This window comes from Chanodichthys erythropterus, chromosome 22 (assembly GCF_024489055.1).
Source record: "Chanodichthys erythropterus isolate Z2021 chromosome 22, ASM2448905v1, whole genome shotgun sequence".
NCBI classification, from domain to species: Eukaryota; Metazoa; Chordata; class Actinopteri; order Cypriniformes; family Xenocyprididae; genus Chanodichthys; species Chanodichthys erythropterus.
In genome coordinates this window covers 23,978,696-24,222,488 of record NC_090242.1, presented here as the reverse complement: position 1 = coordinate 24,222,488, position 243,793 = coordinate 23,978,696, and the positions used below count along the sequence as shown (strand labels likewise).

Genomic DNA, 243,793 nt, shown 5'->3' with positions numbered 1-243,793 from the left:
TATATTGCACAATGTATTATAAAATTTTAGTAATTTTGAATAAATTGGCCAATATATGCACGCAACAGAATATATTGATATAAACCATATTGTCATATTTTGAATTCAGTTTCTAATGTTACTTTTTCATGAGGGTTGGAATGCATGACAGCATTTTTGAGCCAAAATAGCTATTTACGTGGTGTAAATGTTTCGGTCCACTTGCATTCACTCTCACATTGAATTTGCGACTTATTTTGTCAGTTTCTAACGATGAAAGTTATCTCTGTGTAAACCCGAAAGGATACCGGTCTAGCTCAAATTCTGCTTTGCAGGAGACTTCTGCTACTGTAGCATCAATCGTTGAACAGATTGGCTAACTCTGGTGTGGCCAGATAAATTAGCTGTTTGGGGATTTTGAGAGGTAATTAACGCTAACTTGATTGTACTCATGGGCAGTCTAAGATGAGATTCATTCTAACAGACTCTTGAGCTTGATGAAATGAACCGTTATCTTTTTAGTAGCATTATAGCATTGGTAGAGATTCATTCAAGCATTAGTTGAATTATTTATTATACTGTACTGACTTTATATGCCATTTATAACTACACAAAGATGAACACATTTTTATTACTTTTTACAAAACATCTCAAACTTAGCATTTCTCCATTCCAGATCATTTTCTGAGGTTCAGAACTGGCAAGTACCCAAATGTTATTTCATCTTGAATGATGCTTTACTCATAGGCAAGCCGGTTTTAGCTAGTCTGTTGATTGTTTGGTTGCAGAAGATGTTTGGATGCTGATTTATGCCACCATATAAACTTTAGCTGTTTGCTTCCAGTTGGAGTAAAACAGCTAAAATGTTCGAAATGGAAATTATGTGTAGAGTTGTGTAGAGAAGTTTTTGAGTCTAACCCTGTTTTATTAGGTACATGTTTATATAATAAGGAAAGAATAGATTTGTATTTCTTACATTTTTAGCATGATTTTGGAATTTTGCTGAATGTTACTAAACCAATGATTTATAAAATGAGTGCAACAAGATATATTATTTATTTACATATTATACAATGAACCATTATCATTTGATTATTATAATTATATAATTATTGTATTTATTATTTCAGTTATTCGATAGCTCACTAGAAAGAGAGATTGCAGGGAAAAAACACTTAAAGATAAATCATTTACTCATCATTTACTCACCTTCCTGTCATTCCAAACCATAGAATGTAAAATAAAAAAAAATAAAAAAAAGATGGACGGCGCACCTTCATTCTATTCCATTGTAGTAAGTGAAGCCGCCAATAGACCCTTTTCACAGACTGTGATGGCGCGTTTTAATGGTCATCAATATCGTAAATCCTGCAAAGTGTTTTATATTTTCATTTTTTTAAAAACATAGGTACATTTATAACACTATAGTTAATAGTAACCTAGTTAACGCTGCTGTGAGGGTGTTTCTAATACAGCGGCTATGGGAGTGATGGTAAAAATGACATCTTTCTCTCTTCTGACTGCCGTTATCAATCGCTCTCTATTTTTGAAAGTTGTGAAAATGCTATTGTGAAGTTTTTCTTTTGCTATTTGAGCAAATGGAAACACAAAAAATATATTTAATGTATTCTCTCATTCACCGCTATAGAATTTTACCCAACTATGACGACTTCCGCTTCTGAGAAAACCCGGAAATGTGTGCCAATAGAGTACCTCAGAGATTACGTGTTTTTGTAGGCCAACCCGGAAGTTAGCAGCGCACGGGTTCCTTCGATCTAAAGCCTATGCATTTTTCCTACAGACTTTTGGAAAATTGCAAAAAATAAGCAAAGGGTTATGACACTTGCACGTAGGCTATAAACGGACAACAGCACGCGGATCAACGTCACCACCACTAAGTTTCCTCAAACTTTATTTAAAAACAACTTTATTTAAAAACATGCTCGCTGATTATGATCTGCGCTGTGTATGAATATTTATCTACTTTTTCATGAGAAATGCTGTCCAAATGTCTTGTTTGTCATGATGACGTCTAAAGTCCCCGCCAAAGGAAGTAGTTCCTTTTAGCAACTTGTTAGCAACCGCCGTTTTTAAGACACAATAAAGGTTTAAAAATCACAAACTGGTTATAACTGGTGTGTTTTATGCCATAGATCAAAACGTGAAAATATTTAGAGGCTTTGTTAACCACAGACTTTATTTCAGGCGATTTAGCAAAAACCCGTTCAAAAAAACCCATAGACTTTTATAGCGATGGAACCGGAAGTCCTAAAATGCTAACTCGCTTCCGGGTTTTGCATACAAAAACACGTCGGCTGCGTCCGAAAACTGGAAAATGCTGCCTTCCGAGGACACATTTCAAGGTAGTAAGGCACGTCCAAATCCAATGTTAGCTTCACTTCCTCTCTCATGAGATACCTTCCTCAGATCGATTTTTGAAGGAAGCATAGATGTATCCTTAGCTGCCTTTGATATCCCACAATCCTGTGCTTTCCATTCTATAGCTGCGTTCCATTCGACAGGGTCCCTACGCAGTGTTCACTGCTCCCTACTCCCTGAGCACGGTATATCAGTTGAAGTGGACTTCGCTGACAATAATCGCTCATTTGGAAGGCCCTGCAAACGTCATCAAAGAAAGTCAACGACAGTGTCGCGCAGATTATGATATAATAACATAAATAAATAGATATTATAAATTTACTTTCGAATTTAAAATTGACTCTAACTTGAAGCTGTTACTGCCATGCCATATAAAAATAAATTCTCATTTTGTAAACTGTATAACGTATTAATCCATGGTCTGGGTCTCATCTCGTGCGCTTTCTTTTCCACGCGCCGCCGCATAGTAAACAATTCTGAGGTAAATAAAGTAAAATAAAAATGACTACAGAGCCTCAGATGCTTTTCAACACTTTTACTTTGTCATGCCTATTCATAGAATAAAATATACAAATGTAACACATCGCCATAACGATTCATACTTTCGTTCAAAATTTATGAATACCCAAACGTAAATTCCTCCATCGGAGAACCGTTTAAAAACTCTTTCAACGGCTCCACGCCATCATAGTTCTGACTGGTGTCGTGGTGCGCAATGACAGTTGGGTAATTTTACCTCTCTACTTCCTGTGAAGTGATGTATCGATGTTCCCTTATTCCCTATGCCGTTCGCAGTGCCCTTCGAACTGAACATGTTCGCTCCCTTCGGAATGGAATCTCACTTAAGATGGCGAAATACCGTGTGAAGTCCACTTCGCAGTCCACTTACGGCCGAATGGAACGCACCTTGTGACAGTTGAGCTAGAAAAATAAAGATGGCGTCCGAAAGTTGCGTTTGCTGCTCAGTTTGTCTAAATGTACGATTTTGATCAATATATTTCACTTTTGATATTCTATCGAGAAATTACTACTGTAATAATTAAATATTTGTTTAGTTCTCACCAAAGCTCGCGCTATATTGCTGTAGATCATTAAACTGTTACACTGCCTCAGAAGTCTGTCCGAAATCAATTTCGTGAGGTAACTTACCTTCATGCACAAACGCTGCCGTACAAGTCATTCTCTTATAAGATAGCGAGGCAGCAAGACAGCTACCTAGGTTTTCGGACACAGCCGTCATCTCTAAGGTACTCTTTATGGCGCTGACATCTTGAATCTCGAGTCTGCGTAGTAGTGAGCGCGAAGTGAAGCCATGATAACAAAGTCCAGCCCACACTCCCGCAAAATCGGTTAATACATTTTACTGCCGAACAACATGTGAAATAAACAGTTATGGAAATGTAGGAATTCAAGTTAAAGTTCCAATCTCCTCCCAAAGATCCAGAAAAAAAGCCTGCTGGCCCGGAGAAGCTACCAATCTCAGCTGTTAATCATGACGTCATAACCCGCGTTTTTTTATAGCATCAAATAACTAATTAAAAACAAGCTCATTTAAAGAACGAACGCTTAAACTAACATCAGCGTGATTAAAAACTGCCTACAATGACAAATCCATCTTTGAATTTTTTTTTTATGTATATTGTTTAGTTTGTCTCGCGTCTATGGTCTCGCGTCCCAGGATTGAGAGGGTGGGGTTTATGACCTGTACTGCATCCAGCCACCTGGGGGCGATCGTGACGCTTTGGCTTCACTTTTCAAGACGTGTGGTACGCTTGTTCCAAACTAGTAGACTAAGACTACTGCACAATGAAAGTCAAAACAACATTGGACCACATCGACTATCATTGTAAAAAGCACGCGCATTTTTAAAACATTTTTGTGTTCCACAGAACAAAGAAAATCAAAGGTTTGGAATGACATGAGGCTGTGCAAATGATGACAGAGAATTTTCATATTTTGGTCCCTGTAACTTTGCCACTTAACAGAGAAAGCAGTTTTTCTTCATCAGCCTAACAGAAATAGTAACATATATTTGATAGTTTGTTGAATAGAGCAATTACATTAATTAACATGCACTTTCAAAAATACTGTATGCGACACAAACACAGTGCATTGCACACCCAAACACAGCCTTTAAGAAAATTTTAAATGAAATTTAGAATGCTTTAACCCTTAAAAAGACCCTTACTGTGTGTTCATTCATTTCTTTTTGTTTTTAATCATGACAGTTACAGATATTATGTACCCGTGTACAAACGTAGAACACGTTTCCTATTGTTGACGCCACTAATGAGTTAACAGACTAACCTATAAGTTAACCTCTCAAAAGATGACCTCTTATAGTATATCAGGGATACAAAAAGCATATGAATTACCATGCTGCTCATCGTTTTGGTACACAGTCTCAGATTAAGAGGGAGAAAGCATGGAATCAGCACAATGTAGAGGATAAGAGAGTGTGTGACGGTCATGTCCTCACAAGGCACTTAGTGCACCCTGAGCCTGCAGGAAAACACATAGGGTTTATCAGGACACCAGCTCCACAGCTGACACACACATACCAGAACTACCACAAGGTGTAAATAAAAAATGCAAATCATACAATATATATTTTTTTGTAAATGAGAATATGTGGTACACTGTGGCCGTTGATGGATGAGTGCTCATTTTATGGTCTGTCTGGAAATATGTAGCAGGCCTTCACTTTCAGATATCTATAAAACTTATTGCAGATGGAATATATTATAAAACACAATGATTAAAAGTCTCACATGCTATTCGTAAACCAAAGTGGATGGTGTTATCTACTGTTTTGCCTTTTTTTTTCTGTTTCATTGTCATCTAAAGCTCTAGTGCAAGCAATACACAGTCAAATATAAAAAAATGAATAAAATAAAAAATGTGACAAAACAATGTACAGTGACAGATAGAACCTATATTAAAGTGACATTTCTGCTCATATTTTCAGCGTCAAACGTTTTTATCTTATTTTCAGGGGAGGCACGTGCTGAATATTATTGATTCATGCTCATTTTCAGAGAACCTCACTAATGTAAAATCAGTGTGAAGTCTGTCTGATAAGTCTAATTGTGCAGTTCAGTATACCTGCAGAGATGGATTTTTGTTACGTAGTCAGTGCTGTTTGACCAGTCAGCACAAGATCTCATGTCACGCTGACTAAAATGGCGTTTGATGGTATATTGTTGGGGGGGGGTTAGGGGGTAGGGTGTGTGGCACCTGCAATATGTATAGCAGCACAGTCCAAGATATATGTATTCTGTATTCTTATAGTCAACAAGACTGTACCAGTAGAACTATTTTGACAGTGTACTGTATGTATAAATAACAGATCTTTATAGTTACGTAATAAAGGCGAATTGGGGAAACTTTAATTTTTTATTGCGAGAAAAACCGAGAAGATTTGTTCCAATTTAGCTGTCTTGTTTATGGAGAAACACAGTATATGTTCTTTCTGCTGTTAGATGCTCCTGGTAGCAAGGTGTGGTCATTAGCAAAATAGCAGATGATGCAAACTGCTTTTGTAGTAGGTATGTATTCTAACAATCACCGTAACCTTTTCTAGAGACCTCAGTGTGGTGTGTAAGCAGCCATACCATTGAACATATCATGACTTGGTGCTATTGCTGATCTATTTTGTGGTCCAGACCAGAGATAACTCTGCGCCTCACATTTATCATCACTGAACGATCTCAATCTTTCCTGTAGATTTACAAAGAAAATGAGAGAAAACCACACAATAATACCTGAAGCGTGTACGTTGTTACATGAATGTGCTACCAAAAACTAGAGATGAGCTTTGACACTTAAAAAATGTACCGTAAACACACGCTTGGCAGTCGGGGAAACGCGTCTGAAATATAAGAGGTTAGCTACAGTGCAAAATAGTTTTGGTTTCCATTTGGCCAGTTTTTTTTTAGCTCTTAAAATAAAATCAAATATTCTAGTGCTATAATTTTTATTCGTCAAACAGCGTTTTTTTGTTGTTGGCCTACATTTGTTTTTTTGTTTTTTTTGAACAACAATGTTAACCCTTTTGGTAGCCTAAACATGTATGTAATATGTTTGCACCATAACTGTCTCTTTTAATTTCATTTGTAGAATCATTTGCAGATTTGCACATCACAATATGACCTCATTCAGAGTCAATCAAGTGGCATTAATGTGCCATTATTTTCCATTGATGTAGGTTTCTATCCATATGCTGTACACTGTCAACTTTTGCCTGCACAGAAACTAAAGGAATTAAACGTGACATTGTAATCTGAGAGCGTATATGTGATATTTGATATATGCCATTAAAGGAACAGCTGACTCCAAAAATACAATTCTGCAATCATTTACTCGCCTTCATGTTGTTTTACATAATATTTTGAGCATTGACAATTGAGGGTGAGTAAAGGATACAATCTTTATTTTTGGCTGAACTATGTTTTCAAGTGTCTTTTTTTTTTAAATTCTTTATTACAGGATGAATGTTATTATCTAAAATGTTGAACAACACATTAAGGAATGTGGGAATCTGCTTTGTTGTATCATTTATTCCCATTTGTATTGTTGTCACTGCTGTTCAATAGCTTTGCTGTATTGATTTGATGTGCTTTCATATGTTTCAGATAAATGAAATTTCATGCGGCACCCATAGGGTTAACTCTGCTTACCTCTCTTGTATCTTGTACAGTGCTCTTATTAATTGCACTGTTCTTTAATGGTTGCCCTTATGTTATGAGTTTCAAATTCTAATCAATATTTTGACTGCAACTGTTTTTCATTCACCAGTAGCTCCAATTTGACTAACAGCTACACAACCTCAGACACAATGAAGCAAGAAAATGATGCTAGGATGTTGTTTGCTTTACTCATCAAGACTATGGTTATAGATTTTACATGTATAGTTCAGATAGAATAGATACAAGTGGAGCTGCCAAGTATATATAAATATATATATATATAAATAAATAAAACAATTACAACGATAACTATTTAAAAAAGACTAACAGTAGTAGATACTGACCTCACCATCATCACTTCGGTTCACGTTGACATTTTCAGATGCTAGACCCATGTATTTTTTCCCTGCTTCAAAAATGTTTTGTATTTTGAGATAATAAAAGAGACAAGAAAATGACAGCATACTCGTGTGAGCTTTGCTTATGTATAGGAGGCTATTGTAACATTTTTCATTTTCATGTGCCAAAAAATAGTAGTAATATTAAAATATTTTAGGATTTTTCTCTTGAATTTGTTTTCAAAAAGGAAACTGCTCAGAGGTGCTTACACAAATAATAATAATAATAAAAAAAATCTTCATTTTATCAGTATTATGACATTATCAGTTAGTACCCCTAAAACGGGTTCTCAGACCATAACTCAATAATTTATAAAATACATTAAACTTAATAAAAACAGCCTTGTTGTTATGGCCTGAGAGAAGGACAAAATATAATCTACATCTTATATACAGTTTAACAGCTGTGTTCCTACTTTTGGTCAACACAAAAGATTTTTTAAGAATCAGGCAAAATAAAAGTCCTGAAAAAATTTCCCCAAAGGCTATGAGTTCAACAAAAAACAAACAAACAAACAAAAAAAAAGTCTGATGTGCAAATACTTGCCATGACAGTTCAATAGATGGAGCTGAAGATCGATTCTAATGCTGCTGTAGTCTCAATTCATCCATTCATTCACTGAAGTGACTGCAAGATTTGTCATTATTTATAATACATATTTCACTCTTTCTTTGTATGTAATATTTATTTCAGATTTTGTCCATTTGGTCCCAGTAATCAGTGGCTTGTGTGTTAGATTTGCTCAATTAGGCCTAATACAGTGCTGCAAGTGTAATACATTTTCTGTAGTAGGCTATTACAATCATGATTTATACTTACTTGAAAATATTACACTATGGGACCAATGTAGGCTATGTGAAGTCTTGCATAATTAATGTGTACAGTAACAATCAGAGACTGACTGCTCTTGAGTGTCAATATTTTAAGAGAATGAGCACCGTGCGACAATTTCACGATCCTAAAAAGTCATATACATCGAGCCCTAACAAGAAATACTCATAAAAGAGCAAAGTATTAACGATACAGTACTTGTGCCCTGATAAAATCAGCTGGACTTCTGCGCCAATCGCACTTATGTGGTCACGGTGACGCGCATGGAACACCACTGCGCGGTCACGCTTTTGAATGTGGAAGCGAAGTCTCTGTGGCAAGTGGCGGTACGCGTGGCTCAGCCGACAAGACAGCACATCACTCTTCATATATTCGCAGACATTAAAATGGACGTCATTTACGTGATAGGTCTAGTCACATATTCAGTCATATTTTTTTAAAGTTCAGTCAGGAACGCCGCGTGAACAGCTGGTTGGTTGCAGCTAGCTGCAAAGCTAGCTCGACAAACCCCTTTCCCACAAGAAGATTTTTAATGAACCTTCATAATTTCATCTCTCTTCAGTTCAGTTTCTACAGCACAATCGAGTTTCGTGTGGACTTTTCGGTCTTTTTCGTTTAAATCTCGTAATTTCACTATGCGACTCTCTGGCACCGGGTTTCTCGGCTGGCTTTCTGCGGTCTTCGTGGAGGATCACTGGAGAGAGCGGTGCTGAGCCACATTGACACCCCAATATTCATTTTCTCGATTATTCACAGCATTCTACAACCGGTAAGTACCTCAACATAACGGGTTACCGTTATATTTATTCATAACTTGTTAGTGAAACGCCTGCGTGAGCGGGGAAAGCGGTGAGGCTTGAACGTGAGCGCGCGTGTGTGCACTCGCGTGCTTTCCTATAATAAACTCTGCTAAATAGCTGTACATTTTATAGCTCATGTTTACAGGATCGTATTTTCTGCAGTTTACACTGTTAAGTGTCAATATACTGGTGTGTCTGGCAAGTTTTGAATCGATTAGGATGTTATATTGATTTACATTCTCTGGGAGGTGGACTGTTTATTCTGTAGCCTACTTTTAAGGGTGCATAAACTTAGTAAGCTGTCGCTAGTTATTGTCGTTAAGTAGCCCATTAAGACGAGAGATGCGAAGAAACGGAGTCAAAAAAAAAAAAAAAAAAAAATCAACAGAATCAAATTGCCCTTCATAACGTCGGCACGTTTCGTGTTTCATAATGAGATATGACCGCAGACGTGGGTTTATTTATTTTTTGCTCTAAGGGTGCAGATTGACACGGACAACATAAAATTCAAGTCTTATGTCTACTCTTTGGTCTAGATGCCAAAGACCCCCAAATATGATCATCCTTTACTGTTAAGTTACATTATGCTTTTTCCCCTTCTCATTATATTATTTAATAAAAACGAGATTAAAATAAGTATGTATTTGAATTTGTCTTAATCTTTTTTTATTTAATTTTTTACTTTTTTTTTTTTTAATACACTTGTCCTATAAACATTTCCTCAGACCCTTTAGTTTTAAACCCCTTGGTCTAGACATGAAAATTCATGTAGCACCTTTACATTCAAGACAAGTCTGGCTTTCCCTTTTGCTCTGAAAGGGGTTTGCAGTCACGAATCAATATTTTCAACTTAATTCAGTTGACTGGATGTTATACATGTGTTAGAAAGTGAAAAATGTTCTCCTTTTTGCTTTAGAAAAATTACAAAGTGAATCTTAAATTATATTAAAGTCTGAAAGATTCCCAGACTAGACATTAAGCCTGTAGAGTGAGCTGGAGGCATCTGTGTGCATATTAAAGCAGCTCTGTGCTCTTGGGCTGTGCTCAAAATATTGATTTTGGTGATAGAATTACAGCACTATATATGTATAGCTTAGGCTTTAGCCTGTATTCTGATACAGTTTCATTAATTTTGTTTTTGAGGCCAACAATATCCAATATAGCCTGACACTCTTATTGCCAGCATGCACAGAGGAACATGGGTAATTGACATGAGATTTCAAGCAGTTTCCTGTGGAATGATGTGATATAATTTATTTTAAAACATTTTACAGTTATTTATACATGCAGTTTTCGAGTTCATACTTGTATATTTTGTATTTGTAAATAATTTTTGTGAAGTAAAAAACACCCATGATCCTCTCATATGTATCTTCAACCTGAAATGTTGATTTTGAATTGGAAAAATTCAATGTCCGCTACCCATAATTCAACAGATAATTCATTTCTGTGTTGGTACCTGCTGTGACCTGTATTTAAGCAGCATGCTTATAAATCTTTTTTACCTTTGTTTTCTGTGTGGTGCCGTGTTTTACATTCTTGCACATCTCGCACATGTATTGTCTAAAAGATGAGACTAGCTGCTGAAGCGATGAGCTGTTATTGATTGGCGCAGTGGTAGAATGCCACTCATATTTCCTCTCATCTTTCTAATTTCCTGCATCGGTTAGCATACAAATTCCATGCTACTCTAACAGTGATTACTTGGAGAACAATGACACATAACTCTTTGAAATCATTGTATTTGCAATGCAACTCTGATTAAGCAATAACATAAAATGCTTAATGCCAAAATGATGATATAATTGAAGGTAAGGAGTAAGATAAGCATCCAAACTGATAACAACCCATGTACTTGTAAACATAGGTTGCACGTTGCCTGAATGTGATCGGACTGAATTTTTATTGTGTAAACCCACCTGGACCAAAGCAACCTCTTCACACAGCAAAGTTCTCATATTGAAATAATTTTTGTAACACATGTTGAAGATTTACTTTGTCTGATTTCATTAGTTCATGTATTCTTTAACTCCGAGTCAGGCAGTGCGGGATAAAAGATTGATATCTGACCTACATAACCAGTGAAGACACTCCCTACATTAATACAAAATGAATGCATATTTGTAAGGTGATTATAAAATGTAACATGTTACTCTTAATGGAGAAATGGAAGGGTTTGGATTTTGGAACATTTCCATCCAGATGTGTGATTAGTCTTCCTATATGTTTCAAATATTAGGACCAATGCTTCACTGTAGAAGATGGGAAGTGTACTATCACTAGAGTTTATCTTGGCTTTTTAATGCCTGTAACCTCACATTTCCTCCCTCAATTGTTTTTTTTTTCTTTCTTTTTTCCCCCGAATATTGGCAGATGATGCCATTTTACTAACATTCAGCCATTCATACTTTCTTTCCAGCAAAATTGAATTGCCGTAGGGCCTGTAATGAGCTAAAATTAATGCTCTGAATAAGAGCCAACTTTTTTTTTTTTTTTTTTTTGTAGTATCCTTAGACTTAGAATTTTAAAAATCTATCCTTAGATTTTAAATGTAAATTAATCTCTGTTAAGACTGCACGATAGGGCTGGGTAAAAAAAAAAAAAAAATTCTCGATTTTAATCGTTTCTCATTTTTACAAACCAATATCGATTCTTAAATCCCAAGAATTGATTAGTCTAGTCTGTTTTCAGTTGATGAATGAACAGAACATGTAGCGTGCCTTCCATCCAATAAATGAGCAATATCACACGAGTAGCCGTGCAATATGGCTGTATATCAGCACGCTGTGATTCGTCCGTAGGCACGAGGCCGCAGGCCGAGTGCCGTAGGTAATCACAGCGTGCTGATATACTGCCATATCACACGGCTACTCGTGTGATATTGCGTTTATACAACAGTTCGACGGCACGAGTGTGTAAATAAATAAGAACAACAACGGAGTGTCTTTAAAACCCTCTTTTGTGCAGCACTACTTCCTTCCGCCACGGATTCAAATCTCAATTTGACAGTTGAACCAAGCCTCCGTTACTAACTCTAAAACGTCACTTTAGAACTAGTAACGGAGGAACGTTGAGTCGCTTCATTGAAACACATTGAATTTTCTACAGTATTAGAGAGAGAGAGAGAGAGAGAGAGAGAGAGAGCGAGAGCGTGAGAGAGAGAGTAGGCTATTACCTGTGTCTGGTATATTGCATTACATTCATTCTTCAAGTCGATGTCCATAATATTACATCCTTTATACAAGTCCGTTTGAATGTCCGCTGAGGTAAGCGATCTTTGTATTTGTTCTTTTTTTTTTAGCTTTTGGAATTTTCCATCCATAACACCACAGCGCTAAAACAACTTCCTTTTGCAAAAGTTCCTTTCAATTTAAAAGTCTCTTGTGACTCACTTCTCCTGTAAAGTGTTGCCGCCATCTAATGGCGTATTAATGTAATGTTCACTCAATCCATATTACTTAATGGACATATTTATATAAAATAATATTTATTGAACAACATATAAGCACAATTGTACAGTTCAGTCAAACATAAAGCATTAGGTCACCATTTACGCTGGTATGTGGGTTTTACAAATATTTAACGAATGAAAAGGATTTTAAAGAGCTTGTGACAAAACCTCCTAACTCCATTGGATCCTCAAACTGTCAATCAAGCCTCATTAATCCGCCTCACCTCTGAATGAAGTGCGCACACAGTTTGGACATCTCCTCTGTGCAGTGCAAAGGTAAATAAATATCTGATGTTTGAAAAAAAAAAAATAAAGCGTTTTCTTTACTCAAAAAAACATATGTTTATAAAGTTTAATGTTTTACGTATTTGAAGCGGAGAAGAGTCTATGTCCCGTCTAGTTGTAGCCAATGTGCTATATAAGGATGTAACGTAACGTTTATTATTATCAAATTTAATATAGCACAATTCGACTTGCTCTAATAGATATAAAATAATAGATTAATAAGACCAAAGATTGCCCGTTCTATGTACTCAAATTGAATTATGTCTCATGTTTAACCACTATAAGAGCCAGCGGCAAATCCCCGAGGCACTGGCCGAGATGAAGCTGTTCTCGGTGGTTACAGAATCACTGAACGGCCGCTGACGCACTCGAGCTCGTATATCCGAAAACGTCAAAACAAATTGTAAAATGGGCTCTGTTATTAAATATGAGTCACATATTTCAGGTCTAAACGACTACATTCTCGCCTAAAAAAAATATTAAAACTACAGTTCGTGGTACAAGAAGTAGTATTTGTAAAAATTACGGTTGGTTTGATTTGCCGCCATGACGGTCACTTCAAGCGGAGTGATACAAACGGTGAAAAGGCAGTAGGAGTGCTGTTATCACTGAAATATCGCATGGCTATCAGCCAATCAGATTCGAGAACCAGACAGAACTGTTGTATAAATTGCAATAATCTTTGTGCTTTGTTACTTTTGATATGAAGCAAAGTCTCCGATTTCAAATGACATCTTATTATGAGATTCAAAAAATAAATACCTCTTTGGTGCTGTTTAATGTGGCGTGACAGATCGCTGTATCGCCTCAGTTAAAGAGAAGCAGCAGCTCAGAGCACGTGTGAACATCCTCTCCTCCGCTTTAATACTAGTTACGGCGCGAAATAAACATGAATAATCATCTGAAGGTATGTTAAAAGTAGGGGTGGGACAGTTCGCTGTAAAAAATCGAACCGTTCGGTTCTCCACCCACGGTTCGACACGCACTTGCTCCGCGGCTCATCCCAAATCTGACAACACATCTATAATATGGTTTGTTGAAAACAACAACGTGCAAACAGACCGATGTATTCGGCAAATGATTCAGTCGATGGATATGCATTCTGGCACACAAATACTCTCGTGCAAATTCTTAGCAAGTAACAAATGTAGTAGGATATATCTTAAGAGAAAAAAGAGACAGACCACGCATGTGTATCAGTATTGGTGTACTGGATCTTTGAATTGTCTTAAAGGGACAGTAGTCTACTGTTCCTGCTTTTGTGTTTTTATGTAAATCGAACGACAAAGGACGAAGAAATCACTCTTGACTGTAGTGTTGTCACGGTACCAAAATTCCAGTAGTCGGTACCGATACCAAGAAAGTTGTACGGTTCTCGGTACCAATTTCAGTACCACAGCAAAATCTGTTAACTATTTTACTATTTTATATAGCCTATTTTAAATATTAAATATGATTTGGAGCATGTTTGTATATATAGGCTACCTCAATTAAATACATTTTGAATTAATAAATAAATGCTCAAACATCCATTTGAAAAATGAAATGAGCATATGCTGGTAAGGTAGGTTTTGAAGCTGGTATGCTTGTTTGAGCCGTTTATGCTGGTCAGGTGCTGTGAAAGTAAAAAACACCAGCGTTTGTGAAATGCGCTATACAAATAAACTTGACGCGCCTTATAAAGTCTAATAACAAGCACAAACTGTTAAATAGAAATTGAAGTGCAAGCAAAAAGGTTTCTGTCCTACTTTGTTTTTTTTCTGCTTTACCACAGTAAAGAATGCGAATAGCCTATAATAGGCCTAAATGCGAACGAACGAAAGAAACATTTATAATCCCCTGCGTGAGTGAAGATTTGGGAAAAGAAACAGATTCCATGTTCAGTGGAATAACTAATGGAATATTGTTAAATTCTCTGCTAATCATGTGATCATGCTAATCATTTGCAAAACAGAATACAAGGCTTAAATTTATGGATTCTCATACCTCTCATTCGGCATGAACCAAAATATTTCCATGATGTCACATTTAATTGCTAACCTATTGTTTATTTTGTAAACAAAGCTTTGTGCTTCACTCGTGTCATATTCAAGTAAATACTGCCACAGCCGTATCAGTGGGTACCGAATATACCCAGATTCTCTGTACTACCGGTACTGCAGAAATGCTGGTATCGTCACATTTTCAAAATTTCCGTACCGACTTCCGTTCCGTTCCGTTCCGTACTTTTGACAACACTACTTGACTGAATAGCTTTTGTAACTTCATTCTTCAAAATCTTTATTTAATTATTCAAAGAAGGTTATATGAAGTGTTATTTTATATTTTATTACTTTATTCAATTTCTGTACCTGAAAGCTGATAGAAACCTAAAAAACCTGGTAAAGCATTATTTTGTTTGTATCTTAGGTCCCATGTATTTATTTGTGCTCTTTCTTGTAGTTCGATTATTTATTTATTTTTATTTTCTTTATCTTTATTTGATGATTTTCCTTTTTTGCAGAAAAACTAAATGTTGCAATGTCAGTTGTGCAGCGATACTCTCAGTAGACTAAGCTTAATTTGTGTTGTTGAAAACAGCATGTGATTCAAGATACAGTGTCAGCCACATCAGAATGATATTAGTTTTCAATTCTCTCCAGCAGCCATCTGTTTTCCTTATGTGGAGTGGTTTGCATTTTTTCATGTGTACTTGGTGAATGCCTTTAGGTCATCATCACACTGCTCTGTGAAATGAGGAAATTCTTCGCATTGAAATATCAAAGAACATTGCTATCTGTATTTCTTATTCTCTGTTTCTCTCTCTTCACATACATTAGTGGCTTATAATGTGAGTTTGGGTTAATGACCTTGAATCTCTGGATGAGAACAGAGTTTGCATTATGTCTATGCAAACACATGCAAAACAGAATGACATAAGGCAGTGCTGTTCAGAAAGCCATTGTGGGGAGATATTTTACAAACCTTCCACTCTGGCATGACTAATATATGATCCACCTCTCTGGTATGAATGTTAGTTTCTTTTTGAAATGCATTCATTGATATTTTCAGTTGAATGGGCATGTTGTCTTGGAAAGTTGCAAAGTTAGCCCACTTCTGCAAGAATTATATTCCATTCAGGTTATTCTGATGTAGTTTTGGAATTTTGGATTTTAGTTCATACTGTTTGTTATATGTTTAAGTAATGTTCCAGACAAAAACGTATGGCTTCTTCCACCTTTTTTGAACTAAAAAAAATATTGTTCGCTGTGTAACAACTAACTAATTAGTTCTGCTTGAATTGTAAAGGTCTCTCTGCTCAGTCACGGTCAGATGTTACATTTTCCGACAGGGACTTGCAGAAGCATAGTCTATCTGAAGATAGAGTAATCTTGGCAGGAACATGAGTGCTGTAATTGGGCTGCTTATTTGAGAGGGTTTCAGAGCTGAAGGATGTTTGAATTAGGCTTACGCATTGCAGCTTAACGAAACAGACAAATCAGTCAGGCATTGAGAAAACATGAGGTAAAGACGTTCAGCAAAGTGCTATGCAAAGAGCTAACTCACCTTAAGCTACAGGAAAGCATTTACTGTACTCACCCTTATTATCTTCTAGTTTCCTCCCTAACAATATCTTGTGTCAGCAAGTTAAACTTGTGTTGCCGTTTACCTGTTTGTGTTTAGCTTTTAAAACACTTTGTCCATGTCATGGTGAGAGAGAAGCGTTCTAAGCACTTTGTAGTGCGGTTTCATTAACTGTTGTGAATACTCAGCTCAAAATACTTGTGTTAGCACAAACGCCTGCTGACTGATGTGACGACTATGTGCTACTCATCATCTTTTGCCATCACAAACCTGCAGAAGTGAATCTGGTTTGTCAGGACTAATGGGCTTCATTCTGTCTTTAATATGACATAATATACATTATTAATCGTAATTTATTTCAGAAAAGAATAATCAAGAATCATCTTTTGAAAGAATCAATACTTTTACTCAGCAAGCAGGAAAACAGACCTCAAGTGCCTTTTTGGCCTCTTACCTAGACAAGTGCCCTTTTTGCAAGACGTTTTTTAAAATTATTATTTTATATTTTAGTTTGTTTAAATTTGGCCCGTGACATCAATTCTCAGTCAGCATGTGCCTGACAACATATTCTTAATGATTCTGCAAGACCGCACAAGCCCCTCCCACTCTATGACATCCCTTGTCACAGCCGCCAATGCAGAGCAGGCGAACAGCATCCACATCTCCTGGACCTGCCTTCATTGTTGACAGCCAGGTAACGATCCTGTGTGGCCTAAACTTCGGCACTTTTTGGCACCGCTGTGAAATTAAACTGCTATTAAAGCATCTCAATACAGCCAGCCCAGCAATAGCCCTCCTTTAATCTTAACAAGAAGGAAGCTTGTCTGGCATTGACGTAAAATAGTGTAAAAAGTAGGAAGTTAAGTGACATCTGCATTTAACCCATCCAAGTTGGTGAGTATTGAGCACACACACCTGCTGTGGTGCCCGGGGAGTGATTGGGGGTTAGGTGCCTTGCTCAAGGGCACCTCAGTCATTTCCTGTCGGTATTGAGAATCAAACCTGCAAGCTTCGGTTTACCAGTCTGACTCTTTAACCATTAGGCCACAACTGCCACCAGAGTTAATAAAAATGCCCCCAAAATTCAAGATATAAAGTGCCTTTGTATGAGTTCTTGTATTTTGTGTTTATAACATAATAGATAAGATAATAACACACGACCAAGAGAACTATTTTAGCATGATTGCAAAATGTGATATTTTATACGACAGCTCAATGCAACACGTTGATTATATTAATTGACAATTATTTTTAGACAGCGTTATAAATTGATGCTTTTTCCCTCTATTTGGTCAATGAAAATGGTTCCAAAGCAGAAAAGTTGCATCATAGCAACATACAGCAGTGTTTCGTTCTTGAATGATTAACTGTTTTTGAAAGAATCAGGTATCTCAATGATTCAATGGCCTCTTCATAGTCAGTAGACACTTGCTCCTTTCATGAATGAATCAGCCAGTTTGAATGAATTGGTTGAATGAATCTGTGATTGAATCAAAATGACTTGCCGCCACCTAATGCCGGGTTTAGTTTAATATATAACAGTATATTTCATTTCATTTTTCCCAACATTTCATATTTCTATAACAACATTTTATATTTAGAACATTGGTCTCATTTAGGCAACTGTAATTGTAGTGTAAATGGGTTTTGATAAATGGTAAGATGGATTTTGTTTATACTGATTTCATTTCATTGGTATAACAACGCTATAATGTATAGTGTCAAATAGTGTAATTAATTAAAAGATGATCAACAATATGTGCTGAAAGTTCTTTGCCATATTATAGGAAAAAATATATATTTTAAAATATAGTTAAATAGGAAAGTTATTTAAAGGTGCTAAAGACGATGCTTTGTTTTATAAATTTTTGCAATATTACTTGAAACTGTCTTTACTAATTGATAGAAGACTATTTATTAGGTGCACTGAAAGGAATAATATTAATATACATCATCTGTGCACGAGGTAGGGCCTTAAAAACAACAGCCAATCGTTTACGCGAACATCGCGTAAACGATTGGCCCTCTGTCTTGTCAATCACTGCCGTGACGTTCCTTGTGAGAGACGAGCGCGGCTGCGCGCTCCAGTAACTTTCCACACTCCACAGGCGCCGCATGCAATTGTTTTGTCAGGAGACAGGAATAACAAGTGCAGATTATGAGTTACCTGCGGTGAGTCTGACATGAATCCAAAAAACACGACACAGCGAATGCCGGTGGTAAACACTTATGTTCCAATACTCATGCACGAGTTTTGGGAGGCGTTCCTTTGAAAAGAGCTGTGAAGGAGGGGGGCTGTTCTAAGCATTGCGCTCATTTCAAAAACTCAGTAACAGTCTTTGGATTCTCAGTCGACGAAAAAATCCTCTCTATCACCTTTAATATTGTAATCCTGTAATCCTATAATATTAGTTTTTACAGTATTTTTGATCAAATAGATGCAGCCTTAGTGAGCATTAGAGACCTCTTTCAAAGAGAAATTTTACAGACCCCAAAGTTTTGAACAGTAGTGTATATGTTTTTTGAGATACTTGGATTTCAGAATATTCCCATCAGTATTCTGCAATAACCTGTAAAAACAAAGCAGAGTTCTGTATTTTCCTAAAAGTTCCAAAATGTTCCTACTGCTTACATAACCTTGTACATTTGGCAAACGAAACCACACTCATCCTTTCAGCGACTGAAAAGTTTGCAGTTCAATCAAAGGATTCATTGTCTGTCAACAATCAGCGCTGCCACACACAAAGCCTTGGCTGAACTCTAACCCCCAGCTCCGACGGGTAAGGATGCATTGTGCGGGAATGAGGGCTTTGTCATTTCAGGTCACATGTCCATTAATTACTAGAATCTCATACATTGGTTCGTCCCCTGACCTCCACACTCTAGCTGTGTGAGCATGTGTGCGCGGAGCATGCAAAGCATCTCCAATGGTCTCCACTATATAGAGATGCTTTGGAAATTCTTATTGGATTCTTTGCGTATAAACAATTCCCACATTGAGAGAGGTTGTTGGAGAACAGCCAGGGAATTCCTACAATGGGGGATAATGAGGAAGCCTTGACAAAAGCAGTTCTCATTCGGTATTCAATTGGCAACATGGTGTGCTGAGGAGCTCCCCTGCACAAAACTCTGATACCTTGGGAATGTTTGCACCTTTTATAACCGTTTTCTTTGAGCGTATCTACACACTGCAAAAAAAGAGGGGGAAAAAAAATATTGAACTCATGTGAACTGGAAAATATGTAGTTTATTTTTTTTTCAGTGCAGTTAGTGTTTGTGCTTGGCTAAGTTGTTCTAAACATATATTTTGATTTCATTGCCATTTGTAGAATATGGGTATTTTCTGAAAGGCATAGAGACTGTTTGCACAAGACTGTTTTCTGCTGCATCACTAGACCTGTTGCTAAAGGACCTTCTTTAATTTATTCAAACAATCTTGTGCTTTTGATCTCCTGAAATCACTCTTGATATAAATTGCCTCTCTGATTGTCATATTCAGCGCAACCTTCCAAAGCACAGGAAGCATACGGCTTGATGCTCCAGCTGTAGGAAAGGGCAATCTGAGTGATGACTCATCTGTGGAGAATCTTCGGTCTCATTTCTGACAGCTCATTCTTCCTGTAACTCTTAACTCTTTGTCTGAAATGCAAAAGGAATCTGCATGAATACATGCCATTTGTTGGTCGTAATATGAACAAGAAGGCTTCAATTCAAACAGTATGTTCTTAGTAAGAATCTCTTATACCTCTAATTGGATTTTGATGTGGAGATTGGTTCAAACAAGGTCACGCTGTATGTTAAGCTGTTTGACGAGTCATGATTGGGCTAATGACGGCTAACTTGCAAATTTAGCTTGGTGCTGAAATTTAAAAATCTTAATATTGAAAACGGACTACCTGCATCCTGTCTTTTCAAGGAATTCTCATTATCCTGTTTGATGTGTACAACATGCAATGCTTAATGTTTAATCATTCTTTGGAGCAGTGTAGTAACTCCTTAGACTATTCATTGTGACTATTCACTGAGACTATTCAAAGCAGTCACAGGTGTAAATTCCATGTTGTGCATGCGTGTACTTATAAAAATATAGCCGTTTTACTGTAACTTTGATGTGTTAGTACTTATATTTGACTGAGCCACTTATTATTTGAAAACCTTTTCGATCAGCACTCCAAACGAAATGGACTAATACTGTTTTTTAAAATGTGATGCTTTCGGCTGTAGTAATGTGGTAAAGAGCATTTGCTGTGATCCAGGATTTTTCCAAACCCATGTAAATCTTGAGTGAAACCACGCCTGACAGAATTGGGACACACAGGGCAATTTAGAATTGGAAGACAACGAGGAGCTGACTAGACTAACACTGATGTTATCTGCCATCCATGTTAGGAGCTGTTTCATTAAAGGTGAAAACTAGCTTGCTTTGCCAAATGTTATTTCCACACTTTATTCCATTGTAGTTTGAGTTCAACTGCCAGAGGTATTTGTCATATGCAAGGAATTGCATATGACAATTCTCCAAACAAGTGGTTACTGAACATTTATTGTGTGAATGCCACAATAAAAGTAAATCGAATAAATGAGTAATAATATACTAGTTGATGAGAGATGATCTTCTAGTGTTGTTTCAGTCACAACTGACTTGAACCCTTTTTCATACGCCAAGATATCAGTCTGACAGAGAAGTACTTGTGTTGTCGGACCACTGTCTCAGAAATTTGTCTTGTAGCCCTTTTTGTCCTTGATCTATCTTTGCCATTTAAAACTCCTCTTTCCTTTATAAATATAGCTTGCTTCACTTTGAAAACATTGTTTAACAAAATTAGGCTTGTAAGTTCTTCATTGGGTAAGTTATGCATTTACTTTCTAATCAAGCTGATTAGCCCTTGTAAGTTTCCCCAAGACTACTGAATTGAATTTCAAAATAAATGTCATAAGTAGGAACCATCGGCTTTCTGTTCTGCACCACCGAACTGTTTCCTGAGGGGCAAAGACCTGTGATACTATGGATTGAGACTTATAAATTAATCATTAAAGACTGAAAGCATTAATTATTCATATGCACATTCAGGCAATAACAGCCATCAGTTAAATCTCATTGGTCCAGTCTGGTTTAAAGTGTCTGTTTTTCTTTCTTTTTTTTTCCCCCCTGTAGGATTCTTCCTTTAATATTTTTAAACAACTTTAAGAAGTACTGCTATTTTACTGTCATAGGAAGTATGACCCAAACGCTGGTCCAAGATAACTAGTTTTAGCCAAATTTGAAGATGTCATGCATGTAACCTATCCGAGAATGCACTTAACTCAACTAATGAATGATGGCAGATGAGATGGGAAATGCAATATTTTGCTCAATATTTGTATTCATAAAAATAATTCTGTCATTTGCAAACTAATTCTAAAGTGTTCCATTCACTAATGAGGTACACTAGCAGCATCCTACAGCAAGGGATCTTAATAGGCTGTGGAACAAAGCTATACACCGCTAAATTTTGAAGGCAAGTTTATTTTCTCACTGGAGTGCTTCCTAATGCCACAGGCTGCCCTCTGTTCTTTGATCAGCTGCTGGCACTTGACACTGGCACCAAGTGCTCAAGGCTGTTGCCAGCCAGCTGCCCGGGCTGAGTGAGGAGCATCAAACTGATTCCATTCTGTTCCTGATAGATGCAGGACCTCCAGACGTTTCTCAAGAGCTTCATTGATAGGTGTTGCAGGGTCCTCTTCCTTTTTTTTTTTTTTTCCCTCAAACCTCACTTGAATGCTCACCCACACAGGCCTTGAAATATGCTTCCCATATTTTGATGTACATTGGAGATAGAAAGCTACTTGTTTGTTCAACAGTAGGCCTATCTCAAGGCCATCTTGTGATGTTTTTCTTGCTCGCTGAGGAGGTCGCGGAAAAAAGTCTCTAGTAGGCTAAGTGTTGTTAGACTTCTGCCGAGTGACGCTTTGATCTCTATCATGCTGCACGGTCAACCTAAAAAAACACATTCAACACTGCCTTACTGACTTAAAGTTGCAAGTGTATCTTTGCCCTTTAAAAAAAAAAAATCACCAAATTTAATTGTGAAGTGCTAGTTCTTTATAGTGATTGTGACAAACCATCTGTAAAGCAAAGTTATTTTTGAAGGTATGGATGCAGAGATTTGTCAGCTCTCAGATGCAGTACTGAATTAATGAGCAGTGACCTGTCCTTGGACACTGCGGGCATGTCATTTGATCTGCATCTCTGGATACAAATAATAACCTAGGACATAACTGTGAAGAGAAGACTTTCCTTTTCATTTCAGTCAAAATGTGACTATTTATATTCAACAACAGCTTTCTTAGAAATACTATCGACTGTAATAGTCTCAAAGATTACTCAAATGTTTGAGCTTGTATATCTAGGGCATTTGATTTTTAATTGATCTCTTCCAAAGACAAAAAAGAGGTGAAGAAATGTTACTGGTCAAAGGAGTAGAACGGAAAGTACAGGTACTTTGTCAGGAACATTGGCTTTGTGATTTGTGGAACAAGCAAGCGAAATAAGCCAGTTTGTTCACACTCTCAGATGCTTTCAAACCTACTATGTTTTTCAGCTTCTGGAGATTAATGTATAGTATTTCAGAGTGATTACACAGGATCTGTATTGCTTGTTTCTGGATCCCATGGAGCCTTTTCACAACAGTGATTTTGGCTTGTGGCTTTATTTATTGATGCTAGATGAGATTTTGCTTTTGGAAGTGTTTGTTTGTAACTGCAAACATAGCAGGACCTTGTGTAAATATAGAGATGGAGTATGAATAACATAAATCTTATAGTGAAACAAAATGTAATTTTATTTGGGAATCGGCATACTCAAATGATGGGGAAAGAGAAGTCAGAATCAGTTCGAATTGTTCAGCTTTCAGCATGAGCTGATTATTTCAGAATTTGTTTCAGAGAATACTGTTTCTGTCTTCATAGGCAGGCAGTGCATACTGAATCAACAGACGGGCTGCATGAGAATGCGAATTCACTCTCTGACAGTAGGTGGCGCTTATGGAACAGCGGCAATACAGCGCTTCCATGGTTAAAACTACTTTAAAATGCATTGTACGTAACGAAGATGAAAAGAAAATACCATCTAAACTTTTCTTAACAGTCCGTTCCCCTCAGCTATACAATCATATAAACTCCCGCCCCCAAATGTATCGTGATTCATTTATCATCTCAACCGACTTGAATCGTCACGTTTAGACTTGTTCCGATATTCGGTAATGCGTTAAATCGCGATAATGAATATGCACGATATTGTAATCGTCGGCACTTCAGAATACCGTAAATAATAATTTATTACCAATTATTAATATTTTATAAGGCTATTAAGAATACTTTACCCATCAATCGAAATGCACAACATCGCTGTATTCTGCGTCAAAAGGACACGCGCTCAGATGTAAACAGTCCCAAGGTGCACGAGAAGCACATGGCAGAACCAGTGAAGGAGACGCGCTGAATGAAAGTGCGCGTTCACTCTCTGACAGCAGAGGGTGCTGATGGAACAGCAGCGTGCAGCGGTTACCACGGAAACCGTGCAAAGTAACTGCGCTAGTGAAGTTTTTAAAATGCTTCAAACAGCCATTAATTTTTTTGTAATCTCAGTGTTGTTCATCACAGCACCAAATACTGAATACTTAAAAAAGACTTAAGGATATTTATTTTCAAACCTAAACATTTTTATATTTTAATCTGGACTACAACATGCCCTAATGATTAGAAATGTTCTGATTATTTGTTATTCAGTAAAACTTTAAAAAACATACAGCTTCATTAGTTAACATGTTAATTCATTATCACTAAACTGACAATAAAAATACTTATAAAGTATTAATTATTAATTAATGTTAATTTCTTAGTTACTATTTAATAACATTACTAAAATCAAAATAACTTATTTAATGGACCTGAGATAAAACTAACAATGATCAGTTGTTTCTAAACTAACATTAACAAAAAATAACAAATGTAGCTATTGCTCAATCATAGTTAATGCATTAAATTGAGTAAAGTGTTATCTGTTGTTCTTCATAGCCTAATTCTTTTGCATTTTCATCTGTTTGAAAATTTCAGGCAGTTGTTTTTGTTTTATTACAAAAAGAGTTCTTAAACCTGTTAAACTATGACAAAAATGGTTTTGCAACTTATTTTAATATCGTGATAATACCGTATACCGTGATAAAAGCTTCATCAATTAATCGCAACATGAAAATTTGATACCGTCACATGCCTAATCATGTTTTAATTGATTTTTCAACTGGTTCCAGATGCATCATTACATCCCTACTGACAAGCAATCTGTACTGATTGTGATGTGCCAATCTCACCCAACCAGAAGCTATTTTCATATTTAATGTATGGTTGTTGTATAGGATTCAGGACCAGTGTTCAATTGGATGTGAGGACCGCAAGTGTGTGTATAACTTATTAACCGAAGGAACACACAACATATTGTTTGCACATTTTGTTTCAATACTTTGCTTTTTAAAATAAACTTCTAAATGTCTGTTCAGTAGTTTCTTTACCAATGCAATGTGTAAGACTTTCTAACAAATTATATGTAATATATAATTCATTTATCTTATACAGTCAACTTACTGATCTCTTAATTTCAGGCCATGTGAATTCCTAAACATGAATGATGAGATAATCTTACCCTCATACTGCTCCGATGTGATATTAGAGATAATTTAGTATTTGTCAAGGGCACTGAGTTTTGGCATTTTTTCAGACTTGAGACCAGGGCTGCAAACGATTGATCTATTAAGTTTTATCAACATCTTAAATTATTATTGACATTTATTGATGGTCAATAGATGGTCATTGGAGTGAGCGTGCTGTAGTTACTTAATGTAAATGTACTAATGTCTTCAAGCCATGCAATAGATTAGATAGGCTAGCCATTTATTTTGAATCATAATTAACCAAGGGTCCAAAAAATTCTCCAAACAAGTGGTTACTGAACATTTATTGTGTGAATGCCACAATAAAAGTAAATCGAATAAATGAGTAATAATATACTAGTTGATGAGAGATGATCTTCTAGTGTTGTTTCAGCTGTGTGCTCCTATTGCTGCATTGTAAATCAAGACCTGAGATTAAACCAATCCAAGCATGCTCCAGCTGTAAAACACTGTCAAATTGCCCTCTACACACTCTCAGATGCTTTGAAACCTCTTTTTCAGCTTCTGAATATGAATGTATAGTATTTCAGAGTGATTAAACATGATCTGTATTACTAGTTTCTGGATCCTGTGGAGCCTTTTCACAACAGTGTTTTTGGCTTCTGTACTTCGTGTCTCATTCATGCAGTCTCAGATTGCTAAAACCGCAAGTGTGCGTATTGAGACAGGCCCCAAGAGTTTGATCAACAAGTCCTGTTGCTATGGTTAGGACAGAAATACAGATTATATTGAAGAGACAGCTTTTATCTCTTGTTTCTTTATCACGTCACTCCTGGTTAGGACATTTTTTCCATTTCCGTTTTATGTTTCACTCTTTCCAATGTGTGTCTTTTGTGAGTTGGCAAATTTGTCTTTGCCGGAATGTTCCAACCACTATCAGTGGCTCAAACTTCCCTCCATAGGACATCCTGCTGTCAACTTTCAAAACAGTGCTTTGAACAAGGAATGTGATGTTTGCAAGGTCTCCAAGGTCGACTGTGCTCTGCATCTAGTGTGCATAATAGCGAGTTCTGTTGGAAGAAAACTCCCTGTGCTGTCACCAGCCTGCGTTCCCATTTTATCTTAGATTTATCCTCTGATATCAGTGTGATATCTTGTGCTGTCTCACTGAGGCACAGACTTTCCTTAGCCATGTGTCAAACAATCTGTCAATCAAACAGCCACATTGCGCTTTTGTTCAGCAGTGAATCTTCTTTTAGGAAAAGATTTACTGGCTTACTTGTAATGTAGACAGAAACACTCTAATATATGCTGTTTTTACATTTCAAGCTTGGAATTGTAAAATATTATAGTTTATATTATAATATATATAGTAGATTGTTATTTATAAATTTTTAAATTCTGAAACAAATGAAAAGTGGTCTAGATGTATGATGATCATATATAATTGATATTAATATGATAATCAATTAATGACTAATAATCAATTGACTAATATACGCATTTAGAAGATTAAGCATTTGTGTAATATTTGCAACGAGCCTACATGGGGAGAAAACTTTGTTTATACGGGGTAAAAACATTGCTATAATAACAGACTGGCGTGCTATGACAGACTTTTGCCTTCATGAAAGTATTTCCACTTTAGTGTGCCATATGCTTCAGATGTTCAGTGACGGAGTGTGGGTGGTTCGTGGGCATCACGTCTGAGACTGAATATTTTATACTCCATGAGCATTAATCAACCCTCTACAATGCAAGTAAATCACTTGCATATGCTTAACCCTCTGGAGTCTGAGGCTGATTTGGGGCCTGGAGAAGTTTTGACATGCCCTGACATTTGTGCTTTTTTCAGTTGTTCATAAACACATTAATGGAAAAAGTGTCATTACACTGTATTCAGCACAAACTAGGCTACAATAATATGTGAGGAACATGTATGTACATGTTTGTGTTTTTGAAGGAATAACATTTATGCGTGGTTATTGAAAAAACAAAAAACTTAAGTCACTGAAATAAGGTCAAAAAAAAGTATAGTAAATCTGTGTTTACAAGACTTCTGGGTATTGGAGGTTGTAAACTAGAGTTTTTGCTTCAAAATGATGTAAAAATTATGCTGCCTACTCCTTCATATAAAGCAATATATTGATTTAGTTTTTGTAAGACACTTTTTGCCAAGAAACACAGTATGCGAGGAGGCGTGAATCACCACTGAATAATGGGCCATTCTCACCTGAGAAGACAAAAGAATCAAATAGTAATGAGCTGAAATGACTTGCATAGTAATGAGGCATTTCAGTCAGGTAGGCTGTGAAAAAAACCTTCTGTGATGTCTCAAGCTCATCATGATATATGAAACATACAGAAAAATATTATTACAATATAAAGTAATGGTTTTATATTATACTTTAAAATATAATGTATTCCTGTGATGCAAAGAGTCTGAATATAGGCTTTTAGTTTAAAAACATGCACATTTGGAGAAATATTGGATTCTCATTTGCTTATGTCAATTTTCTATGCAGAGTTAGTTATATTTATTTAATATTCATTGTCATTACTATGAGCGCTGGTGTTTCCAATTCATACTGCAGCCGGAGGGCGCTAAAGAAACAAAAACTAATCTAAAATTCATCTATAGAAGAAAAGAAAACCGGAACTAACTGCATGTCTTTTAGAGCTCCCTAACCATGACTTTTACATCCAGATAAACACTTTTCAAGACAATAAATACACGATTGAGACGATGAATGCATGTATTGCCTCTGAATTTGTGTCTGAATAGCGCTGGCTCCGTGGGCGTGGCTGCATTAGCGGATAATGAGCTTTTCATACAGATTACATAAACACAAGGTTTGTTTTCGATTTGACTTACATAATTTAAAACCTGACATCTTAACGTTTTTTTAGACATAAGTTTAATTTTTCTGTGATTAGTATTCACTAAGTTACAGTTCATTTTCTGAGAACTATCAGATTGGACTTCGTTCAGAGGGAGACGAGAGATCACGCATCATGTTAGTTTTCTTTATTTTACAAAAAGCACAACATTGTGTTTTTACTCTGTGTATACAAATAAAAAGATATTCTATAGTTTCAATTGATATATTACTTATGTCTCTATGACAAAAAATGACGGAGTATTTTAAGTCTGTTTTGCTGCAATGTGAAAAAAAACCTGCAAAACGCGCCGGCGCGTTTTCAGACCTCAGTGTGTTAAGCCATGTAAAAAGAATTGACGCACTAGATCTAAATGCAGCGTTCGACAATAAGGATTGCCGGAGGGCCATGAGTTGACAAGAACTGTCACTGTCCCAATCGGGCGAGTGCTGCATCGTGAAAGTTAATCAATTGCACGTTTTTAAGCCTTGCCAAATTAACATTCGAAATGTGTCCAGAAAACCATGTCTGACATCATGGGAATACTGAATTAAGTTCTCTTTTACATCTTGCGCTTGAATGGACAATATATATGGAAATATCCTAGTAAAATAAATTGTTTATTTGTGCTATTGCTTGTAGTTTAATTATTTGTTCTTATTACAGACTGTTTACTTGTTTTTAATAATGTTTGAAATTGATATTTTATATTATATTTATATAGATTTTTTTCATTTGCATTATAAAAAGTTCTGGCGAGTAAAATAAAACATTTACTAGCCAATGGTGACTCAAGCTTCAGTGTGTCTGTAGAGGGTTGATTAATGCTGACACATTGATCTGTGAGAACTCTTTTGATTTTTCTGAAGATGATTTCACTGCTGTTTATACGGACATGTAAATTAGGCCTCCCTCAAAACTACCAACTTCACTATAATCATACTTAATCATACTGATGCTAAGATGTTGTAAGCTGTAAGTTCACTCTTTGACGGGCGTCAAGTGGAGTTCGTTTGTTGTATCTTCAGCCAGGCTCTCTTTCCTGTTGGAGCAGCTGAATGTTATTTACAAAGTTGTTGCTGCCCATTGGCTGGTTAATAGAGGATGAATTTAGATATTATGGGTAGGTGTAATATTCCTGCCCTCGAGACTGCAGAAGGGAAGATCAAATTTCTCCTCATGGGTGCAGTGGTATTGATTTAGTGTTGAATGCCGTGGCAGCTGGAATGGCTGGATGCAGGATCCTCAAGGTTTCTTTATCTCTTGTGGGTCTCGTAGTCACACAAAAGGGACACATGGATCTTGCTTAAGGTTACGGTTGAGCCCAATGAGTTACTGAAGAGATTTGTTTTGTCTGACAGCACTTATCAGGGAAGTTTTCTCATATTTGGTCATTCCTGTAATGTTTTGTCAAGCATTAGAGATTCATTATACTCAATTTCACTTTTAAAAGTCTTGGATTTCTGTGTAGTCAACCTTAGTCCTGTTGATTAAATAATTCTTGTTATTACCAGTGTTTATGTATGTAAAAAAAAAAAAAAAATTAAAACATTTGTTTTATTTAACTGTCAACCTAGTCTAAAACAGCCCCCCAATGCTTTGTGCATATTTTTATAATATTTTTATTTTTGTGTTTGTACATGCTCTAGGCTTGGACATTTGGCTATTTGGTCTCGCGGTCTCGCTGTGGCACCTCATTGAGATGTGCTGCAGTCCTTGGAGCGGTGGCCTATTTCTTCCACTGCTCTATTATGAATTATGCCATGAATGCAATGCATGCTACTTGCTGAATTAGGGTCAGGGCTTCTTAGAAATCGAGATCAAACAGGTCTGTCTGATGAGAGAGATGGTGAGATGGAATCCTGCCATTGTGCAGCTGAAAACAAAATATGGAAGCTTCTGGACAAGTGCAGGAACATGTAGCTCTCCAGTCCATTTTCAATATGTAGCTAAATGTCTATAAACAAGAATTTATTTAGGGATGTACAATATATATATTGGCACATTGGTTTTAATTGTTTTTGTTTTTATATATATATATATATATATATATATATATATATATATATATATATATATATATATATATATATATATATATATATATATATTCATATTCAAGTTATATTTTCTGAAAGTAAGACTTGCTTTAGAAGATATAACTGGAATTAACAAATTTTTTTCTTACCCTCTTAGGATTTTTATTCTAATTTGAGTTTTATGGGTAAAAAGGGTATGAAAAATAGCCTAATTCAACATACATTCTTTAAAGCACGTTTTATTTTATTGTATGTATGTATTTATTTATTTATTTATTTTGCAGTGTAGCATGATATTGCAATAGACTGAATGCCTTCAGGTAATCCACACTGCAAAGAGCTGCTCCTAATTGGGCCACTAATTTTATCCCCTCTGTACATGCAGAGTTCTTCAAAAGTCTGCTTTTCTATTTATACTAGGTCCTAATTAAGGGATTCAAGTCTGAAGAGTTGGCTCCTATGTGTACCCCGAAGTACTGACTGGTGTTCTTCTCAGTTAAATCCAGAAACCAGAGATGTAGAAACTACACTTTTATGAGCATCTCTTTTATTTTTTATTAATATAATGGGGTGTTATTATTATTGAAAGCCATTAACAGGGTTCCTACACAGTTTGGAAAAGTATGGAATTTCCAGGTCTGGAAATCCCCCCACACGAGTCACCTAAGGGTGGGGATTCCCTCCATTTACAAAAATGAAATTCTGGCCCTGAATAAATGTCTGTAAAAATCCTGATTGGAGCATCCCTATAAATAACTCTACATAATAAAAAGGCTTCAAAAAGATCGGCATCTGTGATCCTGTGATCACTCCAAAAATCATGATAGAAGCTGAAAAATCTACAGAGCTGTTTGGAATTTGAGTCTGGAAATGTATGGAATTTTAAAATGGAAAATGTGTAGAAACCCTGCTTTAAGCACTGTCATCTCTGGACATTATTGCAAAAGGGAATTTTTGTGCTCAGGATTTGAGATCCTTAGCAATGTTTAAGGATATTACTACCATTTTTCCTTCAACATTTCAACATTTTTTTTTTTTTTTTTTTTTTTTATATATTATGGTGCCAACGCGTGCTTTGCATAACCAAACAGAAACCAACAAATGAGTAACCTACATTTTAGGTAACAGTATATGAGTTTTTGAAATTTCATTTTTGAAGCTTTATTTGGAGTTTGCATGCATAAAAAGGTCAGTCAGGAAATTACTTTTTATTTATTTTTATTTATTTATTTTTTAATTCCTGGAGCGAAAAGTTTGTATTTCTTTGCTCATTATTAAGTTTCATTTAAATATAGTTATAGCTTGAAATTCTGTCAAAGTGAAAATGAGGTTAGCAAAAATTTGAAGCAATTAACCATAATGATGCATTCATGCATACAGACATAACCTATTCTTCCTGCACACTGAGGGATAATTAATGTCAGCGACACAGGGCATGGATCTGATTGTGCATTTGAAGCTAACTAGTGCGTTCAGTTCAGTGCTGCATTCGAATGACAATGAGATGATGGTGGTTTTCACTTCCCAAATCAGCCTTGTTGCAGATGACTCGGAGCCTGAGCAGGATTTTGTGTTTTGGCCTTGCAAGGAAACATACTTTAAGCAACAGGCTTTTGGTTCACTTCTCTATGTAATGAGGTAGTGTATCATTCTGTCTTTTTTGAGCAAAGATGCCGGTGAAATAAAAGTGAGGCCCTGATGAAACACAGTCTCCGTTTCATGAATATTAATGCCGTATGCTGGTGGTTGATGGCCTAGATTTCTCTCTGTCTCTCTTTTTATGGGCTGAGATGGAAAGGAGGAAAATCTTTGCATTTAATAAGAGAGAGGGATGCTTATCAGGCCTGTGAATCTCTCCTGAAAGAGCTTAGGTGAGGTGCTGTTTCTGTTTAGTGCCGGGATGGCACTGACAGGATTATCATGCTGTGTTATTTCTGCCTCATTAATCAAAGTAAGAGGCATGACGATGAGATCGAGACAGTTCACAAAGAATTTAATCCATGCAGGGACCTCACACAGTTTGTGTTCACCGCTGGCCAGCAGGTCTTTTAGATTAACCACTTCATCCACATGAAGGTGATACTGCTGCACAATGTGACAATCAAAGCATGTCAACAGATATTTGATGTTATGTGGAGAAGGATTTTGGACCAATGAGATTTCACAGTGGACAAGGCGTTCTTCGTACCTCGCTTAATACATCTGAGATGATTTGACAGGTGCCAGATCTTTTAATCGTGATAACTGAACTCTGGCTAATTTGGTTCTTCAAACGTCATTATCTGTGATTACTGCGCGTTCATGTGTTCCTCGAAAAGGGCAAATGTATCAATACTTGAAACCACGATCAGCAATGCAGCGATTGGCTGCCGTCAAGATGGAAAAGTAGTGACATCATATAATTAAAAAAGACACCTCACAAAGAACTCGACAAATTTCTGCAAAAAACAAAACAAAAAAAAAGAACATAAGTTAATAGATAAATGAAAGGTGCACTGTTTTTTACATGACTCCCATTATTTAGGCTATATTCACGATTTTCTATGTGTGCTGGCTTTACATTTTTATTTCAATGTTGTAATAGCGATTTCATTTCATTTTAACTTTAAAGCAAATTGTTACGTGACCGCGTTAAAGTTTCTTAACCCTCTGGAGTCTGAGGCTGATTTGGGGCTTGGAGAACTTTAGACATGCCCTGACATTTGTGCTTTTTTCAGTTGTTCATAAACATTTAAATGACAAAAGTGTCATTACACTGTATTCAGCACAAACTAGGCTACAATAATATGTGAGGAACATGTTTGTGATTTTGAAGGAATAATGTTTATGCGTGGTTATTGAAAAAAACAAAAAACTTAAGTCACTGAAATAAGGCCAAAAAAAGTATATTAAATCTGTGTTCACAAGACTTCTGGGTAGGGCTGGACGATATGGCCAAAATTTATATCACGATATAATTCTTAATTTCGGTCGATACGATATAATTCCGATATCGATATGAACTATATAATAGCCTCAGAAAAACTGCCAAGAACGGCCAGAACGGATGTCTGTACCTACAAACGTCTGAAAAATGAATTTGCCAAATCTATGAAATATAAAACTATAAAACTAAATAATATTTTAGAAATAAAAACAGTACAAATAAATTTATGTTCAGCTTTTATTTGTATTTAGCCTTCATACAAACATAAAAATATGACTCACTCACTTTAGTAATATTAATATCTTTAACATTAAACTATAACGTAGGCTGATTTTATTATTCTTAAAGGGTCATAAAACCCCAAAACACTTTTTTTTGAGATGTAAACAGATATGTATAGGCTGCACATCATTAAAAACACTAAAGGTACTCAATGTTATTCATAAGTGAAAAATAGTTTTTTTTGCATTTTTCATAGCGATTTCTGTCTTCGTGTTTGAAAAGCTGAGTTGGGCCGAAAGTACACGATTATGTCAGATTTTGTGACGTTGCTCCAAGTATGGGCATGGTCGAACATTCTGACGTAGACCGTTTAGAGCGAATCTCGACATAATCCTATTAGTATGCATAAGATTATAATTGCAGTATTATGCATAAGGAAGCATCACTTCTCTCGAAAGTGGATTGTTTTGCTGTAATCTACCAGCACAAATGGAAAATATGTTCGCATGAGATCGCATTACAGCGGAGAAATCAAATGTCACAAAAGTGCTGTTCATTCACCTCTGCCTGCTCTAGCTGCGTTCAAATACGTGAGCCGTAGGCTGTTTACCTCAGCACAGCAAGTGTGTGTTGTTTGTATTTTGCTCGCGATGCGGTCAGAACTGGAATTTGAATACGAACACATGAAAAATACGATTGTTTTTATGATGATACAGGTGGAGCGCGCATATGCTCTGTTTCAGCGCGGAGCTCCACAATGAGTTTAATAACACTAGCCACGTGACACATAGCTCATACAGAATAAAGTATCCGTGTTTAAAGTTTTTGTTTCACACATTCTCCTGCACCAAACATTAACCAGCACGGTGTAGTTATGCACACATATTTTTATCAAGTTGTGGAAGCTTGTTCCGTCGCATTTGCATCAGGTGTACTCATTTTGTAAAACTTGCCGCGTTCGCGTTTAGCGTACAACTGTTGAGCACTGGTGGCTGCATGTCTCTGTGGTCTGCGTCATCACGCAAATGGCCAATCGCGTTCTGCTCTTTCTAACGGCTGCGCCTCAAGTCAGTGATGCTGTAATATATATCGAAATACCGGAAATGTTTAAAAATCATATCACCGTTATCGAAAAAAATTATATCGCGATATATATTGATATTGAATTATTGTCCAGCCCTACTTCTGGGTATTGGAGGTTGTAGACTAGAGTTTTTGCTTCAAAATTAGGCTGCCTACTCCTTCATATAAAACAATATATTGATTTAGTTTTGTAAGACACTTTTTGTCAAGAAACACAGTATGCGTGGAGGCGTGAATCATCATGAATAATGGACCATTTACACCTGAGAAGACAAAAGAATCACATAATAATGACCTGAAATGACTTGCATATTAATTAGGCCTTTCAGTCAGTTAGGCTGTGAAAAAAAGCCTCTGTAGTAATGTCTCAGCTCATCATAAACAGCAATACTGTGAAATATTATTACAATTTAAAATAATGGTATTAGAGCCCGACCGATATGGATTTTTGGGGGCCAATGCCGATATTAACTCGAAAAGAGCCGATTTATAAGCCGATATTTTGATTTTGAAAATAAACTGGATATTAGACCCATTTCCTATAAACTACACTTACACAACATTCAATAACAAAATATCTGCCTGTTCTATGTATGTGGGCTGTATAAACCATTTTCCAGAAGGGATTATGTTAAAAAAAAAGATTAGTCTCAATGACTAAACAATTGCACATCAAAAGTATATATTTTTTAATGATCAAAAAACAGTCTGGCTTTAAACATTTAACAGTTTTACTTACTTCCAGTTGAAGCTGGTTTTAACAGTCTGTGTGTGTACTGTAAATAAATTATAATACTAAAGTTAAAGTAAAAGAGCTATACCAAACAAATTCAATATTCCACAAAACTGTCAATGAATTGAAAATAAAATAAAAATAAGTTAAATGGGAAACACTGCAGATATATTTAGAGTAAGTTAAACGCTAACGTTATAGTTTGACCTCTTATTAACGTTCGCGCTCTTCCACTGATAAACATGGTATTAGCTTTGTGGCTAATCTAATATAGAACATTTAGAAGTGATAATGATACAGACATCCCAAGTCTCCCGGAAGTTCCGGGAGTCTCCCGCATATTGATAGCGGCTCCCTGATTCCCGCAAATTAGTTAAAATCTCCCGGAATCTAGAGCGAGTAAGGTGAGAGATGATACCTCCCTGAAATGACTTTTTGCAGGTTGGGATGCCTGATGATAGGACCGTTAGCTAGAACTACCACACTGTTTTATATACAGTGTATGAACTAAATCTACAATCATTTCACATGACGAACGACAGACTCACCGTCAAGAGTACATCTCCGTGGCACTTGGGTAAAGTTGGTTTTATATTCACACATTCGGACTTCTGATAAATTCAGACTTTCCAATAAATGTGCAATAAATTAAGTCTCCGTGGCTCGGCTGATAGCTTTCTTCTGTAGTGGATTTCTGGCGCTGTTGTCAACTGGGGAGTTGCAGAGCTCCCTCTGGTGGGCAAACTATGCAACACTCATAACATGAGTGAAGCATGAGACTCTGTTTCTCATGTTTCATCGGCCGTTATAAACGCTGATGCCGATTTAAATGCAATTAGCTCATATCGGCCGGCCGATATATCGCTCGGGCTCTAAATGGTATTCTATTATATTCTTTAAAATATAATGTATTTCTGTGATGCAAAGTGTCTGAAAAATTGTTACCTCTATGGCATTTCATATAGGCTTTTAGCTTAAAAGCATGCACATTTGGAGAAATATTGATGGATTCTTATATATTTGTAAATTTTCTATGCTGAGAAGTAATATTTATTGTCATCACTATGAGTGCTGGATACTGTGTTTTTAATTCATACTTGCAGCCGGAGGGCGCTCTGTACACCTTTACGCCACAAATTCATATAAAGAAGAAAAGGAACTAGGAACTAACGGAATGTCTTCTAGAGATCGCTAACCATGGCTTTAACATCCAAATAAACACTTTAAGACAATAAATACACGATTGAGACGATGTATACATGTATTGCCTCTGAATTTGCGTCTGAATAGTGCTGGCTCCGTGGGCGTGGCCGCATTAGCGGGTAATGAGCTGAATCTCTGACTTCTGACATGGCTCTCTTTTCATACAGATTACATAAACACAGAATGTTTGTTTTCAATTTGACTTGCACGATTTAAAACCTGACATTTCAACGTTTGTTTAGACATAATTGTCATTTTTTTGTCATTAGTATTCATAAGTTACAGTTCATTTTCTAAGAACTCTGATTGGACTTCGTTCAGAAGGAGAGGAGAGATCACGCAATGTGAAAAACTCCTGCAAAACGCACCGGCGTGTTTTCGGACCTCAGGGAGTTAAGGGTCAAGATCAAGTTATCTGCATCTCCTGTGCTGCATCAAGCCACTCCCATAATAGCGTCACAATTCAAATGAATACATGCACGGCATAGACTAACCGAAGCCTACATCAAGACTCCAATAAAATTATTAGGTAATTATTTCCTCACTAATCTCTCAACGAGTAAAACTGTCGGTGTCTATATTATGATAGACTACACAACATTATAATATTATTCGCAAATTTATTTTTAAATCATTATTATTGTCCCTGGTTCACATTAGGGTATGTTTGTAAGAAAGTAGCAGTGGCTAGGACAGATTTTAAGTATCACCTCCACTTAAAAAGATGCAATCTAATCCTGTTTACATGAAATAAGCCTGCTCCAGAGCAGGTTTGAGCTTACGGACCTGTTGCTATGACAGCAAGCCCAGGAGTGTCGAACAACCGAACAATCCAAGATCATGCTAAATCGTCATCAATCAAATCCAGCTAACCGAGTTAGTGACATATGAAGAATGGACCCCAGGCAATTAGGATTCATCTAAGCTTGATAAGCAGGACACTCAGTTTTGATAAGTGACGAGTAGATGGACAATAACTACAAGGAGTCTTCATTATCAGTTATTGCATTTAGAGTCCTCTGAAGGCCATTGTAATGTGCTTGCTCTCTATCTAGTTGATAAACGGTCTAACTGGAGAAATTTATGTCTCTCTGTACCACTCTACAAGGTTCCTGAGGTTTGGCCTTCAAGGCTTAACATCTGAGGAGTGAAACTGCATCAGGCTGGCAGAATTTCCTCATTTAACTTCTGTAGTGTTTATTTAGCTCTGAATCTGGCTCCAGATAGTAGTGATGAACTATATTAGTGAAATCACTAAACCATTCCACAGAAGTACTGCAGAGGCCATAAAAAAAATTAGCCCAGTGCCCAGCTCAGTCGGAGTCATTTCACATTCTTAATTTTTTTTTTTTTTAATGCTTCTTCCCTGTTGTTTTGATTCTTGTTTTTTTTTTTTTTTTTTTTTTTTTTTTTTTTTTGTGAGCATGTAATATTGCCATTTTAATAGACCTCTGCAGTGATATGTTTAAATTAACTGTGTCATTGCGCAAGACAGAAAATAAAACTAGGGCTGTCATGATTCCTTGATTAAATTATAGTACTCGATTTAAAAAAAAAAAAAAAAAATTACCTATGTTGAGTAACCAACAAAATACCAGAAGTGCTGCATTTCACAAGAATCCACATTATTAGTTTTAGGCTGTACGATGTATTAAAACCATTTAAAAACTATACTATAGCACAGTGCTATTGTGAATTCACAAAGGCAGTGATTCAGTTTAATAAATATATGCCATGCAGGTTTTATATATACAGTGGGTACGGAAAGTATTCAGACCCCCTTACATTTTTTACTCTGTTATATTGCAGCCATTTGCTAAAATCATTTAAGTTCATTTTTTTCCCCTCATTAATGTACATACAGCACCCCATATTGACAGAAAAACACAGAATTGTTGACATTTTTGCAGATTTATTAAAAAAGAAAAACTGAAATATCACATGGTCATAAGTATTCAGACCCTTTGCTCAGTATTTAGTAGAAGCACCCTTTGGGGATTTGGGGATCCTTTGCAAACTCCATGTGGGCTTTCATGTGTCTTGCACTGAAGAGAGGCTTCCGTCGGGCCACTCTGCCATAAAGCCCCGACTGGTGGAGGGCTGCAGTGATGGTTGACTTTCTACAACTTTCTCCCATCTCCCGACTGCATCTCTGGAGCTCAGCCACAGTGATCTTTGGGTTCTTCTTTACCTCTCTCACCAAGGCTCTTCTCCCCCAATAGCTCAGTTTGGCAGGACGGCCAGCTCTAGGAAGGGTTCTGGTCGTCCCAAACGTCTTCCATTTAAGGATTATGGAGGCCACTGTGCTCTTAGGAACCTTAAGTGCAGCAGAAATTTTTTTGTAACCTTGGCCAGATCTGTGCCTTGCCACAATTCTGTCTCTGAGCTCTTCAGGCAGTTCATTTGACCTCATGATTCTCATTTGCTCTGACATGCACTGTGAGCTGTAAGGTCTTATATAGACAGGTGTGTGGCTTTCCTAATCAAGTCCAATCAGTATAGTCAAAAAATGAAACTTAATGGTTTTAGCAAATGGCTGCAATATAACAAAGACTGAAAAATGTAAGGGGGTCTGAATACTTTCCGTATGTGTATATATGTTTATATATGTGTGTGTGTGTGTGTATATATAATATATGGGCTGTCAATCGATTTTAAAAATTTGAATCTAATTACATACTCTGTGATTAATTAATCTAAATTAATCACATACATAATTTTAACTTTGAAAGTATTAAATATTTCAATTCAAATGAATCAATGAATAATCAGCATTAGTGACATTGAAGTTCAAAAACTCTTTTATTATTATTTTCACTGTTCAAATAATGGCCATAACAATCAACAATATGACCTAATATGCTACAGAAATAAATTCAAAAGTGCTTCAGGAAGAAGATTTGATGATGTGTGCCGTAACACCAGAGGTTGTGTTATAGACTTTAACTTTGTCCGTCATTCTGACGGACAGGTTCGTAAAAAAATCCGTCATAATCCATTATTATTACCCGTCATTTTAATTTTCTTCTTTTAATTATAATACATTTAATTGCTTTTATTTTTATTCACATTTGAATTGGTAATTCACATGTGAAATTTCTCTGTACTGTACCCCCCCCCCCGCCAATGTCATGTAACACACTGGGAAACTGCTTTGCGCGGTCTTTTGCGCTTATTTTTGTTGGCAAATGAGAATGATTTGCGTGCTTCATCAAGGTATCACTGGTTTCACCACGGGGTTTGCAGATGACGTTCACGTCACGTAATTACGTCACTTCATAAGGTTCCCATGGCAATAGGGGGGAAATAATGGCGCTTTACTTGTGTGAAGTAAATGCAACATTTTTCAACTTTCTGCTAGGATATATGTGACTTTTTTGCAACGGAAATACAGGGATTATAAAATAATGCTAGCCCCGCATATTTTGCTTGCTGAAATCGGCAATTTATGCTGCGAAAGTGCGGCGTATCTGAAAAAATGCGACCCCCGCATAAATATGCGGACTTTGGCTGATTATGCATTAAATCAGGCGATTGCATAATCGCGTTTTTCTGGAGGGACTGACTGGGAGTATTAAGCTATATTAAAATAATAATGCTATTTTTTTCAAATGGTTTAGGTTGTTTTATTTTTTTAAATTGGTTAGAATTACTTTTATGTGCTTTTTCTGTTTAAAAAAAAAAAAAAAAAAGGTTTAGTAACAGTGCACTTTCTTATTTTTTTGCACTTTCAGACCCCTCTATTTATTGGTGTATAAGATTTGTTTTGTTTTTTATGCAAGGAGGGAGTGATTGTTATAAATGTTTTTTTCAGTTTAGTGTTGTTGTAATTGTCAAGAACAGAAGTATAACAGTAAATAAATATTGGTTCTGCATATCAGTTATCAGGCACATAAACACACATTATCAGTATCAGTTCTAAAAAAATCAATATCGGTTGATCACTAATTAAATTATATATTCCATGTATGTTCATCACTGAGATATAGACAACAACATTGTACGGTCTTAGATTCACTTACATGAAACAGTTGCAGAATATATTTTCCCAGCTTTGTAGTCTTAGCAGGCCTGATAGTGACCTGTAGCCTACGCAGGGGCCGTGTTGTGGGACCGTGGGCTGATCTCTCTACGACCCCACTCTGCTGGATTTGTACAGCCGATCTGCTGAAGCTGTAGGTTTCCGGCCTGCATTGTTTGGAGTGGAGAGTCTTTTCTGTGGGCCCACTGAGCCACAGTTTTTTTTTTCAGGCTCGAGTTTCTCTGCCCAGCAGTCTTTGCCCGTTCCCATTCAGTCAGACTGCTGCCCACTTCCCATGTAATCCAGCAATATAAGCAGAGCCCCGGCTATTCATCAGCCCTGACCTTTTCTCCCAAGATTCAGCCTGATAGGTTACTGATGTTTGATGCGGGGTGACATACCCATTCAGGCATAACATATGTTAGTTAGGCTAAACCACAAATAAAAAGTTTGTGTAAATATATATATATAATATACCCTGATTGTCGTCTTAGTGGCACCTGTTAGTGGGTGGGATATATTAGGCAGCAAGTGAACATTTCTTCCTCAAAGTTGACTTGTTAGAAGCAGGAGAGAAAAAAGAGGATATATATTACAATCATGTCCATCGAAATGACGGACAGTGCGGAAGTCTAACATGACCTCTGATATAGACATATAGATACAGTATATAGCCAAAAGTATTGGGACACCCCTCCAAATAATTTAATTCAGGTTTTCCAATCACTTCCATGGCCACATGTGTATAAAATCCAGCACCTAGGCATGCAGACTGCTTCTACAAACATTTGTGATAGAATGAGTTGCTAAGAACTAAGGGGCCAAGCCCAACCCCTGAAAAACAACCCCACACTATAATCCCCTCCACCAAACTTTACACTTGGCACAATGCAGTCAGGCAAGTACCGTTCTCCTTATCTCAAATGATAATTTTTAACTCCAACCGTTGCGGTTTGTCAGTCGTATAATGCGTGTCAGTGGGAACTTCGTCTATAAGAGTAAAAAAAAAACATGCACAGACAAAGACAATATTTATATAATTGAAGCAAAGCGCGAGAGATCACTTCCGTAATCAGAACGCGTTTTTTTTACTGAAGAAACAAAGTCACATCTTGGATTCCCTGGGGGTAAGCAGATAAACATCAAATTGTCATTTTTGGGTGTACTATCCCTTTAATGCTTCAGCATACAAAGACATGTTGGACAATTTAAATTTTAATTAATTAGATAAACATTTTTAATAGATTGACAGCCCTAAAATATGTGTGTATATATGTATATATGTATATATGTGTATATGTATATGTATATATATGTGTATATGTATATATATGTGTATGTGTATATATATATGTGTATGTGTATATATATATATGTATATATATGTGTATGTGTATATATATATTATATAATATATATAATATATATAATATATATATATATATATATATATATATATATATGTATATATATATGTGTATATATATATATATATATATATATATGTATATATATATATATATGTATATATATGTATATATATATATATATATTATATATATTATATATATTATATAATATATATATATATATATACATATATATACATATATATATTATATATTATTATATATTATATATTATTATATATTATATATTATTATATATTATATATTATATATATATTATATATTATATATTATATATTATATATTATATATTATATATTATATATTATATATTATATTATATATATATTATATATTATATATTATATATATGTGTATGTGTATATATATATATATATGTATATATATGTGTATGTGTATATATATATATATATTGGGGGTGATAATTTCTAAATATAGTAAGTTCAGGTTGGTTGACAGTACAAACTGTCCCTTTGTTTTCTCTGTCTAATTAAGCATGAACAGCCATCTAATAGCAATACCCACGGGATGGGCAGCAAAGCATTTCAAAGCATGGTAATTATTCTCACACAGGTTTTGGGTCTAAAATTTCCAGGCTAAACTGACAGTAGCATGATAAATAACCTTGTAGATCAAAACACGCTGACATGTCTTGCCTTGATGATGCTGTTTACCTAACTTTTTTTTTTATAAAGTGACTGCACATATTTCCTCTTTGCGAAGTTGGCAGGTCACTGTATTGAATCTGGCAGGTCTTTTAGAAGTTCCGCGAACTCCAAATGAAAGGGGAAAGACATGCTGAGTCACCTCTCACAGAAAGTGATATTATAGCACTATTTCCAAAAGGCATCACACTGTATCTGCTACAGGATATATTGTACACATTTCCTTAAATTTTAGGCTTGAAAATATGCCTTTTTGGGGTTGGCTGAGTGGTCATGGTATGGTGGTTGGAGATGGGAAGTCTGAACTGAACTATTTATCTTTATTGTACATTCATCTGATAAACACTGTAGCAGCTAACCTATAGCACAGTCATTTTTCACAGTGTCAGCGATGCTCAAAATAACCTAGATAGATATAATATAGATTTTTATTATTTTTATTTTTCTCTCATTCTCAGATGTAAGATCTGACTATACAAATCCTGTGTAAATCCGTACAAAGCTGCAGTATTCCTGGCATATAATTGAATGAGGCAGGGCTTCATCAGAGCTCTGGCAGTGTTTTGCTCATGGACTTACCGGGTGGATGCTGTTTACTCTTATCTCTGGTTTCTTCTCTGGATTTATAGAGGTGCTCTTCTCTTCAACACAACCTCCAGTAATTACCATATTTACCAAGACCAAGTTTGCTCGTCAGCTTCTCCTGTGTCTAATGTCTGTGTAAAGAGGCAAAGCAAGTGCTCATATTTTGGGATGAAGAGACATGGTGAATTGCTACACTGCAAAAAAAAAATTACTATTATATAAAAAATATACAGTTAATTTAAGACTTGCTTTTAGAGAATGTCTTACATTTATTTTTCCCATTGACGTTTTTTTTTTTGTGTTTTTTTTAAGCTTAATTCTAACAGAATTTACCGAGGTTTATGATTTAAAAGCAAAAAATAAACTCAAGTAATCTCCAGAAAAATACATATTTTACACAATTTTGTTACTCAAGTAAAAATTTCACAGATGTTCACCTTGGAGTGTACATGGTCCATTCTTTTTTTTTTCTTTTTTTTTTTTTCTTTCATGCTTATACATTATTTTCAATCAGAAATAATGCATACTATGGCCAGCAGCAGACAATATGAAGACATGAATCTTGTAATATTGAGATGTTGCCTGACAGCTGTGAGAAATGGGGGAGAAACATGATTCCTAGTTTTAAACTGCTGTGTATCCCTTTGGATATTTGAATAGATTCTCTAGCAGACCTCGTGTTACATTTGTTGAGGTAATGCTCTGCAGAGGTTGGGTTTTGCCCTCTGATGTAATGCCATGTAAACCAATCTCATCTTTTTCAAATTAGTGCAGGCCACCATGTCTTACACCAGACAGATTGTCTGCCTGTCAATGAGATCATATTTCAACCATATCTTCATGAAGCTGATGGTCCATTTTTGGGCTCTGGAGGTCTGGAACAGTTAGGTTTAAAAATGTACTTGTCCTCCTTTTGCCTTTGCAAAACTTCAGCTATAGCCTAAAAAAGATAAGTTAGATAAGCAGATAAATTAGTATGTAAGCTCAATTTTCAATTTGAAATCAAAACATTATCCTCTCATGGTCTTGACCTATTCCAACAACAACATGGTATACATTTGTCTGCTTATTTTACTTATTGAAATGCTTTGAGTAAACAGTGTTGTGATTGTTTGGAGAACACTGACCGGAGTGCCATTCATTTGTCAATGACAAGCTTCAGCCAAGTGTTGAAATGTTTTTTTTTTTTCCTCTGGTTTCTCCAGCAGTTGAATTAGATGACCGTACAGTAATTTGAATCTTATAAAACACTGAATTGTTGTGATGCAGTGTAAATGCCAGGAGTTATTCCCCATTGCTGAATGGTGGGAGGCAGGGATAAGGTCTTTCACTGAGCTCACAAACACTAGAAATGAGGATGACTCTGTGAAACCTGCCTAACATACTGCTTTGGCGGTTAATCGCAACCCCCTCCCCCGACCTCCGTGGAAATATAATGACTTAAGACGCATGCAGCTTGTAAATGAACATGGAAATAAAGCAGTCGGTCTTCTTTATTATTTAAACGGCAAATTATATTAACAATAATAAAATAAAATTACATTTATTTCAACTTTTTTCAATGTCTTTTGAGTTTAATAGGAAATATGGAACAGTTTTTCACCATTTAACAGCAAATTACCATTACTATTATTTAACTTAACAAGCTACATTTACAACAACATTTTAAAGTGGAACATAAAAGATGCTTTTTTTTTTCCTATTTGGGGTTTTTCAAAGTGCAACATAAGGGAACATCAGGAACATCATTCTTAAACTACTGGGCCGCTTAAGTGAATCGGCAAGTCCTACTGCTTTATTTTTCGGTCTTGAAGTTAACTTAGAATTTAGACCAGCTAAAATATATTGTTAGACCAAAAATATCTTATCAATTAAGTAATAAAGACATGTAATAAAGTAATAAAGAAATTTAATAAAAACAGAAAGACGACTATTGCTTCAGCCTTATTCAAAGGCTGCAGAAACATGGATTCATTTGTTACGAACTTCAATCCATTCCACAACCGACGTTCTTGGTTTTCTTCCTATTTATTAAATATAGGCAATTGGTTGACGAAACATTGATTGAAATTAAGATACAATTTCTACAAAATGAAATTCACTTTAAAGAAAGACATACTATAAAACAAAACTTAATGAAGTGGTCAAACTTATGTCTGACCCGCTGCATGTCTCCCCACATTGCGCATCCGTCATGCTATTCACTTTTCATAATCAACATAGGTGACATTTAAAAAAAATATATATATAAGGCTATAGCCCAATATTTAAATATAAATATGAAACTAAAATTGCTAAATTTTTATCCCTTTGGCCGATGAATGTGCCGGCGCGTTCTGATGGATTTTTTCCTCATGACGGCTGAAACAACTTAAAATAGGCCTTCCGTCATTTTTGGCGATAGCCTACAGATTAGTGCAAGACTACAAATGGACTACTTTTTTAAAATTGTATTTTATATTTACACTCACAATAACAACACCACCTTGTAGGCTACTTTTGTAAAATAGATTAAATAAAAACAGGGTGCGCTTTCAGCTGTCTCTCTGCGAGAATCTTTCTGAAACGTCTCAAATTAATTTAAACACTGCGAATAACTGTACCTAAAAGAAACATCTCCATTTGGTAAGAAATTTGTAGGTCTGTGTTATACGATTATAGGACAAAGTTTTACACATATGCCATTATAATTTGTGTTTTATTTTTTTAATTGTATCCAATTATAAAATAAAATGCAAATTTTAATCGGGCCTGTTTTAGGCCTTTCCTTATTTTTATATTTTAGACATCCATTAATTATGGTTATGAAAAAAAAAATGACTGGCCATCTCCTCATTGAATGTGCATTTAGAGAGAAATGCACAGATTACATAATGAAAGAGTTTATATTTTCGATTTGAATTATTTCGTTTTAAAGTAGTAATTTAAAGCTTTCTATATATATTCGTCATGCCTGTGTGAAGCGTCCCTGTTCAAGCCAGACACGCAGAAAGAAAAATTGTTGATATTGTCAGTGTACACGAACCAAAGTAGACCTTTACAGTTTGGAATGACGTATTACTCTTACCTTTATGAGCAAAAATGAATGCCTATTTTAAGATGTTTCCACTGTTAAAAAAAATGCAAGAGATCTCGCTAACGCCTCCATGTTCTGCAGAGCCCGCTTCAGCTTCACTCCGTACAAATGATTGGATATGCGTCTAAGAGCGCACATTTATTTAGGTTAAACATTTAAACTAACATTGTGATATGCTTGAACTGTTTTATATCTATAGATTATATTTTAGACAAGTCCTTATGATTTGAGAAGGCCAAATTTATTAAAACATAGGCTATGATCAACTCATTGTCTGCTGCTGGCCGCTTGGCCATTAGCCTACTTAAAAAAAAAAAAAAACAAACAAAAAAAAACTTACATTTAACTAACAAAAAAATGCTCCAAACATTTTTGTAAATTAATTTTATAAAGAAAATAAACGAAATATAACCATTTTTACATTACATACAAAACTTAACTATTTTAATAGCTGAAACAGTATATAAGCTGTTTTGGGAGAAGGGGAAAAAAAAGACTGACAAATTGTTTATACTTCATATATACGTGTTACCTTATGCATTCCTGTAACTTTCACTATCAAATAATAAAAAGAAAAAAAAAAAAAGTGCGGTGATGTCCTAAACACCGCTATCGACATCTTATTACCGCGGTAATGCGGTTATCGTCACAGCCCTAGTTGTCACTAATAATTATTTTAGTAATTGAGTAATTGATCTATTATTTTGATTGAGTAATTGTAAATTTTTTTGTCGTAATAAAAATAGACTCGAGCAATGGCCTTTAAAATGACTTAAAATACATATAACAGGGTATCTGCGGGGCATTAAAAAGAATTAAAAGTCATTAAATGGATTTTGTGAAAATCAAGTCCTTAAATGGCATTAAAAAGCATTACATTTTATTCCTACAGGCATTACATTTTTTTTTTACATTTTTTTAGATAGTTTTGAAGAAAAATAATACTACCAGTTTATATTGAATATAGCCTTTATAATTTATAACTTTGATTTGCTGTCGTAAAATATGTGCATTGGTGTGATATGCACACGGAACCAGTTTGGTAATTGCCTCTGGCCGGTGCAAAATTGTCATAATGCCGTTTTGGACAGCGACGGGCTGGGACCTCGAGACATAAGGCTGCATCGGTGTTGCCAACTTTTCAGACCCCTTTTGCGACTTTTTTCCAAGAAAGCGCATTGTGACGAATATAATTGTTAACCTAATCTAGCTTACGAGACCTACTGGTACTGCCTCACGAGCGCAAGATCTTGCTTTCCTGCCACAGGTGCACCTCTCTCTGCATCTGTTGTTCAGTGAGTGGCTGAGAGGAGCAGTGCATTCGGTTGACGATGTGCGTTCTGTCAGAGAACAAATAAAATAGATACTATTGCTTCTAACCTGACTGAGTGTTCATTTTACGTGTACATATATTGTTAGCTAAAAACAGGAACTGTCTTTATATTATGTGTATTGTGATTTTTGTCAGACAACGTCTCGATTATAAATCAGGATTTAGCGCTTGTTTAACATGTCAGGGCTCAACACTAATTAGTCCGGGATAAGTGGATTTTTTTGAAGGGCCAAGTGAAAGAGATCTATTACCCTTTTACTCGTACAAGTGAATGACTAGGCTTAATGTTGAGCCCTGTATGAAATCGTAATGGGCCGCATTTCACTCACCATTTCATATAGTCTGACAACAAAAACAGAAAAAATATATAGATGAAACTTTTTTTATTAGGAATTTGGCTGTATTAAAATATATTATGTGAGCAAAAAAGGTAGCAGCAGAGAAGCAAACAAATTGCCGCATGATGTCATCTATCGACATTTAGCGACATATTAACCTTTAAAAATTTAAAAATTGGCATTAAAAAGCATTAAATTAGATTTGATGAAACCTGCAGAAGCCCTGTATAATGAGGCATTAATAATTGGTTCAAATGAAGGACCAAAAGCAAGTAATCATAGTTTTATTGAACAGTACTATTAAAAAACGTAATATACATAATATAAACATAATCAACTTAATGTGCATAGTGTACATTATGTATTATAACAAAGGCCTGCAGAGGGTGCCAATGGCCTGGTGATTGTTGTTGTTATGCTTTACAACAGATCAAGTCCTTGTTTAATATTGGCCAAACAACATTTATTTCAGATGTCCACTAAATCTTTAATATTTGGCCACTTCTTTGTGATCAAAATGCTACACTTTAATTGTAATTCTTTGGACAAGAAGACCTGGACATCAAAACGCGCAAACTCAGAGAGAGGGTTTAAACTTTTAGTTTGAAATCGCCATGAATAACAAATCATGGCAAAATCTACAGAACATAAATTTAATTGAATTGCAGCCTTCGTGATTTCCCATTAACACATTGCTATATTATAATTTTTAAATGGTTTTAATATATCGTGCAGCACATGCAGCCTTAAATAGTTTGTGTTTGTGGATTCTCGTCTATGGAATGCGCCACTTCCAGTATTTTTCTGACTGAATACCATGGTTAAATTGCAATCAAGGACTTGCATCCTTAATGATTTAATGTCATAATTATTTCACTCTCTTGTATGATAAAGTTTGTCTAAGCAATCGCAGCAACCAGTTGCTCAACACGTGAAAAGTTTCCCTTGTAAACAACTCTTTCAACGATTTCCAAGTTCTTCTCTACCAGCACCAAACTCTCATAACAGCCTATCCCTCTCATTGACATGATGCTGCTTTTTGAGTGTGCGTGGGTGTACGGTGCTTCCTGCAATTTTTCTGCCTGCCAGTCTTTTATAAAGTTCCCCTTGTCTGCTTCAAAGGACACAAAGAAAGCTGCATGCTGGTGGTTGATGGCTACTAAAGGAGGATGGCTGTGTGGGTTTAGGGGTTTGTTGTTTTAAATGGATGAGGAATGTTCTCTTGTTCAGCTTGTCATTTATCTCCTGTCTCTGCAATTAAATCCACACAGAGCTTTGGGGTGGGAGTTTTTCTGTGTGACACATTAGCTTTGTGTCTGTTTGGGTGGCAACTTTAATGGTACTATTAACAAGATTTAATAACCTCTACTAAGTATTTGCACAAGGAAAGGGCACATTAGACTATCTTACACTGGATGGTTTTATTGATTTATTGAACCACTGATATGGGGATCTTCAACTGCCAATGCCAATATTTAGAGATTTAGGATGGCCTAGAAAAAAATGAGTAAAAACTACAAACTGGAGAGTTGTAGATGCATTGTGATTGGGGGAAAAAAAAGGATTTTTAAATGATGCTTTGTTTGAAATGGATAAACTGTATGATGATGATAGTGATTGATGATTATTATTATTATTATTATTATTATTATTATATATATTTTAAGAGATTTACACTTGTGCTCCCTTCAGTTGGCATCTCCATAGAGTGTTGCAGGAATGATGTCAAAACCTGGAAGACCACTGGTTCCCTCGATTTCCCTATGGGTTTTTATAACGGGTATTTTCAATTTATGAATAAAATAAGTACTGTTGTAAACATAACTTTACAATACTTAAATGTTTTTCTCTACAACAAAAAAGCTATCAGGCATACAGGTACAGGTATCGGATCATATGATAATCTCAAAATACCACATAACAACCTTGTTAATCTGCTTGTCAGATCAAGGTGAATGAATGCAATATAACCATTTGACAGCAGATGAATATCATTTTCCTAATGTCTAAGCATCATCTTGAAGGTATCCAATAGAGTATGAATATCAGAGATTTGTCTAGGTTTCTGCTATCTTCCAGAGACACACAATCTCACTGTGTCGTCTTCTCTCCTCTGCTTGTTTTACACTCACATTTGCCCTGTCTGTTGTTTCGTCTCTCATTTTTAACTCTGTACTGACTACTTTTTTTTTTTTTTTTTTTGATTCTCTCTCCTTTGCTCTCATTCTCTCCCTCCCTGCCTCTCTCTCTTCCCTCTCTCTCTCTCTGGCAGGCTGCTCCTGCAGTGAGTCAGTATCATGGAGGCTGGCAGTGGGGCTGCTGCAGTGGTGGGAAGTGCAGCTCTTGGACTGCTCGGAGCCACAGGAAGTCATGACATCTCTGACAGGTAAGACTTAATGTCTTTCCTCATCAGACCTCCACAGGGTCTTCTATCTCACCTAGGTTATTTTACTCGTTTAAGGTTCCTGTTCATTTCAACGTGTGTGTTGCATTCTTGCTCCTGTGTGAGTGTTTGCGTCCCTGCCTCAGCATGCCCTTTGCTTCCCTGCTGTTTCATTCATAACTGTAGAGGTTATTTCTGTGTGCAGCATGTGTGCGCAGCGAAGGCTTGGGCACGTACATCCTATTCCTCCCCAGGGGCTCGAGGAGAAATGTCAGAAGTGCGAGCTCTAGGAGGTACGCGCAGATGCAGCAGAAATAACGTAAGCTAAAGATTTTAGGGACTTGCGTTCATATATCCAACATATTAAATGAAAAGCCACATCACCAAGCTGCTATGACTGATAAATATCCAAAATGAGGTCATTAATTACTTCGGAATAATGTCATTCCTCTCATGCCGTCATCAAAGCCCAAATTTTGCAGTCAGATAACTGTATGAAAATCCACGATGCTGAGTAGTAAAGCTGTGGCAACCAATAAAAAGCTTTGCAACGCCAGTACACTCCCACCCACCCACTCTCACAGCTGTGCTCTGAGCGCAAGTCACATGATCTGCAGCACTCACGAGAGCTTGCATGCTTTGGCTTCCTCTCTGAAATTCTGCCCTAAATCCCTCTCCTATCACCTTCCCGCCAATGGTTTTGGGCTCTGCTGCGATTGTCCTGAGTTTTGAGGATTATTGTCCAGCCATTTTAGACCTCAGCCTCACTTGAACTCAGTCCAAATCGGGTATGCCAAGGGTTGCCATGGCAGCCACAGCTTAGCATATATTAAATATTAGCACAACATCAGCGAAAGAAGGCAAGGTAAAGGACAAGGGGAGGCAGCGTGTTCTCTCGGCTGTTGTGGAAAGCATTCCAGATTTAATGGTCATTTTCATACACACCCATGCTTATGATTCATAGTCACTAGGGGAAATGCTTAAGCTGTGCTGAGGCTTTGCTTTCACAGTCCCTGGTACTCTGATGGTCTAGAGCACTGCAATCCTTCAGTATGCCGTCCTGCCGCTGCACTGCATGCGTATCTTAAATAAGCACCCTCTAGAGTAGGACACTGACATTGAATAGCCTCCAGCTTGGCAAGTAGTTTTCTTTTTTTAAAGTGCAGAACAGTCTGCAAAGAGTATGCAGTAGTTAATTTTGATGACTAAACTTTGTTACCTTTCTAATTGATGGCGTCTAGGTTGCTGTGCGAGATCTCTGAAGTAGATCTGTTGGTTATTTACTTATTAGCTATTTACTTGCCATTTAAGAGACCCTAAGAGCCCTAGGCAACTTGGAGGTTTAGTGCCTCACTCAAGGGCACTAAAGTGATAAAATGGGTTTGTGATCTTGGTCTACTTGGATTTTTAAACCACTACCTTAATTCTTAATCATTTGATCACTGTTTCCATGTAAGGCTCATTTTCACCCAACTCAACACCTTACTGCTGAAGTGATTGCAGGTAATTGAAGATAATTGAAGATAATTTAGTAGTAACCCTAGTAAAGCTTTATAAATGAAGATATGCCAGTGTATTTCTCGTCTTGTATGCAATGATGTCCAGTTCAGAGAAGAATATAATTCACAATGATGCGTTCTGTAGGGTGCATTAGGAATCAATCTAATTGCTGCATGATACAACACATCTAATTGTTCCAGAACACTTTTACGTGCATTTCTATATATCACATCACCATAATCAAACAAGGGTAAAACAGTGGATTCAACGAGATATTTCTTAGCTGATATAGTAAATACAGATCTGTTTCAATATAGAAAACTAAGTCTTGATTTAACTTTCTTCTGAAGTTGATTTTATATAAGTGAAAGTCAAAGATCTATCGACCCAAATATTTATATGAAGGTACTACTTCAATTTTTGCCCTATCTAAGGATGTAATATCTTTATTATCTTGTTGATTTTTCCCGAACCACATTACTTTCGTTTTTGTACTATTTAGAACCAATTTTAAATCATTAAAAGCTGCTTGAATTTTATTAAAACAGTCCTGTACCCGTTTTAAAACTTCATCATATGACGATCCCACAACGTAAAGAATAGTATCATCTGCATATAAATGGATATAGGTTTTCTGACTACAGATCACCTGAGAGATATTGTTAATGTAGATTGAAAACAGAGTTGACGCTAACACAGTGCCTTGTGGAACACCCATGTTAATAGTTAAAGGTGCCCTCGAACGAAAAATTGAATCTATCTTGGCATTGTTAAATAACAAGAGTTGAGTACAGGGAAATGACATACAGTGAGTCTCAAACTCCATTGTTTCCTCCTTCTTATGTAAATCTCATTTGTTTAAAAGACTTCCGGAAAACACTCGGATCTCAACATAACACCGACTGTTACGCAACAGTCGGGATCATTAATATGTATGACCCCAATATTTGCATAATGCCAGCCCATTCGACGCATTAGACACGGGAAAGGCAGTATTAACGGCTGGATCTGTGCACAGACAAGGTAAGCAAGCAAGAACAACAGCAAAAAATGGCAGATGGAGCAATAATAACTGACATGATCCATGATATCATGATATTTTTAGTGATATTTGTAAATTGTCTTTCTAAATGTTTCGTTAACATGTTGCTAATGTACTGTTAAATGTGGTTAAAGTTACCATCGTTTCTTACTGTATTCACAGAGACGAGAGTCGTTGCTATTTTCATTTTTAAACACGTGCAGTCTGTATAATGCATAAACACAACTTCATTCTTTATAAATCTCTCCAACAGTGTGTAATGTTAGCTTTAGCCACAGAGCATAGCCTCAAACTCACACAAAATCAAACGTAACCATCTAAATAAATACTTTACTCACATAATTCGAAGCATGCATACAGCATGCATGACGAACATCTTGTAAAGATCCATTTGAGGGTTATATTAGCTGTGTAAACTTTGTTTATGCGATGTATATATAGTCGAGAGCTGGTGGGGCAGAGGGAACACATCTCTTAAAGGGGCCGTGCTGAAAAAATCAGTGCATAGTTAATGATGCCCCAAAATAGGCAGTTAAAAAAATTAATAAAAAAAAAATCTATGGGGTATTTTGAGCTGAAACTTCAGACACATTCAGGGGACACCTAGGACTTATATTACATCTTGTAAAAAAAACAATCTAGGGCACCTTTAATGGTTCAGATAGTTGCTGATCAATCTTTACATATTGGGATCTATTAGATAAATAGTTAAAGAACCAAGATAAAGTTAGACCTAGATAATAGTACAGAATGGTCAACTGTGTCAAACGCTTTAGCAAGGTCAATAAAAATAGCTGCACAGCATTGTTGTGTTTCTAGTGCATTATAGATATCATTTATAACTTTTACAACTGCTGTAGTACAACTAAATGATGAACGAAAGCCAGATTGGACATCAGATAGTATATTACATCTATTTAGAAACCCTATCAATTGCTTATTAATTAGTTTCTCCATTACTTTTGTGACGCATGGTAGGACTGAAATTGGACGATATGAATTTGGATCTGCTTTATCACTATCCTTATAAACTGGAGATACAATAGCTGTTTTCCAGATTTTAGGTATTTCTGCTGTAGTTATAGACAAATTAAAAATATATGTTAAAGGCTCAGATATAATTGATGCACTTACTTTAAAAAAGAAGGGATCTAAAGCATCGAAACCAGCAGGTTTTTTAGATTTAAGTTTACTTAACTCATACCAAACCTGTGACTTATTAATCGGTTGCAGTGAAAAACTAAAAAGTGATGAAGTTTGAACAATTTTTGTACGTGTCGGTTTTTTTATTACACTGTTTAGAAGCTTGATCCTCAAACAAATTACTTGCTTTAATAAAATGCTTATTTAAAAGTTCTGCTATTTTTGCGTTATCTGTAACAACTATATCTTCATTCTTTAATGATACAGGACCCTGTGGTAACAAATGTTTATTTTCTAGTTCCCTTACCACATTCCAAAAAGTACTTGAGTTAGTTTTTTATAATATTCAGATTTTACTTTTCTAATGGTTTGAGTACATATATTCCGATGTTGTCTAAAAGAGAGCCAATCAGTCTCTGATTTTGAGTATCGTGCTTTTCGCCAAAGTATATATTTTTTTTTAATGTAATAAAGTGACTAAGGTCCGATTTATTCATGTCCTCATATAGTGAGGCAGCAAAGAGTGAAAATGTGTGCTTCACTGTGTGTTAAATGAAATCGCGCATCTCTTCCATTCATTCACACAGAGACACGCAGAACACGCAGGATTCATATTTAAATAGTCTTTTTGTGGTTTAATATTCACAGACACTAGTCTATATTGCAATTTGATTTAAGTGTGCTAACCTACTTTTTATTTATTCATTCATCAATAATTTGACATTCCATGACATTCCACGTTATACAGTAAATTCCATTTTTATGACTGGATTCCGCTATTCTGCTAGAAATCAAATGGTTGTAATTGAACAGTGCTTGAATCAGTACTACATAACTGCAACTGCAAGTTAATCAGTGAGTAATTTGTTAAACTGATTTAAACTGATAACCCATGGGTCGTTAGCAGATTTGGGTATATTCTACATATAACATAACATACATGCTACACTCAGCAAGGAATGTTTAGCTGTGTCCGAAACCGCTCACTCGTTCACTGATTCAGTAATCCGTACATAGTATGTCATTTCAGTGCACTATATCTGCAAAGACTGAATGAAATGAAGTGTGAATTCGGACACTGACGTATAACGTCGGAGAGCTGGAGCTGTCACAGAAACGGACATAACACGTAATAATAAAACTGCTTTTATCCTACATGTTACATGCTACATGTTACATGTTTATTCGTTTTAATGAAGTTATTTTTAGTTTGATAGAATCTCACTCTCACAGATGATGTGGTCGTTGAGCGCCCTCAGGCGACTGTTATGATTACATTAGAATGAATAAGTTACCTAGAGATGATTAACGAATATTTTTGTCAAGTTGCTGTTTTCATACTTCTGTAATATTTTTCATTCAATATTAAATTACAGAAAGAACTGAGTTTCAGTTTGTGGTGTATTTTTTTTTTTTCAGGATTTATAAGTTTTCAAATTACCTTGAATGTAAAGTAATTAATAGTCTGACTTTTTACATGCAGTAATCAGTAATGTAATCAAATTACAATTTTAATGTAGTAATTTGTAGTCGATTACTTTTTTTTTTTTTTTTTTGAGTAACTTACCCAACACTGCAATGGTAGTACTGCATTTTTGCTTTGCTTACAGCCAGTGAAGACAATGCAATACAAAGATATTTTGTCTCTCTATATTACTCTGTTACTGTCTGTGAATTTTTATTTATTTATTTTTATATATAAATTGCATTGTTCAGACTGCAAATTCACAACTTGGGTAAAATTTCTTTTGATATGGTACTGTAGATTAATGGTGGCACAGAAAAAGTGATTGATTGATTTATTGAGTGTTCCATTAGACAAGTCACACATATTTGCTTTCTGTGTTCATTAAAATAAACTAATCTAAAATAAACCAGAATCTCCTTGTCAGTGATCGGGTAATACTGAGCAAACAGGGAAGAGCTCTCTGTCAGCATGCAATATTTCAGGAAGCAGAGTGCATTTCTATCAGCATTTTTTTGTCAGTTGACCATTTGTTCATCCTCACAGTGATGAAGCATTCCTGCAGGACTTGCCCCTGCTTGAAACAGAGCACTGCTTGTAAAGCAGCACTTCTCCCAAATATGAACATTTTGTCATTATTAATCAGTCTCATGTTGTGTCAAACCTGTTATTCATATAGAGATTAGACTAGAATTGTAAGTGAACTTTCTCTTTTCCGAAATCACCAAAAAACAATGCCATAAAGTGGTCTGACGGTAGCACTGTGTGGCGATTTATTTTCTAATTGTGTTGCACCAGTACTCCAGTGGACCATCATTTAATTTCTCCAAAATCCCTTTTCAGGATCGAAGAGTTACAGAAATATGTGGTTTGTGTCATTGATTTCAGTGCCAATAGCCTTTCACATTAAAGTGTCATGAACCCCCCGATTTTAGTCTGGTCACCCACCTCTAAGTTGAAAGTCTTAAGGAATGGGAAAAAAGCTGTGGAAAATGGGAGAGTAGAGGGTGGGAAAAGTGGATGAGACAACAAATAAATCAGACCTGCAACACTCATTGTACAGACAAATGAATATTAAAATATGATCACGGAAGAACGCGAACAATGAAACAACGCGATATCACACGCGCAAGACCGGAGTTGTTGTTGTTATTATTATTATTATTATTAATAAAAATGGTAGCCCGCAAGAAGCTTGCAATACGAATTGCCTGTGCGCTGATTTGCAGCAAAAACAAGAAAAAGAAAAGAATATGGAGGAGGAAATTGTTGGGGAGACTGTGGATTGTGTGTTCTGCAACGAGAGTTGGAGGTAAATAAATAACTTTTCAATGTGCTGCTGTTGCGGATGGTCAAACAAAGGTTTGTGCTTTGTTTTTGTTTGATAGAATTGTAATGTTTATCTGAAACGAAGCCATGCTTGCTGATATTGTGGTTTATAACTCCTCCCCAAACTCCCCGCTGCTCTGTATCTTGCTCTCTCATTGGCTGTCGGTCATCGCCGATGTAGTTTTCAGTCAGAGCACTTTTCACACAGCAGGATTTTGACTCGCTAACAGGTCCAGATATTTAGCATGCCAAATATCTCACGGGCGTCGGCGACTCTCTCAGATCACGTCTTTGCTCATTCACACTGCGTGGTTGTCACTCACGTGAACGAGCACCGATTTGCCTGTGATTTCGGGCATTTGTCGGCGATTTCTCAACCTGTCAGCGAGCCAAAATCGGGGCTAAAATCGTGCAGTGTGAACTCGGCTTAATGCGATCTCATGCGTAATACAGCACAGTGATTGGGTTTAAAGTCTTCATTCTCATGATAAATTCAAAGAAGAGCTCAGAACCGGATGTCATAGATTTGTGCCTCTCCAGCCCCAGCAGCCAATCACACACTGCGGATTCACGCTTCTACATCAGATTCTGTGACATTGCTTCGACTTTGTTTTTCAACCCGGAAGAATGGAATTGCTCAAAATAACCAATTTCCTTGATTTTAAATTTATGAGTGTTTTTAGAGATGTGCAGCCTGTACATATCTGTTCACGTATCAGAAAATGTGTTTTGGGGTCTCATGACCCTTTAAAAACCTTTTTCGTTTTAGTGAGTTTAATAGGAAAGTGTTACTCTGTGTGGGCTGGTTTGGCTTGCATTACTTCACTGACACTCTGCCACTAGAGTTACACTAGAGAACAAGCTAACTAATGAAAATGGTTTACAGTAATTTGTTTTAGGGGAAGTTGCCTTGGGGCAGTGGTTCCCAAACTAGGGTATGTGAGGTGACAGAAATGCTGAGTTTTGCCGTTCATTTAATTCTACCCCACCTTAGAATAAGATTAAAACGGAGCCTGAATTTCTAACAGGAAAAATGCTGCATCTAGTGAACAAACAAGGAAATGGTAGTGTTGTTAAAGGTCAAATACATGACATCCAGTCAAATGACCTCATCTTTTTCTGTCAAAACTGACTACATCCACACAAGTAGCATGATTGTGATGCTGACTTGTCAAAGTACACTACATTACTGCCGTTCTTGACAATGTTAAAGTGGGGTTTTAGCACTTACTAGCATGAAGAACAAATATAGATAGACTGTGCATGGGGACCGATTTAAGACTCAAACTCTATTCAATGCAGAAACATACCCTTTGTGAGTTTGTTTTTAATGTTAATAAATTATACGGGCAAAAATAGGCAATTTTTACCAAATATCCACATGATTGCAAATGTTACTGATTTTATTTTATTAAAGAGTTCAACAAACAAAAATGTGATATTAAGTGACGTACATTTTAAACAGTTTTGTCAACGTTGTTTGCTCTACTATGCAATGAAATAATAGTTCCAACGGAAGCCACAGCAGAACTGTTGTGCATCTCCAATAGGGCTGCACCATAAATTGCATGAGATTGTCATGCGTGTCTCGTCAGAAAAGCCGGTTCTGTGATTAGCGGTAAATGTCCATCACCTGCTTTCAAATGGACAGCACTTAATATACAGAACCGTAGTTTGCGGACAAGCTACGCAATATTGCGTTCATAATCGCAGATGAATCGCATGCGGTTATGAACGTGATATTGTGTAGCTTGTCCGCAAACTACGGTTTCTGACGAGACACGCATGACAATCGCATGCGATTAATCGTGCAGCCCTAATCTCCAAGTAACACACAGTGGTGTTTTGTAAGTGAACGAATCTGCTGCTTTGAATGAATTGGGAGAGTCAATAATTAAAATACCCATTCATAATTACAGCCACTTGCTTCATTACTATGTTACAATGACTCGATGACTCCCTCATTAAGACAGTGACTTGCTGCCACCTACTAGCGGTTTTAGTTTACAAATTAAAAGTATAACTTCATTTTTATTTCATATCATTTCATATTTCTCTATTGAACATTTTTTTTCTAAATATAAATCATTATCTCATAATGTTATTTATGCCATTGTAATTGCATGCATGCATGCAGTGCAAAGATGGCTTTTGTTGATGATGATTTGATTTGATTGAAATTATTGATTTAGTTCAATTTATTGCTTCATTTATTATATTGAGAATTAAATGGATTTTTAAGAATTTGACATAAAACATGACACCATACATTAGAAAGACTTAGGTAAAAAATATGCACCTCAAAATCAATTTAGGGGGGAAAAATTGACCCCTTAATGGAAAATTTGTGACTGCAGTCTAAGAGAGGGAGTGCGCAGAAGGATGTTACATGCCTTAGGGGGTACGCCACTTTAAAAAGTTTGGGAACCACTGCATTACGGGGGTCTGTGAAGCAGACAGTGCGAGACCCGCTTTAACATTTTGAAGTCTCTGGTGTTCGCTCAGGCAGGATCTTCAGAAGAGGAGCTCTAATGCATAATCTTTTCTCGCTTATTTTGTCCTCTTTTTCCTACTATGATTGCATTAATGATTTGCTGACTCTGAATAGAGGTTCTTTTGTGATTTATGAAGGCCCAGCATGAACTGCAGTGGCCTCCAGGAGTTAATGACTTCCATTGGGATGCGATGAGGATAACGTGACAAAACACAATGGCAAACGGTCCGTCTTGACCTAACAAACATCATTCCGCTCTCAGACTGTATTATGTAATCAAGATTCAAGCCAGAATGGTACCATATTCAAAGTTGTTGCTGTTTTTTTTTTTTTGTTGTTGTTTTTTAATGAGTGTTTGTCACAACTTGAATATCACAACTTGAAAAAATATGCTGATTTTGAGATAAAATCTGGGGAATTGAGTTTTGTAATTTGAACGTTTTTAATGCGACTAAATGGACTTGTGACAAATAAAAATGCATTACATTTTTCATCAGATATTTCATTAAAGGTGCCCTAGAATGTTTTTTCACAAGATGTAATATAAGTCTAAGGTGTCCCCTGAATGTGTCTGTGAAGTTTCAGCTCAAAATACCCCATAGATGTTTTTTTTTTTTATTAATTTTTTTAACTGCCGATTTTGGGGCATCATTAAATATGCGCCGATTCAGGCTGCGGCCCATTTAAATCCTCGCGCTCCCAGCCCCCGAGCTCGCAACTATAAAACAGTGCATAAACAAAGTTCACACAGCTAATATAACCCTCAAATGGATCTTTACAAAATGTTTGTCATGCATGCTGCATGCATGTGTCGGATCATGTGAGTATAGTATTTATTTGCATTTTTACATTTGATTCTGAATGAATTTGAGGCTCCGTGGCTCCGTGGCTAAAGCTAACATTACACAATGTTGGAGAGATTTATAAAGAATGAAGTTGTTTATGAATTAAACAGACCAAGTGTTTAAAAATGAAAATGGCGATGACTCTTGTCTCCGTGAATACAGTAATAAACGATGGTAACTTTAACCACCTTTAACAGTACATTAGCAACATGCTAACGGAACATTTAGAATGTAGAATCACTAAAAATATCATGTAATCATGGATCATGTCAGTTATTATTGCTCCATCTGCCATTTTAAGCTGTTGTTCTTGCTTGCTTACCTAGTCTGATGATTCAGCTGTGCACAGATCCAGACGTTAATACTGCCTGCCTTGTCTAATGCCTTGAACATGGACCGGCTTATGCAAATATTGGGGGCGTATATATTAATGATCCCGGCTGTCACATAACAGTCAGTGTTATGTTGAGATTCGCCTGTTCTTCGGCGGTCTTTTGAGATTCACATAAGGAGGAGGAAACAATGGTGTTTGAGAGTCACTGTATGTCATTTCCATGTACTGGACTCTTGTTGTTCGTCTATGCCAAGGTAAATTCAGTTTTCATTTCTAGGGCACCTTTAAAGCATGCGTCAGTTTTTTTCTATTCAGAAACAAATTACAGTTATGACATGGTTCTTTTTAGTGAGTCAGTCAAAAAGATTCATAGAAACCACTTAAATCTCTCTTCTCTCTTCACATTTGCAAACTGCATCGCAAACTTGTGTGGCTGGAACGACGGCTCTACAGCTGTCGATGGAAGTATAGTTTCTTGTTTTATTAAATGTGGACTTAAATTGTTATCTTGAGCAAAATAAGCAAGCTGACATGAATTACAATGTATATCTTTTATTTTAAATATATAAAGTCATTTACATATTTTAGTTTGTCAGGAGATTTTAAGTACTGTTTTTGGAGTGTGCTTATGCGAACATGCTCTAGTACGTAAGAACGAGCCTATGATTGAATGTGGAAATAAAGCAAAATAACTTCTAGCATTAATTCGATATCAAACGGATTTATTTAAAGAAGTTGCACAGGAAACGCACCCCTGGTCTGCAATTAGTCAACTGAAGTCAATTACCTCCTAAGTATTTCATTTTAGGAGCAGATGTCTAGGGCCCTATAATTTCCGCGATCACTGAATCCATTCATAAAAACGGAATTTACTATATAACGCGGAATGTCACGGAATTTGTCAAATTTTTGATGAATTAATTAAAAGCAGGTCAGTACACGTAAATTAAATTTCGATATAAACTAGTGACTGTGAATATTAAAGTGCAAAAAGACTATTTAAACATGAATCCTGCATGCCTTTGTGAATCAAATGAATGAAGCGCAGTTTCATTTACCTCACACCGCCTCACACACAATCGCGCACGCACGCACGCTGAAGCATGTGCGACGCTCGCGGTGTTTTCGTCCTCTGTCGCCTCACTGTATGAATGCACGAATTCATCTCCAGAGCTGCCCTTAAAGTCACTTCATCAGTCAAAATTAAAGTTCACCGTCAAAATAAAAGTTCGATTTAACTTGACAGAAACACATTACTGTTGTACAGAAGAATTTAGATAAATTAATTTAACAATAAATTAAAATATATTTTAAACAATCTCAGTGTTTCTTCCATGTTTTAATTTTAACAGTAAAGCTCTGTTGTGCAGCACATTGTTTGACAAAAGTTTAATTTCATGATTAAAAGATAAATTAAATGGTATGCGTTCATTTGATTGCCAGAAAAATTTAAATAGAAACTTCTGAAGAAAAAAAAATCATAAAAATATATTTTTTAATTAATATTGTTGTTTTTAAGAATTCAATTAATTAGACATGCTTTTTGATTATTAAAATGGAATTAAACCATTAAAATAGAATCCAGAAAACAGAATTTGGTAAAAATAAAATTTGAGGGGAAAGAATAAAACGTAGGGCCCTATTTTTTTTTTTGTTTGTTAAACTTTTATTAAATTGTTGGTAAATTGGACAAGATTCATTATTTCAATAAATTAGACATGCTTTCCCATTACTAAAATTTAATTTAACCATTAAAATGGAGTCAAAAAATAAATAAAACGGGGGAAAAAAATGGAATCCAGAAAAATTAAAACAAAAAACGGAATTTGGGAAAAAATAAAACGGAATTTGGGAAAAAATAAGATTTTATAGGGCTCTAGATGTCTCCTTAGTCTTTTTTTTTTTTTTTTTTGCAGCTCTGAAAAATTGTGTATTGTCAAATTGTCAGTACCTGACAGTACGCTTGTATCTGCTGTTAAAAGGATAATCAGATTAGCTAAAATATTATACAATAAACACACTGGGAGTGCTGCATTTGTAGTTATTTTTGAATAGCAAGACCAATTCTGTGGAAATCTTTAGAGCTTACTGCGAAGTTGTGCAGATGCAGATTCTTCGTGTGCCTGTCATTTAGCATATCTCTCTAACCTCACCCCAGAATACATCTCCACATGTTCGTTGTGGAATCTCCTGCTCCATCACGCCATGCCTCATTGAGCGCTCTTGTTCAATGAGTGATACACTAACCAAAATACACATAGGCCCGTGGCCGCTGCACATTGTAGTTGAAGCAAATTAGATTATTCATGTTATTGATTAAGCACTGCAGTTGGTTGCACCTGGATCATCGAAGATTCCTGGCAGCAGTGTCATAATGCAGCACACTGTTGCTTTCTGGACATTCTCCATCCTGGTGATTATAGATGAAAACTCTGCGGTGTCAGAAATACATGGGGGATGACAGTTTGAGGTCATCAACATATGGATAACCCAACCTCCTTTATTCCCCTTCGAAGTGCTGGATCTGTTTTCATGTGAGCTTGAAACTGACAGCAAGAGGGGGAAGGAGAGAGATCTGACATGTATGTACACTACAAAGACCTGGATGAATCCTCCATGCTGTTTTGAAGCATACACTGCACAAAATCATTTAATCTTTATCTTCAGCTTATTTTCCAGTAACAGTACTGTATCTAAACATCCTTAAAATACGATCAGTTAGCTTGGAGTACAATTGTGTACAGTATTAAGACTTGTTTTTAGAGGATATGTTTAATTTTCTCACCCTATTGATTTTTTTTTTTTTTCTTTTTTTCTCTTGTTTTAGACGGCATTCTACAAGAATTTTGGTGTGGTTTTTGCTCAAGAAAAAACTTTGCCAGTTGCATAAGAAAAGTAAACTTAAGATCTTAATTTAAGATATATTCTGTGTGTAAAGTTTGTTTTGTAACCTGGTGCGTTTTCTCACTTAGTTCGGTTTGTTTATAGGCATATATGAACATGACAATTGTGCTCTAATGTGCACCAAAACAATTGCTTGAATAAGCAAAATGTGTTATATAAAAAGCAGCATCTAATTTCTGTGAGTGAGCACATTATTTATCGCACTTGAAAACCAAAAAGCGCCTTTTTATCTTAAAATGTTGTGTAATTGCTCTTCTCGGTGCATTGCAAGGATGCTGCGTTGACGAAGCCTTGATTACCGCTATAACTTCTTATAAATTTCACTAGCCACTATTAGGTACACCTTGCTAGTACCAGGTTGGAACCCCTTTTGCCTTCCGAACTTTTGTAATTCTTCGTTGTATAGAGGCCATTTGAGTAGAGTGAACTTACTGTCATGATCACCAGTTTGAGATGATTTGAGCTTGGTGACATGGCGCGTTATCCTGCTGGAAGTAGCCATCAGAAGGTGGGTCCACTGTGGTTATAAAGGGATGGACATGGTCAGCAACAATACAAAGGGAGGCTGTGCCATTTAAACAATGCTCAATTGGTACTAAAGGGCCAAAAGTATGCCAAGAAAATATCCCCCACACCATTAAACTACCCAGTCTGAACCATTGATACAAGGCAGGATGGATCCATACTTTCATGTTGTTTACGCCATATTCTGACCCTACAAACTGAATGTCACAGCAGAAATCGGACCAGGCAACATTTTTCCAATCTTTTATTGTCCAAGTTTGGTGAGCCTGTGCAAATTGTGGCACCCTGTGTGGTGGTCTTCTGCTGTGCTTCAAGGTTCGATGTATTGTGGATTCAGAGATGCTCTTCTGTTACCTCAGTTGTAATGAGTTATTTGAATTACTGTTGCCCTTCTATCAGCTCAAACCGGTCTGGCTATTTTCCGCTGACTTCTGGCATCAACAAGGCATTTTTACCCACAGAACTTTACCCACAGTACTGCCGCTCACTGGATATATATCAGTCATTTCTGAAATACTCAGATCAGCCCGTCTGGCACCAACAACCATGCCACATTCAAAGTCCCTTAAATCACCTTTCTTCATTCTGATGCCTAATTTGAACTTCAGCAGATCATCTTGACCACGTCTACATACTTTAATGGTGTCGCTGCCATGTGATTTGGCTGATTAGATATTTACCTGCCTTATTGTCAGAAACTGAATGAATTTCAGATGAACAAGAATGATTTTAAAAAGCACTCATGTCTGTACATTGCTCCCTGTCAGCAAATCATCTCGAGCACCTTTCCCATCCCCGGCAGATCCCTTATGGTGAAAGCCATTTTCACTGTGCTCCATAAATCAGCATTATTAAAGGTATTAAAAGGAAACCAACCATGTGAATTAATTTGGTCCAGATTTGTATTGTGGTGTCAAGTTCTTGTTTATTGTAAAATGGCAAAATACATAGTAAAATACAGACACACTCTCACAGTTAATGACATTTGCTGGATGTATTATTGTGCTGCAAACTGCAGGATCACGTATTATACTCCAACACAAGTGTCTCTGTAGATAAATAAACATTCAAAGCCATTTTCCAGGTCATCTAGATTGGTTTAATCCATATCATATAACTTTAATGTAATTCGTTCCATGTCTTTTTATGGAAACAATTTTCTGTTCTGTCAGAACATCCCCCACTTTGGAAAGTGTAACTGTACCACTGACCGCGCTGCGCTTTTCATCTCTGAATGAAAATGCGGTGGTTTGTCATTTTGCCTATGTGAGACAAGCCAGACTGCTACTTTGTCTCTCCCACCCTCTCATTAATCAGGTTTGGAAAGAAATAATATCTTTGCTTTCTTTCATATCACCCTTTAGACCATATGACTTTTTACTGTTGTTTTTTAAATCAACAGCAAATCAACAGCATCAACTTTTCTAGGCTGCAGGCATTTTCCAACAAAAACTGAAGATCCCCTTGACTTAAATTGGCAGATATCCCTACATGCTGTTGTAGGGATCTCGCTTTGATTCCCTGCTGTGTATGCTGGATAATATTTTTTTCCTTTCGTGTCACTGATTAGTTTCGACATCTTGCCTAATTGAAATGATGCTGCCATTAACACCTCTGTGAAGGATGGGATGTTCTAATTCACCGCCTTACATAGAGGATGTGTCATTTTTGCTGTCACACTGCCTATCTGATATTCCACTCAGCTTTGCTGTTGTAACTTTCAAAGGCAGGCACAAAGCAGGCTATGTCCTTTTATTTCACAGGCTATCACATTGACCCTGACCTCTTCCTTCTATATATCCCAACCCCTCCCCTCTCCCCTCAGGGGCCTGAGACCTGGACGGCACCCGGAAGAAGACGATATCGTGCCAGAGCTTGCCAGAAGCATCCACCCCCGAGAGCGACCTGACTGGGAGGAAACCATCAGCGCAATGGTGAGGAGCCAAGTACTCACAGTCTCACACAAATTCAACAACTCTCTCCCACACTCTACATTTATTCCAGTAGTAAAGAGAGCAGATAGCATACCCTGAAGCTGTGAAAATTAAAGACTGACCGGTTATTGCTAATAGGGACAATATCACAACTGTCATTTCTGAAGGATGATCATATTCTTCTTTTTCTTTTTTTTTTTTCTTTTTTTTGTGGATGCTTGATTCTTTTATGTAAGACCAATATTAGTGTCGTAGACTGACATACATTATTACCTATGCGTGGGAACATTCTCTTGTCACATGCCTGGAGAGGGATAATGTAGATCTGGTCGTCATAAAGCAGACACAAAGCAGAATTATTTATATAATTCATGAATAATGAAACACAAGAATGAATGGTCATGAAATGTAGATTTGAGTTTTATTGAGAATTATTTTATGTAAGGAGACTGCAAAGTGATATGAGTGGAAACCGGTTGCCTGGGGTTTAATGGTCAGTAATACACTTTAGTGATCATTATGTAAAGCATTCTAAAAAATACGGTCACTTTTAATCAATTTATTGCATGCATGCTGAATAAAATGATTAATTTCTTTAAAAAATAAAATCTTAGACTCCCAAACCTTTGAACTGTGGTGTTTCATTAAAATAATGTCAACATTTAATTTCCATATATTTATTTGCTGGGTAGTCATGTTAATATATCAGTGTTCAGCTGTGGCATTTTACTATCAGATTTGGAAAGCATAATGTAGTCGGTTGTTCATTACTGTAAATTATACCCCTGTCATGAAGCAACTCTTTTGCAATGAGTGGCGACATATCTCAGAAGTCCCCCGATTGACCCATCAGAATGGAGTATTCCAGAGAGCAGTGTAGTAATAGCTGACTGTATTTCACTGCTTTGACTATCTGCACCATCTATTATGTTCTTTCCACAGCCTTTGTTCAATACTGAATTAGTTGAATTCATGATTATTTCACCAGCACTGACATGCTTGCATTCAGTAGTGCTGATAAAAAAAACATGTCTCCATGGCAACCTGACTGTTGGCTGATGTTGTTTTGAGCACAAACAGATTAGCGAAGACATATCAAGGGAATCACCATGTATCATCTCACTCTTATGGTGAATTAATTTAATGCTCTTTGGCTCAGTTTTATACCATTGTGTATCAGGATATTAACTGAACGTAAATTGTATAGTCAAGGTCATCAAGCTCCAGTCGCTGTTGTCTTTTCACTGTCGTGACCTAGTTTCGCTGTCACTTGTAGTGAAGTGAGACTGTGATGATCAACAGACTGGGTGTTACAAATAATGAAACGGAACTAGATTTGGACCAGACCCAGTCGAGCTTTCACACCATGTTTTACACCAGCAGAAACTGGTCTGTTCAGCCGCATGGCTCATTTGAAGGCTGCATGGTCAAGAGACTTTTAATAAGCCTGTTTCTGGCTTCTAAGAGCCACACTTTCAAAGCATAATTCATATTTCATGGGCGTTCTGAATCTCTAGCTTGTTTTGGTTGGCCTTGCCAGATGACTCATTTCGCTCAGATCTCTCATTTGGCTAGGCACTGTAAAGACTGGCAACATAGTTTTATAAAGCATACCAGCTGTCAAAAGATTTAGAGGCATGGTGAACGCTTAGCCTTTGTAAACCACAGTTCAGGGTCATTCAGCTTTTTGGCATATTTGTTTAACGTGTCTTTGACCCTGTTGTAGCTTTCTCTTCCCGTCCATTACTCAGCAGATCTGCTGTATAGTGCCTACAGGTACTCGGTGGCATTAAATGATATTCTTATTATACAGTGTTCTGCACTTTAAGGATGGCACTGTGTGTGAGAGGGATTTGTATCAGGTTCTCTCTTTTTATGTCTTTAGCTGATCACATGCTGATTTTCTTTCAGGCACGGAGTGCAGAAGTTCCAGAGCTGACCTCTGAGCCCCTCATGCGCTCCTGCAGCAGCACCGCCAGTATGAAAGTGAAGAATGTCAAAAAGTAAGTGTGAAACATTCACACACCCAAAGTCACAAAGGTTTCTGCAAATTGTTGTTTGACCATATTGGCAGGCGTTATTATACATGTTCATTTGCCAACTATCCCTCATGTTTCCAAAAAATCCATATTAAACTTGACCTGTGATCTTTTCAGGCTCTCATTCACCAAGGGCCACTTCCCCAAGTTAGCCGAATGTGCCCACTTCCACTATGAAAATGTTGACTTTGGGACAATACAGGTAAGATTTTAAGCCTTTTAATAACAGTAAACCTGCTTCAACTACAGAGTGGCTCTCAGTGACCAGACTTGAAAGGCACTGTGTTGCAAATTACGCAAAGGGAAGATTAAATTCTATTGTGCATGCATGTTTGTGTGCAATAAAATGTCAAGGGTGTGTAGATAGCACCAAAGTGCCACAGCTGGGAGAGGAACAGCTCCAGGGAATTGAAAAGCGAGGATCAATGTGATATAACATCCCTCTCAAACCTGCAGTAGCACTCATGCATACGACTATTTCCTCTGCTTGGGCTGGGCATCGATATGTATGTCGAGATACAATTGTCGCCTTGCTATAACAATTAGGTCCTTCTCAAAGTTGCTCAGATCTTTCCTGCATCCAACGCATTGATTACAAGAACTGATTGTTTGCCTACCTTCTAATCTACCCAGAACTTAATATGTGGCGTGGTCAAGAGATGATCAACAATATTCTATTTGCTTCGCCTGTGACTGGTCTAATGTTTTAGCTCATCAGTATGTATTTTTCACCATCAGAAAAATTCACACTGATGTAAGTTTAGTAACAGCTAAACACAAATAGACCAAAATGTGGCCTCATTTTTAATTTTGTTGAAAATGAGGCCACCCACCAGCCCCATCTAAAGTGTCGAAGAGTGCATTTGATTTTAGAGAAGCTAATGATTTTACTCGTAATCACGTTCAAATAATCCATGCTAATATACAGAAGTCTTTTATAGATAATAAAAATGAGGGTGTTTTTTCCAGTGTAAGTTTCCATTTAAAAGTGGTTTAAACTTCAACAATGTATTTCAAGTCCCTTGCATTCTGTTCCATTCTGTTGAGCTCCATCTAGCTTTAAGAACCATGAAAATGAACCCTGAAAATATCATACTGATTAAAAATTCTTAATGTTCAGCGAACTGGCTGTGGTTAAAGCAAATGCACATGACAAATTGAAAGTCTGCAATTATATTTAGCAATTCATAAAATCGCTGCTTATTTAACACTGAAAAAAATGCAGGCATAGGGTTCCTGATAAAGATGAATTGGCAAGTATTTTAATAGGATAAGCTAAATTTCTATGAATACTGCTTTCTATCTGTTTCAAAAGCCTATCTACACATACATATACTTTAAGGGGGGGGTGTGGTTGTGAAGCATATGACTTGTGAAACATATGACTCATGAAGCATATGACTTGTGTCCCATGAGGAAAAGGGTGGAAACCACTAGGTTAGAGGAGTGTGACAGTTTAGGTCATAACTGTGCGTGATGACTTTCGGTGTGAGGCAGTAAAAGAGCTCAACACTCTGGAGAGGATTAGAGGGCATTCACAGGACATGTTTTTCCTTTCACCAGACAGATAGACAGTGTTTTTTTTTTAAAGAACTATTTTTAACCTGACTACATTTTAGAACATGATGCATATGGTGCTATTTGCTATAAAAAAATTAATAAATAAAAAAAGGGGAAAAAAGAAGCCCATAATGCCCAATATGCCCGTTCCTACTTGCAACATCTTTTGATGTGGGCAAGAAATCTTTACTCATCTGTACTTCAGACTTGGTGAATAGATTCGGCTTCTTCATCGTGTCTTTTCAGAATTGCTGTTCCCTTTCACATGTATTACATTTCTCATTAAAAACTGTATCAAGGCTCAGTGAAAGCCTAAAAGGATTGGTGGGAACGCTGAATAGCGCCTTGTTGTGTAGGGACAGGAGGTGGGGTGGTGCGACAGTGTCGGAGATCTCTGTGCTTCTGTGTTTGGGATTAAGGGTATAATGGAGCGCTCACAGAATGAGAAAATAGATTGGCATGGTGTCGAGGGCCAGACAATTGGGAGGGAATGAAGCAGTGGTTTCTTCAGGGGGCCTTCACACTGAATAGTAATCCTGCTTTTGGAGGAATTGCCCTGGGAAAGCCGAAATATGAGACAGCTATTTTGCATTCACATGTTGCAGTGTCGACATTTCTGCATTGCTGTTTATTGATGATTGTCATTCTAGCATTGTGTAAACCATCATGTAGGTGCAGCAGGCTGTAGCCCACATTGGCGTCCAGTAGAGGGCAGCAGCTCCTTTCTCATCATACCAGTTTGCAGCCTGTGCAGCAGGGTACCATGGCGACAATGAAGAACATCAATAATTCTCTTTACTCTGCTACATAATCGTGGTTTATGCTCAAAACACAATTAAATCCGGAGAAGTCCGTTACAGCCCTGAATGAATGAGCTTGCGGTTGTACGACAACAGCTGGCAAGGATACATCAGCCGTGTTTGCTGAGTTCCTACCAGAGGCATGTCATCCTGCTGGTGATTTATGAATGGTTTGTAATTACAGGCAGATCACTGATGATACTCCCAAAAGAGCAGCAGAATGAGTGGATTTCTTGGCATTCAGAAATGGCTCCAGAGAAACACTGTTGTCTACAAATCTTCTACTGAACGCTTTGCCATGAACTTGATTTAGTTAAAGGTGCAATATGTAATATTTTTGCAGTTAAATATCCAAAAACCACTAGGCCAGTGTTATATATTTTTTCACTTGAGTACTTACAATATCCCAAATGTTTCCAACTATTTGTAAATTGTGAGAAAATTGCAATTTTAACCAAGGCAGTGAGGAGTCGCCTGTCAATTGCGTCATACCCGCGATAACCCTAGGTATGCTTCGGTTTCCGGTTTTATTTTGTAAAAACCATGGAAACACCAAATATGCTTTAATATATTACACGTTTTAATAGACAAGGGAACAACTGTTTTGATATATTTATAGACAGAAAACAAATTATTGTTATATAGCTCAACACGTTTAGTCTAATTGTTTAAATCAATCCCCCCCATGCCTCAGAGAAAAACACTATTTTGTCAAATAGCTAACATAGCATAATCAGATACAGCTTTATTTTTATTAACAGTAATACATAGTTTTCTCCATCATACAATACGTTTTAAAAATTAATTGCATGCCATTTATCAACACAAGACATCCAGCATTTAATATGATATTGTAAAATCGATCTTTCTTACTGCAGTGTGCAACAGTGTCTCACAGCAGCCGCCAAGCGAACGCACAGAGTAACATTATAACATAATTTTCAACACTCTCAAATGTATCTAATATGATAAACTTAGTTGCGTTACCTCATACTCATGACCGGAAAAGCAGAAGCGGCGCTGGCGACTGTCATAAAGTTCTGCTGCTCATGAGACGTGTTGCGCAATCGCTCCAGTGGATTCGTTCAGCTCCCACAACACTCAGTCCTGCTCTGTTTCATACTACAGTAACGTTATTAATCGCATCCATAAACGTGATTTATTTCCGACTCCGATACCTATTCTTTTACACCATCTGTTGAGATGGAGACCACATGTCCCAAGATTCTGCACTCAAACTTGGCGTCATCAAGCTACGCCTTCGTTTTGAATATGCTTCTAGCGACCTCGACAAAATTATTACATATTGCACCTTTAATTAAGGATACATGATACATTGGTACCATACAGGTTATCATTGAAAATGACTAAAGAGTATTAATATCGGCTGATTTGAGATGTATTTGCGCGTGCTCATTTTTCTCATTTTTACATTGAGTTTGACAAATTAATTTAAACAATAACTGATGCACAATTTACACTACTATTCAAAAGTTTGGGGTTGGTAAGGTTTTGTTTTTGCTAACCAAGGCTACATTTATTTGGTCAGGAAAAAACAATGACTTTTTCAACAATATCTTGTGATGGCCAATTTCAAAACACTGCTTCAGAGCTTTACGAATCGAATCAGTGATTCGGATCTCCTATCAAACTGCTAAACCACTGAAATCACGTGACTTTGGCACTCCGAACCGCTGATTTGATTTGCAAAGCTCCGAAGCAGTGTTTTGAAATCAGCCAACACAAGATATTGTTGAAAAGTTATTGTTTTTTTGCCACACAAAAAGTATTCTTGTCGCTTTATTATATTAAGGTAGGACCACCAAACTCACATGAACTGTTTTAAAAATGTTTTTAGTACCTTTATGGATCTTGATTTACAATGGCATTGCTGTCTAGAGGCCTCACTGAGCCATCAGATTTAATAAAAAATATCTTAATTTGTGTTCCGAAGATGAACAAAGGTCTTTCGGGTGTAGAACGACATAAGGGTGAGTAATTAATGACAGAAATTTCATTTTTGGGTGAACTAACCCTTTAACACATGAGACCTTTATGTAAAGTGTTACCAACCTTTCTTAAACATTTGTACAAAGTTTTTCTGCTTAATATTTTTGTGAAGACTCTGGATTCTCTGGATTCTTTGATAAATAGGAAGTTCAAAAACAGCATTTATTTGAATTGCAAATAATTTGTACCTAAATGTCTTCACTGTCACTTTTGATCAATTTAATGCATCCTTGCTGACCCCAAACTTGTGAATGGTACTGTATAGTTTATCAGTTTTTGAAGCTTCCATTTGTTGTACCATTGTTGAAGCCGTTGCCCACGTTAATGTGTGCCACTATAGGAGGGGTTCATGGCCTTTACTGCAAAATGTTTAGCAATAATCACTTCATTGCTCACGTGGCATTAACCATTTTGCCTGTAGCATCACTCATTGATTTTACTGTTACATTGCTGTACATAGTCATACGACATTGCTTTTAGCAAAACATTGTTTAGATTTTCTTAAATGCTTTTTTGTGCCCTGTACTTATGTTGCATGACATTTAAACAATTGTGGTTTAAAGCTCTGGAGGTGATTTTGCATTTGATGTCTTAATTGTGCTGTTGGATTCGGCCGCCAATTGTATATTGGTTTATTCTTGTACACAATGGAGGGCTTGTCTTCTGGATCCATTCATGGCCATTGCTCAGCCTTGTACTGCAACCATGTGGTAACTGGCACCGTCCGCTAACCACAGCCAGTGGAAGACAAAAGCGCAACTTAGATTCAATTACAGATATGTCTTAAGTTCACCAGCCACTCGAAAATGTGTGTGGATGACACGTGTATGTTGTACCAGTGTTCCGAGACTGGTACCAGAGGAAATATTTTCCATAGGCACCCCTCCCTACTGGTGAATGAGTGAGGGCAGTGGCCATGTTTTTAGTGTGCCACTATCCCTTCCCCCATTTTCTGCTCCAGGCTCATATACTGTAGCTACCCGGTATACTCCCTAGATATACGACCCCTCGACCCAGAGCTTTCATTGGGTCGGGCCTGTGCCAGGGAATGTGCTCAATGCCCAGTATTTGCTGTGGTCCATCGTTTATCTCTTTATAATGTATGCTTGTCTCAAATCAGTTCCACCTGCTCCTGATTTAGAATATTAAAGTCATATTTTAGCTAGGTGTGCATGTTGTATTGGTACTATGGCAGTCATCGACTGATTTTGTTTAAATGTTAGTATTTGATATTTAATTGTGCATGCTTATTTCCACTTGTTTACATTGAAATTTCTTCATCTTACACTCAGTTATTTAGGAAAAAAAAAAAAAAAGATTTGCAGGGCTTGACAATAACGCTTTTCCGGGACAAATGAAATTTTTAAAGGGTCAAGTGCAAGACAATTTTACTTGCCCGATTTGAAAAGGTGACAACTGATTTCAAGCAACAGCTTGTGGTTTTCCAAAGTTACTAGCCACCGATGATTACTAGCAACCGAGATGCACCGATCAACCGGTCAGTCTCACGTCTTTCCGATTCCGAGCCAATCCGTCTTGCTACCAGCGGCACAGGCAATAACGTCAGCTGTGCGTTCTCGCTCTCTCTCTCGCCTCATTCGCTCCAGTTAAATAGTGCTTGTTGCACATAATTTTAGTAATTCCCACAGGTTTCGCACTCACACCAAAAGTGTGTGCACCACTGATCTATACAAGTGGAGCACACGAGCCGCTTAGTCTCAAACAGCTTGAGTCACATGTACCAAAATGAGTGGCTTACTGCACTCAAACGGTCAAATACATACAAAATTGCCAAAATGCCCGTCTTGGCAAGTAATCAGTTAAATACAGTCAGTTTTGGAACGTTAAATAGTTGAGAAAGAGAACGCATGTTGTGTATTTTGGGTCCATGCATGAACTCTTAAAGTGACAGCAGCCTAATATTCCTCTGCTGTTTGTCATGTTAATCAAAGAACAAAAGACAAAGAAAATCACTTTCTGCTCTTTAATTGTAAACATTAGTCTGTGTTCACTTTTTACAATGAAGACTGTCCAGTGTTATTTTACATTTGATTAATTTCTGTAGTCTTTCTTCCCTAAATAAAAACCTATTTAACATGAAAAACTTAGTTTCATAGTTATCTTTATTCTATTGCATTTATTCGTGGCGTTGTTTGCAATTTGTTTATTTGTACTTATTTTATTACTTTTTACTTTTTTTTTCATGAAAATAAAACTTTTCATTGAAGAAAAAAAAGTTTTTTTTTTTTTTTTTATATGCTGTCAATTATAGTTCTTAGAAAGAAAATCGAAATCTGCAAAAAAGTTGTATCGGCAGATCACACGCACAAAAAAAAAAAAAAACGGAATTGGCCAAGAACATTGCAATTGGTACATCTCTAGTATTTTCACTGGCCACAGTTTTGACACAAATACAGTGGGGAAAAATTGCCATATGGATATTTTTAATATTAAAGCACAATAAGCTGTGAAAAAGAACTCAATTAAGTACTGAGGGGCAGCTTTGTGTGCATGCACTTTGGGTGTGAGCACAAAATCTGTGGGAAGGAGTAAAAGTCTGCACGATACGTGCAATCCCATGCCAAAATTCAAGCAAACAATATTTATTTGGAGCAAATCAAATGAGTGAGTGAGTGAGGGGAGGCGAGTTTGTGGGTCAACTCAACTCATCTCAAAATATAATGTCTTAATATTCTAATAGAATTTGATCAAATTTAAGATTTTGACAAGTAAATGGCCAAGCACATGATGGCCAAGGCTTAATGTCAAGCCCTGATTTAATAACACTGTTAAATATAATCTTTAGAAAATCTGAAAATCAATATCAGTTTTTCATGGATTATAATGTTGCAGTGCCTAAATTAAATTATTTAATTATTTATTTTTTTTAGCATTTTATTTATTTATGCAAAATTGTGATATTGACTAATATCACATCGGCCATAAGATGAAAATTATTATTCAGTAAAATACAGCATCTGCCATAATTTTAAAACTTTTGGGGCTAAACAGTCCCTTTCTGTAAGAAACCTGGTCATACTAGCTAGTCAAGCAATCTAAGCTGTTTTCTGTCAGAAAATTAACTAGCTTAGCCATAGCCAGGTCTACCAGCTGATCAGTTTTGACTAGCCTGACACATGTAAAACCAGCTATCATCAGAAGCTGGATTTTTCAACGGACACAAACTTTTTTTCTTTTGTTCTCTTAAATTTTGTCACCAACAAGTTATGATGCATCAATCTTGTGTGCTTCAGAACAGCAGGGCTCATCATGTGTTATTCTCAGCTCTGTCTCAGGTTGTTTGAATTACCATCCGCAGCCTGACTATTATTATTTACCCTCTGTGTCTCTCTAGCAATATATCTTTGCATCTCTTAGTCATTTATATTGCCTGTGGAGAAAGTCAAATGCTCTTACCCCTCAGCTGGTGCACATGACACATTTATTCCTGAACTATAAGGCAGCCTGGAGCAGCAATCCAGCCTCTAACCCACAGGTCAGGCAAGCCAGTATGGCTGCTGTCACTATTCAGCCATCACATTGACATGAGCACTTGCTTGTGCCCTCAATGTAAATCTGGAGTGGAGTCACGTAGCGTAACAAGTCCAGAGCACGACACTCTTTATCAAATCAGCTAGTTTAATAAGGAGTGGGTGGCAGTTGTGTAGTTTGCAACTAAGGGCTCTTGAATGAACGGAATACTAAAACAAAACGTTATCCTCACTCCTTCTTTTTTTCATTCCCACCACAGACCATGAAAGCTTAAATTCTCATCCTGCTTTGGACCGGTCAGATGTTTATTTTTAGGGCAATATTGATGTGTTGATCAGCACCATCTGGTGCTAATGGGCAAGTTATAGGAAATAGCATCTGCTTTGTTAACATTGCTATCCAGATTTATGAGACTTAGTCATCTAAGAGGCAGAATTAAACAAAGCATTTCCTGAGTATCTATATTTTGTGTTCCAGCATAAAACTAATCTGTTCTAGGAGTTCATTTCCACACATGAATACTCCATCAGTTCAGTTCTTTGTTGTTTAATCCATGGCTCTCATTCCAATTTTTTCAGTGTCTGATATTTGTAGGCACTCTCTCACTGAATACTCTTGTTTTATTTGTTTCAACAGGCTTTTATGCATGTTGGCACACCTTGGCCTATCCTGTTTAATGGTAAATTGATTGCTTGCCACATTGTGAGTATGTACCAGTCTTCTAGTATCGCACAAGTGCGGCAAAATAGACTTCACAGGGTATTCAGCCATTTTAAGTGAGAATCTAAATCTACGTTGAAGCACAGGGAACAGCTGCATATAAATACATCTCTTCACATAAGGGTACAGTGGGAATATAATACAAACACATGTTTTTGTAGGAATTCTCTAATGCTGTAACAGGGTACCCGCGGGGTCTTAAAAGCATTGAAAAAGTCTTAAATTTGATAATCTAAAATTAAGGCCTTAATAGCCTTGAATTTGGTATACAAAGTCTTGGATTTCGTTACAAAGGTCTTATTTTTTTTTTATTTTTTAACTTTTCCTAGGATTAAGTTCATACCGTAACAAAAGGAACTGTTACTAGTGTAGGCTAATTAAAAATTCATGCAGCGTAATGTTGAGTGCACCTTGCGCTCCACGTCATAGCAGTAAGCGCGAAAGCTCGCGCACCCGTTACTATGGTTACTAGGCAAGCGAGGTAAATAACTAGAGATGAGCCGGATACTCGGCTGAAACGAGTATCCGGTACGGATAAAGCACTTCTGCCGAGTACGAGTATTATACGAGTAATACGAGTCAATATCTGTGCTCGGATTGAATGAAAATCATCATTGGGTAGCTGATTGTGTCAGCGTTCTGTGATAGTCTATTCCAGTGGTCACAAACTGCCGGCCCGCGGGCCATTTACGGCCCGCAACTGATCTCAAAAATAAAACATAATCCGGCCCGCTAAATTATTATTATTATAATTATTATTCTCTAGTACGCGTCACATACGCGGCCGCGCCGGCATTCTCCTTCTTTCCAATGCGCTTTCGCTCCCGTGGCGTCTGCCGTTGCTATGCAACCATGAGCCGCGCTCTCAACCGCGTCGCTTCTATTATGAGCGCGCTTGCCTAAGGGTGTTTTCACACCTATGGATCGCTTGTTTTGTTCCGAAACGGGGACTAAATTTGTTACAATGTTGCTTTTTTTTTTCTTGGTTCGGTTCGCTTTCACATGGCAATTTCAAAGCGTACCAAAATGCGTTAAGGTAAGTCACATGGGAGTAAAACTGTCCTCTTATTGGTCAGAATTTTCTCTGCGTCATCCATCAAAATAATGATTGACAAGTTCGCTCCATGAGTTTGTGGCTTTATTTGTAACTGTCGAGACACACACAAACACTTTATAAATGTAGCTCTCTCCCGCAGTTAATTCATATTTGCTGCGGCAAATTCAAACGCGCGCTCTTTCTCTCTCTCCATCTCTGGATTTCCCAGCGCTGTCTAGTAGGCGACCTGTTGTCCGTGTGTCTGTCGAGGGAGACCATTTGAATTTTATAATGAAGCAGAGCGGGAATTGAGACTTCGTCGGGACAGCATTCTCGCACGGAGAAGTGCAATTACACACCAGAGGCGATCGTTGGCTTTCAGATAATGTAAATAATGTGCTCACTCACAGAATCAGACATTACTGATTTTTATATCATATTTTCCGTTATGAAAATGATATAATTTGGTTCGTTGGTCCGTTAACTGGGTCGATTGCATTCACATCTCAAGCGAACCGCTCCAGAGTTCGTTTGAAAGCGTACCGAGACCACCTCTTCAAGCAGGTCTCGGTACGCTTGTTTGGTCCGCTTTTGGTGCGCACCCGAGTGCGATTTGCTGCTTTCACACCTGCCCAAACGAACCGCACCAAAGGGGCAAACGAACTCTGGTACGATTCAACCGAACTAAATGAGGCAGGTGTGAAAGCACCCTAAATTACAGTAAAAGCACTCGACTTTAAGTCACGAGCGTCGTTTTAAATCACCAAAACGCGTCCGATGCTACCATGTCAAGAAACAGAAGAGTGTACAAATGTATTCAAGGGTTGTATTTGTTCTGTACAGTGTTGTTCAGTGCAAGATTTTAATTTTATTTAAGCTAGCATGAAGTAAAGGAAAACAGCCTACTTCCACTAAATGTTAAAATCTAATAACAATGAGAGATTTTTATTTTTTGGCAAAATAAAGTTGATATATATAGCTTCAGTTTTTTGTTTATTTCTGACCCCTCCATGGCATCTATGAGTGTTGCTGGTTTTGTTCCTAAATTACTAATTTTTTTTGTTCCATGCACCTTGTTGGATGTGAGATGTTGCACCAGACTATTGCAATTAATAGTATTATATTAGTAGTATTACATAAATTACATCATAGTATTAGCCTATACAATTATATTACACTCTGTAACAATGAGAGAGACACTGCTGTTTACATTTAGTAGGCCTATGGTAAATAAAATATTTATAGTATAGGTATAAAAATACATGCCGAATTATTTTCTAGGTTTCAAAATTTATACAGATTTGACATTTTCCCCTCATACTTCTGTCAGAATGGGTACGAAGTTGGCATTGAATTTCATTTAAAATGGTATTAAAAAGGTCTTAAAAAGCCTTGAATATCATTTGGAGGATCCTGGGGGTACCCTGTGTAATATAGTGAAAAAAATTTACTGTTTAAAATAACTGCTTTATATTTAACAAATTTATTCTTGTGATCGCATATTAGAACGACTGGTGTAATAGCTGCTGAAAATTCAGCTTGGCTGATTCAGTGCTCAATAAACTGTTAGAAACTGTTTATGGAAACTTAATAATTTTTTGGAAACCCCAATACAATGTATGTTAGTGTATATACTAGTGTATGTATTGGCCGATTTTTGCTCAATTTACAACCATCGGCATATCGGCTATAGCAGGAAAAAGGCCGATATAACAAACCGATGGTTTATAAATTAACTGTGTGAAGGCACTAGCGCTGCTGTCTGTGCTTTAAAGTTAATCAAATAACAAAACTATTATTGACTAAATAACTTTTGTAACTTTCATAAATATAGCGGACCCCATCCGAATGATGACCAAACCTTTACTGATGTTTTATAAAATTTTTCACGTCCATTTTCACTCAAAACAAATCGCCACAAAAGCTAATCAATACAGAGCACAAGAAATGTGCATTAAACTCTCTCTCTCTCTCTCTCCATTGCATTATCATCCACATACAGCAAATTACTCAAAACACTTATTACAACTAACAGTTAACAAATACATACGGATCTTATGTATTTTGGGGGATGCTTAATAAAGGGACAAACTTTAAAACTGCAAAATATAACTGCGTGCACTCCTTACAGTGAGGAATATGCAGTGCTATTTTCCATTTGTTTATTTTATTTCTGTACCTGAAAACTAGTATACCTACCAAAAAAAAAAAAAAAAAAAGCTGCAAAAAAAACCCTAAAAAAGCACTGTTTATTTCATATGTATCTTTGTTCTGTTGTCTTTATGTAGGTCTGCTGAATGTTAAATGGATCCAATCCATGTTCATTAAAAATTATTTGATGCAGCAATAAACCTGCTAGTATATTTTAATGCAGGTGTTTTTGAACTTTGCTTATTTAAAACATGATCAAAATACTATCTGTTATACTATACTATTTTAATACTATCAATTTCAAATAAGAGAGGAAGTGACAAATATTGGTATCGGACAATAATTTTTGTAAAATCTGTATCGGTATCAACCCCAAAAAATCATATCGGTGCATCCCTAGTATATACACATTATAATATAATATCATATAATATCATATAATATAATAAAAATATGATATTAAACAATTTATAAATTTATATATGACTCTGCTTATTTAAATTATGTATATATATATAATTATTATTTATGATGTATGTTCATACTTGAAACCCCTCATTTATGCAACTCGTGTTATTTGTGTATGAGGTTGCAGGGCACTTTTGCCAAATAAAGTGAACTTCTACAGATAACCCTTGCTTAGTGTGTAGGATGCAGTAAACACTGCGTAAAGACCCTGTGAAGCAGAATAGGCATTTAATATTTGGCAAGCTCTCCAATGTGAGATTTTGCATTAAAACATAACTTTTGCAAGCTGGGCTTTTTATTCTTATTTGTAACTTTTTTTGCATTACAGTTGCCAAGTCAGCATTGTGGATGCACAAACCCCATGTGGCCTGCACCTCTCTCCATCAGAGCATTTCAGACTGCAGTATGCGTATATGCCCAACCATGTGCGCATGTGTGGCCACATAAATCATGTTAGTCAGTTGACCCCATGTATGCTTGTTAATGACAAAATGCCTCAGCTGGTATTGTGGGGTAGAGATTTCAGGAGGAAATGGCCTGTGAAGTAGACCTTGGAGGAGGGGATCTTGACTCCTGCCAATCTCCCTCTAGCCCTGCCTCTTGCCCTCTACTCATTAACAATGCTGATTCAGGAATCAAACTGCTCTTACACTTGACAGCAGTTTCAGAAAAGGGCCTTTTACTCAAGAATGTCTCTGTAAAGCACAGACTACTCCATTCACCCCAATGAGGTCCCTCTACCGGCATTTCAGCATTGCTGCACGTAAATAGCTATTTGCTGCCACTTCCTCTTTGTTGAAACGCTGGCCATGCAGGCTGCATGCAATTAGAATACATGTTTGGCTAAGCCTTACGCTGTTGTACCTGTGTCAAGCGATGTGCTGTTCTGATAGCCTCTGCTCTTGTACTCCTGTGGGGCCCTGTTTGGGGAAACCATGCTGTAAGATCTCTTTGGGATGTTTACTAGCTGCTGAGCTGGCTTTGTTATCGATCTGTGTGGTACAGTGTGTTTTTAGTGTGCAAGCACCTTTTTATGTCTGACGGCTAAACTGACAAAATAGCCTAAATCATTAATAGAGCGGGACTGTTCCTAAGAGTCTGAAGCTGTTTAGTACACAACTGCACATTGCTGAGGGGTATGCAAGATTGGTGTTGGCGCCCCCCTGTATAGTCTAACCCTCACAGAAAACGTTCTACAAGTCAATGACTTATCCAAATATATAATTTAATAATTACAAAGGCTAAGTTAATTTACTCGCATTCAATTGTTTCTGATATCACGTTTGACTGCACACTGCAAGACATAATGTGCTTGTCTTCATTAACAGAACATGGGGCCGAAAGCCCAATAACTAGCTTGTGCTTGGATGGATGCATCAGGAGTGAATTTGATACCTTTTCTCTCATTTGTAGAATCTGATTTTTTTTCTCTCATTTTTGATTCTCGCTCTAACGTTAATCTACGTAAATGTGCACTATTATTAGGTGGATATCCCAGTCTTTGTGTGGAGTGTGGAGGCTAAAGTATTAGTGCACTTACTGCAAGACATGAAGGCGCTGGTGCAATCACTTGCATTTTTCTGATAACAGCAGAAACAACTTAAAATACTGTCATTTGTGGTCATACAGATAACCACAGGAATAAAATGCATATTAAAATATATTAAAATAGAAATCAGTTAACTTAAATTTTCACAATGGTTCACTACAATTGTACTGTTTTTGCAAATAAATGTAGCTTTGGTGATGACATTAGAAGAGATGACATTACAAAAATCTTATAGACCCCAAACTTTGGAACGGTAGTGTATATATAAAAAAGAAAAATTTGTCAACTTCACTAAGATGGGTCATGACTGGTCATCCAACAGCAATTTATAGTTCTAGGTTGTTACCCTCTTCCGTCTGTTTTAATCTTATCAACTTCAATCTCCCATCCACATTAAATCCTTTCAAAGCTACCTTGCTTAGTTATGTTATCCTCAGAAGCACTGCTGTATCTGGGTCCCTCCTCTGCAATGAAACAATGGAGCACTCCACTATTGCCCACAGGGCAATGCACTCAAAAACACAACCACTCTGCAGCCTGACAAAAATACCACTCGTTCCACCCCCCTTGGGTTGGAGAGCGTGTGGGAAGACCAATTTATACGCACAGACCTGCTCTTACCTCTGCAGTTCCGCCCTATCCACAGAAAATAAATTTTTCCAGTACAGTAATGTTTTGTTTGTATTATCACTCTAGAATGCGAAATGTATTTATCTGGCTACAGATTATGGCACAGTTTCTTGACCAGTCTCACCGGACGTGTTTATCTCAGTGACTTCCCATTTCCTTGAATGTCCTCTCAAAGTGTGATTTGTGGAATCATGTAAAGGATTTACCCAGGCAAAGCTGGCAGGATTCCCAGCTTCTGTTCAGGCAAATCTGGATGATTTAGGTCACCAGTGAAATTTACTTGTATAATATGTATAGCTGTTCAGAGAGAGAGTCTTATTTTAATGAATGATGAATGAATCCAGTGGATAATGCTGTGTCCTGCTTCATAGTTCATTTTGCCACTCTGACCACAGAATAATTTTTTTCTTGATTTCTTCCTGCTTTAAGATGTAGTTTTGGAGGTAATCTATTACTCAGGGAAAATTGTTTGATTCTTTGCAGCAAAACATTTATAACTCTGTTGTAGATTTCTGCAAATGGGAAATCAGGGGGTTCTCAAAAGTGAAATGAACTTGAGACTTTTTTTTTTTTTTTTTTTGGTCTAACATTTCATCTCAAGGTTTGGGGCTAATGGGTTAGTGTTCTTGTTTTCCTATCAGCCAGTCAGCATTATGTTGCTATCCTGTGACTCCAAAGTGTTTAGTCACATGATATGTATGGCTGGTGACTGACTTAAAAAGTGATAAGAAACCTGTGTATAATTAGGCTGGTTTAGGGTTATCATTTATAGACCCTAATCAGACATGTTCCTTAGTAACAAGTGTACACTAATCACAGCCCTTCAATACAGAATAACTGATATATTCTGATTTAACAAATACATAGGCAAAATTACTATAAGGTTTTATTTCACAGAACTATTAGATTATGCATAATAGCAGGCAATTTTGAAGTCTAATGGAAATTGTCTTGCAATTTGTTACAAAAGCGGTACTTTGATGTTAGTTCATGAAGATTTAAAGGGAATGAATGTGAAGATGATATCTGTGTAATCTTGCAAATGTTGTATTATACAGTACATGGTCCTTTTGTGCTTTGATGAAATTCACAGATACAGAACCTTTTTCTGTGGTCCTTGCAGAAAGGGTTTTAGCATGCTGACTGTTTGGTGAAACGTGACTAAAAGTATACCCAGGATTTTGAATATTACAATAAAAATAATTCTAATAGTGATTATGAAAACAATTCTTAACTATCCTAATATCAACATTTATATGCTGCAGTAGATGGTAATGTTAAAAATAAATGCTATTGAATAAATAAACTATTCAACTTCACTAATTGATTAATCCTGTCCAATCCATAGTGAATTCCTCTCAGTTTTAGGAATGTGTATTTTCCACACTCATCCTCTGGATTTGTTATTGAACTGGATGCTTGAGGGTGTTAAATCTTCCGCTGGAATGTTTCCACCCTTAAGAATGCTCTTTTGCAGCTTATCCAGACACATTAGTGGGTAACTGAATAATCATACGACTTGGCATTTCTTTATTCAGTGCAACCACAATTCTGGCCCTTTAAAGGTCATTGTTGTGACTTTGCAGGAGAATGATTCGTTTGTTAACTTGCAATGTATGTGTTTCTAATCTTGCTGGAACATACTCTGTTATCCTAGCAAATGGTACGTCATATGTCATTGTTTTAAGCCAAGGCATTTTTAAAATCATCCTCACATTTCAGCTGAAGTCTATAAGCTCTCATATTTGTTTTGGTCTGCATGACCTCTTCCACCTCCATGAAATCATCCAAACACATCTGATGCCAGCCAGCCTCCCTCCTCAAACTCACACATTCCCACTGACGCAGCCATGTGTTTCTGAGCGAGTGGGACTCAAGGGAAGGATTTCTCATTTCTGCAGGTCGAATAGCAGGACTCTTGGAACTCTCTTGCTTTCAGTGTGGTTGGCTGCCGCATTTCACAACACTTCTCCAGGAAAATCTTTTTAATCACCTTCAGATGTGCTGTGATGGCACAAGTGATGTCATTTATAGTGACCCATTGCTTTTCTCTGTCCCCTCTGTCCCCTAGATTTACAGCTAAATGTTGTGTTAGGCCACGTCTTATCATCATTAGACCTTGAAGGAGAAGAAGGGTTAAACTTTCAAAATCAACAAATAGATAATTAGTCGCATGTACTTTTAAAAGTTTGATTTCAGTCAGACTGAAGCAATCATTTTAAAATGTTTGTGTTGTAAATGCTTTAGTTTTACTGAAGTTGTACCAGTCTGGTTTTTGCGAAGTTTGGACTAACTGGCCTAGAGAATGTAATTGTAGCTTGACTTTATCCAGCATGTATACACTTTAACCAAACAACATCTGGCCCACTCTAGCTTTATTATGAATATGTGTTTAGACTTATTAGGTGATTTTGTCTGAAGAACTCCATTAACTTTGAAAAGTTTGAAAACATGTTTCTGAAAGAAGTCACTTATGCTCACAAGGCGGCTTTTATTTAATCAAAAATACAGTAAAAACAGAAATATTGTGAAATATTATTGCAATTTAAAATAATTTTCAATTTTAATTGTAATTTATTCATGTGATGGCAAAGCTATTTTTGATTAAATAAATACAAAGCTAACGCTTGTTTTTTTGTTTGTTTGTTTGTTTTTGTTTTTTGATCTCATTGACTTTGTATGGACGACAAATGGAGGGTTAGGTAAACTCTCCCTTTTAAAAAGCTGCATTAATTAGTCATCCTCACCATTCAAATAGTAAGTTGTTGGATGAGTCAGCTATTCTAACTTGCCCTTATTGTCCTCATCAACGAACATGATAATTAGGTCATTAAAAATGGCTGTGAATCGAAAATACCCCCTGCCAAAGTACGAGACATATGGAGGCTCTTTGTTTCCGGTCTTTGTCTTTTGTGCTACTACAATAGTGTTATTATTAGACAATGCAGCCCTGCTGCCTCAAGCAGCCATTGTCGTTCATGAAGGGTTCTCCAGACCTTCTCAGTGCAACACTAACATTTCTCTCTGTCCCTTCGGTTCCACTCACTCTGGACTGCACTGGTCCCAGAGGATCAGGATCAGAGTGAAGGGCACACGCTGGAGAAACGCTCTGTGCTCCTACAAGGGCAACCCCCTCTTCACAGCTCTCCCCGCTGTTTCTTTTGGCTCACCGGCCCTGTGCTTTGTCCCAGGGACTGTACCACTGAGAGCTAACGAATGGGGGAGGCACTGGGGGTTGGGAACGGGGGGAGACCAATAGAGTCCGAAAAAAACGAGAGCGTGTGGTGAAAGGACACCACAACAGATGCAAAGGGAGAACTGCTTTTTTCATCATACTTTCTTCTATGTGTTCTCCAAACCACATGTGTTGGCCAACAAACTAAGCATTCAGTGAGTGTGCTTGGATGTTAAGGAATTTCAAATAAAACGGAGCGAGAAGGACCGAAGCATCTCATCACAAATTACTAGGAAAGCAAAACTGCAATTAAGTCCCTGAAAACTGGATTTCTGCAAAAAGCCAACTAGCCAGCGCTTCACTCTGTGCAAGTTTGCAGGAAAGCTCCAAAGGGGGAGCCTCAATCCTTGTGCTTCAAAACAACTCAGCCGGGACGGCACTCCGGAGGGGGTGGGAAACTCAACTGACATCTGTGTTCTGCTGAGTGGATTTGTGCCGGACAAAAACAACCGGTTTTTCTCTCACACATGCTTGACTGATGGATATCGAAGGCGGGAATCCTTGAATGTTTAGGAGTACGGCTTCTGAATTGAGCTTCCAGCGTGCAGCCAGAATCTCGGATGAACAAAAGATGCTGCGTTAATCAAAGCAGACGGGATGTTGTGCCTCTGTAAGTCGTCTTTGCTCCTTTTGCTCACTGCTCGTTTTATTTTCCCACACTTTTATTTTGCTCTTGGTCATACCTTCACTTTAATCTCACTTTATTTACACTTAAAGGCATTAGGTGTCTCTTAAAAGCACATCTGCAGCCTTCAAGTCTCATCAGGGCCATTGACTTCATGCTTTGTACTTCAGATCAGTGCTGCGTAACCATGCGCTATAGAGATTTACACCACTAAATGGATTTTCTGTAACAGCTCTTGCAGGGAGCTCATACCTCCTGAGCACCCAGAGTGGTTTAATATCTTTCATGCCTGTAAGTGCTTGTAAATGATTAGCCGGAGAATCCCCCTTAAAGTGTAGTTGCTTTCCATAAGGGCTCCATCAAACAATAGTCGAGTTGAACACACTCTCCCAGCAAGGATCGCTGACCTATTCTGCGAATGAATTTGTGTATGCGTCCCATGGGACTTCATATTAAAAACCCTTTGTGGTCACTTCTAAAGTATATTTCCCTAACTGTTTAGGTTATGGAAGCCCATCCTAGTTAATTTTCCTGGCACTAGTGGGGGATACCTCTCTTTCTCTCAGCACTGGCAAGCTGTTCAAGAGTTGGTTTTAAACTGCACTGTGAATAACTGGGTCAGTACTTCTCATGTTACCCAGGGTTTTCCGAAGAGCTGCACTGCTTACCGGACCTTACTGAAGCCCACAGCTTGCAAATTTTACATACACCTGGTCGTGCTTCTCTATAATCTCTTCCCACTCTTCTCAAATAGACCTTGATGGTCAGAGGTCTGTTTCTTTGCTCGCGTCAGAGCAGCAGCGTTAGATTTCACTTTTCACTTGTAAGGATGTGGAATGAACAGAAGTCTCAGACCGTGGCTCAGTGGGGCCTTCATGTGGTATTGTTAAGATGTCTAAAGTTTCACATGCACACACACTGAGACAGATATTTAATACTTCACAGCTCTCTGTAACCCTGCCTTCTTTAAGGGCATAATCCTCTCACTCTAAAGAGTGCAGTGCCACTGAGCTTTCACTCACCGTGACAGGAATACAACCTAACGGCTGCTTTCTGAACTTGAGTGTAATTAACACTCTTATAGGTGAGATTTGACTGCAGATTTCAGGGTTCGCACAATCTTTTTCTAATTTAAAGGAACATTTGATACTTTTTATATGGTGTGAGCCTTAAGGTACAACATATGCACTGTCTTTATAGAGGCATGAAATGCATGTGACCACATTTGTAGTGTAAGTGCTAACGTCCCCTTATGTCTCCCATACAACAGCACAGAATACAACATGTAATCATTCCACCAAACCAAAGGTTTAAAATCTTGGCAGTGTCCATTTACACTAAGTGCAAATAGCCAAACTTTTCACTAACACCATCTTTCTTGCCTGACAACTTATGATCAGATCACCAGAAACAAACACAAAGTGGTTAGAGAGAGATGTTTATTTTTGCACTTCCATTCTCATATTTCTGCTGCCTGTGTAAACCTCATTCATTCAAGCTATTTAACTAGATGGATGGAGATGAAGAGACATTATTGATCTTGAGGTAAATTTTGTGTAAATAATTAAATTATTTATCAGTGGATCCACCTGGATGCAACCTTTTTATATGCTCTATGAAGATTTACAGCTCAATGCTTTTGCTACCAACTCAATTACAAGTAGCTGCTGTCAAATCTTTTATTGTAAAGAGCAGATACGTTTGCCGTTCTGTTCCTCTTTAAATGAGTTTATAGTGTTAGTCTAGTATAGAGGCTTTTTGCATGATGATGTTTATTTTTATGTGGGAGTGTGACTAGCTGCACTTGACAGAAATGTAATCACCCTTTGTTTTTGGCAAGACAAAGATTTTTTTTTTTTTTTTTTTTTTTTTTTCAATGCTTGTCTGTCGCTGAGGTCATCACCTATCTCACAGAATGAACAAACTCAAATGAGTCACAGCAGAAATTTGTCACTCACACAACACAACAGTCAGTGTGTGAATAGCCCGAGATGATGTAATGGGTTATATTTGAGTTAATATACTCTGAAGGAACATAGGAGAAATGTACCATGACTAAATATATATCATTCAAATAAAAAGTCCTCTTACCCTGCTCAGAGTATTTTGAAACCCATCAAGAAAGAGTCCTTTTGTTATGTACAGCGTTTGAGACAACAAACAGATCCTTTGTGTGTGTAATAACTCTTAGGCTGCCGCTGAGCATACTTTTAGACACTCGGGAAACTTGTGAGCTATTGCACACATTACCAGTCATTCAGTTAACCTGATAATTTTGTCCAAGCAGTTGCTACACGGCATGACTGTAGCTACTGCATGGTAAGTCGGTGGCAATCAAAAAGGATGTCTGTGCAAATGTTAGGTGAATAGCAGAGACCTGTATGGTCATTCGTTTAAAGGATTAGTTCACTTTAAAATGAAAATTACACCAAGCTTTACTCGCCCCCCAAGCCATCCTAGGTGTATATGACTTTCTTCTTTCTGCTTTATAATGGCAGTGAACGGGACCAACGAGTATGAAGCTAAAGAAAGTCCATTCATTCATCATAAACGTACTCCACACTGTTCCAGGGGGTTAATAAAGTCCTTCTGAAGCAAAATGTTGCATTTGTGTAAGAAAAATATCCATATTTAACAAGTTATAAAGTGAAAATATCTAGCTTCCACCAGACCGCCCTCCGTATTCAACTTACGAAAAAGTTTTTTTTTTTTTTTTTCGTAAGTTGAATACGGAAGGCGTAGGACACAAGTGTAAGTGTTTTGAACTGTGAGAGGCGTTACTTTTTCTCAAGTTGAATACAGAAGGCCTTTATTAACAACTGCATGGCACAATGATTGACACTGTATTTAGAATTGTCACTAAAAGCTAGAATGGACTGAATTCTGTTCATACATTCTGTGCATCTAAATTCTGTTCATTCATGGCTAAGTCTGTGCTGTCTGTCACTGGATTCACTGTTTTAGTGCTTCTGTATTATTTATAATATGTGGGCAATATGCTCAGCTGGTGACAAATCATTTAACACATCTTCAAACCTGAGAAACAGTCTCTGCACCTGACTAAAGAGACACATCGCTGCTAGTCATTTTTTCACAGATGGCAAAAAAGCTTCTCATAATAGCAACAGGATGTGATGGATGTCTTATGTTTTCAGCATTAGCAGCTTACAGCTGTCACTAAAACAAGAAATTGCACTGTTCTCTCTGTTCATTCCTTCCTTCATCTCTTTCTTTATAGTTAACCCTCGCAGATGAACAGACTGAAGTGACACGGAATGGCCTGGAGTCAAAAGAGCCTGTGTATTTGGTTCAGATCTACTGTCAGGTAAGACAAGATCTTGTTTTTGTGCAATTCATTGCATCTTGTCATTTTTTTTCCCCCCAGTGTCTTGATCATTGAGCATTGCTTTAAGGTTTCGCAGGTTTAAAATCAATACTTCCAAAAACAAGTATAGAAAACTCTAGTACCAATCTGCAAATGCAATAGTGTGGTGATTCTCACAGTAAGAGAGATGAAATCATCCACATGAGACAACCCAGTAAAGCTGTAAATTAAGCCCAACTGTGAGCTGTTGCTTATGAATTTGTGATGCAGACCTCCTACATTTTTGCATTAGTTTGCTAATTTTGTTTTTTTTTTGCAAAATAAATAAAAGAGTAGTGATAGTAAAAGTGTAAAGTTTCCTCGCATTTATAATGGATATCATTTTTATTTTAAGTTAAATGTCCCTTGAACTGTACCCAAATATGGTACAGAAATCAGGCAGTTGTCTGCTTGTGCACTTGATTTGAGCACTGGCAGATCTGACTGAAAACTCACTGGAAAAATATCTGAAGTCTTGGTTTGTGTGTGGAAACCTCATTCCATCCTGGTGTGTGAGAAGTCATCCAAATCCACAGCGCTGCTCCTGTGTGTTTAAAATGAGAAAAAATAAAACATTAATGACTGAGGGTGCATATTTGGCCAGGAGCCGTCTGAATGGACAGGGATCAGACACACAGGAAAAGCACTTTAGTTCCACTCTCATTGCAGTTTTTACCAAACAAATGCACTACTCGGCTCCCCTATGAAATGCATTGGAAGCAGGAAGGCTGAACAACTGTTTGTTTTCCCTATGGTTGCACTAGTACACCAGCATTTAAAAATAAATAAATAAATAATTAAGTCTTTTTTTCCCCAGCCCTGGTTCAGAGAGAAGTGTTTAGGGTGAATCATTGACATTGAGGTTTTCCATTTACTGTGAATATGGACTCTGTGGCTTGGAGACTGAAGGGAAAGTGCAGTTATTCCAAAAGCGAAAGGAAAATACTAAATGGTTTTTAAAAGGGTTGGTGTCATAAATTGACTTGAGGTTCATTAGAGCACATAATAGGTCTATACAATGTAAATTTAGCAAGAATAGAATTCAATATAGTCTTATCACATACTCAAGGATCCAAAATTAGTTTTTGTGCCTTATCTTCATACTAATGGTAGGTGAATTGAGAAAATGTATCACTAAGTATTTTACTAGCCACAAATCTATTCAAAATTGATTTGCTGTGCAAGCAGCTATTTTTAACCCTACATGAATATCACAAAAAAACCTGCTTTTGTAACTAATAAACCAATACACATGCTGCTGTATGTTGTTTGATTAGGAAATCTGATTGGTCGGGTATGGTCAACTGTGGGTCTACAGGAGTACACAGTGTGTTCTAGTCAAGCGGCACAGCACTGTCAGGATGATTGATGCTTTGCACAGAGCAGCCGCAAAGACATTGGGGCAAAGGGAATCCACCATGAGAGGCAGGAAAGAGAAGCTTAGCATAGTCAGTTTATTTATGCACTCTTCTCCATAGAATCCCATCAGCATATTCAGTTTCATGTTCATTAATATCTTCAAATTGGGATTTCTCAAGTGCTTTATACAGCTGCTAATGCTCCTATCAGAACTGTATCATATTGTCAGACAATAATGTAGTGAATTTATGTAACTTTAGTACTTTTACAGATATAGTCATCATGTACAGATTTGAGTTGATCCACTTTATATGATATATGGTTTGTAAGATGTATTTTTTTTTTGTTGTTGTTGTTCTCAAAAATAAGTCCTTTATATTCACAGAGACTGCATTTATTTGATCAGTAATACTATGAAATATTTTTACAGTATACAAAAAGTTTTTACTATTGTAAATCATTATTTAAACCATAATTCCTTGATGGCAAAGCTGAATTTTCTTCATTACTCTTCAGTCAGTCTTCAGTGTCATATGATCCTTCAGAAATCATTTTAATATTTAGATTTTCTGTTCAAGAAACATTTTTTATAAATAAATTTAACTTTTGTGATGCAGTTCTTCCCTTTTATGCAGCATTCCTTTTTATAAGTTATTTCATGTTAGCTGATAAAATCCAGAACTTGCCTGCTTAAGTTCACCCAGTGTTGTTTTCTGAACACTAAACATGTCTTTCTTTTGATGTAACATTGAAAAATCTGATCCAATCTTTTCCCCCCAAGTAAGAGTGACCCAATACTTTTTTTTCTTTTTCCCCCTCATAATTTTCGGGATATTTTAAAATGGTCTAAAATCTAAAGTGAAATCAGATTCGCTTTTATCTAACATCCAGAATACATGTTTGTTTGTTTTTTTTCTCCAAACATTGGATTCTATTCTTTATCTACCCTAAAAGTATTAATATTTCCTTTAGGAAATGCAAATCTAGTTCTAACTGTAACCAAAAAAAAAAAAAGTTGCTGTGTGGTCACTGTCCCTCTCCTCATTGCTTTGAATGCTGCTTTGTCCAGGATTAAACTCACACACAGCTGTGGTGTGGCTTCTCTAAAAGTGGCGTGTGTGTGTGTGTGTGTGTGTGTGTGTGTGTGTGTGTGTGTGTGTGTGTGTGTGTGTGTGTGTGTGTGTGTGTGTGTGTGTGTGTGTGTGTGTGTGTGTGTGTGTGTGTGTGTGTGTGTGTGTGTGTGTGTGTGTGTGTGTGTGTGTGTGTGTGTGTGTGTGTGTGTGTGTGTGTGTGTGTGTGTGTGTGTGTGTGGTCATTTTGGTGCAACACTGGCCGGATGAGGTTTATCCAAAAACCAAGCCCTCATGTTTACCCTGCAGACCAAACGTCAACACACTCTAACACTTGTTTGTTTACCTTTTGGGTTACTGCCCTCTTTTACTGCCCCGCAGGGACGAAGCTGGATTGTGAGGCGGAGCTATGAAGATTTCCGAGTCCTGGATAAGCATCTCCATCTCTGCATCTATGACCGCCGCTTTTCCCAGCTCCCTGAGCTTCCCCGTTTCGACAGCCTGAGGGAGAGAGCAGAGGTAAGACCCCCAAGCGCTCTTTTTCAGCGCACTCCCCTGTGACCAATGAGCCATTTTAGCTGTTCGTTTTTTTTTTTTTGTTTTTTTTTTTTTTTAAGGTAAATGCAGAATTTTCAGACCTTTTATACCCAGTGTACAAGGTGCTTATCCTGGAAGATGCCCCTCTCAGTGCAGTTTTAGTCATCTGTGATGAGTGAGTGCTCAGTGAGGCTGGTTAACAGCACCTAATGGCATCCCTTGAGAGGCTGTCAGATGGATATCCCTATAGTGTACGAAAAATCCTCTTCTCCCTGCTGTGTTGGGCATAACCGGCATTTGTTTCACAGAGTAGTATACTTGAACCGTGGCATATTTTCACAGCTAAATTGATCTGCTTTGAAGTTTGAGTGGCTGATAATGCCGCCCATTATGTTTGCAGTAATGGAAGTCTGATCAGCAAAGTGGAAGCTCCCACGATGGGGTTTCTGTGTAACCGGGCGCTTTGAGATTCCCAATACAGGAAAACAGCTTTGCGGTCATATTTCACCTATTGGATTGTGCAGTTTTGTTTATAGAGAGACAATTTAGAGATATTGGTAAAGATGTGTCTGAATCTTGAAAAGGGGAACTCGGTATTCAGGGCTCTACGCTAACATTTTTCTTGTGTTCCTAATGAAAAAAAATTAGGAGCACTTTCTGATCAATAACAGACATTCATTTTCCCATTACAGGGCTATTATTTTCCCCTTTAAATTAATTTCCAGGGGCATTTTTACTATTATGAGAGCTTTTTTTCTTTTTCTAAACTTATTAAATTTATGCATCATATTTCATCAATTTCTTAAATTAAAATTGAAAATAAAATAGAAAATGTGTTTTTTAAATGTTAAACAGTAAATTCAGTTAGAACAATAACACCCAATGAGACTGTTACCAATCAATGAGATCAAAAAATCCATCTTTGCACTGCAGAAGTGGCACAGAAGCTCCATCTGAAGTGGTATTATTTAGACACATTTACATAGACTTTTATAACTGTTTAAGTAAAGTGTAAAATTAATATAAAACTTCCAGTAGGTGGTAGTAAATCTTAATGTGCGAGTCATTCATTCAGTTGTTCAAAACGTAGATTCATTCAAAATCACTGTTGCTTGGAGATGTGCAACAGTTCTGGTGTGGCTTTGTTTGAAACTATTTTCACGAAATAGAGCAAAAACAGACAGTATTGTGGCTAAAATGTTGTCAATTAATATCAACTTGTTTATTGGACTTCAATAAGATCAGTAAGTACCACATTTGCAATCATGCCAATACTCAGACAAACAGCTGCGATAGACTGTTACTGGTGTTCAGCAGCAACATTGGTTATATCACTTGCTCACCATGACCGCGTCACCGCCCCCCTGACGTCATTTTGATTTTTTATTTTTTTTTATAGTAATAATAATCATTTAGTTCAGTTAGAGAATAGACACTACAGTTAAAAACGGAACGTGTCTGCTCTATTCAGTGAGCCGAACGAGAGTCGCAGCACAGATCAGCAGCAGGAGTCAGATTTCACCTCACTTCACCCATTTCGCCTCACTTTTCTGAATGACAAGACGATGGATGAACATTTGATTGAAAAGCGAAATCTAAACGTGCATATTTAAGCGAGTTTGTCATTGCACTGTTTTGTTGTTTTGTTTTTCATTAAAAATAATAACGAACACACCCACCATTCAAGCAACTGCCGCTACTTCAAAAGTGAAAGTATGCTCACAGGCATTCATAACAGTGTATGTTTTTTTTTTTTTAATTTTGAGGCATTTTTGCCCCAAGCCCTCGTTAATTTCCGACCTTACTTATGATAATCCAAATGTAGCATTTCCAGTTAATTTTGCTGAAACCTCTGCAGCATAAGACTGATAAGTGCGTCATACCTGTTTCACCTTGTAAACAATCTTTCAAGTGTAGTCCTTTGCGCACGTCTTTTGCACTTGATCTGCTGACTGAAGTAAAGTCTTAGAATGAAAAGAAGCCGATTGCAGTATGAAACATAACTTTTGTTCAGTGTAGATGAGTTCTGCTTTTTATTCCGATTGTATTATAGATCTGTCCATGAGAATTGATCGGGTCATTCACACCAGTGCACCTAAATATTTTTTCACAGTCACACACAGTTACTTTTAGTCTCAAATGCGACTGAAATGGTCTCAATATAGAGGCCTGGTATTACAAGCCCTGAGATAATCTTAAAAGTTTAACTGGCTCTGATTTATTGGAACAAACACCTCAAAGGACGATCTCATTATGAGGTTTGCCTATGCATTAAATATGTGATATCTCACACAAATTAGCCTCATTAGCACATGAGCACAACATAACATGAGCAAATAACTGAAGCAGGCAACCGTATGATTAGAGAACTCTGTTCAACTTCTGTTTACATACTTCCTTCACAGTGTTCTCTAGTATAGTCAACACAAGCAGAGTTGCCATGGATTCTGGAGGTACTTGAAGCTGTATCAAATATGAGAAATCCTGCAGCTGTCTATAGGGTCGTCTTTGGCCTAATTATGCTTCTGTTACAGCCCCCTTTGGCCTTTGTTTTACATTTTGGTGAGTCTGTACCAGCATATGTTTGGGAAAAGAATTGACAGGAGTGTGGATCTTGGGACATGTGCAGCTGGAACAGATCACATCAGTGCTCTGTGGATAATGAATAAACTCTTATGGGCTTTCACTGGTACATGTATTTCATGTTTTCTCTCGTAGGCTGTTCACCAGTCACAAAAACACTTGCTTTTCATATTATATTATACTAATATGTACACTATATGGCATCAGACCCCTTATTTTGGGGGGATTATAAAGTTTAGTTTTTAAAAAAACAGCATAATGAATATTTTAACATTTTCGTCTTCACTGTCCCATTTGATATATTTAATGCATCCTTGCTGAATGGGGAAAAATAAAAATAAAATAGAATTACCCCAAATTTTTAAACAGCAGTTATATCTTTGGCCATGTCTTGTACATTGTTATGGTTTATATTTGGCCTAAATACCCTCCAATATTTGCCATATGTATATATGCTGTGAGTTGGAAAAGTATTTGAATAAACATTTTTACCATTCTGTATGAAAGTGCATCAATTCGATCTTTTCTGAGAGACAGATACCGGCTTGATTAGTGATTTAGATTAGATTTAGTACTTTTGTTTTGACTTTTGTATAACTATGCATTATGTATACACACATGGATGCGTTATGACATTTAAAACAAATGAAGTAGGCCAAACTGGGAATATGCGGAATATCACAAACACACATTGACGTTTTATAGAGCAACTTTACCTTCAGTTAATTCTGGAAACTGAGGTTTAAGAAATGTATATAAAAAAGTATATATATATATATATATATATATATATATAATACACACACACACACACACACACACACACACACACACACACACACACACACACACACACACACACACACACACACACACACACGCACACACACACACTTGCAGGTTTAAACATTTAGCTCTTTGCTGATGAGCTGACATCTTACTGTCTCTTTTCCACTAGGAAATAATTTATTATAACTACTGTATTTTTAGTCTGAGCTGTATGTAATGGGGTTTAAATAGGATGTAAAGTTTTAGAAAGAGATGTGTGGTAGAGCTCTTTTATTAGACAGATCTTTTGAGCTGTATGAATATGAGACTGCTCCACCTCTCCTCTTCCTGCTATATTAGTTTTTATGCAAGCTGTGGAAGTATAATCCAGATCATTTTATATCTCAGAGTGCAACTTCAGCCCTTTTAAAGTAACCACAGTCACCAAACATATACTCCAAAAAACAATGACAGACTTATGCCGCAAATACATGTACACCAAGCCCTTTACTGCGTCTTTCACTGTAGAGACTAGCATTGATTTGGAGAGTGTGTAGAAACACGAACAGCAGTTTTCATGAGTTGCATACTTAAATATACATAGATTTTAATTCTACGTTTAATGTGTGCTATGCCCAAACTCTACGCAGTTTCTAAACAGAAAGCTGCATTCCTTACACCTACCCTACTATTTTGTAATGAGAAAGTATGCAAACTCGAACCATTCGTTCTTCAAGTTTATGTGCGCCTTTAACCTCCCTGTAAAAATACTCTGTATTTATAGAATTACCCCTTTGGAAGCCGTTATACTTGCTTAACCCTCCCTCTCTTGCTCCTTTTCTCCCAACAGGCAGTTTCCCAGATGCTGATGGCTTACCTCTCCCGTCTCTCAGCGATTGCTGATAACAAGATCAACTGTGGGCCGGCCCTCACATGGATGGAGGTACTGATTTGATGCCCACTGAGAGAGCTGATTGACCGCTTATTATTTACATGAATAATCAGTGAGTGTCAAGGATGTTCACTGAACATAATTCATCTCTTTCTCCAGGTTGACAACAAAGGGAATCATTTGCTGGTGCATGAGGAGTCATCCATAAATGTTCCAGCTATCGCAGCGGCCCACGTGATCAAGCGTTACATTGCACAGGCTGCTGATGAGCTGTCATTTGAGGTGACTGGGCTAAAAATTAAGACAGATTAATGCAGTATTGAAGATATGTGATTGCCATAATAATAACGATTGTTTTGTGAATAAGTGCTGTTAATAATTTTCTCTTTCGTTGTTAGGTGGGGGATATTGTTTCCGTAATAGACATGCCACCCAAAGAGGACACCACCTGGTGGAGAGGAAAACACGGTTTCCAGGTTTGTTCCATGTGATTTAGTCCTCTACTTTAAGTGTACATGGCAGTTCAGAAATTGCAGGTAGAGTCTCCCTGAAGCAACAGACAGTTAAGTGCTTTCGCACTGATCATAGCTCACCAGTCTCTAATAAGAGTTGAGCCTGCAAACTATGGTGTTGCCTGCCCAGATCTTTAATCACTTGGCTGCTATGGAGGAGCTAGTCAGGAATTACACAAAAATAAAATAAAATGAAGGAACCAGTTAAAAAAAAAAAAAAAATCAAATAATAATGGATAAATGATGTCACTTTTCAAATGAACAAAAATAGAAATAAAATTTGTTCAGGTAATGTTTAAAATAAATATACATATTTATTCATTTAAAATGACATTTAAATCTAGTAATGCATTAATATAAAATAACTAACTTAAAATTGACAATAAACTAACATAATGTGAATTAGATTAATTCATGTTTAAAATGTATTGCATGTAAAATGTATTGAAATAAAATGATGAATTAATAAATTACCCTTCAAAGTGACAATAAACACATATGAAAATAATTCTTATTTAAAATAATTAAATGTTAAACATTAATACATCACTTTCCAAACTGACAAATAGACTATTTAATTTTTTTCAATTTTATAGTTAAATGTAATAATAAAACTGTACATTAAATCATTTTTAAATTCAATGTTTAAGTTACATTTTAAAACATTCTTGGTCCATTTGGCAAATACTTTTACAAATGCTTTGTCACCATTTAGGAAAGTGTCAAAAAACAAGCTGATGGACTTGTTGTTACCACTAACAAAATTACTGTTATCAGTGTAAAATATGGGTCTGTGTGTGAAACAACACTAGTTTAATAGAAGAGAATGGCTCATCCTTCACCTTTGTGCATGGGTACACAAACCCACTCATGAGTCACTTCACATTCTGCCAACCTGCCAAACCGTTCTCTCTTATTGCCCCACAAGCATATGCCCAGCATTGCAGTCTTTGTTTTGCCTAGTCGGTATGCAGTGTTTTGGCACGTTATGCCATTTTTGCTTCTCCACTGAGCCACTGCTAGGGCCTGTGCAGTGAGACTGGCTCATGGTGGCAGATGTGTGCTGGATCCATCGGGGGGCAGTCTGACGCTGAGCTCTGCCAGGCTACAGCTGGGTCAGGTAGCCAGCTTCTGTCTGGAGCATGAGTGCACAGCAATGCCAGCTGTCACCACCACAATCAGCACACTCTGATGTCAGCAGGGTCTCAGGGAGTGTCAGAAAGGTAATCATGTTCTGATGTTGAAGAGACTTGAGTTTTGCTAAAACGGTCTGAGATTGTTGACAAAGTCAAGGTTATACTAAGACATGGTTAATGTTTCCTCAAGATAAGCTCTTATGACACAGAAAACCAAGGCTTTTGTTATCTTGATTCATAAGTAATCTGCAATTGGTTTGTAAATGATAGAATGATAAAATCAAACTATAAGTTGTAAAACATGGCAAGCATGTTAGTTTGTCTGATTGTCCTTTTTTTTCATGTTTCTGCGTGAGAAACTGCTTAACTTATTTCTTTTGGGTTCTTTTATCTGCAGGTTTACAAGGTTGTTGGTTCTTGAAATGTACAAGGCTAAGTGTTTTCAAAGATTTTGTCCCTTTTATTTGAATCTGGAATGTTACAATGGAGTAGATTTGGATTTGTTTTTAAAAAATTAGGGCTGCACCCTAATTAGGGCTGCATGATATATCGTTTTAGCATTGAAATCGTGATGTGCGCATCCGTGATAGTCACATCACAGGATGTGCGATGTCTAGTATAGGGATCGTTAATACGTACAGATCAGACACCACAGTTCAAAAGTTTGACCATCATACATGTTTATCAAAGTTTATCATTTCAACATGTTTTAGGTCCTGTCAGTTTAAACATTCAAGCAATTTTTAAACCATTTGAGCTCACGGAGACGTGCAATGTCTACGTGCACACACACAGAGCCGCACAGACGCACATGAACACCACATGCCATTCTCTTCCACATCTATTTGTGCTTGAACGAACACATACATGCAGAAAAATAGTTTAAATGCATGTAAAAGATCAACTATAAACACCATTGATTATGGCTTAGGTTAACAAAACAACTGAGAAAGAAAACCGGATGTGTAACAATATTTTGGATCCGTGCCGCGCATCCGTCGGTCTTAAAGTGCAGAAGCCCCTGCTGCTTTCTGTGTCATGGATGTTAATCAAACAAAAGACAAAGAAAAATCACTTTTGTAGCTTTAACACAGATTCATTATATTTAATTTATACAGTGAAGATCATGCAGTGTTATTTTACATTTGATTATTTAATTTCTGTACCTGAATACTGTTAGACTTACCTGAAAAGCACTATTTATTTAATTTATATCTTTGTTCTATTATATTTATCTATCTTGTAATTTGTTTATTATTTTCTGTGTATTCACTCACCTACAAAATCATACCAGTTATTCTAGAATGATTCATTCTTTCCGAATAGAGCTATTCAAGTCATCTGGTGATGTTTTTTCATATCGCAATATATATTGCAGAAAAACAAAATATTGCAATATATATTGCAGAAAAACAGAATATTGCAATGTCAGTTTTTTCCAATATCGTGCAGCCCTAAAATGTTAGCCGACTAGAAGAGATTTAGTCGACCAAACCTTGTGGCAAAGTCATGCACTCCATTTGGGACAGATCATTAACGTAAGGTCCTTGTAGTAATTACAGTATGTCAAGCAGGAAATCCAAACATTCGCCTATCCTCCAACATCAAATATGGCTTATCATTTGAAACATGCAAGTAACTGCAACTTTATTTGGCCGCTCGCTCTAACGTTAACCTAGATCAGTGGTACCCAACCTTTTTTACTCCCATGCCCCCCTCCTCTCTGAAACAATACTGCAATGCCCACCCCCTTTTTTATTCACAAAAACATTTGTATTCTAGTGTTACTACTTTTCAACAGTTATTTTTTTTTTAAACAAAAGAAATTCAAGATCGATTTAAACCTCCAGTGTTCAAACCTTCAAAACATACTTTGAGCAGAGCAAGTAATTTTAAGTTGTAAAGAATGTCTGCAGTTATACAGTAACTTAAATAAGCACAAGTCAACCTGCCTTACCAAACAAGACCACAGGAAGATACCATAGGACTGCATATTGCTCGAATCCATTCATAATTATTAAACACAACAAAATAAAAACATTCAGAATGCCTGGAAACTCGGCGATCTGAAGGCGAGTCGATGTCATCAGTGAACAGTTCCTCTGTCAGAACAAGCAAATCTTGTCTGTTTGAAGCGTTTGATACCTATGTGTACATAAACACCACACTTAACGCATGACTGTCCAGTAAACTGTCAAATTTCAAAGTTCGCTATTCTCATAATTTTAGCTTTGTAGTTTGTCTCAAGAAGAATTATTATAACGTATTGAGACTAATATTTTGTGTTATGGCGACATGCTATTTTCTTAATGTGACTGAGTGCAGGAATGCAGAGTGATATGATGAAGCCTTGGTATGTCTGTCTCCAGAAAAAGGAGCTTTTCAAACCTTTTCTGCGCCCCACAGGTTGGCTTCTTTCCCAGCGAGTGTGTGGAGCTGATAAACGACAAGGTCCCACAGTCTGTCACCAACTCAGTGCCAAAACCAGGTACCACAAAACATACACGCACATACACGTACCTCAAATCTTGCTGGGACAGCTCATCAGTTCCTCTACTCACGTCTGTATTAACCATCCCAAAACGGCTTACTTCCACTGCAGGGCATTATAAACAGCACCAACTGAGCAAACATCATCAGGAAACAAAACACAAGGTCACATTTGCTGTTCATAAGCATTCAGATTCCTCCCAAGGCTGTTGGGCCTTTGAAAAGATGCAGGGTTTTGAAGGCTAGCTTGTTACTCATATGTTGCAGTAAGATATTAATCATGTTTGAGAGCGAGAGAGTTTGGATGGGAATAAAGTGTACAAGAAGTGACGTGTTGAATCAGCCATGGATTGAGTCTGTGTGGTGTGTGTACTTGAGTGAACTGGAACAGGTGCTGACTGGAGCCTCTGGGTCCTGTTGCATGAATCACAGATCTTCAAACCTCCATGAAGAAAAGACTACAAGCTACAATTTGATGTTTTGGAGCCTGACGTCCTTGGGAACGGTGCAGCTGCTTTTTAAGAAAGTGTCACTTCAGATTTCAACAAATTGGGTGTGAGACATGCAAGGTTTCAGATCTCGAAGCACGTCGTCAACACACTGCATGGGAAATTTGTGGTTCACACCCAGTCTACATTACCCCCCCTTCTCCTCACATAGGAACTCTTTGACCCTCTTCAATTTTTTCACATTCGTAGTTAAATCGGTGTTGCGCTGTTGTCTGATTTCACTCCAAATGGTTTGTTGGAGAGTGTACATGTGCTGCATGGCACGGTTTATCCCACAACCTCTCGCTGGCCAAATACTCAAATGTCAAAAGAAACAACTAGATTAATAGACATCTCAAATTGACTGTTGCTAGCTTTCACAATCATAACAAGAGTAATACATTTAGTCATATTTGGAGTGGCCATGGACCATGCGGACCGCTTTATGACCAGTCGGTTTACATCATAACTTGGAATAACTGGCCTACCAAGCCCTCTGAAGACTTATCCATCACCTTCAGATGTTTCTGTTTGGTTTCTTGTATATCAAATCAGTGCTTATTGGCATTCGCTGAAGGGTGAATCATCACCATGACACATCAGACCAATCAGAATCCTGGCTTGCAGTATGTGGGCGGGAGGGCTCTGTGGTAAACATTTTGTGGGAGTAATATTATGGCAGAAATGCAATGACATGGCACAGCACAGTCAGCCCGGAAAAGAGCCTGGTGCTCTTAGTGCGTAATTACAACAATGCTTTTTATGGTTTCATGATTAAGGGCAACGCAAGAAAAAAAAATGAGGCACACAGAGTTTATATGATTAGCTTTGATTTATTAACACTGCAGAGGCTTTTTGCTGGGGTTTAGCTCATTTTTACTGCTTGCTTATACACCTCCTGACCCTGTGGTATGTATTTGGATTGTATGTTGCATTGCTTTGCACTTACTGCATGTTTGATGTGTTATTTGACCATGCTTCCTCCACTGCTCCCTCAGCGTCCCCCTGTTCTGGTCTGCGGCCGGCCTCCTGGAGTCTGTTCCCACCCTGTGCGTGCTGGTATATTCTCCCCAACGCCTCCTTTTTTTGCCTTAAAGGGCTAGTTCACCCAAAAATAAACAGTCATCGCGCTCACCTTCATGTTGTTCCAAACTTGTATGACTTTTTTTTTTTTTTACATGGAACATTTTTAGAATTATTTAATTTTTATTTTTTTATTATTATTATTGTGTTTTATATTTTATTTTTGGAGCTGTAAAGACTATTGTTTTCTGTGTTTTTTGTGGGGGTTTTTTTTGTTTTGTTTTGTATGATAGTTTGGTTTGTTTCAGAAAAGTTATACCGGTTTGGAATGACACGAGGCCAAGTAAATGTCCATTTCGTTTTTGTTTTAACCATCCTTTCAAACACATACACACAAACATAGTCTCACACCCTCTATCTCTTGCTTTTTTCTCTTTCTCTCTCTCTCTCTCTCTCTCTCTCTCTCTCTCTCTCTCTCTCTCTCTCTCTCTCTCTGTCTCTGTCTCTGTCTCTGTCTCTCTCTCTGTCTCTCTCTCTCTCTCTCTCTCTCTCTCTCTCTCTCTCTCTCTCTCTCTCTCTCTCTCTCTCTCTCTCTCTCTCTCTCTCTCTCTCTCTCTCTCTCTCTCTCTCTCTCTCTCTGTCTCTCTCTCACTCACACACACACACTTCTCACTATCTTACTTTTATCACATTTTCTCCCTGTATGGATCAGTTGTCCTTGGGCAGTATCATAAACCTGTTTCTCTTGCATTGCAGCTTAGAGCACTCTCATCCACGATAGGCTAGTGTTTTTTTTTCACATGAATTTTACTGCACCAGCTTTTATCATTTATGGCACCTTCAGATCTGTTGTGAAATTTCCCTAATGGACAGGAAATGTGGAGTGAGGTGGAAAACTCTCCTAAAAGATTGCTAAGCTAATAGAGCTGCATGTGCAGCTGTTGTTCTCATGTTCTCTTACTCATGGTACCTCCCTCCTTCCCTCTTCCCTTCTCTACTCTCGGCATGCAGATTTGGAGATGGAGAGTATAAAGCAGGACAGTGCATTGGCACCCGACCCATTAAACCCCTACAGGCTGAGCTCAGGTAGACCAAACTGTTTATCCATGTACTACGTCTAACACGGACTAACCCCAAACTCTCCTGTGCATCTCCGCACAGTTGCCTGCTTATGGGTCTGAACACTCCCGGCACTCCATAGCATTAGAATGACGTTTCACTGGTCTTTCCTAACATCATGTGTTAACTATATAGGATCTGGTGCAAGCACAACTAATATGGAGTCTTGTTTTTCACTTTTCACTTCCCACTCTTCAGGTGTCTGTGACTTTGACCCATGTCTTATAGATTTACCCTGATAGCACTCTCTCTCTCTCGATCGACCTGCATTTGAATGCATGTGATTATTTATCAGTTTTTGCATTTTATTTTACTGTAATGCTGCCTTATCACCAATTTTTATTTAATTTTTATATATATATATATATATATATATATATATATATATATATATATATATATATATATATATATATATATATATATATATATATATATATTATATATATATTATATATATATATATTATATATATATTTTTATATTTAGTTTACCTTTGCCATTATTAAATGCTCATTTAAAAATAATCTTTAAAAACGCTAAGATTTTAATAACACTGTTAAATGTAATCTTCAGTTTTTCTTGTTTTGATGCCTAATTTCACTTAAATCCTGAAACCTGACAGATTTTTTTTTTTAATTTGGGTGTTTCATTTTTTAAATATTTTTACTAGGGATGCACAGATACCAAGCTCATGTACTTGTACTCGTAAAAATACCCCCCATTCCATAGACCGATACCTCACGTGACGTAACTGACAGAATTTTCTGTGCACAGACACACTGACGGCAGCAGCATAAACAATGTCAGCCTCAGAGGTGTGAAAATACTTCAAAATTAATGACAAGACACGCATTGCGAACTGCATGCTTTCAATCACAATTCGTTATCAATTAGTGGGATAGGCGAAATCATGCTGAATGACACCTACAAGAAGCACACACGCTCGCGCTCGCTCTCTCTCTTTCTCTCTCTCTCTCTCTCTCTTTCTCTCGCAGGTGCTCTCTCTTTCTTCCACGCGATCCCAGTTCTCCTCGCGCCTGAATGGTCAAATGCACACATAGTGGACGTAAACATTTGGGTGAAAACAGGATGTGTCAGTAAAGGGACCATAGCCTATATTTGTCATTAATATTAATAAATGTACATGTAAATGTAATATTACATAAATTTATAAATGGTAAATAACCTACTGTATTTCTTTTTATATAACAACAATTATATATATATATTGGTAATTATGCCCTTTGAAGGTTATTGGACACTGTGAAATTTTTGTTCAAGTTTGTGACAAGCACACAAGATTTGTTTTTTCATTAGAGTAATAATAAAGAAGCTGTCCTACATTCATTAGTTTCACTGTGTTGTGCTTGGAAAACTGCAACACCAAAAAAATGTATCGGTATCGGCGAGTACTAGAAAAAAAGTGTCTGTACTCGTATTCGGTCCTTAAAAAATGTGCATCCCAAATTTTTACATTTTTGCCATCCTTAAACAGTAATTTTAAATTCATATTTGAAAACACTAATTGAATAACACTTAAATGTAAATTTAAATATTTTCCATAAAATATGTTATGATGCATAAATTCGCTTGATAATTTTTTTTATTTTTTTATTTAGGCAAAACAGTATAGAATTTTAATGTCTGCCATTTATCAGGTATCGGCCTTAACATGAAAATAATTATCAGTATCAACCAGAATGTTAATGTCAGTGTGTCCATGCTATTTTGACTAAGTCTACATTTAATGTGCCTGTGTTCAAAAAGAGGTATGTGACGTCAGTTTATGGCACAGCTTGTCTGCTCTTTCAAGCGCACCACATTGTGTTTTCCAGAAAGTCCCATTGTGAAGTTATTTTGCAACACACTCCTTGGCTGATTTACATGACCCTGGTTAAAAAAGGCTATAAAATAATCCCTGCATTGTCCACTGGCAATATGAACTAGTCTCTCCATGGTGACTCAAACACATTCTTGTGTTCAGCCTTTGTGCATGCTCAAATATAGCATACCTCTCTGCTCCCCTGCAGAGCTTCAGCTGAGCAACAAACGCCTATCAAATAACACAAAACACCTTATGAATCATTCACCTCATTAAGCAAATTCCCTGTGTGAATGATTAACCTCATAGCGTCCTATCTTTCAGGTGGTGTAACAGTGATAAAGGTTGCTGTAAGTTTTATAGCATGCATATTCTAGGTTATGAAAATATCTCGAGTATAATCATTTCTTTCTTGTTACAGACACTTTCGCATTTACAGAATAAATTGCATTTATTTCATTCCCTTATTCTCAGCTGTAGCAGGTGCTGCTCCAGATGTAGTTCCCTTAGCTCCCTCTCAGTTCCTAACTTCCTTGTGGGGCAACAATGTCTTCCTCTCAGTGGAGTAAAGGGCAGCTGCCTCTGTGAACAAGCCAAGACAGCTGGAAAGAACTGTGAGAGAACGAGAGAAACTGTGTTGGGTTTACATAGCAATATGTGTCCGTTTGTCCTTCAGGGGATTGTGTATTTCCTTACTGGCTTGTTCTGAAAAGAGAGACTTTTATATGAACTTCTATTAGCTGTTGGGTTGGGAGACTGGTTTATTGTTGTTTGTTGTACTTGTACACTTTCATATTAATACACTTTTAATGGCTTTTGAAGTCAGCAGATATTATGATTTGGATGTAGTTCGCAAGGTTTGTTTGTTCTCCAAATTCTTTGTTCTTGTATATGTATGTGTGTACAGTATATATGCACACACACTACCAATCAGAAGTTTGGGTCAGTATTATTTTTATATATGTAAAAAGATTAATACCTTTTATTTTGAAAGGATGTGTTAAACTGATCAAAAGTGTCAATAAATAAATGAAGAGAAAAAAAGAAAAAAAAAACTTTGGTAACACTTAACATTAGTTAATGTATTAACTAAAAACTAACCATGAGCAATACATGTTACTGTATTTGTTAATCTTTGTTAATGTTAGTTAATAAAAAATACAGCAGTTCACGGTTTGTTCACAATGTATTAACTAATGTTAGCAAATACAACTCTTTGTTAATTATGTATTAGTAAAAGTTCACCCCAAAATGGAAATGCTGTCATTAATTACTCACCCTCACCCTCATGATATTCCACACCGGTAAGTCCTTTGTTCATCCTCTGAACACAAATTAAAATATTTTCATAAAATCTGATGTCTCAGTGAGACATCTTGACAGCAAGATAATTAACACTTTCAGATGCCCAGAAAACTGCTAAAGACATACTTAATTCATGTGACTACAGTGGTTCAACGTTAATGTTATGAAGCGTCAAGAATACTTTTTGTGCGGCAAAAAAACGAAACGACTTTATTCAATGATATCTAGTGATGGGCTATTTCAAAGCACTGCTTCGTGAAGATTCGATGCTTTACGAATGTTTTGATTCGAATCAGTGGTTATGCTTTTGAATCGCTCTTGCGGTACTTTGATGTCATACGCTGATCAGTCTGCGCAGCGTCGATGCATCTCAAACAAGCCTGAAATTTCAATGGTTCACTACTGGGGGGCGTGACTTTAGCAGTTTGATATACACTCTGAACAACTGATTCGAAACAAGAGTCGCAAAGCTTTGCGTAAAGTGTTTTGAAATCTCCCCTCACTAGATATTGTTGAATAAAGTCATTATTTTGTTTTGTTTTTTGGCACACAAAAAGTATTCTCATCGCTTTATAACATTTTATTTGTGTTTTTGTACACTAGTTTTACTGTATTTTTGATCAAATAAACAGCCTCAGTGAGCATAAGGAACTTTCAAAAATATGACAATCTTACCGACCCTAAAATTTTGAATGGTTTTGTGTGTGATTATCACAGTGATAACATCACTGGGTCAGCGTTACTTTGTCAAATAACAGAGAGATACGCATTTTGCAGTTTAGCCACAATCCTGTTGCTTTAGAGCTCAGACAAGGTTGTCTTTGTCAATTCCTTATGGCTGTACCATGTTAGTCTGGGTTGTAAAAGCTGAATGGAACATGGCCTTGGCTATGAATGGGTTTCTTTAGAAAGAGTGAATTTTTGTTGCCCTGCTGGTGTAGCTATGTGTATCTTAGTCTGACTTAATGCTTTTTTTTTTCCTTTTCTTTTTTATATATATATATATATATATATATATATATATATATATATATATATATATATATATATATATATATATATATATATATATATATATATATATATATATATATATATATATATATATATATATATATATATATATATATATGGGTTGCTTATTTTAAATCTTATTTAGGCTGTAGCCTATTAGAACATCACAGGAGACAGCTGTGTTGTACTGCCATTGTTTTTTAAACCACATTCATCACTCGACATTGGATATTTGATAAAGGCAGTAGCCTGCAGGCTGAAACTGACATTCTCTGGGTTGTGCGGCTGCTCACACCCTGATCTTTGCAGTTAGAAGCCAACACTGTTGAAAGTTGATATTAGGGGCTGGACAAACTTGGAGAGGAGGGAAAAGGCAAAGAGGAAAGAATGCATGCTGACTATTAGCTTTTACCGGCTGGCAGGGAGAGTGAGAGAGAAAGCAGTCTGTGATGATCCTTCACCACAGTGTCTCAAGCTCTTTACAGCAGCTGCAGCCTGAAAAACTTAAGAACACTCAAGCACTGTTTTTCTGCCCTTTTTTATGGATATTTAACATTGAGGTAAGTTATGTAGTTGTTTTTTTAGTGATAATCCAACTATCTCAGACTTGTAGATCTAGCTGAAGTGTATTTAATAGGCAAACTTGTGTAGGAATTATTTAGGGTTTATTCATTTGATCTGCTGAAAAATTAGGGTTTAAAATATTTGTGATTTTATTATTTATCATTAATAAGTGATTTTATTACTAAAACCAGAGAAATTTGTGGCAAGTCATCTGAACTCACACAAAAAAGAGTTTCAAACAAAGCTGAACTTTGATTTGGAGGTAGAAAAGAAAAACGTATGTGTCAGTCACTTACGTTGCACTGTGACGTCATCAGTGTCTCCTCAGCAGAGGTAAAGTGCAGCCTGCAGGAAACACTCATTCTTCAATAACAGACGGTCTTGCAACTTCTGTGAACTTCAACACATGCCCTGTATTTGGTTTGTTGTGGTGTTCAGAATACGAGGATTTGTGAAATGCGTGGCAGTTACTTTATTGGCTCTTGAAAAGTAGAACAGGAAATTCCTACAACAGCTCTTTTTATTATCAACCTCAACTGGATATGAAAGGATTAATTGCCTTCAGAGCAGTTGCAACTGCTTGTTGGAGAAATTTCAATATTTTTTTATGAGGAAAAATACTCAGTAATGTGCCTTTTTAAAAGGTAAAGACACAAAGGAACAGATGAGATCACAGCTGGCAGATGTCCCCTTGCCACGTCCACTGTGGTTTCAGCATGCAAAGAATCACATCTTTAAAATCAACAGGGAGTTAAACTGTTGAAATAAACAGCAGTGTGATATTTGCAATTATTTTGCTAATAATTTGTACTCTTTCTACTACTAAATCCACCACATGTGCCCACGCAAACATAAACACAGATGAACCAGTGTATGGTTTTTCAGGAATCCCAGCTGCATTTGTAATAGCGCTGAAATTGTTTCCGGCAACAGATTGTTTGCTGATTCACAGCTTATGCAAATATTTCTTGGGTTTGTAATATTTAGGCTAAGTTTGCTAATATTTTATGAGAAACAATGAAAACGACTCGTTGAATTAGCAATTGCAATATGGGGTTTTATAAATCCAGTGAAAATACTTTGCATTTTTGTGTTCCTGTCAAATCTTTGGGATTTCTCTTTTGATACTTTTCCTCTGCCGCGTCCAAGAGTTTCTCAATGCAAATTCTAGGTCAGGCTGCTGATTTTTGACCTCTGACAGGCAGTTACTGTCGGTGTAATGTCAACGCAAGCTGCTCCGGAGACCAAACAGCTTGAGACGTCCTTCCTGCTTCTTGGCCTCCTTCAAAAATAAAATGAAAGGAAGCATTTATTACTTTAAGAAGACTTTCACAGATGTTCTATGTCAGCCATTCATCATCAGGCTTTTTTCTTCCAAAGCTGAGCTTAGTTTCAAGTTTCAGCATCATGCATCATTCATAGTTGATTACATTATGCTGTACTTTTGGTTTCTATAACCGTTGCATTGATCCACAGAGAATAAAGTGGTTTGATTTTGCTATACAAGATGTAGAGCAAACACCAAAAGATGGAGGATGTATTTGGAGGAATTTGGGTGAATTATGTAATTTTTTTTTTTTTTTTTTTTTTTTTTTTGGTTGATGAAATTCAAGCAACACTTACAATGTAGGATTTGAAAAATTCCTTCAGTAAAGGAAAAGGGTTAATGCATAAACTTGTTATTCTCACACAACCCAGTGCTTTTACTTTTCTTCATTTCGTAAGATATTGGCTCACTCACATGGTGTGACTGGCACTGGCCTGTGTTGTTAAACTGCATTTTCTTTGGGTCATTTATTGTTGCGCTGCTTGCAGTATTCCCTGACATGAATATTTAATTAAATGTGCATATTTTAATTTTTATCTTTCAGTGTCCAAGAAGCACGGGAAACTGATCACTTTTCTGCGCACATTCATGAAGTCCAGGCCGACCAAGCAGAAGCTGAAGCAAAGAGGTATCCTCAGGGAGAGGGTGTTTGGCTGTGACCTAGGAGAGCATCTTCTCAACTCCGGCCATGATGGTGAGCTTTGTCTGTTCTGGTCCTACTCATGGTCGTGCTCCAGACGGTGCTTGACACTATTTTTTTTTTTTTTGACTCTGTGTGGGTGGGCTGGAAAGCATAGCTAACCCCTTCCCATAGAGTCACCCTTGGATCTGCCTGCATGGGTTGCTGTGGCAACAGATTGGCTTAAAGGGGTCTAAAGGTCAGTAGGAATGGTTAGGGGGCTGTGTCTGGAGATTTCTTCCCCATTGATTCAAAGCTCCCTGGCAGCCTTCAGCATTTGCTCCATTTGTTTGACTTCAAATCCTCCTTGAGCCATTGCTTGCCCTTACAATCTAAGCCTTGTCCTTTTCAAACAGGATCTGCACAACTTGGTGTGACTGCTCGACCATTGCGTTTAAAAATAAAATAAAAAAAAATCACTTTTATTAAAATTCCTAAGAACGGACATTCCTTCCCTGAGGAAATTCTTGGAATTCTTTAAAAATGTGTTCCTAAAACCTGTTACAAACGGTCACCCATTGTAGTGGGTTATATAGATGATAAAGTTTAGATTTGCTACCAAGATCTGAACTTTTTGTTGCTTTCACTGCCCACTCCCACCCATGAGCGCACACATCTTTAATGTGTTTGTAAAACAGGTAATGGCAGACTGTGTACTCTTTGTCTCAGACACTCTGATCTCAGAGGAACGTGAGACGACATGGATAAACACTTTGTTCAAGTGGTGAGTAATTAGTATGGATCAGTCATACTAACATAAAGCTCTGCAGACCTCCCTGCAATGCACTTAAACATATTAATCACTTTTTTTTTTCTTTTCTTTTTTTTAAATCTTTCTCAGTTGGAGCCATTAGGATGTTTGCCTCTGATGTAACTTGCTGCATTTTTCAAAGGGCTCAAAAGATATGCTGGCCAAATCAAGCAATTAGTTTTGTTATTTATTGAGTGGGGCCAGTGATAACATCGACAAACAATTAAATAAATGTCTTTTTTGGTGCAGCAAAACCTACCATTAAAAAATATGGGATCAGTAAGATTTTATTTCAAAGAAATGAATACTTGTATTCAGTAAGGACACATTAAATTGACTAAAAGTGACAATAAATACATTTATAATGTAAGAAAACCATTTCTTTTTCAAATAAATGTTCTTTTGAGCTTTCTGTTCATCAATAAATCCTGAAAAACTATTTTCATTCATTGATAATAATAAGAAATGTTTCTTGAGCACCATATTTGCATATTAGAATGATTTCATGTGACACTGAACTTTTAGCTTTGCCATCACTGGAATAATTAATTATTTGCATAAACAATTGGAAGTTATACAGCCGTAATTTAATGCTTCCAAGACTATCACAAGTCATTCACAATTTTGACAATTTGTCTGTATTTGCCATCTAGACAACTTTAGCTTGGTGACATACAGCATTTGCAAGGCATAAAAACGCATGTACATGATCAATGAACATAAAACATTCTGACAGTGTATTACTGGCCTTATAGGGCATGTGACAGCTGCATCAGCTGCCCTGAAACACACTCACAATGGCCCCAGGTCATCCTTATTTTGAAGCGCTGAATGATTTTGGAGATGGCTTAGAGACAGAATTTTCGTGCATTTTTAAGGATTTTGTGCTTCAGACTGCTATGTCCGGAATGAAGATGAACAGCGGGCTCTGAGAGCCTTGGAATCACTCATCTGTCGGATAAAGTTTGCCAAGACTAGAGGCCAGTCAGGGTTGTCTGTGACTGATTTCTCTGGGTGAAACATTGCAAGGTCTCATTGGAGCTCTGGAGTTTGTCTAATGCCACTGGAGCAAATGTGAACCTATTACCTCTGCTTATATAGGAGAGCACAGATCTGTTATCTGATAATCGGACATGTGCTACAACAACAAAGTTATTTATATCTAACAAAATCAAAGATTAACTGCATAAAGAATTTGGCATTCTATTCTGTTGGCATTTTGACAAGTATCTCAGATTATGTGCCAAAAAGGATGCTCCAGTAACATTTTGTCTAAACCTCTAGTCCCCCAGGTACTCAAGAGCTGCACTGAGTTCATTGAGAAACATGGAGTGGTTGATGGAATGTACCGTCTCTCTGGGATTGCCTCCAACATTCAGAAGCTGCGGTAGGACATAAACACACTTCCTTAATTGCAAGTAGCAGAGATAGGGATTTATCATACTGGTTGAGAAACTCTGAATGCAATGGCTGAACATTAAGCTGCTGCTAATAACATTTTGTGATGGGAATGTTTGTATTCTCAAATACAGCAGGATATGAGGGGACCCAAAGAGATTAGATGGGGTTCATTACCTTGTCTAGGAAAAGTTGACTTGTTCGCTTGGCCAGTTAACAAGTTTTTCCTCCCCTTTGTTTCTAAATGTACCCTTTTTTTTACCTTTTAAATGTAAAGTTAATATTACATTACTGTTCCAAAGTTGAGAGTTGCTAATATTTTTTGCATGTTGCAATAATTTGATCAATACAGTAAAAAGAGTAATATTGTGAAATAAACCAATCAGGCATAACATTATGACCACTGACCACAGGTGAAGTGAATAACACTGATTATCTCTTCATCATGGCATCTGTTAGGGGGTTGGATATATTAAGCAGCAAGTGAACATTTTGTCCTTAGTTGATGTGTTAGAAGCAGGAAAAATGGGCAAGAGTAAGGATTTGAGCGAGTTTGACGAGGACAAAATTGTGATGGCTAGATGACTGGGTCAGAGCATCTCCAAAACTGCAGCTTTTGTTGGGTGTTTCCGGTCTGCAGTGGTCAGTATCTATCAGAAGTGGTCCAAGAAAGGAACAGTGATGAACCAGCAACAGGGTCATGGGCGGCCAAGGCTCATTGATGCATGTGGGGAGCAATGGCTGGTCCATGTGGTCCGATCTTACGGATGAGCTACTGTAGCTCAAATATCTCAAGAAGTTAATGCTGGTTCTGATAGAAAGGTGTCAGAATACACAGTGCATCACAGTTTGTTTGCGTATGGGGCTACATAGCTGCAGACCAGTCAGGGTCCTCATGCTGACCCCGTCCACCGCCGAAAGCCCCAACAGTGGGCACGTGAGCACAAAGCAAAAATGGTTCAGGAATGGTTTGAGGAGCACAAACAATGAGAATGAGGTGTTGACTTGGCCTCCAAATTCCCCAGATCTCAATCCAATCGATGTGCTGAATCTATGGGATGTGCTGAACAAACAAGTCCAATCCATGGAGGCCCCACTTCGCGTCTTACAGGACTTAAAGGATCTGCTGCTAACATCTTTGTGCCAGATACCACAGCACACCTTCAGGAGTCTAGTGGAGTCCATGCCTCTACGGGTCAGGGCTGTTTTGGCAGCAAAAAGGGGACCAAGACAATATTAGGAAGGTGGTCATAATGTTATGCCTGATTGGTGTATTATTCCCGTTCAAAATAACTTAACTAGTTTTATATATTTTATTTTTATTTAAATTCTTTTATGAATCGATTCTTTCATGAATAGACAGAAAAAGAACGGCATTCATTTGCAGAAGAAATCTTGTGTAATCTTTACTGCCACTATTGATCAATTTAATGCATACTTTGTGCATTAGGATATTTAAAATAAGTGTTTTATTTCAGCAGTTTTTGCATTTCATTTACTGTCAACAATTTTTTTTTTGTGTAAAAGTAGTCTCTTTAGATATTGGCATAGCCCATTTTACAACCAGTATTAGTTGATGGTTCCTTCATATCTTCCAAATTGGTTGAAATTTATTTAAGCACACCAAATAGCCTACAATGTCTTTGTGTTTCTAAATACTTGAAGCCCAAAACACTTCCTTTCTCTCTCTTTAGGCATGAATTTGACTCTGAACAGATCCCGGATCTGACAAAAGATGTTTACATTCAGGACATACACTGCGTGGGCTCCCTTTGCAAGCTGTACTTTCGAGAGCTTCCCAACCCACTTCTCACCTACCAGCTGTATGAGAAATTCTCGGTTCGTTTTTATCCTTTTAAAGAGCCTTTTCTCAGACACACACTCTATACACTCTTTGTCATACAAATAGCTGAGAGCACCTATTATACTAGAACAACCATGCTATCAAAACCTTTTTAGTCCTTAGTGTGATAAAACTGGCAAAGCAGTGCAGTGGTCATTTGTTCTATTGATTGCTTTTAATGAGCATACAAAATGAATGGTTTGTTTCTTAGAGCCCTGCTTCGTAAGGAGTTCAGCTGCATGCCAAACACCGTACTGACATTTACAGCATCTCTTGATAAAAGTCACTGCAAATGGAAAAAAAAAGGACAGAGTAAAGACTGCATAAATGTTTTCTGGTTGCTATGGAAGCAGTAAAACTATAATGCACAGGAAATGGGACTGACCATGTGCTTTTGTTCAGTCTGCAGTACAGTGTGAACATGGGTTTGAAAATATTTTTGTTTAGAGCTGCTCTAGATGCAGTGACCCTGATTTACACCCACTCTTCTCCTTTTTAGGAGGCTGTGTCAGCAGCCACTGATGAGGAGAGGCTGATCAAAATACATGATGTCATTCAGCAGCTGCCACCTCCACATTATAGGTTTGTAAATGACCACAGTGCCCTCTGTTGGTTGCTGCAGGACTCGCAGTTCTCCAACAAAGCCACATTTTTCTAATGTTAGAGCCTTTTTATTCATCTACTGCATTAAGCATACTAATTATATCACTAATGCAGTTCAAGTATATCTATGACTGAGGAAAATGTAGGCTGTTATTACAAGTATTGTAATTACTTAACATTACTTGAACGAGTTTGCTCCTGAATCTAGTGCATTATGCTAATTTTAGTTGGCTTCTGATTTTAATGCATCTGTAGGTTTAATGTTTAGTATTTATGTTTCTCTTTTAGGACCCTTGAGTTTCTTATGAGGCATCTTTCCCACTTAGCAACCTTCAGCTATGTAACAAACATGCATACAAAGAATTTGGCCATTGTTTGGGCCCCAAACTTACTGAGGTAAGATCTCTGCATGATGCAACTTTACTGTGTGAAAACAGATGTACATCTGGTTACAATTTTTATAGCTATGAATATAAAAACCTACTATTCATAACTAATTATTGAATTTTATTCTAAACTAAAAAGGTCAAAGCAAATAGAATCAGCTTGCTTCAGCGGAACAGCAGCCTTCATGGAGGTCCGAATTCAGTCGGTTGTGGTGGAGTTCATCCTCAACCATGTGGATGTTCTCTTCAGCCCCAAACTGAGCTCACTCATACGAGAAGGAACGGGTATGGACACAAACAGATTTCATTGTATGTTTAAACTTTTTTTCCTTTTTTTTATTGCTATATATTCATCACAAACTTCTTTGTCGTCTTAGGACACAATTCTTTGTCTCGGCCTAAATCTTTGCTGGTACCCTCTCCATCCACAAAGCTGCTAACACTAGAAGAGGCACAGGCACGTACCCAGGCCCAGATCAACTCGCCCATCACTGCAGACAGCAAGTACATAGAAGTGGGAGAGGGTCCTGCAGCCTTACAGGGAAAATTCCACACAGTCATTGAATTCCCCACTGAGAGGTATAATGCAAGATTTAAAATCTATAATGATGTAAGTGTTTCTGTTTTCATGAAGAGTTCCTGTTATTCTCATAGAGATACATTTTTTGCCTTTTTTCATTGATTTCCTAGGAAAAGGCAGCCCATAAAGTCTAAAAAGTCTCCAGTTGGCAGTTGGCGGTCTTTTTTCAACTTGGGCAAGTCTTCCTCGATGTCTAAACGCAAACTACACCGCAATCCCAGTGAACCAAATGAACTCAAGGCCATGGCTTTGGCTGGTTAGTGTTGTGCCATTTTGTCATCTCAAAATGTCAGATGGTTACTATCACACAGTAAACCCAGTGGTTAATCAGGCCTTACATCATGCCAAAGGGGTACATTTTGTGATAATGACCAGCTGCATGTATTTTATCCTGCTTATTACACAGAGATATTTACTGAATGATTGATTAAATAAACTCAAATGAATATTTCATGTTTATTTATTTAAGTTATTTAATTATTTGAGAAGCGAGAAAATGCAGTTAAGAGAGTCAAGGAATTGGTTGTCATAAGGCCAATTCACACCACACAAACTCCAACAATTATCAACAAACAATTTGGCCGTTGGTTTTAGAATTTTATGAAAAATATCACACTGCCCCAGCAGACAACGATAAACGCTGATTGAACTTGTTCAGTCAGTTGAAAACAAACCCCGACCACCGCCAACAGACGCCCACAGGGGTAACACACTGATCTGACAAAACCCAACAAACTTGTTTGTTGGTGTCTGTCTGTGCGGTGTGAATATACAGCGTCAATATACAGCAATAATATTTGAGCATAATCAGAATCAAGTATTCCTGAGACCATGTATCTGTTTGGTCATGTATATGCAATTTCTCTGTTCCCACTTTATTTTCCCTTGCTCAGGAGGAAGAGGAGACACTGGTACTCTTCGGTCTGCCAAAAGTGAGGAATCTCTCACCTCTCTACATAACGTTGAAGGTAACAGATTACTAAAGCTCAAAAAATCTCACAATAAAATTATAAATCAACCACTGTGAAATGAAGTTTCTTCTTTTCCTTTAACACAGGAGAGTCTAAGGTTTACAGGCCACGCAGACCTCGCTCCAGCAGTGATGCTCTCTCTGCTTCTTTCAACGGTGACCTGCTGGATAGCAGACAACACTGTAACTCATATGACAACCTGGACCAAGGGGACAGTGATGGGGATGATGGTCCAATTTGTGTGCCTGCTCTCATCTCCCCGCCCCGTTCCGCTGATGATGTGGACCTGAGCCCCCCTGACATTGGCATGGCCTCTTTAGACTTTGACCCCATGTCCTTTCAGTGTAGCCTTCCTCTGGCAGAGACTTCAATTTTGTCACTTGACGCAGATTCAAGCAGTCTAAAGAGGAGTCCGGGCAGTGGCTCAGAGCCAATCTCGCCAGTAAGAGCTAAAGTTACAAGCTGTTCTTTGTCTCCAGACCACAGTCCAGCCTTAAAGGATAGAAATAAACTGCCCCCTGCATCTGTCTCAGAGAAAACTCCAGTTCAGTCCATTGAGAGCAGTGAGAAGTCAGCTGTTGTGACTCCTCAAAGTATCTCTGAATCAGCTGCCTCTATGTTAAGAAAAGGTCCAGAGAGAACTGTGCTTCAGCCCTCTTCTCCTCCATCTCCTCTCGACTCTCCTACAAAATTGAGCTCTCTGTCAAGAACCACTGATCTGCCCCTGAGTGAAGCCATTCAACAAGAGCTTCTTTCTAAAGCTGCTGCCTTTGAGAGTAAAGACATATCAAGCATTGAATGTTCACAAACACTACAGGTCACCTGCTCTCAAGAGCAGCCAGGTAAGCTAAAATGAAACACAGGGATATGATAACTTAAATTCATAATGTTTAAGTCATTGACATTTTTTGACATCTGTGATGAGCATGTTTTTAAAATGTCAGTGTGATAAAACAGTGATATGCTTACTAACATGTCATTGACCCTGATGCTACTGTGAAATGATCAGGTACACTGGGTTTCAATTTCATAAGAGAATTATTTGATTTTTCAGGTTTAGTTCACCAGGCTTTTACCAGTAACGCTTTGCATGAGTGCCCTCAGTGTAGAGAAATCTGTCCACAATCTGTAGAAATTTAACATTTCCCTCTCTTACCTTTCTTGTGAATATTAGCCTGCCTTCTTGTTTGAGTTCCCTCTGTTTTGTCCATCCGTAGGAGCCGTAGCTCTGGACTCACCAAAGGGCAATGTCCCTGTCAGCTCTGTGTCCCTCATCCCTCCCCCTCCCCCACCAAAGAACGCTGCCCGCATGCTTGCACTAGCTCTAGCTGAATCTGCCCAGCAGGCCTCCATTCTCTCTCAGAGGCAATCCTCTGGACCCCCTACACCAGTGTCCCCTCTTAAGCCACAAGAGTTACTGGAAACCCTGGACTGGCCTCATCCTCCTTTCTTGCCATCACAGCCATACCTGGAGGAAGCTGCAGTAGAAATGTCAAAGATAGCCGCTCCTACGTCTTCACCACCATCCACCCCACCTGAAAAACTAACTCGCTCAGTCAGTCTGCACCTTAACACATCTGATAGTGGGAAGCAATCCAGCATTTCCTGCAACAGCCAGGATGTTGTCTCACCAGAGACCGCAAGCCAGAATGGTATGCCTTCTAGTCAACCTTCTCAAGCTTCCCAGACACAAAAAAGCCCAGAGAGGCAGCAGCCTGCTGTGGGCCAGACACCTGTGAGCACAGCCAAAACCACCACCACAACCACCACACCAACTATCAGCAGCAAGGATGCGGTCATTCAGCAACCCAGCTCTGAGGTAAGTAGTAGCACATTCAGGGATGTCAGTTGCATTATTAATTCAGTACCAAGGCTAAACGTTACATTGTTATAATTATTCATTAGGGCTGCACGATATTGAAGAAAAATATGATATGCGATAACTCATTAAATAATGCGATATGCGATTCTATAATGCCTTTAAGTGTGTAAAATAAATATAATATAATTAAATATATTTAAAAACTGAAATTGATGTAACGAACATACATGTTTCTGCATGCGAAACATGCAACATCCCTACAACTTGTGAAATTGAACTGCAGTTTTTTTACTGTAGCATTAGCTACGTAAAAAATGTCAGTGTAAACCAGGGGTCTTTAGGGTTTCAGGTAAGCCTACATTAAGTTTAACAGAAATTGAATTATCAAATGTACAAATAAAACACTGCTTGGTCTTCACTGTATGAATTAAATATATACTGATTCTTATTAAAGCTACAAAAGTTGTTCCATCAAGAGCAGTAAGTGATTTTCTTTCTGTCTTTTGTTTGATTAACATTAAGCAGCTGTTACTTTAAGAGCTGCACGGATCCAATATATTGTTACGTGCGCGCTTTCTTTCTCAACTGTTTACTCCACTTAAGACATAACTGACTGTGTTTGCATGAATACTCACCAAGATGGGCATTTTGACAACTTTGTGTATTTGGCCATATAAGCTGCAGAAGAGAACTGAAATCAAGATTACTCGCTGTCTGTGAGGTGGCTTCCTGTGCGCGTGAGTAGGCCCTACTTCGCTTATTGCGCCTAATAACATTAAGCATGTCACGCTACACGTATGTAAGTCATGTGTCCAGTCTACTCTCTCCTGTCTGCGTCGACCTTAAACTTAGACTTTTCATAATAAGTATAAAAATCATTCAGTTAGCATAAGCCATTGCGATATGCATGCCGCGATATGTACACTTGTGATATTTCGATAAATTCGATATATCGTGCAGCCCTTATATTCATGATCCAGGCCTTCACCATTGTAAATTCAAAATTTAAAGAGCATGTTATTAAGCATTATTGCTGTTTGCCTGCTAGTAACTCTAAGGAAAAGAAAAACATCAAGAACCTTATGTGGAAGTATGGTGAATCAAAAGATGTTGCTTTAAATTAGTTTTAGTATTTATGTGAACTTTGTAGACTACATATGTTTTTGTTTGTTTGTTTGGTACGTAGTTTTATCATATTGTATCAAAATTGGCATCGAGAATAATTTGATCATTAATCTGGTATTGGTATCACTATCAGTAACTAAATTTACAGCACATGTAAATATCAAATGTAAATATGTAATATAGACACCTAACAGTGTTTGTTTGGGTTTAATCCTTAGATCCGTATGACTGAAACGGTCCTGCCACCAAAATCCACAAAGGCGGCAGATCAACCAGTTGCAATTCTTCAGCCTCAGCCACAAATACAGATTCAACATAATGCCTCGTTTCGGCCTCAAGTTCAGCCTCATTCTCAGTCACAAGCACAGCCTCAGTTTCAGCCCAAATTGCAGCCCAATGCTAGAGTTGCGCCAACCCCGGCAGCGCCTCTTGATCCTGCGGAAAAACCATGGGAATCCATAAAGCCTGTCCATCCAAAGGGAGATGGCGCTACTCAACACCATACTCAGGGAGTGACGCCGCCAACACCCCCTGTTCGCTCGCTTGAAAGTAAACTAGCAATGGCTGCTCTCTGCAACACTGAGGCTGCAAACCCTGCCAACTTTCATGCTGTTTTAGAGACATCCATGAGGGGCTCATTGGAGGAGACTCCCTCACAGTCCCATCCACCTCACCGCAGGTCTTCCACTCATCAATCAGGATATATTTACCACTCAAAAGGAGAGCCAGCCCTATTGGAGTCCAGCGCAGAGGCATATTACCATCAGCGGGTAACCCCTTCTGGTCAGGCTACAATGGGCTACCATTACCGGCCAGAGAGTGTTCCACCTCACGTTTCTTACGTGTCAAAATCAGAGCCACAGATTTCTTATAGAGGCCACGGTGATGGCCGGTACAATACAATTGGACCCAGGTCCTACCACCAGTCCATCAAATCTCGTGGCCTGCCAAGAGGTGAGTACATTTCTCCAAGCTCAGTGCACCACTCCCATGGCTACAGCCAGGTAGATGGACCTACCGTGTACCCAACAATCCGCAGGGTCCACTCCCTACATGTGCCCCCCACAGCTATCCGCTCAATGCCAGTCACCAGAACCGAGGTTCCACCAGATGATGAGTTATTTTACTACCAACGCCCAGTCTACCATTGCAAGTCTCACCAACCACCCTCTCAAGCTGACTATCATGTCACACAACTGCAGCCTTACTTTGAGAATGGAAGAGTTCAGTACCGGTACAGCCCCTACTCTGGTTCTCATGTTCTGGATGCCCCTTTCTACGATGTGGACCATTACGGTACAATCCGTTTACGGCATGTCCATTCCTTCAGCGGTCGGGACAGTGCCCCTCTCCTTCGATCTGGAGCCAAATCCGGAGGCTACCACTACCTTTCACGGCATCTCATTCCTTTAAAGGAGCATAGCTTCGTAAGCAGGGACATGCCACCTTACGGTGGTTCAAAGGGGAGTATTTACTTTGCGTGGGACCCAGAGGAAGCAGAGAGGCTTCGCATACACTCCATCCGCAGGGAAAGCAGAGCAAGGCAAAAGGTGAAGGGTTCTGTTATGTCTCAGTATGACAATGTGGGACCCTACATGCCTGTGGATATAGACATGTTACACTTGCGCAGCAAATCAGATCCCGGCAAAACCGTATTGATTGCCGCAGAAAGCAAAGAGGCCAGATACAATATCGTTCCTGGATCTCAGCATGCTCCCAGGCACTTGATCTCCGATCCAGATGTCCTGTTGTATATGGAAACGGAGAAGCACTGCCAAGGAAATGGAATGGGGGACAAAACCACAAAACAAGGCAGCTCCAGGACCTACTCATCCATCCATTCACATCAATCACAACTTCAACCACGAAGTCTGCAGCACTTACCAGAGGGTAGCCATCTTGACCCGAAGTTTGAGCAAGGGGAAAAGCAACTGAGCAGTAAACATTGGCAAGAACACTCGGAGAGCAGGAGCGCCCAACCTCGTTACGAAAGGTCAGATTTGGATCACCACATATGCAGGGTTAAAGCCTCAAGCAGCGCCAGTGAAGATGAACAAGCAGCTCCTGTGAAGCCAGCTCCTCCACCCAAGCCTGAGAGATCCCATAGCATTAGAGAGCGGCAGCATTACAACCAGACCAGTCTTCCCGCACATTTACCGGACAATTCAGATAGTGGATCCTACTCCCATCAGTCACAGGGGCAAAGACAAAGCAACATTACTTTACAGTCACACTATGACAACCTGGATGACTACCATCCGGTACCTCAGCCCCAAACCTCACTAGCTAATCGGGGTGGTTCCAGCTCCTATCATAGCCCTGGTTTCTCAACTCCACACAGTAATCGTGCATACTCCACAGCCTTGGGACAGGGCGCCTTCATACAAGCTGAGCTTTCAGTGCAGAGGCCAGAGACTGAGATCAATGCTGAGTGAACAGGCATTTAAAAACAAATGGGATAGATTTTGAACATTATTGTAAGTGTCAATAATAATTATAATAATTCAGCAGCCTCTGCGGGACAGTGGACTGCCGCCTGACTGTTTACATCGTTTCATTTTTTTAAATGTACAAAGAAATGTTAGACTTTTTACTGAACTGAATGTACCATAATTTCGGTTGTTTAAACATGGAGATATAACTTGTTATATACTGTAGATACTCTGTGATATTGACAAATGGTACATGAACCATAAACAGATGTATATCTGAAATGATGTATATCTGATAAGTACTACTGGATATAAGGGATTCTTTAGTTCTGTTTTATTACTTTGAAAAGGTCTGGGATGGGGTATAAATGAAGTGTAAAGGTTTGCATTTTAGAAATGCATGTAATCTATCTTTTACAGAACAGTTCTGTGTACCTTATTGTGTACTTTCTGGATGTTACAGTAACAGTGGAAAGGAACCCGTTTAAGTCACCCTGCTTAATTTTACGTGTACACAACTAGGTGGTACATGAAATTCTTAATTTTCTGCCTTCAGGTTGGGAGCCCAAAATGTGCATTTTTCATTTTGTCCAAACTGTGCCATTACTATTACATATGATAGGGTTATTCACAAGCAACTGGATTTCTTTCTTCATTTGAAAACTTGACAAGATTTGACTGAACTAATCTTGGATAGGTTGCTCGTTGTTGTTGGAGGGACCAAACAATGAATGCGGATTTGATTGCAGAAGTATTCGTTAAGGAGTTGGAGAATGACTGAAAGTGAGAGTGCCAGTGTGAAGTGACATTTCTCTCCCCTCTTTCAGAGAAATCTGTTATTGATAGGGAGCTTTTGATACATTTAGTGATTTATAATATGTATCTGACTGATTTTAGACCATAAGCATACTTACATTTTTGTAACAAACTATATTACTAAATTTCACATAGATCCATAAACTGTAAGGTCCATTTCATTCTGCTTAACAGTTTGTGCTTTTACAATGAGGACAATGTACATTGCTCTTAGAGTTATTCTGTCAGATGGAAATAAACCTATATTTTAGTAATTTAAAAGGACAGTTAATGATCAGTGGACCCAGTTTTGTTCTTTTGCCAAGTCATTGCATGTTTCCGTTCTGTCACAGTAATTATTGCGTAGCGATAATTTTGAAATTCATGTTTGAGTATTCAAATGAGCCCAAGCTCACAATGGCATAATTTGTATGTTTGTGGTTGATTCCCTGATAACATTTGTTTTTGTGTTTTGCCAAGTCTTATGAAGTTCCTTTTCATTTTGCCAGCATTTTTTTGATTGACATTTAATATGCTGTGTTTTCTCATTTTTTTGTTTTTGTTTTAGACTGTGAAAAAATGGTTGGGTGGCTAGTGTGCAAAAAATAAAGGCATTCATATGTAACCTCTATTTTATGGGACCAAACTGAAGTTTTAATGCAGCATCTCCATGCTTGCATCCTCCTCGTGAGGACTTGACCCAAAACATTAGCATTAAAGCCTCGTGGCCTAATTTAATCAAGCTTGTATCGTCCTGCATTCTGATTTCTTTTGGCTTCAATGACATTGTCTTTGAATGCATTTTTTTTTTTTTGGGGAAGAATATTTTCAAATGGAGCACAGCTATAGTCTTGATTTCATTTGGCTGCAAAATGGATTGTTGTATATAAAAAAGACCTCCATGAAGACAGCATTTGACATGTTACACTCAAGCCATTGTACTGTAAATCTATAGCTATTCGGTCATATTCCCCCAAACCTCTACATATCTGCCTAAGGACCCACCAAGCTGAACACATATTTCCGTAATACCAAGTATTATACATGTTGGCTATGACTGAAACATAATGGTTCATGGTTCAAATATATTTGTGATAACACTTGGAGAATTTCAGTGTCACCTTTGAACCCAAATAAAATTAAGCTTAGCCTGAGAGCAGGAATGATTTATTGATTCCATTCTTTATTGCTTATACATTTAATTCAATTATTAACTATCATGCTTGCTTGCATTATTTCTAGTAAACTAACTGCATGTGTCATTTTAGTTAAATATCACAATTTTGTTTTCTTTTTTTTTTTTTTTTCCTAATACAACTGCAGTAGAAGGATTGCTGTCTCTGCAATTACTCATGTATACACTACTTTTCAAAAATCTGGGGTTGGTAAGATTTTTTTTTTTTTTTTTTTTTTGGAAAAGTTCCTTATGCTAACCAGGGCTGTTTATTTTAAAAACAGTAATATTGTGAAATATTACAACTTAAAATAACTTTTTTTTTATATTTTAATATATTTTAAAAAGTAATTTATTCCTGTGATGGCAAAGCTTAATTTTCAGCAGCCATTACTGTCACTTGATCCTTCAGAACCCAGGTGAAAAAAAGTACATTTCTATAATATACTTAAAGTGCTCTATTTTCTTGCACTAATTTTGTACTTAATGTACTAAAAATTCTTCTTTAGTACTTCTTAACATCTAAGTGTACTCAACTATGCTATTTTGAGACACCATGAAAAAGGCTTTTAATATACCATCTCTGTATTTAAAAATGTATTTAGATACCACTTATAGTACATTTGAACCCATAGTGTACAAGTGGTAGCTAAATATATATTTTTAAATACAGAGACTTAGTATATTAAAAACATCTAAAAATTCTTTGTACATTTAGTACAAAATTAGTGCAAGAAAATAGAGCACTTTAAGTATATTATAGAAATGTACTTTTTTTCACCTGGGAAATCATTGTAATATACTAATTTGGTGCTTTAAAAAGCATTTATTGTTGCAGCTAATAAAATTGATATGTTTGATAAAAAAAAAATCAGGATTTTTTGATGAATATAAAGTTCAAAGAAAACATTTATTTGAAAATGTTCTAACAAATGTTTTTACTGTCACTTTTGATCAATTGTAGGTGGCAACTAACAAATCTATGAAAGAAGTATTGCGCATTTTAGATAACTAATCTGAAACCTTGAATATTTTGTGAATTGTAAGAGTGCCAATTGTTTAAACAATTAGCACTCAACTCAAATTGATTGATACTCTGCTTCAATTTTAAACATTTTATTTAGTTCTTTTGATATCAAAACAATGAAACAATTAAAATCACACAATTTTTTAATGTCATTTTCAGAAATTAGTCTGTGTTCTTTCTATTATAAATCTTGGATCAGTCACCCACACGAGCAGATAAATGGCTGGGGGTCAGCTGGAGAGGACAGAGCTGCTCCTCATCTAAGTGCCGATGTTTGGGGTGTTTTCATGCAAACTTTGCAGGGCGAGATCTGACCACTTCATCTCTTGCTCTTTGACCGACTCTGTTGATCCGCCGTTGTCTTGTTCTGCTTCTGGAAGTTCACTCTTTCAGAAAAAGAGAAAGTTAAATCATCATACAGGCTTAGAGGCAATTTATGGCAAACATGATATACAGGTGCTGGTCATATAATTAGAATATCGTGGAACTTTTTTTTTATTGTAAATTATTTTAAATAATGAAACTTTCATTTATACTAGATTCCCTACATGTAAAGTAAAACATTTCAAAAGTTTTTTTTTTTTTTTTTATTTGTTGATTAGAGCATACAGCTAATGAAAGTCCAAAATCCAGTATCTCAAAGTATTAGAATATTTACATTTGAGTTTCATTAAATGACCATCCCTACAGTATAAATTCCGGGTATCTCTTGTTCTTTGAAACCACACTAATGGGGAAGACTGCTGACTTGGCAATGGTCCAGGAGACAATCATTGACACCCTCCACAAAGAGAGTAAGTGACAGATGGTCATTATTGAATGGGGTGGCTGTTTACAGAGTGATGTATCAAAGCATATTAAATGCAAAGTTGACTGGAAGGAAGAAATTGGGTAGGCAAAGGTGCACAAGCAACAGGGATGACCACAAGCTTGAGAATACTGTCAAGTAAAGCCAATTCAGACACTTGGGAGAGCTTCACAATGAGTCAAATGAAGCCGGAGTCAGCGCATCAAGAGTCACCACACTTAGACATCAGGACTACCAAGCCACTTCTGAAACAAACAACATCAGAAGCACCTTACCTGGGCTAAGGAGAAAAAGAACTGGACAGTGAACAGTAGACGAAAGTCCTCTTTTCAGATAAAAGTAAATTTTACATTTCATTTTGAAATCATGGTCCCAGAGTCTGAAGGAAGACGAGAGGCACAGAATCCAAGCTGCTTTAAGTCTAGTGGGAAGTTTTTGAAGTTAGTAATGATTTGGGGGGGGGGGGGGGGGCGTGACATCTGCTGGTGTTGGTCCATTGTGTTTTATCAAGTGCAAAGCCAATGCAGCCATCTTCCAGGAGATTTTGAATTGAATTGAAAAACTTTATTAATCCCAGTAGGGAAACTGATTTGCCACAATACAACCAACAAACTCAGCACACAATTAACACACAGATAAATTAAGAAACAAATACATGATTAAAAACCAGTGAGACATGATACAGTTCCACAATTAAGAAAAAATTAACAATGTTCATTAAAATATCTGACCGCTGTAGGGACAAAAGACCGTCTCATTCGTTCACTAGAGCACCGAGGCATTATTAATCGCTCACTAAAAGAGCTTCTTAGTCCTTTAAAAATATTGTGTAGTGGATGGCCTTCAAAAAGCAGAACAATTTTTAATTTTGACCTTGTCCTCTTCTCTACAATAACCTCTAATAAGTCTGGAGTAAGACCAATAATCGAACCAGCCCTCTTGGAGCACTTTATGCTTCCATCTGCTGACAAGCTTTATGGAGATGCTGATTTCCTTTTCCAGCAGGACTTTAGCACCTGCCCACAGTGCAAAAAACACTTCCAAGTGGTTTGTTGACCATGATATTACTGTGCTTTATTGGCCAGCTAACATGCCTGACCACTGAATCTATGGGGTATTTTCAAGAGAAAGATGAGAAACAGTCGATCCAACAATATACAGATGATCTGAAGGCTCAATAGTGCCTCAGCAGTGCCACAGGCTGATCACTTCCATGCCACACTTCACTGATGCTGTAATTTGTGCTAGGAGCAAGTCATTTGCTGTAATATGTGCTGCCGACCAAGTATTGAGTGTAGAAATAAACATACTTTAAAGAACTTTAACTTTTCTGTTTTTAAAATCCATTTTTTGATTGATCTTAGGAAATATTTGAATATTTTGAGATACTGGATTTTGGACTTTCATGAGCTGTACGCTCTAATCATCAAAATTAAAAAAAAAAGTAATAATAATAAAAAAAAGCTTTTTAAATGTTTTACTTTACATGTATGGAATCTAGAATATAAGAAAGTTTCATTTTTAAAAATAATTTACAATAAAAAAATTAACTTTTTCACGATATTCTAATTATATGACCAGCACCTGTATAATAGTGCTAAAATCATATTAATTAAAATATGTTCACGTTTGAAATATGTGGCTGATCTGACTACCTTATGAAAATGGAGGGGAAAAAATGTTGGTAAAAATATAATTTGATATGCACATTGCACTGCTGACTGCTGTATTTACAGCACTCGTAAATCGTTGCGAGTGTTACTTGAGATAACGTACGTAAATTTTGATGTACGTAATTCTAAATACAAGTATAAAAACTGTAAATATCCAGTCTCACCAGTGGGATTGTTACATCCTCATATGGCAGTCTGTCTTCTCTCCAAGCATCGTCTGTGAGATCAAGAACTCTTCCATCTCTCTGTACTTCACTGTCCATGATCAGACTTTGAAACACAATCAGAAGATCAAACTACGTTGAAACACTGTTATATTGTGTATGGAGTGAAGTGCAGTACTTGTAGTGAATACAGACAGTAATAACAAACCCGTTCAGTCTTGTGCCCACCGCTCAGCGCAGCCGTTTGTTATTATGTCGCTCTCTGATGACGACATATCCTATTCATTTGACATTTCCTGCAATAAAACTACTACATGTATCTGCGCATACAATATCTAGTCAACGATGCACCTGGATTAATAAAACCGAGTAATCACGGTGTTTCTTTAATTTACTCCGATTCATCTGTAACGCCATTTAGCGATGCACGAACGGATCTTTTCAATGAATCTTTTGAACCGGTTCATAAACCCCGTCTGTTCGAATCGACGAATTGTAACGAACATGTCGCACTGGAAATATTTTTACGATTGCATGCCAGTTCTATACAGAGTCGGTTTTACTAAAATGCACATCTTTTCAGCCAATATGTGTAAATTAATTTTAGTACTGTTAATTGTAAATACAAATTATTAATTACAATTACAAATTATTAAATTAAAAATAGCTTTTATGTATTTTATGAGCTGACTAGTGCTACAACAAAATTAACTGGGGCAGATAAAATTACAAGAAATATCTTAAAAATAAAACTTAATCGAGAACAAACTGTGCCTCGTACAGTTTTAATGAAACATTTGGACGGTCATGGGTCAAAGAATCATTGAATCTGTTTTCAAACGGTTCTTTGAGACGAACTGTTCAAAAGAACCGATTCGTGGACTTCCTATCACTAACGCCATGACCAGATCTCACATCTGTCCAATGAGATGTCAAGAAACGAGCTCGCGCTCTGAGGAAATGAGCCGCTATTGGCTGCGTCCGTTTGTGTTTCTACAGTGAGAGCAGAAGGACGGCCTCTGTGAGGGCTTAGTTATTTTCTTCGCTGGCTTGTCTTCAAAAGCACCTTTACAGGTGAGCTGACTGTTTACTACAATTATTACAGCATTTACTTTCAGATACGAACATCTATTACTAACAGCAACAACACAGACTTTGCATTCATTAAATCTTTTTTTCCTAAATCATTTGTCTTGGGAAAGTACAAGTTATTGTTTTAAATATTGGGGAAAGTGCACTTGTGTGTTTCTTGTTTTTGTTTTCAGTATTTTTCTTTTAACCATTCTTCTTTCTTTTTTACAATATAGCAATGATGCTCAAATCATTTAATTTGAAGCCACCTTCTTTATTCCCATTGTAGACATTAATCACACTTCTGTCCACCTTTTAAGGTCAAAAATGGACCTTGTGCTGAACGTTGCAGATTATTACTTCTTTACTCCATCTGTGTATCCCTCCTCATGGCCTGAAGACGAGCCTCTTCGACAGATCATCGGCTTGATGGTGGTCACCAACCTTGGTGCTGCAATCTTATATCTAGGCCTGGGTGCTTTGAGCTACTTATTTGTTTTTGACCACAAATTAAAGCAACACCCTCAATTTTTGGAGGTTTGTTTATGCATCTAGCAACCTACAGTATATTTTCTCATTTTTTTGGATCTGAGGCAAAAATGTATGTGTTTTTTGTTATTCTTTTGTCCACAGAACCAGGTGCAACGTGAAATAAAGTATGCTTTGTGGTCTTTGCCCTATATCAGCATACCTACAGTAGCACTGTTTTTTGCTGAGGTCAGGGGATACAGCAAACTTTACGACAGTGTCGATGAATCACCCCTCGGTAAGAGAACATAGCTGTGTTTAAATGCCAATCAAAGTAATCTAAGTATCTAAGCAAATACTACACAGACAAAGTCTTCACTTTGTCAAGTAGGTCATAGTTATTGATATATATAAAGAGCGGAATTTGTGGAAACCATTGGCTTTCAAACTTTAAACAAACTAGACCAGACACATTAAAAAAGACTGAATCTGGTTCCAGCAAACTGACATCCCCAATTTTAGAAAGTGCCAGTGATGCAGCCTGTCAGATATGCTTGAGATAATCATGTTGCATAAACTGTTTCATACAATTTATGCTTGTTTTTTCAGGTTGGTCAGGGCTGATTTTCAGCATGGTCTCTTTCCTGTTTTTCACTGACATGTGCATTTACTGGATCCACAGATTCCTTCACCACAAGTTGATATATAAGGTATGTTAATGCAAGGCAGTTCATATACTGTATAATTAAAAGCAAGGCTTGGGTCATTCAATGAATATGCTGAGTTGTAATTTAATAAAGGGTATAGAAGAATATGCCCTGGTCAAGCTCAGATACTTTATTAATTATTTTATGAATTAGACTTTATTAATTATAATTTGTATTAACAGTGGGAAAAAATACAAAAGGATGAAAATAAAGAGTAACATTTCAAAAGACAGGATTATATTTAGGACATAGGAAAAATGTATTAATCAATTAAGGCAATATTCCCAAGAAAAAAATGCTTTGAAAATGATGAGAATGTGAACAATAAAGAATTTTAGAACAGTGTTATTTTAGTATTACTTTATTAGTTGTATTATCATTAGTATTATATTATTATAGTATTAATATTTGAATTAGCTTTTATTTTTTTATTCTTTCAGTTTTCATTTTCGTGATTTTTATGTGCTATAGTCATTTTTTTTTTATATATATATATATTTCTGTATAGCTTTAATTTATTTTTATTTCAGCTGTAGTTTTACAAATTTTAGAATGTCAAATGAATTATTTCAGTTAGTTGCAAACTTTCCCCTTTAGTTTTTATCTGATATTTATATTTTATTAGGAATTTGTTTATTTTATCCACCATATTAACATCCATATTATGGGTACATAGTAAGACTGAGAATTGAAAAAAGGTGCAACACTCACTTTTAAAGAACTACAATTTTATTGATTGAAAAACATGATGTTTCGGCCTTCATCACACATGTTTCATCAGATTTCATCAGATGTCTAATGAAAGCCTTGAACGGCCATAACGTCATGTTTTTTAATCAATAAAGTGTGAGTTCTTTAAGAGTGAGTCTTGCACATTTTACCAATTCACATGCATTTTTGATTGTTTGGTTGCACCGTCTCTTTTGTTGGAGCACCTCTTTTTATAATTTGTTACATAGTAAGTAATGCATAATGCATATTGTTTCTGATTTTGAATGCGCTTTCTGCTGCCAATACAAGTGTGCTCCATATAACACATTTTGCCATATTTATAACCACTCTGTGTAATGGTGCATTAATTCCCCTTAATCATGTTTTCTTTGTCAGTATTTTCACAAACCACATCACGTGTGGAAGATCCCCACTCCATTCGCTAGCCACGCTTTCCACCCCGTGGATGGATTTCTTCAGGGCCTGCCGTACCACATCTACCCCTTCCTCTTCCCTCTACACAAGGTCCTGTACTTAGCCCTGTATGTGTTCGTCAACATATGGACCATCTCCATCCATGATGGGGACTACCGCGTGCCAAACCTGATGGAACCAATCATCAACGGTTCAGCTCACCACACTGACCACCACCTCTTCTTTGACTACAACTACGGGCAGTACTTCACCCTGTGGGACCGCATCGGAGGCTCCTACCGCTACCCTTCAGCCCTGATGGGGAAGGGGCCGCACGACCAAATCAAGAAACTGATGGCAGAAGGGAAGCTGAGCTCAAACAGCATAAACGGCCACACTAATAATAATAATAAAAATGGTGTTCATGTCAAGAAAGAGTAGGTAGGCACATAAAAGCATCATCAATGGGTTTCAAGGTAAGATTTCTGCTCTTAATATATTTCCTTATTCATAAGAGACTCTGAAACTCTACTTAGCACTAAAATAATCAGTTCTGCATACAGTTGCCAAAAGGAAACAAGGACAAAATTTGCCAAACAGAAACATTCACTATGGCTATCCTGTTTGTATTCTTGCCTTTGTGTAACTTAATACAAATTACTCAAATTAACTGGCTTCTATTAAGTAAGCGTCTATAATTTTGCAGTCATAAACATTCGAAGAATGTATGAAGATTGACAGGACTGTCCCTTCACATATGTCATTGTTAAAGTAAACAAGACACCGAGTTCCTCCATAGCTCCTTTCATCCATAAACTTATCAAAGGTTCAGAGGCCAGGTGAAGGTTTTAATGATCTAGTCATCTTGTTTTATAAGAGATTATGTGGTTCACTTTTGATATGAAATGCACATTCTTTCCAAATAATAAAAAAAGGAAAAAAGTAGCTGTATACAGTATTTCATTGGTGTTGTGATATTGTGCATGGAAATCTGAGGTCATGTAATTAAACACAATTATTGACGGAGAAGAAAGCCATATTGCTTGTGTTACATGATAGTTGATGGTGAACTTGAAATCGCTGATATTTTATTGTCCTTTGTAGCATAGCAACAGTTCATGTGGACCATCAGGACACACACAAGAGGGCGCTGTTGAATCACACATTATTCAGGTATTTGTGGATACGGTACCAAAAGGTGCAGAAGAAATGAAGGTTTATTGACAAACCAAAGACAACATTGCCAGAATAACTGTTTCCATCACATTTCCATCACAAAAGAATAGATTTTATTTCTTGTCAATAAGGTGTGGGGAGGAATAATCATACAACTTTATAAACGTAAAACAAACAAACTCAAATTAACTGTATTTGTTCTTCATTATTTAAATGAGGAGAGAAACCTCTAGGCAATGCATTGTTAGGCAAATTTAATTCATGCTTATGTTAAAAACATCCGGGCAAGTTAATTAGTGGCTATGGCAACAGTTTATGATTTTTATGACTAATGCATTGCCACAAAGATTCACATTTGAACTAAGATGTAAAGGCAGTGGAATCGCTTATTGAAGATGCTCGCAAACTTTAAGGTGTGTTGGAGGGGGACAACGTATCTTTTGTGTGAGGTTTTAAACTACAGGGACCACAGCTGAAAAGCACATGACCGTTGGAGCCATATTTTATGCAAGATGCTTTATAGAAGGGGGAAAAAAATGATAATAACTGAAGTTGGCAGCTTTATGATGTTATATATTGAAGTGGGTGGACAAGCAGGGTTCCTTCAGGTGAATATCAGATAGCATTATGCTTTTAAAGGGATAGTTCACCCAAAAATGAAAATTCTGTCATCATTTACTCACCCTCAAGTTGTTCCAAACCTGTATAATTTTCTTTGTTCTGCTGAACACAAAGGAAGATATTTGGAAAATTGTTTGTAACCAAGCAGACCTCATCCCCCAGTATTTTTTTTACCCCCTACTATGGTAGTCAATGGGGGGTGAGATCTGCTTGGTTACAAACATTCTTCCAAATATCTTCCTTTTAGCAGAAGAAAGAAATTTATACAGGTTTGGACTATCCCTTTAATTCTTCTATTGAATTTCCTTAATATAAAGCGAAGCACTTATAGCATAATGTGAAATTATATCTGGTTTGTTTGGTCAATTTATGTAGCAATTCTTGCTTATTTTGCATGTGATTATTAAGATATTGACATGGCTTGGTGTGTCAGTGTGTAAGTTTGCAACCATGCTGACGCGTATATGCAAACTGTTGCGTGCGTGTGTGTTTTAGACGGTGAGAGAGTTTATGAACCCAATCACTGAACTTGAAAATGGTCTTTTATTTCATGCTGGGTGAAATGGCTTTATTATACGGTGGATGTGCATGCAGGCGTGGGATGTTGGGTGACTCATTTGTATCCTGGCAGCTAACTGAGGTACAGGAACACATCATTTCAAAGTTCACACTGTGGGTACCACCAGGAGCACTCTTGCTTTGTGCACAACAATGCCACGTGTTCTTACCCATTTATATGATCGCGCGGAACCCAAAGAGGAAATTAATCATTACATTTCTGTCTACCTGGAATAATCTCCACCCTTTATTTGAATCGGTATCATTGCATGCTGAACGGGGACTGCTGTACTGCAGCTGTGGCCACTATCTTTCAATTACAGCACAGACCAATGCTCATTCTGTTGGGCTTCTAATGATATCTCCAGGCTGTTTACAAATGTCCCTTCCACAGAATGTATTTCCACACAAATTAATAAGACAAAGTAAAACCTTTAGGAAATCTTTTCATTTCATTTATGAAATCCTATTTTAGATGTAGTACAGTGATTGATGCTGATTTGTTTTTGTTTTGAGCAGAAAGTTATGTTGCAATTGTTTTTTTAGTGAAAATTTCATGTGCTATTAACTCATTTTAGTCTACGAATATATAATTTTATCTGAGTGTGTCGTCATCACAGCAGATTTTGAGGAACTGCAGCGCCTGACCTAGGCGGCTTGTCTCGGTACTTTGATGGCACATGTGATCGTAAGGTGGCTGCAGCACCGATCGAAGTCGAACACATTTTTTTCTAACCAGAAAGCATTGCTTTTGTCAGGCGGCAGACGATCTTTGCAGCACCGCATAAAGTCGAACAAGCCTAATGTAACATTTAGGCCCTCTAGTGGTTAAAAAAAATGCATGCATTTTGCAGAAGAACATTGTTTTGGTTGTGCTTCGGCTCTGCGTGACTTTGCGGATGAACAGTAGATAATGCTTTATAATGAACTCTCAATCAATCAATCAGTCAATCAATCAATCAATCAATCAATCAATCAATCAATCTTTATTACAGACTCAAGGTCCAAGTTTAAAAGGAAAAAGGATAGAGAGAAAAAAAAGACAATAGGACAACATATACAGTCCACAGCATCTACCACACACAAAGAGTTAAAAAAAAAAACAGTACCAATATCTCCACAGCTTTGACTGATACCGTGTAGTACTAATCCTTATATTTGATAGAACGACAATAATCTCATTTTTAGAAGCATTTATCTGGCAGATAATCTATACATAAGATTTTGTAACAGTGCTTTAAAAGTAATTACTCTTGCACTCACAAACATTTCACTTGCACTATGCCATCTAGGTTTCTTTAGTAAAATTCTCATTGCATCATTATAAGCTACTTGCAGCTTCTGTAAACTAGATGTTCTACACTGTGTGCAGAATTATTAGGCAAGTTGATTTTCTGATCATATTTTTTTTTCCAAGCACATTTTACCAATTCCAATCCACATCAATCTTAATAACTACAATTAATAATGTTTTTAATCATTTATAAGTGATATATAATTGTTCATGAAGGCTGGAAATGAAAAATGCCTTATATTCAGGTGTGCAGAATTATTAGGCAGGTTTTCTTTTACAGGCAAAATGAGCCAAAAAAGAGATTTAACTCAGACTGAAAAGTCAAAAATTATTAAATACTCATGAGAAGGACGCAATACTAATGCAATACTAGAAATTGCAAAGTTAAAGCATGACCAAGGGACAGCAAAACACTCATTGCGTCAGCGGGGTCATACAAAAACGGGTGGAAAAGAAAAGACACATGTTAAAATAATTAAGAATTAAGGTAAAGAATTAAGTGTGAATCCATCAGGAACCCTTTAGTCTCCAGCACCACCATTTTCCAGAACTGCATCCTACTTGGAGTCTCCAGAAGTGCAAGGTGTCAGGATCTCATAGACTTAGGTTAGCTAAAGAATCCTAAAAAATGACCCGCTCTTAATAAGAATCACAAGCTGAAGTGTTATAAAGTACATGAAGACTGGGTTTTTATAGGCTTTATAGACAGACAGCTTGAGAGTGACTCCTGAAGGACCAGCACCACATCCTCTTGTACCACTGTTTGAAGAATTTATCTTCCAGAATCTGGCAGTAAATTTTGGAAGATCATTTTTAGTCCATCTCTGCAAGACGGACATTTTTAGGATAAGAGATGGACTAAAAGACTAAAACTCCCACACCTTACTGCCAGATTTTGGATAAAGGGTTCCTGATGGATTCACACTTAATTCTTCACCTTAATTCTTAATTATTTTGCAGTTAACATGTGTCTTTTCTTTTCCACCCGTTTTTGTATGACCCCGCTGACCCAATGAGCATTTTGCTGTCCCTTGGTCATGCTTTAACTTTGCAATTTCTAGTATTGCATTAGTATTACGTCCTTCTCATGAGTATTTAATAATTTTTGACTTTTCAGTCTGAGTTGAATCTCATCTTTTGGCTCATTTTGCCTGTAAAAGAAAACCTGCCTAATAATTCTGCACACCTGAATATAAGGCATTTTTCATTTCCAGCCTTCATGAACAATTATATATCACTTATAAATGATTAAAAACAATATTAATTGTAGTTATTAAGATTGATGTGGATTGGAATTGGTAAAATGTGCTTGGAAAAAAAAATATGATCAGAAAATCAACTTGCCTAATAATTCTGCACACAGTGTATAGTTGAACCACAAATGGGCAGTATAAAGTGTTGTACAATATGCTTAAAAAGTGACACCTTCACCTCATCTGAACAGAAACAAAACTTACGTAAAAGTATATTCGCCTGCATATACATCATATGTCATTGCCTTTCAGTATCCTCATAGTCTGTAATGCGTTCAGTGATGAAATGACCAAGATGTTTTACTTTCGCACACACAGTGAGACTCTTACTTGAAAACTGGAAATATTATACTTTTATCCTCCTTAGTTCTGCTAATCATAACCACACACTCATCAGGATTATATAAAATATCATGTTCAAGACCATAATTACAACACATAGTTAAAAGCTGTTGAAGACCAGCAATGCTAGGACTATACACCACAAGATCATATGCATACATAATATGATTCACTAGAATATTCCCAATCATACACCCAGTTTTACAAGCATTCAAACATTTAGATAGATCATCCATGTAGAGATTAAACCGAATTGGGGACAAAATCCCTCCTTGTCTCACACCATTACTGACCCCAAAAGGGGCAGAGACTTTATTGCCCCATTTTACTAGCATCATCTGGTGGCCATACCAATAGACCAGGGGCCGGTTGCATAAACCACTTAGACCACTTAGCGTTGCAAATCCCTCAGTCTCGCAATCTCCAAACAGCCAAGCCAGTCCTGATTCTGGTTTTATTACGGACTCCATAATAAAAGCTCTGATTGTCTCATTTTGCCAGCAGACCCTCCTGTGTTCAGCGTCTTTTTTTTTTTTTTTTTTTTTTTTAAACGGGTGATTCCTAGAGGTTCAAGATTTATTCTGCTCCATGTCAAACATTCTCACTCATTGTGACAACTAACCTATGCCACTCCCAGACCAGACACACATCAAAGTAACCAGAGCATGTTTTCTCTATACAGATATGAAAAGGCATGCACGGGCGAGTGACGCATGTAAGCAATTTCCCACAAAAAAAAACATCCCATCAGGTCTAAAATCTAAACACTTATAATAGGCTTAGCATAGTGAATCAGGGTAAGACAAAAACACATTTTGGAAGAAGAATTGATAATGTACTGACTCACTATTTAAATTTGGTTATATATTCATTTAATCTTGTAACAACTTTACAATAAACACTACATGAAAACCATCTTTGTTTTGAAAACCAGGGCTCCTGAAATAACATTATAACGAGTTCACAATGTTAATACAGTGTTGCACATTTTTATGTGTTTTAGTTATTTGCTGTCCATGCTTTAGTGTGTATTCACCTGATAATATGACTTATGGGGCATTCAAGTCATGTTGGAAAGATCGTATAGTTGAGTGGGAAACTGGAGTTTCTTTGAGGCCTGAGTTTCTGAGTTGGGGAGGTGTCAGTGAGAAAACATGCATTGTAAAAAATTATTTGTTATTTGTTGTCAACTTAGATAATTAATATGGTTCAAATAACATCATATTTTGAGTTTCTGTTGATTAAGCCAATTGCCTTCATTGTATTAACTCAAATTTTTAATTTCAATGAACTCAAAATTTTAAGGCAACCAGGTAACTTACTTTAAGATAAACTAACAATTCTTTTTCACAGTGTGGTGGACGCAATGGATCCAGCTTCAGTCTCTCTAAATTGCTTGTACAAAATAGTGTTGGAAATTATGATTATGTAACAATTCAGTTTACAGTGGCTTCATAAATTGATTAAAAACATGAAAATGCAAAAGCAAATTTGATGAACATTCTTTGTTCATAAAAGGGGTAATGAACTGCGTTGGTTTATTGTTTTATAATGTTTCCTGGGGTGCACTTAAAAATGTTAGTATGCTTTTTACATCCAAAATTGTCATTTGAACGCTCCGTTTTAAGGGGCGTGTCTGCTGTGAGACTTCAGTGTAAACGCCCACTGCTGTGATTGGATGACATTACAAAGGGGGCTTTCTTTGAGCTTTCTTTATATAATTTAATCACCGTTAAATAACTGATTATTTTCATCCTACTAAGAGAAACAACACAAGTTGACGTTTTGTCACTGGTTTGATTTACTGACACACAGACAAAGATCATCTTACTGTACATGAATCATTAATATCAGATCAGGCATTAGAATTAACACAGTTACTTACATGTTGTTGCGTTTTGGTCAACTCCAGGCACTGCACAATATTTTGTAACCCTCAACGGCATGTTTATTGCTTAGAAGCTCGATCTGGTTTAGCACCACATAGGCCTATGTTACTATTGCATGTCATGTGTGCCAGGGATGCCAGGGATGCCAGGGATGAAGTAGGCGTTGATGTTCTTCTGTGGAGGCGGTTTTTGCTGCCCTTTGACGTCATAGATCTCCACTTTGTAAATCCTGTCGTTTGCTGGGTCTGGTGTCAATTAAAGCTTTTATTGGACTAACAAGGACGTTTTCAACTCTAAAACTTACAGGATATTCTTATAGTATGATGACAAATGATATGTCAAAAGCTCAAGGAAAATTTGATTTCTCATGTCATGACCCCTTTAAGGTTAAAAAACATATTTAAAAAAACAAAAAAAAAACATTCATCATTATCATCATTTTTCTCTGCCAAAGTGATTTGAATTCACCCAGGAAGACTTAAACATAACATTACACATTTTTACTAGCACATATCTTACTTCAAGTTATTTGCGTAATGTTGACTATGATTGGATTATTTGAAGCAGTCATGTTTGTCCTAGACTTTTCTTTGGAAAACATTGTTAGTGCACTCTTGGTGTCTTTCTGTTTCTTTTAGTCTCGTTTTTTTATGCATACGACTGAGTTACTCTGTACACAATCTAACTGAAGCCTCAGAGATCTTGTCTTTAATGATCAACATTAAAAGCATTTTTGTTGGGGTGAACATTTCTGTAAATACTAGGCTAAAAGCAATCTAGTGTTAATTTAACACTTCAAAGGCAATCTAAAGACAATGGTGCCTTTTAAAATAATGTTGTCACAATGTGACAAGTGCTGATGGCATTCATCCCTGAGGATTATGATCATGTTTGTATTATTACTGTATGTAAAAGACTGCCTTCTTCCCTAGTGGATTGTATTAAAAGCACTTTTAGCTCTGCCTGCTTCATCAAAAATGAAAGGCCCAAAGCAAACACCTGAGGTTGTCTATCAGTTCCACTTAGATGAAGAACAATTCTTCTTCCTTTTTTAGCACCGCTCTTATAATGTGAAGAAATTGGAGATGTCATTTTGAATTTATTATGAGCATCAAACTGAAACGGAATGGCCTCTTTTGGGGGTTTGTTTGTTTGTTTGCATTTACAGTTGTATACTTTTATTTCTGATTCAGTCGGTGAGCATCTAATAATACTAGAAATTAACTGCCATGCTTGTTTATTGCTATAGCACAGGGCTGAACTACTGATAAAGAAAGCAACGTTCACTATCATGATATCCCTGAGGGTGCATGTTGCTCGTGGATTCATAATTAAAAGTGCAGATTTGCATTTTGCTAAAATGTTGAAACCATAATTCAGTTAATTGTTCAGCTAATGACCTCCCTATAAAAATCAATTCTGCGGCCCGTGCTGTGCTACCCAGACACAATAGTGCTGCTAGACTGATAATTGATAGTATTCACATAAAAGACTGAGTTGTAAGGAAAGAACAGCAATTATACATATTGTTGAATTAAAAGAGTACATGCTAGTTTCTTATGAAATAAGCTGCAAATAAACTACATCTTTAATTAAACCACAGCTAATATTTCATTCTGTCTGTTGCAGTGAATAGTTCAACTATCGCATCAAAATCAAAAAAGTAATGAAAATAAGGCATGTTCATTGAATAAAACTAGAATGAAAAAAATATGATTTATGTATTTTAATTGCATATAAAAATTCCATCCCTTCGGATGAACTTAATGTGATGCATACATAAATGAAAGATTTTTGCAATAGTGCTAATAAACTAAACATGTTTTAAATACACAATAACCTGGTTTATATATTTACCATCAATAATTCTAACTTATACATTTTAAAGGTGCCCTAGAATTAAAAATTGAATTTATATTGGCATAGTTGAATAACAAGAGTTCAGTACAAGGAAATGACAGTGAGTCTCAAACACCATTGTTTTTTCCTTCTTATGTAAATCTCATTTGTTTAAAAGACCTCGAAGAAGTTACGTAACAGTTGGGGTGTACGCTCCCAATATTTGCATATGCCAGCCCATGTTCAAAGCATTAGACAAGGGCAGGACGTCTGGATGTGCACAGCTGAATCATCAGACTAGGTAAGCAAGCAAGAACAATAGTGAAAAATGGCAGATGGAGCAATAATAACTGACATGATCCATGATAACATGATATTTTTAGTGATATTTGTAAACTGTCTTTCAAAATGTTTTGTTAGCATGTTGCTGTTAAATGTGGTTAAAGTTACCATCGTTTCTTGCTGTATTCACGGAGACAAGAGACCCGTCATTATTTTCATAATAAACACTTGCAGTCTGTATAATTCATAAACACATCTTCATTCTTTATAAATCTCTCCAACAGTGTAGCATTAGCCGTTAGCCACAGATCACAGCCTGAAAACTCATTAAGAATCAAATGTAAACATCCAAATAGTTTCAGTATGCATGACAAACACTTTGTAAAGATCCATTTTGAGGGTTATATTAGTAAACTTCGTTTATGCACTGTTTAAAGCGCGAGCTCCGGGGGCGGAGAGCGTGAGCATTTAAAGGGGCCACAACATGAATCGGCGCATTTCTAATTATGCCCCAAAATAGGCAGTTAAAAAAATGAATTAAAAAAAAAAAATCTATGGGGTATTTTGAGGTGAAACTTCACAGACACATTCTGGGGACACCTTAGACTTATATTACATCTTGTAAAAAAATGTTCGATGGCACCTTTAAGTGATTTGAATATTGCTTTTAACTGAATTCATGTCATTGTTTTCACAATGAACAGATTTATGCTGATTCTAAGCAATTTGAAAATGCATCTTGAAAATATGAATATTTAAATAAAATCATATAGATGCAAATAATTAATAAACTATGTCATGATGGTTTGTTTTCAGAAATCTCATGTTTCTTACATGTTTCATTTTTGTAGCCTATGACTGATGAATTTGCATCACATTAAGTTTATGAGGGTACGTTTACACGACAACAATGTACTAAAAATGAAGTTTTTAATTTGTGTTATTCACTTACAGACAAAACAATCCCCATTCACACGGATCCATGAAAATAGATAAAATGCTGTCTTCCAGGCCAGTTGCTGGCAATGTCACTAAATTGTTGGGTTGTTTCATCCCATGTTTGTGGTAAATATGGACAAACCCAACTGTTGGGTTTAAACATTTTGTTTAAAAATTTAAACCAACAGTTGCATATTTGACCCAAACATGGGTTGAAACAACCCAGTTTGTGCCTATAAACTGAACATGTAATATTGCATGCACATGACGTCACTGTTTTCACAACTTCACAGTTTTTTTTTTTTTTAGTTTACACAGAGACAAAAACAGTATAATTTTCAAAAACTTAAACTTTGAAACCTGTTTTAAAAAGTTTGCATTTTCAGGCCCCCCCAAACACTGTTGTCATGTAAACACACTGCCAAAATGCCTTAAAAGTTTTCCATTTTTCCTGTGTTTACAGCATTAAAACTGTGTAATCCAAATGCATGGTAATTTTATATGCAATTACAGTTTTTCTCAGTCGCTTTGGTACATTTCTCAGATCAGAATTGAAATTCTCAAAACTTTTTTGATGTGCACAAGTGACACAATGATGTGAGAATTGAACAGGTCAATTCTCACATCATTGTGTCACTTGTGCACATCAAAAAAGCAGTTTCTCATTTCTTTGAACAAGTTGCAAATGCTTTGGTACATCCATGCAAATGATTATGTACAATTCTCTGTTGTTTCCTACATTATCAGTTGCTTATGTCATGTTGATCAAAATGTATTATATTGGGTCTCTGTTGAATAGTCTCACCCCCCACAACATTTAGGCACAAGCTCATAGCATAAGTCTTTACATGCAAAATGGTTGAACAAGTTATCATAATATGTCAAGCATATTTCTATACTTTCTATATTTCCATTAGACTTTTTTCTAAATCTGTCCTGAATTGGTAAATTGCTCCCATCTTGACGACATGACATGACTCAATAACGACATGACTCAATGACTCAATGACATGTTCTGTCAATAAAATACAGTACAAACAGTAAGAGAGTAAATTTGAATCTTTTCCATTCTCTTGCAATTACACTCACACATACACTAAGATGTAACTTATAATTGACAATAATTGTCATCAAAACTTTAGCCATAGTTTCCATCAGAACGTCCCTCCAGAGTAAACGGTTATATTGAGAACATGACTAAACAATTTGACTGTCTTATCCGTACACAATGACACAAGGACTTCTCATTCTGATGGCACTGACATGTTCATTGACACAGATATTTACTTTTGAGAGATGAACTAAGGATTTTGAGTAAGAGAGTGGCTTTTGCAGGTTATCCATGGTGTTTTGCTATTTGTACAAATTGTTTTGAGAAATGCACTTACTGTTTTGCAAATTGTGAGTTTGATTCGAGAAATGTACCAAAGCGACTGAGAAAAACTGTAAAACACATAAATCTTAAAGGGTTAGTTCACCCCAAAATTTAAATTCTGTCATTTATTACTCAACCTCATGTTATTCTACACCCATAAGACCTTCATTCATCTTCGGAACACAAATTAAGATATTTTTTAAATTGCCAGCAATTTCAGTGAACCTCTCAAGATCCAGAAAGCTACTAAAGACATATTTAAAACAGTTCATGTGAGTTTGGTGGTTCTACCTTAATATTGTAAAGTGACGATAATACTTTTTGAGCGCCAATAACGACTTTTCAACAATATCTAGTGATGGCCAATTTCAAAACACTGCTTCAGAGCTTTATGAATCTTTTATTTGGAATCAGTGGTTCAGAGCAACAAAGTCATGTGATTTCAGTAAACGAGCCTTCGTTTACGCGAACTGAACCACAAAAGATTCGTAAAGCTTCGAAGCAGTGTTTTGAAATCAGCCATCACTAGATATTGTTTTTTGGTGCACAAAAAGTATTCTCATCACTTTATAATAATAAGATAGAACCACTATACTCACATGAACTGGTTTAAATATGTTTTTAGTACCTTTCTGGATCTTGAGAGGTTCAGTGACATTGCTGGCAATAGAGGCCTCACTGAGCCATCGGACATCAAAAATATCCTAATTTGTGTTCCGAAGATGAACGAAGGTCTTACGGGTGTAGAACGACATGAGGGTGAGTAATTAATGACATAATTTTCATTTTTGGGTGAACTAACCCTTTAAATTTACACCTAAATATTTTTTTCAAGTAAAGTAGAAATGACTCATTTTAGATGCAAATGTCACTTTTAAACAAACTAAGAGAAAAAAAAAAATACTAATTTATGCCAATACCCCCATTGAGGTGAATTGAACCAACAATAATCAATACCTACCTTCATATTCAGTGTTCAGTCTGAGCACTTTCTGACAGCATTTTGAGTTGGCACAGTATAAACGTGACATAAATTATCTTACAGGAGTGCGTGATTAGCCTGGGAATTCCGGCTATTTCCTCCAGTCAACACTGAAACCTGTGAGGCACACATCATTCTTTAATATCCACTCTAAAAATCATCTATCCAAAGCGTCAGTTGTGCGCTTCCTCACAGCAGGGGTGGCAGTCTCAATCTAAGGGAATTCTGCTGCGGGCGAGATAACCTTCTTAATGAATAAGCGAAGCCTTTATGGAAGACATTAAGAAGTGACAGAACAAAGATGCCGCACTGCTTTTATGTGGGAATTCGGTTTGCATATTGTTTGTGAATCCAAAGTGGATAAAAGCCGGGCTGTTCTCTGATCAAGAGAAACAAGGTAGGGGTAAAACGTCACTTTCAGGGCGATGTATGTTGGGTGATTTGTCCGTAATTGGAGGGAACACTCTCCTGAGCTTGTAAATAACAGGATACAGTGTAAACACACTTAAATCAGTTACATGCTGAGCATAGTGTGATGGCTTGACTGATACACTCCCTTATTGGAGGTCCTCTTTTAAGGCAAGGCCATCTTGTAAAATGTCATGGTATTTATCAGTGCAACTAAATGTCAGCTAGAGCTTCTTTGACTGACTCTCTGACCTATGCATGCCAGAGATTTTCAGATAATATTTGTTTTTATAGTGGTGAAGGACATCCCTTATGGATCTGACACTAAAACAATGTTTGCTTGTGATATAAATGTCACATTGTGTGTTTTCTCAATAGCATGACCAGATATGTAACAAAGTCCATATGTAAAATTATCACTATGAAAATGACTATTATCATTTAATGCATTTTTAAATTGCAAATTGTATAATCTATATAACAATTGTGCAGAGTATTGAATGTTTTGATTCATTTTATATCATAATATATTAATTTGTTTGCTCTTTTCAGGTTTAAATTAGATTGTCAATGTACACTGACTTTTGAAGCCCACTTTACTTTAATTCAATAAAATTTAATAGCACATACAAAAGTTGCCCTTGCTTTAAAATGGTTTCCCAGTATTGCACCATGACTAAAATATTCTCTAGCTTTGTCTGCAGGCTCAAATCTACTGTGATTGACACAATGAAATGTAGTGATGAGGATAATGACCGCGTCCTTCTCTCAGTCCAGCGTGAGACAGAGATCTGCTTTAAAATACAAAGAATTTGTTTTGTATATACAATAGGAATGACACCATATCAGAGAATGACACCATAGTGCTCAATTGTGCAGTCATACACATTCATTGTGGAAATTACTGTCAGACTGACCGAAAGCTCGGCCAGGATTGCTCTGCATGATGCAAAATGCGAAAGAGCGGTGCAAGGAATGCAAGACTTCAATGATCTCCCTCACTATATCGGTAAACAATGACTGCTGAAGTCAAACTGTGTTATCTACAGAACTTCTTTATGATTAGCTTAGTATAACGGTCAATACATTATTGATAAGTGTTTAATATTTAGAGGCGCATATTTGGAGATTTTATATTTTAAAGGATTTTTTTATGTTTATGTCTCACTGGCTTTATCTTCCTAAGCAACCAATACAACAGTATTGTCCTCTCTGCTGCCCCCAGCAGCTCTGGAGCACCCATTGCATTATGTTACCCTCTTATATTACTGCAGGTTAAAAGGGAGAGTTCGCCCAAAAATGAAAATTTGATATTTATCTGCTTACCCCCAGTGCATCCAAGATGTAGGTGTCTTTATTTCTTCAGTAGAACACAAATGATGATTTTTAACTCCAACCGTTGCCGTCTGTCAGTGGTATAATGCAAGTCAGCGGGAACTTTGACTATAAGAGTAAATAAAACACGACAGACAAGTCCAAATTAAACCCTGCGGCTCGTGACGACACATTGATGTCTTAAGACACGAAACGATCGGTTTGTGCTAGAAACCGAACAGTATTTATATCATTTTTTACCTCCAACTGCATTCATCACTCGATTCGTGATGTCTGATCGCGCTCTGACAACGGCAGTGATGTCTCGCGCATATACTTCAATGAGTGCCAGACATCACTTTTGTTGTCAGAGCGCGATCAGACATCCCCAAGCGAATGCTGAACGCAGTTGGACATAGTGGTGTTTTAGAGGTAAAAAATGATATAAATACGGTTCGGTTTCTCGCACAAACCGATCGTTTCGTGTCTTAAGACATCAATGTGTCGTCATGAGCAGCAGGGTTTAATTTGGACTTGTCTGTCGTGTTTTATTTACTCTTATAGTCAAAGTTCCCGCTGACTTGCATTATAAGACTGTCAGACGGCAGCGGTTGGAGTTAAAAAACATCATTTGTGTTCTACTGAAGAAATAAAGACACCTACATCTTGGATGCGCTGGGGGTAAGCAGATAAACATCAAATTTTCATTTTTGGGTGAACTATCCCTTTAACCGGTGCACTCTGTAATAAGTTGGAAAGTTGTCGGTTTGACGTAACTTTGTATGAAGTTTGTGTCAAACACAGCTGGCCGCCACCATGAAGGTTCGACCTGCCTTATGTAGAATAAACCAACATTTTCTAGTCCATTACTATGACTTGTCATGCAAGTATACATTATGTACAATGTTAAACTTTTACTTGAGGCACTTAAATGATTTTTTAATTCGATATTTTCTTATGAATCAAAGCAAATAATCAGCACAAAAAAAAAATAAAAAATACAAACAAAACTATAGCACATGTGCACATTGTACACTGATCAGGCATGACCATCTTCCTAATATTGCTTTTTCTGCCAAAACAGCCCTGACCCATCGAGGCATGGACTCCACTGCTATCTGGCACTTAAGTCCCTAAGTTGTGAGGTGGGGCCTCCATGGATTGGACTTGTTTGTTCAGCACATCCCACAGATGCTCGATTGGATTTATATCTGGGGAATTTGGAGGCCAAGTAAACACCTCAAACTCGTTGTTGTGCTCCTCAAACCATTCCTAAACCATTTTTGCTTTGTGGCAGAGCACATTATCCTGCTGAAAGAGGCCATGGTCTGTACAGGATGTACATGATCTGCAACAATGCTTGGGTAGGTGGTATGTGTCAAAGTAACATCCACATGGATGGCAGGACTCAAGGTTTCCCAGCAGAACATTGCCCAAAGCATCACACTGCCTCCGCCGGCTTGCCTTCTTCCCATAGTGCATCCTGGGGCCAGGTGTTCCCCAGGTAAGTGACGCACACACTCCCGGCCATCCATGTGATGTAAAAGAAAAGGTGATTCATCAGAACAGGCCACCTTCTTCTATCGCTCCGTGGTCCAGTTCTGATGCTCACATGCCCACTGTTAGCGCTTTCAGCGGTGGACAGGGGTCATCATGGGCACCCTGACTGGTCTGCAGTTATGCAGCCCCATACGTAACAAACCTCGATTCACTGTGTATTCTGACACCTTTCTATCAGAACCAGCATTAATTTCTAGAGCAATGTGAGCTACAGTCGCTCATCTGTTGGATCGGACCACATGGGACCAGCCTTCTCTCCCCACGTGCATCAATGAGCCTTGACCCTGTCGCCTGTTCATCACTGTTCCTTCCTTGGACCACTTTTGATAGATACTGACCACTGCAGATCGGAAACACCCCACAAGAGCTGCAGTTTTGGAGATGCTCTGACCCAGTCATCTAGCCATCACAATTTGGCCCTTGTCAAACTTGCTCAAATCCTTACTCTTGCCCATTTTTCCTGCTTCTAACACATCAACTTTGAGGACAAAATGTTAACTTGGTGCCTAATATATCCCACCTACTAACAGGTGCTGTGATGAAGAGATAATCAGTGTTGTTCACTTCACCTGTCAGTGCTCATAATGTTATGCCTGATTGGTGTATAAGGATAATGCTGCTTTTACTCTGTCACAATTACCGTAATTACTATATGAAACTGCATGTTCTCCTTAGCAGCTGTTCACGCCCTCTGGCTCGGAATAATGCGGTTCTGTGGCAACACTATTAACGGCAAAATGAATATGTGTAATTTGAGTAATCAATAGACAAAACAAGAATACAATAACAGATGTAAAATTGATTGTAGTTTATTTAGTAGGACATTAGATAATAATTAAACTATGTGCTATCAACTGTTTTATTAGATTTATTTTCAGATTATTCCTGCATTATTAAGGCATTAACAATAGTCGGTTTTAGGAATTATGCAGAAATATTACAAGATAACTGCTTAACTACATTTTACTGCAGAAGCCATTAGGTTTTATGAGGATGTAAACACTTTTTACAAGTCAAAATCTCGTAATTACTTTAATTCCAGCATGGCGTGAATGCATCTTATTTCTTCATTCATACCAACACAGTGTAGAAAATTCCCTGGGATTTCTCTTGTGTCCTCTCTTTGACTTGTCCAAAAGCAGGAGCAAAACTACAAGTCTCAAGCCGTGTATCAACCAACATCCTTCCATCATCTCTCTCTCTCTCTCTTTTTTTTCTGTAAATGGCAGCCTTCATAGGCTTTTCAGAGGCTTGCAGATGTCCAAATTAGGGTTTTGTTTGGAAGCTAACTAAGCTCACAGATGAGAAGGTTTGCTTTGACTTGGCAAATCATCAGTCGCTCGGGGGTAGAAATCAGAGATTGTTGGCCTTGGATCTTCAGATGTCTCATTTGATCTCTTGCTGTCTGTCTTCCTCAGCCATCGGCTCCATCGCTCTTACTCCCTGCTGTTAGTAGACAATTACATCCTAGTTCTATCTCCAATATTAGTTCTGACCATGAGTGTTATCAATCCAGTAAGGTCTCACAAGAGAGTCTGAATGACTTAACCCATATGGTCGAAATGCCCAAAATGCCACGACGGAACATTTTATATCTCCTCGTTTATGTTACTCTCATTTGCTGGTGCTAAAGTGGAGAATTAGTGTCTCTGTCAAGACATCAGCCTTCAGTCTTTAGATGTGGCATGTAAATGAAGTTTTGTCAGGCAGGAACAGGAGGTGGTCAATCACTGCCTACTTTAACCCCAGCCACTTAAATAGCGGCCCTATCATACGCTTCCTCAATCCATATTTAATGTAAGTGAGGACATGAAGAATTCCAATTTCCTGGTCTCTTTAGGAAGTCATCTCCCGCCAATGAATAAATATCAGAAATTACAGACATTTTCGCATCTCTCTGTGCTGTAATGTTCTGTGAAATAATGACTTAGGGTACTCAATCTGTCACTCGATTGCTGTCCTTTTTGTTACTTTATATGGGTTTCTAATCACGTCATGCAGCAAATGACATCTTTTTTTCCACCGCTTTGAGTAGAAGTGCTGCTCAACGGCACATGAAGTAGTTCTCACAGATTTTAGTATTCATGTATCACTTGTTTGTCAAATCCTGTTTGTCAGTGTCGACTTGACAGCACAGACATAGGAGAAACATGAAGCATAGCCAGGGATGCCGGCACACATCGTATTGCGTGCAGAGCTACAAGAAAAAAGGAAAAAGAAAGCAAAAAAAGGTGAAGGCAGCGAAACATCAAGTCTGGCAGATCTCATGCCACCAAGTGACTGGATAGAAATGGGGCTTTGTTATTACAAGTGCACACTTCAGTAAAACTGGGAGCTTGTCAGAGCAATGCACTGCTGAGGAGAGTGAGCCAAACAGGCCCTGTCTCTCTCTGAATTTCTAGCTGAGACACCGCTCAGTTCTCATTAAAATGCACCCTGTCTCTCTCTGCTTTTGCTACTCATATGTGCCCTGTCCATGGTGTATCAAACGGATTCTTTAGTGTTTCGGGTGCCTCTATTACAAAATCAGAAAAGAGTGATGTACAAGTCCTACCATGACTGCAAGCTCAAGGCTGAATAAAGGACATGCAATAATCAGGGGGCCTCGAGTCCCCGTTCAAGGAATGAGAAAGAGTCAGACATGTCTTGCAATCTAATCCCCAATGATATATAGAGCTCATACTTTGCTTAAGAAATACATAAGTGAATAAGCAAATGAATATATTTTATTTTATTTATTTATTGCATGCAACATTTTCAGATGCTTTTCTGCAGATCCATGTTGCAGTCAAGGGCTCAAGGCCGGACTGGTTAGCATGGCACTGTCCCAGCTGGCTGAATGCCGTAACTCCACCTTTCAACTGCAGTATGCAACTTTCTCCACTGGCAACCAATGTTCCCTCTAAAATTTTTTCTCACTGAGCAAAACTTTTCTCTGTTGAGCGCACATTTTGGCCACCTGAGCAAAAACGTACTTTATATCAGACCTGTACAATAAACGTAAACACACACACACAAAAATGGTTTTATCATGCAACTGTAACATTTAACTTTAATGTGTTGTTTCTATTTTATTTGACCCTTGATGTAACTTAGTGATATATTAAATAATATGTTTGAAAAAGCAGTTCAGTCACTAAATTAAGCACATTTTAGGTTACTTGAGATTTTTTCACATTGCTGTATTAACTGTACCAGTCTTTACCAAGAAATTCTGTTAAAAAATAATTTCTGTCCTCCTGCAGGACAGTTCAATTCTTTATAATAATATAATATGAGCAGTTACAATGATGGCTTGGAACAACCATAATGTGTTTTTGAACAGTCAATTATTAGCAGCAGACAGTGTTAAACCATCAAAATAACATGTTTATTGCTTATGAATTTCCCAGATTTTATATAACAGGAGGTTTCAAGATTTTTCGTTGCAAGGACAAAAAACAATCCCCTAGTGAGATCAATTTTTTTATTAGGCTTACATTATAATATAATATAATATTTAAGTATTTAAACTGATATACAGTATTATATCAGTTTAAATGCTTCCATTTGTTTTAAAATATTATAAAGTGAAAACAAACTGAAGCATTTAAACAGATCTGATAGCTAAATATTAAGAAAAGTGAACATGTTAACTCTTTTATAGTTATCTAAACATCCCTGAAACCCACACCACCACCACACACAAAAACTATTTAAACTGAGGTGTATTTTGAGTTTGCAAGCCACACCTGTGGTGGGTGTGATTGTAAATGTCTCAAAGTTTTGTTAGCATTCTGTACCCATCATCCATTATTTCCACCACTTTTCATTAAAACATGTTTTATTTCACATTTCTTTTCGTTTCGCGTTGCCTCTCATATTGAGGTATTTAGTCCGCAAACATGACAGTATTCTTACTGTGACTGATTTGGCTCAGGGCCAGCCAGCTCACACGCGCTCAATCGTTCTCTTTCTATGAAACCTGTAAACCGCATTCACTGCTTCTAACTCTATAGCGACAATAACTCTATAGCGACAATAACTCTATAGCGGTTGTCCAGAGCACTGCAATTATTTCTCATTGAAACGTCTCGGTTACATAGGTAACCCTCGTTCCCTGAAGGAGGGAACGGAGACGTACGTCGGACAGACCGACGAATAGGAATCTCGCTAGAGAGGCCAATCTACTTCGAGTGTAACTAAACGAGCCAATGCACATTGGCATGCAATCATATGCATCAGCTGCTTGCTTCGCAGCGCGGGTATATAATGAGCAGCAGGTGCGTTGCATCTTCAGGTTTTCGCTGAGGAGCCGAGCCCAGCAGGCGGCAGCATCAGCACGACAACGCCTGTGGTGACGGGACGTACGTCTCCGTTCCCTCCTTCAGGGAACGAGGGTTACCTATGTAACCGAGACGTTCCCATTCAGTCGGTCACGTTCAACGTACGTCGGACAGACCGACGAATAGGAATCCCTACCAAAGTGCCACAGGACCTGCCCTATTCCAGCGCTCTGTCGTGAGCCACCTGAACCCCCTTGCCTAAGGACGGTGGGACCAGGCTCACGCAGAGTGGGTCGATCACTGTTGTTCCCAAAACCCACTCAGTGCGACAATTGGATAACGCTGGGAAAGCGTAGCCTTACATGCGATAAGGAACGCTGCAGAAGCCATATCCTTCCCCGAAGGAGTTATATGGATAAGTACATATGGACTAACCTTGTAGGTTGTACAACATATGGAAGAACTGGGGTGACTCCACTCGGTGAGAGATATAGTATCTAGCGAACGTGTTAGGTGTTGCCCAGCCCGCAGCTCTACAAATGTCTGTTAGCGAGGCGCCACGAGCCAGCGCCCAGGAGGAAGCCACACCTCTCGTGGAGTGGGCATGCAACCTGAGCGGGCAGGGCACGCCCTGAGCTTGGTAAGCCAGGGCGATGGCATCCACTATCCAGTGGGCCATCCTCTGCTTGGAGACAGCCTTTCCCTTCTGCTGGCCTCCGTAACAGACAAAGAGCTGGTCTGAGGTCCTGAAGCTTCGAGTTCTGTCTATGTACAGTCGCAAGGCGCGAACTGGACAGAGCAAAGCCAGGGCTGGTTCTGCCTCCTCCGAGGGCAGCGCTTGCAGGCTCACTACCTGGTCCCTGAAGGGAGTGGTAGGAACCTTGGGCACATAGCCAGGCCGGGGTCTCAGTACCACGTGGCTGTCACCCGGCTCGAACTCTAGGCACGATTCGTCGACCGAAAATGACTGCAGGTCCCCTACCCTCTTGATGGAGGCCAATGCCACCAGCAGCAAAGTCTTCATAGACAGAATCTTTAAGTCTGCTGACAGCAAAGGCTCAAAGGGAGCAATCTGGAGTGCTCTGAGCACCAGAGTAAGGTCCCAAGAGGGTATGGAGGGGGGACGAGGAGGATTTAACCGTCTCGCCCCCCTAAGGAACCTGATGACCAGGTTGTGCTGACCAACAGATTTGCCATCTAAGTGGTCGTGGTAAGCGGATATGGCAGCAGTATGGACTTTGAGGGTGGAGGGGGACAGCCTACGCTCCAACCCTTGCTGCAAGAAGGAAAGCACGACTCCGATCGAGCATCTTCGGGGGTCTTCTCGGCGAGAAGAGCACCACTCGACGAACAGGTTCCACTTCGAGGCGTAAGCACGTCTCGTAGACAGTGCACGTGCCGAAGTGTTGGTGTTAAGTACCTCAGGGGGTAAGTCACCTAGAACCTCCGCGTCCCATCCAGGGACCAGACATGGAGTTTCCAGAGGTCTGGACGCGGGTGCCAAAGAGAGCCCCGTCTTTGAGAGAGGAGGTCCTTCCTCAGAGGGATGGGCCAGGGAGGGGCTGTCGCGAGGAGTGAGAGTTCTGGGAACGAGGTCTGGTTGGGCCAGTAAGGCGCAACTAACAAGACCTGCTCCTCGTCCTCCCTGACTTTGCACAGGGTCTGTGCAAGTAGGCTCACTGGGGGAAACGCATATTTGCGCAGGCCCCGGGGCCAGCTGTGAGCCAGTGCATCTGTCCCGAGTGTCCCCTCGCTCAGAGAGTAAAACAACTGGCAGTGGGAGGTTTCTGGTGAGGCAAACAGGTCTACCTGAGCCTCTCCGAACTCTCTCCAGATCAGCTGAACCACCTGGGGGTGTAGTCGCCACTCTCCTGGCAGCACAGCTCGTGATAGCTCGTCGGCCACACGGTTGAGCACACCGGGGACACGAATGGCGCGAAGCGACCTCAGATGCTTCCGACTCCACAGGAGGAGATGGCAGGCGAGTTGCGACATGCGACGGGAGCGTAGACCACCTTGACGGTTGATGTACGCAACGGTCGCAGTGTTGTCCGTACGGACCAATACATGCTTGCCCTGAAGCAGGCCTTTGAGGCGGCTCAGAGCAAGGCGTACTGCCAGCAACTCGAGGCAATTGATGTGCCAATGCAGATGGGGTCCCGTCCAAACCCCTGAGACTGCATGCCCGTTGTACGTGGCACCCCAGCCGGTGGCAGAAGCATCTGTGAAAACCACAGCATGCCGGGACACTTGTTCTAGGGGCACTCCTGCCCGAAGAAACAAAGGGTCCGACCACGGACTGAAGGTTCGGCGGCACTCCTGAGTGATTGGCACCCGGAACGTGGCGCGTTGCCACGCCCATCTCGGGACTCGGCCGTGAAGCCAGTGCTGAAGCGGTCTCATATGAAGCAGACCGAGCGGTGTTACAGCCGCTGCAGCCGCCATATGCCCCAGGAGCCTCTGAAAGAACTTCAGTGGGACCGCTGTCCTGCCGTTGAACGTATTCAGGCAGTTCAACACCGACCAAGCACGTTCCTCTGTGAGGCGTGCTATCTGTTCGACCGAATCCAACTCCATACCGAGAAAAGAGATCCTCTGCACTGGGGCGAGTTTGCTCTTTTTCCCAGTTGACCCGAAGCCCCAACTGGCTGAGGTGACTGAGCACCAAATCCCTGTGTTCGCACAACTGATCCCGAGACTGTGCTAGGATGAGCCAGTCGTCTAGATAGTTGAGAATGCGAACACCCTGTTCTCTCATGGGAACAAGGGCTCCCTCCACGACTTTCGTGAAGACGCGGGGAGACAGGGCCAGCCCGAAGGGTAGGACTCTGTACTGATATGCTCGACCTTCGAACGCGAATCTCAGGAATGGCCTGTGTCGCGGAAGAATCGAAACATGGAAGTACGCGTCCTTCAGGTCGATCGCTGCAAACCAATCTCGGGGACGGATGCACTCGAAAATGCGTTTCTGCGTGAGCATTTTGAACGGTAGCTTGTGAAGGCTCCAATTCAAAACTCGCAGGTCCAAGATCGGTCGTAACCCGCCGCTTTTCTTGGGTACAATGAAGTAGGGGCTGTAGAACCCCGACCTCAAATCGGCTGGAGGGACCGGCTCTATCGCGTCCTTCGCCAGTAGGACTGCGATCTCCGCACGCAGAACAGGGGCATCGGCATCTTTCACTTTAGTGAAGAGGATGCCCCTGAACTTGGGGGGGCGCTGGGCGAACTGAATCGCATAGCCGAGCCTGATGGTCCGAAGGAGCCAGCGAGACGGACTGGGGAGCGCTAGCCAGGCTCCCAGAGACCGCGCAAGCGGCACCAAGGGGACCACCGGCGTACCCGCCGCAGGGCAGCGAGGTGGAACGCAGGGACGCAGCCTGGGAGGCTCTCTGTGTGAGGCGGCCCGAAGCGGGGTCACAGTGTGCTGTGCAACACTTACCTGCTTCCACGGGTGGACAGAGGGAGCAGTCGAGGTTTTGCCTACCTGCTGCTCGCTGCTGTCCGCTGGCGACAGAAGAGGTGGATGAGAGTGGTGAGGTTCTAGCCCTCCCACTGCTCTCCGAGCCCTCTTCGGACCCGGAGATAGAGGAAACTGCTCTTTTATTGAAAATTTGGGTACCGCTGGCCATTGAGCCAGCGGCAGAACAAAAAGGGGAAACAAAAGATTCTCCACCCGGCCCTCCTCCGGGGGAAGGAGCGGTGCGGTCACCACCTCCTGAAGAGCAGTCCCGTCCATCTCCGGGTCGCCCGTCCTAGGGCCGCTTGGACTTGGCCTTGCCACCCTTCTTCTTAGGGGGTGGCTGGACGGGCTGGGCACCCCGCCCGCGACCGGCTCCATGACGCCGCTTGGATGGAGGCTGCTGCTGCTGGGCCGTGGGAGCGGGGGCGGCTGCAGGGGGGCGCCCTCGGCGACGGGCAGTCTGAGGTGCCGCCGGCGGTGGAGGTGCAGCAGCTGACCGCCTCGGCAGGATGTGACTGATGGCCTCTGACTGCTTTTGTACAGCCGAGAACTGTTGGGCAAAGTTCTCGACCGCGTCACCGAAAAGGCCGGTCTGGGACAGGGGGAAATAAGAAACCTGACTTTGTCGGTATCCCTCATGTCCGCGAGACACAGCCAGAGATGGCGTTCCTGGACCACCTTGGTGGACATCGCACGACCCACTGACCGCGCCGTAACCTTCGTCGCTCGAAGCGCGAGATCCGTCGCGGCACGAAGTTCTTGCAGAACTTGCGGATCGTGACCACCCTCGTGCAGGTCCTTCAGTGCCTTGGCCTGATGGACCTGCAACAATGCCATAGCGTGTAAGGCAGAAGCGGCTTCCCCACAGGCCTGATAAGCCTTGCCGGTAAGATCCAACGAGTACTTACAGGCCCGGGAAGGGAGAGATGGCTCCCCCCGCCAGGTGGAGTTAGGGCACAGTTGCATAGCAACGGCCCGTTCCACAGGGGGTATGCGCGTATAACCCTTAGCCGCTCCACCATCAAGGGTGGTGAGGGAGGAGGACCCACCGACACGGCTTCGGGCAGTAAAAGGTGCCGTCCACGTGGCAGTGAGCTCTTCATGCACCTCCAGGAAGAAAGGCACTCGGGTGGGGGGCTGAGAACCAGCCCTTGCCACCCCGAGATACCAATCATCCAACCTCGAGGGTTCCACACGAGCCCGACCCTGTTGGCGGCCCGGGAAAGCATAGCCATCATTTCCGGGTCTGAATCGGGCACAGTTGTCACTCCCGAGGGAGGCAGCTGCGCCGAATCGTCATCCCCAGAAGCGTCAGGCTCACCCTCCGATGCAGCGATCGACATCCGGTCATCTTGGGAAGCTCCGAAAGATACGGATGGTACACACCTCTGGGGTGGTCCACCGCGTTCGCCCGGCAGCTCTACTGGCTGCGGAGCACAAGAGGGATGAGGGTTCCTAGGGGGTTGGTTCCCCGAAGGAAACGCGCTCACCGTGATCCTCAAGTCACCAGCCCCGCCGCCCGAAGCAACCCTCTGAGGAGGATTGGAACGAGGCGTCGGGACCGGGACTCCACCCCTTTGCAGAAAGTGGAGTCTCGACCGCAACTCCACGACGGTCATCTTCCCACAATGGGTACATGACTCGTCCACAAACGCCGCCTCAGCATGCCTTAAGCCCAAGCACGGATACAGCGCTGGTGACCATCCTGAGGTGCCAGGTAACGACCGCATCCAGAAACACACAAGTAGAACGACATCTTTAAAAAGACGCGAACTACTCGTGTAAGCTCTTTCAAGGACTGACTCTTTTAGGTGCTGAAGCACGCAGGGGAAAAGCCGCTGCAGCACAGACAGGGAAATGTCTCTCCTTGAAGGCACTCTCTTACCAGCTGTAATAACAGCTTTTCAGCGCTCTAGGCACACCGTTTCACCAGCCGTGAGGACGGCCTTCACGCTGATTACAGCTTTTGCTCAAAATAAAAAGGCAAAGAAAAACAAAGGAGAAATCGGCCCCGCTGCTGCGCTGTCCGCCTTCACCGCAACCAAGAGACGTCTTGAAGAGCAGACTCGTTCACCACACTCGTGCTTTCAGTAGCTATCTTCTTCAGTGTTGCAGAAGGTTTGGCTCCGAAGCGAAAAGCTGAAGATGCAACGCACCTGCTGCTCATTATATACCCGCGCTGCGAGGCAAGCAGCTGATGCATATGATTGCATGCCAATGTGCATTGGCTCGTTTAGTTACACTCGAAGTATATTGGCCTCTCTAGCGAGATTCCTATTCGTCGGTCTGTCCGACGTACGTCGAGCGTGACCGACTGAATGGGAACTACTAGTATCAAATGGATTTCCCCACACATGATTTTCATGTCATACTAGTATATTAATAATCTATACTGTACAAATAGCAAGTTCTTCATTAATTGACAAATAATTAACAAAATTATTACTATTGTTTAATATAGCTCATAAGTTAGATCATGTAGATCAACCTTTATTGGACATTAATTGCATTAGTATTAAGTGATCCTTAATCCCTCAACCCTATCATAACCCTGAAAGCAACAAAGTGTTAGCCCAAATCCGGCCCACATCTGGTCCACATGTAATCCACATGTTGCTGTCTGAGAATAAAATAACATAAGGCAGTCAATATGTCATATTGTATGTTTTTGTGGAAATGCAAATGTAAGTAAATGTAAATGGTAGAGAAAATACACATCCCTCTTTACATTGGGTGGCCTTAACTACTATGCACTTACATAAAAAATAAGCACAATTTACTTATTGTATTCATACTGTATTGCAAAACACTTTTGTTGCTATTGAGCTGGATATGGGTAAGGTTAGGGAAAAGTTTGGTGGTATGGGTAGGTTTAAGGCTGGGTTAAGGTGTAAAGGATGGGTCAACAGTGTAATTATAGATGTAATTACAGAAATTAATTAGAGATGTAATTACATGCAGGTATTTTTTTAAATATAAGTACAATGTAAAAACGTGTATGTACACAATAAGCGCATTGTATCAAATGATTAATTTAAAGCTGCAGTTTGCGATTTTTCCTCTTTGTCGCCATCTCTTGTTTGAAACCTGCAATTGCAGTCATATGCGGAACAGTTATCTGTACGTGCGTTATGCCTCGGCACGGCTCGTCAGCGCGGATGAATCTAATGCTTGCTGTCAGTCACCACACTGGTGTGGATACTGCACTTCAGAATCACTGATTCTACATCTTGAAAGTATGACCAAAATAAGAATTTTCACTGGAAAATATCATCTGAACAAGTAAGTAACATGTCTACCACTTTTGTTCTGACCAACTGAGGAAAAAAGCATTATGCCTACAATAAATCGCGCTGCCAATGATGATTAAATCTAACAATCGATTAGCTCAAATCATGCCAAACCGTGCAAATTATTATTACTGTTATATTGTTCTCAAATTGTTATTGTTAACAACATCAGCATTGCGTGACTGTGTATTTAGTGTATATTAGCATAACCTATAGATTTCAATTTCTGTAGCCACTCCACAGTCCAAAGTCTTTTGCTTTTGACTACAGGTGAATCTCCAGCTGTCGCTGATGATTGTCATTCGGACCTTTCTGTATTACAATCCGCCATCAAAATGATAAGTTTAATTATTTCAGCTGCTGTGAGAACAGGCTACCAGCTGCATCCTCATGTGATAAAACCGACTAGCCTGGACTCCTTCCTTTCTGTTTACAGACGAGACGTAATGATGCACAGAGGAACTGTTGCATGATCGAATTTCCCGCGGAAATCCACCATGTCGCTCTTATTATAAAACATTATTACAAGCTTACCGTTGTGAATCGAGCTAAGATAATTAGATAGTTTTGAACACTGGCTGGTTATGTACTTGCTCAAAAATTTTACAAATAAAACAAAAAAATGTACGGACTGCAGCTTTAAATGTAAGTACTTAGTAGAAGGCCAACTAATATAAAGTGGGACCAAAAATATAAACACTCATCACTCAGATCATGTTGTTAATATACATTAGGTTTAGTGGATAGAATACAGTTTGTACAGTATAAAAATAATTATTTCAATGGAAATCCAATGTGTGCATGTGTGTGTGTTTAACGCATCTGTAAACAATTTAAAGGAACACTAAATATGAATGCAGTTAATGTCCAATAAAGGTTGGTTTAAAGCACTTAATTTATGACATTTTCAGATTTTCCATGACCTGTAATCTAAAGTGAGAACTATTTACTCCTAATAACCAAATAAATAAATACTACTGGTTTAAAATACTTTATAAAACGGTTAGTCCCTGTCCTTGATTCTGATTGGTCAATAGCTGTGTTTTGTTCTGTGTATCACTACACAAGACCCTTAGCAACCACTCTTAGCAACGTAAACTGTTTGTTCTTTATTTATATTGTTCATTGAAGCTTACTGTATTATGTAGAAGAGTATTGTGAGAAAGAGATTGATTGCGTTTATTACCTGCATTCAGATTTAGCATTTTCCTTCAGGTCAGTCCTATGCTCATAATAAAAAATCTGTTTAAATGTCTGATGTGTTAAAGGGTTTTCCCGTGACTGACAGCGCTAGTCAAAGCATTTATTAGTTGCGTCTTTTTCCGTGTTCACAACAATTCAGTCTTTTCAATGTAAAAGTCTTATCTATTGACTGACACACTCATAAAGATAGTCTTTGCCGCCATCTAATGGCGTAAAAATGTAACTTCTGTTGCTGTTCACGGTCAGGGACTATTTTTTTCCGGTGGAAGGAATGCTTTAATGAAAGTTTACTTCATGAAAGCTGCATTGATACATATTTTTGGCTTTGATATTTGTATTGTGTGGTAAACGTTTTATAAAAGCAATAAGGTACTCGAGGCTAGTGCTGTATCATGAATGAGTCATGGCTGAAGTGGTTGCAGGCGCTCCGCTTCGCGTCGTGCTTAACAACGCACAGTTGATTGACAGCTTCTCTGAGGACTGCCGGGGCTTCGAGGGGAGATTCAAGATATATAACTAACTATTAATTTTCAATTTCTGTGTTATTTCACACCGACAAAATAAGCTGTTCAGCAGTAAACTGTACTAACTGACCTACAGGATCTGACGGATATCTGAGCTTTTCTCGGTAGCGTTAAATGTGGGCTTCATAAGCTAATTAATAAACGTTATTAGTTAAGACAACACACCTAACCTTAGCCATGACAGGAAAAAAAGCAGGTGATTGTTATCGGGCAGTTACTAATTATTTTTATGGGTATAATAATTAGCAGGATAAAACTAATGATAGCCTGCTCTTATTAATTATAGAGCACTGTCTACAGCAATCGATCTCCTGTAACGTTAGTTTAACCCTTATTTAAAATGGCAGGACCGTTTCTGACATTTTAGAGTTGTTTCTAGTGCCGTATTATATTGAGTTTATCTACTGAATTTGCTGTTTCAAAAATATTATTGCTCTAGAAGCAGAATAGCCTATTATTTTATAGGTAGAATTTTAAATTGTGTATAATTTATATAGCCTATTTAAAATACATGAATGATGACGCAGTCGTCTGGGCGGAAGTTTGATACTGCGACTCCGCCTCCGGGCTCCACTGACGATACTTTCTGTGCATGCCCAGGCTCCAAACTTTTTTTTTTTTTTGACGTTTTGCACGTCCGTCAAGCGCGTGTTTACATAGAAAAACAATGGAAAAGTAGCGCATTGGAATAGAAAAAAACGCGTTCTGTGTGAACGGCCCCTAACGTGATAGCGCCTATCGGCGTCCGTTTTGGCTTCAGTTCAATACAATGGAAGGAAGCGGCATCGCGGCGTCCATCTTTTTTTTTACAGTCTATGATCGCAGCATTAGAGTAGAGTAGTTGAGTATCTATTCAGCAAGACAACACGCAAACTGCCGCAAAACAAAATGAAAGTATAGGTCGCAGGCGCTCAAAACACGATCATCTTCATTAAAGGTAATGAGACGAAATGATCTTACCAGTGCTGTTGCCGTGCTCTCTCCTATTGCGGTCTTTGATTTTTAAATTAGCTGATGATCAATAAAATGCAGCTCATATTTGTTGCTTTCGGTGACGTGAACTCCATGAAATCTGCATAGCGCGGGAATTGAAGATCGGATTTATATCCGTTTTGCGGAGACGCATTTATGTGGCCAAGTGTACATGCAATAATTTTTATAAATCAGATAGCTATCCGATCAGAGAAAATGCATGAAGTGACCAGGTGTAAACAGGCCCCAAAGCATTTTGTCATTTGTGTCTTCTTCCATGTTCACAACAACTTTCAATAATTTTTTTCCAGCGTAAGAAAGGCTTTTAATGATTTTACTTCAGGAAAGTTGCATTGATACATATTTTTTGGCTTTAACTCCGCTCCGTGTCATGCCTAACAACGTCCCTTTACTGTTATAAATTCACTGTAAACCACGACTTCTTGGGGCTTATTGCTTTAATCTAACTATTTCATGACTAATTTAACAATTATAATTTTGTTAATTACAGTGTCAATAAATCAAGATCTCACATTTTGTATAGCTTATTAATATATTAACAATGTAGAGACTACAATAAATGAACTTTGAATAAACTTAAAGCTATAGTTTGTTAATGATTTGTAAGTACTTTATTACTGTATACTTATAGTGTACCAAAAAAAAAAAAAAACTTACTGACCCCAAACTTTTAAACAATAGTGTATACTATAAAACTTAAAGCCTGTACTATACAACTTTTACAACCTGTTAGCATTAAACTTGAAAATGTTAAAACTTAAATAAAATGAAACTAGGAAACTCAACTGAAAAAAAAAAAGAAATTAAATAGAAATAAAAACTAAATTCAAATGGATCATAACACTGCAAGTCATTGCTCAGTCTGTGCTCTCATGATGTCATTTTCCTGCAGCTCTAGAGTCATTAGTCATGGCTCAGCTGATTGGCCCAACACAAACAGGTGACAAGATCGAGCATCCATGAGCAAAGATGGCAGATTTCATATCACATGCTTCCTGGAGTCATGTGCCAGCCGAACAACTGCTATTGAGATGATCCAGGTATTATAGACCTCCTTGGCTGCAGTAGAGAGAATATCTTTGAATATGCATGTGTGTAGTCCACTGGCTCCTGAACTGCTGGCTTCTCAGACTTGGCAAACTGTGAAAAGACCTCTTTTGAACACCCAAACACAAACCAATCTTGACAAGGCAGAGGAGGTGATTCTAATTAGATCCTGCACATCTGAAAGCTCACATGCTCTGTATGGAAAATGATTCAGCTTCTCTGGATACAAGTCTTGCTCCAGGACATCCAGTTGCCTTGAATTCTGTGCCAGTGCTAAACACTTCCCACAACAAGACTTGTGTTTAACGATATAAAAAGGAGGAAGAGCACAACAAAGAGCAGAAGTCTTTAGCACCCCTGATAATTTCAGAGGAATGAGTGCATCGCAGCTTTTTTGGTCCTCAGTCTCCAACAACTCAACAAAATATTCTCTAGTTTTGAATTTTTATTTTTTTGAAAGGTTGAACATGCCAGGATGGCTCTATGTGGGAGTGATATTTCATTTGAAAAGGAAACGAGTGAGGTCTGGAACGAGATCTTCAGATGGAAGATGAAATGAAAATGAAGTTGCAGACTTGAACAGTTGAGCATTGATTGTGCTGTAAAACACATTGAGGTAGACATCTTCAAAGCATGCCAAAAGATGATCTCTACGGAATAGATGCACAAACAATTAATGTTTATTAAACCCTGACTGTGATTAAATAATTGTGAATACAGCATTACATTTATACCTTTTTTTTGGAACTGTTGAGCATCATATTCAAATTAGCATGTAGACCTATCAGTAACTACAGCTGTTAAAATGAGTTTGAAGCAAGATTTGTATTTTATGTTTTACTTCTGTTTCCAGTATCATGTGAAAATATATGCTGAATAAACATCACTCAACATTCAAAAACTAAAAGAACTAATTCATGAACAGTTCTTCTTTCTGTACAAAAATACAACACGAATTCTGTAAATGTTGGGACGTTTTTTAAATTTGAATAAAATGAAAACTAAAAGACTTTCAAATCACATGAGCCAATATTTTATTCACAATAGAACATAGATAACATGACAAATTTTTAAATGTAGAAATGTTACACTTTTACCCACTAAATGAGCTCATTTCAAATTTAATGCCTGCTACAGGTCTCAAAAAAGTTGGCACGGAGGCAACAAACAGCTGAAAAAGCAAGAAATTTTGAAAAGATTCAGCTGGGAACATCTAGCAACAAATTGTGTTAACTGATATCAGGTTTGTAACATGATTAGCTATAAAAGAGATCTCTTAGAGAGGCAGAGTCTCTCAGAAGTAAAGATGGGCAGAGCTGTGAAAGAGTGTGGAATAAGATTGTGGAATACTTTAAAACTTTAAAATACCTCAACATCAAATTGCAAAGGCTTTGTAAATCTCATCATCTACAGTGCATAACATCATCAAAAGATTCAGAGAAACTGGAGAAATCTATGTGCATAACGGACAAGGCCGAAGACCTTTATTGGATGTCCGTGGTCTTTGGGCCCTCAGATGCCACTGCATCAATCATCGGCATGATTGTACATGTGTTTACTGGTTTAGTGGTTCCTGGAAGAATTCCTGTTCCCATTTAGTAATGTCATTGACACAATCCACCGTGCCATCTGCAGATGCCAACTAAAGCTCTATCTTGCAAAAAGGAAGCCATATGTGAACAAGGTCCAGAAGCGCCTGTGTCCTGTGGGCCAAGGCTCATTTACAGTTTTTCTCCATTGGTTTGGCTCATTTTTTGAAACAGAAATTACATTCTCAAAACTCTAAGATCATTTGGCAAAACAGTCTTACAGTTCAGCACAACACTATAGCTCACTTGCAAAAGCTCATATCTCTCCCAAAACTGTTCACTCATGTTTAAAAACTAAATTCCTTTACCAAATAAATAGTCAGTGCCACAGAAATGACAAAGATCCCTCTCAATTGCTTTGGCTCATTTCTTGAAACAGACTGGACATTCTTAACACACTTGGTGCTTTTGTCAAAATAATGTGGATGGTTCGGCACAACACCATGGTTCACCAGCAAAAGCCCATACCTCTCCCAAAACAGTTCACTCATATGTCAAAACTAAATTTCCTTCTCATTTAAACAGTCAGTGCCCCCAAAATGCTTTGTCCCTTTGGCATTGTGTAAGCACTGCAAGTCAAAATGTTTAGATGTTTTGTCACTATGGCAGAGGACCATTGAAATATCCCTCATGCCCACCTTTCAGTCTTAGCCCAGTCCTTCATTGACAATGGTTACTGTACTGTTTTTGTCTAGCCAGCATAATACATTAAAACTGTAATGGGTCATTGCGTGGGACAATGTGAATTTCCACCGTTGCCTGCTCATCAGGGCCTGGTTCACTACTCATCCAAGGATGGTCATGGTGTTCCTACCACCTTACTCTCCTTTCCTCAATCCTACTGAGGAGTTTTTTCTCTGCTTGCAGGTGGAGAGTGTATGAGCATCAGGCTCAAGATCAGAGGTCCCTGCTCCATGCAATGGACGCTGTGTCTGAGGATATTACAGGAGATCATTGTAGGGGATGGGTTCGACATGCACTGTGTATAAAACTGAAAAAACGAAATAGGATTTTAGGGTAAGAGTAGCCTCCAAGGTTTGACATCACACATTGCACTCATACTGCCAAGGAAATTGTAACCATTATCATTCACACACATAAAGTAACTTCCATACATCAGAGTAAAAAGAAAATGTATACAGCATAATATATTGTAATATAAACACACAAACAAAAAACAATGAAAATTATATGCAGCCTACAGTGCTGTAAATAAAGCTGGAGTTTCACAACTAACAGTTCTTCACTGGTCGCTGTCCTCACCCTCCCTCTCCTGGACATCGTCCTCACCCTCCTGGCCATCCACACGCTGCTGTCTGTCTGGCCACAGATTCTCGTCCACATCACAGCGTATATTCTCCTTTGCAATGCAACGAGGGAAGAAACGGCGTGCATGTCGCAACCATCCCCTACAATGATCTCCTGTAATATCCTCACATGCAGTGTCCATTGCTTGGAACAGGGACCTCTGATCTTGAGCCCGATGCTCATACACTCTACACATCCAAGCAGAGAAAAACTCCTCAATAGGATTGAGAGTAAGGTAGTAGGAACACCATAACCATCCTTGGATGAGTAGTGTACCAGGTGAGCGGGCCACGGTGGAAATTCACATTGTCCCATACAATGACATATTGTGGTAGGTGAGGCCCTACGAGACCTCTCTCATTTTCAGGGTTCAAATCAAAATGAAGGCAGTCCAAGGAGATGAGAAGCTTCTGTGTATTGTATGGGCCAAGACTGGGGATGTGAGTGACCACGCCATTCTCAGATATGGCAGCACACATAGTTATATTGCCCCCTCGCTTCCTTCGTTAGTCAAGTTCTAGTTTCACCTGACTGTCAATTGCTGTAATAAATTTATCAAATGTTCCAAGGATTCATATATGGTATTCATGGTATTATGTTCTTGACTAATTTTGACAATTGAACAGACTATTGTGCACGTGATGACTTATACAATGAAATGACGCTGACATGTTTTGGAGCGAACGACCATTAGACTGAGAATCAACAATCAGTTTAGATCAACAAGATCTATTCACTTGAAAATTGTGCTAAATGTAGGCTACCTGTACTTAATCATTTGCAAAGATGTACTAAGACATTGAGACATGTACTTAGACATTTGCAATTTGATAAAATGATGAGAAATTCAATTCTGTTGTGAACAATTGCGAAGTGGTTTGGAGATTTGTCCATGTTGTTTTGAGAATGTAATTTCTGTTTCAAGAAATGAGCCAAACCAATGGAGAAAAACTGTAAAATGGACTGTTTCAAAGGAAAAGTGTTCTATAGTCAGACGAGTCCAAATTTGACATTCTTGTTGGAAATCACGAACGCTGTGTCCTCCGGGCTAAAGAAGAGGGAGACCTTCCAGCGTGTTATCAGCGTTCAGTTCAAAAGCCAGCATCTCTGATGGTATGGGGGAACATAAGTGCATATGGTATGGGCAGTTTGTATGTTTTGGAAGGCACTATGAATGCTGAAAGGTATATAAAGGTTTTAAAGCAACATATGCTCCCCTCCAGACGACACATATTTCAGGGAAGGCCTTGTGTATTTCAGCAGAACAATGCAAAACCACATACTGCTGATATTACAACAGCGTGGCTTTGTCGTAGAAGAGTCCGGCTGCTGTATTGGCCTGCCTGCAGTCCAGATCTTTCACCTATTGAGAACATTTGGTGCATCATTAAACGAAAGATGTCCACGAACTCTTCAGCAGCTGGAAACCTATATCAGCAAGAATAGGACCAAATTCCAACACCAAAACTCCAGAAACTCATAACCTTGATGCCCAAACGGCTTCAAACTGTTTTGAAAAGAAGAGGAGATGCTACACCATGGTAAACATGCCCCCATCCCAATTAATTTGAGACCTGTATTTCTCAGTTTAAACATTTATTATGTTATCTATGTTCTGTTGTGAATAAAATATTGTCTCATGTGATTTGAAAGTCTTTTAGTTTTCATTTTATTCAAATTTAAAAAATGTCCCAACATTTCCGGAATTCGGGTTGTAAGTGTAAATATTAATAAAATGTAAATGTTTTGAATAGAAATTAATTATCCCAATTAACACCATATTTTCATCATAATGGCACAGCTTTACTTTATAATAGTTTGTCTGGTTTTCTTCATTCTGCAATTTTCCTCTCTCAACCCTGACAGACATGTGTGATGGGATGAGATAGTCTACATGTTTTATCCATGTCTCATCTATTTGTCACTTGAAAAACATTCAGTGGCACCAATCCCTGAGAAAAATATCTTTCAAATGGAAATTTTCCCAGATATTTTGGGATGACGCAATGGGGGGGAAATATATACCCTGTTATTATTTTTATGACTTCACATGGAACTATTCATGAAAAGATAAACCACGACGAAAAAGAAGAAGGAGTGTGTTCATTAAGCGAGAATACTCAAGTCTCTGTCATGTCATATATCCTGATGCCTCTTTCATAGCCGGATGAATACATGCTGTCCTCTGTAAATCATTAGCAGTCAGAGAGTTGCGTTGAGCGCCTTTACCAGTGCAGACAGTCAGAGCAGCACTCTGAGCTTTGAATGAATGCTGGAGCCAAGCTAAGCTGTCAATCACACACCTCAAAAAATCACATCCTGCCCACTTTACAGATTACTATACATTACGCAATATCTGCTTTGGGGGTCATCAGATTACACTGGCACTGCCACACTGAAAATTACGGAGGGTGGCATGGAAACAGTCTCTCTCTCACACCAGCAATTAAATGGAGTGATATGTGTGGGTATCTCTTTTACAGAGCACTGCTGCTCAAGTTTGATAATATTCCTCAATGGACTTCATTTTGGTTTATCTAAACTGACCAGGGTGTCAGTGGTTATATACCGGAGTGCTGTCAGTGAAGTGCACAAAAATGATAACCTAAGTGGATCTGGACTGAGACCGAATTCTTAAAATATCTTCAAGCTTGAGGAATATGTGAATACCCCAATAATATACAAAATTAAACGGTTTATGTTTCACATTTATGCAATACCACACAGGTAAGAGTAGTGTTGTGCTGACTGTTGATATTGCTTTAGCTATAATATGCTTGTGCAAGTGAAATGAGTAAATGCATGTTCACATTTAGAACTACAATAACCATCATGTTCACACAGCTCACACAACACCTCTGCACTTAATTTCTCTCAACATAGACAGGAGAGCTGTCAGTCAATAAATGTAAAAAGAACTTAGATATTTTGTTGTAAATTGAAAAAAAAAAAGTAATGCGTTACTTAGTTACTTGAAAAAAAGTAATCTGATTATGTAACTCAAGTTACTTATAATACTTTACCCCCAACACTGCCATATTCACTATGGTAAGCCATAAGCATTTATATATTAGACCTTGCAGGAAATTTCGTCCATATGTCACTCGCTTGTACGAGAAAAGTTGCTCTGGTGTTGTCACAATGAGCAAGAAAGTTGACACGGAACAGCAAAATATTGAACCTCAGGGGAATCACCCGTTTTAAAGAGAGTCTGCTGACAAAAAGAGAATGTGACAGAGCTCGTAATAAAACAAGAATCAACACTGGCTTGGCATTTCGGAGATGGCGAGAACTGAGGGATTTGGAATGTTGTAAAAGCATTTCAACAGGTAAGTAAGATATTTTATTGAACAGATAAATTGCCATGTAGCTCTCTAATAGAGTTCATTTTTATGCTTTATCTATTGTGAAGGCTCATTTTTATTATGGTTGTTGTAGCGCGGTGCTGGAATTTATTTTCAAGAAAGTAACATGTCTATTAATGGATATAGCAGTAACGTCTTCAGCTAGTCAGCTTGAGAGCTCTCTCTCTCTTTTTTTTTTTTTTTAGTTATGAGAAAGAACCATATTCATCCATTCATCCATTTTTTCTAAATGAAAATAGTTTCAGTCAAAACCAAAGCAGAATCAACTAGGCAGGCGTCAAACACAGAACTAAACTGCACATTAGTCGTTGAACTATAAACACACTTGGAACATCTCTCAGTCAATACAATTAAGGGACTTGAACTGTTGTATAAAATACCACATTTATTAGTATACAAAGATACCACACCGTAAAGTCCTGAATTATTATTATTATTTTTTGTAATCATTTAGCCTGTAAGTATAATAAACTTTGTACAGATAAAGGAGTAAGTATATTACATTCTATAAGTACTTCTAACTTCTGTGAGGGGTTGTGTGAGTCATGTTGGTATTTGTTGACAATGAAGTTGTGTTTTGAGGGAATGTGATTAGTGTTATAGGCAGCACACTCTCAGCTGTCTTAAACGCTTCATAGAAAAACAGTCCCCTGAGAGACTCAAATCACAGAGAAGAAAAGCAACCCAATATCATTGACGATCATCTTGTATTACCAGGAAAACCCATTATATCCCATTTTATCTGTCTTTTTATGAAATCATTTATGAAATACCAGCCTTTTTATTACATATGGGAAATATGTTAGTATTTAAGATAAACCTCTTGGTCATGTCATTTAAAAGTTTATAAAAGTAAACTGTACAACTTTAAAGATCTATACTTTTGTGCTTCCTTAAAAAGATGTAGAATTTCAGTTGCAAGAACTGAAAAATGTTCTGGTCATTTATCAAGTTGATCAGAGGTAAATATTTTCCAGATCATATTTTAATAACATCGTTTAATATTTTAATAATGCATATAATATTAATATGAATATCAAATTAAAATAATATTAATCTTAAATTAATATTTGAATATTACCTTCTAGAAGATAATATTAAATAATATATTATCCTTAAACATCTTTTATTTAATTTGGACACATGCTGACTTTATAATTACATATATATATATAGAGAGAGAGAGAGAGAGAGAGAGAGAGAGAGAGAGAAAATATATAGGAATTGGGTTCTTTGCAAGGGGATATTTAGGGGTCTGTGGAAGCAAAAATCTACTTAATTATCTGCATGCACATCATCCCACAAGTTCCTACAAAATACATTGAAAAAAAAAAGTAAACTTTTTTTGTCTAATGGTCGTTTGAACGTATTCTCTCACATGTCATTGCCCTGACTGTCACAATGTAAATGGCTTGACCTGTCATCCAGGTTTGGCTCTTGTCACTGTCTTCCAACACTGTCAACTGACAGACTGCAAACAGCAGATATATCCTGCTGATATCCAAGCACCTGCTGTCATTATTTGAAATCAAGCATGACCAGATGCAGTAATGGCAGAATTCAATCATCCATACTACTGCCTCTCCTTCAGTTGACATTAAACGAGCAGTCTCTCTTTTTCATCTTTTCCCACATTAACTGACCTCTTTATTACGATTCCTACTCTGCACGTTGTTATGTACAATCACAGTCTCGCTTCAAGACGCCGAGAACGAGCGCGCTGTCTTTTGTCGCCTCACGCAAACGTGCCTGTCACGCACGTCACAAAACCCTGTTTTGATATTTGTTTGTCTTGTCAAGAGGTTCAGATCAGTTTCTCAAACAGCTGTGACAAAACACCCCCTTGTCTGAGATGTTTAGTCAGGCAAGCACTGTAATTCTCACTAAACTGATATAAAATGGAAACTCTAAATGCACAATTGTTTTTTGAACCTTGCCAAAACAACGAAATACACCTTGATCTTCCTCAAAGTTGTCAGTTTGGAATTACTTTGTTCTAGACGCTTTCCAAAATCCCCATATTTCCCCAATTACATTGTCATTCTGACTGGCTGCCTGCACTAGAGCAACAAGCTGTGCTGAATATTAATATAGTGAAAATAACAGGTAGACTCCTGCTCGATGTCAGAACAGCACACTCCACATCACGTTCCTGCGGCAACGAAGACGGTGCATGTTCGTGCATTCATTTAGCAACCAAACAACCCGGCCGGGCTAAATTTGGCATACGCTAACAGCCTTGCCAAACCCAAATCAAAAGGTACAGAGGCATTCGGCTACGCTAAAGTGTGGACACTTTGAAAGCCAGTCTTGGTATTTCAGTCACGTTACCCGTGGAGCTTTCATTCGAATGATTAAATGCAAACAAATAAACACAAACTGGACTATTCATTGGGCATTTTATGCCAAGGGGATCCAGGTTTGTGAAGGGACTTGGCTTTCTCTTGTGATCCAATCTCTTCTCTTCTCCCTAGCCAGCCTAGCTGTATGCTATCAGGGCTAGCCATAGAAATATGGCAGACAATAGTGGCTCCACTGAATCCTGCACTAACTGAGCTTCCAGATTTGTTAGCTCAACAAATATGGGCAATGAAGCTTTCCTCGAGCCACAAGACTCTTCAGCTCCTGCCAACGGGCAGATAATAAGACGGGCATACTTTTCCAGCAGACACTTCTGTCAATATTTCTCTTTGCACAGAGCAGACAGCTGGTTGCTATTAGAGATATGCTGCTGGGTGAGTGTGTTTGAGCTGGCTCTAACTGTGACACATGACCAGTCAGTCATGACACACTGGCAGGTGGAGGGACTCCACTTCATCAGTCCATTTACAAAAAAGAAATGGATTAAAAAGAAAATGCTTCTGTGTGTGTGTGTGTGTGTGTGTGTATCAAATATGTTGAAACAGGACATTCTTTTGAATTTTAACACCTACAAAGTAACATTGCAGTTAGCCTGGCTTAATTGAAGGACTAATATGTTCCATGGGATGGAAATGAGTTAAGGGTACCTTCCTGTGTTGAGGAATATCTAAAAGTAGTAAGGCTACTAAACTAAATTTAGTAGCATGACAGTAGCTTAGATGCTTTAAAAAATGTTATATATATAATCCATGGCTAGGTGTGCATTAAATGATTTTAATGCACGATGTGGAGGCAAAGAACCACACAACATGAAGCAGAGATTGGAATGATAAAAATGCTGATTATTTTTCGTCAGTTATTTTGTCTATGGGACGGTAGATCTAGCATTCTGCCCACTTTAAATTAGACACAGAGATAAAGTAGTTTGGAAAAGATTACATTTATTTATATGAATTAGAAAGAGAGATTGTACATGTATGAATTACCTTCGTCTATGCAGCATCTCTATTTAATAGTGAAGCTGTGTATTGAATTACTTCAAAAACAGCAATCCCCACCACATTGCTGAGAAATATAATATAGAAATTACGTCAAAACACTGGATAATGCTGCACATTTCAAGGCACTTCAGTTGGCCTTTAAGTTTCAAATGCTCAATAATGCTGCATTTGTTTGATCAAAAATACAGTAAATACAGTAGCCTAATGCTTTTTTTGTGGAAACTGTGATACATTTTTTTATTGGATTGTTTGATAAATAGAAAGTTCAACACAACAGCAGTTATTTGAAATCTTTTGAAACAATATATGATTCACTTTTGATCAATTTAAGGTGTCCTTGATTAATAAAAGTAAAAATTTCTTTACAAAAAGAAAACTTTATGACCCCCAGACTTTTGAACACTAGTGCATTTGTGTAAATAAAACATGTTTTGTACAAACCCGATTCCAAAAAAGTTGGGACACTGTACAAATTGCGAATAAAAAAGGAATGCAATAATTTACAAATCTCATAAACTTATATTTTATTCACAATAGAATATAGATAACATATCAAATGTTGAAATTGAGACATTTTGAAATGTCATGCCAAATATTGGCTCATTTTGGATTTCATGAGAGCTACATATTCCAAAAAAGTTGGGACAGGTAGCAATAAGAGGCCGAAAAAGTTAAATGTACATATAAGGAACAGCTGGAGGACCAATTTGCAACTTATTAGGTCAATTGGCAACATGATTGGGTATAAAAAGAGCCTCTCAGAGTGGCAGTGTCTCTAAGAAGTCAAGATGGACAGAGGATCACCAATTCCTCCAATGCTCCGGTGAAAAATAGTGGAGCAATATCAGAAAGGAGTTTCTCAGAGAATCTGGAACAATCTCTGTGCGTAAGGGTTAAGGCCGGAAAACCATACTGGATGCCCGTGATCTTTGGGCCCTTAGACGGCACTGCATCACATACAGGAATGCTACTGTAATGGAAACCTCAACATGGGCTCAGGAATACTTCCAGAAAACATTGTCGGTGAACACAATCCACCGTGCCATTCGCCGTTGCCTGCTAAAACTCTATAGGTCAAAAAGAAGCTACATCTAAACATGATCCAGAAGCGGAGGCGTTTTCTCTGGTCCAAGGCTCATTTAAAATGGATGGTGGCAAAGTGGAAAATTGTTCTGTGGTCAGACAAATCAAAATTTGAAGTTATTTTTGGAAAACTGGGACACCATGTCATCCGGACTAAAGAGGACAAGGACAACCCAAGTTGTTATCAGCGCTCAGTTCAGAAGCCTGCATCTCTGATGGTATAGGGTTGCATGAGTGCGTGTGGCATGGGCAGCTTACACATCTGGAAAGGCACCATCAATGCTGAAAGGTATATCCAAATTCTAGAACAACATGCTCCCATCCAGATGTCGTCTCTTTCAAGCAAGACCTTGCATTTTCCAACATGACAATGCCAGATCACATACTGCATCAATTACAACATCATGGCTGCATAGAAGGATCCGGGTACTGAAATGGCCAGCCTGCAGTCCAGATCTTTCACCCATAGAAAACATTTGGCGCATCATAAAGATGAAGATGCGACAAAGAAGACCTAAGACAGTTGAGCAACTAGAAGCCTGTATTAGTATTAGACAAGAATGGGACAACATTCCTATTCCTAAACTTGAGCAACTTGTCTTCTCAGTTCCCAGACGTTTGCAGACTGTTATAAAAAGAAGAGGGGATGCCACACAGTGGTAAACATGGCCTTGTCCCAACTTTTTTGAGATGTGTTGATGCCATGAAATTTAAAATCCACTTATTTTCCCCTTAAAAACATACATTTTTTCAGTTTAAACATTTGATATGTCATCTATGTTGTATTCTGAATAAAATATTCAAATTTGAAACTTCCACATCATTGCATTCTGTTTTTATTCACAATTTGTTCAGTGTCCCAACTTTTTTGGAATCGGGTTTGTATTTAAAAGATAATGCCCACTTGAATCAATGCAGTTATCAAAAAAGTACTAGTACATTAAAATATGATTGGCATGTAGCTTGGCAAAGTAGCTTCCCTTTGGCATGTCTGAGAAAACTGAAGGATATTTGCTGCCTTATAGTATTTAAATGGACTCGATAGTGAATACATTTGTACTGGGGTGAAATAAAAACAACTAGGGCAGGTAAATGAGAAGGAAGCCACTGAAACCAAATGCAAGATCCTTAACTAAGAGCCATTCGGAACATCCTGAAACTGTCGAGTAACAAATCCCTGCTTAGTGGAAAATATGCCCTTTATTTTACAACTAAACTAATTCTCCAATGATGAGGATTAAGGGTTTATGTAGTGAGATAATACAACAGTCAAGGTTCTTTTTGCTGCTCATATTTGAGATGGTAATTCAGTCTTTAGAGAACAGAGAGTGTTGGACAGTTCCAGAGCAGAGTATGTGCTTTTCCAATACAAAATTATACATGTTTCCCTGCCAACAGAATACACTGCAACCAGTATGCAGTTTAACTTCTGCAGTTAATTACATGCCACCGCTTTCATCTGATGGATTCATAATGTTTTAATTTATGTCTGTTTAATTAATCATGTCACTTCTAATAACCAGCTCTGCTCATTTAACAACAGAGATCAGTGCAGGTTTATTGGCGGTGAAGGTAGTAGTGCACTTCTATGGCAACCGCACGGTTCCACAAACACTAAACGCTCATTGAACTAGAGCTCTTAATGTGTGAGTTATCAAATTAACCTGGATGCTTGTTATTATTTCTGTTCACAGAAGTCAAACAAAAGCAGAAATGCTGCTATATTTCAATTGTGGGCTTGCAGATTTAAAATATATTCTGTTTCTTGTGATTGAACAACTATTTTTGTTACAAGCAAGAGGAAAATACAGCCCTGGTCATGGCGGTGAAGTATTTGTGCCACTGTCCACTCTGAAGTGCCTGTTTCATATGCATTCTCAACAACAATACTTCAGCACCTTGGCTACAATACCCAAGTTATCAGTTGAGACTTCAAACCTCTTGCTTTGAATTACCTAGTAACAGGAGGGTGTTTGAGGATCCTTAAAGTAATGATCCCTGGCATCTTGGGGAGTTCAAAGTAAATTGGCAAGGGTTATAAAGCACACCGTCTCTTGATTTGCACTGATCAAAATAGAGAAATCAGCCAACTATGTTAAATAGAATTTTCATCACTGCTCAACCAGTGCCACAAATAGGTTATCTTGGATAATTACCGTGAGGCTTCATTACCTCCTTATCAAATTAGATTTCTTTTTCTCTTCAAGCTAGATTTGAGTCTGATTACGAATTTCACCATAAGCTCCTCAAAACTCACTAAAATGGAAAGTGCTTTTTGAAGAAGACTGGTTATTACCTTCATTTCTTACCACTATTTGGCTTCAACTTTGCATGAGACTAAGGCCTGCTTGAGATGAAGAACACAAAGCCGAATCAATCCTCAGCTTATGGCGAGGCAGGCTTGTTTCCCTCCAATTTCACAAAATTTCCATAACCATAAGGCTGTTTTTCTTTGCTCCGCTGAGCAGAGAGTGTCTAATATTGTTGAATTTTAACAGGGCACGACTTTCTCCATTGGTTCCCCATTGTGCATTCATTCAATCGTGTTTTAAAGATGCCAATTTTCACCATGCTATACACTTCGACAGTGACAGACAGCGCCAGAGTTTGCCGTCCCATATCATATTTAGTTTTTTTTTTTTTTTTTTTTTGCATGGTTGTCTTGGTGACAGCACATTGCGGCTTTAAATTATCAGCGGCTGCCTCTGGTTGGCTGGTAACTCGCATTGATTCGAGGTTAGACTGACAGGCATGTCACACATGGAGCCACTGAGGGCTGCCCAGGTCCACTGCAGCAGAGCTGGCTGATGAAACAAGAGGTAAGAAGGGACCACTGATGCTCGGAGAGGGAAATGGCCTAAACTAGCTCTGCATCGTGTCATCTTCTTTGTGAGATAGTCACAAGTTGGTAACCTCAGAGCATGGAAAGCGCTCATCCAATTATGCCGCGCAGGTCGTGAGAGCCGCGCTCTCTTTATTTAATTAAATCTGGCGAGTGATAAACACTTCACTGCCAACCGGTTGCTTAAGCTTCAGCTGCTAATACTCACTGTGGCCAGGGCCGGATTAACATAAGGGCTAGGTGGGGCTGAAGCCCCAGGGCCCGCGGGTAGAGGGGGCCCGTGATTGGCTGGAGGAAATGAGATTGACAAGTCAAAGGTGGTTGATTTGTGTCTAATAAATAACAAGAAAAAATGATTGGAAAATGTGCCTGACTGATAAATCACTGTCCAATCAAAATCACTTTACAATTCGCGACATGACACCGGGAAACGCCTCTTTGCATTATGCTATCGCATCGCATGTAGACTAGAAAATTGGCCTTTATTGCTTGTTCAGCCTCGCTGGTGTTCAAAATGATTAAAAAAAGTGATAGTGTTGCGCAAAAAATGAAAAATAAGCTTGAAAGGGAGAAAAGGGATGCTAATCTTACAGCAAAAATTACAAAACTAACTGCTTCGGTTCACATAAAACATCCGAGCCAGTGGAAGACCCCGCGTGCAGCGGCAGCTCACAATTATCTTCACCCGACACCGTCGCCGATCTGCGTGCTTTACACGTTGAAAAAGGTGAGATAGCAGCTGCATCAAGTTATTATTTTTATTACGAGTTAAGCCCTATTCGGATAGTAATTGTTTCTCATTAAAACGTAAGGTGTTTTCAACATTTACAGGGACGAGTCGGTTGATTTTATTGCCGTTTGAATTCAGAATGTCAGTGTTTTTCTCTCATCATCATCACCCGTGTAAAAATCCCGAATTAACTTTCCTACTGTTTTTTTGACGAACACCAATGTCGTGTGACTTGTCTCCACTTTCTGCCTTTGAAGTACATTTTATCAGTTGCAGTTCTGGTGCCGCATCCGTACATCTCGACCTCGACACATTCACATCACACGTTAACACAGTGGTAGAGTTACTCACGGGACACTGCACTTATTCGCAATCACAAGTTCTTTATTTGCATGTGCTTTAAAAGCCAGTTAAACCTGTCATTCGTGTGCTGTTCTGAGATGCGCTTTTTCTGACCCCAACCCCATACACCCGAAGCGTGCACACACACTTAAGCCTGTCAAACAGCACCTGACTACTGGACTTCATCTTTCGCGTCTGATTGCGCTATAATACTGTCAAATACACAAAAGGTTTACATAAACACAGTTGGTTATGTCTGAAGTGAGTTGAGAAAATCGGACGCGTGCAGGTCTTAAAGTGACAGCATCCTAATAGCATGCGGACCCTTGTGCTTAAAGGGATAGTTCACCCCAAAAATTAAAATCCTGTCATCACATACTCACTTTCAAGTTGTTTTAAACCTGAATGAGTTTCTTTCTTCTGTTGAACACAAAAGAAAATATTTTAAAGAATGTGGGTAACCAAACAGTTGCTGGTCCCCATTCATTTCCATAGTAGGAAAAAAAAAAATATAATGTGGAAATCACTGGGGACCATCAACGGTTTGGTTACCCACATTCTTCAAAATAGTTTATTTTGTGTTAATCAGAGGAAAGAATTATTGTGTCAGCAATATATGCAATATAATTTTAAAATATGTTAAATATTTTATATGTTAAATATTTTTTAAAATATGTTAATAGCATGGAATATTTAGTGTGCTTATATAAAATGATTTGATAAAAGGAATTTTTAAAAAATATAAAAATAATAATAATTAAAAAAAAAATTCTTGTGGTACAAGACACTGTGGCATGGCAATCATATGAAAGGGGGCCCTTAGTGTTGCTATAGCCCCAGGGCCCAATGTGTTCTTAATCCGGGCCTGACTGTGGCGTAGTGAGTTTAATCTCTACGTACCCTAGATGCTCAGTCAATGAAGATTTACAACAAAAACAGAAGAGAAAAACAGCACTGGGAGCTTCTTATCACAAACTTTTTGTTCTGCCTGAACTAATTGTGTTTTATCATATTGCTACAAGCTTGAAATTGTGCTTGTGCTGCTTTTGATTTTAGAGTTTCAGTTTGACAGACAAAGTTATAGACTGTTGTCATATATAGGTATTCTTAAAATTCATTCATATTTGTAGTACTGTATATGTAGCCTTTTTTTTTTTTTTTGCCACTGAACCAATTGATTGAAAAACTGCACACAACCCCGCAGCACAATATGAATGCAGCAAGTGTTTTGATAATTAGCTGCTAAGTTACAGAGTACATGCCCAAATATTAAACATAATTGGACCATAGTCAGCATGATCACAGCCAACTAATACAGCCTGTTTAAAGTGCTTTGTTTCACTTTGAAGCAAAAATAAAATGTCAAATTTGTCTCATTTAATGTCAGTTCAAACTTTCGATAAGTGATCGCCCACAAAACCACACACTGTTCCAGCATTAGACAAAAGAGAATGTAATTGGCTATACAAACTCCTGCTGCTTTTGATAGAGGGGTTTATGAGCGGAGATCTTTAAACATCTACTGTCCTGCCTGGGCAGATTGTGTAGCCAGTGAATTGCGAGCTCAAATACACACTGCTCTACAAGGACGTTGGGTAGAAATGAGCACAGAGGTACATCAAAGGTCTTCCCACAATTTTAAACTTATTTTAGTCATTATTATTAATAGTCACCTTTTGCAACAACACTCTAAAAAATAACTGTAAAAAAACAAAACAAATTTACACAGTAAAATACTGTTTTCCATTGAAACAGTAATATACCTGGGTAATATTATTTGTCATTTTTGAGAAAGTAACCTATTGGCTACTTTCTCTAAAATTACATATATTACCCAGAATGCATTGGTTTTACAGTATTTTACTTTTGTGTTTTACAATGCATTCTGTGTAATATTATTTGTCGTTTTCAAGAAAGTAGCCTATAGGCCTAATTTCTTAAAATGACAAATATTACCCAGAATGCATTGTTTTTATGTTATTTTACTGTGTAAATCTGTTTAGTTTTTATACAGTTATTTTTTAGAGTGAATACAAAAAGGCGTGAGTAAAATACAATAAAATATATAAACATATAATATTATGTTTATTATTTTCTAATCCAGTTGCCTCCTTGGACAAAATGCTACGGTGGCCGAGAGAGCTCAACACGCTGCAAATAAAGAAAACATCTTCATCAGTTTGACAACACACGCGCTGCAAACTCCACAACACTTACAAATAGTGAAACGAGCTGCAAATAAAGAAAACATGTGGAGTTTGCAGCGCGTGTGTTGTCAAACTGATGAAATTGTTGTCTTCATTTGCAGTGCGTTGAGCTCTCTCGGCCACCGTAAAATGCCCCTAATTTAGATTAGATCAGTTTTATACATGTCCACTGTAGAGGACACCTGGACTTACAGCATGCTTAACAGACATTTTAGAGAGACAAAATAAGTGAATATGGAAAAATGTATAAATCAATATTTCTATGAAATATGAGATATTATGAAAATGTTGAGTGTTATTACTCTCATTACTATAGAAATGTACTTAAAGGTGCAATGTGTAAATTTTAGGAGGATCTATTGACAGAAAATAAAATATACATAATGAACCGTTGTGTTTTTATTACCTTAGAATGAGCCATTTCTACCTACATACGCCACCGATCCCCTACATGTTAAGTTGCCATGCAGCGCTAAACAGACAAACTGCTCTACAGAGCGTGTTTCCTCACTACGTTGTTCTTCTTCTAAATCGTTTGTGTTTTTAGAGGCAGCTTGCATCGTCACTATGTTAAATACGCATGAAGAAGAAGAAGTAGTAGTAGTCGTCTGGTTAATAAAATGCAGAGACCAGTCTTTGTTAGAAGTAAGGTGAAACCTCATTGCTTGACTGGCCACTCTCTGCTGTCTCAGACGACGTCATCTTTGTCTTGTGTCGGCCTTCTTTCTTATACTCAAAACAATGTAATAATGTTAAAAAACAATACAAAACTTTTTTTTTTTCTATGGGTCTCAGGAGGATGGATGGATGGATGGATGGATGGATGGATGGATGGATGGATGGATGGATGGATGGATTGATTGATTGACTGATAGATAGCAGAAGTTATAAAATATATATAGATTGATTGATCTATTGATTGTTCGATTGACAGAAACACTTTGTGTAAAAGAAAAAAAGTATCAATGTCATGTATAAGGCAAGTGCAGTTTACTGGAGCAGTTCTTTTTTCTGTCCTCACCGACAGGCACTATTGACATTCAAGTCGCATTCAACACTTCCGTGGACAGGCCATCAGACGAAAAGGATTTGACCCAAAAATGAGGACCACAAAGCATCCTGACCTTGTGCTGAACTACCCCATCAGAAGGAAAGCCCCTGTTCACCTGTCTCATCAGAAACGGTCGCCATACTATTGCTGTCATTTGCAGGGGAAACAAAACAATCGACAGTTTTATTACACGTCTCAATCTAGAGATTAAACTTTGGCCTGTGAAAGGGAATCACTCTGTCCAGATTCCTCTGTCGCATCTGAGTATGATGCAGTGTCCATTTGGCTGAGAAGCTCAGAGATTGAAGTCATTGTGTGGGCTAAATACTGTCCCCCCGTAGACACAACGCAATTACTCCTCACTCCCCTCACTGTTTCATGTGTTCCCTCATACATCAAAGCAATAACTTCTTCAAAAGGCAAGCCTGGGCAAAGCTCTCTGCAGGACTGCATTATGGATCAGCTTTGGGAGGCTCTGTCAAGACATATTATGAAGGGGAATTAATAAGGGGAAAATACTTTGCCTTGCACAAGCAACCATTGCACTGTTCTGCCCTTAAACATTGTCCGTTTTCCCCATAGAGGCCAGTGTGACATAACGTTGGTCTGCTGGAAGTATCATTCAGAGTCTATTGTATTCTTAATAGATGCTGAATGGATACAATTAGTGACATAATGTCATCTAAAGAAATGTCAAAAATTAAATAACATGAATTGGGTATCATTGCCTTTGAAGATAGCACCCTAACTATGATGGAAACACATTTACAACCCGAATTCCGGAAATGTCGGGAGATTTTTTAAATTTGAATAAAATGAAAAATAAAAGACTTTCAAATCACATGAGCCAATATTTTATTCACAATAGAAGATAGATAACATAAATGTTTAAATGGAGAAATTTTACACTTTTATCCACTAAATGAGCTCATTTCAATTTGATGCCTGCTACAGGTCTCAAAAAAGTTGGCACAGGGGCAACAAATGGCTGAAAAAGCATGAAATTTGGAAAAGATTCAGCTGGGAGAACATCTAGCAACTAATTAAGTTAATTGATATCAGGTCGGTAACATGATTAGCTATAACAGGGATGTCTTAGAGAGGCAGAGTATCTCAGAAGTAAAGATGGGCAGAGGCTCTCCAATCTCTGAAAGAGTGCATAAAAAGATTGTGGAATACTTTAAAAACAATGTTCCTCATCGTCAAATTGCAAAGACTTTGCAAATCTCATCATCTTCTGTGCATAACATCATCAACAGATTCAGAGAAACTGGAGAATTCTCTGTGCATAAGGAACAAGGCCGAAGACCTTTATTGGATGCCCGTGGTCTTCGGGCCCTCAGACGACACTGCATCACTCATCAGCATGATTGTGTCAATGACATTGCTAAATGGGCCCTGGAATACTTCCAGAAACCACTGTCGGTAAACACAATCCGCCGTGCCATCTGCAGATGCCAACTAAAGCTCTATCTTGCAAAAAGGAAGCTATATATGAACATGGTCCACAAGTGCCGTCATGTCCTGTGGGCCAAGGCTAATTTAAAATGGACTGATTCAAAGTGGAAAAGTGTTCTATGGTCAGATGAGAAAACTTAAAACTTCAACAGATTTTTGAGTTTTCTCAACATGTTTTTGTAGGAGATTTTTGAGTTTTCTCAACTTTTTGTTGTATAAACTGAATACAAGAAGTTGAGAACTCAAAAATCTGCTTTGTTTAAGTTTGTTGCCTTAAACTTTTAAGTTGTTTCAACTTTTGATTTTTTTACAGCGCAAATTTGACATTCTTGTTGGAAATCATGGACGCCGTGTCCTCTGGGCTAAAAAGGAGGGAGAAATTCCAGCATGTTAACAGTGTTCAGTTCAAAAGCCAGCATCTCTGATGGTATGGGGGTGCATAAGTGCATATGGTATGGGCAGCTTGCATTTTTTGGAAGGCACTATGAATGCTGAAAGGTATATAAAAGTTTTAGAGCAACATATGCTCCCCTCCAGATGACGTTTATTTCAGGGAAGGCCTTGTGTATTTCAGCATGACAATGCAAAACCACATACTGCGGCTATTATAACAGCATGGCTTTGTCGTAGAAGAGTCCGGCTGCTGGATTGGCCCGCCTGCAGTCCAGATCTTTCACCTATAGAGAAAAATACGTCAAAGACAACCACAAACTCTTCAGAAACCTATATGAGGCAAGAATGGGACCAAATTTCAACACCAAAACTCCAGAACCTCATAACCTTGATGCCCAGATGTCTTGAAATGAGATGTACATCATGGCAAACATGCCCCCATCCCAACTATTTTGAGACCTGTAGCAGGCATCAAATTTGAAATTAGCTCATTTTGTGCATAAAATTGTCACATTTCTCAATTTAAACATTTGTTATGTTATCTATGTTCCATTGTGAATAAAATATGTAATTTGAAAGTCTTTTAGTTTTTATTTTATTCAAATTTAAAAAATGTCCCAACATTTTAGGGTGTATGAAGTATAAGCAGCAACTCAACAAATAGCTTGTTGCTGAGCATAAATATACAGTTCAAAATGCTACTTAAAATTGCATTTGTAAAAAATCTATTTATACTTTTGTATTTAGTTTGCAGTAAGTGTTATGCTAAGAATAGAGCATGAGTAATATGCCTAAAAATACACGGTACACAAATATTGGGTGAAATAGCTATTTGTTTATTAAATTTTAATTGAAATGGTAACCTTTTCAATCAATCTATAAAATCAATACTTTTGTATTTAGCTAAACAGCAGGACCATTATGCTTAAAATATTGACATATACTTGGTGGAAGGGCTCATATTTAATTGATTTTCACTGAGCTCATCTTGACTTGAATGCAGTGACACTATTGAGTGAGAACTGAACTGAGCTGGATGATTTCACTGTTTTCTGCAGAGCTGCTTTATAGATTAACTGTACTCATTCCGTAATTGATTAACTTTACACAGTTACTGAATCAAACTGAATCAACGCTGATTTCTACTGAATAATGACTGTTTACTCTTGGATTTTTAGAGCTGCTTTACAGCAGAACCGAATTCTGTTTATCACTGAATCATTATTTTCCAGTTTAAAGCTGCTTTAAAACAATGTGAATTGTAATAAGTGCTATATAAATAAAGGGGCTTTGACTTGACTTAACTCCTCACTGGGTTTGCTTCTTTGAAAGATAATGTGACGCTGTCTTTGCTAAACAAGGTTTCTCAGAAGGCAATACAATTACTAAGTTGCCTACATTTTGGAACATAATTTGTTTCAGTCGAACGCCTATGAAGCCTTAAAAATGACATTTTCACAGTAATACATGCAACACACTTTTACATGATCGTTTTCATTACTGAATATTTGCATATTATTTTTTCTCATGAAATGCAACAGCATAAACAGAAAATAGTCTAACATTAATTTCTATCAAGGACATTCGGATCATAAAATTGGAATTGAAAGCAGACTAAAAGGGTCTTCAGACAAAGAGACAGAGGTAGTATTCTCTGAGGAAGATTACAAATTACCGCCGCTGCCTTCCTGTCCTTTTCCCAGCTGAGGTCCAGTGACTGTCTAGCTGTCCCGCACGTCTGGAGGACCTTGCTGTTTGTGGTGATTGGTGACGCGGGTACTGACAGCTCCCCATTTTGTCAAAGTGCTCTTGTCACAGCCCGTGTTAATGCCTGGTAAAAATAATTCCCCTTGTGCCACTTCTGAAGGTTTCCAATAAATACAGGTTTTTTGGTCTATGCAATTGCTCTTCACTCCTTGGGCATTCAGAGGGGAAAGGGGCTTGTGGGGAAGCAGTGACACATAAATAGTAGTTGGTGAATGTTGGCATTTAAGGAGGAGAAAGGAACACAGATAGTGACAAAGCTTATCTGTGGGTGTAGGAGGCAGGCCAGTTAAATCCTTAGATAAAGTAATCTTGTGGAAGGAGTGAGTCACCGTTGACCAAAACTCAATTAAAATAATGTGCATGAGAGTGTATAAAACCCTCCACGCTAACCTACAATTATTATGACACCCTGTGTGTACACACAATTGATGCCTTCGCTTATCTGCCATATGAATACCCAGGTCACTTTAACAGGTGGAATTGGAGTAATTCTTTACCATTATTGATTTTTTACCGTCGCACCAGCTTGACTAATGAAGGCAATTAAGAAACCTATTTTCTTGATGATACAGACATTAAGGGTACCAGTGGGAAGTGGTTTCAAACAACAGATGTGTTTAGTGCATCTTTTCTGCTGAAACCCCACCTTCTCTCTCTTTCTCTTTCTCTCAATATCCACCTTCTTGGCTGCCAGGCCTATGGCTCTATCACTTGTCAAGGCTTTAATCTGACAAGGTCTTGGACCGAACCTTTGAGAAGCTTAAATGGAAAGGAAATGCAACAATGTGTCTCCCTCTTCTCACACAAAAAGTTCATTTTTTGGAATCTTTCCCGGAAAACTGTCACTCTCACTAGACAGTTTTACAAAATGGGTCTTCTAATTACCCTAAGTACATTTCAAGAGTGAATCTCTCTTGCAGTCTATTAAAACATCCCCTACTTGGTCATTTCTGAGCATTAAATGCACAGGGAAGCAAGTAAATGCTATTACACATGCTCTCAAAGTCTGCGCATCTGAAGAGCTCTGCTTTAATTATCCATGCTCAGATATATCTCTTGACCGTTTGAACACAACTACTTCATAATTACATGTTTGCAAAAGCATCATCAACAGTTCCACTTCTCAAATTTGATTGTCATTGGCATTCCAAGAGCACTGATGTAACAGTCCATAACAGGAATGGGGACTTTTCACAGTTGTAGTATCACTCCACTTGTCTATGTTTGTGCTTTCCTGATAGACTGTCAGTATGTGTATTAATGGGGACGATGTCCAGTAGGTTCGATGAACACACCAGTAGGTGGCAACCAGTGACTGTCTTTATGTGTGAGTCAGTGATTCATTCAACCAACTCGTTTAAAAATGCTAATTCATTCAGAAACAAAACTACTGACCATCTAAATGAGTTAGTCATTGAATAATTTACTTAACCCTTGTGCTGTGTTGAAACCCCTGTCACACTCAAAAATGACCGGCCTGCAAAAAATTGCTTATAAATCTCTTGTTATGCTACCCTATCACCAAATATTGGATTCAATCTTTTTGTCAGCTTGTTTTCTTTCAATTAGGACAGGTTTTGTATTTAATTTTGGAACTGATCAATCATATGCCTTATTTATCTGAGCTTATGTACCTCAGTTTTTGAGTGAAAAAAAGTGTTGTGTTTTTTTTTTTTGTGGATAATTTTTTTTTTTTTTTTCAGTTTTGCATAAAATATGATCGTTTTTTTGCACTGTTTATCACACTAGTGTGCTTTAATGTTTAAATAGGAAATTTGTTTTGAAATGGTTTTATTTTGTTTTTATTTGTTACAAAATGGCACAAAATCAAACTTGTGGTGTTCCCAGTCAAAAATGACCAGCCTGCAGAAAAATAACTTTGTTACGCTATTTTATTACCAAATATTGGATTCAACTCTTCTTGTCAACTTGTTTTATTTAAATTAGGACAGGTTTTGTATTCATTTTTGAAACTGATTAATCTGAGCCTCAATGATTTGAGGGTAAAGTTCATTTCTGTGCAAAAGAAAGCCTGTAATACTACAAAATAGTTTGTTTGTGTACATGAACGTGTCTTTATGTGCGCAGATACACACATACAGAGGTCCGAGTCCTTTATTTTTGCTTGCCCACATGTATATACAGTATGTGAACATGAACATGATGAACATGAACATGATGAACATGCTCATGAACGCTAATTGTTTCTCTGATTTTCGACTCCCCCATTCATTTTCAATGGGCTGTCATTTTTGACCAATATAAGCTCAGATCAATGAGGCCTACGATCAATCAAAAATAAATTTCAAAAATAAATACAAAACAAAATAAAGAAAAGTTGATAAAAATGTTGAATCCAATGTTTAGTGATAATGTAGCATAATGAGAAATTTATAAGCTATTTTTTGTAGGCCGGTCATTTTTGACCGGGAACACCACAAGTGTTACAATGTGGGGGAAAAAACACAAAAAATTACAAAAATTATCAAAAGATTTTTGGGAAGTTGTTAGACTTTGGGTTAGTAAAGTCAGTAAATTTTAGTTAACATTAACTAGCATTTTCGGGTACGGGAAAATCCTCTTCGGGTCAAAATGACCCGAACACAATGAGGGTTAACTGATTTGTTCATAACAAAGGAATAGAATGTATGTGTGTGTGTGTGTGTGTGACCTTGAGACGGACAACGAACAGTTGATTCTGCTTTGGAACCAGCGTTGTTATGGTAGCGCTAAAATGATTAACTGAAAATAAATAACCAATAACCAATAACCAAAAACTGAAGTAAAACTAAAAATGCAACAAAAAAAAAGCAAAAACAAAAAAAAAAACGTAAAAATTACCACAAAGTTACTTAACGTTAAAATAAAACTAAAATAAAAATGGGAAAAAAAAAATAAAAATATATATATATATATATATATATATATATATATATATATATATATATATATATATATATATATACATATATATATTTATAAAGCTAATTCAGTAATAAAAGCTATAATAGTATCTGAATAATACTAAAATAACACTTGGCAGAGCAAAAACAGACAAAGTAACAAGCAATATTATGTCTACAATATTGGTTATTATTTACTATCACAAACAAGTCTGAAAACAAAAACAGAGACAGGGAAGTTATTGTAACGAATACGGCTCCGGCGGCCCGGATGAAGAGCCGCGGGAGCCGTATTCGTTACAATTTTAATCACCAGAATATTGACTCTTATTGAATATTGACTCTTTCCATTCTGGACTACATTTCCCAAGGGCCCTCATTCCTAGGACTGATTGCGCATACACCTGCACGTCATTACACACACTCCATATAACCATAGACATCATATAGGTAGACGCCCTATTGGCCGCTGGGCACTGAGATTTGCGGCCGCCATCTTAGACCGGTCATAGTCGTACTCCTAAGCTGCGTCCCAATTCACCTACTTATACTACGTCCTAAAAGCATTTACTGTTTTTATAAAGAAAAAGTACATACTTTTGAGTGTGTAACAGAAGTGTATGAAAGCTTTGGGACGTACTACCTCATCATAACTGCGTCTTTAATGGACGTTCTGTTGCTTATTTAAGCAACCTATAACTGTTTAAACTACCCTGTCAATCATCTTGTCACAGTTAAAATCCTATACATTGAATTAAATTTATTTTTCTACCGTTTCGGAGAGAAATGTAATCGCACGTTGATCTGCCAGTCATGGGTCTTTCATGCAGAGAACTCTTCATCTTTGCATAATGATGCATTTAAAAGTTAACCAAACGCATTGTTATAAAAGTTCACAATGCTGTTGCAGATGAAATATAATGTGGATAACATTTAACAAATATCTTTTCGTCAGGTTATATTGATTAATAATTATTCAAGCCCCTTTATCTTAACCGTTGGACCTCGCAAGTGTTTTCCACATAACTTAGCCTACTATTCAGATCAGAAAGTTCGAAAGCACTTGTTAGAATGCGCTCAATGCACGAAATTTACTTTTAGCATTAGGTAACGTTAAGTGCCTTACCAACACAATCCAATCTGAATTTACATGCATTGTACACACATGACGGCAAAGCGCAAATCGAGTTACCCCTTCTGATAGTATTACTGAGATATCTTATTTTACTGCAACTATCTGTTTCTGCTCCTTTATCATATGTATAGTGTGTGATTTATAAATTACCTTATATCCTACATCACATATTTTGATTTTGGACGTCTGGTCACTTTATATCTTATATCAGAATATTATATAACTGTTAAGCCTACTATGAATATTAAAATACACTGAACAATGTGTCCTGTATCATAGCTACATGAATGACCTTTGCAGCAAAAAACCCGCGTCAAAATCAGCTAGGTATTCAGCGAGATATGATTAATTAAATGCGCTGACAGCTCCTTGCACCTGTCAAACAAGTTACACTGAGTGGAGCTGGCGACCGGTCCAAGATGGCGGCTCCATGGCTCGTCCGGGCCAATAGAGTGCCCCAGGGATGACGCGTTTTTGTAGGCAAAACCCGGAAGCGAGTTAGCATTTTAGGACTTGCGGTTCCAACGCCGTAAAGTCTATGGGTTTTTTGAATGGGTTTTTACTAAATCGCCTGAAATAAGGTCTGTAGTTAACAAAGTCTAAATACTTTCACGTTTTGATCTATGACATAAAACACACTGGTTATAACCCACTTGTGATTTTTTTTACTTTTACTGTGTCTTAAATTCGGCGGTTGCTAACAAATTGCTAAAAGGGACTACTTCCTTTGGCGGGGACTTTAGACGTCATCATTAAAAACGGGACATTTGAACAGCATTTCTCACGAAAAAGTGGATAAGTATTCATACACAGCACAGATCATAATCAGTGAGCATGTTTTTAAATAAAGTTGTTTTCTAAATAAAGTTTGAGGAAGCTTGGTGGTGACGACGTTGATCCGCGACCATGGTGTGCTGTAGTCCGTTTATAGCCTACTGTTAGCCTTTTATATCTGACGACTTTATTTAGGCTTCAAAATCTATAAATGTTGTGTTAACTTATAAAGATTATCTTGATAGACAAAATGTGTAAGTGTCATAACCCTTTGTTAAACACAGAGCTTATTTTCTGCGATTTTCCAAAAGTCTATGGGAAAAATGAATAGGCTTTCAGTCGAGGGAACCCGTGCGCCGCTAACTTCCGGGTTGGCCTACAAAAACGTGTCATCCCTGGGGCACTCTATTACACACACTCCATATAACACTCACACAAGCATACATGCACCGCGAAGTCTTGATTTGTCTAGGCGATCATTTCCGAGCGTTTCATTGTTGGACTGTTTCCCTGTTACCATTTGGACTGTTTATCCTCTGTGAACCTTTGCTGCCGACCCTGATCTTTGCCTGTTTCCTGGACTCCGTTTGCTTGCCGCCTGCCACGAACCCTGCCTGTTATATGACCCTGATAACTTGCCGCCTGTCGCGACCCAAGCCTGTCCCTGTCTACGATTCTGCTCTGCCCCTGTTTGTACTGTATTGTCTACTTTTAATAAACACGCTGTACATGGATCCTCACGCTGTTGACCCATCATTACAGTTCATTAAACAATTATCATTAACCATCATTAAACAGGGATCAACATAAAACTATTTTTTAAAATTCTTTGTAACATGTTCTGGAATAAAAATTGTGGACAACTAAATCTTTAAAAGTGATTGAAACTTGGTTTATCGTTTGTAAAGCAGCACTAAGGATGCAATATTTGAAAAAAATCATTCAGATTTCACTAGTCTGCAGGAGCCCAGGCAGGGACTCTATTAATTTAAGTTGGAAATGTTAAGTGCAGATTTAGCATTTCAGTGCACTGACCATCAGAATTCCGCATCTTCTCTTACGCCCCGGAAAATGTCAAGATGTGGTTTATAGAGTTCAAGGTTATAACATCATCATATTATCACCATACAGTCAGGAAATCCACATTAATAACAGCTCTCAGATCCTATTCGGATGCCAAGACATGAAGGCCATGTGGATCAAGGGGTATGTAGTTAACTGGGCTGCCACGGCCTAGGTGGTGGGGGTCATTGTCAAAACAAAGGAGGGCACAAATTACCCATGCAAGTCATTTTAAATGCAAAAGATGCAGAGAATTTGGAGAGTTAAGTCAGAACCTGGATACGATTCAACACTTCCTCTTTTTCATCTTGGTGCCAGCCACTTAACCAGATGTCCAACAACATGCCGCCTTTTGCCTGATGCCTTTGTGGAGCTTGCCAACGGCTGCTGGAATAATTGAAAAATAGAGCTCATCTCGCTTAGCGGGGACGCTCTGGTCCCCTGTGAGTATGTGAACACTGCAGGAGCCAGAGGGACCGGGAGGTGATAGATGAAGTAGAGCGGTCACATCGAGAACCAACACCTCTCTCCGCAATGCAGACACACCCCTGAGCACAGCAGAGTCCAAACAAAAAGATCATGGAGCCTCTTTTACATTTTCGTTCTCCCAACCAGATCAGTGAAAGGTCAGAAAAAGGCTTGTAAATCCCATCATCCTCCTCTGCTTTGTGAAGAGACACGAGCAGCTTATTCAATAAGAAATGAGAAATACCACATGCTAATTGCACCACTGTCTGTTTGTAGGGCTTTAAAGAGAAAGAGCTAAATTGGGATGGATGAATCATGCCCTTCTTTATCTATGGGACAATTTTTCTTAGTCCAGTGTTGTTGTGCTGGGTGCCGGTCTCGACATTAATCAAAGCCCAAAAAGAATGTCAGCAAGCCTCATGCGGGCTGAAGCAAAAGAGAGAAGCCAGTCAACCCAGATTAATTTCATTCCTGAGGATGTGCTTAATTGCGAGATCTATCAAGCTGTTATACAAGACTATGTCGGGCTGACTGTTAACAGACAGACGCCACCAAAACCACCGACTAAAAGTAATAACTGCATGTTTACTGTAGTCTGAAAACTAATGATCCAAACATCTCTGAGCTGGACAAATGGCTTGAAGTAAACTAGTTATAGATCTATCTATTCAATTTACAGTAATGCATATAGCAAAACAAAACAGCAACATTATGCAACGCCATATCTGGTCCAGTCTTTTGCTAAAATGAATGCTCTTTCATCTTGGGATCAAAGCCAGGTGTTGTGGCTTTTGAAGTTTGAAAAAGAGAGCGAGAGAAGGAGAGTGAGAGAGAAAAGAAATGTACTTTTATTGACTTTTCATCATCTACTCATTCATGTGACCTTTCCTAACCCCTCTCCCTAATATTTAGTATGAAGGAAACCACCCCCAAAACCCTCATTTGGAATTTTATAGTGTCAAGCCATTCTCTGTGTTTATTCAGCACGGGCAATTAAGATAGCGTAGGCATTAAGGCAGCGTGTGTAATTCAAGTACAGCAGATACTGAGAGTAAAATGTGTTTGTATTCAGGGCCTCCACTAGGAGCTGCTCCAACGCTTGTGTGATTTCAGGTCCTGTAGCGCACAATGACAACCACACAACAAACCCTCAAATACATCTGCACTAAATGAATGAGTCAGTCCCTCAGAGATTAGAGAAGAGCACAACTGTATTTGCTTGTGTCTACTGTTCCTTGACAGATCTCTTTCCTGCATATTGTTTGATCGCTAATTATACTTCACTGCACGCTGACATTTTGACAATATGACCGATAAAGGTGACAATAGAGCAAAGTATAACTACTCTAGACGGCACAAACAGAGCTGAATGCTTTACAACTGTAAATGCCACATTCGTAATGATACCATTATGAGGACATGAATGTTTGCATGATCAAGCAATGCTGTTCAGAGAGAGTACGGTACTGAAGGTCATTTTAAGCACTAATTATGGCAAAATTCTACAAAGCAGTGTCTTTATGTTGCTGAACAGAGGTCATATAAAACAGAGATGAAGATTCACACTTGATACAGAACACAACATATTTAATGGAGCTTTAATAAGTTTCACCAATGCGAGATGTGTGCAAGGTTCAGGTCATGACCTATATAATAATAATAATAATAATAATAATAATAATAATAATGATAATTATAATATAGTATTTTATCATAGTATTTTTATAATAATAGAATTATATATTTAATAATACTAATTAATTAATTATTATGATTATTGATTTATAATTATGTCAATAAATACATGATATAATATAATATAATATAATATAATATAATATAATATAATATAATTAATATAATATAATTAATATAATATAATATAATATAATATAATATAATATAATATAATTAATATAATATAATATAATATAATATAATATAATATAATATAATATAATATATAAAAGTATTTTATTATAAAATTACTAGATTTTTTCCCCATAGTATTTTCATAATAATATAATTACATATTTTATAATAATAATAATTATTATTATTTATTAATATTATTATTTAATTATTATTTAATTATTTAATTATAATTGTCAATAAATACATTAATATAATATAATAAATATAATATAATATAATATAATAAATATCATATCATATATAATATAATATAATATAATATAATATAATATAATATAATATAATATAATATAATATAATATAATATAATATAATATAATATAATATAATATAATATAATATAATATAATATAATATAATATAATATATACATTGTAGCACATACATTAGTTTTTTTTTTTTTGTCAAAAATTTGTGTCAAATAAATACCTTAACCAAATTTAGGGTAATTAAAAACAAATACTCCCTTCCCGACATCACTTTTGGCCAAAACTGTATTTAAATAAAAAAACAAAATACATTTAATATTCCTAATAAATCAAAAAAAAAAAAAAAGAAAAAAAAAAGCAGTGAACATTTTTATAGTCTTACGAAAAAGAGCCATTTTGAGTTTGCAGCAACATGAGGCTGACAGAACTTTAAGTAAATGATCTGTGGAAGACGCATCTGGATTGTAACATTATTTCCACATGACCAGATTTTTTATAGTGAATGCGCGACAGCTTTTTAGACAAGCGATTTTTGTTTTTACATTAAAAATCTTCTTGCGTCTCTAATCTGAGAGTGCACGTGCAGGTTGGATGGACATACTCATCCTGCAGCAGCTTTAGTGCAGTAAAGTGCAGCATATAAAAATAAAGAAGCATCACCCAGCATCTTCCACAATGAGTCAGTCTCTCATGGCTGCACGGAGCATCTGCATACGGTCTGGCTGTGCTCAGCATTCTCCTGATACTTCACAGGCGTCTGCTGCTAGGCCATGGGGTGTGCGTGGAGACACTCTGCTTTGTGAGGCACAGAGATAAGTTTCAGCCAGTGGTGCACATGCATTCCCCCCCACCCCTGACTCGTCATTCCTGCATTTCAGCTCATTACCTTTATCAGGCCTCTGAGTGCTCAGAAAAATCCTTCTCTCAGCTCCTGTGGGTGAGCAGCGCAGGATTCATGGAGGCATTAACTGCCTCGGCTGTTAATTCCTCCGGACTTCCACTTATCATCCACGGCCAGAAGATTGAGAGATGCCGATTTGCCATTCTGATTAGATAAGAGGAGGTGCTGGGTGACCTTTGATGTGCTTTGACTTGGTAATAAGGGCTTGTGTTGGGTAGTAACCAACTAAAAGTAGAAAGCTACTAACTTGACTATAGTTTTAAGCAGCATGGCAGTAACGAGAAACTTTCACACATGGAGGCATTGCAAAACAAAACCAGACATTGCTTTTCTTTTTTTTTTTTTTTGGCTTTGCAGCTAAACAAACTAAAAAAAAGAATAAAAATGCTTTCCTGAACTGTGCTCTGATACATTTTAGAGAATTCTACTAACTACAAGTAAATTTGAAACTATGTCGACTAACTCTCATCAAAGTAATGGTGCGCTTAATGCTGCCTTCATGTGCTTTCAGAAATTTCGTACTTTCCACTTCCAAAGTCATAAATACGAGCTCATTGCATTCAAATTATGACTTGAGAGGGCGTTCATGTCCATTTCTTTTACTAGGAAACTAGTATTTAAGATAATTCCGATAGCACATGAAGGCAGAAATAGTCATGTCGGAAAGATCGTATTTACGATCTTAACGCACATGAAGGCTACCACAAAAGTGGGAAGCTCTAGATTTTCTTTAATTTTGCCTTTATGTGCTATTAGAAATTTGATAATTCCCACTTCTGCAGTCATGATTATTTATTATCGAAATTTGATGTGAATTTTTCCTAGGAAACTCGTATTTACAATAATTCCGAGAAAACATGAAGGCAGCATCGATCTGTACGAGTTGGGAGTGTGTCAGTGAGAAACATGGGAGAATGCCACAATATTTATAGATATTTAACAGTGACATTGTCAGGCTTTTCTATTTACAATGAAGTAAATTGCCTGCACAAAATATGATAGCATTATAATATGTAACAATAAAGTTTACAGTGGCTTCATAAATTAATTAAAAACATAAAAAAAAAAAGCAAAACATACCTGGTATTCTTTGTTCTTCATTTTCTAGAAGTAGAAGTTCTGTATTTTTGTGTAATTAATTAGGAGAAGATAGGCCTACACCACCATCTTACTCCGACGAAAGTGACTTGAACACACAGTCTCATAAACATGACTTCCCGTCTTGTAAATACGAATTTCAAAGGAGGACATGAATGCACCAGTAGACTGTCTGCTTGCAGTTTTTTTTTTTTTTCAATTGCTAACAAGCATCAGTCAGTAGCTACTGAAGCCACTTTTTCAGAACTCCTCATACAGATGCATTGCCAACATGAATCTTGGCCAAATAGTTAATCTCACCTCAAAAACACACTCAGACCAACAAAACACTTCATACGCGTCTCAAAATAAGCCACCATAACACTGACAACAATTCTCATTCAGAAAATATACATGCCATTCATAACACACAGACCTAAAAAACAAAACAAAAACACTAACAGAGAGCATTACATAGGCTAAATGAAGAACTTTGAATGATTTTTCACATAAATCAGTATTTCATTATAGAATAAGATCTTTTCATTTCAACTGTATTACTGCACAAATAATGAATGAGAATTACAGCCATTTCTTTACACAGGCCTAGTAATTTACTTGCAAGTTGAAACAAAAAACAAACAAAAACAAATTACCAACATCAAAAACAGTTTAATGTGTGTGTTCGGTACTGGAGTACTGTGCCAGGAGCCTTTCTGTGTGGAGTTTGTATGTTTGTTGATGTTGGTTTCCTCTGGGTTTCCCCTCTGATCTAAAGACGTACAGGACTGGTAGATTGGAGACTGTGAATGTCAATGTGAATGTGTGTGTCATCCCTGTGATGGACCGTCCATCTGTCCAGTGTTTCTTCCTACGACCCGAGACGTTGGGAAAGGCTCCAGCCTCCCTGTGACCTTACATAGGACAAGCACTTTGGAAAATGTATGGAATAGGTGGATGGATGTACAGTGTCTTCTCTCTCTGCCACTCTTCTTTCCCCACCAGCGTGTCTTCCTTGTTTTCAAGCCAAATCTGAAGCCATCCAAATTGACAAAAAAATGACTGAAATTTTTTTATCTACTGTAAGAGACAATAAAAATATGGCACCTGCGTCAGCTTTCAGCTGAAATTGCTTTCAGTTGCGTTTGGATCAATTCTTATTTAATTTCTTCATAAATATTCTGCTAAGATTTCATATTTTAATAAAATACCTGCAGAAATGCAGAGTTTGCCACCATTCTGATTTGAATGTGCTTTTATCAGTTTTGAAAGCAGTGTGTTAGCATTCGAAAAATGTGCTTTGCAGATGGTGAAGTATGATTGACAAAAGTGTTCATGGATTTCGGAAAATGTGGTCATTGAATGCAGTTCGTGTGAAAGCAATGAAAAATAATTCACAGTTTGGTCCACATAGACTTCTGTTTCGCTGAATGTGTGAAGAGCTTTGAAAAATTGGCTTCGGTATCGACCAATGCCTGTTAGCGATTGAAAAACAAACTGTAATATCTGCTAACACTTTATTTTGATGGTCCCCCAAAAGACATTCTATGAAGATCGAAAAAGATCTTTGCTGTGAGTATATCAGGGCCTTAAGAGTATAACTTTGCAACCACATGACAACTAATTCGACCTAAAGTGGACCATGCATCGAAATAAAATGTAACCAACTACTTTGAAAGAATGAATATTTAATGAAGTTTAACAACTTTAAATTGTGAGTGGCTTAAATCTTGGGAAGCTTCTGTTTCAAAGTATTTTCACTGATGGGCAAAAGAGAACTACATCACAGGTGGTCTGTGAAAATGCAGTTTACTCCAGATCCTCCATGTGGTTTATGGAGTCTCTGCGTTGAGCAAATTAGCAGCTGAATGTATCACAGACTGCTTGGATGAGGCACCAAAATGGTGGATATTGTCCTCTGCTTTAAAATGATGTTTTAGAAAGCACACAGTGCCTTGCTGTAGGGCGAAGAGTGTACTGTGTTCTGTGAATGAAGTGCTTACATGAAACATGGCTTGAATTTCAACCAGTGCAAACTTGCATATTGAAATTGAATTTGTAATATGTTATACTGAAATACTCCAAGGGAATGAATAGGAAACTCAGCAAAACAAAGCATCAGTTTTTCTCAAAGTGAGTTTAAATAATGCTTGCAGGAAATTTGCCAAGTATTTGATGCCTTTTTTGTTAGCTGATGTGGATCTTCTATTAATATGCCCCCTGTGTCTGTCAAAACATCATAAACAAATAAAATAGAAATGCTCAATATTTCACTCTGTTGAGCAGAAAATAGTTTCGACCAAAGCCGTTCAACAGCCTGATTGCTCGTCATGAACGAATGCACACAAGATCACTGCAATAAAAGTCTGAAACACCTTCATAAAGTCTTTTTAACAAAAGATTAAATAAATACACAAATAAAAATACACAATAATATTAAAATTAACATATGTGGAGAGTGGGGTAAGCTCTAAGTTGTCCTTTGGTACTATATAAGTTTCATAGTTAGTAAGGGGCCATTTACATGACACCATTTTCGACTAAAAACGTAAAACTTTTAATATGTTTTGGCCATTAATTTACAACAGCGTTTTGGGTGCATGAACATGCAAACTTTTGAAAACGGGTCTCTGTAAACAACAAAAACGTGAATCTGTGGAAACTATGACGTCATGCACATGTGCATTACACATTCAGTCTGTAGTGTTTCATCGCCATCTATAGGCCTGGCAGCAGAATACAGCGTTTTCGCAGATTCGTATGATTGGGGATCATTTTGACAATGGTGTCACCTGTACTCAAATGAAAAACTTATCCGTTTTAAGCATATCATTGTCGTGTAAATGTACCCTAAAATTGAAGGTTTTCAACATTTTGTGATATTTCCAGCATTTGGTAACAAAGCTCAATCATAATTAGTTAAAAGGTGCAGTGTGTAAAATTTAGTGGCATCTAGTGGCGAGGTTGTCCACTGCTCACCCCTCCCTCTCGAAGCACATAGAGAAGCTACGGTGGCCGACAGAGGACAAAGATGTCGTCTGAGACAGAAGAGAGTAGCCAGTCAAGCAGCATTTTGTACATTTAGGGCTACTGTAGAAACATGGCGGCACAAAATGGCGAATTCGATGTAAGGGGACCTGCGATGTATGTAGACAGAAATGGCTTGTTCTAAGGTAGTAAAAACATAAAGATTCATTATGTAAGGTCTTTATACACCACTGAAAACATAATATTTAATTTCTGTCAGTAGATCCTCCTTAATATTACACACTGGAACTTTAAGCTACCGAGACACTTTAACACTACTTTTACTGAATTTACTGACATGTTGACATGCAAATTTGTAGCATTAAAAATGCCCATTACATTCTTCACGTAAATCTCTCATGATCAAATGGCAAAAATCATACAGAGTTTGCTAGATTAAGGAAGTAACACATCTTAAAATTACAACCATTAATAGAGCATAAAGTCTGAATGAAATAAAGACAATTCGATGCTGCTCTTGGAATGAAATGCAGTGCATCATACCGAGCTGAATCAATCTCTGCTCTCCCACAGAGTAAAACTTTTCCCTCTAGAATAAATGGGAAAGTTGTGTCTCCATGCATGGTGAACAAATCAAATGTTTTTTTTGTTATTTTTTGAATTAAAACTATTCTTGAAAAACATTGAGTTGATAAAGATCACTTTAGAAATAATGGATTGGGGAAAAAAAAAAGGTAAAAATACCATTTCTGCTATTTGTGACTTGACCACCGTGAGTTGTGACCGCTGTGAAGACAGGCAATTAAAGTTGTGAACGTGTGCACGCATTCCAAACCCGAGTGAGGCTTTATTACAAAGCGCAAGTCACGCAAATTAAAGTAGATTTCCTGACAAAACATAATAGAAAGCAATGCAGTCTCTGAGATAGAACACAAACAGTGTCATCACAGCGGTCCATTTGCAAAAGAGCCGGAGGAGAGATTAATGCTCCACCACCAGGTGAACAGATTAATTGATTCCGTACCACTTCCCTTCGCCAAAACCTTTTCACTGGGTGACATTTATACAAACAACAAAATACAAAAATGTTGTTGCAAGAACATGAGTGCTATCTGACCTTATAAAACCCGGGGAGAGAAGGCAGAAAAAAAAAAAGAAGAAGAAGAAAAAAAACCATGGCAGTTGTGGTTGTTGTGAAAGTGATGTGTACTCAGGGTTGACAGAGGGGCATCTGCTATTACACACCACAATTACTGAGATCCCAGAGCTCCAATGAGAACCTCCATAAATGGACTGTGTGTGTGGAGAAAGACACACAGAGAGGGACCCCTGAGATTGCAAATGCTCCAATGCTGAGGCTCAGCCAATTATGAGCTCTCAATGGCTTAGGTCTGCTATCAATGGCCAGTCATATGCAGTTACTTCTGCCAGTAACCAGCATGAAACGCATCAACGGCACCATCATACTGTGTAATACTGACAAATAAAAGACAACAATATTTACTCACAGTACGTTACTTAATAAAACGCTGCATAACAAAGCGAGAGTGTAATTCTTCAAAGCACCTCGACAAATAATCAATTCTGCTCTAGTCAACTCATTGCGGTTCAACGCAATTTGAGTTGTTATAACAGGATCCAGCCGATAGCTTCCACCGTCCCCCCGGCATTGGAGAACGCCAATTCCAATCATCACTGAGATGCTGTAGTGGAATCGCCTAATAATGCTGCTCTATTGAAACTGACAGGGCAAACGAAAACTCGGAGCAAGCTGTATTATTTTGCAAACTTATCAGCGACTGAAAGTTATATTTCTGTGGAGGTGGATAAACATAAATCCTTGTGGGATGACTGGATTAGAGGTACATTTCTTCCATTTTCACACTTTCACATATTTATCGGCCTCACCAGTCTTAGGACAAAATAAAGTGCATCACTACAGCATTTTCAAATATAAATATGTTTTGTTTTGTTTTTTTGGAAAAAAATGCAATCTCCTTTTCCAGTGAGAGATTTCCAACAATAGATTTCTGATTTCGCAAAACTTATAAAGAATCTTTTTAGTTTTTAGCGATGATAATGCAAGAAGTAAACAAGCATTACAAACACTTTCCATGAATCGAGTACTGAAACTCTTCAAAAAATATGCAGTTGTCATTTGTCAGAAAATGTCCATGCAAATGTATAATTTATGAGCGATTTCATTTTCAGTTTATTGTAACCTTGTTACCAAAAGAGGACGTCTAAAAGCAGTTAACAGGCCTGATTTGTGTGATTTTGTAATTTTCTATCAATAAACATTAAAGGTAGGGAAGGCAATTTGTTTTATAAACACGTTTGGTAACACTTTAGTATAGGGAACACATATAAACTATTAACTACAACTTAATAAACTCCTAATTTACTGTTTATTAATAGTTAGTGAGGTATAGTTGTTAAGTTTAGGTATTTGGTAGGATTAACCCTTTGATGCATAACATGGGTCAAAAATGACCCGGCTGAGTTTTTATTTTCTATATCTTTGCAAGAAATTAATTTTCTTCATTCAGTATTCCAGGTATTCCTCAATTAACCTGTTTTTGATCATAACAAATCCTCATTTTATTTTTTTCTTTCTTACTTTTTTAATAAAAATCATTTTTGTATCACTACCCTTCTAATGCATAACATGGGTCAAAAATGACCCGTATTCATTTCCTATGTAATTTCAATAACGGTTGAGTGTTTCTTTGCTGAATCTTTAAAAGAAATGTATTTTATCATTCATTTATTCCAGGTATTACTTAAATAACTTGTTTTTGATTGTAAAAAATCATTATGTTCATTTTTTCTTTCTTACTTTATAAACAAACACAGTTTTTGTTTGTCTACATCAATTTCACACACATGGGTCAAAAATGACCCGTATTCATTTCCTGTGTTATTTCAATCATGACTGAGTGTTTCTTCGCTGAATCTTTGAAAGAAATGTATTTTGTCATTTATTTATTCCAGGTATTCCTTAAATATCTTGTTTTGGATTTTCTACAAATAATTATGTTTATTTTTTCTTTCTTACTTTATAAACAAATACAGTTTCTACATCAATTTTACACACATGGGTCAAAAATGACCCATATAGAAATCTTTAATATTTGCAAAGTTTTGCAAGTAGGAACATATTTACTGCAGCCAACTGTTCATCTGCCACACATTTCACATCTTAACAAGGCTACTTGTGTATATTTGATGGATGTAAGTCTTATTATATTTAATATATTAGGCTATATATTTCATATTTTTTTATTTCTTGTCATAAATCAATGCAATTGGTCACCCTTTAAATCTGTCAATGTTCCTGAAAAGTAACAGTTTTGGACATATACAACATGGGTCTAAAGTGACCTGAATGAGTTATTACTTTCTATATTGCATATATTACAATAAATTAATTTTATCATTCATTATTCCATCTATTACTCAATAAACAAATCCTTGTTTTAATTTTTCCTTTCTTTTTGAATTAAATTTTTTTGTGTGTCATTACCATTCTAAAGGCCAAAGTATACTTCACTTTTGTATGCGTATATGAGGATCAGCATACAGATTTTTGTAACTTTTTATAATTTCCGCCGGATTTCTGTAACTGTGTATGTGCAACCTGCACATACACATTTAAATTGCGTTTGTGCGCAAAGTAAACTTTCAGCTTTTTTTACAGTGATGTCATCATCCACCCCAGTTCTGTTGAGGACCAGAAGCTAACACTCTAAATAAAGAAAATCAAAAGCACTGTTGGTCGATTCACTTATTACATATTTTCACTGTTGGACAGAAACCTTGTTCAAAACTGTTACATTTCAGGAACACTGATAGATGTAAAAAGTGACCAGTAGCATTGGTTTATGACAAAAAATACAAATGATGAAATATAATATGACTTTCATCCATCAAATATACAAAAGCAGCCATGTTGATAGGTGAAATGTGTGGTGGATGAATAGTTGTCTGCAGTAAATATGTTCGTACTTGTGAAAATTTGCAAAGGTTTCTAATATGGGTCATTTTTGACCCATGTGTGTAAAATTGATGTAGAAATACAAAAGCTGTGTATTTAAGATATTTAAGGAATACCTGGAATAAATAAATGACAAAATAAATTTCTTTCAAAGACTCAGCAAAAAAAAAAAAAAAAAAACTCTCAGTCTTGACTGAAATACCATAGAAAATGAATACGGGTCATTTTTGCCCAAGTGTGTAAAATTGAAAACATAAACACAGAAAAAATGAACATAATGATTTTTGTCAATCAAAAACAAGATATTTAAGGAATACCTGGAATAAATGAATGATAAAATACATTTCTTTTAAAGATTCAGCAAAGAAACACTCAACCGTTATTGAAATTATATAGGAAATGAATACGGGTCATTTTTGACCCATGTTATGCATTAGAAGGGGTTTTCATAGCTTATGCATCAAATTAAGAATGTAGAATAAGGTCATGCAGAATTAGGCATTAATATGTGCTTAATAAGTACTAATAAACAGCCAATATTCTAGTAATATTCATGCTAATAAGCAACTAGTTAAAAGACACTAAAATAAAATGTTACCACACTTTTTGTTATGCTGGTTGAAACTCTCTTTACATCCTGATATCAATCAATACTAGGTCTAAATATTAACCTTGCTTGGGCAGACATCACACGTCATCAGTGCGAATTTGCCTACCCTACTTTTAAATAAACAAGTTATTCAGACAAAATTAAGGGTAACGGAGTTGATAATTTAGTCAAAATCAAGCTGTCATTCAAAAGCAACAAGCACATTTTATTAAAGTTAAATATCCTATAAATCAGGGGTGTCCAAGTCCATCCCACGGGCCAAATGCGGCCCGCAGCTTGTGTATTAAAATACATTTATGTGGCCCGCCATGCATAATTTACAAATCGCCCAGTTTCACAATGTCAACACAAGGTGGCAGTGCTAGATTTTAGGCCAGGGAAACATTAACTCACCAAAAGCGGAACAAAACAGCGCTACTTGTGCGTATTTGGCAGAGTATGGCAAGCCGTTTTGACTTTTATTCACATCTCAGGATATGAATTCTTGATATCAACAGTTCAATTATTGATATCAGGAATTATATTTCCACTAGTAACAATGTTACTTTTGACATCAACATTTGAATTTCCACTAGTAATCTTGATATCTGTAATTGTATTTTCACTAGTGAAATGTCACCATAGGCATGCCATTCAAATTCAATTGTTGATATCAAGAACTGATTTCTTACTAGTTGAAATTCCAATTTTCCAATTCTTACTAGTAAAAATCGTTATTTTTGATATCAATAATTACATTGCTACTAGTAAAATGCGAAATTTGTGATATCAAGAATTCAATTGTCACTAGTTGAAATGTCAGTTCTTGATATCAACAATTGAATTGCTACTAGTAAAAATGTTCATTTTTGATATCTGAAAATGTATTTCTGATATCAATATAATTTCAGATATCTAAAACAGCTTTCTTTCTAGAAACAATCACATTCATGGTATCAGAAATTAACATTGTCACTAGTGAAAATCAAATTATTTATATCAAAAATTAACATTTTTACTAGTACCAATTCAATTTTTGATATCAAGAACTGACATTTCAATTAGTGACAACTGAATTATTGATATCAAAAATTATTATTTTTACTAGTAAGAATTGTATTTCTGATATGTGAAATTGGTATTTCAACTAGTAAGAAATCAGTTCTTGATATCAACATTTGAATTTGAATGGCAGCCTATGGTGACATTTCACTAGTCAAAATACAATTACAGATATCAAGAATTCTAATTTTTACTAGTGGAAATATAATTCATGATATTAAAAATTAGTATTTTAACTAGTGAAAACTGTATTGTTGATATCAAAAATTAACTTTGTTACTAGTGGAAATGTAATTCCTGATATCAAGAATTAGCATTTTAACTAGTGAAAATTGAATTGTTGATATCAAGAATTCATATCCTGAGAATGAATAAAAGTCAAAACGGATTGCCATAGCAGAGCGAGCTCAGACGTGTTTACTTGCTGAGTGTCTCGATCACACGACCAAACAGCCAGTGAGAAGTGTTCGAGTTTAGCACAAGCTGCATATCTCTCTTTGATTTAATTTAGTTTAAAGTCAGCGCTTAATTAAACAATAACACTAACGTGCAAATCAAGAGAAACATTGAGCCGATCCAGTTAGAATACTTTTCAACCAACAATTCAACAACTTTTATCATGGATTTACTGTGGTAACACTAACTGTAACAGTGGTATTTTGTCAGAAATGTTGGTTAATATCTCATATTATTACATTTTTAATGTAGACATGTATTAAATTAACTATTTTTGTCATAAACTTGCAGTTTTGTGCATTTGTATTTAGATTAAATGTGTTTATAGACTAAATACCATAAAGCCATTCTAGATATAGAAACAATATTTTTACTTTTTACCATGAAGTGAGGTGCCATGTGTGGTTTTACCTGTGGTGATCTAAATAGAGTACTTGTTAATTTAAATAAGAAGAGAGTTCTAACTCAGTAATAATATTTAAATTTCACCTTTTAAAAATTAGGTTGTTAAAAGTTTTATAGATATTGTTTGTGTATTAAATTTACATCTGTGTCCTATCTCAAGCTACTCTATCCCCTTTTGTCAAATCTGTCATGTTTCCAAGAAAAAAAATGTCTCGGTTACGTATGCAACCCTCGTTCCCTGAAGGAGGGAACGGAGACGTACGTCAGTAGTGACCGACGAATTGGGATATCGCTTAGAGAGCCCTATCATCTTCGTGTAAACTAAAACAAGCCAATGGAATTGGCGTGCGATATTTGCATAATGCGCACCGCCCCCGTCAGGTGTATATAAATAGGAAGCAGATGCAATCGCACTCTGTTTTTCGCTGAGGAGACAACTGGTGTCCGCGCTACAGCGAGGGTACAGAAACTGTGGCGACGGGACGTACGTCTCCGTTCCCTCCTTCAGGGAACGAGGGTTACATACGTAACCGAGACGTTCCCTTTCAGTCGGTCACGTTCGACGTACGTCAGTAGTGACCGACGAATTGGGATCCCAACTAAAGCGCCACAGTTACGAAACCCCTTCCAGTGCCCAGCGCAAGCTCAGCCGCCCATAGCACCGGCTGGCGGTGAAGGGGGCGAGCTTACACCGAGAGAGTCTACTGCTGTCTAACCAATACCCACTAAGTAAACTAAACACACTGGGGAAGCGAACCCGTAAGGGACGCTGCGGAGACCACTACCTACCCAATGGGGGAGGAGTTTACGTGGAAATACACACATGGACTGGCCCAGGGGGCAGTACGCATATGGAGTCCTTGGGATGGCTCCACCTGGTAGGGGGAGACTCATCTGACAGGTGACAGCAGAGCTGGCTCTGCTAAGGGAAAGACACGGACTCGGCCCGTAGGGAGTTTTAAACCGTGGAAAATACACATATGGGACCGCTCACGTAGAGGGGTCACGACATATGGGCCCCAGCCAACAGACAGCGTCAGCGACGGATGTAGGCCTGGCATCAGACACTCCGCAATGTCCGAGCCGAAGGGGGAGGCTGAGGAACTCGACAGGGTTCGCCAAGCGGGGAACGCGACTGGAGTGAAAGTATGCACGTATCCGGCCAGTGGCGGGAATGGCATTGCAAGCCGACACTTAGAGTGGGTACAACACGTCTACCGACTAGTGGATGCGAGTACACGTGAGGATACTGGCTCTACACGTAGGCTATAAAACCTAGCGAACGTGTTTGGTGTCGCCCAGCCCGCAGCTCTACAGATATCTGTCAGCGAGGCGCCATGAGCCAGCGCCCAGGAAGAGGCTACCCCTCTGGTGGAGTGGGCTCTCAACCCGAGCGGGCAAGGCACGCCCTGGGATTCGTACGCCAAGGCGATGGCATCCACTATCCAGTGGGCCATCCTCTGCTTGGAGACAGCCTTTCCCTTCTGCTGGCCTCCGTAACAGATGAAGAGCTGATCTGAGGTCCTGAAGCTTCGCGTTCTATCCACGTAAACGCGCAGAGCGCGGACGGGACAGAGCAAAGCTAGGGCTGGGTCTGCCTCCTCCGAGGGCAGCGCTTGCAGGTTCACTACCTGATCTCTGAAGGGAGTGGTAGGAACCTTGGCCACGTATCCAGGCCGAGGTCTCAGGATGACGTGAGAATCACCGGGCCCGAATTCTAGGCACGTTTCGTCGACCGAAAATGCATGCAGATCCCCTACCCTCTTCAGGGAAGCCAATGCAACCAGAAGAACCGTCTTAAGAGACATTAGTTTCAGGTCGACTGATTGCAAAGGCTCAAAGGGATGACCCCGGAGAGCTGTGAGAACCAGGGTCAAATCCCAAGAGGGTACGGAGGAAGGGCGAGGAGGATTCAGTCTCCTGGCCCCCCTCAGGAATCTGATGATCAGATCGTGTTTCCCCAGGGACTTACCCTCAACTGCATGGTGATGTGCGGCAATAGTGACAACATACACCTTGAGGGTGGAGGGAGACAGCCTTCGCTCCAACCCATCTTGCAGAAAGGAAAGCACGGATCCGACCGAACATGATCGGGGGTCCTCTCGGCGAGAGGCGCACCATTCGACGAACAGGTTCCACTTCAACGCATAGAGATTCCTAGTGGAAGGAGCTCTAGCGGAAGTGATGGTGTCTACGACCGCTTGCGGGAGATCACTCAGAACCTCCGCATCCCGTCCAGGGACCACACGTGGAGGTTCCACAGATCGGGACATGGGTGCCACAGGGTGCCCTGTCTCTGAGTCAGGGGGTCCTTCCTCAGAGGAATCAGCCAGGGAGGTGCTGTCGCGAGGAGAATGAGGTCTGAGAACCAGGTCCGAGTGGGCCAGTACGGAGCCACTAACAGAACCTGCTCCCCGTCCTCCCTGACCTTGCACATGAGTTGTGCGAGAAGGCTCACTGGGGGAAACGCATATTTGCGCAGACCCGGGGGCCAGCTGAGTGCCAGGGCATCCATGCCGAGCGTGCCGCCGGTCAGGGAATAAAACCACTGGCAGAGGGCAGTTTCCGGGGAGGCAAACAGGACTACCTGGGCCTCGCCGAAATGCTGCCAAATCAGCTGGACCGCCTGGGGGTGGAGCCGCCACTCGCCCGCAAGTGGATGCTGCCGTGACAGCTCGTCGGCTGCACGGTTGAGCACACCTGAGACACGAGTGGCCCGAAGGGACCTCAGATCCTTCTGACTCCACAACAAGAGATGGCGGGCGAGTTGCGACATGCGACGGAAGCGTAGACCACCTAGACGGTTGGTGTACGCAACGGCCGCAGTGCTGTGTGAGGGGACTAGAACGTGCTTGCCTGACAACAGCTTCTTGAAGCGGGCCAGCGCAAGACGAACCGCTAGCAACTCGAGGCACTTGGTATGCCAATGCAGCTGAGGCCCCGTCCAAAGACCTGTCACTGCATGCCCGTTGTACGTGGCCCCCCATCCCGTGGCAGAGGCATCTGTGGAGACCACAGCGTGCCTGGACACCTGTTCGAGGGGTACTCCGGCCCACAGGAACGAAGGGTCCAACCACCGGACAAGGGTGCGACGGCAGCTCGGTGTTACGGGGACACGGAGCGTGCCGCACTGCCACGCCCATCTCGGGACCCGGCCGTGGAGCCAGTGTTGAAGCGGTCTCATATGAAGCAATCCGAGCGGCGTTACCGCTCGAGTCTAGCTCGAGACCGAGACAAGAGATCCTCTACCCGCGGGCAAGTTTGCTCTTGTCCCAGTTGACCTGAAGACCCAACCGGCTGGGAGCTACAACCATGTCGGGTAGGACTTTGTACTGACATGCCCGACCCTCGAACGCAGACCGACCTAGGAAGGGTCTGTGTCGAGGCAGAATCGAGACATGAAAGTACGCGTCCTTCAGGTCTATTGCTGCAAACCAATCCTGGGGACGGTCCAGGATTGGCCGTAGCCCACCGCCCTTTTTCGGTACAATGAAGTAGGGGCTGTAGAACCCCGACTTCATATCGGCTGGAGGGACCGGCTTGATTGTATCCTTCGCCAGGAGGACAGCAATCTCCACCCGGAGAACAGGTGCACTGTCCAACGTCACCTGAGTGAAGTGGACGGCCCTGAAGACCGGGGGACGCCGGGCGAACTGAATCGCATAGCCGAGTCTGATAGTACGAATGAGCCAACTGGACAGGCTGGGGAGCGCTATCCACGCTTCCAGACACTGAGCCAGCGGGACCAAAGGCACCACAGACGCACCGGGGGTGGGGCAGCAAGGCAGAGAGGGACCCGACTCGGACGGCTTGGGGGCGGCCCGGAGTGGGGTCGGACTGTGCGAGGCAGCAGTGTGCATGGGAGACAGCGCACGGGACGCGGTCTGCGCCATCACACTGCCGCCTGCTGGCGAATGGGGAGGGAGCTGTCAGCGGCGAGGCGGAGCCTGGCACACTGACAGACACACCTTGTTGTGACCTGGAGTTTGAGGAAACTGCTCTTTTTGTGAAAAAGTGGGTACCGCTGGACTCCGGGGAGCCAGCGGCGGTAGACAGACAGACATCACAAATTCCCCCCGGCCCTCCTCCGGGGGTGGGAGAGACGATGGTATTCTCTCCCGAAGAGCAAGAACCTTCCCCTCCAGGTTGCCCGTCTTAGTGCCGTGTTTTGCTCTTGCGTTTACCACCGGGCTTAGCGGAGACGGGCTGGGCACCACGCCCGCGACCGGCACCCTGCTGCTTGGCTGGTGTAGGCTGCTGCTTTGCCATTTTAGCAGGGGCGGAGGACGGTGCAGGCGGGCGCCCTCGGCGACGAGCGGGCTGAGGCTGAGCCACGGGCGGCTGGGTGGAGGCAGCAGCGGACCGCCGTGGCATAACGTGACTGATAGCCTCAGCCTGCTTCTGTGCAGCGGAGAACTGATGGGCGAAGCTCTCCACCGCGTCGCCGAATAGGCCGACCGGGGACACGGGGGAATTTAGGAACCACTGCTTGTCGGCATCCCGCATGTCCGCCAGGGTCAGCCAGAGGTGGCGTTGCTGGACTACGAGGGTAGACATCGCGTGACCAACAGCGCGTGCTGTCACCTTCGTTGCCCGGAGGGCAAGGTCGGTGGCAGCGCGCAGCTCCCCCAGCAGCTGTTGGTCAGGACCTTCCTGGGGCATCTCCGACAGCGCCTTTGCTTGGTAAACCTGCAAGAGGGCCATCACGTGCAGGGCGGAGGCAGCCTGCCCACAGGAACTGTAAGCCTTCTCAGTCAGACCGGCTGAGAATTTACAGGCCCGGGACGGGAGACATGGCTCACCACGCCAGCCAGTGGCCGTTGGACACAATTGCATCGCAACAGACCGCTCGACTGGTGGGATCCTCGCGTACCCCTTGGCTACCCCGCCGTCCAGGGAGGTGAAGGTGGACGCGGGGCCAGGCCTGGTGTGGGCACTATACGGTGTCTGCCAAGACCTGGTCACCTCGTCATGTACCTCCGGGAAGAAAGGCATTGGGGCGGGACGCTGGGGCTGACCAGCGCGACCCCCCCCAAGTACCAATCATCCAGCCGAGATGGGCCGGGACAGGGTGGAGGGTTCCACTCGAGCCCGACACACAAGGCGGCCCGGGAGAGCACAGCCGAGAGTTCGGGATCCGACTCGGGCAATGCTACCGTCCCGGAGGGCGGCAGCGCGTCCGGATCTTCCTCCCCCGAACACTCAAACTCGCCTTCCGATGCAGCGATCGACATCTGATCCTCCGCCGGCGCACCAAAGGTAACGGCTGGACAGTCCGAAGAGGGCCCAGCGGAAACCAACGGCGGCAGGATGGGTTGCGGTGCTGATGAGGGGGCAGGGGCCCGCGGAGCGTTTCCGCTCGACGGGGGAGCCCTGACCGTTATCCTCAGGTCGCCCTCCCTATACAGCGCCGTACCGTCATTCCGGTTCCCGGGGCCGGAAAAAACGGTCGTACGCGGCATAGGAGAGGGAACTCCCGCTTCCTGAGACTTCAGGAAGGAGAGCCTCGCCCTCAGCACCGCGATGGTCATGTTCCCGCAGTGGGAACATGAACCATCCACAAAAGCTGCTTCAGCGTGCTGAACGCCCAAACACGAGATGCAGCGATTGTGCCCATCAGCAGGGACCAGGGAACGACCGCACCCAGTAACGCACAGACGAAATGACATACTGTCAGGGTTCGTCTGTAAAGCTCTTTTAGAAGGGGAATAGTCAGCTCACTCGTGCTGAAGCACCCAGGGAGCGACGCGATGTGTCAGGTACACCACTCCCTGACACACCGAGGAACCGTCCCAAATCGCTACACACGCACACACTCTTTGTGTTGCTGTGAAAACAGCAGTTTTCGAGCTTATAGCTCAGCTCCTCGGAGACTCGCGACCTCGCTGAACGTGCCCTTTCACCAGCACTGAAAGCTCGCTGTAAATCCTCTTCTGTTTAGGCAATGTTTTAGAATAAACAACGAAGAAAGGAGTCTTCTAAACAGGACACCAGTGAATGGCTCCGAAGCGAAAGACAGAGTGCGATTGCATCTGCTTCCTATTTATATACACCTGACGGGGGCGGTTTGCATTATGCAAATATCGCACGCCAATTCCATTGGCTTGTTTTAGTTTACACGAAGATGATAGGGCTCTCTAACCGATATCCCAATTCGTCAGTCACTACTGACGTACGTCGAACGTGACCGACTGAAAGGGAACATGTCATACATTATATATATATATATATAGAATAGAAAAACAACAGGCCCCCTTTTAAAAACGTTTGGACACCCCTGCTATAAATTATAGAAACATATTTGCTTGATCATTTATTTATTTATTTATTTTTTTATAGTAGCCTAACAGGGTTGAATGAGCTTGCCGAATACACTTAAAAAAATGGAATACGATTGTTTACTTTCCATCATATCATAGAACTAAAAGATAGATTTTAAGGAATGTTACATTTATAAAAACCATGCATTTACAAGTTTGCACGCAAAATATTGAAAAGTGGAGCTGACTTTGTCAGGCAGCATTGCACCTGGATATGCTGTGCCAACTGAAAGATTGATAGAGAGGACACTTTCATACCTGCAATGTAAATGCAAACACTGCTCTTTATCATATTTCAGCTTGAATGGATGATTACCGAACAGTATTACACTTGCTGCGATACTGTTGTAGGTGTACTATAGGTGTATTATATAACAAACACTGGCGTTACCTTCATCAAAGTCTCATTAACGCCCTCTCGCTTCGGCTAAAATCAAAGCAAATGTTTGCCATCTGGGAAACTGCAGTTTGCGAGCAGGTTGGTGCAGTTAGAGCACAACACAGAACTAATAAGAAGAATATGAGGTTTGTTTCACAGATCCTAGATCATTATGAAGTCGTAGAAAAGAGCCGTTGTTTCTCAGACCCCCCGAGAGGCTGTCGCCAAGGCAGAAATCTCTGCATCCCGCTAACAAGAGATGAGAAAAAAAGTCAAGCCAAAAAGACTTCAAAGACATAAATAAGGTTCACAGCAACTTACATGCTGTTAGCAGCCTTATTACTCATTGTGACACAACTAGCAAGATGTTTTAGGTGACACCAGCTGGGATTTGTTTTTCTTTTATTAAATAGAAATAATGGATGCTGTATACAAACTCTGCTTCAGACTTCACATAAGTCTGCTGTACTTTGCTAACAGTGTGCAGTTTCTTGACATGTTGCAGACTGGCTTGATCAGCAATTGAATTAAGATCAATTTCAATCAGCAAGAAGAGGAATGAAATGAATTGCATTGAGGGCAATTGTTTTTCATCGTTACCTCTTAGCGTCTAATATGCTAGTTTGCATCTTAATATATAGCCATCTGTTTCGCTGAAGTAGCATTCATAAATGAAGATTTAAGTCATTCTAAATGGCATGGGATTATTATTGTATACATATAATTACCAGTTGTAATAGTATTTGGACATTTTAAATCACACTTAAAATGTCTGAAAGTCTTTGCATTAAACAGATTTATTTTTCAATCACTTCTGAACATTGATTTAGAGTGGATGAATTTCACCTCATGTTCACACAGTTGTCCTATAGGTGTAGTTGATCGTGTGATGTGATGTGATGTGATGCAAGCATTCAGATCCTTTTTGGCACCACTGTGTGATTTATGACTTAGGGCATCCAAATAACTGGGAGTCAGAACCACTTGAAAAAATGTACTGGGATAACAGGCACATGCTGACAAATGGTTGGAGTGTGATTAATCACAGATGAATCACACTATGATTAATCTCTGATTTCTGAAGTCAAATATGATGTCATAACACACAATCTGTCCAGTTCAGTCCTATAAATGCCTGTACTGAGACAAAACCCCACATTGGATTTAAAGGATTATTCGTCCATCTCTATCCTTGTAAATCTCTTGCAATTTCAAGAATCAGTCCCCTTCTCACCTGTAGACTCAGTCTGCAGTGAGTGGAGGGCCAATGCTATTAAGACACACTATTGTTGCTGTGAATGACTTTCCCCTTTACCTTCAATGGATCCATTTAGCGTCTGTAAAGGTGTGCTCTCCCTCTGTATGAGATCGCAATAGACCTGATGTCCTGTAGTCAGGGACAGTTCACAGAAAATTACAATTCTGACATTATTTACTCACCCTCATGTCACTCCAGACATGCACGCTGCTGCTTCAGTGTGAATTTTAGAAGAATCTGCATGCAGTTCTTTTCATATACCTGTGTCATATATTGAAGTTACCATAGTAGGAAATGAAGAGAATCTTCCCATAGATTTGACTATTTTTTAAGAAAGAAAACTCGCAGTTGTCATGTTTTTGCACTTCAAATCAAAAAAAAAAAAAAAAAAGCTTTTTTAAAGAAGTAAAATGCATTATAAGATTGAGTAAAATTAAAGGGTTAGTTCACTCAAAAGTGACATTTCTGTCTCACCCTCTTGTTGTTCCAAACCCGTAAGACCTTTGTTCATCTTTGGAACACAAATTAATTGTTTTTTTTTTTTTTTATCCCTCCATAGAAAGCAACATAATTACCACATTCAAGGTCCACAAAAATAGTAAAGACATTATTAAAATAGTCAATGTGACTGCAGTGGTTCAACCTAAATGTTATGAAGCAACGAGAAGGGTTTCCTACGCCGTAGACACAGAATGCCAGCTCATTATTGGCTGGCTCTTGCGTCAGCATCACATGCATACGTCGTGCAGCTCATGTGAACAGTGTCAGCCAATACTGAGCCGGCGTTGTTACGTAGAACCTGGAAGTGCTGCACTGCGTCTACAATGTTAACAGCATAGGAAAATGACAGTAGAGAGAGATGAAATTGTTGAATAAAGTCGTTATTTTTGTTTGGTGACTATTTTAACAATGTCTTTAGTACCTTTTCCTTTTGCTTTCTATGGGGGATTTAAAAAAAAAAAAAAAAAAAAAACCTCTTGGATTTCATCAAAAATATCTTAATTTGTGTTCCGAAGATAAACAAAGGTCTTATGGATGTGGAACGACATGAGTAATTAAATGACAGAAATTTATTTTTTTGGGTGAACTAACCCTTTAAGTAACTAGTATTAATGTACTTATAGGGTAAGATCAGGGTTTAGTTTAGGGTTATTTGCATGTAATTATGCATAATTTACAGTTATTACCATTGTCACTACATGTAACAATGACACTGTAAAATAATGTTATTGTAATCTGTTCTTAAAAATATAATCAAATATGGTGCTGATAATAAAAACACTAGAAGATAAAAACAATGATGAAAAACTTTTTCCAGTTACCGTTCACAGTGTTATTGTTTTACATAGCTGTGCAAGGAGGGGTAACTAATTTAGGCTCAGTAGTCAAACTTTAGTAGTATAATCCTTAAAAAAACATCAGGTTGTAAATATGACATTGTGAATTAAAAAACAAACCTTAGTTTTTGCACTAACCAGGACATATGTGCTTCCAAGTATCAAAACCCTCTTTTTGTCTTCAATGTAAGTGAACAGCAGTGGGGTTTTGAATGACATCAGGTTGAGTAAATGATGACAGAATTTTCATTTTTTGTGGTGTGAAATATCGGTTTAAATCAACAATTTGCTCAAGAAAATGTCAAAAAGTATTAAAAGGTGATTTTTAATCCAGATAGTGTAACTTTACAGGCTCTGCTGTAATCTAGCAAAGCTACATGACATGATGAAATCCTGCCATCGCCTTGAGCCACAAAGCGCTCTCTCTTCTCCCTCAGACCTGGTTCTGTCTCTCTCTGGAATGGAGATGATTCCACGTGACATCTGTGCTCCTCTCTGCCTGTACCTTGAGATCCATCCTATCTGAGCAGAGGGTGACTTTGAGCCTTGGCAGTGTGACAACCCTGGTGCTGAGCTCCTGCTCAGGCAATCAAAAACCAGGCATCATATAGAGGGAGGAAAAAAGAAAAAAAAGCTACAACTCAAGGTCAGCATCTGCAGAGTGTGTCACTGAGATTGCCACTGGGCGGTGAGGTCAGGGTGCGGGCATGAGACAGCTTGAGAAAGAAGCGGCAGGAAGCGTGCTATACCTTGGAGATGTTCTTCCTGTAGGCTGCCTCGGTCAAAGTTCAGCTGAATAAAAGCACAATGCAAAAGTGTGACAGAGCTGGAGAATGCCAAGGATAATAAGGAGACGGGAAAGCGTGAGCCTCCACTGGATTTCTTGAACTCGCTCTGAAGCAAAAGTAAACTTTAAAGGCCGGTGTTTTAGCAGCCCTCTCAATGCATTTAGAAATAAAATGAGCTTATATAAGTATCTGTGGGAACATATCCAACACTCTTTGTTGTGGCATACAGCACAAAGACTCTGTGCGCGTACAGTAGAAATCTATTTGATCACGTAATGTATGAATATTTGCGTCTTTATTATGTAGCCGTTATGTTCGCTGGCCTAAAGAACACACCAAGGACACTGAGAATAGCTGAATTATTAAAGACAGTTTAGGAATATTTGATGTAACTTTTTTGTGTGGAAAAAAAGATGGAAGATGTTGAATCTCAAATATTAATGTCACAAGCATCTTGTAAGATACACATACCACATTTTCCAGATGAGATTCTCTTGAGTTTTCAAATGGATTCAGTTCCCGGTGCTGTGTAGATCACTGACGACAGCAAAATAGATGTCTTTTTAGTCATGCTTTAAGAAGTTTGACTTTATCTTCAAAAGATTTTCATGTAATGTAACAGAAAAAAAGAACACCACCAAAACCAACATTACTTTGAACATTAATATCTTTTCTTTTTTATTAAGACAAGAACTCTCCATTTTTTTTTTTTTTTTGTAAAAATGTCTAATATGAACAAATACAAAATGTGTATGGGAATGTGGATATCATTTTTCTTCATTAATACACAGTAACATTGCCCAAGTACAGCAGAAAGACAAAAAAATAAAAAATAAAAATAATAACCAACCTAAAAACAATGAATGATAAACGTTCAAAACTTTCCAACCTATCAGGAACCACAGCGAGAAACATGTCAACTTTGAATTCCAATTAGTACCTGTTTTCCCCAACACACTCTCATGGCAATTCGTAACTATTTTATGTTTTAGTTCATTGGGGGTGAATTCGTACATTTTCATATGATCTGCTTACGCCCCACTGAGCGAGAGTTTTAAACTATCATGCTTAGTTTTTGTTTCGTCTTCAAAAACTTGTAAAATAATTACGTTTTCTCATGAGATCGTGTTTGTCCTTTACTGTCCTCTCGGTGTGAAAGTAGGTCTAAAGAAAGATAATACTCAACATACCGTGTACATTACGTACACGTTTTACAGTGCACAAAATAAACGACAACAAAACAAAAAAAACAAAACAAAACATGTAGTTCAAATGTAAAATTCTCTATTTGATTTGAAATCCAGCTTGATTTATATTTCCACTTTCTTAATCGGGGGCCGTAACTTTGCATTCTACCTGAGATGCAAACATACTGTTTATTGTACGTGAACCTGAGACAGGGCTTAAATAAAAAATGTCAAGTTCAAATGAAAGAAATCAAGTTCCATCATTAACACTGTTGCACTATCAAATCAATGAAAACAACAAACGACAACAACAGAAACGACAAAATTGAAACCAAACCCAATTCACATCGCAAAACGAGTTGTTATATTTGGACACTTTCAATAAACCTTTTCGACCTGCTGTACAAGAAACAGATGACTGGCATAACCGTGTCTTCCCATCGACGTCTATCTGAAGTCCTCAAACGCCTAGTAGAGTGGACTGAACCACATTAATCACATTTAAAACAGGTCTAACATAACAAGTTGAACAAAATGTACATCGGCCCAGTCTAAATACCACAAATTAGTATACTGATGTCATGTCTCTCACATATGCAAAAGAGAAGAAGGGATGTCTGAAATCCTGTTCGGAAGCTGCCAGACCAAAGCTAAATGATGCTCACTAGTTAAGCACAAGCCACACAACTGTATATCTCAACTGCAACGGTAACCATCAAGCTGCAAGACATTCCCTCTGATTTGTATTCTACGTAAAAACGAACGCGTCCAAAGTGTTTCTCATGGTTAATGAACAACGTCTCAGTGAATGCTTGTGTCTTTCTTTCTTTTTTTTTTTCTTTTTTTGAATAAGAAAATAAAGCAAACAAGAGTGTGTTTTCCCCCTCAACCTCGCTGTTTTATTTACACACTGAGGTTGGTTTCAGCAGGGTCTAAACTATGGCATCTAAATTCACTTACACTACAGCGAGAGTCATGAGGAAATGAGAAGAAATACTTCTCTTTAGGAAAAGTACTCAACCACCTTACATTACGTACCCTTAACGGGTGCTACGTTTGTAGCTAGGCTTCAGTGAAATGTCTAATGTGTTCACAGGAGCGAAGAGATAGCATGATACTTGAGCGTGTCGGCAGAGCTTTTTGGTTAGCGTCATGTGTTGACAACGACTGTAAATATGGGGGAAAATCCACATATGCGGCTAATTACATCATTGACTGTTTTCTTAAAATATTTGGAATGTTATTAAATTTTTTTTTCTTAACAGTATCGGTAATAAAGACTGTTTCACTCTCCATTCAAACTAACCTCATTTTAAGCCCAGGACTATTATGTATAAGCAGGAACCTGGAGGAGCAACTCACAGCAGTTATAAACAATAAAACACACATTGTTTACACTTCAAGTGGAAATTATTTTGCTGTGGTGCTTTGTCGCACCATGGAGTCTAGGATATTTGGGCAGTTTATATTCATGTACTAATATCACTAGGATAAGCTAGCTGCAATTGCCACAGTTTCCTCTGAGGAAGAACAAACAGGCAATTAACTTGACAGGCAATCATATACCATTACACACTTGTTGGACTGCTTAACATCAATGTCACATCCTCACTGACTCACCTACAAACGAGATATACAAATGCAGATGTTTTTTTTGTTTTTGTTTTTTTTTTGGCTGTTAAAATGCAGGTAGTAAAGTTATAGTAATCAAATCATTTCCAAATCGTTCCTCTCTGTACATCTACAAACATGATGGTTGTGGCGCTTCCTTCCTTGAGTCTAGCTAAACAGACTCGGAAACCAGAAAACGTCTCGCTATGACAAGTTTAGGTAGTTATTTACGTGTGCTAGATGCTCACCTTCAGCAGCCCTGCGTGGAAAATTACAGCATAAGCAAGAACACAAAACGTAAGCCACAGCATTTAGACCTTTTTCAGTGACGGCGACTCTTTCGTCATTATGGCATGTGCGTTTCTGGATGAAAATGCAGACAAAACCTCTAAAAAAGACATCATTATATTGAAACAATAAATAACTGCAAGGGCTTTCGGCTGTGTCTGTCTAGGCAGAATGAGACGATAAGCCTCCGTAGGTGCAGAGAGGCAGGAACCGTTCGTCTGCGCCTCTGCCCATTTCGAACTTCAAATGTACTGGCACATATAGTATAATTGAAAAAAAACAAAACAAAAACAACGTAAATGAAGTAAACTTAGGATAAAAGCAGACTGCCGCAATCCTGTCAAAATGAAACGGGTGCAACTTTCAGGATCACTTCTTCACTGGTCTCATCAAATTGTTGTGGGACTGGAAGGATGGAAGCTGCTTGTACTTCCCTTCATGATGCTGATGACCTGGGTTTGAGTAAATCAAAATGTTGTCATGTGACTAGGCCTGCTCTTAGTACAGAGGATATGGTGTGTTGAAGGAGATGCCCACAGTGTAGGGGAATGTTTTGAGGTCTGCACTCATGTACCTTCATAGGAAAGCCGACAGCATGTTGATAATCGGAGATGATGATGGTGTGTGTGTGTGTGTGTGTGTGTTTCAGGAGGGGGGCTTTAGAGGTGCGACATGATCAATGCCGTTTAAAGCATGACTAGGAAAAAAAATTCAGAACAAGGCACAGAATTCTCTGCAAATGGTCGAGAAATGAACGAAAAATACCAGCAGTTGGGGAGGTGCTGTGTGGTGCCGCTTTCTACACTCATATCTGGCAACGTCTGGTATCCCGCCCACCCCTAAACCCCACCCCTGACCCCGATGCCGCTGTATAACACAAATACCTACATCTTCTCAGCTGCCCGTGTAGCATTCTACGTCATTCAATCCCCAGGAAAGAAAATCAAACAAACGGACAAATCAACAAAAACTCTGTCATCTCAGTTCCCCCATGCCCCACCCCCTCCCACCAAAAAACAAAACAAAAGAAAATATTAAGAACAACAGAGGCCTCGGGACTCAGATATAGTATTCCTTCTTCTCGTCCGAGTTGTTGTGGCCCCCTTCGGCGTTGATGATGGCTGTGTCGGCGTCCGCCGCGTCGTCTGCCCCCTTGGCTTCGTGTGTGAAGTAGGTGCCTGTGTGGGTTTCAAAGAAAAGCGTGTTGATAAAAGCAATATCTCCAGCACCTCAGGGCCTCTGATTGATGCAATTGTGGGGTTTTAAAAAGAGATTAAAGACCATCTGGAGCAGCTTCTCTAATTTAGAGTGAGGGTCGATTCAAGGGACTTTACCTGCCCATAAATAAGGCATTGGTTTCACCACGCTGCACTTGGTTGCGTTATACTGTCTTTCATGTGTGAGAACAACAGGTAATACGCTCCCAAACTAATACCCCACGATGGAGACACTTTGATTACAGCACGGCAAATGAAACCTGACTCTCTAGATCGAGCGCTATTAGATAAAACAAACAAGAAAGAGACGAAAACTGAGTCTGACACGTACTCAGAAGAATAAAGCTGTTATTTGTGGCTAATAATTCAGGAAATTTCCATAACACCCTCTCCAGGTTTGGGTTCGGTTTGACTTTGCGCTTTAGAATTAACCTTGGAAAGTGTTACAAGGTGGTGGGAATAAGCGATCCACTTCAAACTTCATTTCCGAGTGGGATTATTTCCATCCTCTCAGTCTGTGGCGCGATAATGAAGGCAGTAGCCCTGATGAAAAGCGGAGATGCTGCGCCCACTTTATATTACAGAACACAACAGCGCGGTGCACTCAGAGGGATGGTGGCCTTAATGTGGTCGTAGCCACGGGACAATTCAAAGCACCTGCAGAGCTTCCACAGCAGAATGACTATCCAGAATCTTATCCAAAATAATTAGAAAGTCTATTGACCTTGGAAATGTGCCGAAAGACAGTCTGGGGGCTGAATTACCTTTGTGTCTTGCAAAGTATCGTCCCAAAACGATGAGAAGACACAACATGGCGAAGACCACGACGGCAACTACGCCTCCAATAACCGCATGGTCCAACGATCTCTGTGCTTCTGTTCCTGCTTGTGAATCTGAGAGAAAGAGCCAAGAGATGATGTGTTACTTGCAACAGTTCCAATAAACAGAAAACTGAAAGTGCATATGAAGCCTTTATATAATGTATAATGCATTATAATAACATCTTATATTATCGTTCACAAGTTTGGAGTCGATACGATGTTTTCGTGTTTTTCGAAAGAAGTCTCTTGTGTTTGCCAAGGTTGTATTTATTTGACTCAGAATGCAGTAAAAACAGTTCTTTCAATTTTATTTATTATAAAATGTATTCCTGTGATGGAAAAGCTGAATTTCAGCATCATGACTGCAGTCCTCAGTGTCACATGATCCTTCAGAAATCATTCTGATCATATGCTGATTTGCTGCTTAAGAAATATTATTCTTATTTGCTGCTCAATCTTTTTATGAAACCTTTTTTCTTTTTCTTTTTTTTTTTTTTCACGATTCTTGGGTGAAGAGAATGTTCAAAAGAACAGCATTTTTTAAAAATAGAAATATGTTGTAACATTAGAAATGTCTTTACTGTCACTTTTGGTCATTTGAATATATATTTTGCTGAATAAAAAGCTTATGAACAGTAGTGCATCACATTTATAATTTGTATTATAACTATGGTTAAATAACATACAGCTGATTATGATGTGACTTATAAGGTAAAGGTATTATGAACAGTTTTTAATGCATTATTTATAGGAATAGGCTCTAGTGCGATCAAATGGCATTTCAGACAAGATAAACCACATATATGAGACTCCATAATGGACAGACATTAGTATTAATCTTACTCAGAAATAAGTATATTACTGGAAATAAGTAGAGAAGAGAAAAAATAGAATTTAGTAAAAATAAACATTTAGTTAGGAACATTTAATCATATAGTATAGTGAGGTGTGTGTAGACTTTTTAAATAAAGTCTGCAATAGGAATACAAGTACAGTACTGTGCAAAAGTCTTAGGCCACCATTAGATGTTGTTTTAGCAATGGTATACCATATATAATATATTTATATATTCATTTTTAGAATATTTATATATATATAATTATATATATATATATATATATATATATATATATATAATTATTTCTTAGTCTCTTTATTCGACTACAAGGTAACACTTTACAGTGTCGTAGTTACACGTTATTTCATGTACTTACTATAGTAATAACCCTAAATCTAACCCTAACCCTAACTGTAACTCTATAGTAAGTACATGTAGTTAATTAATAGTACTCAGTACTTATTTAACACTTAAATGCAAACCTCGGGTCTTTGGTGATTCACTACCCTCCTCTTTCATTTTTAAAAGTTAGACATCAACCTTCTTGGTATTCCTCAATCAATTCATTATAAAGAATATAACAAGAAAAAAATCATAAAATTATAAAAGAATCCCTTTTTTTGAATTAATTTTTTGTAAAAATGTATAGGGTCGCTAACGACCCGAGGTGTGTATGAGTGTACCTATATTTTTTTCTGCACAACAATAATTGAATCTTAGATGACAGAATAAGTGCATTTCACCTTTATTCCACAAGGTTGCAATGTCTGATACACAATGCTGAAGTGACAACTCATTCAGACAGAAAACGAAATAATAAGAAAAACATGAAAAGGCTCAGTGATTTACTGCAGAGCAAGTGCTGAACGCAGTTAAATATGACTAACTGTTACTGGATGGATCTGGTGAAGCTGTTAGCGATTTAAATATTGATTATGAAGATGCTGAAAATTACATAGTTTTGAGAATATGTTCGAGATCATCAATGGGCTCATGTTTGTGACCTCAAACATAAAAGTATTTGCTGAATTTACTGGGAAATGAGCTCTGATGAGGACAGTGATGATGGCATAAAACATCTGCTCAAACTGAGCTCTTTCAAGCTCCTAAAGGTAACAAAATATGCTTTATTTTATTCTTCTGTAATTGTTACTCTAATATCAGAGGAGTTTTATATTATCGTGACAGGTAGAGATCCATCAGTGTTAGATATATATCCGGGTCGATAAAGAGCCGAATATGTAAGAATGATTGGTAAAACAGTCATGCGTTTAAGGGTTAAGTAATTACAATGTAACTACATCACTGTAAAATAAAGTGTGACCGAATATAACCAGAAAATACAGAAAATTTGTATGCAGTATTAAAAATCCGAGAAAAATCTGAAAGAAATGACTTCTATAGGTTAAAGTGGCAAGTATTTAGAGACCTCCCCTTACACTTGAGCAATAGCAGGAACCTGGCTCTCCTAAACCTAAATGGAATGAAAAAGGATTAAAGTTTCTCAGAGTTTCTTCTTTTAGAATCTGGCAGAAGTCCAGGAGGTCACACTAAATACTGATTTTTGCTTAAAGAAGCCATTTTGTTCTGATTTTACCTTTACATTTTGTGTACATATTTCCTGTTTTTTCTGTTTGTATCGTAATAAAGACCAATAAATAAATATGCATGGTCATTAAAACTTTGCTAAAACAACAAAGCTGGTGGTGGCCTAAGACTTTTGCACAGTAATGTATCTCTGAAATCCACCTATCTGGAATAAGACGTCCAAACTATAGACAAGCACCAAACAAGCAGAAGTGATGCAAACAGATAGTGTGAGAGTGAAAATAGTTTAAACATTTACGAGCCTGACAGAGGAGCTCTGAAGACACGGGCCTTGTTTATATTCTTCTGTCAACTACAGTCCTGACTATAACTCAAATGAATCTGGCACAAACTGTGAACTGAAGCCAGAGCTAAAGAAATATACTTTGCCCTCTAGACTAAAAGTGTGAATCACAAGCAATTTTTAACAAAGATTTATTCCATTCCACCCAGAGAACAAGGCAGGCCTCCGAGGCTGTGCGCGTAATGATATGTGAAGTTTATTGATCAAGTGTAGGGATCCATGACAACCCAATGTTAATGCTGGTTTGTGGACTTGATTGGTTCTTCACAGAGCAAAGGAGGAGCAAAATTTTTCATCAATATCTCACACTCGGCACGGAAATTAAAGAGTTTGAAGAGAAGTACTGAGAGAAAATAGACAGGAGACATCGCTCTAGAGCCGGCCAACGAAAGACGTGAAAGATCTCCATGTCACTAAAACCGTTATTTATTTGCGCAACACTTTTCTGTTTAGATCAAGGGGTGTTCCTTTAACTACAGGATCATTTGGCCTCGTAGACTTTTAGAAATGATAATTTTTGTCTTTTTTTCCTGATAATATTAAACATTTCCACCACACTTCAACTTTAATAGCATTCTGTTGTAGAAGTGACATTTTTAACATCAAATGTTAATTTCATAGTTAGCATTTTATGTATCTTAAATACACACAATTACATATTTTTACACTTAGAATTTGCATAATTTGACAATCACAGCTTGACTGGAAATGACACAAAAATATTTTGTTCACATCTTACTTGCTTTACATTTTTTCCCCCCACACATCAAAAGTCTCATACCACTGTCATGCGAGGTGAAAATAACTTTTATAAAAATATTTTTGTGTGAAAATGATTTAGCAATCATATTTTTTGAAAAAAAAAAAAAAAAACCTGACAAATCATTTTCACACAATACACATTGAAATGGTTTGTTTATGTCACTCTTTGTTTAGATTATTATAGTTTTAATAACATTTTTATAATTTTAAATATTACATTATTTATATTTAAATATTGAAATTCTGGGTCTGGAAAGAGAGTAAAACAATAAAATATATACATAAAAGCAGTCTAAAAAAGTAGCAAACATAAATAATGCAGGAATGAAAAAGGCGGCTTTAACGCAAACTTATAACAGAAAAACATGAAATCCGAACAGGGAGGAGAACATCTGAACTCTCTGCTACATCTCCCAGTCCATGTACTGTTTTATCAGTCCGCAGGCTCATCCCCACTCCAAACATCTCACTCGATAAAAAACGCGATGAGAAGGGAAAGGAAGCGAGCGGAAGGATGTCTCGACTGAGCAATCCGATGCTTGGTAATCCAGTCACGAGGAGTTGATCAGCCTTCCCGTGTTTACCCACGGCAATCTCCCGCTCTCATCTGTGGCCTGAGCCCGAGAGCCGAGGGGATTTCCTGGGGGAGTTCAAAAAACAAAAACTGCAGGCCACAACTTATTAGAGGATAACGAAAAGCGAGAAAGCACAGAGCGGTGTGCTTGTACAACATCCCACCCAATCTCACCTCATAAACAACTCCTGTGTGAGAAGGGTGGGGGTGGGATGTAGTGATGACGCTGCCAAACCCAACAAAACATGACTTGATAAACCTAATAGGCTAGTTTGAGTTCAGATTTCCTCTCTCTCTCTCTCTCTCTCTCTCTCTCTTTTTTCAGAAATGGGCAGATTCAATTAAAGCCAGAGGGAATCTGCTTGACACCTAATTCACGCTTGTCAAAAGGAAGGGAGGGGTCTAAAGACGTGCTTTAACACACATTCCTATTAAGATGTTAATGTGTACTGGACGGAGGGATAAACAGACCAGGAATGGCAGAGATTGCTCTTTCTCTTAAACCTCTTTCCCAATCCACTTTGCTACAAGATACCATTGCTAGTTTGTCCACAAATGCAGATGGGCTTGGTGCCTGCTTGGGTCATTCTCTCACTGAATGAATTTGATAGGAATTAACATAACTCAACAAATGGAGTGAGGACAGGGACAGGACTGTCTGTTCCCATCCAGCTTCAAGTGATTTTAATGTCCTCTTTCTCCTTTCCACCCTCTACAGCCTGAAGATAAATGAAGGGGTGTGCAGAGCTCAGCCACAGCGATGAGAAAGTAGATTGAGGCTCGCGATCACGCCACGTTCAGAGGTGCGCTGGTGTGTCGGGCCGCCCTTAACACAATGACTGAACCGTAATTCAATAAGAGTCCACTGTGAACCAACAGTTTGGCTAATGTGTAATTTGAGAAGCAGATGGTTTAGAAATGAGTAATTCTCAAGCAACCTCCTCTAATCTCAGCAGCCATTTTGCCTCCGGAATATTCAGTAATTCCAAGAAATTGCCATCTTAATGAAACCCTAGAAATTTGCTCTCATCTCAATTTGACTAGACGGAGTCATATAATTACACGTATTGCGTGGTGCTTATGGAAGAATCATTACCATAAACAGTATTCCTGTTTAACGTTTATGACTGCAGAATAAGAGACTGGAATACCCAATTACCCAGTCAGATAAGTGAAGGCAGTGAGGGAGCGAGTGAAGGAATGATTAACTGAAGCTAGATGGAAAGCATATGAACATTCTCCAGAAAGTGGCAAAAGCGAGCGCCATCGGGCACTGATAAAAGCCGACTTTGATCTGATCCAAACGAACTAAGTCTGAGATGGGGTCCAATTTTTGTGCATTGACATTTGTGGGAAGCTCATCCAAGGTCACTAAAGGATAACTTCAATTTGGAGTGTGCCGTTGCATCGTACTGCACCTCCAGCTACAATGAATCGCTAGTCGGGTCTGACGCTCATCCAAGAGTCCACAGTCTCCAGTTTCTAAAATATCTCTCCTGTGGTGAAGGAGGATTGCTGTGAGCTCTCAGGGTTCACACCTCAGGCTGCTGGAGGTGGTGTTGAGGAATAAGAGATAGGAGAGAGAGAAAGAGAGAAAGGGAAAGAGCTTCATCAGTCTCAAGACGATGCACTAAGCATGTTTTTTTTTGCACCTGGAAATCACCTGGATGGAGTGGACGCCTGCTAAACTACAGTGAGAAGACATGATGAAAGATCCTATCAGTTCTGCCGTTCCGCTGAACGGTTTCTCCAGCAGAAATGATGCAGTAATTCTTCTGCACCTGATATACAGAAAACCTGAATTTTCTCTCATTTTGCATGAGCGCACTCTAATCCAGTTACGTTAAAATGAAGTTATCACACTCAAACACGCAGACCATTATGTAACTTTTCATTAGATTCCCTGTTTCTTGCCTCAATGTAGTTTACAGCTTTGGCTTGCAAATTGAAAAGAATATCTAATCTACCGCCTCAGCCTCTGTGGTTGGGGAGTAACTAACTAAAAGTAGTGGCACTACTAGCTGAGCTGCTTAAAATATACTGTTGCTCTTTAACATGCCACTTCTGCAATAAGTTGCAAAAAATAAAACACTCTCATATACATCATTATATAACTAAAATGTGCTTATATGATTATATTATTACAATTTTTTTACATGGTAAAGCACCTGTTGAAAACGATACAGAAAATCTCTCCTTATTAACAAACAGTATATTGTGAAAATATATTTCAATGCAGTTAGCTACTTCTCATTTTTTTCATAAATAATCATATATGAATATATATATATATATATATATATATATATATATATATATATATATATATATATATATATATATATATATATATATATATATATATATATATTTTATTTTTTTTTTAAGTACCAATAAATATATATTTATAATTATATATTTAAAAATATTTTCTCCACCTTAAGTGGCTTCAATGGAATTAGCAACTTGTTAATATGAATAAAAATATTTATAAATGAAATTATATAGTGTAAATAAAAACAATGTATAAATATTTAATCATAATGACAAGCAAAAAATGTTGCATACCTTAAAGGATAAGTTCACTTTAAAATAAAAATTACACCAAGCTTTACTTACCCTCAAGCCATCCTAGGTGTATATGACTTTCTTCTTTCTGATGACCACAGTCGGAGTTATATTAATAAATATCCTGACGCATCCAAGCTTTATAATGGCAGTGAACGGGACCAACGAGTATGAAGCTCAAGAAACTACACCCATCCATTATGAACGTAATGGCTTCGGGGGATTAATAAAGGCCTTCAATACTTCTGCGTCTTGGAAGTATGCCTAAAATAAGAATTTTCACCGGAAAATATCATCTGAACAAGTAAGTAACATGTCTGACACTTTTGTTTTGACCAACTGAGAAAAAAAAGCATTACAATAAATCGAGCTACCAATGGAGATTAAATCTAACAATCACTTAGCTCAGATCACGTCAAGCCCTACAAATTATTGTTGTAGTTTGTTCTCAAATTGTTAATGTTAACAACATCAGCATTGCGTGACTATGTGTATTTAGTGTATATTAGCGTTAATTTCTGTAGCCACTCTGCAGTCTGAAGTCTTTTGCTTTTGACTACGGGTGAATCTCCAGTTGTCACTGATGATTGTCATTTCGACCTTTCTGGATTACAATCCATACTGCAGCTTTAAATATGTATATTTTTCTTACACAAACGCATTGCTTATCTTCAGAAGGCCTTTATTTACCCCCTAGAGACATGTGAAGTACATTTATAATGGATGGATGTACTTTCTTGAGCTTCATACTCGTTGGTCCCATTTATTACTGCCATTATAAAGCTTGGATGCATCAGGATATTTATTAATATAACTCCAGCTGTGTTCATCAGAAAGAAGAAGGTCATACACCTAGGATGGCTTGAGGGTGAGTAAGGCTTGGGGTAATTTTCATTTTAAAGTGAACTAATCCTTTAAATACCTTCAATACAGTTAGCTTCTTGTTAATATAATTATTTATAAATAATAATACAATATAAATAAAAAGTTAATTACAAATATACATTTTTAATGATATGTAAAAATATGTTGCCCACCTTAAATATCTGCAGTTAGTTACTTGTTGTTGCTTAAATGGTTGCTTCATTTATAAAAGAACAGCATTATTATAGTTTATTCTACATCCTTGAATTCATCCTCAAATAATTTAAAAATCACAATTGTGGGATTGCTTCAGTTGCAGAGTTTCAAAGTAAAGCCATTGGGCAGAAAACACAAATCAAAGAATACTGATGTAACAGGCATGCCTAACATCCTTCCATCACTGCTCAGGCCTTATTTCACACAGCAGAACCAAAATCCAAAGCTGACATTTAATTCTGGCGTTCAAAGTCTAAATGAAGACAAAAGGTGAAGGAAAGAGAATGAGTGCAAATAGAGCTCTGCATGATGCCAGGACCTTAAGTTATGAGTGAAATACCACTGCAAAAGCAATCTGGACTGAAGGAGGACAGGACGTGTCCCTGAGGGGTTTGAGGTGAGGACCCCAAGGGCCGAAGCGCCGCAACACATCTCTTCCTCCAGAAGTCATGCTTACTGGTTTGAAGAAATCTCCCAAGACAATAAAGTGTGATAGCTGGATCGACTTCAGAGGGTCATCCATCCCATCAACACCACTGTGGAAGAACGTCTCAGTTTCTCAGTCAAAAACAATGGTACAGAGGAGTCTGTGGCCACTAGGGCACAAATAACGTCATCTCTTGTGTGGACACCCAGATACTGTACCAGCAGTTATTGATTCAACTCCTTTTGTCTCCATCAGTGTTGACATTTTCAAGAGTGGAAGACTTTTTAAAGAATGGCTGAAATAAGCCTCTTTTGTGTCTTCACGCTATCGTTTTATCATCTCTTCCTTTTCAAACCAGTACAAGTGCATCTTCTGAGAGAAGACAGGAATAATAACAATCATTGACAAGAAAAGACAGTGGAACTGGGGTTTCGATCATGTTGGCCATGACAAAAGGTTAGAAGTGTACAGCTCATATTCACAATGTTCAAAGGCAGCTGGAGAACACTGAGCACTGTCGGTTTACGCCTCACTGTTCTTAGCACAGGTGTGAGGAGGAGATATGCTGCCGTTTTCTTCATGAGTTGAGCCGGTGGCTACACTTGATCTTGCACTCATAGTCAATTACCTCACTTCCTCAGGAAAAAGCTTCTGTTGTTTTATCGTCCTGGACTCAGGCGGTCATTGCCCATTTCTAATAACTTTCTCAAAAGAAGCCCAAGCAGCAACAGATACTGTGCTCCAGTGGAGATGTGAAATGAACTTTGCTGTGGCTCACTGGTTATCTACATACGTCAACGTTTATTTATTTAAACTTTTCCTCATTTGTTTTTCTTTCATTTTCTTCATTCCTTTTCCAGTCCATTTTGTTAAATATATATGGCTTTGCCATCCCAGGAATAAATTACATATAAATGACATACATATGTATTTTAGATCAAATAAACAGTCTTTGGTGAGCATAAGAGAGTTCATAATTAATTTTTAAAGAACCCTGTGATGATCACATGATTAGGCTCTAATTATACAGCTCTGCACAGAGCCATTTCATTGATCTAAGTCTTAGCATGCATTCAGCCTTTCTCTATAACTATCATACTGAACCGTATCATCAACGTCATAATTAAAGACTCACATTTTGGCCAATAATCCAAATATCATCAAAAAGAAGCACTTCATAATCAAACATCTGCAATGAATGACCTGCAAGGTGATTTGTGATGATGTAGCTACTAGATTTGATCACCAATAGCCATGTAAAAGGCCAAATGGTGCGCTGTGTGTTGTCCTTCCTGTTTTAATAAAGTTGAATAAATTCCTCTATTCAGAAATCATTAAATTCAACCAGCTTTTACTCATTCATAAAACTTCCACATCTGAATGTCTCTTTTGGGAGAAACACAAGAATTGAGTCAATATTCAATAAGCTTCCAATCACTGAAAAGTACTGACAGACAGAAACCGAACACTCAAGATCTTGCCTCAAATCAGACGGAAGCATTGTAAAAAAGGAAGTTACTCTGTATCAGGCTTATCTGTTTTGACTTTGAAAAGGAAGGAATGTCTGTGGCAATTTTCTTAATTCTTCTCTCTCCATGATGGATGGAAATGTTCCTTCTTTCTACATAGGGAGATAAAATACTGCACTTAATTACATTTTACTTTTACTTTCAAATATTGCTCTTAGACTAAGTGATAGGTAAAGTAAAATATGTCAAAAAAATGGTGGCTTTTGTGGGATTACAAATTTAAGAATCTGTTTAAGATCTGATGACCCTACATCCTGACATAACCTCACATGAAATACTAAGGTGAAGTACATTGTATTTAGCATTTTAAGGTAAAGATGACGACATCAGATGAATGATTCCGTTTAGCAAAGTTTCTAGCAAGAGTTTTCTGCCAGTTCCTGTTTCTCTTTATTGTATTTCTAATGAGACAGATTACTGAGATTCTCACCTTTAGTCGTTAATGGCTCTTGGAGCCCCTCTCCCATTCTTTGAATAGGTATGCTGATTGGATTAGGACTTGTGACACTCTAGCGTCTGGGGCGGGTTCCTATACCTGAATACTTCATTTGCATGCTTTGTTGTCTCCCTGGTGCTTTGTCTCTAACACTGAGCACTGCCCCGTACAATGTATATAAACTTCAATGTACACTGCCTTAGTCAGATTTTGGATGACCACAGCGATGTACAGCGTGTTTCTCAATAAAGAGTAACTTCTGCTTAAAGATAACCCAAAGTCTCCTGGTCTATGCTTCTGAGATTTCCAACACTTTCGAAATAATGTAACGATAGCGATCAGAGTACAGGGTGGTAGTTGACGGACTTCCCCAGATGTCTTGTATTAATGTGTTTTCTCTCCGTTTTGAGACAATGAAATCTCCATTAAAAAAAGAAAAAGGCAGGGTCACCCCATCCACGAGCAAACAGAACCCATCACACTCACTCAAGCGCGATCGATTTGACAAGGAGGGAAAAGTCTACCCTCTGGCCAACGAAAGTGTCTCATTTCAAAGGATGTGTTGATTTCAAAGACAGCAGATCTTCTAATTAGATCCTCTAATCTTGTAATTAAGCAAAAGTGATTGCCATGGTGAAAGTGTGAACAGATTGCAATGAAATGACTCTGCTCTTGGGCCTGTGGTCAGATGGATCACAGATGTGTTATTGCAAACCCTGTCTATATTTACCTGTTCCTTCAGCCCAGCAGCAGCAGTCTTGTGCTGCAATGGAAATGTAATTAAAAATCTCATTGACCCCCTGTGTTGCCGTCACCCCGATCGGAGGCTTATGTATAGTGCTCAATTTTGCTATAGCCACTTAGAGGTAATGCATGTGCAGAGGTCTGCACGACAAAATTGTATTTGAATGTATTTTACCTGAAGGTATTTTAGTGTTTCTGAAAACAGTAAGTTATTTCTTGCTTTAAGGGCAATAGATATCGGCATATCAAAGTAGATGCTTTCAATTTGGTAAACACAAAAGTGTCTAGTCATAGTCCAGACGGATTTCAGCAGCAATGTTTGAATGAAAAAAATAAAAAAAATAATCATGTTGCCAGAGACAAAATGAAGTCAAAGTCATGAACAGAAAGATTTAATCTCTCTTTCTCTCGCTTATAAACTTTTTTGTTTCCTTCTGCTTGGCCTGTGAGGAGAAGCTTGAGATAAAGGGTGTCTCGGGTTCCTTCAGACAAATCATTATGATTAGCGATTAGACTCAAGCGTGGCCTATTGTTGATGACAAACACCGGTTATATTCAATTCAATTTCCACTCAATTTCCCTTGCTAAAATCTCCGGGGCCATTCCGAAAGGTTTCCACTTAAACATATTAATGTAATTATTTCAAAATGAGCTTCATGATGGCAACAGACTGGAGAGTCGAAAGTATCATAGGTAGGAAACATCCCATGAGGAGTTGAGGAACGTCTTCAGGTCACCCTCTCCTTTTCCATACGGTCTGTTTATCATCCCCGCTACCACGGACACTCCTCTTTGTCAGTTTCCGCCTCAAGCTCTGTCAGCGCTGACATATACGGCAGCCTCCACAGATTTATAGTTACAGTACACAAAGGTGGACAGAACTGGGCCATGCGGGGTGTTCGGAGGCAGGACATGGAATGAGGGCAACCTTTACAAGCTGCTTAGATGCCATGGATTTTGAGCTTGACATGTGCGCCTGAGGCATACTCGTGGATGACGAACCAGATTCTCTGGTTAAGAGATGCTTGATCATTTGTACATTCAGTACGGCCATGTTTTTGCCTCGGCTTCTCCTCGTCTGCCCTTCAAACATCAATAAATCCTCAGGCTGCTTCGGCTGCTTTTGTGGACTAACTCGCATTCACAACAATCCAGCATTATGCAAATCTGGGAACAACACATTCGACACAAGGGACTTGCGTCGTTCCATTCTGTGAGAAGCAGGGGAAGTGAAGTTTGTCAGCACTAATCCAGGATAAGATGTCCCTTCCAGGGAACCGTACAAAGCCACGGGCGAGATGGGTGTATTCCTCAGATGCCGCTTCCCTCATTTCCCTCGAGCTTAGGGATCAGTGTTAATTCTTCCCCCTCAGTCGCCAGGAAACCGACAGAGCCAGACAGCATCCCATCTCCTCGGGCGGAGCGGAGGCGCTCAACAGGCTGGGGTCATCCGCAGAGTAGAGATCTGCCTCCCGCCCTCTCGCTGACTTTATCAGAGGTGCCGAATAAATGGCTTTGAATTCCACAATGAGCCTTGCGACGGTACGGAGAAAACGTTGAATAAAATGTCATACTATGTGTTGTAAGGGGGACGTATCTGGCAGAGCCCCCTGGAGTCTCATTTTGTGTGGCTTCTAGTGAATTTCTGTAGCTTTGAGGGCTAATGGAGCGATGCTGTATCTCCAACGCAGCAGGTAAACCACTTCCTGATGTTGTAAATGAAAACCTTTGGCTGGTTGACTGGAGGAAGCCTGCACAGGTGTCCATCTAATACAGTTCTCACATGGAAAGGGAAGTTTGCTCTAGCTTCAATGCATGGGCTGGAGAGAGAAAAGTTTCCCTGCTCTCAGCATGAGATTTCTGGCCGACTATAGTTATATAGACAGCGGGGAGGAGATTATAGATGTTCAAACATTTATTTTTTCCTAAGCCAGCTGGACTACTAAGAGTAATGTTTCATGTGAGATTAATTGATGCTCAAGGACACTTAATTGCTAGATAAAAGAGGCAGGATGGACAACATAGTTTCACTTAATAATAGCGCTTAATAGGGGTAATGCAACTTTTGGCAAACAATTTTTGCAGGCAACTCTTGAAAGGGAAATGCAGCCTTTAAATAATGAGCTACTATGTTAAGGCCAAGGCTTAGTGGTTAGTGATCTCCTCTCTCACTGTCTCTATCATATCATATCATATCATATCATATCATATCATATCATATCATATCATATCATATCATATCATATCATATCATATCATATCATATCATATCATATCATATCATATCATATCATATCATATATCATATCATATATCATATCATATATCATATCATATCATATCATATCATATCATATCATATCATATCATATCATATCATATCATATCATATCATATCATATCATATCATAGGCGGCCAAGGCTCATTGATGCACATGGGGAGAGAAGGCTGGCCTGCGTGGTCCGTTCCAACAGATGAGCTACTGTAGCTCAAATTGCTCAAGAAGTTAATGCTGGTTCTGATAGAAAGGTGTCAGAATACACAGTTCATTACAGTTTGTTGCGTATGGGACTGCATAACTGCAGGGTGCCCATGCTGACCCCTGTCCACTGCCGAAACCACCAACAGTGGGCACATCCGCATCATAACTGGACCACGGAGCAATGGAAGAAGGTGGCCTGGTCTGATGAATCTCATTTTCTTTAACATCATGTGTATGGTGTTAAAGAAGGCCCAAGAGCAGAGTCATTTAATTGCAATCTGTTCACACTTTCACCATGGCAATCACTTTTGCTTAATTACAACATCGAGTGCGTGTGCGTCATTTACCTGGGGAACACATGGCACCAGGATGCACTATGGGAAGAAAGCAAGTCGGTGGAGGCAGTGTGATGCTTTGGGCAATGTTCTGCTGGGAAACATTGGGTCCTGCCATCCATGTGGATGTTACTTGGACACATACCACCTACCTAAGCATTGTTGCAGACCATGTAGACCCTGTACAGACCATGGCCTCTTTCAGCAGGATAATGCGCCCTGCCAAAAAGCAAAAATGGTTCAGGAATGGTTTGAGGAGCACAACAATGAGTTTGAGGTGACTTGGCCTCCAAATTCCCCAGATCTCATCTGTGGGATGTGCTGAAAAAACAGTCCGATCCATGGAGGCCCCACCTCGCAACTTACAGGACTTAAGGATCTGCTGGACCACAGCACGCCTTCAGGGGTCTAGTGCAGTCCATGCCTCGACGGTCAGGGCTGTTTTGCCAGCAAAAGGGGACCAACACAATATTAGGAAGGTGGTTATAATGTTACACCCGATCGGTGTATAATATAATATACTATACTATACTATACTATACTATACTATACTATACTATACTATACTATACTATACTATACTATACTATACTATACTATACTATACTATAATATAAATAATTGGCAGTTCAAGTAAAAAGTAGAAAGAAGTAGAAAAAAGTAGATTTTTTTCAAGTAGAAAAAAATCATTATTGTTGAGTCTGGAGTGCTGTGCCTGTCTGTGTCTGCTGGGATATTGAAGCCGGCTCAGACCCACCTTATTTCTTCCATCCAGATTGGCCCATGTGAGCTGTCCCTATGTTCCTACTTACTAGTCAGCGGAGGAGAGTGCCGAGTGGAGAAAGGTGCACATTTGCCATCCCAAATCCTTTGCTTCTGTTAATGCTGTGCATCTCTCAGTCTAATTACTGCAGCATATGCGCGTCACCTGCGAGGCCCCTGCAGGCAGTCCTGAAGGCGCCTCGGAGCCCTGCCTCAGCCATTCACACGCCAGCATTACTCCAAACCCTGCTCATCAGAAACACTACACACCGCAGCAAAGCGCCACTGACAGCTATACATCACTTGCTCAAACCAAGCAAGTATGGCTGCGAGAGGAAAGATATGAGAGAAAAAGGGAGTAAAGGCACACTTGGAGAAAGTCTGCAAAGGAGGCGACCCTTGAAGCTGCAGAAGAACTCGTTCCTGTTGATTGATGAAAGCCTTGGCCGTGATGGCATCCAAATGTGACAATTCGGGGACATTAAAGGAGCCAACTCTTCTGCTTCACCTGCTGCAGTCCAGCTGGGAACAAAGTGGTCATTATCCCACTGTATTCTGCTACGGCACTCCCTGTGGTTCAGAATCTGCTCAATTATCTTCTCCTCCTGGGCTAAGGCTGACAGGCATGTTGGCAGGTGTGTCCTTTCCATCCCGTTCACCTCTTGACTACTGGAGGATTAGAGAATGAGGGGGGCATCGACTAAAGCTACGGCTCCAGAGCTGTTAACGGCCCTGCCCTTTCTTGCCCTGCGAACAGATGAGCGAAGAAAGAGCAAATGCTTGTCTTTGGAGATGGAGCAGGGAGACCAGGCCTCAGATGAACACTACATATAACCGTCTGTCAGAGCCTCATAAATGAGTAATATCAGAGCAAAGATGCAAAAATGGTGCATTTGACAGAGGGGGGTGAAAATAGAGTGTCTGATAAATCTCTGAAGATCTATCTATCTATCTATCTATCTATCTATCTATCTATCTATCTATCTATCTATCTATCTATCTATCTATCTATCTATCTATCTATCTATCTATCTATCTATCTATCTATCTATCTATCTATCTATCTATCTATCTATCTATCTATCTATCTATCTATCTATCTATCTATCTATCTATCTATCTATCTATCTATCTATCTATCTATCTATCTATTTTTTTCCCCCCAAACTTTCTTCTTTTATGTTTCACAAGGGAAAGAAAGTCATACAAGTCGAAGAAATGAGAGTGAGTAATGAGCATTTCTGATTACAGAATTTTCTTATTTTAGGTGAACTAACCCCTTTAATATTGAGTACATTGCATTTCAGAAATATGGGTATTTATTAGTCTATTTTTGATCCGCTAATAAAAACAGTTGAAGACGAAGCAGGAATAACAACTACATGTTGCTCAACAACACAGACAGGAAAGAGCAGAGTGATACAAAGTGAAACATTCTAGTGCAATCATCAGAAAGTCTCTCGCCCAAACAATTTAGAGGACAAGAACTAAAGAGAATTATTTGCAAAGGCAATTAGATGCATATTCTCATTTCCATGTACATCCTCTCAGATTCAGACCTTCTCTTGTGAGCTGTCTTTTCTTATGCATGAAGGGAATTCAGATCAGAGTGTTTGAAAACAAGACATTAAGTAACAGGCTTTACTATGCCACAACGGGCAGGGGAATCGTCATGGCGACTGCTTTGAAAGGATGAGGGAGAGGCAGTTAACATTGGCATATAAAACAGCTTCACATCAGAGGTGGCTAAGTTCATGTCAAACAGCGGCTTAGATTTACCGGTGAGAGAGCGAGGGAGAGATAGGCTTAAATAAGCCTTTGCTTAATTTTGGCACCATGTGTGACACTCATAGATTTTTATTCATCCTTTTCTAAAGCCTGCTATTTATTTTAGAGGCTTTGTTTCACAAAAGACATTCTCTTTTGCATTCATAGGACAAAATGTAGATTTAATTCATTTCTGCCATTATGAAAAGTGTGACAGAGGTGTGGCCACAGTGACGGAAAAAAGAGAGCCATTATATGAACAAAAACATCTCCTTTATGAAAAGGCAGACTCAGTCACGTTGAGAATGAGAATCGAAAATTTTTACTTTTATAATTGCAAGCAAATAGTCCTTCAAAACTGGTTTCACTCCAAAAATGGAGTGATTTACCATTTGTCACAATCACGGGCAAAGAAAGCGGTTATTTTACACCTGTTTTTTTACAGGCTCTTTGCTGCATTGTTACTTAAAGCACATCATCAAAAGATGTCATCGTCATGTTTATCGAGCCCTGCCTCAAACATGTTGTGTGGTGTGACGCTGAATAAAGGATGATGAAATGACAAGAAGAAGTGAAGTGTGTTCAATCATCATCTTTGGAAATGAACAGGAATGAGGAGTACGCCTGGATGGAGCGATACAGAGAGAGAGAGAGAGAAGAGAAAGCCAGATGAAGGACCTACTGAATGGGCTACTCACTATCTGAATTCACTGCAGATCCTGAATGCAAAGGGTGGGGATCTACATATACTGCTTTGAAAACAGTGACATGATGGCAATAAATCAGCTCGAGGAGAGACAGGCAGAAGAGAGCGTGACCGTACACGCAATGGGTCAGGTGAAGTGAGGTGTGATTAATACAGAGGGTACCAGTGTCTGATGATAGAAAGAGTTTGACAGGGTTGCTGACATGCTGATAAGAATTTGATCTATCTGACCCTGCCAACCATGTTTCTTCTAGTCTGCATTGTAATTCGTATTCAGCCCCTGCACACAACACGTCCCGTTAAAGACAACATAAAATGGCTGTCAGAACACATATAACTTCCATATTGTGACATTTCAAGGAAAACTTTTTTCAGTGGGGAAATTTTTTTTATTTTATTGGTTAATATTATTTGGGAAGGGGGTGTCATGGTTTGGCTGAGAAAGAAAGAAAGAATGTATGAATGGAATTTAGATGAGATTGTTTAAAAAAATTATTTTAGTATTATTACTAATATTATCAATAAGTTATTATATTTTACTTTTGCGGAAAAAAAGACAAAACAGATCAAAATAAAATAAAAGTTTTTTAAAAATGAAAATATACATTGTCAGTTACATCAATTAACATACATACAGGCAGGAATATAATAATATGAATATAATAACATTCACCAATAATAGGGTATGTGGATCTTTACAATTTATAGCTTTATAATGATTGGCTTGTAATGATCCTAAAATCTAGATGGAACTGCTAATTTGTGCACAATAAGACTATCACGCCTGCTACCAAAAGTTACTTATTAAATTAATACAATACATTTTGGATTCATGTTGTCTGTAAAGACCCCCTGTGGTGAAAATCAAGTTTTTTTTTTTTTTTTTTACTGTTGTTTTTATGTCTATGTGGTGTTTTTAAAGGTGCCCTAGATTGTTTTTTTACAAGATGTAATATAAGTCCTAGGTGTCCCCTGAATGTGTCTGAAGTTTCAGCTCAAAATACCCCATAGATTTTTTTTTTATTAATTTTTTTAACTGCCTATTTTGGGGCATCATTAACTATGCACTGATTTTTTCAGCACGGCCCCTTTAAGAGATGCGTTCCCTCTGCCACACAAGCTCTCGACTATAATACAGTGTATTTACAAAGTTCACACAGCTAATATAACCCTCAAATGGATCTTTACAAGATGTTTGTCATGCATGCTGTATGCATGCTTCGAATTATGTGAGTAAAGTATTTATTTAGATGGTTACGTTTGATTCTGTGTGAGTTTGAGGCTATGCTATGTGGCTAACGTCTAATTCTACACTGTTGGAGAGATTTATAAATTAAGTTGTGTTTATGAATTATACAGACTGCAAGTGTTTAATAAAGAAAATAGCAACGACTCTCGTCTCCGTGAATACAGTAAGAAACAATGGTAACTTTAACCACATTTAACAGTATTAGCAACATGCTAATGAAACATTTATAAAGACAGTTTACAATATCACTAAAAATATCATGATATCATGGATCATGTCAGTTATTATTGCTCCATCTGCCATTTTTCGCTGTTGTTCTTGCTTGCTTACCTTGTCTGTGCACAGATCCAGACGTTAATACTGCCTTTCCTTGTCTAATGCGTTGAATGGGCTGGCATTATGCAAATATTGGGGTCGTACATATTAATGATCCCGACTGTTACGTAACAGTCGGTGTTATGTTGAGATCCGAGTGTTTTCCGGAAGTCTTTTAAACAAATTAGATTTACATAAGAAGGAGGAAACAATGGAGTTTGAAACTCACTGTATGTCATTTCCATGTACTGAACTCTTGTTATTCAACTATGCCGAGGTAAATTCAAATTCTGATTCTAGGGCACCTTTAATATGCTTTAAGACAAACCATGTCCAAATTTATCAGTCAATGCAATTGCTGAGTATTTTCTAATTTAAAGTGAACCAAAGATTTTGGTTTGAAATCGCCCTTGATCTCTACATCACAAATATAACCCCTGATGCAAATTTAACCCACAAATATCTACTCTATAAAATTTTGGGTAACACTTTAGAATAACTCACGCTATGAAGCATTAGTTAAGCATTAGTAAATAGTTAATTCATCATTTATAAAACATTAATAGACAGTAGTAAGCCATTTATAAATACAGCTATAAATGCTTTGTTCTTGATTTATAAGCATATCTATAATGTGTTTAATAATTGTATTTTCATACTTTATTAATGATCAATTTATCATTTCTAAATTATGTATTACATTATTCACAAAGCAGTAATTTAGGAGTTGTCAGTGGTTCATAAGATCATTTAGGAAGTGTAAGTAAATGATTAATACAATATTTAAATGTACATGTATGCATCTTATTATTTAGACGTATAGTATTAGTTACTCAGTGTGTTAATAAATGCTTTATTAACATATTCCTAATGTCAAAACTACCTCAGTACTAACTTTAAAACATTAGAGAACAGCAGTGCAGAAGATCACTGAACCGTTAAATCTCATTTATAAAAGCTTTACAGAGCATAAATAGTCCTCACTTTAGATGAGCTCACAAACATAGTTAACTGACTACTTCTAAATGTTTTATAACTACCTGAATTAATCATGAATTGCAGTAGGAATATGTGTTAATAAAACATTTACTAACACACTAAGTAACTATTACTATGTGTCTAAATAATAAGATGTATAAATGAATGTTTAAATAGTTTATTAATCATTTACTTACACTTACTAAATGAACTACTGACAACTCCTAAATAACTGGTTTGTAAATAATGTAATACTTAATTTAGAAATGATACATTGATTATTAATAAAGTATGAAAATACAATTATTAAACACATTATAGATATGCTTATAAATCAAGAATAAAGCAATTATAGCTGTATTTATAAACTACTTACTAATGTCTATTAATGTTTTATAAGTGATGAAATAACTATTAACTAATGCTTAACTAATGCTTCATAGTGTGCAGTTATTATAAAGTGTTACCAAATTTTGGCAACAGATTACAAACAATATCATTAATTCAATTCAACAAATAGAACTGAGTTAGAATGAATCAAATTAATTCCTTAAAAGTCAACCATTTAAAATGAGTAAAATTTATGTAAAATAAAAAAAAAAAAAAAAATCTGAACAACAGACAGACGTCAAAGATGAATTAACAACTCTTTATGTTTTATTGCCAACATTGAAGACACCTGATGATAAAAAGCAGAATCACTGAAGGAAAGAGAAACACAAGAATTAGAAGAAGTTTAGATGAAGATGTTGATTTTATTGAAAATATTTGGTCACCATCATGGTGATGGATTCGTGATTCATTTAGTTGGGCAGTTTGACTCTTTGCTTTTCATAGCAGTTTGTGGTTTTTGTAATGGTGTTTGCTAATTTTACACAGTTTAATTGGTTGACTTTTAAGGAATTAATTTGATTAATTCTAACTCAATTCTTATATGTTGAATTTAATTAATTAATTAATTAATTAATTAATTAATGCCATTAAGTGTTCAACGTTGTATAGAGCATAAAACGCATTACCATTCTGATACATTGACTTGTAGACGAGCTTGTATAATTCACCCTTCCACTTTTAATTCTGAATCAGTTTCAGGTTCAAACATATATGGCTGAATTAAACCAGTATTTCCACTTTTACAACAGTAAAGCTGACTGAGTGGATCAGGTATTCTAAGCTTGTATGAATGAGTGGAGCCGGAGACTCTTTTGCATATGGATCCGCGTATACTAAATTAAGCAAGGGTGTAGAGTTACATTCAAGCTATTTTAAGGCATGAAGAAATTGTTTTCTCAGGAAAAAAAAAAAAAAAAAACATTTAAATATGTCATTTTGGTGATCAAAGATGAGTTTTAAGGGATGCAATTATAGTGACTATAGGGGGGCTTTAACATAAGCCATTATAAAACATACAGTATGCAAACATAGTTTAGCAAAATTATTAGGTTATGTCAAATTCCACTGACCATTTTGCACAAGTGTACAGACAAATAAAAAAGAGATAAAAAAAAATGCATTAGAAATACAAAAATGAGACCAGAAAATATTTTCTGTTTTCCTGCTGTAGCTTTCTGTTCTAGTAAGGAATCTTGCCCACTATGTCAGCCTCCTACCTCAACCTCTGCTGAAAACCCCACTTATTGCTTGAACAGCTTGTTGCTAGGCTACACCAGAGAGGGTAAAAAAGACTGTTATCAGAGAGAAGAGAAATCTCCTGAACAGTGAGAGTAGCACACCCAGGAAAATAAGATGGTAAACAGAGTATGTGCATGAGCTACAAAAGTGAACCACATAAAACACACAAGGTGTGACAAGATGCAAATGAGAGGATCTTCTGAGGAGGAACATGTACGCTTTGCTCTAGTATCATGAGCTGCTCTCCGTGCTAGGCTAGACTAGATGTCTTTATTCTGGAAACAATGTGACTTAATTCTTCTGCAATGTGCTCGTTTTATACAACGGGGGCGAAATGCTGTTTGCAAGAAAAACAAGCATCTTAACATTAGCAGAAACACATTCGCAACAGGTCAGGACATCAATTCCATAGTCGGATTAAGGAATGGAAGAGCATGCTTGACATTTTACAAACAAGGCATTTCCTGTCCATTTCGAAAATGAGTGATCGGACAGGAAGCATTGAGATGACTAACCCTTTTCACTGTTCTACAACATTATAAAAGCTACAGAGAAAAAAAAAAGCTCATACCTAGACAACATAAAGATAAGAAGCACTACATTTAAAACCAATTTGTTTCATGAGACAAAGCCCCCTGGGTTCAACTTGTGTTCTCTTAGCATGACCGAAAACCTTTTGTAGGATCAAAAACTGCTTTTGATTACTGGAAAGCTTACAGTGATTCAGTTATACATCACTGCCAGGCTGATATAACTGTACAAGGTTAACATTGGCCTTGTGACATGGTATTTAGAAATGCAGTGAACTGTACAAAAGCTCAATTATAGCTTTTCTACACAGTCAAGCCTGACCACGTTCTGTAGGCACGTCCAAATTATGCACATGCAAAAGAATAGCCCTAACCTTTAGATGTTCTGCCGCTTGTATTTGGTTTAACCTTTTCTATATGGAAAGTTGCAGATACATGTAAACAAATGGCGATACCCCAACTCGATTCATTCGCGAGATGGCCAGGGGTGCAGAAAAGTGTCAATATTGAGGTGTGATCCGGTGCGACACACAACATGATGGCTAATTAAATCATTAGAGGGTGTTATACGAGGCACAGGTGACATAATTACACAGTATCATGAAAAGCCTTTATACTAAATCTAACACATTTACACAAGCATCTGCCACTGCAAACTGAGAGCGAGGATAAAGGGCTTAATGAATTGAGAAAGTGCTTTCGTGGTATATTGTAAAACACAATAAAGCCTGTGAGCTATGCAAATGGTCCCCGTTCTGTGATTTGTGTGCAGAGCTGGCGCACCAAGGTGGAGTACAATGCCATCTGCGTCATGTAGAGAAAAGGCTCTCCGTTCATTTCTCAGAAATCAAAAACAGCCATTTGGACGTCATTTAAATTCATGAAAAATGATTGCGGCGGATTACGAGTGTCTGTTGGGAGCTGTGAGAGGACTTGAAAAGGTGAGAAGTCAAAAATGCCAACAAGGACTTGAGAAGGGCTCATGCAGGAGGGATGGATGTGCGACGTGGACTGGAATTACACGGCGAATGCTCTGATTAAAACTCCCAGAGGAGCGCCGTAGCGAACAGGTGGGTCTTCGCGGGTGAATGGCAATAGGGATAAAGGATGTGACATACGGACAGACAGACAGACACATACACAGCAAATCCACATTAGTTTCATTCCCAAATCCCGTGCATGTCTCCGTTACGTGCCGTACTGTACTCAGCTGGCATGCAGAGAATGCCATGCTGTGCTGGCAGAAGAAGGAGGGAGAGGTACCAACCGTGAGCTGCGGCTTCAGTGCTGGGCGCAGCGTCTGAGCACACGAGGAGAGGAGGTGCGGTGGAGGAAGGAGGAGGGAAACAGGAGGAACAGCATGCATAAAAAGGAGAAATGGGGGGAAAAAAACAAATGGAACTGATAAGCAAGCATTTACACACAATTACAACAATGACCAACACTTTGAAACAAGCTCACAAGAGAATGGTAAGGACAAAATCAAATGTTTTACACATCGAAACAAATAGGGCATTTTCACTCATAGCTAAGACTTAGGGGTGTCATAAGTTGGTGTCATAAGAATCCCACAGAATCTAATCCACCTTCCTCAACATAGCCATTTCATTAGCAGAGAGTGAGATTTCTATGGCTACTCTATTCTGTGCCTGATTAGAAATGGTAAATATTTGGAATCCCGAAAATATGGTATTTAAATGCATAGTCAACCCATAAATGAAAATGCATTCACCCTCATGTCATTCCTGTTAATGCCAACTTGACTTATGTTATGCCGAACACACACACACAAGATATTTTAAAGGATGTTTTTGTTCTTACAATGAAAGTCAATGGGGCCAAAACAACATTGGACCCCAGTGAGTACCACTGAATCAATCAATCAATCAATCAATCAATCAATCAATCAATCAATCAATCAATCAATCAATCAATCAATCAATCAATCAATCAATCAATCAATCAATCAATCAATCAATCAATCAATCAATCAATCAATCAATCAATCAATCAATCAATCAATCAAAAATACTGAGACATTCCACAGAAGAAAGATATTTTATAATATTTCTACCATATTTTCACTTTAATTACCATATTTTCATGATAAAAAATACATAGTGTACTGTACCATTTCCAATCAAACTCTAAATGACAGCAGCATTTATATTTTTGGGTTTACTATCCCTTTAATGTCCTTTAAATTCCACATTGTGCATCACATTATATTACTGAACTTAATTGGTCATATTACTCAAATTTCACTTAAGTTCAACTTAAGCTATAGTTTTTGGCAATGAAGAAAGGGAATATGATTCTGCCGGGAGGGATATGATTTGTGATAAAAAATATCAATAGCTCAGTAAAATCATAAAATGTCTAAATTAGACATGCTTAAATCAGTGGTGTGTGATGCTTTTTAAACAAAGATCATTTTCAAATAGTGAAGACAATCACTAATGCGCCCCTAAATCAATATAGCAGGACCGCGGAACTCTGAATAAATAATCACAACATAAAATGCCCTTTTCATATGCTTGCCTTTCTTATAGACCCAGCTGTTGAGTCAAATGTTGAGGGTAGGACATTCAAATGACATGGACTGGCACAATCATACATTATATATGACATATGAATATGATGCAGAATAATATACGAATGCCAATTGAATGCCTTTACGACTATCGTACGTAATTAGTCATTAAATCGCACCAGAAGGCTACAGACTTTTTGAAATGTTGATAACTCAGCGCAAACCTGCTTTACTGCTCCAGGTAGTTCCTATGATATAACAGAGGAATTCAGACTGCCTTTCTGCTTTGAGCTGATGAAATGCCTCGCCTGAAATATGGAAGCGAGCACATAACATGAGGAATGTGAGCCCTTATCCTGGTGCATTACCTTAGGGCAGAGAGCACTTCAAACACACCAGGAGAGCCATGATGCAGAGGTGCTCATTATGGGAAGAAACATTAGAGATGTCAATCACTGTTACAGCAACACAAACTTTGCCCTTAAAGCATAACTTGGTGTTTCTCAGCTCGATTAGATAGGATCTGCTCTTAATCCAGTTGTTGGCTTTGATAATTCAGTTGAGTATTCCTCAATATTTATCAGAGATTGATGGAAAGAAGTGGTGCAGATGGTGGCCAGAATATCAAGCAATTCCTTCACAAAGGTAGATGAGTGAGGCACGTTTGCTGGATCAGAAAGTGGAGATCAAGAGCACTACAAAGAATCTGGATGCTTTTGGATGGAGAGGTTCTTAGATTAAAATATGTATTACTGTATGAATACTGAATTAACATTTTAGTATTTACTTGTTTACCATTTATCCAATGCGACTTGCAGTGCACGTTTGACAGGGGAAGTTGCCTTGAACTTACCTGGCCTATAGAGTGTGCCCTTTCAAGTGTTTGAACCTGTGACCTTTGGTTTTCAAGATGAGATCTTTAACCAGCGCAGGTGAGGGTTGTAAACCAGAACTGACCTGTCACTAAGATCCGTCCCTCTTGTTTTACAGATTTACAGAGTGTCCCATAGGAATGAACTGCATGATTCTGTGATTTTTGGTAAAAAGTGCTCATAGCGTGGTAAACATTTAATGATTATTATTTTTACTTAAAGCTACAATATGTAGATTTTTCACCGCTAGAGGTTGGCTATTCAAAACAAAAACGTAGCTTGATGATGCAGAGTTTAAGCGTGGAATCTTGGGAAATGTCGTCTTCACCTCACAGCCGGTGGAAAAGAATCGGGACAGGACTCAAGCAGAAATCACGTTCATGGATGCTATTATTAACGTTACTATAGTATGTAGCAGCGTAGGGCAGAGTGATGTTGGAGCTAAATGAGGCCACCAGAGCGATTGCTAATGAGAGACAAACACGACTCACGTCTCGTGAGCAGTGGAACTTTTATTATGCCGCAGTCGCCTATGTCGCTTCTTCCGGTCAAGCGTATGAGGTAACACAGCGCTGAAAATGATGTTATAACGTTACTCTGAGCGTTCGCTCTGCGGCTGCTGTGAGACACTTCATGCACACTGCAGTAAGCTAGATCGGTTTTAGAATATCATATGAATGAATGCTGGGTGGCTTGTGTTTATAAATGGCATGCAGTTAATTTTAAAACGTATTGTATGATGGAGAAAATGCTGTATT

General features: G+C 38.2%; 4 protein-coding genes across 13 annotated transcripts in view; 2 read left to right on the top strand and 2 right to left on the bottom strand.

The window, feature by feature from the left end:
* The first annotated feature begins 8,568 nt into the window (after positions 1-8,568).
* arhgap32b (Rho GTPase activating protein 32b) lies at positions 8,569-123,685 on the top strand. 8 transcript variants are annotated; one of them, XM_067375319.1, is made up of 25 exons: positions 8,569-9,045; positions 49,828-49,941; positions 65,345-65,453; positions 67,365-67,456; positions 67,610-67,694; positions 89,007-89,093; positions 91,943-92,080; positions 96,300-96,392; positions 96,501-96,623; positions 96,740-96,817; positions 100,396-100,477; positions 101,966-102,016; positions 103,002-103,076; positions 109,689-109,838; positions 111,859-111,961; positions 113,667-113,811; positions 114,315-114,397; positions 114,707-114,814; positions 114,944-115,089; positions 115,182-115,383; positions 115,495-115,640; positions 116,278-116,352; positions 116,442-117,197; positions 117,573-118,174; positions 119,521-123,685. In XM_067375319.1, exons 2-25 carry the CDS (start codon positions 49,853-49,855, stop codon positions 121,735-121,737), a joined length of 5,835 nt encoding a protein of 1,944 aa, XP_067231420.1. In that variant the 5' UTR covers positions 8,569-9,045; positions 49,828-49,852; the 3' UTR covers positions 121,738-123,685. The 8 variants fall into 8 exon arrangements, with proteins under 8 accessions (XP_067231420.1, XP_067231421.1, XP_067231422.1 ...); XM_067375320.1 differs by lacking the exon at positions 101,966-102,016; XM_067375322.1 differs by lacking the exons at positions 8,569-9,045; positions 49,828-49,941 and adding an exon at positions 50,220-50,257.
* Positions 123,686-124,774: 1,089 nt separating this feature from the next.
* anapc13 (anaphase promoting complex subunit 13) lies at positions 124,775-127,806 on the bottom strand. Of its 2 annotated transcripts, XM_067376685.1 has the most exons (3): positions 127,584-127,806; positions 127,376-127,481; positions 124,779-125,116 (listed from the first exon to the last, which is right to left on the bottom strand). In XM_067376685.1, exons 2-3 carry the CDS (start codon positions 127,472-127,474, stop codon positions 124,991-124,993), a joined length of 225 nt encoding a protein of 74 aa, XP_067232786.1. In that variant the 5' UTR covers positions 127,475-127,481; positions 127,584-127,806; the 3' UTR covers positions 124,779-124,990. The 2 variants fall into 2 exon arrangements, with proteins under 2 accessions (XP_067232787.1, XP_067232786.1); XM_067376686.1 differs by lacking the exon at positions 127,584-127,806 and having other exon boundaries at positions 124,775-125,116; positions 127,376-127,577.
* A 565-nt stretch (positions 127,807-128,371) lies between these two features.
* On the top strand, positions 128,372-131,767 carry sc5d (sterol-C5-desaturase). Its single transcript, XM_067376420.1, has 5 exons — positions 128,372-128,449; positions 128,767-128,983; positions 129,080-129,212; positions 129,524-129,624; positions 130,729-131,767. Exons 2-5 carry the CDS (start codon positions 128,774-128,776, stop codon positions 131,185-131,187), a joined length of 903 nt encoding a protein of 300 aa, XP_067232521.1. The 5' UTR covers positions 128,372-128,449; positions 128,767-128,773; the 3' UTR covers positions 131,188-131,767.
* An 85,270-nt stretch (positions 131,768-217,037) lies between these two features.
* Positions 217,038-243,793, bottom strand: part of cadm1a (cell adhesion molecule 1a) — a 301,183-nt gene continuing 274,427 nt past the window's right edge. Inside the window, exons 10-12 of one of the 2 annotated variants that reach the window (XM_067376107.1) lie at positions 240,898-240,930; positions 217,968-218,096; positions 217,038-217,164 (exon numbers count right to left, since the gene is read on the bottom strand). In XM_067376107.1, coding sequence (XP_067232208.1) covers positions 217,046-217,164; positions 217,968-218,096; positions 240,898-240,930 — 281 coding nt within the window. In that variant the 3' untranslated portion in view covers positions 217,038-217,045. The remainder of the gene's footprint in view (positions 217,165-217,967; positions 218,097-240,897; positions 240,931-243,793) is intronic. The other variant, XM_067376108.1, reaches the window with a different exon arrangement.

What these genes read in the sequence shown, in the direction of transcription:
- anapc13 (XM_067376685.1), bottom strand. Translation starts at nt 127,474, where the DNA reads ATGGACAGTGAAGTACAGAGAGATGGAAGAGTTCTTGATCTCACAGAC. An exon ending in AGGATGTAACAATCCCACTG is followed by an intron (nt 125,117 to 127,375) that starts GTGAGACTGGAT and finishes TTTTTCTGAAAG; the next exon opens with AGTGAACTTCCAGAAGCAGA.
- sc5d (XM_067376420.1), top strand. Translation starts at nt 128,774, where the DNA reads ATGGACCTTGTGCTGAACGTTGCAGATTATTACTTCTTTACTCCATCT. An exon ending in AACACCCTCAATTTTTGGAG is followed by an intron (nt 128,984 to 129,079) that starts GTTTGTTTATGC and finishes TTTTGTCCACAG; the next exon opens with AACCAGGTGCAACGTGAAAT. An exon ending in TGTCGATGAATCACCCCTCG is followed by an intron (nt 129,213 to 129,523) that starts GTAAGAGAACAT and finishes TTGTTTTTTCAG; the next exon opens with GTTGGTCAGGGCTGATTTTC.
- arhgap32b (XM_067375319.1), top strand. Translation starts at nt 49,853, where the DNA reads ATGGAGGCTGGCAGTGGGGCTGCTGCAGTGGTGGGAAGTGCAGCTCTT. An exon ending in CAACTCAGTGCCAAAACCAG is followed by an intron (nt 100,478 to 101,965) that starts GTACCACAAAAC and finishes CTGCTCCCTCAG; the next exon opens with CGTCCCCCTGTTCTGGTCTG. An exon ending in ATTGAATTCCCCACTGAGAG is followed by an intron (nt 115,384 to 115,494) that starts GTATAATGCAAG and finishes TTGATTTCCTAG; the next exon opens with GAAAAGGCAGCCCATAAAGT.